At 38.3% G+C, this 288,358-nt stretch overlaps 14 protein-coding genes across 26 annotated transcripts in view; 8 read left to right on the top strand and 6 right to left on the bottom strand.

Moving 5' to 3' along the window:
- megf11 (multiple EGF-like-domains 11) overlaps positions 1–88,107 on the top strand; it is a gene marked incomplete at both ends in the record, with an annotated part of 91,148 nt that extends 3,041 nt beyond the window's left edge. The window contains 23 exons of the mRNA XM_081372293.1: positions 437–538; positions 1,068–1,168; positions 9,390–9,482; positions 48,906–49,152; positions 51,530–51,650; positions 53,040–53,176; positions 54,154–54,366; positions 55,764–55,938; positions 60,923–61,043; positions 62,088–62,251; positions 62,386–62,488; positions 69,277–69,423; positions 73,368–73,502; positions 77,310–77,438; positions 78,124–78,252; positions 78,987–79,115; positions 79,357–79,485; positions 80,461–80,694; positions 81,139–81,257; positions 82,257–82,311; positions 83,979–84,038; positions 84,683–84,892; positions 87,932–88,107. Coding sequence (XP_081228419.1) covers positions 437–538; positions 1,068–1,168; positions 9,390–9,482; positions 48,906–49,152; positions 51,530–51,650; positions 53,040–53,176; positions 54,154–54,366; positions 55,764–55,938; positions 60,923–61,043; positions 62,088–62,251; positions 62,386–62,488; positions 69,277–69,423; positions 73,368–73,502; positions 77,310–77,438; positions 78,124–78,252; positions 78,987–79,115; positions 79,357–79,485; positions 80,461–80,694; positions 81,139–81,257; positions 82,257–82,311; positions 83,979–84,038; positions 84,683–84,892; positions 87,932–88,107 — 3,229 coding nt within the window. The remainder of the gene's footprint in view (positions 1–436; positions 539–1,067; positions 1,169–9,389; positions 9,483–48,905; positions 49,153–51,529; positions 51,651–53,039; positions 53,177–54,153; positions 54,367–55,763; positions 55,939–60,922; positions 61,044–62,087; positions 62,252–62,385; positions 62,489–69,276; positions 69,424–73,367; positions 73,503–77,309; positions 77,439–78,123; positions 78,253–78,986; positions 79,116–79,356; positions 79,486–80,460; positions 80,695–81,138; positions 81,258–82,256; positions 82,312–83,978; positions 84,039–84,682; positions 84,893–87,931) is intronic.
- A 3,525-nt stretch (positions 88,108–91,632) lies between these two features.
- Positions 91,633–97,018, bottom strand: rab11a (RAB11a, member RAS oncogene family). The gene is made up of 5 exons (XM_081371963.1): positions 96,824–97,018; positions 95,353–95,548; positions 94,736–94,929; positions 94,492–94,572; positions 91,633–93,978 (listed from the first exon to the last, which is right to left on the bottom strand). Exons 1-5 carry the CDS (start codon positions 96,861–96,863, stop codon positions 93,842–93,844), a joined length of 648 nt encoding a protein of 215 aa, XP_081228089.1. The 5' UTR covers positions 96,864–97,018; the 3' UTR covers positions 91,633–93,841.
- Positions 97,019–103,433: 6,415 nt separating this feature from the next.
- dennd4a (DENN/MADD domain containing 4A) lies at positions 103,434–134,410 on the top strand. Of its 3 annotated transcripts, XM_081372660.1 has the most exons (31): positions 103,434–103,638; positions 108,223–108,562; positions 109,231–109,477; positions 110,307–110,376; positions 110,730–110,899; positions 111,556–111,794; positions 111,913–111,979; positions 112,102–112,160; positions 112,752–112,896; positions 112,985–113,160; positions 113,540–113,640; positions 114,807–115,028; positions 115,682–115,827; positions 116,398–116,424; positions 119,103–119,236; positions 119,691–119,823; positions 119,934–120,140; positions 120,274–120,402; positions 121,468–121,612; positions 124,321–124,443; positions 126,396–126,515; positions 127,411–128,285; positions 128,653–128,878; positions 129,883–129,974; positions 130,054–130,229; positions 130,313–130,418; positions 131,000–131,218; positions 131,366–131,483; positions 132,972–133,134; positions 133,223–133,287; positions 133,797–134,410. In XM_081372660.1, exons 2-31 carry the CDS (start codon positions 108,240–108,242, stop codon positions 133,931–133,933), a joined length of 5,160 nt encoding a protein of 1,719 aa, XP_081228786.1. In that variant the 5' UTR covers positions 103,434–103,638; positions 108,223–108,239; the 3' UTR covers positions 133,934–134,410. The 3 variants fall into 3 exon arrangements, with proteins under 3 accessions (XP_081228786.1, XP_081228787.1, XP_081228788.1); XM_081372661.1 differs by lacking the exon at positions 116,398–116,424; XM_081372662.1 differs by lacking the exon at positions 126,396–126,515 and having other exon boundaries at positions 103,499–103,638.
- A 1,261-nt stretch (positions 134,411–135,671) lies between these two features.
- slc24a1 (solute carrier family 24 member 1) lies at positions 135,672–149,575 on the bottom strand. Its single transcript, XM_081373051.1, has 9 exons — positions 148,371–149,575; positions 145,139–145,201; positions 144,520–144,628; positions 141,123–141,206; positions 140,523–140,608; positions 139,474–139,749; positions 139,290–139,379; positions 138,999–139,165; positions 135,672–137,928 (listed from the first exon to the last, which is right to left on the bottom strand). Exons 1-9 carry the CDS (start codon positions 149,412–149,414, stop codon positions 137,679–137,681), a joined length of 2,169 nt encoding a protein of 722 aa, XP_081229177.1. The 5' UTR covers positions 149,415–149,575; the 3' UTR covers positions 135,672–137,678.
- A 1,437-nt stretch (positions 149,576–151,012) lies between these two features.
- On the top strand, positions 151,013–162,141 carry ints14 (integrator complex subunit 14). 3 transcript variants are annotated; one of them, XM_081372875.1, is made up of 12 exons: positions 151,013–151,110; positions 151,895–152,175; positions 152,311–152,418; positions 153,304–153,459; positions 158,621–158,739; positions 158,860–159,002; positions 159,284–159,376; positions 159,822–159,966; positions 160,124–160,257; positions 160,640–160,758; positions 160,850–160,915; positions 161,053–162,141. In XM_081372875.1, the coding sequence occupies exons 2-12, from the start codon at positions 151,954–151,956 to the stop codon at positions 161,305–161,307; spliced, it is 1,560 nt and encodes a 519-aa protein (XP_081229001.1). In that variant the 5' UTR covers positions 151,013–151,110; positions 151,895–151,953; the 3' UTR covers positions 161,308–162,141. The 3 variants fall into 3 exon arrangements, with proteins under 3 accessions (XP_081229001.1, XP_081229003.1, XP_081229002.1); XM_081372877.1 differs by having other exon boundaries at positions 151,048–151,110; positions 152,311–152,368; positions 161,053–161,765; XM_081372876.1 differs by having other exon boundaries at positions 151,077–151,359; positions 161,053–161,766.
- On the bottom strand, positions 160,812–169,652 carry hacd3 (3-hydroxyacyl-CoA dehydratase 3). Its single transcript, XM_081372878.1, has 12 exons — positions 169,595–169,652; positions 166,657–166,731; positions 165,313–165,355; positions 165,157–165,230; positions 164,885–165,049; positions 164,768–164,816; positions 164,564–164,674; positions 164,219–164,346; positions 164,023–164,135; positions 162,753–162,859; positions 162,535–162,666; positions 160,812–162,332 (listed from the first exon to the last, which is right to left on the bottom strand). Exons 1-12 carry the CDS (start codon positions 169,604–169,606, stop codon positions 162,256–162,258), a joined length of 1,086 nt encoding a protein of 361 aa, XP_081229004.1. The 5' UTR covers positions 169,607–169,652; the 3' UTR covers positions 160,812–162,255.
- On the top strand, positions 167,316–177,489 carry ppcdc (phosphopantothenoylcysteine decarboxylase). Of its 2 annotated transcripts, none has more exons than XM_081372880.1 (6): positions 167,316–167,793; positions 169,146–169,241; positions 169,398–169,526; positions 169,603–169,771; positions 169,962–170,078; positions 170,535–170,853. In XM_081372880.1, the coding sequence occupies exons 1-5, from the start codon at positions 167,653–167,655 to the stop codon at positions 170,033–170,035; spliced, it is 609 nt and encodes a 202-aa protein (XP_081229006.1). In that variant the 5' UTR covers positions 167,316–167,652; the 3' UTR covers positions 170,036–170,078; positions 170,535–170,853. The 2 variants fall into 2 exon arrangements, with proteins under 2 accessions (XP_081229006.1, XP_081229005.1); XM_081372879.1 differs by lacking the exon at positions 170,535–170,853 and adding an exon at positions 177,072–177,489 and having other exon boundaries at positions 167,409–167,793.
- A 353-nt stretch (positions 177,490–177,842) lies between these two features.
- On the top strand, positions 177,843–195,388 carry cUnh15orf39 (chromosome Un C15orf39 homolog). 3 transcript variants are annotated; one of them, XM_081373072.1, is made up of 5 exons: positions 177,843–179,541; positions 180,955–181,025; positions 183,385–186,306; positions 191,189–191,225; positions 193,427–195,388. In XM_081373072.1, exons 3-5 carry the CDS (start codon positions 183,426–183,428, stop codon positions 193,476–193,478), a joined length of 2,970 nt encoding a protein of 989 aa, XP_081229198.1. In that variant the 5' UTR covers positions 177,843–179,541; positions 180,955–181,025; positions 183,385–183,425; the 3' UTR covers positions 193,479–195,388. The 3 variants fall into 3 exon arrangements, with proteins under 3 accessions (XP_081229198.1, XP_081229199.1, XP_081229197.1); XM_081373071.1 differs by lacking the exons at positions 177,843–179,541; positions 180,955–181,025 and adding an exon at positions 181,452–181,689; XM_081373073.1 differs by lacking the exons at positions 177,843–179,541; positions 183,385–186,306 and having other exon boundaries at positions 180,928–181,025; positions 193,427–195,382.
- Positions 195,389–196,169: 781 nt separating this feature from the next.
- Positions 196,170–215,963, bottom strand: arih1 (ariadne ubiquitin-conjugating enzyme E2 binding protein homolog 1). Of its 2 annotated transcripts, none has more exons than XM_081371960.1 (14): positions 215,447–215,963; positions 213,538–213,605; positions 213,276–213,420; positions 208,652–208,744; positions 207,432–207,487; positions 206,792–206,858; positions 206,349–206,455; positions 206,022–206,064; positions 204,362–204,433; positions 204,139–204,269; positions 202,945–203,002; positions 202,584–202,844; positions 202,365–202,477; positions 196,170–198,630 (listed from the first exon to the last, which is right to left on the bottom strand). In XM_081371960.1, exons 1-14 carry the CDS (start codon positions 215,729–215,731, stop codon positions 198,546–198,548), a joined length of 1,584 nt encoding a protein of 527 aa, XP_081228086.1. In that variant the 5' UTR covers positions 215,732–215,963; the 3' UTR covers positions 196,170–198,545. The 2 variants fall into 2 exon arrangements, with proteins under 2 accessions (XP_081228086.1, XP_081228085.1); XM_081371959.1 differs by having other exon boundaries at positions 202,936–203,002; positions 215,447–215,945.
- Positions 215,964–216,731: 768 nt separating this feature from the next.
- On the top strand, positions 216,732–220,779 carry arl2bp (ADP-ribosylation factor-like 2 binding protein). Its single transcript, XM_081372130.1, has 7 exons — positions 216,732–216,927; positions 217,187–217,256; positions 217,337–217,398; positions 217,644–217,750; positions 217,845–217,930; positions 219,513–219,609; positions 219,818–220,779. Exons 1-7 carry the CDS (start codon positions 216,807–216,809, stop codon positions 219,923–219,925), a joined length of 651 nt encoding a protein of 216 aa, XP_081228256.1. The 5' UTR covers positions 216,732–216,806; the 3' UTR covers positions 219,926–220,779.
- pllp (plasmolipin) lies at positions 220,775–225,699 on the bottom strand. The gene is made up of 5 exons (XM_081372131.1): positions 225,587–225,699; positions 224,621–224,818; positions 223,072–223,245; positions 222,864–222,971; positions 220,775–221,593 (listed from the first exon to the last, which is right to left on the bottom strand). The coding sequence occupies exons 2-5, from the start codon at positions 224,750–224,752 to the stop codon at positions 221,486–221,488; spliced, it is 522 nt and encodes a 173-aa protein (XP_081228257.1). The 5' UTR covers positions 224,753–224,818; positions 225,587–225,699; the 3' UTR covers positions 220,775–221,485.
- A 4,181-nt stretch (positions 225,700–229,880) lies between these two features.
- LOC308694540 (protein-glutamine gamma-glutamyltransferase 2-like) lies at positions 229,881–243,134 on the top strand. The gene is made up of 13 exons (XM_081372129.1): positions 229,881–230,240; positions 232,765–232,941; positions 236,957–237,187; positions 237,726–237,844; positions 238,486–238,614; positions 238,752–238,929; positions 239,567–239,705; positions 239,942–240,045; positions 240,137–240,379; positions 241,040–241,306; positions 241,387–241,547; positions 242,318–242,454; positions 242,582–243,134. The coding sequence occupies exons 1-13, from the start codon at positions 230,225–230,227 to the stop codon at positions 242,757–242,759; spliced, it is 2,079 nt and encodes a 692-aa protein (XP_081228255.1). The 5' UTR covers positions 229,881–230,224; the 3' UTR covers positions 242,760–243,134.
- Positions 243,135–245,033: 1,899 nt separating this feature from the next.
- Positions 245,034–257,453, top strand: aars1 (alanyl-tRNA synthetase 1). Of its 2 annotated transcripts, XM_081372838.1 has the most exons (22): positions 245,081–245,149; positions 245,644–245,715; positions 247,556–247,723; positions 247,806–247,994; positions 248,154–248,299; positions 248,383–248,574; positions 249,413–249,557; positions 249,637–249,782; positions 249,865–249,973; positions 250,129–250,279; positions 252,257–252,381; positions 252,707–252,851; positions 252,941–253,119; positions 253,204–253,317; positions 253,477–253,683; positions 253,900–254,084; positions 254,370–254,478; positions 255,004–255,117; positions 255,210–255,329; positions 255,420–255,506; positions 255,613–255,726; positions 256,556–257,453. In XM_081372838.1, exons 2-22 carry the CDS (start codon positions 245,665–245,667, stop codon positions 256,733–256,735), a joined length of 2,976 nt encoding a protein of 991 aa, XP_081228964.1. In that variant the 5' UTR covers positions 245,081–245,149; positions 245,644–245,664; the 3' UTR covers positions 256,736–257,453. The 2 variants fall into 2 exon arrangements, with proteins under 2 accessions (XP_081228965.1, XP_081228964.1); XM_081372839.1 differs by lacking the exon at positions 245,644–245,715 and having other exon boundaries at positions 245,034–245,149.
- A 3,037-nt stretch (positions 257,454–260,490) lies between these two features.
- Positions 260,491–285,343, bottom strand: st3gal2 (ST3 beta-galactoside alpha-2,3-sialyltransferase 2). 4 transcript variants are annotated; one of them, XM_081372908.1, is made up of 8 exons: positions 285,097–285,343; positions 278,240–278,383; positions 272,699–274,561; positions 270,814–271,007; positions 266,438–266,617; positions 265,796–265,841; positions 265,515–265,634; positions 260,491–264,140 (listed from the first exon to the last, which is right to left on the bottom strand). In XM_081372908.1, exons 3-8 carry the CDS (start codon positions 273,176–273,178, stop codon positions 263,967–263,969), a joined length of 1,194 nt encoding a protein of 397 aa, XP_081229034.1. In that variant the 5' UTR covers positions 273,179–274,561; positions 278,240–278,383; positions 285,097–285,343; the 3' UTR covers positions 260,491–263,966. The 4 variants fall into 4 exon arrangements, with proteins under 4 accessions (XP_081229034.1, XP_081229036.1, XP_081229035.1 ...); XM_081372910.1 differs by having other exon boundaries at positions 278,250–278,383; XM_081372909.1 differs by lacking the exon at positions 285,097–285,343 and adding an exon at positions 284,862–284,962.
- Positions 285,344–288,358: the final 3,015 nt, after the last annotated feature.

Genomic DNA, 288,358 nt, shown 5'->3' with positions numbered 1-288,358 from the left:
AGGAGATGCAGATCCGCTACCCTCGGATTACGAGCTATGGACGGGGCCTACGCCAAAGAACTTTACAATGCTTGCCGGGCTGCCAATAAATATATGCTTTGTTACATCACTTTATCTTCCGAGTCTTTCTGGTAGAAATACATATTTCTTTTTCCCCCTCAATAACTATTATTTTTATTGAAAATCATACAAAATCTTGAATCTTATAGAATCACAAAATAAATAGTTTAATTAATTTAACATTTACACTCCCAATTACTGTTAATAAATAATTGTGAAAAAAATGTAATCACCTTTGAATATTGTATTGGACAATTTTCGTCATGTCAAAAAATAAATAAATACTGGCCTAAATGTTTTTTTTTGTTTGTTTTTTTTTAAGGAAAAAAAATTACATAAGTAATTGAAATTTCTTTTTGGTCTTTCCCTCTCTCAGCTACGCAGTGACTGTTCAAGAATCCTATGCTCATCCTTTTGACCAGATCTACTACACCAGATGCACCGACATCCTCAATTGGTTTAAATGCACCAGACACAGGTGAGCGTGACCCTGACCTTTGATCTGCAGTTGTCACAATTCAGCTCCATGGCAACAAGCAGCACTCTCCCACTAGACACATAAAAATTAAGATGCCGGTGTGCCAGTGTCTTTATCACCGAGAGTTAATGTTACCAGCCGTGATTGTAGTGGTCAGAGTCGGGATGGAAATGGCCATTTGACTGTCATCCGACATTACATTGGTTTTAATTGCTGCATTAAAGACTTTATCATCAGTGTCCCTGCTAAAAGCTGTGGGCCCAATGAGTCACTGTGCTGCAATGTAGCATTCAGAGGCGAGATGTCCTTCAACAAGCACAGAAACTTTTCCTTAACTCACTTTAATTATGTTTATTTCTCCTCTTTCCACCTTTAGGGCTTGGCTAGGATTATTAGACACAAATAGAAAAGCTAACGGTAGCCAACTGCATGTCTTAATGTCCTTGTATCTGTCCTTGTGGAGTTCACCAACTGGGTTATTGATGTTCATGCTTTCTCTTGTGTGTACGTGTATGTATTTCCATCTCAGAACCAGCTACAAGACAGCTTATCGGCGTGGGGTGAGGACCATGTACCGTCGCCGTTCACAGTGCTGTCCTGGCTACTTTGAGAGTGGAGACTTGTGTGTCCGTGAGTGTCTTTAATATTTTGCCCGCTTATTTCCTCTTAAATTAGCACAGTTCAATTTCTTTTTCTTGCAAGTGGTTATAAGCACAATAAAAGCATTCATCTGCTTGAGCAATGTCCTCTTAAGCCTTGAACCCCGCTTCTTTCTCCAGAGGCATTCATCAAAATCTCAGCCATCTTTGAGGCATTTTTGCAACTGCATATTTCAGGCATAATTTGTGCCTTTCATTACTGGTCCTACTCATATTGGGTTTGCTCATATATTCAGTTTTAACACTTCCAGTATGCCATTACAACGCCGTTAATAGCATTCGGTTATCACTCATTTTTTAGAAAAAAGAATCTTGAGTGATTCACTGCAAATACATTGTCCTAATTCCTCTCGTTCTGGAGATAACACGCTAATTAAGGAAATAACAACTTTCCCTTGCTGTGGCCTGAATGATAGATTTAGAGATTATTTTATGAGCAATGAATGTCAAAAATGTCAGCTTTTATATTAGTTTATTGTCTTTTCACACTGCCAAGACTGTAAATGTGTGTTTTGTTTCTCAAGATTGGTTATTGTGTAGGCCAGACTCTTTATTCTTTAATGTGTTTTAATAAGAAATGAACGAATCCTGTCAGTCAGCTCAGACCTTTGGCTCGCACGGTTCAGCAGTTGTTTGACAATATGCAAAAATCTCTGCGTGAAAGGACCTCACACAGGACCGTGTCAAGGTGATGAGGTAAATGACAGTCTTACCGAGGAATAAAAATCAAGGCACGTAGCTTAAGAGCAAATGGGATTTGATGTCCTCACAGCTACTCGGCATTATTAACAAGAGGGTGGGACAGGCTTTCTGATGGATGTCTGATCCTGGGTGGATGGCTTTTCTTCATCTTGTAGCACTGACTACTGCATGTTTGCTTAAAAGCTGATGAAACTTATACCTGTGTTCATGTATTTAGGTTCTGAATATGTAAGATTTTGATAAATGTATTCTGTGTCAACTCTATGTCCACTCTTAAAGCATCTTGACATTAATACGCATAATGTCATGTAATTCTTCAGACTGTGCGTTGTAAATGGACTCCAATGAGAATGAACATATTTAACAGTCTACATTAAGTCCTGATATGGGCCGCTGTGATACCCAGCTCTGCAGGAATCATAAAAATTATCTTCAGTTCAATAATATGAAGAAAAGAGGATAAGCCACAGACGGTGTGGTCGGTTTAAATGCTGATTACAAACCCGCAATGCTGTTTTATGAAGTCACACTAATTCATAATTAATTTTCATTTTAATTTCACCATATCAAAAAGAATTTTCCATTTTACTATGAAACAAGCCATGAGAAACAGCAGCTGTTTTGCTGTCATCATGTCACAGGGACCTAACCGGCATTGTCAGTCTTTGTAGTTTGATTTAAAAGCTTAGTCATTTACATATGCCACAGAAAACGCTTTTTATGATCCAAGGACATTTTTAATTTTATTGTTTCACACCTTGCTCTCTTGACAGCAGGCATTGAACAATTTGATATTTCAAGCAGTGATTTAATTGATATGTTTGCTCACACTGTTTCTCTTTTTAGCTTTGAAAGAATTCATTCATCTATAAACTAGAATTCTGTTATTTACTTACCATCGTACTTTTCGAGACCTGTTTCTTTCTTAGAACTAAGGAGTTACTGTATAGCAGTATGTCCAAACTGCTCCTCTCCATGCAGTGAAAGTACATTTTCTGTGCGTAATGATAAACCTTTTTTTTTCTACTTTTATGGTGATTTATATAATATAATGTAATTTATATATGATATAATTTTACAATGTGAGATCTCCTAATTGCCATCCACTTTCATTCTATGGAGAAGAGAAGCCTGAACATTTTTCACATTTTTTCAATTTGAATTGCACAGAAGAAAGGAAATAAGGAAAGGTTGAGAACAATAAGCGTGAGTAGTTGAAGATAAAAAAAACTATTTTGGTGTACTTTTCCTGTACTAATTATACTAATATTGTAAATTACCAAATCTTTTTGAATTTTCTTTGAATGAAAATTAGAATCTTGAACAATAAGAGCAAAAAAAAAAAAAAAAGACATGTAACCCTCATGTAAATCAACAGCTTGTTCACCAGATGTTGTTCTTTCGTTACTAAAGGTCAGTGTAGAAAGGAAGAGGTTTCAACAATGACCTTTAGTAACAAGAATTCTTTTATGGCTGATTGCTAGTGACCATGGTCTGTTGAAGATAAAGTTGATCTCATGTTTCTGTCCTTATTGAGTGGGATTGTGTCCAGCTCTGTCTGTAGCCTGAAGGCACTACTAACAACCATGGGATTAGGTGCAGCTGGGATAGGGATCAGTTTTGACATTGTCTGGTGGTTTGAGTGGAAGAAGGCAATGACAATAATCAATAATGTTCTCATTACCACACAATAGCTGCAACAATTTCATGTTAACATTTGCTGCTGTAATGGAACCACACCATCTGTGAAGAAGATGGAAGGCATCATTTTTTTTATCTCAGTGACCTCAAGCTACGATTATTGCCTCTGTGCTGTTTAAAACATGGCTGCACATGGAGTTTAACAAAACATTCTTTATAAAAGCAGATTTGATCGGACGAGCCATGTTTGAAACCAGTGTAAAATAGTCGGTATATGCACTTCAGTTGTATTCTCACTCTGTTCATGCAGCAAGATGCTACTGTGCCTTGCATGCAAACATGAACAGTCTACTTTTAGGCTAATGAACTGAATTACTTGACAGAAGAATTGTTTATTGTGATTGTTTAAAAAAAAGCTATTATTTATTGAACATTTTCTTTGATTATGTTGCTGTAATAGTTTTATAAAAGTAGTAAACCACTAGATGCTGCAGTGTTAGTTGTTTTACTTCCCTTTTGTCAACCTGTTTTTGGCATTGATTGTTAAATACTTCCTTTTTATTTCATTTGTGGACATATGCCTATTTGTTAGACATTTAGTAAATAGTTCAATAGTTCATATTTTTGTGCTGACTTTAGTTGATTTCTGTGTATAATTTGGCCATTGAATGTAAGCTGCCAGCAAAAAGTATAATTTGATGTATTTGCGCGATCGTGTGGACACCTTAGAGAGGTGTGAGGATTTTATGTGGAGGTAGGTTTTTTTTGTTGTTGTTGCTGTATCTGCTCTGTATATAATCCTTCTGCTCTCAGTGCCAGGATTAAGAGCTTTGTAGAACTAGCTATGTTCACTTTGCAGGGACAAGACAAGTTATTAAAGCCATTTTCATTACATATATGTGGATCTTTGCTTTTCTTCTCAATCTCAAACACCTCAGGGTTTATCCTCGCATATGTGCCTTTTATGAGCCACTTTCTTAGTAGAATCATTCCCTTGTGCATTAGCGGCATTTTAAAGACATCATTCATTAATGGCCTAAACCAAGACAGCCTAGTTGCTTTGAAGGTGACATGTTTGCAGGTTGTTTTGTGTGCCCATAGTGAGGTGCCCTTTACATTTGAGTCATTTAAAGGAATAGTTCACTTAAAAATTAAAATTCTGTCTTCATTTACTCACCCTCAAGTTGTTTCAAACCTGTATGAATGTATTTCTCCTGCTGAAAACATAGGATATTTTGAAGAATATGGGTAACCAGACAGTTGATGGACCCCTTTGACTATGGAAGCCAATGGGGTCCATCAAGTGTTTGGTTACCGACATTCTTCAAAATATCTTTGTTTGTGTTCAGCAGAAGAAAGAAATTCATACAGGTTTAAAACAACTTAAGGGTGAGTAAATGATGACAAAATTGTAATTTTTAAGTGAACTATTCCTTTTAACCCTCATGCACTGCACCTATCAATCCCAAACTGTCAGTGCGCTTAAAAGAGAATCTTCTGTAGTGACTGTGTGCTTTCTAACACAGCCTTTAGCCAATGAGTTAATTCCTGCCATACTGTAACACTAGCACTGTTTTGCATGTGTGAATTGTGCATTTAATGTTGAGGAAGAGACCTTGCTCATACTGAGCTGCAATGACTTTTCTTGGAGCCAAACTACATGGAGCCAAAACAGTTTACACCATCTGGTCAGAAGAGTCTCAAATAGTTAGTGATGCAGTATTAATGATGCTATGTGCATGCTGCAGCTTCTTGCTGGAGGATTAGTTGCTCTAATAAAGTCCCATGCACCATCCATCGCAAAGTAGATTTCTCATCTTAGTTTTAATGATGGATTAGATAAGATCATGCATTTGCCTGTGTTTGATTTTGAAATCTTTTTTAGTTTTATTATTAATAAGTTCATATTAGTAGTACATATATCAAATACATTATAGTAGATGCATACAGTTATAAACTTGGATTATTTAATGTGTTGATTGATTGACTGATTGTCAAACTGTATGTTTAATTCTTTGGCCAGATGAGTATTCAGTGTAATAATGCATGACAATTACAATTAGCTCTATTGTTACACAGTATGATAACGCCACTGTGTAATGAGATTAGCCCTTTATCAAAATGAAAAACATAATTTTTCACTAGAGCTTGCAGACATAGTCTTTTTCTTGTGTAGAAGGAAGAAGATTTCATTGAATTTTAATTAAAATGCAGGAGCTATTTTCTGAAGTATTATAGACACGAACATCAATTCAGCTCTTGGGAAGAGGCACTCTTTATCCTTTCACCTACATCACATAAATTAATTTTAATTTCCTGAAAAGATGTGACAAATTAGCATTTCTTCTCAGTTGTCTGATCAGAAATTGCTGATTGTAACAAAAATCAATCATTTCATCACCAGAGTTTTTTTTTAACCTCCCTTTTGAGCACGTTGCATAGCTCCATTGATTTCAAGAAGTCAAATTGATGTCTTTGTCAGCAGAAAATGCTACAGTTTTTTTTCTTCTTTTTCTTAGGCTGGAGGAGAACTGGCATGCTTGAATATCAAGTTCTCAGTGCTGTGTAAATCCATACTGCATTATTTGCCAGTGGCAGGTTTAGCATTTTCTGTGTGTGGAGCATTTCTGCTCTAAGCACCATCCTCTGGGTATTTGGGATTCTCCCTCTCCCCATCCCTTTCCTGTGCTTATGTCCAATATTGAGGGCCCAGTCAAAGACTGAAAGAGTGATAATCTATAGCCATGCTGGCCAGGAATGAGAGAAAGTCCTGCCTCATCCTTTACCTACTGCATCCAGCTTTAGTGTGTGCCAGCATCAAAACATGCACACATTAATTCACTCATATGAGCGTGGTTTATTTGCTTGAACAATGATGTTTATTTTCATTCTGAAACTATTTATATATATATATATATATATATATATATATATATATATATATTAGCGGTTAAAGTTTTTTTTTAGGATTGTTATTTACATTACGGAATTTGCAAGCGGAAAGACTGAACGCGTCTCCAGAGCGCAAACGGATCTGCTCGTGCACGAGGTAGATGCAAGCAAGCGGACCATACATGGGACAAGCTGGATTCCACCATATCTTTATGTACACAATATTAATCTTTTACATTGTAATCCTTTTATTTTTAATATTTGGCTAGTTTGTGTGCTGCGCGTGTCCCTTTGTGTGTAATAAGCAGAGTGTACGTGCACATTACTAACGCGCTCTTTAAATAAAATAATATAAATAATAACTAATAAATAAAAATATTGCGCCATTGACTTAAGACCAGGTTTTTGTGGTCAATGGCGCTGTCTATTTCAGCTGCCTCAAAATAGCAACGCGCCAACAATGCGCCTGAACACACCTCGTTTTCAGACCAGCACGCCCCTTAGCGCAAAAATAGACGCAAATGCATTTGCTATTTAAACAACGTGGCGCAGGACGTAAAATGATAACTGTGTCGGGCTGAAACTAGCAAAACACACTTGCATCGCGCTTGGTGCTATATTGCGCACAGTGTATGATAGGGCCCTTAATCTCATTAAGGCTGCATTTACTTCATCAAAAACACAGTAAAAAGAGTAATACTGTGAAATATTACTACAATTTAAATTAACAGGTTTAATTTTTTTTTTAATCATGATACTCTGCCAATCAAAGTTTGGAATAAGTAAGATAAATAAGAAGAAAAAAGAAATTATTACTTTTATTTAGCAAAGGCACATTAAATTGATCAAAAAAGACTGAAATTAATAAAATATTACAAAAAAATTATAGTAAATGCTGTTCTTTTGAACTTTCTATTCATCAAAGAATCCTGGGGAAAAAATAGTAAGCAGCACAACTGTGTTTAACATTAATTATAAGAAGAAATGTTTCTTTAGCACCAAATCAGCATATTAGAATGATTTCTGAATGATCATGTGACACTGAAGACTGGAGTAATGATGCTGAAAATTCAGCTTTGCCATCACAGGAATAAATTGCATTTTAAAATATATTACAACAGAAACCATAAAATTAAAAATTTTATGTTTTGACTGTATTTTTGACCAAATAAATGGAGCCTTAGTGAGATTAAGAGACTATTTCGAAAATATAAAAAAATCGTAATGTTTCCAAACTTTAACCGGTACTGTATGTATATATTTCCACCCATAATTTAGTTTATGGACCATTCATATACAGTGCATTCTAAATTCATAAAAACGTATTTTTTGTTACTTAAGAAGATTCCCTTGAATAAAAAAAATAAATCTGTCCCCTTCCCCTCAGTCTAAATATATATAGTAATATTTCAAAACAATTTACTGGAAAAAAGCAGATTATCATAAGCACCACAAAAAATGTGTGGGCACCGAAATAATTCACTGTTCCCGAGGTGTTGACATTTAAGATTTGTGTCATACTTCAGGGCTCCTGTGAACGTGACAGAACTTGAAATATTGCTCTTTACTGAGTGGTTCTTGTGCGGTTTAGAGGAACACATTGAAGTATGAAGGGGGGAGAAGTCCCAGTACCAATCCCTTGAATTGATTAATTCAGATTAGCACACACTCCACTATACTGCTACATAACACTTTATGAGAATCTGAATTCATTACATTTTCAGTTTGTGTTTCATTGAAATTGTGTTTCATTGTTTTATTGCGGTTAGGAAAGACTTCTCTCACTGTTACCCAAGAGAATCATAATAAGCATATTAACCGGACAAGATAAATGCCAGTCATCACATTGTGTTTATCAGGTTTATTTCAACAAAATGCATGACCGGCCACATTAACTTTATGTTGTTGATAGAGCCAACCTTCACATATTTCATGGTCAAAGATAAGGACACACCATAGCATCTCACACTTTTTTTTTTTTTTCCTTCTTCACGCGAAAATCTCTAGAAGTACATGCTCTCCTCCGTCCATACTTGTAGAGTCACTGCTGATTCCAATCAGAGTGGATTGTTCCAGAAGCTTTGGGGGTCGACTGTTTCCTGACTCCGATAAGAGCCTGTCGGTTTGAGTCCTGCTGGCCAGGTGACCTTCACTCCCTTAAAGCATTATTCATGCTTAACGCCTATATATTTTCCCTCTAATTCATCTTTTTCATCATCCCGAAAAGCATAAAAAAGTGGAAAATAAAAAAAATCCAAGTAGGTCATTTTATTACTTGTCCAAATCCAAATACCTGACCGAATGCGAGGTCCCGGGCAGGAATACTAATGCTATAGACAATCAATTCGATGCTGTGCTGTTCAATATGAATGATCAAGAAAACTGCACACTTTGTAAACAGCATGAAGGCTGGCTGGCGCTGTGTTAGAGCATTGTGGCAAAGTGCAGGCTGATCAAATTTGGAGGGATTTACAGCTTGTTTCTTTGTGGCTGTGGCTGCTTACGTCGGCTCATTTTGCATGGAACAACCGGGTTCATGAGATGTTGACCAAGGACTCAATCTCTTTGGAAATCGTTTAGCAAGTGGTCAGAGTTAGCGTTTTAAACGTGTGGCTAAGGGCTTTGCTCTGGCGAGGAGGCATCGGTGACAGCCATCTTTGGAAAATAGCCAGTGCAGTCATTATCCTCCATATCAGCACATCAGCAGACATTTGCGGCCGTCTAAATAATGTCTTACGGGAGGGCACAGACCTACAGTGTCTGTACCGCATCCTGTGCTTATTCACGTTTCTGTCTTACGCAAGATGCATACAATGCCTTATTTGTGTTTGGGAATGATCTCAAACCACATTCATTCTCTGCAAAGTGTTTTACTAGAATATTTGTATATTTCTGCTACGTATATTTAAAGCATTATTTTCTGTTTCTTTGTCTTTTTGTTCTTTTATCTCTGACAGCACGATGTAACGAAGAGTGTGCCCACGGTCGGTGTGTGTCTCCTGATACGTGTCAGTGTGAGCCAGGCTGGGGAGGACTGGACTGCTCTAGTGGTGAGTTCACTCTCTCATTAACTCTGAGAGCACAGTTCACTTCATTAAGACCCTCTCACTCTCACATAGTTAATGGCTGCACCAGTCCCCAGATGCCACTGCAAAGCTACCATGTTTCTCACTTACTCGCTCCTCTCTCTTCTTGTGCCAGCTGTATTAAAAAGTAAAGCTGGAAATCATGGAGGAAGAATGTGTAATTGAGCAGCTGCATTAAAAGGTTACTCTTTGCGCTAAAGCTCTGAGAGGAAAACGACAACTATGAACCAGTTTTTGTGGATTATTCTTTAGTTTCTCCAATTTTCTAGTTGTATGACATTAAAAGGTGAATAAATCACTTTGGTAGTTGCACATTAACACTGTCCAACTGCGACACCAGCAGTTAAAGTTACAGCTATAATTGGTGCACGCGATAATTTCCGCCTATGATCGTGTTTACTGTGATTGATGAACCGAAAATAAGTTGACTATTAGAAAGAGCAGCTAAACATCAGTTCACAAATAAAATGTATTGTTTAAATTGTTAGTGCCTTGAGTTATTAATTTGGAATAAATGTAAAAATGCTTAAAAACACCAACTTGTTGACATTTATACTTGGTCTTAATAAATAAAACATTAAAGGGGGGGTGAAATGCTCATTTTCACTCAATCTCCTGTTAATCTTGAGTACCTATAGAGTAGTATTGCATCCTTCATATCTCCAAAAAGTCTTTAGTTTTATTATATTTATAAAAGAAAGATAGGCTGTACCGAGTCTTTCCGGAAAAAAACGAGCGGCTGGAGGCGTGCTGTGTGGGCGGTGTGCTAAAGCAGTGCTAAGACGCCGAGCTAACAACACACAGAGACATTTGAAGCAGTTTCTTACTCACCGCCTGCGACCGCGAACCTTTATCATTGTGACTGCTCGATCCTTAAGCATTAGACGATCTGCAAATCCGTCGATCTGGGCTTTGTTTATAAAACAATCATCGTCGAAATGCAGGGAACAAACAGTCTTGCACAAAAACAAACAGTCTCTGAAAAAAAAAAAACTCCATCCACTGGTCCCTTAGCGCTGGGTTCTTTGGGAATCTGTGCAGGGTTGTCTTGCCCTGGCAACCAAAAACACACTTCTTTGGTGAGCCGAGCAGAGCGCTTTGATGAGGTACTGCTTTCGCTCTCTTCTCTCTCTGTCTGGTCTACGAGTGCGCGCGCGCCCGCGGAGAAGTGCCCTTAGAACCCATATAAGGAAATTCCACCCCAGCTGACGTCACGAAGACCCATACTCGAAAAAAACTTTCCGAAACTTGTGACAAACCGGAAGGACAATTTTTGGCACAGAAATACTCCTTCAAACGTACAATTTAATTTTTTAAACTTTGTCCATGTTTAGCATGGGAATCCAACTCTTTAACAGTGTAAAAAACTCAGTATGTATGAAATAGCATTTCACCCCCCCCCCTTTAATTACATTGTTAATGTAAAAATATAAAATAGAATTGTATTTGGTTTCTTTCTTCTTTTTTGATAGAAAAATAATGTTTATATACCAGACAAAATTAATTACATGTGTAACTCAGACATGCATTTACATTTGATTTATAAAAGAAACGGCCTCCTCATTTAGGCCGTGTGTCCACCAAAGCGTTTTTAGCCAGCTGAAAACGCTAGGCGCTCTGCTAAAAACGCTCAGCTGTGGGCGCTTGAGAGCGTTTTGGCAGCGCAGCGTTTTTTCAGTTGAGACGGTTGAGACCGAGACACTTTGCTTGTTATGATACGGAATATCCGCGAAAGTCTTACTAGTATCTCATTTCACTCATATTTTGTTTCTGTGTTGATTCTATATTAAAATGTCAATACAATGTAATGTATTTTATCTGGCTCTTGATTTTGTTCCGTTATTATGCTTGTTGTTGTCCTCTGTTGACGTTGTACAAGCAGAATCATGTGGCGGACGCGGTTGGTCGGTGTGGTATTAGTCCCGCCCCTCCTCCACTGTGATTGGACGGTTGGGTAAAAAGTGACAGTGATGAGCGCTGCGTTTTACCAAAAGTTGAACATTCTTCAACTCTCGGCGACCAGTAAAAAACGCCGAACGCTCAGCGCTTCAGCGTGAAAAAGACGCTCAGCGCCTCGTTACGCTCATGGCGTTTTAAAAACGCGGCGCTCCCATTGAAAACAATTGAAAAAACACGCCAGCCGCGAGTAAAAACGCTTTGGTGGACACACGGCCTTAAGAACACCTCTGCACGCCACTGATATATATACAAGCAATTGAATCGTAAGGTGTACTATAAATAATGACACGGTGTAATATGTCATGTGTTGTTGTTCATCTGGGGTTGTATTTACCTAATTTTAAGACCTGCCAAGGACCAGATGATTTTTTTTTATTATGTCCTGATATGTAAAACCATAGAATTCAATAGGGTGTCCTTTCTTTTTCACGTGTGTGTGTGTGTGTGTGTGTTACAAAAATATTTCTATTTCAAATATATGATTTTATTATTTAAAGGCTATTTAAACTAATTTTTAAAAAAAAAAATTCATACAGTATAGACCCTTTTACAGTTGGTAAACACGGTGACGTATTTGTGTGGGCGGAGCTTAGCTGGAGGCAGAAAGATCCCTCTGGCCGCTTCACTAACGTTAGTTTGCAAGTTTTGTTAGCTTGTTTTTTAACAATGACTGGAGAAAATCCGATTTTGTCTTAATGTGCAAGGTCACTCACTGTCCAGGACCGCGATTGTTATTTGCAAAAGTTAATTTTAACGGACGGAACCAGATGACCGTACACGCTCAGTCAATGGACGAACTGACAGGATTAACGTTAACGCTACCTCCGGTTGAGTGGCCTGACTTCTACACCTACCCGATAGAGAAACCGAGGGTGAAGAGAAACTGAGGACATATACATATATTTAGATGCCTATAATATAACTATGTGCTGAATGGTCATGTAAAGACTTGAGTGGTTCAATCCGCAGTTCTGCCTAGCCAGCGCCAAGACGACAATGTAAAGAGTGACACTACGGTGCAATTTTAATGATATGAATATTTTCTAGAAATAAAAATTCCAGATACAGCATACTCATTTTTCATCGATTCTTGCACCCAAGAACACAACAAGATGACTTTTAATAATAAAAATAATAATTTAAGCTCCTTATTATGTAGCCGAATCTGTGCTGGTTTGTATTGGCCGCCTCCAGTTTTCCGTTTGTTTTGCCTCCAGCTAGCGCCGTGACGTAACTGTGACGTCGGCGCAAAAGGGGTCTATACAGACTAAAATTATAAATAACATGTTTGCTTTGCATATAGGATTTAAATTCATTATGGTTCATTTAAAACAATGTTTTCATTGTGAAATCCAATGATGAATTGTTTTGTCCAAAATGATTGGATTGATAATTTTTTTCTCTGTTTGATTGACAAGCTTGTACACGATCCATGGTATCCGTGTCACGTTACGCTAAATAGAACCCAAGCGCAGACAGTTACTTTCACAAAACACGGTTTATTTACAACCGGAAACAAAGACCCACGATGGGGCAAACAAACAATAACTAGATTTGACAATTAGACGGCACTGGAACATTCACAGACAGACCACAATACTCACAGAACCGAATGTTAACAAGACGAACCAGCACTGAGGAACAAACACCGGGAGCTTATATAGAACACATAATTACAAAGGTACAGGTGACACTGATGAACATCAATACTAACGAGGGAACAAGGGACGTGGTAAGGACACATGATCACAATCACAGGTGACGCTAATACAACATTAACATGGAAACGAGGCAAAACACAAGACAATGCAAACACATAGTCAAAACAACCGACCATGTGTTTGCACACAAAACAAGAGACAAATACATGACAATCCGAGTATTTAAAGTTTAACAATCAAAGCGGAACTGCTTACTTGTAGTTAGAAACTGTTTTGATGAATGTAACAGTAAAATAGTGATCTCTGCCATTTTTGTAGTTTTTTTCCGTAGAACTACTTTTTTTTTAATTAAGTCTGAATTCATTGATAACAATCATTATTGCAATCATTATTGTTTATCAATTTGATTGATTAGTTGTTGCAACCTTACTCAATACAAAGCTAGCCAGGGTGATAAGTTACAGAAGGACAAATGAATGGAAGAGTGAATGGATAGATGAATAAATTGCTGGATTGATAAGTTGATGGATTGATGGATGGATTAGACAAAGCTGGCCTGTTTTCTTCCCCCAGTACTTGGTGAAATGGTCTTCATCACAATTAGAATGATAAGTAGTTCACTGGGTGGAATCAATCTGCATGTGAAAAACAAATTGGATAATGAATTGGTTAACAGGCCATACCTCGATGGATGAAACATTGCGGGACAATATAGGAAGCCATCGACATTCACTTTCTAATCAACTAAATGATGAAAAAGCAGGTTGTAGGAGAGTTGAGAGAGAAAGAGATATTGACTTTTGTATATTTATGTGTTTAGAGGAACTTGAAGGCAGTAGGGACAACAAACTAAACCTCTTTCATGTAAAGAACAGCAGGGCCGTAAACTTCTTGACCTTAGAGATTTGCGCTGAAGTAGGCATGTAAATGTCTGTAGTCCTTTCTGTCCAGCATCAGTCACTGATGTACAGCTCTTGTCAACGTACGTGACGCCAGATAAGCTGATTTTCTCATTCAAGACGTGTGTTTTGACTCAATTCGTTAATTTTTCCGGCTTGTTGACTCGGTTGTGGCTCACTTACTGCCCATATTTACCAGTGAATGATGGTTGCAGAAGGCTCTGTATGGATCTATGGGCATTTTCATTAACAAAGGAGCCATTTCATGATTACGAACAGTCTGTAAATCACCAGCTTTCTTTCTGAGGCACTGGCCACAGCAGAGGAGGCGCAGGCACGACCACCACTAATGACCTAGACCGATTTTCTTCCTCGGGTGGAAGAAGGTTCCTCGGTGGGGGACCGAAGAAAGGAACCCACCTCTGAAGCTCAAGACCCTCCCCTGGGTATGTCTGCCTGAGAGCAACACATTCTTCTGAGCAGGTGCTGTTCTGTACTAATCCGCATTATTAAAACAGACCTGGTGATTGAGACAGAAGCATTATTCATAACTTTTATATTTCCATACCGGGCGTTAGGCCAGGCTTTTTCATTTATGAGCTTTCATCTGTAGAAATGAGGAATGGGAGCCAATTTTTAAATTAAATCTGACCTCTTTTTTCACTCGTACATAAATGGTGCATCATTTATTTTTCCCTTTTTGCCATTCAAGGTAAATTTCTCTTCTCCTTCTCTCCCTCTTGTGTGGATGAGTGGTGGGAACCTCAGCTGTCCCGGGATGGATTCTGTCATCACATTTCAGGATCCTCCTAGCTAACAGAGACAAATAGTCATAGATCGTTAATCACAATCAGGGCTAGGTCACCGACTGAAATGCCTGCTGATGGAGTCAATATGGAGGTATGAGAGTGAGATAAAGCCGAGTATTATGTGCGTTCTGAATGAATGGAGTATATAGGATAATGCTAAGCAATGGGGATGATATGGTTATGAAAAACAGAGCTGCTTTTGGGCGACTGAAGAGCTTGAGAGTTGAAGTGACGAGCTTTGCGCTGACGCTCTGGAGCAGCATCAAAGAGGCTGGCCAGCGTTACTGGAGCAGCACCCACTAGGAGCCTGCTATTTGGGTCAGAAATGAAAACTGAAAGGTGGAGCTTATCGCCAGGATGAAGGGATAAAAACGAAATGAAAGAATGAGAAAGAGAGGGAGGGAGGGAGGAGAATAGGAAGGGCCTGTCATTTGGCTCCTGCTGAGGTCAATCTGCCATTGCCTAAAGACAATGTAGCCGTCAAGTTTGTCAGTCTGCAAATGTGAGATATAACCTTGGATTATTCAGAAAGCTTCAGGTGCGAAAAGTCACTGCAAGGTCATCTGCAACATAAAGGCTTTTACACAAATCTGAATTATGCTCTTACAGGGAAGCACTCATTTCACACGGTCTATTTAAGATTCCTGTGTCAAATTTACTTCCGCTGCTTTAGCAACATAGTTTCATTCTATTTGATACTTTTTTCAAAGCATTAGAATTAATGGTGGACTGGAGGACCAAAGAGAATGCTGAGTTTTGGGAGTTTCTCCAGAATGCATCTGCAGATTTATCCATTTCATATTGATTAGCCTGGGGTAGGGATTGATGTTGTGTAATACATTTTAGTTTTTGATACAGTATATCAGCAACTGCAGTCTTTATGATGGCTACATCTTTATCAGTGTCTAGCTTGTCATTATGGCCAGAAACATGCATACCAGTTTGGCTCAAAGCTTTTATTAAATATGATTAAACATGGAAATGGGCACCACGCCCATATTGCTTAGATGTTTGTTGATTCAGTGGAGTCAATCAAGAAATTGTCTGTTGAGGTCCTGGGACAGCATTTACCTTACACTGTAACAATGACACCGTAAAATAAAGTGTAACCCCAAACCCCTAACAGTAGCCTAACTCTAGTAAGTACATGTAGTTAATTAATGTGTACTTATTTGAGTAAATACAATGTACAGTAACTGCGTACTTAAAATTGAAGTGTAACTAATGTGAATTACAATTTAAAATAACTGTTCTACTAGGTCCTAATATGCTTTTTCAATTTTTAATTTTAAGTTAATGTGTAATGTTGCTGTTGGACTACAACGCGTTTTTTCCGTGTTTTGTGAAGTCATAATGTTACTCATTTAAATAATCCCCACCCATGGAATACACAAAAAAGGGGACGAGGCCTGGTTGAGCTTCATTTGAGAAGACAGTGTTGTCGCTATGTCAAACAACTCGTTTGTTTGACCATCCTAAGGCTGATGAGAGTGGTTAAAATTGATTTTAAACACTGTTCCTGAACATTATAACCCCAGCATTTATCTGTGTGCTGCACATTTTACGGAGAAGGTACATTTTTAACATACACAATGATGGGCAGTGCCTTGCTCAAGGGCACATCGGTTGTGGTAATGAAAGTGGAAGAGAGTGCTGTTCATTTCACCTACATTTCCTACTGGTACTGAGACTTGAACCTGCGACCTTCGGGTTACAAGTCCGACTCTCTAACCATTAGGCCATTAAAAAACAAAATCAAGACTTCGTAAAGGGCATAATTCATAACTGTCACAGTTTCTTCGTGTCAGAAGTAGCACATGCGATCATGGGATCATGGGATCATAACATTTGTGGGTAATTGGCATCAAAAAAAGTATGAAAACCCATAGGTTATGTTTTATCTCACTTGACTTTTCACTTCACTTTACATTCACTTAGCTATACTTGTCACGTTAGATACAAACAAAACCGAGGACTCAATTGCAGCCAAAACAAGAAGAACTTTAATAAAAAAACACAATAACAAAAATACCCATGAGGGGGAAAAAATACAAGAAACTCTGAAACAGAACTGGGACTGGAAACAGAACACCAAACATAGACAACGTAACCACACAAGACTACAGACACAAGGAGACTAAATAGGGGAGCAAACAAAGGAGGGTAACGAACACAACAGGTGGGGCAAATTAACCAATAACTAGCTAACAAGACAGGCGGGGCTAACAATGAACATGAGCACCTGACTTAACATAACCAACACCCAAGTGCAAAACAAGACAGGACAGACATGTGACATAACCCCCTCCTTAAGGAGTGGCTTCCAGACACTCCACTAGAACGGGGGGGACAGACCAGGGTGAGACAAGAGGAACAAACTGTCCATGGGAGGGCCAGGGTGGAGACTTTCCCTCGGGCGGCCACGGCGGCGAAGACCCCTCGGGCGGCCACGGCGGCGAAGACCCCTCGGGCGGCCACGGCGGCGAAGACCCCTCGGGCGGCCACGGCGGCGAAGACCCCTCGGGCGGCCACGGCGGCGAAGACCCCTCGGGCGGCCACGGCGGCGAAGACCCCTCGGGCGGCCACGGCGGCGAAGACCCCTCGGGCGGCCACGGCGGCGAAGACCCCTCGGGCGGCCACGGCGGCGAAGACCCCTCGGGCGGCCACGGCGGCGAAGACCCCTCGGGCGGCCACGGCGGCGAAGACCCCTCGGGCGGCCACGGCGGCGAAGAACCCTCGGGCGGCCACGGCGGCGAAGAACCCTCGGGCGGCCACGGCTCAGGAACAGGAACTGGCGGCACCGTCTCAGGCACTGGAACTGGCACCACCAACTCAGGCACTAGATCTGGAACCAACGGTTCTGGAACAGACCCTGGCTCCGGCTCTGGAACAGACACCACCGGCTCAGGAACAGACACCACCGGCTCAGGAACAGACACCACCGGCTCAGGAACAGACACCACCGGCTCAGGAACAGACACCACCGGCTCAGGAACAGACACCACCGGCTCAGGAACAGACACCACCGGCTCAGGAACAGACACCACCGGCTCAGGAACAGACACCACCGGTCCAAGTGTGTGCGTAGCCCACACACACCACATGGCTGTGGCCATAATGGCCAGTGTCGCGGTCACTGGCTCCGGCTCAGGAACAGACACTGGCTCCGGCTCAGGAACAGACACTGGCTCCGGCTCAGGAACAGACACTGGCTCCGGCTCAGGAACAGACACTGGCTCCGGCTCAGGAACAGACACTGGCTCCGGCTCAGGAACAGACACTGGCTCCGGCTCAGGAACAGACACTGGCTCCGGCTCAGGAACAGACACTGGCTCCGGCTCAGGAACAGACACTGGCTCCGGCTCAGGAACAGACACTGGCTCCGGCTCAGGAACAGACACTGGCTCCGGCTCAGGAACAGACACTGGCTCCGGCTCAGGAACAGACACTGGCTCCGGCTCAGGAACAGACACTGGCTCCGGCTCAGGAACAGACACTGGCTCCGGCTCAGGAACAGACACTGGCTCCGGCTCAGGAACAGACACTGGCTCCGGCTCAGGAACAGACACTGGCTCCGGCTCAGGAACAGACACCACCGGCTCAAGTGTGTGTGTAGCCCACACACACCACATGGCTGTGGCCATAATGGCCAGTGTCGCGGTCACTGAGGGCTCAGGAACAGACGCCACCGCCTCAGGAACAGACACCGGCTCCGGCTCAGGAACAGACACCGGCTCCGGCTCAGGAACAGACACTGCCGGTTCAAGTTCAGACACAAGCTCGACGGCGGCCATCTTATCCGAAGACTCAGGCTCGGCGGCCATCTTGTCCAGAAACATAGGCTCAGCAGATGTGACGTGAACATTCCTGGGTGTTTCTAGGACCTTCCGTAGCGTTGAAAAATAATCCAACAATGTTCTAGTAGCCATCTCCTCAGGGAACACCAGCTCCGCGTCGGCCATCTTGTCCGAAGACACAGGCCCGGCAGACGCGACGTGAACAGTCTCTGGCTGGGCAGACGTGACGTGAACCGTCTCTGGCTGGGCAGACGTGACTTGAACCGTCTCTGACTGAGCAGAACTGACCTGAACCGTCTCTGGCTGGGCAGACGTGGCATGAACCGTCTCTGGCTGGGTAGGTGTGACGTGACCCGTCCTTCTTCTCCTCCTGCGTCTCGGAGTCCCTGGGATCATCGGCGTTGGAGTCACCGGCGTTGGAACCCTGGGAACCGGCGATGAAAAACACTCGGGGCTGAACCTCGTCGGTCCTTGGTCACGAAACGACCAAACTGGAGAGTACTGTTGGTGCTCCCTTCTAGCATCTCCTCCCCTGTGTCCTCCACGAATTCCCCTGAATTTAGCAAGACGGGTTCCTCTGAAAGACTCACTCTCCCCCGAAACGAGCCCGTGAGTCTCCATGCTGCTGAGTCCTCAAGGTGGTGGTTACGTTCTGTCACGTTAGATACAAACAAAACCGAGGACTCAATTGCAGCCAAAACAAGAAGAACTTTAATAAAAAAACACAATAACAAAAATACCCATGAGGGGGAAAAAATACAAGAAACTCTGAAACAGAACTGGGACTGGAAACAGAACACCAAACATAGACAACGTAACCACACAAGACTACAGACACAAGGAGACTAAATAGGGGAGCAAACAAAGGAGGGTAACGAACACAACAGGTGGGGCAAATTAACCAATAACTAGCTAACAAGACAGGCGGGGCTAACAATGAACATGAGCACCTGACTTAACATAACCAACACCCAAGTGCAAAACAAGACAGGACAGACATGTGACAATACTCACTATTTTACCTCATATTTTGCTTGCTTTATTTTTGTTATCAATTATTTTCCAAATCCATTTTTGAGAAGACCAGATTCTGGCTTCTTTCCAGTATAATTAATTCCACTGAAGAATGAATTGTAATTTCAATATTTACTGAAATGTAAAAAATGTAAATGGGTAAATTACTAATTAATACAGTTGTTTTCTTTAGATTAAATGCTTGTAAAGATTTTTTTATTTACATTTTTGTGCAAATTGTAAGAGAACTGTTTGCAGTGCTAATGAAATTCTCTGTGAAGTTACACAATATATCATGATATGATTTTTTTATTTTTTTTCACATTGCCCAGTCAGGGTGTTGAGTGGGACACAGTTATATTTGCATTGCAGAATATTATAGTCAGGTTCTGTGGCAGCTTGACTGCCATGGCAACAAAACAGCAGGACCTACTGGCAACAGAGCAAAACATAATTTCATATTAAGTGAACATAAGCGGTTTATAAGTGACAGATCATGTCTGATCAGCATTCATGTTCAAATGATAACAACCGATCATTATTTTTAACACTTGACTTTTACCTTCTATACTGCTATTCAAACTATTTATTTCAGGTTGGAATATACGAACAACTACGATACAGCCCCATGGATTGACTTGGTCGAGCCACATTGTGATGGTACTGTAGTTATGCAGTGCACTCTCGACTAATGACTTCTAATGGCAGTTGTCTTGGGAAGTGTTTAGGAGCCAATTTTTCTGCATTAGTGCTGGTTGTGATGATGTAAAAGAAATGTGCGTGGGTTTTGAGGAAGAAGAAACGGAAGGGAAGGGGTCGCCGGGGAACCTCAGGGCTCACCTGCTCACAACACCTCATTTATCAACAGAGGCCCTCAAACAGATGGTGCCATTCCAAATCCGCACGAATATGGTGACATGATACGGCGTCAAAGGGAGAGAGAGTGAATTGAACGTACCTGAACTTTGAATTTAACTGAATTGAATTAAATGTGACAGATGGATGTGTGATTAGAGTGGGGAAAAAGGCAGAGATAAAAATTTACATAGAAGGAGTAAATACTACAAAGAAATGGAAGACGTATTCAGTGTTCAAGAGAGGCAAGAAGTGAAAGTTGGCAGGAAAGAAGGACACACACTCGCCGAGTCTCCTCAGTCATCTACAAAGCAGTTAAATAAATCATTCTCTCATTCCCTATTCTCTCATCCCTCTCTCCTCTCTTTGCCTCCTTTAATCTCTCTGCACTGCATCTGCTGTGCTCTCAAAAGCTCCAAAAACAGACACTCCGCACCAGGAAGTGGTCTTAGCTCACACACTTATAAGAGCTTTATTGGCTTTGTTTAATGTATATGTGTGAAGCTGTCTATGTGTGTAATACAGTATGGAAAAGAGAGGATGTGTGAGACTGTATATATGTGTGTGTATATATATATATATATATATATATATATATGTGCGTGTGTGTGTGTGTGTGTAATGTGATGGATTTTTAATAGATAAGATAGTAAACTATATTTTAAACTAACCATGATTCTAACATCTAAACCTTACTTCCCTTTTTCAGACCTAACATTCTAACACTTGAACAAAATGTACCAAAATGTTCTCTGAATATTGTGTCCATGGAAAATTCTGAAGTGCTGAACATGACAATATCAAAAATATACAGTCATATAGTCTCATGACATATTGAGCAATCAACTGAACTCTTAACCCTTTTCTCTATTATTTTTTGTGTTGATTCGAGATTATTTTGCTCATTCCAGTAACAGAGGGTGAAGGGGAGGCTTGCTTTTACACAAGTTGAACCAATCATATTGAAAGAAGGTGACATGAGTTAAGTCATGAGTTAGTCACGTTGCTCTTATTGTTGTGTCTGTCTTTATCCTATAAAACCTGATGTATTCTTCTTCTTGGGTGGGATTCTCCCTGAGATTTGTCTGAGATCCTCCGGCCGTGATTAAAGCATATTCAAAGGTATTGTCTGAAGTCTGTCAGTTATTATTGCTGCTCAGCAAGTTAGGGTTAGGGAACTCGAAGCCAGTTGTCGACTGTAGACGCAGAGCTAGAGTATAAAGATTATTGTGTGTCGACTGTAGACGCCCCAGATATATTTATTAAGTGTCGACTGTAGACGCTTGGGTGTTGACTGGAGACGCCCCAGGTAAATGTATTTATTAAGTGTCGACTCTAGACGCTTGCGTGTCGATTGGAGACGCCCCAGGTAATTAGGTTCCAGGTACATAAGAAAAATCGACCACAGTGTGTGTGTGTGTGTCTGTCAGTCAGTCTGTGTATGTTTGCTGGCATATACACTACATTGCCAGAGGTATGTGGAAGCGTCTCGGGTTACGTATGTAACCCTCGTTCCCTGAGTAGGGAACGAGACGCTGCATCGATACTCGATACTTTGGGGAATGGCTTCGGCATGAAGCGTCTGAAGTCAACTATGGAACTATTCCAATCTTGATTGGTGCAACGTCACCCGTGACGTCGCATGTGACGGTGATCCGGAAGCTACAAAAGGGTCACAGGAACCAGGAAATGTTAGCTTCTAATTGGTCAAAGCAAGTCGTTCTCAGGGGCGTGAAAAGTGTGGCCGAGGGATGCAGCGTCTCGTTCCCTACTCAGGGAACGAGTGTTACATACGTAACCAGAGACGTTCCCTTTCGTAAAGGGAACTCCCGCTGCATCGATACTCGATACTTTGGGGAACGAATACCCACGCCGCCACACTGAGAGAAAAAACGCCCTGGTATAAAGCATCTGGTACACTCACGGACGATAGAATGAGTAGAGGGCAGATCCAAACTAGCTTGTCATAAGATTTGGTGCAAGAAGGGGAGGTCTGGAGCCGGAGGCTTGACTGACCTCATGGCTGGGAGCCCCAGACAGTAGAAAATATTAGATGAGAGGTGAAGGCTGAAGCGCACCTTGTACTTCAAATATGAGTGGTTTTAGATAACCAACTGTACTCTTAATAAAGGGAATAGCTCCTAACCCTTGATGCATAAACTAGATGGACTGACTCCTCTCAGCCTGAGTCCTAATGTAGGAACCTCAAAGGCTACGACCTTGACCATCCGACACATGCGATGGAGGATGGAATACCTGAAGAATCTTAACATTGCCTACAAGTACCTCAGTACCGGGCAAAAATAACGTTGAGTGGCTCCCACGCTAGCAAGTAAGAGGGGGCAGCACCACCACTCTTCCAGGGAGTAAGACGAGCAGGAAGCAGACTCAATAGATTCTCCTATATATACTTATATATCTCAAATATATATTTGTATACCTCACCCACAGGACATGATGGGTGCCAGGGATAACCCATCAGCCTGATGCCAATAGGCTGGATGACAGGATTCATCCTCCAATCTACAGGAACATGGAGTTTCAGTGGGAACGTCCTTTCGAGAACACCCTTAGAAGCTTGCGGAGGGCACTGAGGCCGCCACAGAGGCCCTAAGCATGAACAGGAGATCCCGTTAGAGAGCGGGATGGAACACCAGTACTGAAGCCAGTGGGCAGTAATAAACTGGGTTCAATGCCCTCCCTAACTTAATTGTTTAGTTCCTAGTAGAGTGGGGTTCTAGTATGGATGTCCTGACCACCTCGGTGGAAAGGGCAACCTAATTATGGGTGGGACCCCCTCAGGGGCCAGACCCATAGTCTCCATAACTCTGGTCGGGGATGAAATAATATACCATCAGCCTGAGACAGAAGATCTCTCCTAATAGGAATTTTCCACGGAGGACTCTCCAAGAGACTAATAAGGTCCGAAAACCAAATTTGGGCCGGCCAGTACGGAGCTACAAGGAGTAGTCTCACTCCGTACCTCCTGACCCTTTCTAGAACCCCAGGGAGCAGAGCGATCGGGGGAAAAGCGTACATATGTGACCTCAGCCACATCTGTACCGTGGCATCCAAGCCCAAAGGAGCTGGATGTGAGAGAGAGTACCAGAGCGGGCAATGAGAGTTCTCATGAGAAGCGAACAGGTCAATCTCCGCCCGGCCAAACTCTCTCCATATAAGCTCAACCACTTCAGGGTGGAGCCACCATTCCCCGGGCCTCGGCCCCTGCCTCGACAGGATGTCTGCTCCCATATTTTCAACCCCAGGAATATAAATAGATCTGACAGAGAGAAATTTGTCCTGGGACCAAAGAAGAATTTGATGCGCCAGTCTACAAAGAGGGCGAGATCTCAAACCTCCTTGGCGGTTGATATAAGAGACCACCGACATATTGTCTGTCCTAACAAGAACATGATGGCCTCTGAGGTCCACAAGGAAGTGCCTCAGGGCAAAAAATACAGCCAACATCTCCAAGCGATTAATATACAATGTGAGATGATGGTCTTTCCAAGTACCTCGGGTGTAACGGCCCTCCATAACCGCACCCCAGCCCGTGAGGGACGCATCCGTGGTCAGAGTTTTTCTCTCACATGGTGCTCCCAAAACTGGGCCCTGAGACAGGAACCATGGTTTCTTCCATACGACAAGAGAACGAAGGCATCTGCACATAACTCTGATCGTACGAAAAGGGTTTCCCAGAGGAGAAAATCCCTTGTTTCTGAGCCACCACTGCAAGGCCCTCATATGGAGCAGACCAAAGGGTACTACCGTGGAAGCTGCAGCCATAAGACCCAAAACTCTTTGAAAGTGTTTGACAGTGATAGCCTGGCCTAACCTAATACTCTTCATTGTGTTTAAGATAGTATTTATACAAGCAGGAGACAATTGTGCCCGCATTGTGACTAAGTCCCACTCTACTCCCAGGGACGTAGTCCTCTGAAGAGGAGTTAAGGAACTTTTCTTGACATTGAGTCTCAACCCCACGCACTTCAGATGGCGCAAAACAACATCTCGATATTGAATTGCTAGTTCTTTTTGACTGAGCAAAAATGAGCCAGTCATCTATAAGATACGGACCCCTTGAAGTCTCAATGGAGCAAGGACCGTGTCCATACATTTAGTGAAGGTGCGAGGGGATAAGGCTAGGCCGACTGGAAGAGTCCAGAACTGATGCGCTTTTCCCCCCAAAAGCGGATCTCGGAAACTTCCTGTGATGGGGTTAGAAGGGAAAGAGGAGTTAAGGAGCTTGTGGATCTATCAAGACAGATCAGTCCTCGGAGCTGGTCTGACTGAAAGTCGGTAACCTGAATCTGAACCCCCTCGGAGGTTGATCCAGTACCCTGAGATCCAAAATAAGGCCTAACTCCCCCCCTCATAGGAACTATGAAGTGCCAGCTGTAGAACCCGGGCTCCCGTAACCAAGGAAGAGCCCACTTTGAGGTTTCCTGTGTTAAGAGGGACTAGACTTCCTGTTCCAAAAACCGACCCTGCTCGGGGCTGGCCGACATGTGAACCACCCTTAGTAGATAATATTTGTATATTAGCTCCACCATAAGCAGGACCCCCTAGGCTATATTTTGAAGACCCCTCGGGGTCTCTAAATATGCCATATGGGGACCAGTCCCTCGAGACTGGCCTCGGCTATAAATTTCCAAATGGCTTTGGTGACCTGAAGCAGCTAACTGGCAGGAACTAACCGAAATATGCTCTCTACAGACCTCCTGAGAGGCGGCGAACTCGACAGTGCCGCAACGTCTTCGGCAGATACTGCGATTTGTGTTCGCTGGAAGCCGATGTGTCCCGAAGCGCCATCGGCGGCGGGAAGCAAACATCGATTTCCTAAGGGCTGCATAAGGGGGCGAGACTCCTGTACTCGCTCTCCTGGGGGAACGCCCATAAGGGTCTGCGTGTTACGACAAGACCTCTTAGTTGAAGCCTTCTTAGCCCGAGAGACAGTCCTCAGACCTGTCTTCGGTATGGAGAGCTTCGTGCGAGAATGTTTCTTCTGCCCCCAAGCCTTATACGGGGGGGGCACGAGAGGAAACCTTCTCAAAATATGAGGAGCTGGCGGCTGTCCCATGAGGCTGCCCCCTGGCAGCAACCCCATGAGACCTGGACTGACAACTGGGGATAGCTGATTGTCGCTCTGCCTCCTGAAGCCTCTCGACAACGGTTCTTGCCGCGTCGCCAAAGAGGCCAGAAGGTGAAAGGGGAGCATCGAGAAGGAAAGCCCTGTCTTTCTTCCCGATCCACAAGCGAATAAGCCATAAATGTCTCTCTGAGACGACTAGTGCTGCCATAGAACGGCCAATAGCACGGGCCGTCTCTTTAATAATACGGAGAGATAAGTCAGATACACTACGATATTCAGTAATATAGAGTGAGACCTCCCAGTTATCATCCACCTGCTTGAGGAGGTCAGCCAGGTATGCCTGTAATAACCCCATCGTGTGTGGGCATGCACCAGCTCGACCACCGCCATATATGCTTTCCCTAACAAATTCGATGTACGAGATTTGGAGGGAAGTGTCTAAGCTATCAGGGGTGACGCAATGTCGGGGAGAAAATATTTCGCAAAATATTCCTCAACCCGAGCCATCACCTAATAACCATTTTCATTAGATTCCCTAATGGATAAGTAAATATATACATGGGGGAAAATAATTGAGATGAAAATGGATTTTTCCACAATCTTGATACCTCAGTATGGAGATCAGTGAAAAAGGGAAGGCTCTGACACGAAGATTGTGACTGGGTCTGCAGGAAGCGCTCATTCATTTTATTTTTCTTAGTCGCTTCCTGCTTATTATATGGCCATTTAACATTTAATTTAACCACTGCCCTGATTACAACCTCCAGCAACTCCTCACTAACGGGAATATGGGGTGGCGAATCCCCCTATCCACGTGATTCAGTGTTAATAGATAATATCTAACTCCTCGGAGCCAGATAAATCAAACGCTGTGTCTTTAACACGGTCGGAAGAAGCCGCAGCGCGGGCTTCCGAACCGTGCGCGAGACCAGTGGAGCTGGTTAATAAACACTGAGAAAGGGTCGCAACCGTCTCAGTATCATATGCCAGCCCCACGTGTGAATCACATGCATACAAGCGGCGCGCTGCCTCAACAGACGCGGGACCTGATGCACTGGAAACGCGAGCCTGATCTAATTGATCGAACAAGCTCAAACGGGAGCGGAGCTTTTTCATGGAAAACAGTTTGCACAGACAGCACCCTCGAGCACCGCCCGTGCATGCTCCACTCCCAGACAAACTACACAAAGCGTGTGTGTGTGTCATCCTCGCTTAAATAACGTGGGCAAGGGGACGCACACTGCCTGAATAGCTTCTCTTTTTTCGCCATAAATAATACTCTTTTCACGGGACAAACAACACCAAATAGAACAGACAAGATGACATAGAGCGCTTGCTGAAGACCAGAAGCTAACATTTCCTGGTTCCTGTGACCCTTTTGTAGCTTCCGGATCACCGTCACATGCGACGTCACGGGTGACGTTGCATCAATCAAGATTGGAATAGTTCCATAGTTGACTTCAGACGCTTCATGCCGAAGGCATTCCCCAAAGTATCGAGTATCGATGCAGCCGGAGTTCCCTTTACGAAAGGGAACTCTTCCATTTAACTGGTTTAGCTATTTCATCCATTTGCTATTAGTAGAATGGGGCATACCTTTTCTGTTCCAGCATGACAAGCAGTGCCCCTGTGCACAAAGCAAGGTCCAAAAAGGTGTGGAAGAACTTGACTGGTCTGCACAAAAGTTTGACCTGAACCTCACAGCACCTTTGGTGTAATTGGAAAGGTAATTGCAGTGCAGGTTACACATATTTAAGTTTAAATTAGTTTTGTTAATTAATTGTTGATGTTATGGCAAATATATGGTTTTAATAGTGATTTATATATCTATTATGATTGGATTATAAATTAATAAATTAATTACTTTCATTTCGGTATCAGCTGTAAATGAGAATGAAGTTGTGAGAACAATGGCAGGTATGAAGATCTTGAGCATTTACCTTTTCAACCTTTCTTTTTATATGTGCAGCAGAAAATCTAAACCGTCTGCACATGTTGGGTGGTTAAATTTAAAGTTGGCATGAAATTAAATTTCCCCCTGTTTATTTTGTAAATGTATATTATAGTTCATTATTGTCCAATGCACGTACATTTGCCTCCACTTTTGAGTGCAATGCCAGTATCTCAAAATCCAATTAACAACCGATGCATAGAACAAAAGCCCCGTCACCCTTTTTTCTGATAATCCATTACACTTTGATGTATGTCACTATGTCTGTTTCATTGCAGCTTTAATCAAAATTTCATCATAACTCAATCTTCCTCTCTGGCGATGTATGCCAGACTTCTCCAATCATTTAGTACCTACTAAATGTACTTAAACCCCACCCCTCCACAATCAACTGTGAGCTTACATTCGTTTGAATGCAAATCGAATCAACAACAAATAGATAGAACCAAGTCTATTTGATTTTATAATAAACTGTTACATTTGAATGTACGTCACATAGATCTGTCACTATTTCTTTTTCATTGAGAATTTGGGGGCCCTATTTTAGCGATCTAAGTGCATGGTCTAAAGCGCACAGTGCAAGTGCACTTAGGGCGTGTCCAAATCCACTTTTACTAGTTTAACAACGGGAAAAATGGTCGGCGCGCGCGGCACATGGCCTAAAAGGGTTGTCCCTATTTTCTTAATGAGTAATGGGTGTGTTTTGGGCTTTACGTGCAATAGACCAATCATAGTCTCATCTCCCATTCCCTTTAAATGCCAGTTGCGCTCGCGCCTTGGCGGATTGCTATTTACATTACGGAATCTGATAGTGGAAAGACTGAACGTGTCTCCAGAGAGGAAACGGATCTACCATCTACGGGAGAAGCCAAATTCCACCATATCTTTTTGTACTTTATGTCTTTATATCTTTATATCTTTATGTCTAACACTGTGCTCATCTGCTTTTCTGTAGTATGCATTATTAGCATTGTGTTTACTGAGTTTGATAATATCGGTTATTTCTTTTAATATCAGTCTAATGCATTAAGCCATGTTAGCGTTTCGGTGCACGCAGGTTTCGTGACATCATCGAAGTCCCATTTCACTGGCTAGGTGCCAACCAATAAAACGGCTCCTTTGACACCCCCCCCCGCCCCCCTTTCTCTCTCACCGCCTCTGAGTTTCAAGTGCACAAGTTAGTTTTGCACCTGATATATCGCGAAAAGAGTAGCAAAAGTCAAGGCGCGAAATTTGAAATTGCAGTGACAGATTTGAGAAGTTGCAAGTGCCTAACTGAGGTAGTACCGCGAATGCGAATGTAAGATTAAACGCAAAATATATATTACAAGTTTGTGTCTGTCGTTGTATTTCTGTGAATGGCATTTTACACATTTGTGTCTACTCGTCTGCAGCTTCAGATTCAGAATACAGGTTTGTGACTATTGTATGCGAGTGCAAATTTCAACATTCAACTTCAGATTTTTATTTTACAGGTTTTCACATTGGAGCTGTGAGAGTAAATGTTCATGTACAAGTACGAATATTTATTGTACAAGTTCTCAAATTCACATCTACGTGCTCTCGAGTTTTGCTACTGATTTACCTTCATAGTTGTTCAGGTCATACTTTTGGCTTTTTAAGAGTGTCCTTCCACTGGTTTAGTGGCATGCATAAAAAAGAAAAAAGAAAAAAAAAAAGGTGTCAGAAAAGTCCAGAACCTGATCACTCACGGTAATTGTGCATTCCAAACACGGTGACAACTCATCTGTCTCATCTGTAAGCACAAATCATTTATACTGTGCTGGAGGAAAAACAAAACTTAATCAGTGGGATACCTCATTATATAGCTGAATGAATGTGATCACTTGCTACGCACAGGGTTTGCTTAAAAAGCCTGTCAGCGTCTCTTTCTCACGGCTTTCGGAAAATTATCATCGATACAGACTTTTCCTCTGACTTTGAAGAATCAAAGCAAACTGTGAGAGGTGGCGAGGGAGTGGGCTTCGCTCTGTGACCTCTCTACCTCCATCTTTGGATCAACACTGCCCAGGTGTTTGTGTGTGTGCGTGTTTGCAGACACAAAGTTCACCCCCTTGAGCCTCACAGCCTAAGCCAGTGTCACATCTCTGTTGTTAAAAGCGAGGGACTGGAGACTTTGTGACTGACCTCAAGCTCTCAAAATGCTCTGGATGAGTATAGAATAAAAATCAAAATGAGAAGCTGCTTGTAGGGAGTTTGCTCCAATCATTCAGGATTCAGGGTGGGTGAGTGTGTGTTTCTTTGTGATTAGAGCATTGATAAATGATGTGTTTTTATATAAATTGGTTGTATAAATCACTGCGGTAGTGTTTTTAATGGCTATCGGTGGAGTTGAGGTGGCCTTGTGACTGTTCCCTACTGTTTGCACTTATTAATTGACCAGCCGTAATGGGCCAAACCCTGTGCCCTCTCACACACACACAGAAACACACAAGCTCCACAAAACTACCCCTATGGTATTGTTTAGCTCTTTCCTGAATGCATTTTTGCTATCCCACCGGGAAAGTAGGTTTTTTTTTATCAGCCTTTTGTTGTATTCAAGCACAATTAATTTTAGAGTAATGTCCCATACGGACTGTTGTAGCTTGCATATTTCTCTGCCATGATTATTTCCATATTGTGCGTTGTTGATAACAGGAATATTGTCTCCGAACATAGTCAGCGGCTTTCTCGAATGAATGCTTTATAGAAAAGGTCCAGCTATTTTGATGAGTGCCAGAGATGATAGCAGCGCCTATGATTGCACAGACATCACTTATATGCCTCCCTTCGCTGGATATAACCATCAAATAGATGTCCACAAAGGACGTAAAGCCAGATTCTGGAATTTTGTCTGTAGTCTAAACAGCCTTTAGGTTGCATAATTGAATGACATTATAAAGCTCTATCACTTCTTTGTGTGGTCTAAAATAGCTGAAATGTTGTGATGACAGTGCAACCACAAGCTGCTGTCAGCATACTAATGCAGGACCGGGCTCTGCTGTGGTCATTTTATAGTCTGAGTCACACTTGATTTTGGGGTTGATTTCCATGTTTATGAAGTTTAGTGCTACAGGATTCAATTTATTTCATTGATCATTACATTTGATGATCTATTTACTCGCTGTGATGTTAATTCTGAAGCCTCTGAGGAGAAATTGCTCCTGGCATTAGAGGTCATGTTGTGATGAGGTGAAGTTAGGAAAGGGAACTGAATTCTCTCACAAGCTACTTAATGGATCTATGGAAGACATGATTTCATGGGTACCTGCAGTCATCACAAGTATTCTTTATGTATAATATTGTTGGGTCATTCCTGTGCCTTTTGTATAAGAGTACCTTTTGAATTCTTTAACTTGTCTTAATGTCTTAAAGAAACTTACAGCAACATTTTTGTAGCTATGTGTTTGTATCTCAGTGTTTAGTATTATATTCTATAATAGTATTCATTTTTTAACATTTATTATTTTGTATTATTTAATTTTTTATATTTATAATATTTATTATTTTAGCTTTTTTAATATTTTAATTTTAGTTTAAGATTTTTTTTAAATGTGTTGTTTTTGTAGTTTTTTTTTATTTCTCTATAAAGCTTTATTTTATTTGTATTAGTTTTATTTTTAGTTATTTTAGTACTTCAACTTTCAGTTTGTTCCCAAGCAACATTTCAAAATGTTCAAAAGTTTTTCATCTAATGTTTTTTTTTTATAGTTTAGTCTTAGAATATGTAATTTTTTGAAGGATTGCACCAATATTTTGCATTTATGTCACTGTTTATGATTAAAGGGAGCCTTCAAAGTTTAAAGTCCAAAATTTACATACATACTAGGTTAGGAATGACCTTGATGAATCAAATGACCGAAGAACCACATCGGTCCAACTGAGAGAGAGTTTTGGTATTTTAGGTTGTTCATGGTACTGTAAAAAGTACAATAAATTGTGATAATACGTGTTTGTTCTTGGGGCACTACCCCATGATGCCTTGCCTCTGCTGTGTCCTTGGGTTTGTTTTGCTGATTATGTTGTTGAGATAGGTGGTGGTGGGGTGTGGGGGTTATAGTATTAGCTGTATGCTTCAGATCCTCCTGCACCTGCAGTCCCCTGATGTTTAACCCTGCACTCCATGGTAGTGTTGCACTGATTACTGGCCGTCCTGTGGGACATTGATTGTCCTGTTCCTCTCTGGCAAACCCCACACAATGCTGACGAATGAACTCCTGGCCCTGCCAAGTCCAATTAACTGTCAGTGCTGCATCGACGCGCCCCCTCCGTAACTGAGGAGAGGGAAGAAAAACAAACTTTTAATCAAATTGTGCTTCGGGCCCCAAGGTAACTGGGGTTTTATTCTGAATTCTGCTCCATTCTTCTCTGTCGGCTGTTCGACTTTTCTTAAAAAGGTTGTTGGAGAACAATTTGTTTTTGCATGATTAAGGGCAAAGAACAACAGCCTTCACATTTCAATGACAATTTTCAACCTGCTATAATATATAAAATATATATTTAACATATGTGTCTGTTTAGCTTCCAAACCCTAGTTGGCTCCCAATGGAGACAGGGTTGTAAAGGCATAACCGGGCTCCCAACATGAAGGTTGTTCCAACAGTAAACAAATTAATTTTGTGCTCTTAAGATACTAGATTTACTAAACAGGGAAAATTAGCGTGAGAGCGCAATTCAAAAAAAATAATTAAAAAAACGCTCATGGGAGTGGAAAGTTCCGCGCATGATCTTTTGACGACGCGCAAATTAAAGAACACAGACACAGCCGAATCATTTATAGAATGACCAACGCAATCTACCAAGAGCAGCGCAAATTAGCATCTGGTTACCGCTAATTTTTCTTTGCGTGTCTTTAGTAATTCCTGACAATCGCAGTTAATAAATCTGGCCCTTAGTTTTAGCCAAATTGTAAAGCAGCACCACATCCCAGAATGCATTGCAACACATTCAATAAAAAATTAATTTAATATGATTATAAGTAAACATACATTTTATTACATACCGTAATAAAATATTCAGTTTAGTTTAAAACAGACTATTTCAACCAATATTTGTGTGCTATGCTGACTTTGGATGAAAGCTATAATTTCCAGTTAGTAGAGAACTTGCAACACCTTTGAGAAGAACACTAAATATGTTTAAAGGACTGTGGCCTCAGTAACCTTGTGAAAGAAGTAACAGATGCTCTAGTATTTCTGATTTTTCTCACATTAAAAATCAGTTAGTTTTGAAGTTTAGAAATATAGCATCTTTGCCTGAAGAAAGATGTACACTTTAACAAATATTGTTATTTCTGAAGGGGTCATGAATTGAAAATTAAAAATTTCCTTGATCTTTTGACAGTTAGGAGGACGTTATACTATAAAAAATTATCCTGTAAGTTTCAAAACTTAAAACGTCCTTGTTATTCCAAAAACAGCTTTTATTGAAACCAAGGCCAGAAAACAACAGGATATGAAAAGTGTGGAATTATGATGTAATAGTGCAGCGAAAGACTGCCTTTGTAGAAGTATTACACATCGCCGCGTCTTTGGCAGTGATGAGATCACTGCATTCACGCAATAAACATTGTCATCTGCTCAATGCTCATCAATGCAACCTTTCATTTGATGGGAATAGATCGTCTTGGTTACATATGTAACCCTCATTCCCTGAAGGAGGGAACGGAGACGTAATCGGCGTGTTGACTGATTGTAATCACGTTAGGGAGCCTGTCATCTTCGAGTATTGTAAAAACGAGCCAGTGGACATTGGCGTGCATGAATCGCATCACACGCACCAGTTTATTTTCGCTTCGGAGCCGAGCGCAACCCGGTCAGCGGCAGTACAGCAATAGTGGCAAGGGAATACGTCTCCGTTCCCTCAGGGAACGAGGGTTACATACGTAACCGAGACGTTCCCTTTCAGTCGGGCACATTCGTCGTAGTCGACGTGTCGACTGATTGGGATCCTACTAAGGCGCCACTACTGCTGCCACCTTCCAGTGCCTAGAGAAAAGCCACCAAGCCATCTGCAGCTTTTTGGGGTGGAAAGGACAGGGCTTTAGACCAGGAAGTCACTGCTGTCCCAAAAAAAACATTCAGTAGACTTGGATAACACTGGGAAAGCGTGCCCTATCGAAGGAAGGAGGGATGCTACGGAAGCCACTACCAGCCGGAGAAGGGGGAAGAATACACATACTGTATGGACTGAGCGAATTATCAGGCAGTACAACATATGGAATGTCACTGAGGTGACTCCAGCCATAATTAGGGGGGAGACCGAACCGTCAGGAAATGGCAGGGCAAACACTGCTGAGGGAAAGACACAGACTTGAATTTTAGGGAGCCGTACCGTGGAAACACACATATGGATCTCCGTAGGGAGACAACATATGGACCCAGCCTAGCACAAGTTCCACTAGCTTACAAGTGGTAGGCCTAACATCGGACGCTCCGCCACGTCCAATGCCGAAGGGGTTGTGGAGGAACTCACAGGTTTCTAATAGTCATCTTCATTTATATAATAAGAATTCAACTGGAGCAAGAATGGCGCACGTGTCCGTGGGGACAAAGGCGAGTCTAGATCTCAACACCGAGACAGTCATGTTCCCGCAATGAGAACACGAACTATCCACAAAAGCTGCTTTAGCGTGCTGTTAGCCTAAACACGTGATGCAACAATTGTGACCATCACAGGGGGACTGGGAACAACCGCATCCAGAAACGCACGGGTGGAACGACATCTTGAAAAACACGCAAACGTATCCGTGTTGCTCTTTCAGGAAATAAACGCTCTCACCAGTGCCGGAGCACACAGGGGAATAATCGCGGCAACACTGACAGGGATGGTGCTGCCTGTACCAGTGAAGCACTCACTCTCTTCGCCCTCAACCGGCCATCAGACAAACAAACACAAACAGAAATTTGCTTTGCTGTTGAAACAGCAGTTGAGAGTTTAGTAAGCTCGCAATCACCGCTGTCACGCGCTGTAAACACCAGCACCAGGAAAGACTTCCTGAAGAAGCACCGACACACTCGCTCGTTGTAATACAACACACTCTTCAGAGACATCGATATGAAGACCGATCGGCTCCGAAGCTAAAGATAACTGGTGCGTGCTTCCACTTCCGTACTTATACCCGCGCTGCGGGGCAGGGCGTGTGATGCGATTCACGCACGCCAATGTCCATTGGCTCGTTTTTACAATACTGGAAGATGACAGGCTCTCTAATGTGATCCCAATCAGTCGACACGTAGACTACGTCGAACGTGCCCAACTGAAAGGGAACTAAATACAATGATATAATCAACACTTTTCACGATTCGTTAATCTCAACAGCTGTAATAGTAAACACGTAGTAAAAGTATTCAAGTCTCACAGTAGTCTCACAGCAGACACGCCCCTTCAAACAGAGCGTTCAAATCAGAGAGCTAAAATCAGGATAGAAAATTGCCATTTATTTCTAAATTGTGACCATTTTTGATGTAAAAAGCATATTAACATCATAAGTGCACGGCAGGAAATATTGTAAAATTATTTTAAAAAATAACCCCTTTAAAGTCCGCGTGAACCAGAAGTTGCAAACAACTTTTCTCCAGTGTTGTGACGTATTTCCCAGTGAAAAGGAATATTGAACAGAGGGCAGGGTTTTACTCTAGCGCTCCTCCTCTCCATCTCTCACTCATAGCAGACTAACGGTTTGAGGGGAGTGGTTAAGCGTTTCCCAACCCAAGCCGTCAAACCTACATCATCAGCCATTCCAGACCGGAAGTAACTTTTCAGACTTTGATTAAAGATTACGATGGCAAACTATTTTTTTCTGTGTATTAACTTGCACAGATTAATTTTTCACCACAAGACTAGTAATATGCGCTAACAAAGTAAATAGGGTCAATTTTGATTTCAGTTGGACTTTAAGACTAAGTCTTATGGACCTGTGCAATAATGTTTGTTTTTCCTTTTTTTGAACTCAGGACAATGGTTATCTCTATGAACGTGTCCTTGCTAATGCTCCCAAGGTTATGATAAACAACTCACGACTGGCTTGCTTTGATTATCCTGATGCAGACATTAAAAGCCCTGAAATTCAATTAAATTCCTGCCTTTTGCCTCAGAGCATAGGGAAAGAGAAAGGCCGATGCACATTGGTAAGGCTTAATAAGATGAACAGGATGGGGTTTGTGATCTGTGCATCTGAGAAAGGGCATCTAGATGATAAGTTTCAAAGGAGAGTTTAAAGAACATTTAGTGGCTTCCGTGATTTCACACATGTGCTCCTCTTTTGCATAAACACTGTGGGAATTCAAGGTTACTGTATAGGGCTGCAATAAAATAGTTTGCTTTGGATTGCCTTAAACTCTATTAAGCAAGCATAATTGCAGATTATGTGAAAAAGGTTTGCTATTAATATTTGTGAAGATAAAAACTTAACTGCCAAAAAAAATATATATGTTCTCCGGTAATTGATATCTTTAAAACAAAATGAATTACTTAAAATGCAAAATTGCATATGTTAATACTTTTTCTCAGAGAATATTTCTTGAATTAATTTTTTTTTAAGAAAAAAATTATATTATATATTATGAATTTATATAAAAAAATAAAAAATAGTAAAAATGTGTTATCTTACACATTTTGTTTTTTTGAGTACATTTGTGTTTTTAATTGTAGAATAGTTTTTTTATGGTCCTGTTGCATTCTACATGTCACTTCTTCTTGAGTCTCTCCATCATTGTCCAACTCTGGTTCAAACATAAGAAGGCTAAACACCGCTACTGACAATTTCAGACATTTTCAGTTCGTGAGATTGTCCCGTTTTGTTGTTGTGTTGCATGAGGTCTTGAAGCTCCACCCTCTTCTTGAAAGGGGCTGGGAGCACCAGCTCATTTGCATTTAAAGGGACACAAAAACGGCGCATTTTTGCTAACCCCCAAAATGTGGCAAAAAAAATTCTTGCCGTAAAAATTAATACACAACTTGGGGACATCAAAAACTATTTTTACATCTTGTAAAAAGGAGTGCAATATGTGCCCTTTAAGACAAATACTTCTTTGCTGTGTTCATGCTGACAACTGAGTAAGGACATCCTGTGCAACAAAAACCTAACATTACATTTATTTAGTAAATATCTTGTCCAGCATTGATCCCTTTTCCCCAGTTGCACATCTACAAGAGTAAATACCAGCTATTGTCAGCCAGACTAATTTTAAGACTGATTTAGATAAGATCATTTGCTTTTGTTCATCGGGGGAATAAAATGATTTTTTCCTCGGTCGATCAATACGGCAGCCTCTCTCTAGCAAACTTCACCATAGAATGAATGAATCAGATTTGCTTTTTTTTACATTCTATTTGTCTTCTCATCAGACATCTGCAGCTCTATCTGTCATGAGGGGTTTAACAAATAACTGCATTGGGATTCTTGTGATTGCCAGTTGTTCTTAATACCAAGCGGTTTTATTGCCATGCAAGAGATCATGACTAATAATTCATTAACTCTCAATCTAAAACTTCCCCAGCAACAAGCCTCTTTTTTGACTGTCAGTTAGAGAAAGAGATACACAATTGATTTCTCAGGGAGTCACTGATGTATACCTTTGACTTCACTGTGACTTTGAGAATCCACAGGAATAATTCATAGGCCTTGGTGAGTTCCCAAAGACGAGAACAAAACTGCATTCAGAGATCTCGCCGCTCAATCCGGATAATTCTGTGCCTCTGAACCTGCCAACCTTTTTTTCCGGAGAGGCTGCGACTCTCCTGAGGGTCCTTCATGTGACTGTTGAGTGGACGAGAGAGGAGAGGGACAGCTGTGATTGACACACATTGGCCACTTCACAGAACCCTCAGACCCTCAGAGCCTGATCGTAGAAGATGTCTCTTCATTCCAAAGCCTTTTTTGGCCACTGAGGTTGTTCCCTTACCTCCACTCTTGCCGCGCCAGTCACTATGCTAATGAAGCCTTAATGTGGTCCTTGCTTAAGTGGGCAGCTCTCTGATGGAGCTCAATTGGCAATTTCCTAAGAACCCAATATTTCTCAAAACACCTTAACTCTCAGCATTAAAATTTTAAAGGGCTGTTTGCATTGGTTATAGATGATTTAAAACAACCCACTTGTTTAATCCAACGATGACAACATTTAATGTTTACTACAGAAATGGCTGTTTTAATTTAACCCTAATGTTGATGATGTAAACACATGAAGTCATGGTTGCAAAGATAATGTTCTTTCCCACGCAAACTGATTCACGCAGAAAACGATGCACTCTGACCCTCAATGATGGAGCACGTCATTGTTGTTCTCCTGAGTCTGTCCTCCATGTTTAATCTCCATGGCTCTAGTGGGCAGACGGCCACCTGCCGAGAATCGTAAACCCTTGCAAAGATTTATCTCCTTACGATGAACATTAGCATAATGTCAGATCATTAAAAGCCAATTACACTGATCTGTGTGTGTACGTGCGATGAAAAATGTTGGGAAAGTTTCTTGGAACAAAAAAATTCTGATTTTTTCAGTCAATTTAGGATGCTGATGTGGCACTATAACCAGGGGCGCTCACAGAATCTCGAACCATGGTGCTCAGAAGAATGCCCCCAAAGACCACAAGTCATTTCTAATGTATTTACACAAGAATGGTAATTGTGTGAAACAATGAACCATGCACTTACATGTTGATTGTAGATGCTTGTAGATGCTCAGCACATATCATGTTGGTGAACAAACTGCAGGGTAAAGCTATGAAGTGTAGAAGTTGGAGATGTTTATCTTCTAAAAACATGTTTAAAATAGAATACCCCCGAGAGACATTCCATGAAAAACATCTTTAAGTTTCAGTCATTATCTATTGTACACCATTCACAACATTTGCAAAATCACAAAATTGTGCATGCAATCTAAGTAGTATGAGATTTCCTGCAGCCACTTATTTCCTATCTCAAATGTAGTTCTACTTTGTGTAGAAGATCCTAGAACAGCAGTCACAAGCAACTTTATTTCCACAGCAGCAGTCAGTGGATTGAGTGAGATAATTCACCATGCATTGTCTATCACTAGCATTTGTATTTGCCTGTAGGCACATGCATATACAGTATGTGTATAGGGCGACTTTCTATTAGCCTCACACCTTCTATTTTTGAAAATATTTGTTTTGTATGTCGATTGGCATGTAGATAATGTAGAAATTACATTCAAAGATGATTTATATTGAAATTATGGTGCCTTCTGTCTGCACAAGTCAGGATGTCATTGCTATAATAACAACCATCCTTCCCAACATGCCAATGCATTGTTAGTGTGAATCAATTGAAGAGGAAACACCAACATGTTTTGCTGTGATAGCTTGCTATTTCGACTCACTCTTCTGTGCACGCTGTATATAGAGCTTTTGTATACAGTATACTGCCAGCACCTGCAGAATGAGTTCATGCTCCGTAGACTAGCAGCAAACTCACGGAAAGATATATAACATAACCTCATTTCTGTCCTCCCCCCTTACCAGTTTTCCGCAGGTGCAGATGCCATGGAAACCCATAATGCATTGGCAGTGTAGGTCAGGAGAGATCTTCATACTACATTATTCTGTCATTGTCCCTGTCCACAGATGAGTTTTAATTGCCTTATTTTCTCTTTTTATTTGCTTTGGCATAATGGTCAAGTGGTTCTAGTAATTGATTCATAACGAGCAGTCTTATGGTTTACAAAAAGGCACATATGCAAACCAAGTGAAAATTCCCCAGTATCAGAGAAAATGGCTTCTTTTTCTTCTGTTTTTTTTTTGCTTCTTGCTTCTGGTACAATATGTTTTTTAACTACAACCTTTCTTTTTTATGTTTTACATATTAGAGAACTCTATAGCTATCCTTCACACCAATAAAATTATCCCTAAGTTTTTAGATTGTAGCTTTGCAAGTTTGGTGTGATGGGCGGCCATGCTTTTTGATGAATGCACTGTGGGTTATTGGTTATGCATCATAGCTGTTTTCAGCACTAGGTGGAGGAAGGGCTGCAACTGTCACCACATTGTAGCAACTTCATAATTAAACATACATCACAAAGCACCATTTTGTATGTCAGACCACTGGTGGGCACACAGCCGCTTATTGACCCGTGCTTGAACTATGTGGTTTACTGCCCCCTGGTGAAAGAGTTTCACTCTTTGAGGTCAGGAATCAAAGCTAACGTGATCATGACAACCACTTGGCCCAGATCAGGATATATAATAATATAAAATAATGATGTATGCTGAGTAAAAACCTGTTTAAATTGGCTTTAAATCACTTAATCTATGTGCTCTATCATCAAAATCTAGAATTGGTGTAGAGTCTTTCTCGTATGTGGATCACTCGCCTACATCTGCCGGGCCTCTCCATCATCGACCCTCTGTCACGGCCCCTGGCACCATCTACTTCATCCTAATTAGAATTAATAATTGAAAATAGGAAATCGATGGGTGCAAATTAAGCGCAGCACGAGTGGGCTTTATTGGGTTGACATTGTCTCAAGAGCAGCGATTGTTGGTCACTGCTCATCTCACATTTTTCTTGTGCATCTCCATCTCATGCATCTCTTTATTTCGAGTCGTTCCTTTCTGGTTAGAGAGATGTAAAAGAGGCTCTTTTCGTGTTCGTTGGCCTCGTGGCTTAGAGAATAGCTTGTGTTTTTCCCAAGGGAGGAGAGGAAGATAGAATTATTAATTTGGTAAAGCAACGGCCCATGTAACAATCTGCTGAGTAGGACACTTCTGACTTTTGTTGAATAAGCTACTGGTTTGCTGCACTAGGTCATGGCTTTTCTCAAATTATTCAGGAACGTGATAATGACCCGACTTGTGCCTGCATGATTCCCTTCTAAGATCCCTTCACCCTCCACAAAAGATGATGCGATCGGATAGTGCCGTCCTGCAGTTTTGCTGTGAGAGGTCTCTAGCACTGTATTGAATAGAAGGTGACTTCTCAAGGCTGATATTGATCTGAGTTCACATCCTAGATAGATCTCAAACAAATGACCTAGTTGTATCCACAGAGGGAGTGTCTTTTCTAGACAGTGATTAGTCAGTGCTTAATTTGATATAGATATCTCTAAACAACCTTCTGTGAATACAAGGTGTTGGTGGACCGTAGGTTAGGTGATTTGCTTTGGGTTTCTCTTTGGCCATGTTATATTGGATATCATTTAGCATTACATATTATGATACAGTACATTACTTTTCAAAAGTTTGGGGTTCAGTAAGATTTTACGTTTCTGAAAGAAGTCTCTTATATTCATCAAGGTTTTAATTGATAAAAAACACAGTAAAAAGTAATATTGTGAAATACAATTTAAAAGAACTTTTTTCTATTTTAATATATCTTATATATCTTGTGTCATATATTCATTTGATGGCAAAGCTGAATTTTCAGCAGCCATTACTTCAGTCTTCAATGTCACATGATCTTTCACAAGATCTTTCTTTTTTTAATCAGTTTAATGCATGCTTGTTGAATTAAATTATTAATTTCTTAAAAAAAAATCTTACTGACCTTAAACTTTTGAATGGTAGTGCATAAAGCAATAATATTTTTAATAATATTAATAATACTTTTTTAACTAATAGTGCCTTCCCTGTAACTGCTAAATCAGAAATTAAATCTGTTAACATGGACAAGTTTGTTGACAAAATGTTAATTCACTGCAGATACTGTAATAACAGTACAGTAAAATTCTTTACATGTGAACTTTAATGTAGCATGAGTCGTAGCGTAAAAAGATAGGACATCAGCACATCCTTACGCTGTGTGTCTCCCCTGAGGCTTTGGCTGGCAGGTCCCATGCTGTTCCTCTCAACTGGGGAAAAGGAAACATGTAGCAGGGGCTTGTCTGAGATAAATTAGAGTAGGAGGGACGCCCCGGTCCGTTGAGGCTGCCTGGCAGCTGCAGTACAAGCGCTCCCCCCTCTGATATTATAACTCAGCACTATCCACCCCACATGACTATTGGCAGTTCCTACTGTATATTTAGAATAGCATCCATCAGCTCCCCACCCCACATAACATATCCCAAATTCCCTAATGTATCCCTAATTCATTCTGTAGCAGTCAGTTCTTTCAGCGCACAAATAAATAACATAGTGATAAGTGTCAGTGGAGCTCTAGAGGGCCCAGTGGGCCATTTCACGGTGAGAGTATTGGCAGCTTTTACAACTGTACGTTTAAAAGCATGTTCAGGAGACATTTATCATCCTAGTGTACTAAATAATCGTCATTTTACAAAAAATAAATAAAGCTATATTTGTAAATGTTTATCAAAGAGCTATAGCCCTGTTCGTCTGTTGCTGACATTTAAATGCACATGCAGCGAAACAGATAACATTACTAGAGAAGTGCAATTACTGAACAATAACTCTTTTGAATTGGTTCTTTTTAGTGCATCAAAAGCATGCACTATATATTTTTTTGCTTCACTTAAAAGGAACAGCAGTCACGATTCATGATTTTATCACAATTCTTTTTCATGTTGGTTTTATTATAATTCACTTTGCCTGTAAAATTTTGCCTTATAGGGTAGCAAAATATAAAAGAAAAAAATGACAGATCATTTAGGCCAAAGTAGGGGTGGGCGAAGATGAAAATCATTATTAAAAATATGAACAAAGAAGACAATTACAAATATTAGGACAAATACAATATAATATACAAATGAAATAAATAGTGATTTAATTTTCTTCAGCTACCGTATTTAACTGTAGCATTCAATTTCTCTAACGAGAAACAATAATTTTACAGCATTTATTAATCTTAGTTGCTGTTCATTTCTATATTTACAATTACATTATTAAAATCAAAAGTTGTATCTTTTAACAGTAGTTAATGCACTGTATAACAAACAATAAACATAAACAAACAATGAAGAATTGTATTTTTATTAGCTAACATTAGCAAAGATTAATAAATTACTGTATGTAAAAATATATTTCTCATAGTTCATGTTAACTAATGCATTAACTAATGTTAACAATTGAGACCTTATTATAAAGTGTTACCCATTCAAGTAAGAAATTGAATAAACAAATATAACTTCACAATATAAATGACACATTTGAACATGAACATGATTCTTATTAAAGCTAATGAAGTTATTCAGTGAAGAGCAATAAGTTATTTTCTTTTGTCTTTTTTTGATCAACATTAATGACAAGCGGCAGCAGCTGTATTAAGCTGCTGTCACTTTAAGACCTCATGCACAGATCTAATATACATACATGCATCAGATTTTCTCCCTGAACTGTTTACGTTCAAAATTCAGGATCTTTTGTTATCTTATTTAACACATGTAGTGAAAACACAAATGCTCTCTCTTTAGCTCTGACACACTGAAGAAGGACTGAGAGCCGAAACTTTTTGGTTTTTCTACATGTTAAATAAAATAACAAAAGATTTCGAATTTTGAGTGCAAATCGTAACTGAATTCTTGATGTAATTAAAAAGATTCATGCACAAAAACGAGACACTATATGTGAAGAGAGAGCACTGTGTAAACGACCTTGTTGAACTTCTAAAAAGGCTGTAATTAAAAGTTCTGAGTCAACACAATTTAAAAAAAAAGATATATATAATTTTAATTAATTAAAAAAAATAAAAATAAAACTCAATAATGTTTTTTGAAATCATCTGATTTGCCAATCCCTCTTCATCTTCCTCATTATTCAGGATATCTGTCAGGTAATAGAGATGCAGTACCTTTAATTGTTTAAAAATTCTATTCTTGCAGCCTTGAAAATCAAATCAGTCGATATTTCTATGTTTATAAGAACCTTCACTTATTTCTCATTGGACAGAATCTTTTTAGCAGTGCACATTTGGGTCACCCATTTGCGATATATTTTAACGCTGGATCTTTTATGGCACCTTGCCCATATACTTTAATTTACTCTTGCCTTCTTTGAAGCGGCACACTGTTTAACATTCTCTGGCTTAATAAGGTTTCTGTATAACCTGTGCTCTGAAGAACAAACTCATCTGGCACAAAACAGGTCTCACTCTAACCGTCATCAGGCATGGAGTCGGACTTGAGTCACGTAGCACACAGAGATATGACATTGACTCACAGTAATTAAGACACTCTGTCATGTAGAGACAAACTCCCATTCTGTATTCATCATGGCATAGCAGAGATGAACCCAAACAGAGGAGTTCAGCTGCCAAGGTTTGGGATCTTCATTTATCTGGAAGTTTAATTGTCTGGATGCACTTCCTCCAGTCATTAACCACAAACGCTAAAACTTGGGTGAGAGGGGTTGACTGAGTTTTCCCCTACACCGCTGGAGCTTTAATTAAAGGAGTAGAATGGGCTGGACTGGGTGCAAGGAAGTAGTAATTGGCCCTAGAGGCATTGTGTGCTGTGATAGAGTCAGTGTAATCACATTCTTGTACAGTGCTTCATATTACACTATCTGATTCACAAACCCTTGGCCCTGTTACAAACATCTAGATGGCTACGTTCCATCTGTTGGATGATATAAGGGTAAATGGCAGGTTGGCAAAAGATTGATATATTGATTTAAAACTAGGCACAAAGTGGTATATACAAAATGTTGTAAATGCCATACTTGACTCATGCATGTGATAAGGATAAAGAGCGTCTTAGGGTTAAGTCTTGTTCCCTTCTCAAGGAGCTGGGTTTCGAGGGAACCCAACGCTGCATCAGATGCTGATGCTATGGGGACTTTAATAGGACAGCCAATAGCCTAGAGCAGTGTTTTCTAAATCCACAGTACTAAGTCCAGCATAATAAGCTGATCCAGGCAACAAATGAGATATAGAGTCGCATGCAGCAACTCTACGTATCTTCACACCAGCTTCTAGTAAGTGCTAAACCGAAGGAAGTGTGTGAGAAAGAATCCTCGGCTTTTATGTATACAGCCTTAATGAGCTGGAGAGGGCAACAGATAAGAGAATGGATCGCTAACCACGATACAGTCCACCTCGGCCCCGCACTGACCTTTGACTAGCCTGAGAATGGGCACTAACCCATTCACAAGGAAGCATAGCCCTGCTTTAATCCCCAATATGATGAATTCAGTGAGGTTTTTAGATGAGAGAGTGGACCGCTTTCTGCAACTTAGTCCAACTCAACTCTCATCTTCCATGCTTTACTGTAAAAAAAAGAGAGTATACTTGAACCAACCCATTCAGAGAGGAGCAAGTAGCCTCTTTTTTTTAAACCAATCTGATAAATCACCCAGCCTCACAGGGGGTGTGTTAACATTTGAACATAAAAACAGATTGCATAATTTCACAGCGACTAGCCGTTTTTCCCATTGAAAAATCACCCTCAGGCATTACCTTGCATAAGGGCACTCTACCCCATTAAGAGAGTAGACCGCCTCATTTCACCATGGCTGTCACAAAACTACTTCAAGTCAGGTTTTGGCTTCCTACTTCCGAAGGTGGAGGAAGTTCCGAAGTCCCCTGAGGACAAGACTGGTGCATCAAAGAGGAAATTCTTATCCCTCTCCCCTATGCCCGATAAGTTCAGCCACAGATGCATCTTTGTCGCCAACCATAGCAGCCAAAGGGCGGCCAATGGCATGGGCCATTTGCTTAGTGGCACAGAGGACCAGATCTGTGGCTGCACACAATCACATGAGACAATCCTTCAACTCTTCATCTCATCTCTCAGGGCTAGCTGGAATAGACCGCAGAGCGGACTTCCAGATTGGTCATGAGAGCCACGGAGCTAGCAGTAACTCCTCCACCAGCTCCCTACAATTGTAGTCGTAACTCTACCTCAGCAGACGTGGTGTCTTAACCGTGAGGTGCAGACGGTACGTTACCATCACTCGTGAAGATAGCGAAGCAGCGAGACAGAGTGGGTCCAAATCTTTGACGAGTGCCTCAAACACAGGTCGGGTCTGATATTAGTGGCTTCTGGTCTTGGGTAATTTAGAATAAATGTGCTTTTACCGAATGGATCCGAGAAGACAACTATGCCAACTTCCCTTTAGGCATTTAACAATATTTTATTACTTAAAACAAATACATATTAAAACAAATACCACCTGTAGCTGGTGTGTGGTGAACGCACTGGCGCCGTTGTACTGCGGCTGCCGTCGCATCATCCAAGTGGATGCTGCACACTGGTGGTGGTTGAAGAGAGACCTCAACATGATTGTAAAGCGCTTTGTGTGTACAGTAGTACTTATGAAAAGTGCTATATAAATGCCTCATTAATTCATTCATTCATACTTTTTTATTTTTAAAGTTAAATTTTTGGGGGTTCATTTTGCCTTTTATTTGACAGTGTGCGGAGAGACATCCTGATTCTTTCCATAAAAATAGTTATTCTGACATGTGTTAAAACAATTTATTAACAAAAAAAATGTCTTTGTCATATTTTTGGAGAATTTTGCCTTTATTTGACAGTTTGATGAGAGACAGGAAGAGATACAAAGCACTGTTGCACAAAGTGTATGTGTGCTATCCTCAAGGCTATCCTCAGACAAGAAATTTATTCTTAATAAAAAAGACAGCGTAAGCAGGGCTTCCAGATTCCACAGGAGTGAGATATTTAGTCTTCATAGAAAATACAACAGTTTAGACTCTGGAAGTCTCCCTAATTAGCCTTTTGTGACGTTCATGTTTATTTAGCTATGCACACAGCTCTAGGCAGAACGTAGCACCAAAACACACACAGTATTTTTCTTGTCAGCCTTAATAATTTTTGAATCAGGCCTGCAGCTGAAAAGATTTTATTTGTTTTGTATTAAGGCTCGCCACGCTTATGGGAGAACTTCAAGTAGCAGCATTACGGATTCTCACAGGATTGTGCATGGCACTGCTCTGAGATCTTTCCCAACCATCTGATCAGATCAGGCCATTACATTTTTCTGCTTATCAAAGTACAGTACACAAACACACGCTCACAACTCAGTCCTGATGCCTTTAAGTGCAAGTTTGTTGCGAAGAAGAGCATGGGTTGTCTCCCAAAACACAAGCTTTGATTAGCCTGTTTGTGCAATCCTGAGCACTTTTAATAGGGGCTGTGTTACAGGTCGGCCGTTTGGTGTACTTTTAAACATTGAATCTCTGCCCACACACAAGATCCATTGCCCCAAAGGGGGCCTCATCCACTCTTTACTCATCTCTTCTCTGATTAGTTTCATACTTATGGAAGCTTTCTTTTAGAGACTTTAAACACAGAGAAATAGGAATAACACTATGTGTTTTACAGCCTTGCCCGTGGCACCAAATGATCTCTGACTCTTTAATCATGGCTAAATGCTGTCAGAAGGCCCGCAGTGAGAGACTGTCTGCGGCAAATCTGAAACTAAACGCAGAAGAGACGGGCCGAGATAATGGGCTTTAGGAGGAAATGTGCTGAGGCGTCTCGCTGTGGGGGGAAAAGAGGCTTTGAGTCTTCAATGGCAACATTTTGTGCTGCTTCTGAGCACCAGAGAAAAAGACTTCTGCAAATTAAGCTCTGTCTAGATTTCCACTTTATTTGTCCTCCTCCGCAATGATTCAGAATGGCTGCTGATGATGAGGCCGGGCGGACTCTGAGCCAACGCGGAGTGGATTTGCCGTGTTGAATGGGAGGGAAACTGTTTGCGTCCCAGTATGAGGCTTCTTTGAAAGTGAAACGCTCACTTTGGGGCTGATGGGGAGTTGACGAGGTCCGGGGGCCGGTGAGAGAGGCAAACAGTGGATGTCTTGTGTTTTTCTGCTCTTTTTCTCTCATCAGCGTGGGAGAACTGAGAGGAGCGTGATGAGTGCTGATTGACTGCGAGCGGAGCAGACGATGAGCGGCTCATCCATCTTCGCTGACCTCCTGCAGGTTTCCTGCCTTTAATGTGCCCTGGTCATTTGTGTGGTGTGAGAGCTCAGTCGACAGGAGAACTCATCCATGGCGGATTTACTCAAATCAATAACGTGCCTCCTGCCCTCTGTGAGCTACTTAATGCGGCCTACATCGCACCTCCTGGGAAAGACTCGCCACAGTGGCAGGATGTTCCATGACCCCCCTCTGTGCCAAGCTGTCTGCTCTAAGTGCTGATCATCCACCTCATGTTTGTCTAGCATAGACAACGGATGCTGGTGTCCAACAACACACAGTCTTCATTAGGGCTTTATCCACTTTCAAAACAGCTTTCGATAAAGATAAATGCCTGGTAGCTTAGTAGTTAAATATGGACTGGTTTGTGAGGTTAAAAGGACTGTATGCTTGAAACAATTGAATGAAACCATCATCTAAATGACATACATGAACTCTACCATTCAAACAGGTTTGGGGTCAGTGAGTTTTTGAAATAAGTCTTTGATGCTCACTAAGGCTGCAGTTATTTGATTAAAAATACAGAAAAAAAATAGTAATGTGAAATGTTATTGTAATTTCAAATAGCTGTTCTATTTTAATTTCTTTTAAAATGTAATTTATGTCTGTGATGGAATGAATGGGTGTATTTTCAGCCTTCATTCCTCCAGTCATCAGTGTCACATGATCCTTCAGAAATCATTCTAATTCTAATTGATACTCAAGAAACATTTCTTTTTATTATCAATGTTGAAAATTGTTGTGCTGCTTAGTACTTTTGTGGAAACTGTGATGCATGAATATAGAGTTCAAAACAATAGCATTTCAAATAGAAATCTTTTGAAACATTGTAAATGTCTTTACTGTCATTTTTAAGTCCTTGCTGATTAAATATTTAAATTTCTTTCAAAAACAAATCTTAATGACCTCAAACTTTTGAACAGTAGTGTACAGTAAATCGAAATGATGCAGAAAGAAAGTTAGCAGTTAGCACTGATTTTGAGGTGAGGGAAACCCCAAGACCTCTCAGAATCACATAAAATATCTCCAGATGCATGCAGTAACATTTATGCAAGAATGTACAAAATCTATGTCTATGGTGGGTTTGGCCCTATTTATGCTAGCTAATGCCTTACACCAGAATGACTGAGTCAGTGTTTTATAGCATCTCTGGGTCACTTTAGGTGCTTTTGCAAGATTAGCTCTTTGCAATTTCACCCATTTTATTGATAGCGTTTGCAGTAGCTCATTGATAATTTAAAGAGAATATATGAGGGGATGTAAATAATCTATGCTTCAGCTAATCCCCACTCACAGTGGGATTCACTTGTTTTGAAAAATCACTGTACAAACCTGTATACTTCAGCATATGTTCTGTAATAAAATTATATGACTTCACAAATCTTGTGTATTGGCAATTCCAGGATTACAGTTCACCGGTTCACAACCTGTTACTCAGAATTTAATACAACTGAGTCATACTGATCAGCGAGAGTTTCCACCCTTAACTCTAACTGGAGGATGGTGGCAATTTAGTTGGCTGGTGTAAAAAAGCATCCTTTCTTCTTCTTTGTGTATCAGGTTGTGAAAGTGGCCACTGGGGGCCCCACTGCAGCAACCGCTGTCAGTGCAAGAATGGGGCACTGTGTAACCCCATCACAGGAGCCTGTGTCTGCACAGACGGCTACCAAGGCTGGCGCTGTGAGGATCAATGTGAGCCTGGCTACTATGGCAAGGGCTGCCAGCTGCAATGTCAATGCCTCAACGGTGCCACCTGCCACCACGAGACAGGGGAATGCATATGTGCACCAGGCTACATGGGCCCCATGTGAGTACCAGAGATAAAACAGGTTGTCAATATATGAAGGTTGATATGTCTTTCTTGAAATATATTCTTTATATAGAGGAGACAAGATCAAGTAGTAACTCTAGTGAAAAGGGTAGGTTTATTTTTGAAAGTCAATTTCTGTATAGGCCCATACCTCTTGACTGCAAAATAGCTATTCAACCTTTCCTCCATCATTGCCAAGGAAACACGTTAACCTTTTATGACCTTTTGTTTTGTCACAATGGGAACCTGCCATTAAATAGTCGTTTTTCAGCTAAATAAACAGTAAAACAGTTATGGTGCAAAACATTTGAAATAAGGCAAAAATATACAAGATAACGTACAAAAATATAATTCATGAAAAGATTCCAAAATACATTAACGTTCAAAAGTTAATTAGATTTTAGTTTTTTATTTAAGAAATGTATACTTTTATTTAGCAATTGATCAAAAGTGACAGTAAAGACATTTATAATGTTCCAAAAAAAATTAAATGCTGTTTTTTCTACTTTCTGTTCATCAAAGAATCTTGAAAACAATGTTTTCAGTTTCCATAAAAATATTAAGTAGCACAATTGTTTTCAATGTTGATAATAATAAGAAATGATATGCAAAAAATGATATTAGAATGATTTCTGAAGGATCTTGTGTCACTGAATACTGGAGTAATGGCTGATTAAAATTCAGCTTTGCCATCACAGAAATAAATTAAATGTTAAAATATATTAAAATAATAAAAAAAACTATGATTACATTTTAGAGAGCATTAATTATTACTATTATATTATTTTACAGTGTAATAATATTGTAGCCTGACTTCGTCATACTCATATTCTAGTCAGAATGTGAGTCTGATACCGCTCCATAGAGATTTGATTATGGGGCGTGTCTCAACCGAACCAGGAAAAAAAAAGACCTCTGCGCTCAATTGGATAGACCTACAACCAATCCGAGCAACGGAGTAAATGACGCATGTTCTTCATTCATATTTTCAACCAACAAAATGTCGCGGGCGCGGCTCTCTGTTCCTCTTTTAAAATTAATGCGCTGTGGATATCTTCTATAACAGACGCGATGGCGGAATCTACACATGATGTTTCATAAACAAAGTTCGGGAGGAGCACGTACAAATAATCAATCCAATATCAACTTGTCATCAAACAATACCATGTCTAACGTTACCGAGGAAGCATATTCACTCTGTCAACTTACCTAACACTCCTTGACAGTTTTTCAGCATCCCTCGGATGGTCCCTCCACCACCCCGAATCCTCACTCTTGTCTTGTTCTCTCACAACCAGGAACACGAGTATGGGGGGAGTATGGCTACCGAGCCCACAGCCCTCTCCTCGGACAGCACGTCATATACGCATTTATTCTATCTGACTTATTTGTGTGAACTCCTGACATCTCATATAGCCTACGCATTTATTCTATCTGACTTAGCCTATTTGTAACTGTGAACTCGTGAAATCTCAATTCTCCTGCTGCAGTCGTCTTTGTTGTAAACTAATTCAAATCAAGCGCTCTTTGGTGACGTGGGTGATTATGTAACGGCAGATTATCTGTCCATCACTGATTAAAGCCCGCCCTGGCAATTTGATTGGCTCGGCCTTCTAGGAGCCGAGCATAATTACTCCTCTATGGAGTCCAGACCGAACTTCCCGACCAAAAAATGTTGTGGGCGGGGATCGGGCTGGCACCCAGGCTAATAATATTGCACAATATTACTGTTTTTATCATTTTGATACAATAAATTCAGCTTTCCTGAGCATTTTAAGAGACTTCTTTCAAAAACATAAAATCTTAACGACCCCAAACTTTTGACCTAAAGTGTAGCATTTTTTTATTTTATTTAAAAATATATATATATATATTTAGATTCATTAAATATCAATTGTTTTGGGGCAACAGAAATTGTAATTGATAAAATGTTTAAAATTATAACAAAAAAATGAGAACATGTCCCAATAAAATATGTCAAAATAATAGTAAACCCTTTGCTAGAATGTGTGCTGCTGTAGTTAATTCACCTATTTATCCAAAATTCATTGGAAAAATGTTAACAGATATTGCAGTTTGAAGGATACAATTTGAACTAGATTTTGAACCTGAAACCTTCTAGGTACCCCATGTGACAACTACCCCCAGTCTCCCATACTGATCTACATTTGATGTACTTATTATTTGTCTATATTCATTGTTAGCATAGTGGAAATGCTGTGAAGTTCTTGTGAGGGTACTTTAAAAAAATGTGGTTGGTTTTTTTTTTTTTTTTTGTATTTGTTCTGAAGTCTTTGAACATTCTTGTGTTTTATGTTGCAATCCTTTGCAATTGCTGCCTGAGTTTCATGCTTTTGCTCTTGTGGTTCGGCAGCTGTGGAGAACGCTGTCCCTCTGGAAGTCACGGCCCACAGTGCGAGCAGCGCTGCCCCTGTCAAAACGGAGGAACCTGCCATCACATCACTGGAGAATGCTCCTGCCCTGCTGGATGGACGGTAAGATGCTGCACTCAGAAGGACCAAAAGGGTGGAGAAGTGAGGGACAAAGAGAAAGTGACAGAGAGAATAAATGATAGAAAAGAAACAGAGAGGAATAAAGATGAGGAGACAGATGATAAGGAATGAGGGGCAGGGAGTGAAGGAGAATAAAAGGGCAAGATACTGAAACGACAAAGAGGTGAGTCACACTTGAAAGGAAGAAAGGAGAAGAGGGAGTAATTAGGAGAAAGGCAGGGTTAAGTGAATGGAGGGAAGGTGAAAGAGTATAAAAGGTAAATGAAGAAGGGGTGGAGGAGAATCTGAATGTAGATACTTGCACAATCCTAAAAGGGGAAGAAATGACACTAATCTGAGTCTCGCAGAGCGGCTGAAGTTATTATTTAAGAAGCAAATTGTGTGAAGTTTGCTGAGTCTTATTATGGCTCTTTTTGCATCATCGTATATTCGTAAAGAGGACACATCAAAAACACAAGTTTTCTTTCTCTTCTGAAAAGAGTTTAATGCGCTACAGTATGTGCTAGACATACTCTAATATTTACAAAGCAGTTCATTCAAAACGTTTATTCAAACTAAACGGCAAAAATTGGTCATTCAGACATTAACCTCAGAACTGTGAGTAGAGTAGTATACTGTATACATACAGTATCAGTGCCTATTCAGTGATGTAAGGAACCGATGTTATGGTCTTAAAGGTACAGTGGCATAGACTGTATCAGATAGGAGGTCGTAAGTGATCATGCAAAAATTTCAGCTTTAACTGACATAAGTGGCTACAGATATATTGAATATGGCCTCTTTTATAGGGCCACACATACTGTGTTTTTCTATAATTCTATACATTTCTTTCTTTGTATGATTTTATGGATGATTGTTTATATTTATGGATGATTCTATATACTGTGTTCACTCAAAATCATTTATTCCCTCGTGTATTCCAAATCTCAATGACTCAAGAAATGTTATTTTGAAAGTTTGTTATTTTAAGTTTAAAGAATGTATTGGCTACTTGTTTTATAAAATAAAACATTGACAGTTAGTCAGAATCCACCCGAAGAGCTCATTTAAAGGCACAAATGACATAACTGCAGTGTGCTTATGATAAACAGAACATTATCTTGTGTTGGTATGGACGCCAACATGGATATCATTATGATTTTTTTTCTTAGTTTGAAGAGGGGAAGATTGTGAATAATAAGTGAATAATAACGACTAAGGCATTTCTCTCTTTGAAAGAAAGAAAGTCATGTGGGTTTGAAGTGGGAGTAAATGATATTTTTTTTATTGTAAGTGAATCGTTCCTTTAAATGAGTCCATCTTCAGTGGTCATTCTGAATGGACTTGATCTGATTCTCAAATGTGAATTTTCTCTGCTCTCTTACTCGACAGGGGTCTGTGTGCGCCCAGCCATGCCCATTCGGCAAGTATGGGATCAACTGCAGCAAGGAATGCTCGTGCCGCAATAGAGGACTGTGTGACCACATCACAGGACAGTGCCAGTGTATGGCTGGATACAGTGGCCACAGGTAAAACAGATACCCAATTAGTGAAAATCAGTTCTGATCTTATTTCTGTTATTATTCCGCTGTCTTTAAAAAAAAACTACCACAAAAGCAGTTTGTTTCCTAGCATGCACAATTTGGGTCTGAATAATTGATTAATTGTTTTTTTTTTTTACTGCTCTGTGTTTGTATTCCCTATGTCCACTGATCCCACTCCAAGATCTGCACTGGTCTAAGTTTCTGCCCATTAATTACCAGTAATGGAGTTTTATTAGGATCCAATTGAAATAGCTCAGTGCCTTTATTTCACTGTGTCTTCTGCAGCAGCTTAGGGTTTATTAGCGCACTAAAGTGATTGTCTGCAGAATGAAAACACTTTTAGGACAGACAGTTCTTATCCTCTAATATTTAACAAAATTGCCCTCATTCATTTGGTCTGTGACAGGTGAATTAGCCCAGCAGGAATAATCTCAGATTGCGTTAGTACCCCCTCCTCCCTTCCCCCAAGCCCTTCTCACACCCGTCTCTTCTGATGCAAACGACGCTGGTGTAATTTCAACATGAAACATACCTAGTCCGTTTTATAATTTAATTGAGCTATTTATCTGTCTCCTAATGGCTTCTTTGGACACTCAAGATTGATGTTCTGCCAGGATTGTATATTGAAGATCTTGTGGAAGTCGTTGTTCCTTAAGTCACTTTGCTATTCAACAAAGAGAATGAGCCCGGGTCTAATTGTATTCACGGTAATTAATGACTGCAGTTTTAGTTTCCTGTCGCCCCATAGGCGAAGCCAAAGGGCTGATGAACCTGAGGTACCAAAGAAGATGCCCAGAGCATTGACCCTTGACCCTAAGATTAGAATAACTTTGTAGTCTACTAATTCTGCTTGTGTTATTCTGACAGGCTCCTTTTTCTTCCAGAGCTGCTCTGAGTAACGAAAAATGTGTACAAAACATTGGGCTTTTCTTCCCTTTGTAAAGTGCCGGAAATGTTCCCAGGTGCCAGGAAGAGTGTCCAGTCGGCACCTATGGACCCCAGTGTGCCCTCCACTGTGACTGTCAGAATGGGGCCAAGTGTTACCACATCAACGGAGCGTGTTTGTGTGATACAGGATTCAAAGGGCCTCACTGCCAGGACAGGTTCTGTCCACCAGGCCTATATGGTCTCATCTGTGACAAATACTGTCCCTGTAACTCCACTAACACACTCAGGTAAGACACGCTACCTCACGTCAACAGGCTGCAGTAGAATAACTGGTGCACTGACAAGAAACAATGGACAAGGGATGCGTATTTGTACCATAATTGGTAAAGCCAATATGGGATGTTTAATTTCGCATGCCCTATTTTTCCATTTAGATTACCTTTACCATAATCTAATCCTTACTTCCAGTTAATGTTTTAAAATAGAATAATTTGATAACACTATTAAATGTAATCTTCAGCAAATCTCAAAATAAATATCCATTTTAATTTTGTATGTTATGATGTTCTGATGCCTAAATTTATTTCTACTATTTAAATTAATTTAAGTTTTTAGTGCTTTGTTTTTTTTATTTATTATTATTTAGACAAAATAGTAAAGAATTTTAATATCGGCTATAATTTGAAAATAATTTTCAGCTTGAATTATGCAGTAAATTAATTAGTGTAGTACTGGTGCATCCCTACAATGCCCTTGATTTTCTTGCAAATAATTTGTTTTGTTTTGTTTCAATATCATTTGTCAGTGGCAAAATTCCACAGTTAAACAGCAAACTCACTCTTAACAACACTCAAAGGGATAGTTCACCCAAAAATGAAAATTCATTTACTCAATCTGTATGAGTTTCTTTCTTCTGTTGAACACAAAAGAAGATATTTTAAAGAATGTTGGCAACCAGACAGTTACACTTCCATACTATTTTTTTTCCTACTTTGGAAGTCAATGGCTACCGTCAACTGTCTGGTTACCAACATTCTTTAAAATATCTTATTTTGTGTTCAACAGAAGAAAGAAGCTCATACAGGTTTGGAACAACTTGAGGGTGAATAAATGATGACGGAATATTCATTTTTGCATGAACTATCCCTTAACATATCAATTCAGCTAAGTTATTTCACACAAACATTGCATCTTTGTTGAGTCTCCTACGGTTAAACAGAACCTTCAGTCCTACACTCATCACTTTTCCAGCCAACTCCTCTCGAGTTAATCTCTGGAGCCATGGGTGAGTAAAGAGCTCCATTTGAGTCCATTTGACTTCATTTGACTTGCAAGTAAAAATTTGAACACCTTTCAACAGTAGCATAGCACTTGCTCTTAATCGCGACCTGTGCTTCATTCATTATTTCTTAGCCTCGTTCCTGGCTAATGCAATGTTAATGCCTGGTATGGGTAGATTAAGCCCTGAGACACTGGGGCTCATTACTACATGAAGGAGAGAAAGGACATCCCATTTATCTGAGTGGAGCTCCAAGACACAAGGATGGATGAACTCAATGGTTTTAGTTTTCAGATTTGGCTCCCTTGTTCTGGAAACCAAAGTGTTTCTGTTTAGATGCCATATACACAGCGTGTCTTTAGGCATATTTGTACCTAAATGTCTATTTGTCTTTCTCTTTTTCAGCTGCCACCCCCTGACAGGTGAATGCTCGTGTACAGCAGGATGGACGGGTCTATACTGCAATGAGACCTGTCCCCCGGGTTACTATGGAGAAGGATGTAGTGTACCCTGCCAGTGTGCTAATGGAGCAGACTGCCACGGTCTCACTGGGGCCTGTATCTGTGCCCCAGGCTACACAGTGAGTCCATGTTTATCATTTATCATTGTCTACACTCATTAAACACGAGTAAATCTTGCCATGCTGAAATATTGTCACATGAAATTGACTGCTGAGCATTGACGATTACAGCTGCTAATGTTTTGAATTAGAGGATGGTATTTTTTCAATTTCCATTCCTATACATCTGACATTAACATCACTCAAACCCCTCATTAGTAAAGTAAACACCAATATGTCTTGGACAATGGCTATAGACCGCCTACCAACCTGTCTATCAACCACTGCACTAAATAAAAGGATTTTAATTGTTGATTACATATGGCTTCAAATGAAAATACCCCTCTGATCTGATTCTTTTTGTAAAACAGATATATTTTTGTATATATATGATTAATTAATCGCAGTAAAGCCCCCCTATGAGAATCCTGAACAAAACATTAATTGTTAAGTTAAAATTAAACATTTTATTTTATATAGTGACCCTCTCGTCAAAATCAGATCACAAGTGGTCACAGGATACACATTTGAGACACAGGTGCAAACAGCAATGTGTCTTGGCTCACCACTTGTGATACACCAAGGCTAAATAGGGCCATAGATATGACATATGAAGGTGGCAAAATTCATAATTACATAATAAAGGTTTATGATTGTGGATTTTAAGTGAAAATTGGAAGCACCTTTCAGAGAACATTTCTAGTCAGCACTTTCCTTGATCTTTCTTTGAAAAGTTTTTGTGCCTTCATACTTAAAGCAGAAGTGTCAGCGAATACAGTTTATTGCTTTGAAAATGATCTCTATAGTGGTCTCTCTCTCTCACACACACACACACACACACACACACACACACACACACACACACACACACACACAAACACATCACCTCCTGCTGGGAACAAGGTGAGAGTCTCTAAGATCAGTAATGCTACTTTCACAATGCTCGTGTCTTATTAATCAGCAGGGTTACACTTAACACAAAGACCTTGTCAAACTCAGAAAGAAGCGTTAGATACATGGACTCCAAAATAGAGTGGGATTTCTGGACAAGATTTTATATGACATAAATAACTAAACGTTTTGTTATCCAGTTGGTCGCACAAGGCACAAAATCTGCCCGGCTCTTTGCTCTCTGATGAACAAAGGTGTTGCTAAAATGAAACCAATAAGATACAAGGAAAGAGCATGAGAAAAACAGATAGAGAGACATGATCATGTGAGTGATCTGAATTTATTTTACGGAGATATTAAAATAGATGGATGGCTCATTTCATTGAGCTGAATGTGTCAGGCTTTTTTTTACATACTGTCTTATAAAATTAAATTGTTTAAAAATATTTATTTATAAAGAAAAATTCTGGGTATGTGAATTTGTGTGTGACCCATTGGTATTGAAAATCTACTTAAAGTACAGTTCAATGTATATTTCAAGTATAAAAATTAATTCCTAAATAGGAACATTGTAGTATACTTAAAGTTCAAAAATAATATAATAGTAAACTATAAGTATAATGTTAAGTTCACTTAAAGAAAACTTACAAGTATATTTACATAATTATACTTAAAATTACCTTGAAGTATGCTTATTTTTTAATTGTAATACTATTTTACAATATTACTGCTTTACTGTAAATACAGCCTTATAAACATTTTAAAAAGTCCTGCAGACCCCAAACTTTTAAATGGTAGCTATAGTTACTTTTTTTTAGCTTGCATTGTTGGTAACTACATTTTCAGTAGCTTCACTTTATGTTTTAAGTATATAGCATGGAAAGCTACAGTTTCAAGTATAGTCCCCACCACTGAACTGATTTCACTCTTGCTGCATTCAGAAATAATGAAAATGTTGCAAAGCAGGTAAAATAAAGACAGCGCCGCAGGTAAAGACTGGAACGGAGGGGATGATTAAGAAAAACTCAGTACCAGAGGCTGTAGCCAACTCCTGCCTTGGCCTGTTGCTGTGTCCTGTGCTACTACAGCGATTTGAACTAGCAGGCGGAGGCACAGACTGTATCTTCATTTTCACCACCTGCTCTTTGTGTTAGATTTGAGGGACCTGCTGCCAGTTCTATTAAACACTGCTCGAGGAGCTTTGGCCAAGGCGTCTGACCGAGATGCAATGGAATTGGGAAACAATTCTCTATTTCCAGGCCAGCTGTTCCATTTGGACCTATAGAACAGCAGAGGTTAACAATTTGACTGCAGTCTGGTTGAAAATAAGAGAGGTAATGGCCACCAAAACTCTCATTCATAGAGTTCTGAGAGAGTGATATTTATAGGGGTGGGAAAGGAACATATATACTTGTGCTGCTGGTACTGCAGAGAATGCAGGTAGGTAAACGAGGAAACAAATGTGCTGGTAGTACTACGATGAAAGCACACATGCCACGTTCATGTGTGCTTTCATGACACTTCACTTGAATGCATAGATGCAATGGTATGATTTTTAATGTTTAAAATAATAGATGCTAAAAAAAATAGGGAGCCTAATTACACACAATTATTTATTTTTTTTAAATAGGACAATTCTAAATTTGCTAGGGCAATCGGGAGCTTCTGAATCAGATTTGTATGAATGACCTCTAGTGAAGCTTTTGCTATTTAGCTTTTTGTAAAATATTTAATATTATATTAGAGTCAGGGAGTGGTGGCTGCGGTACTAAAGCACACAACAAAGGATATATATTCAAAGAGACTTTTAATATAATAATCCAAACAATAAACAGAAGTATTAACAAAGAGACAAACATACCACAACTCACTGATGTAAAACAAAGCTAGAGAAAGAACAGACAGAAACTGAGGGCTTAAATATATGAGGGCAAACAGAGCTGATGAGATAATGAATGACACACCTGAACTGAACTAACACAATCAATTAGAAACCATAGAAACAAACAGGGAGAGGACGGAGGAGAACTGAACCAATTAAATGACTAGAGAATAACAAGTAAATTTAAACATGAAAAAACGACATAAAACGTGACTATTATATTATATTATTATATTATATTATATTATATTTTGTCATGTTGTTATCCAGCATGATTTGAGAATTGTTCAAAAAGTATCTGCATATGTTGGAGATGATTGTAATAAAGTGAGCGAGCGAGATAAATGATGACTGATTGACAGAGAGGGGAGAAACAAAACCTATATATAGAGAGTGGCATATCTTATCTGCGTCAAAAAGTATCTTTGTAAGTAGGCTATGTATATTTATACATCCTAAAAAATATATATATATTTTTTTTTCATATAATAAATTGAATCCCAGACTTTTGGACCCCACTAAATATGAAAATGTACCAATCAAAGTTTGAAGACATTTCTAGCTCTTTGAATGTACTACTGATCTATGCTAATAGATATGCATACAGTATGTCCTGCTTTAGCCTGCTTTTAGAGGAGTTTAGTCACCCAGTTGAATAAGTGCTCTCGGTCCTGTGTCAGTGTAATCTGGAGCATTCATGGGTCTCAATAAATCCCTGTGGTCATTTGTGAGCCAGAGACTCTTTTACCTCCAACCCATTCACCAGTAAATTGCAGGTCTGCTGAAAAGTCGAACAAACTAACTTTCTCGCCCCATATTCGGCTGCCTGCACCGATAGTTTCAAGTCTTTTTCTGCTGAACAGAACTGCCATTGTTAGCAGTCTGCTTGCTGTCACTTTTGAACGGAACAAAGATAACTGCACGTAGATTGATGAAAAATTAATCCACAGATGTAAGCTTTTCATGTGGGGAGTGGATGGACGAGCAAAGGAGATGGAGAGGTAGAATATTTGAAATGGGGAATACAATGGGGGAATGTGGGAGAGAGAGAGAACGAAAAAAGAGAGAACATACAAGAAAGAAAAGAGTGGGAGTAAGAGAAAATATTGGAGATGATTGTATCAAAGTGAGCGAGCGAGATAAATGATGACTGATTGAAAGAAAGGGGAGAAACAAAACATATAGAGAGAGAGCGAGAGTCAGTCCCTCTTGGAGCCCATGACGCCCTGTGGCATATCTTATATTGCCTTCCTCTTAGACCTAGTTCCAGATGATAATGAGAGAGCGGGTCCTTTGCTGCTCAATCCCCGGCACCAGGGAGACGGAGGCAGGAGGCGCACGCACACTGCCATTACCCCACTAATTGGGAGTCTAAATCATTTTGTCAGCTGTCAGTCAGAGCCAGGGATGAGGCAAGAAGACACCGGTGATGACCGACGCTGGGATACAGGCGACTCCCCTGCTGAGCCTGGTAAAGCGCAGAGATTGTGCTGGTGTTGTTTGGCTGGGAAACAGGGTTTAAGAACACAGTGTCTGTCAGTCATCAGCAATGGTTTTCTGGGGGATGGATGGAGGTGCCAAGGGCCAGGGGCTGTCAGCTCATTAATGCAGCTGGGGAAAGCGGGCCTTTAGCACTGAGGTCTGTGTGATAGCAACAAGGACACAAGCTACACACGGACTTCAGGTTTTCTGAAGAAAATGTGCTTTCAAATGTGCTCTCTACCTTTCTACTCGCTTGAAACTGCATCTAACTCACATGCTGCCTTGTTGTAGAGAATGTTTTGCAGGAAATTTCCTGTTGGAAGTTTTACGGAATCCTCAGATGGGATTTAGAGTCACACTTCACAACACATTTCTCATGTTACAGTGTTAAGTTACATAAGTACAGAATAATTCTAAGAACTGAAATCTTACCTTTTCTGAGAGAAATGTATGCCTGCCTGAGCAAAACTCACTGATGTGATGCTAGGGTGTTAGTGGTTGCCAGGGCATTGCTATGTATGTAGTCGTTGAAATCTTTTGGGTGGTTTTGTACATTTGTATCCATTTGTAGGGTGTTTTGGGTGGTTTCTAAGGCATTGTTAGGGGTTTGCTAAGGTGGGTGCCGCGCAATTTGTATGAGCAATAGTGATTATTTGAAAATGTAATATGGACATTATAATGTACTTTATTTATTTGTATAAATGTATATTTAGTGTGTAGTTCAACAACTCTGCTGTGTGTGTTTTTCAGGGAGATGACTGTTCCCAAACCTGCCCACCGGGACTATTCGGTACTAACTGCACTTCCACCTGCCACTGCCACAACCAGGCGTCCTGCTTACCAATCGATGGATCCTGCATCTGTAAAGAAGGTACGGCATAATGTGCTCTCCTTCTTCTTTTATTCCTATTAATAAAACTATATGCATGGAAAACCATGCAAGATTGTGGGTTTACATCCAACCTGAAAACAAGACTATATATTGGCCTGTTCAAATAAATCCATATGCAATCAATATATGCAATCAAATTGTAAGGAAAATTTTTAATCTTTACAATTGATTATTCTAGGACTAATTAATCACTTTCCAATTCCCTCTAAAACAGACGCCAATGTTTAGAGAATTAACCCTGTCTATAAATTGAAATTCGGCATGCCTAGCAAGCCCATTATACTCCATACACTTTCTGGACATCACACATCAGACACTCCCAAAAAATAGTATATAATGTACCCATCCGTTCTCCATATATCCATCTCTGTCATTATGAAAAAAAACGGTGTTTCAGTATCAAAGGATCCAAAGTCCCTCCAGGTCACTTTCAAAGGATGCATAACAACTTAGCACTTACATACACATATGGCCTTTTTAGGCTATAAAAGCATTAAAAATGTGGTGTGAATCCACAAGAGCCTTGTGAGCACTCAGCGTTTGGCTGACCGCAGCTAACCGTACCTGCGGGACGGCCCTCAGTTGTTGCATAAACATGGACTTGTCCAGAAAGGCTTACCAAAAGAATATTCGCTCAGGTCCCTTCAGTTTAGGAGGAAGCTCATTAGAGACAGTACCTTTAAAATCCTCATCCCATTCATAATGCAGAACCCCAGTGTGCTACACAACTTCTCTGCCTATCTCACTCTGCTCTTATGTTGACCTCAAACCATGCATATATTCCACTCATTGACTGCTTTGCAGTGTGAGCCGAGGGAGACAAGAATCCTCTGGCTTCTGACAACATGTGACCTCAGTTCCCCTTCTTCCCGCTCTATTAATTGAACTCTGTTACAAACCAGAGAAGGTTTATTTGGATAGAACTCACAAAGAGAATGTCTGTTTTAACAAATAAACAAGTGAAGAAACCAATGGTTGAGTTGACAAATAATTAACAAATGTCTGTACCGTTTCTCTTTATAGGTTGGCAGGGTGTCGACTGCTCAATCCTGTGCTCCAGCGGGACTTGGGGTTTGAGCTGTAACCGGACTTGTTTGTGTGCCAATGGTGCGGCTTGTGACCCAATCGGTGGCTCCTGTACCTGTTCTTCGGGCTGGAGAGGGGAACGCTGCCAGCTGTCCTGCCCTGTGAGTATCTTCCTGGGACTGGTTCCATTGTCTCTCTGCCAGAGGCTGGCAAGACTGGCCATTTGATTTATAAATATTTGTCATGACAGGGCAATTTAAGCTTGGCAAGATGGTTTGTGTGTGTGGTTAAACAGGATGGCACATACGGGCTGGAGTGTCGCGAGCATTGTGACTGTAACCACGCTGATGGATGTGATCCTGTGAGTGGATTCTGTCGCTGTCTGCCAGGATGGACAGGTGAGTGTGAGACCAGTGACATAATCACATTGACATGTTAAAATAGGCAACATAAATGCTAGTGTGAATTACTCACCATTTGTTGATTGAAAAAAAGGCTTGATGCAATTTAAACGCACATTGATGGGCACATAGGACACATTACATTTATTAAAAGTGACAGTAAAGACTTTCACGTTGTTACAAAAAAATCTGAATCGTTACTGCAGACATGAGCTGTAATGTTAATGGATATTCGCGCTGGATAAAATAACATTGTTGGATCAGTCATGTATGTGTCTCTACTGCATACTCTTGACACAGGTAAATGACCTAACACAAAATTTCTGTGTGTAATTATGTTGAAAATAATAAAATAATAACATATATGCCTATCTGGGATTATTGGCAACAGAAATCTTGCTCGGAGGGACGTGCTTGGAAATAATATTTTATAGCAAGCAATATTTAGCCAACGAATTGTTTAAATTAAGTTACTAATAAATTCAATATTATCTAACACATAACATATGGGCGTAGAATATGTGGGAGATGCGGGGGACGTGTCCCCCTCACTTTTAATAAAATGTAACCCTTCCCCATGCTTTTTTGGGGCAAGTGTATTGTTCATGTTTCCATGGGCCGATGTGAATAAATCTAGAATTGACAGACAAAGTGTTTTAAGTTGTGTGCACATACCTTAAAAAAAATCCATTCAGAATGAGCACATTTGACATTTGCAGTAGGCTTATATTTAGATTGATATTTATTTAAATAAATAACCATTTACATGCTGAGAACGTTTGCTCATTGTAATCAGATGGCGAGGTGGTTTCACTTATTATGATGCATGATCAATTCTTTATTAATAGCAAAGTTTGAATGGCATCGTAAAGGTATAATGAATCAGTGTTGATGCGCATCGTCTAACATAAGCTGGGCTTAGTTGCGCCTGGTCGTAGTTTTAGGGTCGTAACAGGTGTATTTATTTATTTGAACGTTGGATGTAGCTAAGCCCAGTGTAGAGCTTACACCCAACATTTTTACATCCAGCTGGTACAACCGGCCCCTGATGGCTAGAGAGTCAGACTAACCCAAAGGTTGCGGGTTTGATTCTCAATACCGGCAGGAAATGGCTGAGGTGCCCTTGAGCAAGGCACCCAACCCAAAATCGCTCCCTGGGCTGCACACTGCTCCGAGTGTGTGTCCACGGTTTGCGGTGTGTGTGTGTGTGTTCACTAATCCTAATTTTGGATGGGATAGGTTCTTGGATGGGTTGAATGCTGAGTATGGGTTACCATACTTCGCTTTCACATGTCACTTATTACTTATTTGACCAAAATATGGGTTGAAATGTAATGTAAATACTTTGCCTACACTTTGAGGTTTGGGTTTTGTTCCATGTAGATTAATTACCTCCATTTGGAGGTAAATGTGACCCCTCCCTTTATGTAAATTAGATTTCATGGTAATTTTCAACATGATCATGTACTAAATATCAGTAGCCTATTTTATATATCATGGCTGTTCTTATAGGAAATACTTAAAATGTGGCTACCCAGAAATCACTTTACTTTCTGAAAAGAGTTGCAGTTGTTACGCTACACAAACACAGTCGGTGTGAAAGCACAATGAGAGCCTGCTGTTACAGTTACGCTACAGCGCTCTCTTCACAAGCTGTGTGAAACAGACAAGTCATACTACTGCTACTCATTATAAGTCATCCGGCAAAAAAAATCAGATATTGAGATTTCTCAAGATACCACAGTATGTCTTCATGAGGCAAATATAATATATATAATTTTCCCCCAGAATCATCTGCTATAGTTTGTTGTTATAATCAGGGGTTTATTGTTATAATCACCAACTTTTTGGGGACAGGGACACGTTTACTTACTGGAGTAGGATTTTTCTTCATCTCTGGTAAGATAAGTGTGTTGTTCATTAACTATTAGTTAATATAAGGGTGCAACGGATCGCAGTTGAACCGTGATCCATACGGACCAAGCCCCACGGTTCGGCACGCATGTGATTCGCGGTTTAACTGCTAGGTTTAACCATCATAGAGTGAAGGTTTTTTAGTTGGACATGTTTTTTCTTGCCAATTTACACATTCAAACGATTTTAAACACGAAAGAAGAGGTGAAAATCGGGACTTGCAAGCTGTTATCTGTGCGCACAGCCGCACGCAGAGAGAAACAGAGAGAGAGAGAGAGGCACATTTCAGACAGTGCTGGAACACCAAATTGATTCCTCTTTCGTGTTTACTTGTGTTAAACGGACACATACACACACAGCTATGTCAAAATACCCATCTCGGCAAGTATTCTCTCGGTTATGTCATAAGTGAACAGTTGAAAAAGAAAACGGATGTGTATCAGTATTTTCGGTCCGTGCATTTGGTATTAAAGTGACAGCAGCCTAATATTCCTGCTGTTGTCTGTGTCATTAATGTTAATATAAAATAAAAAAATACAGCTTGCACCTGTACTTAATTTATATAGTGAACAAACAGTGTTATAGTGAGGAGAGCAGTCAGGAAGAAAGTGATGACGGCAGCTTGTAGGATAAGTGTGCTGCATAATAAAGCATAAGTACCAAGCAGCATCTCCAGGTGCTCCCTTAAAAACCAGACCCAAAGAGTTATGTGCACCCCTGGTCATAATAATGGCTTTTCCAATACATTTATTAATCTATGTAATATTTTAAAGTAAACAAGAAATAATCAAATCAATGCTGTCTGTCTTTTTAATCAGGAAAGTATTAATCTTTAAACTGCCTTCATCCAGTGGGAAAATGCATGATATTTTTTTCAATAATTATGAAAACATATGAAATCTCATTTTATTTCAATAGCAAAGCAATAGCACATTTTTATGTTAGCTCCTGTTAATGTTGTATGTTTAAATTAAACTAATTATATGCTTTATATATATATTATTTGAATTTGAATTTATTTATTAAAGGATAGCCTCTTGAGATGCAACATCTCATTTTCAAGAGAGATTATATATATATATATATATATATATATATATATATATATATATATATATATATATATATATATATATATATATATATATGTGTGTGTGTGTGTGTGTGTCCTGTGATAACATCTTTTGGAGGCATGATGGTCCTGACCAACATATACACACACACACACACACACACATATATATATATGTGTGTGTGTGTGTGTGTGTGTGTGTGTGTGTGTGTGTGTGTGTGTGTGTGTGTGTGTGTGTGTGTGTGTGTGTGTGTGTGTGTGTGTGTGTGTGTGTGTGTATGTGTGTGTGTGTATGTTCAGATTATTCTGCACAGGACCATCATGCCTCCTAAAGATGTTACCCCAGGACACAGCCTGCAGGCAGATTAATATGAAATCTCTCAAAGCATGAAGTATTTATAATAACTGTTGCTGAACATGTTACCTAATTAGATTGCACTGATCCAGAATGAAGCGGTCGTTCTGTGGCTTTCTTATATGGCTTTCACACTGCGCCTACACCTTCTGTTGCAGTGGTCTCAGCACTGTGTGTCCAATATCACAGAAGGGCTGTGTTTTTCAAGTTCTTCAGCATTACAGTAGCATGTGAGCATGTTATAGGCTACATCAAGAGAAAAGGAAACGGTTGAATTGGTAGATGTGGCTTTGCCTGCAGGCCTTCCAAAACTCTCTCCGTTCAGGTCTCCAAATTCTGGCCATGTGGACTGGGAAATGATGTGGCTTTCATTATCTGCTAGAAAGAGCCAGCTACGCAGAAATCTCATGCTCTGTATCCTGCCCAGGTCTCCGCCATCTGCCAGGCCTAATGGAGTCACCAGGGTGCAAATAGGCCTCCGAGACGTCGAGCATCTGAACACAGAGACTATGCAGAGCAGTGATTTATGGAAGCTTTCGAGAGAGACAGAGCTAGACACACAGGTCTAAGACTTTAAGAGAGAGAGCTACACATGAGATGGAGAGTGAGCAAGAAATTGCAACAGAACATATGATAAGGAATCTCACATGGAGTCATAAATGAGTTTTTGAGGCTGTTCATTTAAAGAGGTCCTATCATCAAATTGTACTTGCTTTTTGAAATATGAGTTTGTACTGTAAACTGTATCTCTCAAAACTTCCTCCCCAGTCTCAAACAACCATTTATTGAAATTGCAGAGCAATAATATATATTTATATTCTTAAATATAAGAATGAAAATATAATGAAATGTGTGTGTGTTAGTTCTTTTTTTAAAATATATATATATTTAAATATAATACAATATTAAATAAAACATTTTAAGCTTCTCTCTGCTGTGAAATATTTGATTGGCTAAATATTACTCTTGTTTAGAGTAAAACTTGCAAGCTATAGTAATGTTTAACTTGTTCTTTTGATTTGGTTATTTTCATTAAATCGTCAAAAAGAATGATCCATTAAAATGATTGTTACGAATCCTTAACCATTAATCACAAACTGGAAAGGTCATGAAAATTATAATCACAAAATCATTTACAATAAGTTACAGCAGCAAAAAAAAAAATCCTTCCTGTTTAATTAAGAACCAGAAAGAGGGTAACAATGGTTGTGAAAAAGAAGAAAAAACGCATTATAATATTATTTATAAATAAATTAAATACATTTATCACAAAAAAAATTATTAATTATGAAGCAGTAAGGTGAGGAAGTAAAGAGAATGGCTTGAAGAGTAGTAGTTGGAAGATGCAAAGGAAAAGAATGGCTACAGAACAATGGAGTAAAACATATAAAGATACGCCCAAGGACAGACAAGCTGAGAGCTGTGTTTTATCAAAAGAGAGAAAGAGATGGATGTGAGACTGGAATTAAATGGTCACTTTCAATAAAACTGTGCGTGTGTCTAATGGTAGGAGGAAGAGACAGAGACAAAATAACCAGGAGAGAGATGTGCAATCTCTTGTTGAGATCCCCCAATGTGGATGTGCAAAATTAGCAGCTCCAGGGGCTCTAGACTGAAGGATCGTATAACACAGAGTGTCCTGCAGAAACCCTCGCATTACGTGTGCAGGCATGTGCGCTCGTGTGTCCACTTAACATGTAAAGTGCGGTTGAAAGTGATGGTGTATGATGGTACTTGCTCTTCGCTCATTAATTTGGCTGCTGGTCCCCCTGGCATTTCTCTGCTAGAAAAGTCTCATATGCAGACAGTCACTTCTCCTCTTTCTTCTCCATCGCTCTGCTCAAAAGCCCCTCTTTTTGTCACTATTAGGCTTTCAGGGCACTCTTCTATTCTCATTCATTGCTGACAATAAAGAAAGTGCAGGACTTTTTTCCGCCCAGCCCAGCAGAAGCTCAAACAGGCTCACCCCTGCTTTGATGTGCGGTGGCTGGGCTTGTCTTAATCGTACATCCCTGTTGCCCCCCATCCGGACACCTCTCTGTTCTGGCACAGAGGTGGAGCACTTACGATGCCTGTCCCTGAAGTTTAGACCTGGTCTAATTCAAAGACCTGGGACTAATTCCATTTTAATGGGCCGTGCCACTCGCTCGGAAAAGTCTCTGTCAAAGAAAATTGCAAATGAGGTTCCTGAGCTGCAGCTTGAAAGGATGTGTGTGAGAATATGTGTGTGCACATCCTTTCTCCCTTCTATGCCATCTTGCTTATGGAGTGTGAAATGTATAGATGCTAATTTATTTAAGTTGTATTATTAAAGCAGTGAGCCACTTGAGGCTGAGCATTAATTACACTGATTTTACACTGGTCAAATCATTGTAGTGCATTGCCACGAGTGCTGATTGCTTTTATAATGGCAGCGGCCATTTTATATATATATATATATATATATATAATTGTATAATAATATATGGTTTATTCTGATTACCAATATTAGTAAATGTAACTAAATATATTTATAATATAAATCTATAAGAATAAAATATTTTTATTTGCAGTAACATTTACTTATGTTATTAATATTAATATTGTTCCTTTATACACACTGGTGTTCATATTACTGAAATATTTGTTTATTATGTGTATATACAGAATAAACAGTTATATTATCTGTAATATGAATCTAATTATTGAAGATTAATGTGCTCTATTATATATTTTGTCATATACAGTATATTTATATTTGATAAATTGTTTATTATTATTATCATACAGTTTCATAGTATGTATTTAGCTTTTTTTTTACTATGGCAGCTCTGTCGTAAGCTTGCTTGTGAGAGTGTGTGTCCATGTGCCTTGTTATTTTCCTGTTTGTGTTGTAACCCCAATATGACCAGATAATGTCATTACATTACAACACTTTGAAACAATATAGTAGGTCTCTTCTTTATATATTTGTGCATGTGTACTTGAGCGTGTCCCTAGTGGAACTCTATACACAAACCAGCTGAAAGAGAATGGGAGAGGAGGCTCAACCACTCGAGGGACTTGGCCCTGTTAATGAACACTCTACACTGGCAGGGAGGCCCAGTCTGATCAAAAATACATACAGAGCACAGCACAGAGCGGGCCAGTGCTGCGGCCAAGAGATGCCTGAACCTACACACACCCCAAGCTTTTGAAACCAGGACTTTGCTCTCAGAGAAGACTGCTTGGTGCTCCGTTGCTGTCCCAATGTAATATGTTATACTAGCTTACTATAAAAGCAGTGGCCTTAAGGTTCAAGCATTCCCCCCTCATACAGTACATGACTCTTTTTCAAGCAAGCATCTGATTTATTTTGTTTTTGTTTATTTCCCTTGTCTGCATCCACTTCTGTTTTCTGCCTCGATAGAAAATAGGGAAGCACATGGAGAACAAGCAGTGATACTTCCCTCATTCTTTTAACAGGCATCCACTGTGACAGCATCTGCCCTCAAGGCTTCTGGGGGCCTAACTGCTCCATGACCTGCTCGTGCCAGAACGGAGGCTCCTGCTCTCCCGAAGACGGAACCTGCGTGTGCGCTCCTGGCTACCGAGGGACTTCCTGCAAGAGAAGTAAGCTTCTTCTCAACTTCCTTTCTCCTTCCTGTCACCTTCTCAAAGCTTGTCGCACAAGTGTTTGATTCAGACACACTTCAAATAAGACTATAAACAACTGGTGGGAATCAGATGGGGGGTCACGACTGTTACATCCAGACGGTGACCCTCTGGGAGTGGAGTGGGGACAGTTGAAGAGGGAAGCACTTAGGGAAGAGTCATGAACAAATCTTTAATCACACACATCTTAATCACTTCAGCCCTGGATCGCTGTAGAGATGCAGTGTCCATGTGGGGCTCTCATCAGCCTCTCCATGAGGAGGAGTGTTTACTCGGCCTCTCATGGGTCTTCTTCCTAAGACTCTGTTTCGCTCTTGCTGTCTCTCTTTACCACACTGTGCCCTCCACAGATAGGCGACTGATTGCTGGTCATTTTCAAAGATCGAAAACAAAATACTACAACAGTTAGTCTGTATGGCAGGAGGCAGGTGAATTTCACAAAGGTTACTATCTATCCATCCATCCATTCAATCTGTTTGTTTTTATGAAATACATTTTAAATAAAACAATCTAAAAAGATTCATTACCTTAGTGCATCTGGGTGGAACTAATGCTTTAAGCAATATATCATTTATCATTTATTTCTCTTGATTTTGTTGAAGAATGATCTGGGAATGTTTCATGAGATTCACCCAGTGAGGAGTTGTGAGTGCAGGTGTGTGTTTGTGCGTGTTCAAAGATTACAGAGTAAAGGGAAAGGGAATGTGATTAATCTTCACCACACTGTTCATTGTTGTACAATTATCTTAATTACAAAACCCCACCACCCATGGTGGAAAGGTCAGCACACACTACTCCTGCATTACACAAAGCTACAGCAATTAAAGCAAATCAAGACTCTAATGAAGAAAAATGACCCACAGGAGCTCCTGTCTCGGACAGAGCTGAGTGACAGAGACAGACTGAGCCCTCATGCTCTGTGGAACAATGAGCCGGACCGTGAGGCAGACAAAACCCCCTCATTATTTCTGCTTATAGTAGTTGTACAGGTGACAGTGTCCTCTTGATTTGGGGTTAAACCATAGAACCTGGAGGAATGTTTCAAATCTTAGTTGGCCATAGATGTTAATATTATTGTAATGGTTAAATGAAGTGCTCAATTATATTTATATACACTACCTTTAAAAAGTTTGGGGTCGGCATGTTTTTAATGCTTTGTTAAGAAGTCTCTTATTCTCACCCAGCCTGCATTTATTTGATCAAAAAACAGTACAAACAGTAACTGTGAAATTTTATTAAAATAACTGTTTTCTATTTTAATACATCTCAAATGTATTACTGTGATGTCAATCATTACGCCGGTCTCAAGTAACATTTATTATTATTATTATTATCAATGTTGAACACAGCTGTGCTGCTTAATATTTGTATGAAAACCATGATATGTTTCTCAAAATTATTTGATGAATAGAAAGTTCAAAAGTATTAATTTAAAATAGAAATATTTTGTAATATTATAAATGTCTTTGTTGTCACTTTTGATAAATTGAATGCATCCTTGCTGCTAAATAAAAGTAGTCTAGTTCCTAGTTCTGTCATCAGTCGGAGGCTGATGGGTCCTTAACGCAACCTGATGACATTAACAGTGTTAACTACTTGGCACAAGCTGATTGGTTCATGTTGCATCTGCAGCCAATGAGCTTGCTGCTTACAACATTTAACATTCACTACAGCAGTTTGCAGCGCACTTCAGAGTTCCTCCGAAACCCTCCACCTTCCCTAGCTCCACCTGTATATTTACATACGGTAGTCAACATTTGAAGTGGATCAAAAAAGTCAATCAAAGTTGTCCTAAGACAAGAATGGGTACTGTTCAAAATTCATGTATATAACTTTGATGAAAGGTTTTGATCCACTTCTAATGTTGACTACTATATATGCTATTTGTTCAGCAGCAGTATGTCTTACATACTCACAGCCAGGGCTTGACATTAACACCCGCCAACCCGCCAAATGCGGGTGGATTTTGCTCGTGGCGGGTAACATAGTCACTCCAACTGGCCACTTTGGCGGGTTGAATAATTGTAGTCTTTTCAAAAGGCATCTGAAATAAGTGTGACACTACGTCTACGACACTACAACTCCCATGAGTATTAGGGCTGTCAACGAATATTCTAAATTCGAATAGTTTTAAAAAACAGAATTTCAAAGGTGAAAATGAATATTCGAATGTGGAAAAACGCCCGCGGTAGCAGAGGCGCGGCTGTCTGCTTTGCGAGTGGGCGCGCTGCCTGAGGGATCAGGGACAGGTAACAGGAAGAAGCGTTGACACATTAAACAGAAACATTTTTTAAGTGTAGGCTACTGTACTGACTGAATAGATATTGCACAAATAAGGTAGGTTAGATACAGCAGTTTCATGCACTACAGGCTTCCACTGGTTTGATTATTTACCGTTTCATGTCAAGGAAAAGTTCCGTTTACCACAGCACAGCTCGCTCGGAGCGTTCAATGTAGGTATATACTGTAAAACTTCCGGTAATTAACCGTAATAATATTTGTTTCAATCACTGAATGAAGCCTGCTATATAGCCTAAGTCGCGACCTTAAATTGCTTGCACAAAACTCTTGATCAGCACTCAACATTTGCTTATTGTTGTTGTTCCTTTAAACCGTTTGTGCAGAGAGCTTGACGCCTCATTCGCGCCGCAAGACCTCCAGACGCGCATAAACGCGTCTTTACATTGAAATCACTCGCGCCTGACGCGCTATTCGTGTCCGGCGTGAACGCAGAAGGGTGAGGGCGAGCGAGAGAGAGTTGATTTACTTTTTTTTTGTGTAGGTAATACGTTGTCAAATATGTTTAAACTTAAATAAACTACCTATACAAGTAGTTATGTCTCTTTCTATTAATTTGTCCTGTTATTGACGTAAGCGCGCGTCATTGACAAAATGCGCAACCAGATGTTCGAATAGTTCGAATAGGCAATAGGCTGTGTGTTTAGCCTATTGCCGACTAATGTGTTTTTTTTTTTTGTTTTTTTTTTAGAGGGAATATTCGAACGTCATTTTTGAGCAATTTTGACAGCCCCAATGAGTATTACATGCACACAGTGTTGCCTTGCGCGCTAGTGACCGACAACACAGAAACGAAGAGACAGCTAGTTGCTCTGCTGGAGTTAGTCGTATGCCAGTGGAGCTATGTGGCGACATATAATACATAATACATGGTTTTATTTAAAAAAAGGAGCTTTACACACAACCTTATCAGAGCTAATGATAATGACAGCTGTATTGTTATATATTTATGCAGTCTTGATTTGGGTGTGTACAGTGGTTTTACATTTAAAAGGGTTGTAAATTCAAGTAAATTTTAGCACGCCATAGTCAACTTTTATCAGGTAATTTCACAACAACAAAAATGTGGCTAGTAAAAATACTGTGTGGCTAGTAACTTTGGAAAACCACTAGCCACATTGGCTAGTGAGCAAAAAAGTTAATGTCAAGCCCTGCTCACAGCAGTGTAGCAGCAATAATCTACATGAAGAGCAATAATCAACAGCATCGCAGCAGATAAAGCAGATCTATTCCTCCAAGACCAAATACATTAACATTGTCATATCCATTACCATGCTAAAAATCTCCAGAGAGTTGTAATGATAGAAATAATAGTCATACTGAACTGACTCCAAACTTTTACGGCATAATTATATTTTTTTACTGGGTAACGAGACAAAAATGTTGACAATTCTAATGGTTATATGAATGTGCTTTATGCAATGCATGGTGCCATGGTGCCATGTCCTTCTATATGATAATGCGAATTTGTATTCATATTTTCCATTTGTGTCTAATCACTATTTTGTCTTTCTTTGCCTTCCCACTAAATCTTTCCTTCCATATGTCTGTCATCCTTTCTGTGTTGTTTCTCTCCTTCGCTTCCTGTCCTTTGCCTGTGACAGTTTGCCCTCCTGGTTTCTATGGGCACCGCTGCAGCCAGTCATGCCCTCAGTGTGTGCACAGCACAGGGCCATGCCACCACATCACGGGTCACTGTGAGTGCCTGGCCGGCTTCTTCGGCTCACTTTGCAACCAAGGCAAGTAGCTCTCATTGCTTTCCCTCAGTTTCTCTGCTTTCTCTCTCTATTTTCCTCTCTTCCTTACCCATGGACCCCCTCAGATCATTGGAGGCTAGTTCTGCTTGCAGAGAGGTACGAGAGAGAAGTATTGTCACTTCTCTGTCTGACTACCTTTACTATAATTACAGTATTGTTCAAATGAAAACACACTATAACAGAATCAATACACCAATGCATCCATTTCTCATGATAATGTGCCAGAAATATACAGTTTCTGCAAAACTGTTGACACATTATGCTTCCACACGATTTACAGTTCTGGTGGATTTTTTGCACATCTCTCAGGGGCCAATGTGGGTGTGTTTTCGGCCAGTTGACGGAACTGACACTTACAATAATTATGTCTTGAAAATATTTTTGTGTATTGAACAGTGTTTTAAACTTGTCACCAAGGTAACATGTAGTTGGCTGACATGGATTAACATACGGTTTTATTTAGATTGCGCAAATAACTTGTAGTCTTGAAAGCATCATTAAAAAATGTAATTAGAGCAATTTGTTTTGCAGCAAATAAAAGAAAATCTTTAATGATATATTTAAAAACGTATATAAAAATACATTGCTTAAAATAAAATCATTTATTATCATTTATCATTTATTTATTATTAGTGAGATTTTTTTTTCACATTTTAAAAAAGCATAATTGAAAACCATATAAGCAGGTAACACTTCTTGAGGCAATTTACACTAACTATAATGACATCACACCAAAGGTCTTTCCCATTAGTTGCTACTTCCTCTGCTGATGAACCACAGTGAACCAGAATCAATTATGTAGATAAAATAGTGCGGCACAATTGTGTACCTTTAAGGAAGTTGTCCTTAGTTTAAGTAGACACTGCCAAAAATGTATTGTTTACATGTATTTTGATTGGTATGTAAAGATGGTCTTGTGGGTCTTTCTAGGATTATATACATAACTGTTACCTGTCACCTAAAATGAGCTGTGCTCGACCCGCAGGGCACTTTATATGTGTGTGTGTGTGTGTGTGTGTGTGTGTGCGTGCGTGTGTGTGTGTGTGTGTGTGCGTGTGTGTGTGTGTGTGTGTGTGCGTGTGTGTGTGTGTGTGTGCGTGTGTGTGCGTGTGTGTGTGTGTGTGTGTGCATATGTGTGTGTGTGTGTGTGTGTGTGTGTGTGTGTGCATGTGCGTGTGCATATGTGTGTGCGTGCGCTGCCATTGGCAACATGCCCATCCGCAGAACTCCACGCTGACTCTGCGCCTCCGCCGTACTGAAAATAATTGGCATTATCACTGACACTCTGACAAATAACCTTCAGAGGAAATCTGAATATTGCTGAGCTCATTCTTCTGAGCGAGACACGAACACTGAAGAGTCAGGTCAATATCATCGGTTTCTGTTTTTGTTGAGCTCCTGTGGAAAACAAGAGACAGTGTAGAAACAATCATTTGTTAATTTCCACTAATATACTTCATGCTTCAAGATTTACGTCTAGGAGGTCTATAATACCTGGAGAGAGCTATCCATTAACATTCTTATTCATCACAATGGCAGTTACGCTGCTTTGGCATAAACCTAAAAAGTTTGAAATCCACCATCTTTGGCTAGTGGCAAAACATCTACTGTAATATATTGATTATCTGCAAAGTTGCTTGCAAAACAAATTTATTTCCTCAGAAAGCATGTCACCTTTTGATTGGCTGTCAATGGAAAAAGATGCAATGAAAATGTCATAGTTACAACTTTTTTAGCAGGGGTTGATCAGCCAAACCCTAAGCTCTTGATTTACTTTTCCAAGGGATCATTTCTCTACTTAAGTTTTCACTTTTATCAAAGTTAGTTAAATTAAGTTTCTCGCTGTCCTCGTACACTAAAATAGCACTGTAAATATTGACTCCATGTTGACTGTTATATAGACATAGTTACGGGTTTGTGAGTTAAGTTTCAGGTCAATGAGGCAGATTTCCAACTCAAACTAATAAACCACCCCACAGCACCCAACTGAGACATCCAGATGAAATATAGATAGACCATCTCATAATAATTAACCAGTCTTTTCATGAATTAAGGAAAGGCTGCATGAATATATAGAATTCACTTTCATTGCTTTCAGGGCTGTCTCGTGAATAAATATTTAATATGTTAAAGCAGAAGAAGGAGAAGGTTCGAGAAAAGGCTTGTTTTAATTTGTCCAGATCATAATTACTAGAAGAAAGGCAGGCCTCGGGGGGAATCGTGGCTAGCCCACATACCTACTTTTTCGTAGTTTGGTCTATGTCGGCATCCTCGTATGTCTTGAGCCCACGTTCACCCGTCTCAAAGCGAGCTAATGAACTTCGGCTAGTCACAGTTGGAATGAAACGGAGCCTGTGACATGAGGGGGCCACTAGCTAATAAGAGGAAGCTTTGAGTTAGTTGAAAGAGTTTCCACAAAATGAGAAGAGTGTGGAATTATAATTATTAAAAGTCAGTGGCTCAAAGATTTAGCTTCAGCTTTACCTCGATGGACAATTCATCTGATTGGAACATCTGATTCCATTATGTGGAAGCTGAAGACGTGTATGGGAGGTATCTCATTGTATGTACCTTCGTGAACTCACCGAAACAAGAAGGGAGAGGGGTACAAAACTTGATGGGCTTAACACTCAACTGAAATTTATAATGGAGGCAAGTGTCAGAGTGTGGTGAAATATTCATTTTATTAAAAATGTACACAAGCTCTATTTTTAATTTTGTAGTACATCAGTCGACCCTATTGACGGCGCCGAGAGAAGCTGGCAAAGACGGATAATTGGACAGTGTGACAGAAGCACATGTTTGAAGGGTGATCGAGCTTTGAAGTGCACGCAGACACACGACTTACAATCACTACTTCACTTGTCACTCTGGTTTATCATCAGTTACTACTCATGCAGCACTATTATAGCATGACATCTGTGATCTATGAAAAGTTTTAAATGGGGAATTGCAAGATGTTACAATAAAGTTTAAAGGTCAGAAAACTATAGTACACTAAACAATTAACCTAAATTCTTCTAAATTACTTTTATTCAAGTCAAAAATATTGCATAACCACTGGATCAACTGTTTAAAAGTTTGTGGTCTGTAAGATTTAGTTTTTAAATGAATTAATACTATACTATTCAGCAAGGATGCATTAAATTGATCAAGTGACACTAGATACATTTATAATGTTACAAAAGATTTCTAATTCAAAATAATGCTGTTATTTTTCTATTTCTATATAAGAATATATATAAGAATGTTATGTTTTTCATGTTTCCACATACATATTCAGCAGAACAGTTTTCAACAATATTTCTTGAGCTCCAAATCAGTTCATTAGAATTATTTCTGAAGGATCATGTGAATGAAGACAAAAAAAATCATCTTTGTCATCTCGTGAATAAAATAATTTGTTATAATATTTCCCAATATTACCATATTTTTAATCCAATACTTGTACTCGATGAACAAGAGAATTTTGTCTTTTTCGAAACATGGTTCTGCATTAGAGTTTAAGAAATAATCATTATTATTTTACATAATTTCAATAATTTTGCTTAGTGCCGCTGCTGACACACTTCTCCTTCACATCACTGAGAAAGCAAAAGCTATTTCGGAAGGATCTGTAATTTGAATGTAAATATTTGACTCGAAAACACATTACTGTGGACAAAGATCAGTGTAAGGATTAAAGACATTGTTAGAATCCTACAGATATTCTGTGATTACCTGAAAGAATGACTCGCAGGTTTAAGTTTTGTGCTTTGTGTCTTTGTTATGTGGTTTGTGTCCCATCAGTGTGTCCCAGTGGCAAATTCGGGAAAGCCTGTGCTGAGATCTGTCTGTGCACGAACAATGGAACCTGCAACCCCATTGACGGCTCCTGCCAGTGCTTCCCAGGTTGGACTGGAGACGACTGTTCACAGAGTATGAATCATTTTGTCTTTCTCTCTGTTTTTGTCTTCAGTTTCACCTTTATTTCTCCCACTCTTTGTGTTTAGTCCTACTACTCTTTCCCATTCACTTTCATTCATTTCTCTCTCATGGGCGTCTCATGTCATAGTGCCATGTAAATCATAACCACGTCCATTTTTCTTTGCCAAATACCCCACAAGCACCGCTGATGGAGACCAACAATTTCCTCAATAAATTACTTGATAGCACACTCTCAATAATTCACACAGCGCAAGAGAGCGGCAATATGAAATAGAGACGAGAGCAACAATGTCCCGGGGAATTTATGGCTTATTCGCTCTTCTCCCTCCCCTCTCGAGCTGTTAATCTAACGCTGTTTGCTGTAAGTGAAAGGGTGAGGATTGGCTGTGGAAAAAGTGAGGGATTTCAATTATTAATTCCAAACATTGACATTTTCAGCTTTTAATTGACTTAAAGGTTTAACTTTATACTGTGGTTACGGCCCTCATTTGAATGTGATTTCCTCTTTGTTTTGGCTGTACCACATTTGATTTGCAAAACATGCAAATTTTACATCAAATGCATCATTTTGTATACATGTTATGTCAATTAGGGGCCTGTAAATGTGCGTTTACACACGTGTTTTATATTAAAACACTATACACATGTGTATCTGACGGTGTCTCTGGCTCCGCAGTTTGTCCCATAGGCCAGTGGGGCCCTGACTGCTTGAACTCATGTAACTGTCACAACGGAGCCCAATGTAGTGCCTACGACGGAGAGTGCAGGTGCAGCCTGGGCTGGACCGGCCTCTACTGCACGCAGCGTGAGTCTCCCTCACACACAAATACACTCACATTCACGGTTACTACATGTACAATTAAACAAATCTCTATTATACACAAACACCCTCTCTCACACACGTAAAGTGACACAGTGACATCTGTTGGCAGTATTTCGGAAGTGCACCAGGGAGTTGTGAAATCTCATGATGTTATGATGCCACAGAGTGGTCTTTAGTAATAAAAGCACATTTTTTCATGTCAGTCATTTAACTCATTAAATGACCTTGCTCAAGGCTGAAATCAAAAACCATCAGCATCACGCCTGCTAAAAACAAAATCCATCTTTCATTCATTACGTCAATCATTTCTTGATCCCTCCTCTGCTGCCACTCTGTTTGAAACTTTTTTTTTATGATGGCAGTGATATAAACTCTTGAGGAGTGATGAAATCAGTTTGTGTTTTGCTGCAATGTTTGCTCCAGTAGGCTTGTTATCTTTAGTAGCCAGACTGTCTTTGCGTGCTTGTGTATTTATGTACTGTACTTGTGTTTGTCTACGAATTGCTATTAGGGTCCGATGCCGTTGTGAAAGGGGAAACGCTGCCGTGGTAATACAGCTAAATTAAGTACACGTTACTATAAATTCTGGTAATTTGCAGAATTCGAATGTTGCGGCTTCTCTTACACTCTGGGTTTCCTGTTTGCCGGCCCCATCAGCATACACCAACTGTGTGTTGTAGGTTAATGTGATGTAGCAGGATATCTCTTTCCTTCAGGCTGTCCCTCAGGGTTTTATGGGCGAGACTGTGCAGAGGTGTGCCGCTGTCAAAATGGAGCTGACTGTGATCATATCACTGGCCAGTGTGCCTGTCGGACTGGCTTTATTGGGACCAACTGTGAACAGAGTGAGTGTTGTAGTCTCTTTATGAATTGTGTGTTCTTGTGTTAGGGGGTTGTGAGAATGTCCGTTCGAAAGAGACCTTTAGCTGACTCCTGATGATGGTTGTATTTGATGATCTGTGTGTGTGTGCGTATGTTCCCCATCCACCATCTCAGGCAGTCCATCACAACATTTATCTGAGTGCTTGTTTTACACAGTTTAGCAGTGGTGTTTAGTTAATGGTCTTCGTCTGTGTTTTTGTACAGAGTGTCCTCCCGGGACATTTGGCTATGGCTGTCAGCAGCTGTGTGAATGTATGAACAACGCCACCTGTGACTATGTGACCGGAACGTGCTACTGCAGCCCGGGATACAAAGGAATCCGCTGTGACCAGGGTAACACTCTCTTTTTTGATGGAAAATTCCAAAATGTTATACTAAACGAAGGAACCGGATAAATTCTTTTGACTTGGGCCTCGAAGTAACCACACAGCAAGTCCTTGGCAACCACCCTGAACACACTAGCAACCACATAGCAACACATTAACAACCAATAAGTCTGCAAAGAACACCCTAGCAACACATTAACAACCACTTGGACTCTTAGCAACCGCACAGAACATCTTGGGAACTACAAATAAAAACACCAACTGTGTTAGGGAAAGTTTCTTTTAAAAGTAATGCATTACAATTGCGTTACTTTTTCTCACCTGGGCTGGGCTTGCTGTTTGTTTTTTTATTAACAAAAAAATAAAAAAGTTTTTTGGCAAATGTAAAGGCCCTTTCACACCTAAAGTGAAATGTAAAAGCATCATGCTGAAGGAAATGCAAATTCACGCCTGTACAGTAGAGGGAACAGCTCAAACAACGATAATTGTCGTATTTGTACGATAATTTTGACCTCTGTACGATTAATAATTTTTATTCATTTATGAATCTGTTTTTGTGTAAGTGAGATGAGTAAATGCATGCTTACATTTACTCTGAAACTACAATAACCATCGTGTTTACACAGCGCACACAAGGCCTCTGTATTTACTCCTGATTTCTCTCAATATGGGGACAGGAGAGCTGTGGGAAAGCAAAGTGTTACTTACTTGATAAATAACTCCCATTACTTGTAATGCGTTAATCCCAACACTGCACACCAACAACCACTTAAACCCTTGGCAACCACAAATATAAACAAGATTTTGATATATTATGAAGAAAATGTGAGTGGTGCACCGTGCACTTTTTGTGGTGTCTGCTATCGTACATGGAACAAGAGATTAGCATGCATAAGAGAATTCAATTGTACCTGTACTTTTGGGAATGAAGTACTCTGACCTGCTCAATTTGATTTCAACATAATCATATTCTGTGTCCCAGCGGCTCTAGTGATGGAGGAGCTGAACCCCTACACTAAGATCAGTCCCGCTCTGGGTTCAGAGCGCCAGTCCGCGGGTGCTGTCATGGGCATCATCTTCCTGCTCCTGATCATCATGGCTATGCTCAGCTTGTTTGTTTGGTTCAGGCAGAGACAGAGAGACAAAGGCCAGGACATGCCTAGCGTCTCATACACGCCAGCCCTGCGTGTCACCAACACTGACTACTCCCTCTCTGGTGAGAAACTCCTTTGAGACTAATCTTCAGAGATTGAATAAGCTGCAATGAACAACTTAAGAATGTTTTTACAAATATGACTTATAATAGTACATATGTAGTGGCATTTTTGTCTGCTCAGTAATTGACAGTAAAAGCAGCAGTTTCAGCATTGCATTATGGTTAACCTGGTGCTACCACACTTTTCATACTGTATGCTGATAACCTTGCTAATCATGTGAAAATACTGCATATCTATTGTCATTTTTTATGCCAGCTGCATAGATGCTAGTTTTATTGATTTGGCTATAACTCCACCAATTCTGTTAAGTATCATGAATTTTCTGTCCATTAAACTGCTCTTGTCTACTTTGTTATTGCAATAACGGGATGATCATTGTTTGTATACTTGTACAGTGTGATATGTAGGAGTTTTGAATACTGCTGTCTTGCTCTCTACCCTAGAAACATCTCAGAGCAGCAGCAGTGGCCAGTGCTTCTCCAATCCCAGCTACCACACTGTGGCGCAGTGCAACATCTCGTCCTCCATCACAAACAACCTGGACGGCACTCTCACTCTTAAGGTGAGTACATTATGGTCATGACTCTATGGAGGAGGAACTATTTTCAAAAACTGATTTTTTTTTCAAGCATCATATTATGGCAATAGTAGCTGCTCTTGAGCTTAGAATATTTCATAAAGAAATGTATGCTACAAGATGACTCAGAAACAAGGGCAAGTTCTACGACACTTTGTATCGAAGAGATTAATTTGAATCAAGACGAAATAATGATCCGAAGTTGGATATAAAGTTGTGCATCAGCTATAATGTCGGGTTTTGACAAGCTGTGTGACATACGCTACCATTTGAATGTTTGAGGTCAGTAAGATATTTTTTATTCAACAAGGATGCATTTAATTGATCGAAAGTGACAGTCAAGACATTTATAATGTTACAAAAGTTTTCTATTTCAAATAAATGCTGTTCTGGTTCATCAAAGAATTTTGACAAAAATTATCACAGTTTGTACATAAATCTCAAGCAGCACAACTGTTTTCAACATTGATAATAATAAGAAATGTGTCTTGTGCACCAAACCAGCATGTTAGAAAGATTTCTTAAAGATCATGTGACACCGAAAACTGGAGTAATGATGTTGAAAATTATATATGCTGAAAATTATAATTGTATAAAATTACATTTTAAAATATATTGAAACAGTTATTTTGAATTGTAATAATATTTCACTGTATTTTTAAATAAATGCAGTCTTGGTGAACATAAAAAAATATTACCAACCCCAATGTTTCAGACCGTAGTGTACATTAGACTGGGTTAATACCGGGAAAGTCAGACCAAATGATGTGTTAAAGTTCTTTTAACAATAAAATGGACTGAAATGTGTTGTTTTTCCTAAGACAGTAATGTTTTAGGTTATCTAATCATGCCAGTGAGATACATTTTATAGCTTATTTGTTCTTAATGAAACCAAAAAAGGTCAAAAATCATTGCATTGCAGAAATCTATCAGGACAATGGTCTTTCAGAGTGTCTGATGTTTTTTGTCTCTTTTTCCCTTTAGAAAGGAGACAGGAACAGTTCAGAATGGAGAGCGTACTGCAATCTCAATGACCTGGGTCAGTGTACTCACTTAATTTCTTATCTCACCCCCTATTCAAACCATCTGTTCCTGTCAGACAAAAGTACTCATGCAATTTGAAATGGATCAGATATATCATTATTTTCTCCGCTCAGCCTATTCTCCAAACAAATAAGACATTTGTTCTCCATTGGGGCACCAGAGAATTAAACTACTTACTCATTCCTGGGGAGTTGCATGAACACCAGACGGTGCTTCTGGCACTGGAGCAAGACCTCCGCCTGCTGTGTTTTTAAATAAGCCCTTACTTTAGGTGGCACATGCATGTGGTGGAAGGTCAGGCTTTGCCCATATTATCCAAGGTCACTCAGACTAGGGGGGAGAGAGTTCATTACCTCTCTGACATCCCATCCCAAGCCACCTCACCCCATTATGTCTAGCTGCAGGTCTGCTGATAAGGCTTCGGCACAGCACACAAGGCCTCAGAGACTCAGGTACGAGGTTGGGTATTTCCATCATATTCTTTTGCAAGCCCATAGAGGAAGTGAAATAGGGCCAGTGACCACAAGCTTAAATGGATTTCACCTTGTTATTGGAAATTTCCCTGATTTCTGATCACAGTGCTGAAGAGATTTAACTTGTAGATGAAAGTCTGTTTTATAAATGGGAAGTTATTTCAAAGCCTGAGCCAAAAGTTGTTACATTATGATGAAGATTACAAAGACATTGTCTTCTTGATAAATCGTTCACTGTAAGGCAAGGAATCTGTGTTAAAGTAAATGAGGACAGTTTTGCTTTCAAATCAAGGGAAGGTACAAACGGTCCTTTTCTTTAAGCAGACTTAACTTCATTACATTTGTATATAGAGGAAAACCCCATTTGAACAGTGAGAACGCACTGTTACTCAACTGCTGTCATGTCACAATGTCCAAATTAATATTGCAGTGTGGGTTCAGTGCACTGTTTGAGCATTTTCATTTACCGATCTGGACATCACCATAAATGGCATGTCTCTGGGTAGTCAGCTGAGAAACGTGATGAGTTGTGATGTGATTTGGTTAAAGGTTAGCTCATAATACTCATAAGAGTGACTAGGTTGGGTATTGTTTAAGCGCTTGCTTTTGCTTTTATATGTAGGTGGATGGAAAGACAGTCCTTTCTGTGTTGTCTTATGTAGTTGGACTTTGGTGTATTACCTGCCTGCCTTTCCATGTTTTCTGTTAATGACGTTTTGTTGGCTAATTGCAATAACAATCTTTATCATAAAGTCAAATAATTTAACCATACAATAATACTAGGTCTTCCCCTGGGTGCTTATAGCATATGGTTGAGTCCCATGCTGGTTGTAAAAAACTTCAGGAAATGTTCCGATTGTCCTAGAAAATGTACTAATATATACAAATATTTATATGTATAAACATTGTTTTATTTGAATAGGTATGTAGCATTCATTTAAAAAGAATGATATTTGATATAAAAGCAAAATTTAGATAGAATTTGTTACAGTATATATATACTGTATATATATATATATATGTGTGTGTGTGTGTGTGTGTGTGTGTGTGTGTGTGTATATATATATATATATATATATATATATATATATATATATAGCTATAGCCTATAGCTTTACCATTTACCATTGTCTATTTATACTGTTTTTGAGTCATGAATTACTGAGAATGTGTTTATGTGCCTCATTAGGTGTATCAAGAGGAGACACACTTACACTGAGGGACAGCAAAACCACCCGAATGGCCAAAGGTAATGACTATGTTGGACATTTGCTGGTGTAATATGTGGACATTATACACAAGATGTCCTTTTCAATTTTAGAGGGGGTCCCTTAAAAAGGACAACTGCATTCACTTTGTTTTTAAAAATGAAGAATGACTTTCAAAGATTAGTAAATTCAGTATTATAGTACTATAGTGATCACACTGGATGTGCATGTGGCTCATTGGCAAATGTATTACATTTTAAATGGTGTAAGAGATTTATATATAGTCTGTTGTGCCATCACTTCCTTCATTATACAAAGCACAACTTAATCACTTCCTCTATATTTCTGGATGATGAAGTAATACAGCCACATCTATCTTTTACTCTCTCTACACAAACTCATCTTCAGCTACATTAGATCTTAACTGCTGTAACAAGATTTTCCAGTGCAGTCTAACAGGATTTCACTGGAAAAAAATTCTCCCTGGGTTGCTGTTCCTAAACTGTACATCATGGAAAGTGCTTATTTTGCATCTTTGCCGAGAGATTTTCTTGAAAGCAACTTAATTTTCCTATAGCTCTTTGTATATGTAATAACATTTATTAAATTTTTCTCTCCAAGAGGATGATGTGGTGATTACATTGCAATAAAATATATTTTAATATCTTTTCTGTAATGTGTGTAGATTACATAAAGGCCTCCATGTGTAGCTCCAGCTCGTGCTCCCTAAATAGTGAGAACCCGTACGCCACCATCCGAGACCCGCCCAGCCTGGCCTGCAAGCATGCTGAAAGCAGCTACGTGGAGATGAAGTCTCCTGCACACAGAGATCTGACCTTCTGCTCCAGCACTAGCACAACCCTCACCACTGCCAGCAGGAACGTCTATGACGTGGGTGAGTCTGATCAAACCAAATGTCTACTTACTTCTTATATGAGCCCTGCTGTTTTATCATTTTTCTCTCTTAAAGTACGAAAGCTGCTAATACAGTGTTAGTACAATGTTGCCATATGGAAACTTAATTTGCCTTCATTTTCTCACTAGTGTAAGACACATTCATGGGCTGCTCATTTTTTTTGTTAAATCTTTATTAAATAGATGTTGCTCAACATAGTTTTACAGAAAATTAAGAAAATATGAATGTTGCCATATGTCATTTATAAATTTAAAAAAGATCAATTACAACTGTAGAACAAAATACTTATTCATAAAAGTTAGTCTGTTGTTCTGAGCTGTGAAGTTATACTTTGTCTTTCTTGATATAAGGTGTACTTCAATGTTCAGGTGTGTTTACATTTTTTCTTCAGTTATAACTAATACTGTGTGTGTATATATATATATATATATATATATATATATATATATATATATATATATATATATATATATATATATATATATATACAGTTTATTGGCAAAATTTACAGACTTTCAGCTGTTTGCAATGAACAAATCAAACAAAAGTAATTGAAATAGCTCAACACAATAAATGTTTCAAGTGGTTTCCCCAAATTTAACTGAAAATACAACTTTTAAAGACTTCTGCCGTTTAAATTATTCAACCCCCTGAATAGAATCCCTCACAACAGCACAAATCTGCAAAAAAAAAGGTGTTGTTTCAAGCGCACCTGATGCAAATAATCAAGGGCTTCATTAGTTGCACCAGGTGTGCTTAAGCTAGAACACACAAAATATCTGAACTGGCTAGGTTTGTTGAATGTCACGTTTGACTGCAAGTTAGAAATATGGTCAAAAGAATGGTCCAAAAAGTTAAGAGAATATATAAATCGCCCTTCACACACAAGGAACAGGATACAAAAAGATATTGAAGGCACTAAATGTTCCTTGGAAGCATAGTTTGCAAGTTCAAAGTTAAAGGAACAGTGGTTACACTACCTGGATAGGGCAGAAAAAGGAAGCTATCAGCAGCTGAAACCAGATTTCTGAGAAGGTAGGTTCAGAGAAACCCTCGGCATCAGGCACTGAGGTTTCAGCTTGCACAGTATGGCGCATACTAAACGCATGCCAGAACTCTAAGCTGACACCACTAATGACCCAAAAGCACAAGAAAAGTCGGCTCCAATTTGCTCAAAATCAAATAAATAAGCAACAGAAGTTTTGGGATTCTGTTCTGTGGAGCGATGAAACAAAACTTTTCAGCCCTATGGATCAGCGGTATGTCTGGAGGAAGAAGAATGAAGCATATGCTGAAAAGAACACTCTACCTACAGTTAAGCATGTGGTGCTCGGTGGTGCTCTGGGGCTGCTTTGTATCCTCTGGCACTGGAAACCTGCTGCGTGTAGAAGGCAAGATGGATTTATTGAAATCCTAGAGAGAAAACGTCCTGCCGTCAGTGAGGAAGCCGAAGCTTGGGCGTCACTGGCCTTTTCTCACAGCACTTGATATAATATAAATTTATCAATTTGATGGCGGATCCAGAAAGGTTCAAACAACAATCACCAGTGACAACTGGAGATTCACTTCGGAGTGGCTACAGAAAAAAAGAGACTGCATCCGGGCCCATGCGAAAACAAGGATAAATATCGGAAGGGCATTAAATGTAATCACCCAATGCTGATGTTAACATGAACAATTTGAGAACAAAGTATAATTTGCATGGTTTGACGTGATATAAGCGATTGTTATATTTAATCAGCACGATTTACTGCAATGCTTTTTTCCCCCTTAGTTGGTCAGAACAAAAGTGGATGTTACTTACTTGTTCAGATGACATTTCCCAGTGAAAATTCTTTTGTTGGTCATACTTCCAAAAAGTAGAATATGTGATTCCGAATGACAGGATCCACACCGGTGCGGTGACTGACAGCCGCACATTCTCCTCAAAACATTGGATTCATCCGCGCTGTGCCGTGCCGAGGCACAACCCACGTAAAGTTCATAATTCCGCTAATAACTGCAATGGCAGATTTTGAACAGAGATGGTAACAGAGGAAAAACTACGGACTGCAGCTTTAAAGAGGTTTTCGACTGTAGCACAAGGTTGCCATTTGGCAATATTTAATCCCAGTATCTTTCTCCAAATGATTCCAAAATATCTATTCAGTTAAATTCAATTCACATTTATTTGTATAGTGCTTTTCATAATACATATTGTTTCAAAACAGCTTTACAGAAAATGCATGTGTCAGTTCAGAGCAATTTGTTACCAGAGGTGACTGTGTCCAAGTAATCCATTTTAGAAATGTACATATTCACGCAGTTAGCTAACAATGTTAGATAAGATAAAACAGAAAAAAGCAAATGGAAAATAATTAGCATAGCTGCTGTTCATAACATTTCAAGCAAAGATAATCATGTGCATTTGATCTGATGTAGCTGGAGTACAATGTTATGAGATGCATTATGTGAAAGCTTGGCTAAAGAGATGTCTTTTATCTAGATTTAAACTGGAAGAGCAAGTCTGAGCCCCGAACATTCAGGAAGGCTATTCCAGAGTTTGGGAGACAAATGTGAAAACGCTCTCCCTCCTTTAGTAGACTTTAGATATACTAGGTACAATCAGAAGTCCAGAGTTTCGTGACCTTAAAGAGTGTGATGGATTGTAGGGCGATAGAAGATCGGTTAAATACACAGGAGCTAAACCGTTTAGGGCCTTATAGGTCAGTAGCAATACTTTGTAATCGATACAGAACTTAATAGGTAACCAGTGTAGAGGTGATAGAATTGGTGTTATATGATCATATTTTCTTGACTCTAGCAGCTGCATTTTGGACTAATTGTAGCTTGTTTATTGAGGATGCAGGACAATCATCAAGTAATGCAGCTAATGGGAAAAATATGAACTCTTAAGAATGTAATATTGTATCTTTATAATGTAATGTACACCATATAGAGAGCTAGGCCTATGTGTTAAGGATTCAGAGAGAGTTTCAGAAATTGAGCCGCTCACCTCTCGCCACCTTTCCTTCTCAGAACCGACAGTGAGTGTTCTTCAGGGACCCAACGGCCTGGCGACCGGATTCTCCCAGAGTCCTTACGACCTCCCGCGGAACAGCCACATTCCCAGCCACTACGACATCTTGCCCATGCGCCACAGCCCCACACACACCCCACCCCCTCCAGAGAGCCCCCCGAGCTCCCTGCTGTAGAGACCAGGCCTGCCCCAAAAACACGGGACGCAAGACTGGCAGCTCCCAGACCTCGTTTTTTTTACAATCTCAACCTCTCTCTATCTCTTCTTATCTCTCTTCCTCTCCAACACACATTCAAGTACAGATGCATGAGTAGATTATACTGGACATGACACAGGTGGAGACCGTATTCCTTTTTCCGTTGAGTAAAGGAGGATTGTGGGAAATGGACTGTATACCAGAACAAGAGCTCCAGATTTGGACACCAGCGATTATTCATCACCCCTCTCAGAGACGTTTTTTAACAAGCTGTGCATATAAAATCAGGAAATACAAGGGTAGAAAAGCATTCTTTGCTTATTGGTCTATGAAAAGACATTTGGAGGGAATAAAGAAGCGTTTGAGAGGTTTTCATGGAAACATACTCACTTTGTTGATTCTTAAAGACAAGAGTTCAGCACACGGGAACAGATAATCAATGCGACTCAATGATCCAGAACTTTTAATTTGGAGTTGGCAGCCGGGGTGACCGTGAGGGGGCAGACCTCTTTTTCACCCCGGAGCGTTTAGTCTGGACCTTAGAGACAAAAGCATGGTTTAAAATAGGAAATATTAAGAGTTCTTATTGTGTAAAGACGGTTACCGTTGTGAGGGAGTACCAGGACTTTATAATACTGTACATTCGTGTACCACTCAGAAATATTTATACAAGTTTATGAGGAGAGGCTGGGGTCAACATGAGCTCTGTGATATTGTACTACACTGCTCATTTGTGTAACAACCTGGTGCTTTCTATTGTACATAGACGTTTATGTCTGTTGCTATCAAGTGTGTATGTCTTATGAATTGGAATTAAGTTGTGTAAGTGACGCTTTTCAAAGCTATCACGTTTAGTTTTTCTTCTTTGTATGTTTACATTTTTAAAACATCTGTTAACAGGCCTTGAAAGGTTTTTATTTTGTGGTTATGTATTTATGATGTTTATTTATACCTTGTTTGTGCAAGTGATGTTTTTCTTTATAGTGTAAAAGTTAAACATATTTAAAAGGGTAAAAAAGTAGCATGAACAAATGATACCCATAGTGACCAATTATTTTCATGTGCTTGTGCTATTTGTGCACAGTATTAATATATAAAGTCGACATTATATGTTAGCTCTTATGTCAAAATAGACTCCATGATAGGACGAGACCTCATACTTGTTCTAAAAACAGTATAAATAGATTTGGAGACGTGTCCCTTTCCTTGTGTTTCAGTTTGTTTGATGATTATAGCTTTGCCGCTTTGATTTGAGTTTTGTTCTGAAGTGGCTGCGTAACATCATAATAGCAATAACATAGTGACAATCATTCATAAATAAAAGGGGAAAAAAACATTTCATCAATCCTATCAACTCTACAGCTCAGCAGTGTTTCCTCATGCACTTTTATGAATTGTTCAAGATCGCTCAGTTTCTTTAATGTTCTTACTGTTTAATTGCTGGTTTACATGAAAAAGTCCTCATTTTTATAAGCTGTCCGAAAGTTGATTAATCACGTTGTTCGGCAGTCACATTTTTTGTGTAATAACCACTAAACTGTATAATTGACTTTCTCAAGGTAAAGTTAATCTTTAAAAACATTAATAGTTTAATGTATTTTTTAGCAAATCTCTAAATTAACAGTTTTTTTATATTGTACATTATAATGTTGTGATGCTAGATTCATTTAGTGTTTTATTTTTCATTTATTTAGACATAACAGTGTAGGATTTTGATATCGTTCATAGGGCTGCACGATATTGAAGAAAAATGCGATATATGCAATAGGCCTATTCGATACGATGATGCTTAAAGTGTGTAAAATATATTTAAAATGATATAACCTACAGTTTCACATTATTTTTGTGACAAGAAATCATCCCTACAGCTTCTGAAAGTAAACAGCAGTGTTTTACTGTAGTATAAGAATTTAAAGGTATAGCGGAGGATTTTCCCGAATTTTAGAAAAGAACCGCCCTCTCGACTTTTTGAAAAAATGCACATGCGCAACACTCTACCTGCTCCCGAGAGGGAACGCCTATTAAACGTGTGCACGAGAGAGCATGCACGAGCTAATCATAGCTTACATTTACTTTTACTAGCAGTGATTTTAAATGGGTTTCTCTAAATAGCATGCCAAACTTTACCTGTCAAGTAGAAACTTCGCGAATGAGGCATCAGTGGGAAGCCCAACCTGTGTTTTGAGCTCACGCCATCGTGTGAATCGTGTGCACGTGCACGTACGACGACCTTACGTAAACATATCACCAGAATGATTGACACTTAGGAGGACCAATAGTCTTTATGATCCACCCGGAAAAAGAAAATCCTCCGCAACCCCAAGTGGACCTCTAGGTTGAAAAATCGTCAATGGGAGAAAATAATTATTTTCTGGTCCCGTTTGAATTGTGCCATGAATGTGAACATATGTTGTCTGTGAATTTTTTATATAATTTTTCATGTAACGAGTTTGACAGTATATGGTCTGATTCTTTGGCTAGCAGTTGTGGAAAAGACATAACGAGAAAGACTACATGTCGCCTATGTGACGTCACCCCATAAAGTTGACTTACCCGTGGTTTTCGCCAACCTCAACGATTTTGTCCTCTCCCTGAAAGAAGGCGGTGAAGTGCACCAAAGACACAACCATGTTTAGCGGGATCCGTGAGCTAGTCCGTGTGCTAGTGGTGTTGACGTTTCAAACGCGTCGAAAGCAGCGAAGAGTTGTAGTCCACAAAGTGCTCTCACACAAAGTCTAACCGTATCAAACTTCAACACGCTAAATTGTAGCATTCTTTACACGAAAAATTATATTAAAAATTCACAGACAACATATGTTCACATTCATGGCACAATTCAAACGGAACCAGAAAATAATTATTTTCTCCCATTCACTTGCATTGACGATTTTTCAACCTAGAGGTCCAGTGGGGTTAGCGGAAGGGGCGGGACTTACCAGCTCTATACCTTTAATAGTTAATAAAAGAAGTGTTATTTTAACATCAGTGTAAACCACGGGGTTTAGGGTTTCAGGAAAGCCTACTTTAGGTTTATTTAACAACAGAAACCGAATAATCAAATGTAAAAATAAAACACTGCTTAGTTTTCACTGTATGAGTTAAATATAAATACTGATTCTTATTAAAGATACAAAAGTTATTCAGCCAAGAGCAGTGAGTGATTTTCTCTTTGTCTTTTGTTCATGACCCCAGTTATTGCAAGCCATTTATACATTTGCGATATTTCGAAAATGTCGATATATTGTGCAGCCCTAATCGTTCATTTGCCATGAAAATAACAATTTGGTGCGTCTGCACTGAACATCATCTGTCACATATAACTGCTCCCTTTTAAATAAACCAACCACTTTTACTATCTTTAGAAATCAGGACGTGGTGGCCATGACTTACGGAACTGAAATATGTATTAAAAAAAAAGGACGGGGCATAATGAGGTAATAAAGCGTTTACATGAAACCTAGGCTTTTAAAGAAAGGTTATAAACAATATATAAGTAACAGAAAAGCTTTGAATTAACTACATATTTTATTTGCTCTTTTAAATTGGAATTACAGGTGACAGAGTAATAGTATAATCATAACAATACAAAATAAAATCACAGTACAGTGCAGACAAAAGAAACAAAAAGAAATAAGGTTCTCGAGGCAATACGTGAAAGATCCGACAGTCAGAAAAGTAATATCTGGGTAATCTTGCTAGGACACACCAGCTATGTGCAGTGCATGGGCAGGTCATAGTCGTGCCATCTGTGCCCTCACATCATTGGCACCGGCCCCTGTTAGCACCAGAGACCCCTGCCTCTAGAGAACAGTCATACTGAACAGTCATACTGAGTCAGGGTCCTAAAAGAACAGAAACGGACCCTGACGCTTGTATAATCACCAGGTCTTTTCCTCTCGATGGCGATAAGTACTGTATGTGCTGCTTATAAGATATAGGAGACTCACTAAAAACAGTAAAATGACCTGCATGCAGTAATGTCGGTTCAGTCTGATTCAGTAATTACATTGCAGCCTTTAAGGGCCTTCGATTCCACCTGGAATGTGTTCTGATACTGTTGGGAATGATCTTAGCAAGCTCTGTTGTTTTACCTAGCGCTAGGGTAATTAAACTCAAAGGGATCGATAACCAAAGACAAATAAACCACTGCTGAGGTCTACAGTATTCTTCCTCCCCGAGGTCACCTGTGGTGACCGTTATATAACATGCATTATTAGTTCAGTCTTTTCTGATATTTCATGTCACACTGAGTAAATTTTATTAAACAGCCATTAAGCGAAGACGAGCATCACAGCTTGTGGTAGTTTCCTCATCTGCTGGAATCAGGACAAAGACTTTTTGTAGGCTAAAACACATAATACATTCAGAAATTATCACACTGTGTCTCAACGCTTAAGAGTCCCATCACTTCGCCACGAAGATTAAAAGGCTAACAACTCGATTCAAGTGACTACCACAGAATAAATACAAGTTACAGGTCTTAAGATCATTAACTGTAGTGGCGGGAGATATTTTACATTCAGTGCAATAAAAAAGAAAGAGAAAGTATCCAGTCTATTCCCTAGAGCGCTCTCATGTGACGCGGCCGTCAGCTGGCCGCTATTCGCCGCTGCGTGTTTTTCCCGTTCCGACTTTAACGACAGTGCGTGACCTGCAAAAGTACAATGGGTTTGAGGTTGCGATGATAAGATAATGTTACGTTTAGGGGAAGTCTTCCCTCGTTTCATACTGAATAGGTTTGTGGTAGTGTTTCAAAGAGAGCTTGTGCCTGTTTGGTAGTACGGTCCCCTCATTAGGAAACAATCTTTTGACATCAATTCTTGTTTATTACAAATTGAACTTTTGCTATATGCGAAGACAACAACTGAAAGGGCTGGTAACACAAAAAGAAAGCGTCCGTGTTGGACTACATTACAGCGTGATTCTAGCGTGTGATGAAGGCCTCGCCGCACTGGCACGGACAGCTGAAGAGGTGTTGCGTTTTAAGCGCATGCATGAAAGCGTGCGTCCGTGTGACGTTCCGTTAAAAAAAGGCACTAAAACCACAATTCTACCTCGATGCAAATGAAGCACGTGATGGCGAAGAGAAAACAGCGCAGTTGCTATGTGCCTTAAGGCCTCTTCCATTGGCCTGATGGTGAAATCAAGAACGTGATGCGATGCCGCCCCATGCCGAACGCATGAAGGGAGTGTACATGCAATGAGAACCACACTTGGAAGATGGCTGAAAGGTGAGGACTGTGGTCTTTGGGCCCTAATCATCATCTAACATCTATCAGGTACATCATCTCTCTACAATCACAACATTAAATATAGCAAAACCTCCAATACTGCACGTTTCTCCCCTCCACCCCAGAGACAAGGGGGGCTGCTACTAAAAAGACATACATGAGCGAACCTCACACGTTTGTGAATGAAATTATATATTAAGACATTTCAGTGAAGATCGGCACAAATGATTATTAAAATTCTGCAATATAAAAGCCTACCATGGCAGGAAGGAGAGAGGAAAAAAAAAACAAGCTTAGTCCAGACTGCAGGTGGTGACCCTTTGAGATTCCAGCTTTGGAACCAGCCTCTGTGCTCAAGCCTAGTTGTGCAGCTGCATCTCAGACCCAAAGCAGTCTTGAAGGGGGGAGGGGAGGGGGTGTTGCAGGTGGGTGGTTGGGGTTTTGGGGGGGAGGGAGGGGGGGGGGTTATGGTACGGGTGCCGCTAGATGCTCTGGCAGCACTGCATCTTTGGTTTATTCTCAGTAGGTTGCACCTGGATGGACACTACATTGTTGCTAGGTGACATGTCATTGTCTCGGCGGTCGGACATCTGCTTTTGGGATACGATCCGATAGATTTCTAAGGAACAGAAAAAGATATTGATGCTAAGACAATGTACATACACAGTGACAACACGAATTGGTAATGAATACGGACTTTGTGTTGCCGTAAAAGCCTATAAACCCTACAGTTATAACTGGACACAATTACAGCATTGCAGCCGACTTCGACGCCTTTGAAACATTTATTATTTGTTCTTCCTCTGCAGATGCCAGGAGCCAAACAGAGGAGCAAAAGATGACGGAAACTCTCTATTGCGGTCACGTCAGGCTAGAGAAACCTTCCCGACCAAGTCAGGGCTTTTGATGAGTCATTCATAAGGACGTGGGCCTTCAGCCAATCATTTACAATCTTTCTTTTTTATCCTTTTTAAACAAACAAACAGTCATTTCCTCAAGCCTGATTAGTGTGTTTTTCGTCATTCGTGTATTCTGCTACCAGTACATAAATAAAAGTTTATCACCCTTAACCTCGCACGCTGATAAGTATCAGCTGCGTGTGCTGAAACGCTCTTTTGAAAAGCACACTCACCAGTCAGGATGGTCTGAAAAGCGGTCTCTACATTGGTGGAATCCAAAGCTGAGGTCTCTAGGAAGGACAGACCGTTTTTCTCTGCAAACATGGGGAACATACATTAACGTTCATGGTAACAGTAAGCAAGCTGAAAGAGTACACAAAGAAACCAAACAAAGGAATGAATGGCCTGGCTATACACACTCCCTGTAATGCATCAGGAGTTAAAGGTCCACTTTTAAGTGTTTATTGTAGATCTAACCTGCAAATGCACGTGCTTCGTCGGTGGGCACGGCCCGGAGGTGACGCAAGTCGCTTTTATTGCCCACGAGCATGATGACGATATTGCTGTCTGCGTGGTCTCGGAGCTCCTTAAGCCAACGCTCCACATTCTCATAGGTCAGGTGCTTGGCGATGTCATACACTAGGAGGGCCCCCACAGCTCCCCGGTAATACCTGCACATCAACACAGGGAACCAGTCAAAAGATAGTGGAAGATTGAAACATGAAATCAAAATGCATTGCTTGATTCTAATGTGAATGATTTAATCATCCAATTAAATTAAGTTTGTCTTCATAATAGTTCATCAGAATATAGAAAATTGCTTCCCGTCTGAAACAACTTTCATTTTTGACTGACATATTTGCTATAAATACTCAAACTCTTTAAAAGTCAGGTGGATTCATTCTTCAAACAATACAAATAAAAAATTTGCTATCATTTTATCTGTGGTGTGGACTTCCCTAGGATCATTCAAAGTTTATAGTTACTGACCGTCCTTGGTGTGAACGAGCTTTTAGACTTTATCAAACAAAACATACATGAAATAAGTAAAATGTCAGTTGGTATCTGTAATATGAGGAAGGAAAAACACTTACGCTGAAGTGATGGCTCGGTAGCGTTCCTGTCCAGCTGTGTCCCAAATCTGAGCCTTCACCGTCTTCCCATCCACCTGAATGCTCCGTGTAGCGAACTCCACTCCGATAGTGCTTTTGCTCTCAAGGTTGAATTCATTGCGAGTGAAACGAGACAGCAGGTTACTCTTCCCCACACCAGAGTCTCCAATCAGGACCACTTTAAAATAAAAAACATCATGGTTTTATATCTGATAAACACCATAACCTAGTTCAGCCAATCTTCAGTTGCGTTTGATGAACAAAAGCCTTATGGGTTTGGAAAAACATGAGGGTGAGTAAATGAAGACAATGTTATTGCATTAACTATCCATTTAAATAGGAGTGTGAGTGATAAATCAAAGACATATCTGTCTAAAATAAAATATAGGAACAAACCTCCTCGTATTTGTAAACTACCTACGCGCTTATGACACACAAGCTAATTTAAAAGTGAAGTGCATTTAAATAAGTTTAAAAAGACATGTCCATTTTTGGTAACATTCTTGTGTGACAATAAACTTGGTGTATAATGTAAGCTTACAAACTTTTTCTAGGCTAATTTGAAGATTTTTTCATTATTACATCGAACATGACTTTACTATATTAGAGAGAGGGGTTGTTGACGACCGCTACGCTTCACGTCATTTCTTGATGACAACATGAAGCAAAACCTCACAAACTTCGAGAACAATCCATTTCAATGATGACTGAATAGGGAACAACTTGTTTTATTGACTTATTCTAAAAAGGTAAATTTCACATTTTTACATGAAAAACAACAACAACGATAACATAATCGAAGAGAGGTCGCATCACCTGATACCTTGTATTTCCTTAAAAACACCGTAACAATAAGCTGACACAAATAATTTTTCAAGGACAGTTCACCCAAAATGTGTTCATATTGTTCCAAAACGACTATATTTTTGTCGGTGGAACACAAAAGGAGATGTTAGGCAGAATGACAGCCTCGTTCACCGTTCACTTTCATTGTAAGGATAAAGATATAATGAAAGCGAACGGTGGTTGAAGTTGCCCCAAATATCTCCTTTTGTCTTCCACCGAAGTCAATCAGTCATATTCAGGCTTGGAAAAACATCTGGGAATACAGGCCGTTTCCCATTTCCGCCTGCTCCGTTAAACCCCTCCAGCGACAGTATCAGCTAACTTCAGCTAGCCGCTTCAAGGTGTGGTCCGATCTTCGGTAAACTGTGCTTTATGTAGTCAACCAACCAACATCTGCATAGACCGAGTGCGCCGTAACTGAGCAATATAATACTAAAATGATACTATTCCAGCCGAGGAGCAGGAGTTTGTTTTGGGCTGTTTGAAGTGAGCTAGCCGGTTAGCTGGCCTTTATGTGTTTAATATAAAACCACACAATCTAACATTAACCACGATGATCAGCGCCGCTTTAACTTATACAGTCGACGCAAATGTTGTATATACTAACCTTTAAACAAGTAGTCATATTCGTCGTCTCGCGTCCCCATTTCGATTAAAACAAAAGCGCAAACAATGGAAGAATGTGAAGCAAAAGTGTAGCAGACCCGTCCCTGTCCTCTCCGCTACTGCACTGCAGTGTATTTGTGATTAGGCAGTAGCCATGCTAACAGGTTAGCAAGCTGAGCGTCTCCTGAAGTGTTCCGGGTTAGGGCCTTTACAAGCTGTCAAAATAAAAGCCGTATTACAATATTTATTTTATTTTATTTGGCAGGTTTTTTCATTTTTTTATGTTATAAATCAAAAAGATACCATTATAATTGAAGATGTACAGTGTATTATGTGTACATATATTGCATACCTTGTTTAATGTATATCTTAATAATCTATAACTATACAACAGCTAAATGTGAATCGTGCAATTGTGTTTAAAATGCTAATTATTGTTTAATATGTTTTAATATGAAATGTGCTTTTGCAGAAACCGTTTTTTTTTTTTTTTTGTAGAACAGAAAAACACAGTCGCATGTCCAGCATATCATTGTGTTCTTAGGAATTATTTTTAATTTAGACTTGTAAAAGTGGGTTGTTTAGGTCATACTTCCTGGTGATAGCGATAGAAACAAACAAGCAACGAGGAATGTTAACCAAGATTTCCACCACTAGATAGAGGGGTTCCATGGTGTAATGGTTAGCACTCTGGACTCTGAATCCAGCGATCCGAGTTCAAATCTCGGTGGAACCTACGATTTTACATTTTACGGATAATACATTTTAAAAACTGGATTTCTCGATAATAGTTAACAGGAGAATGAAAAGACCTGTTCAAAATCATGACTCTTCTAAAGGGGCAATAAGTAGCTCAAACACTGATAAATCGGTATAACGGATTTCCCTTCTTTTTTTCTTTCTTTTTTTTTTTACACACAAGATTACAAGATTTCAAAGATAAAAATTAAAGGTGTAAATAGTTTTTTCTTGTCTAAGTAAAAGCATTCTGCTAACCGTCTCACATTATTCATATAAAAAAATAAACATTACCTACGACCACTAGGGTGCAGTATTGTGCATATCTGCAGTCACACAGAAACACCAAAATGGTTGAAATGTATTAAACACGTGATTGCAAGGAGATGTACTGCTTTGCAGTAGGGATGGGAATTGGGAAAGTCCCCATGATTCACACTGACTCAAAATCAAATTTTGTATGATTGTACAGATATTTCATCTCATATTACCTGTATGTAGATATTTCATTCATATTGAGTGGGTAGTTTGAAAAGGACAAAACATTTTAAACACAGTCTGAACCTTTTGATGCCGCCAAATGTATTTAGGCCTACTCATTCTGTAATTATATCACATTCCATACCTGGTTACACAATCATAGCAACCAAACCTGTGACTCATAACAGACAGCCATATGCATTTCCTGGCAATGCTTTACCAGACATGTTTTTAATGCCAGTTTCAGTTCTATTTAGCTAGCCAGCCCTTTGCTTATAGCCAACTCTGTTGAATAGCCTACAGATGAATTTTTTCCAAAAAGTTTTTACACAAAAAGTATGACTGTCGTTATAATTATGAGAAGGTTTTGTACTTTTTAAATGACTATCCCAGCATGTTTAACAAATAAAGTTGTGTGATTTGAAGTATGGTTGCACCCTTTTTACTTAATTTTTCATATTACATCACCCTGACTCATCTTGCAGGACTTCATCTAGAAGCCCAGCTGAATCTCTAATGCTTTACAGTAAACTGTACAGGACTGTAATCAGAGCTGCATTTTTGATATATGTTTTGTAAGTCTGCCAGTAATGTTTCTGGTTGCTGACTCATCTTTGAAAAGAATCAATCTGCTGGACAATTGGGGGTTTCCTTTAGCCTACTGCAAAACTTTATGGTGTTTTCCTCTTAGAAATATCTTAGTTGTAAATAAATAAATAAATAAATAAATTGTATGCTATAAATATATTATATAGGCCTATTAGAAGAATACAAATGTTTTATGTAGAATTAACTTTTACAGTGTGAAAGTAGGCCTACTATTTTTGCAAGTGGATGGTTTACTCATTAAAGGAGCTGTATGTAAGAAATGTATTTCAATTAATCATAAAATGGCCCTGATATGTCACTAGACATTAAGAAATCATGTTCATTTCAAATACTTATATCACTGACATAAGCAGTCCGGCCAGGATATTGTCATTTTAAAAGTGAAGTTGCAGCCCTCAACTGATGTTGATGTTGTCATGTTGTGTTTTGGCCTGATGCCCCACCCTCCACCGATCTACCAATCACGAAGTCAGTTGTGTTTCGGCGTCCGGGTTGCCAGATCTGCTCTAGATACCACAGCTGCAGCTACAAACGTGTCAGCCTACGTTCCTGCTGGATCCTGCAGCCTATCTGGCAACCTCGAGTCAGGGGGAGGGGGAGGGGATACACCGCTCTACAGTAATTTGAAAGTGATTGCAGTACCAGTTTTGGCCACAATCTTACATACAGTTCCTTTAATAAAGTGACTAGATGTCTGAAATGGAAACTAGGGACATTTCTTAGTTCACTGGTCAAAATATAATTGATATCTCACTTGATCAATTAATTAAATATTGGAAAAATAAATTTTTAGTGTTTTTGTTTTTTTTAAAGCTATACGCTATATTTTGGCCCTCTAGCGGTTAAAAAAACATTGTTTTGGTTGTGCTTCGGCTCTGCGTGACTGTGTTGTTGAATTTATGAACCTTCACAATAGATAATGTTTTACAATGAACTCTGTTAGAGAGCTGCACATGCCAATTTATCTGTTCAATAAAATGTCTTAGCTACTCACCTGTTGATTATCATTTCCAGTCCCTCAGTTCTAGCCACCTCTGTAAAGCCAAGCCAATGCCGATTCTTGTTTTATTACGAGCTCTGTCACATTCTATTTTTGCCAGCATATTCTACTCTGTTCTGCGTCTTTTCCCGTTCGTTGTGACGGCCACACCTATATTCCACGTTTATACGCAATTTCCCGCGAAAACCATCCTGACAGGTCTAAAGTAGGCCTATAAACGCTTAGGCTGGTAAGACAAAAATAAAAGTTTTGAAAGAAGGATTAATGATGTATTGACTCATTATTTACATTTAGTTTATCTTGAACAAAAATGTCTGGTCAACCTTCTTTAGAATCCTCACAGTCTTAAAATGTTTACATTTTTAAAGAGTTTTTTAAAGTAGGCCTACTTTAAACTTTGCCTGATTTTCCATGCATTTAACCAAACAATGTCATCCACTTAGCCTACTTAAAATCACATTTCAAGTTTGGGTTTATTAGTTATTCCAATCAAACACAAGCACACACTGCAGTGAAACAATAACATTATTTGGCTCCTCAGGGAAATTATAGGCCTAGAGACACTGAGGTAGACACAAACAGAATACACATATGCAACACATAAACCAATTTTTATGCAACATGCATGGTAGAATTAAAAGTAATACAGTCATCTACATTTTTGCCAAAATTTTGCAATTGTACCCTTTACTGATTACAAAGATGGCGGGTTGGAGTACTAACACGAGTAGGCTGTGTATAAACCTAATAAATATAATTGCTACAAATGAAGAACCCTGGGAAGTCGTGTTGAAATGCACCGCATATTGAATGTCAATGGATCTCAAGCAATAATTTTGCATGGCAGACCCCTGTGGACATCATCAAACTCTGTGGTAGATGGAGACAATTAATTACTAAGTAATCTAATTACTGTAATTTAATTACTTTCTCCTTGAAAAGTAAAGTAAGTTTAATTGCAGTTACTTCTGGTGTATAGACTAAAGAACAAATCTATATAAAACAACAGTGGATTTAACATCAAAATGTAATATTTAATGACTGTTAAAATGTATGTTAAATGTAACCTCATTTACACACTTTGGTCAGTTTAAGAATAATTTATGCAATTGTATATTGTTTATTTGAAAGAATTAAAACATGTATCTCCTTGTTCTACTGGTCGAGGTTGACATGGCATTTAGAAAGTAATTAGTAATAAGTAATCCAATACTTTTTATAGAGAGTAATTACAGTAATCTAATTACACTGTTGAAGATGCAATTAGTAATTAATTAATTTTTTAAAGTGACTTTATCAGCACTGTTGGAGAACAGAGACATGTAGCCTTCAAGCCAATCAGTGTGTTCAGCTGCTTCCATGGCAAATGCATTAAGCTCAACATAGATTTGACTTCAGACAATACAACTGAAAACTACTCTGTAAAGGCTGTTACAGAAGAGCAAAAATGTTCCACTCCACAGCAGACTGACATTTACAGACTTGTTTTTTACCAAAATGACCACTCAGCTATATAACACTGAGAACATTTACTCTGTTACATTCCCAATGGGTTATGAAAATGTTCTGAATGTTTCCTGTATACATTCAAAACTACGTTTTTTAATGTTTTATTCCATTTATGTTCTCTGGAAAAAAAAAATCTTTAAAAAATATTAGATGAACATCCAACTAAAATGTTTGGAACGACTATGAATTATGTATACATAGTGTTTTTGTGCCAATTAATGTTTTGAGAATTTTTAAAGACCAGATAACTTTGAACGAACATTCTATTAACATTAGAACAACATTTGTTAATTACTATGAGAGAACCTTGCCAGAACATATAAAAGCCAAAGTTTTGAGAACATTTCCTGTTAGCTGCATATAAGTTGATGTCTGAAACTCTAGTCGTGCCATTTGGGTGGCCAGCATGTGCCTTTGGAAGCACATATAGGACTATAACACGAGGGGCTGGTGGATGTCCTAATCCTTCTGATGTTTATGGGTTTGCACAGCCAGCTGGGTGGCCAGTCGGCATCCACTTAAACTGCTTTATTAAATCATTTATCTGGGTCTAAGAAGTCTTTTGGCCTGGGTGTCTCCTTGATGAAGAAAGCTGAAGCACTTTGAAGACTGTCCTTCAGTAGTTCCTGCACCTTTTGACCTCTGAACTTTCTAAACAAACATTCTCCCACCCTCACACATGTTTTCTGAAGTAGACTTGCATATGTCCAAATAGTTTTTCCAAGTTCTCACCTCTTAAAAAAGTCTCCATCTTTTGTCAGTGGTTATTTGCCATATTGTTCACAGATCCGGCTATTTTGGGAGATCCGTTGCAGCAAGAGACTTTATGCTATTGTCAGTTAAGAAGACAGGTTTTTGAACAAGCTGAGAGGTTACAGACCACCTCAAAAGGCATGGAACATCTGAGTCAGTGGCACATTTTGTGTGCGGTCCCACCATTATAATCTCTGCAAACTCTCTGTCTTGTTAAGGCTGCATCGCCTTTTTCAAAGCCCTGTTAGACTATCAGTGTAGGACCAGGTTTTGCAAACAAACTTAGTGAGCCCCACAGGGCCTATATAATCTGTGCCTCCTGAACCATTCATAAGGTGATATGTCCTCTCGCAATAACTAATGGCAATTGTAATAGTACAAAATGGAATAAAATACATTGACTTGCCATATTATGGAAATGCAACAATAAGTGGTCAATCGATATGGGTTTTAATGGGTAAGACATAAAGAGCAGGATGGCTGATATAATTCTAATAGTGCCCAAACATCACTAAGAGTAAAAATGTATATAAATACAAATTTATTCTAATACATACAAATAGAATTTTTCACTACAAATAATATTTTACTTTCAAAAAATGTATTAAAAAATCAAGATATAGGCCTTAGCGTAATAAAATGTAATGATTGCAAAACAAGACTAATAAATATAGGCTACTGTATAAAAAGTGTTTAAGTATTTGTGAATTTGAGTAAATATTGTGTTTATAAAATAAAGTGTTTATTTAACTTTAAATTAATTTAGTATGCATCTTGTTTGTTATCATTACATTGATAAGGCTGTTAGTGGATTTTAGGAAATGAACTAGGCAGACTGACCACTTGTCAGGGTTATTGTAGCTAGTTAACTAAAACTAAAACCACATTTAAAAAAAAAACATTTGTCAGGCTACTTGAAATAAAATAAATGTTAACTAAAATAATATATAAATATATATAATTTTTCAGTTGCCATGGAAATATTTGTCTTTTTTTTTCTTTTTCTTTTTACTTGATGTAATAAAATAACTAAAACTAAACTAAACTGATATAATAATGAATAAAAACAATATCACATTGACTACCTAGCATAATAAAAATGACAAAATCATTAAAACTTAACCAAAATAACAAATGAAAACGGAAACCATAAACATAAAAACTAATTGAAACTATTAATAAAGAGTATAATAATAAGTTAGGCTATATCTCAGTGATACTAAAATACCACTGCCTCTGTTAATTGGCCAAATATGCTGATCTGTCTAGTCAGTCACTATCTATCACACTTAAAACTGTGTTATTTTATCACTGTATCTTTAAATCTCGCAATCAAGTCCAACACTTTTAAACACATTCTGTCGACAACATTCAGCACCACAGGCTTTATATGGACTACCTGTCGGGACGCCCCCCATTAAATCACCGACAGTCCCCGGAATGCTCAAATGACGTCACGGGTTTCTGGCAGTCACGTGCCCCGTTGGCAGGTTTTGATAAGCGCTTGCGCGAGTCTCGAGCTGAGCGCATCTCTGAAAGCGTATCTATAGAAGATGAGGCACAGCCCTCCCAGAGGGAATGTTTATACGTGATGGAGGAATAACTCATTTGTCTGATGAAAATGAATGGAAATACATTAGTCCCTTCTTCTGTTCTGTGATTATTAATCAAAATAACGGCGCGTGCTTCAATGAGCGTGTCTTCTGAATCGTCGTCCTACTGAAACCGTGAGTGTGCTATGCTCATATCTATTTAATGGTTACGGACATTTGTTTCTTTTAGAAATGTAAAGCGTCAATGGGTGATAAAAACGATACATTTGAGGAATTTTAAAACAATATATTTCATAAACACGTAAGACTGACCGGCGATGGAGTGGCAGCTGTCATCACACGTCGATAATTGTGCGCTTGTTTTGATTCTGATCGTGTATTTACACACCATGTGATGGTAGCCATCACTTAACACCATTTTTCGGTAAAGCTAGAAATGTGTCTATTATTATAATTCAGGATTTTATCGTCTGATTTAAATACCTTGGCCCTTATGATTTATGAGTTATTGTAAGACTGACCCAGCCCAGCTGTCTGGATGCAGTATCACCTTCATATTTATTTATTTCACCATCTTCTCACGTTTGTTCATTAGTATATCTTAACATGCAATGTTCTATTTTTACTTGCACCTAAAATTGATCTAAAATTCAAAAGAGGATCTGTTTTTCTGCAGGGACACAAAAGGCTTTGAAGGAAATGTGTGCTGTTCATATTTAGATGATATATATATATATATATGATATAATATAAAATTTTGTAATGATTGATTGTTAAATTAGTACATTTTGTCCTCCCAACTCTGAACATGTACAGTAAGTTAAATTCTTGGGTATAGCTAGGTATGCAACAAACTGCCATGCTCAAATACAGATTATCAGAGTTACAAAGAGATTAATGCATTTTGTCTGATGAGATCATGCAATGTTGAGCAAACCATGGCAAATTTGCAAAGATATTTCAGAGAGGTTGTTCAAAGCATCCATTATCTACTTTGGTGATTTAGCTTTGATCCTGGATTTAGAGTCGGTTGTGATTTATATCTGGATTCAGAGGGATTCATGAGCTTGTCCTAATGTTGATTTGCCTAATGTTGAAGTATAACAGTCTTTGCTAGACCAACTTTAGCAATGTGCTTTAATTTCAGTTGGGTGTTCCTTTAAAAATGCATCATGATATTACAGTAATTGAATGTTGAGACATTTTGACTAATAAAATTCTGGTTTGGTTTTATTTTCTCATCCATTTTCTCAAAGCCTGCATGGGCAGGAATTGTTTCGAAACTTCAGCTGTTTGACAGATTTTGTCCAGTTTGTCTCTTGACAACAAGTTAAATAAATACATTACTTTATAAAGGGTCTTAACACAAAAGTTATAGTGAATGGAGTTGGAGAAGAATTACTGCCTGTCCTATACCTCGGTAAAGTCTCCTTGACAAAACATTTCCACATTGAAATAGCTTGCCTGCCTCCTCCTATCCAAAGTATGCAGATGTCTGCTTGTTTCCCGGCATGGTGCAAAGGAATCAAATGTCCGCCCCGTGTTTTAAGCAGGACCAGATGCTCGGCCAAATGTGCTGCAATAGTTCCCCCTTCTTGTGTTTTCCTCCAGGCCTCCCTGCTGTCCCAGAGCTGTGCAGTATCTGGAGCCTGTTGGTCCATGGAGCCCTTACTCAGGGCCACAGCCCATAGCTCCAGCACAGCTGGATAAGATCATGCTCATTTTTATGGGCAGACTGTTAAATTGGCTTATCCTGTGGCTTCTACACGCCACAGGTTGGTAAAAGAAGGGCAAGGCTTATCGTGTCAACAGCCGTAAGCATGCAGCAGCTCTAGATAAAATTATTGGAAAATGGTGTTTTGTTATGCTGTGGGTGTTTTGTTTGGGACAAGACTTTTTCCCTGATATGATGAGTCATGTAAAGCTAGGCTACTCTCTGCGCTGAAGAGATTTTAAAGGAATAGTTCAGGCAAAAATGAAAATTCTGTCATCATTTACTCATTTACTATACCTGTATGAGCTTTTTTCCTCTGCTGAACACAACATAAGATATTTTAAAGAATGTTGGTAACCAGACAGTTGACGTTAACCATTGACTTCCATAGTAGGAAAACAAAATACGATGGAAGTCAACTGTCTGGTTAACATTCTTTTAAATATCTTCTTTTGTGTTCAGCAGAAGAAAGAAACACATACAGGTTTGGAACAACTTAAGGGTGAGTAAAAGATGACAACATTTTCATTTTTGGTTTAACGTTTCATTTAATGCCAAGCAAAGGTGTCAAATTCATTTTAGGTCAGGGTCCAGATTGGGCAAAACATCATATATATATCCAAGATCACATCATGGATCCACTCACAGCCTCTTGCAAATCTCAGCTTTATGTCCATTATGCGAGGCTGTTTTCCTATTCTGAGGCATCATTCTGTTGCGTCGTGCTGCTTTCTGTGCTGTGTGTACTGGTCTGAAACTTGTCTTTTAAACTGGAAAAGGGAACCATTGACCTCTTACTCCAATTCTTCAGAATGATGAGTATGAAGTTATGAAGGAGTTCCGTATTTGTATGGTTCAGACACGCAGTGTAATTTTCTTTCATGACTTCTCCATGAATTTCCTCTGCGTAGGACCCATTCTGATATTTCTGACGTAAGAGCCATTTCCAACGCACTTCCGGGCGTTTCTGAGTCTCTCTTTTTGACGTTACCATGGTGTTTCTCAATATGGGAGTGACTTCCTACGAGTTGTCTGAAAAGTGTTGAGTAAGTGCATGAGTGTTTATAATTGCATCACATAACGATGAAATGTGCCTTAGGGCTTGCCAGTGTGCAATGTGCCTGACTGTAATATTATAACTGTATAATTCTCTGCAATTTTATCTATATTTGCCTGGAATTGAGCTCTAACCTGTCAATTTAAGCTTGCTTTTCTTTTCCTCCCAGGCAGTTGTTATTTAACTGTTGATGTGTGATTGTGAGGTCCTCATTACTGCATCATTATCTCTCCCAAAAGAGTCTTTTTTTATTTTTTTTATTAGTTTTATGTAAGTATTTTCTTTCCCCCTTACATTTTAAGGCGAATGATAAATATTCACTGGCTTTTCTTCATGGTTGCCATGGTGAGGATTATAATTTCTCTCTTCTGATGGTGGAGAGGGCACAGCCAGCCTCTGCGGATGGCGTGGTTGTTGGACCGAGAGATTATGTCTAAATATAATCCTAAATCTCTCACGTAACATGTGACACATCTGCTACATTTTCTTCTCACTCATACTGAACATTATGTGGTATCTTTCTAGAACAATGTGGGTGTGATTAGATCTTGATGTATTTGATTGTTTATGTAAGCAGTTTGATGGGATTATGTTTGCTTTGTGTGACGTTGTTGAGCGGAATATGTGAAAACGGCTACAGTAGAGACATCTGGAACAAAGCGTGCATCTTTGTCATTGCTGGACAAGGGACAGAGAGAGTGTTGTAGTAGAGACCCCTCCTTCAAAGCCAAAAGGTTTATGAGGATGAGAAGGATTAGAGTTTTAAGGCCTGTATTTATTCTCAGCATCTAACAGGGATCATGAAATCTGCCAATGACTTGTCACCATTTCCAAAATGTTTGATTAGAAACAGCAACTTCCCGTTTTACGCCGTCAGCATCACCGGTTCCTCATTAGACAGAGTTCTTCACTTCAACACTTGGTCACGGCAAAAGAACTAGTCAGTAGGTCAGTTTCGATTCCTAAGCTCTTAAGCCGTGTCCCGTGACTCTGTTGGCCATTACTGTAAATCACAGAGAAGCCATTGGCTATAAAGCTGCAAGCCATCAAAGACCTTCAGACGGTGTCTGTCTACTATAATGATGACAATGGTATTTTTATGGTTGTATTGTAGTACTTGTTCAGGGAAAAATACTACTGCTGTTTACTAATTCCAAAGTAAGAATACTCTTTTGTAGGTAAAAATCACTTAACTTAAAAATAAAAACTTTGTAAAATATATGTAAACACAGGGAGCATCACACACCTAGATGGTTGAGTTCAAAAGCTTGGGGATAACTATTTATGTAGTCTATTTATCAGTGATTTGGTGGGACTGTATGGAGAACCAGCGGGTGCCCTGTTATTTTTGGTACGATGAAGGCATGTGAGCATCAGTCATGTGTGAGCGAGTATATGTGCCAACTTGAGTGTTGCAAAAGCCCCAGGCCTCTTCTGGAAGAGAGGGGAATCTCTAATTAAGATATCAGTGGTTTTAGTGTTAGTGACGACAAACTTCACATTGAAGCAATCTTAAGGAATTCCCTTTACTGTTTGAGCTCTTTTCCTTTTTTAAGTTCTTTTTTTCCCCTTCCTGTGCATTTATTCTGCGGGTACTAACTCTGACTCATGATTCAAAAGCATAATAAGGCATATTCTTTTATCCCCAGCAGGAACGGGTAATTGCTTCCGTATGTCTAGTTTATATTTCTCGCAAAGCTTGTTACATGAGGTTGTGCTTTGCATCTGTGGATGTGTAATACTAGTCATATCCTTTTCTAAGCACATAGGGGACTAAATGTAAAAATGGTATTTCCTATGAGTGTTTTATAACTTGCACCGTGCTGTGCTGATTTGTTTTTTTAAACCCCTCCCGGTTTGAAAAAGGAAGTTTTCATTTGTAAGGATATTTGAATCTGAGCACCTGGCATTATTAAGCAACAGTATTATAGGCTGCAGCGTGCCATGATTCCCTCACCCTATTCACGTCGCTGTGTTGTTTTTCCAGCACATAGTCCTCATTCTATGGGGATGAAAATGGAGGAGAAAAGCCTTCGTGTAGCAGACTACTTTGTTGTGGCGGGACTCACCGACTCCTCTAAGCCCCTCGATGAAGATGTCCACCCTGAAGATGGTGGTCACCGGAGCTCAGCACAGCTCAAGGCACCCATCACTGATTTGGCGGTGGTGATTCGCTCCCTAGGTGAAGAGGTACCTCGAGGGTTTACCTGCGTTGAATGCACCCCCTCTGGACTCTCTGCCGAACTGACTGGAGGAAGTCTCATGGGGCCGCAGATCTTCCTCTGCTACAGGAGAGGCAGAGACAAACCGCCACTCACAGACCTGGGGTAAGGCTTCAGACTTCAGACATGTTTCTACCAAAACCTACTTAAGGTCATTCACACCAAGATTGATAACTGTAAAGATAACTATAATGAAAACTATATTAATGCCCACACCAAAGCACAATAACATTCTGTGAATTATAAGTGCTCTGCAGTTATATCGTCTGTCGCTTTAAATGCTCAAGCTCTTTAAATTCAGGTGGATTCTGATTGGCTGTTAATGTTTTTACTGTTTTAAACTGTAGTTAACCAGCTTTCGTTCACTTATTTGCAACAAAAAGATGGTAAACAACGATGTTTCCTAAACCCAATTATTTTCAATACTAGAAAGTATCATGAAAAAGCTCATCTAAATATTTTATTTTATATAGTTTGCTTTTTAGAACTTCATGTTGTTATCTTAGCAACATGCTATTGCTAACACTCAATTCTATTGGAATCGACTGTAAGTGAGTCGTGTCTCTTATGCGACTTATACTATTAACTGAGTTGCTGCCTATGTAGGGAGTTTGAAATCACTCATTTATGAGGTACTGTTTATGATGCTGTCTTTTAAGGTAGCTACAAAAATAGGCGGTAGTAGCTCAGTTGGTTTTGGAAACTGTTGTGCTTTCACGTTCAATATCACTAGGCATTCACTATCCTCATGTCCTTTCTTTCATTATTCTTAGCGTCCTTTACGAGTGGAAGGAGAAATTGAAGCCGGACTGTCAAATAATACAGACCACTCCCTCTGGCCGTCCCGCCAATATCAGTAGCTCCTCTTCTCAAAGGATCTACATCACATATCGGCGTGCCTCTGAAAATCACTCCCACTCCACGCTGGCTGTCACAGATATCTGTGTCATTATTCCTGGCAAGGGAGAGACACCACCACATGCTTTCTGCAAGGTGGACAAGAACCTCAACAGCAGTATGGTGAGGGCTCAGTGCACCGACACCACTGAAAAGGTGGTGGAAACCATTAGATGGTGGAAACAATCACCATATATATATATATATATATATATATATATATATATATATATATATATATATATATATATATAGCCCATGAAGCCCATTTCTACCTCATAAGAAAAAAAAATCATGCTCTAGTAAATCATAATTATATAAAAATAGTTGAAATTATGGCATACTTTGAGATAAAAAAAAAATTATGACTTTAAAAGTAAAAAGTAAGCCATAATTTTGACTTTTTAATCTTTTAATTTCGATTTAGTATGTTAAATTTCGATGTAGGATGTCATAATTTCAACATAATTTTGACTTTTTAATCTCATAATTTTGATTTAAGTCATTTCTACTTTTCATCTCTTAATTAATACTTAGTATGTTAGAATTTCAATTTAGTAATTCACAAACTTGAACAAATCTTGAACAAATTATTGAAATTACATAATGTACGCAATGTTGTGAAGCCTAAATTCACTTATAAAACAATTAATTTCAATTCAATTCAATTCAGTCATTTCAACAATTCATTTCAATCATTTAAAACAATTAAGTTTAGTTTTTAGTTTTGTATTTTTAAGTTTGACACTATAATTTCAATATTACGCATAACATTGCCATAACGTAACTATTATTATTGGCTTGACAGTATTGGTCAGAATTTGAAAGAAATTTTGTTGGGTAGTTAGCCAGAAATTATGAGAAATAACATCAGACCACAAGAAGCAGCCGTTTATATATACCTGTATAAAATTTGAAATGAACTTAATTTCTATTTTTCCTGCTTCTACAGTGGGGGTCCTCTGTGTACATGTGCTACAAAAAATCTTTGGCCAAAACCAACACACTTGCATTCACAGCAGGTACTGTATCTCAGTCTTGAGTTGTTTTTCAGTTTTGTGTTTTGTTGTGCATTTTGCAATGAGCAGCAGGAGGGACAGAATGTGTTTGTAGTGAAAACCATCAGAACAGAGGGATACGATTGCGGATGAGTGAAACCTGATACTCCCAAGTAGCAAGAACGACATGATGTCATTATTAGGCTTAGTACTCACAGTATACAGATCTAGGCTTTAACTGCTGCCTGTGTTTAGCTCGTCATATGGAAGTCTGGGTCAAGTAATTAATTACAAGGCAAACGATTCAGTGATTTGTAATAATTGTTGTCTTTACCAGAGCTCTACAACCTAATTGAGGGTTTGTATGTTATGTGCAGGTCTTTTGTCCAGATACCCAGAGGAGGACTATGATTCCTTTCCTTTGCCTGAATCCGTGCCCCTATTTTGCCTACCGATGGGAGTGTCCATTGAGTGCTGGCCCTCTCACACCAAATATTCTCTTCCTGTCTTTTCAACATTCGTTCTCACAGGCGCCTCTGGAGAAAAGGTACAGGCACAAAAATCCACGCATGAGCACGCACAAATACACACAAACATTCAGATTTTCTGCAGGTTATCTTCTCACTGCAGCACCTTCATTCTTTAGGAAAATCAGACACAGTAGAAGGTGAATTGTCTTGTCTGGTTTAGCAATGTGCAAAGAATTTAAAGCAGCTAGAAACTGGTGCAGGTGGAATATCAAGAGCGCCTGTGAATAATGGGCCTCAGAAAAGAATTGAAAATAAGATGAACATGTGTAATTGGCCTGTTTAATAATGCATTGCTAAAGTGCTGTTTGGGTCAGCTCAATTATGTCAAACACATCAGTACACTCGGCTCACTCTCCTCACTGCCGAATAAGTCTCAAGGCTATTTGTGCTGCAGTATTGTATAATTTATTCATTTAGGTGAGCGGCTTCAAAGAAACACTGCTAAGCTGAGATATCTCTGAACTGAAAGACTGCAAAAATAAATCTTCTGTATCACTTTTTCACTGGGTAGATCTGAGCAAAGCAGATATTGATGGTGATTCCTTTCAAGTAGGCTAAAATAGAATGTGGTCTTTAGAATCGAGACAGCTTTTTTTGGTTCTATGAAATGTAAACCAACCCAATTCCTAGAAGGTGTTCATGTCTCATGAAGGTGTATGTCTCGTGCTCTCAGGTTTATGGTGCCGCCATACAGTTCTATGAGCCCTACCCAGAAGAGCGTTTGACTGAGAAGCAGCGATCTCAGCTGGGCCTGCAGGCTAACGGCCTCAGGCCCGATGGATCCATGACAGTCCACACCAACAAAAGCATCTGCCTTCTCTCTCACTGGCCCTTTTTTGATGCTTTCCGTAACTTCCTGACCTTCCTCTACAGATACTCCATCTCAGGTCCACACACTCTGCCCATTGAGAAGTGAGTTCTGAGGATAATTTAGGAGGTTGCTGGGCTAGAGCTGAAATTTAAATATCCTAAAAACAATTTGCGGCCACTGTATAGTAATTTGTTTTATGTCTTCTGATTTTTCTCTCAGGCATATTTCCCATTTCATGCACAAGGTTCCTTTTCCTTCCTCTCAAAGGCCACGTATCCTGGTGCAGGTGAGTTTTGTGCACATCGTGTCTTTGTTTGAACACTGTCCTTCTTGAATGTGTCATTCTGTGGTCAAATAGCTGCCAACACTGGCCCTCGTTTCACTTTTTTGTGTGCTTGTTTTTCACAGCTGTCTCCACATGATAGCCTGATGCTGAGCCAGCCTGTTTCCTCTCCTCTCCCTCTGAGGTAAGTCAGACACAAGATACACTGAACATGTCTGATGAATGATGAGCAAAGCATGAAGTGTGGAAATGATACTTCAGCAGGACCTGGTTAAGTGTTGGTAACTTTATAGCATGTTTAATGTGAGTGGAGACTCCTAATGCAATATTTTGCAATTGCCTGTATCAGGTAATTTCCTAATCTCATTGCAGATGATCAAATTACACATTGCAGAAACATTCTACTCATTTAAACAGATTACCTGATACTTCCAAAAAATGATCTTTTATAATTTCAAATGATTCATGTAGATTAAAAAGTGTTTATCTAAATCACTTTGGCAGGATCTAAATTTGGTCTATCAGGTCAAGTTCTAAATCAGTTTGTAAGGATATTGCATTATTCCATGGTTTGTTGAAACAATATAACATTTTGGTTTGGTTTACATTTATGCATTTAGCAAATGCTTTTATCCAAAGCAACTTACAAAAGAGAAACCAAGCGAATTAGTCAAAGATCCAACAATATTCATAATATACAATTCCAGAAATAGATTAGGAAGCAGCTGAAGTGTTGTTTTGTGTGTGTTTACATGCCTGTTTTCTTTGCCCACAGTGGCGGAAGGCTCTCTACACTGCTGTTGAACCTCGGCCCGAAGAATGCAGTGACTCTGCTTGTGTTAGCTGTGACTGAACACAAGATCCTGGTGCACTCCTTACGTCCGGCCGTTCTTACCAGCGTCACCGAGGCCCTGGTATCGGTGAGTGGAAGACTATTGATTTTCACTCATGCCTTTACCAATCCTGCATGGTTTTGTCTTGTCATAACTTGTTTTACCTGTCCGACAGATGATTTTTCCCTTCCACTGGCCATGCCCATACATTCCTCTCTGCCCGCTGGCCCTGGCAGATGTGCTCAGTGCTCCATGTCCTTTCATCGTAGGGGTGGATTCGCGGTACTTTGACCTCTATGAGCCACCGACGGACATAAGCTGTGTGGATCTGGACACCAACACTATAACTCAGTGAGTGACCTTTTGACCGCGACATAGTTCTGAATTCCCGTGAGAGCCTCTCCTAACCTCTGACCTTTGACTTTCTTTTACCACATAAATTCCCCAAATAAATATTATAATAATGATCTTTATCATTATGCAGATGGTTAAAAGATCATGATAGAGATATATGAGCAGTGAGGAATGTAGTAAAGATAGGACCTTACCATGTGTTGAACACATGTTCCTATGTTGTTTGTCTGTCAGTATGCAGCTAAAAGTTTGCAAACGTTGTAAAAGCTACATTAAAACATTCAGCAGCCCACAGTTCTGTTTTTTAAATGCTTGGACTTCTTTTTCCCTTTGCTTTTTACCCTCTTAAATGATAAACACGTGTGGCCTATTTCAGAAAAGAAGAGCGCAGATCCCTGACCTGGAAGATCCTGCCAAGAAAAGCCTGTAAACATCTGATCAACACCCTCAGTAATCTCCACCAGCAACTGGATGAGGGTTAGTGAGGGCGGGTCACTGTGGTGTCAACAGAGAAATGAGTTCACTTAATCTGTACCTTTCAAGGCAATATTAGTTCACTTGACTGCACAGCAAATGCCATTCTAAGTGGCCTTCTACTGTCCTTTTTGGGCTCTGACAGTATCATTTATATTACCTAACAATGTTTTACGAATGCTTGACAGAGTGAGAGCAAAATGCAGTCATCCTTGAGATGTGATGAGATTTAGAGATGGGGGCAGTTGGCTTTTTTCAAGTGCTGGGATATTATCTAGTAGCTGAGAGCTGATTGATGCTTTAGTCTTTGAACCAATCTTTGAACCCAATTATTTAGTGTATTTTTGGTTTTCCAAAATTTCCTGTACAATCTTGTAGAACTAGGAAAAACACTGAGATTATTTAGAGAGAAACTGTGATAAAAATGATGTATCTTTCTGTGCTAAGTGACAGTGATCCTATATGTTTTATGGAGAACATTATGTGTCCATTGATATGAATGTTTAATAAGACCGAGGCTATGATCTTTTTGCTGACCTTTTTGAAGTGATGTGAGAGGAGCTTGTATAGTATGCCCATATCTCAGATAGATCCTGCTTTATCTTCATTATTGAGATATGCTATGTATAAAAGACATTGTAAATTAAATGTATATCAGTACATTTCTCTTTGTGTTTTAAAGTTGACTTGTATAAACAATCGTTCAAAAGTTTGGGGTCGATAAGATAAAGTTTAAAGTATTTTATGCTCAACAAGGCTGAGTTTATTTGATCAAAAATACAGTTAAATTGTGAAATTTTGTTACAACTTAAAACAAAAAATATTTTTTTTCTATTTCATATATTTAAAAAAAATTTAAATTCAGCAATTTCAGCATCATTACTCCAGTCTGTCACACATAAATTATTCTAATGTACTGATTTGGTGCTTAATCAACAAATTATCAATGTTGAAAACTGTGCTGCTTAATATTTTTGTGTAAACTGTGATACATTTTTTCAGGATTTTTTAATGAATAGAAAGTTCAAAAGAACAGCATTTATTTGAAATAGAAATAGTTTGTAATATTATAAATGTCTTTGCTGTCACTTTTGATCAATTTAATGCAATAAAAGTATTATTTCTATATCTTTGAATGGTAGTGTGACTTAAGCATAAATTTTCCACAGGATATCAGCTGTGCCGTGAGGAAGGACAGATGGAGGCCTTCATGACCGAGCGGGAACCTGGCAGTGGTGGGAAGAGTCTGGAAACCTTGGAGCTGGAGATCCAGGAGGCTTTTCTGCGCTTCATGGCTGCCATCTTGAAGGGCTACCGCTCGTACCTGTTGCCCATCACACAAGCTCCGTCTGAGAAAGCAACTGACGCCAGTTCACTCTTTGATTTGCAAGGTGAGCAGCCAATATGGACATAATGCTTGAAGCTTTCTCCTGTCACATTGTATCAGGACAGTTGTTTTTGTTGATAGTTTTTTGTGAACGTCAAGGACAGCTGTTATAGAGTTGCGTCATTGGTGTCGAAACGGAAAAACAATGCATTTCAAATCCTCAATGTTTTGTTTTGACCACATGCAGCGAGTACACTGTGGTACATAAGTGGAATGCTGAAGCTCAGCAGCTGCTCAGAATACTCGAATCTGGCCCTGTGCCTGTAGAGTCTGGCTTAAATCAGGCTTGAAATTATTGTGGCGATTTTGATAAAGCCCCATTGGAAATTAGACATGCCTGACAGGTCCAACAAACTACAGTGATTAATAGAATGTCTGAGAACACATCTGCAGCCTCTTATGTAATCAATGAGCTAGAGTCTGTTGCATCTTTCACTCTGTCTACAGGCTTTCTCAATGACGACATTCTAGCGACTAACACGTAATTCGTGACACGCCTTCCTAAATTTGATTGATTAAATGTTTAATCACAATTGACAACTGTGGCAGTGAATTATAGGGATCAAATAATGAATGCGGTCTCCTTTTCTCATTGTAATGGCACATTTTAGACTTGTTGCTTGATGTCCTTGACTTTGAATATGGCTTTTTTTTCAGGCTTTTTGAAGAGTCGTGATCGATCACATCAAAAGTTTTACTCCCTTATGACCAAGACTCAGATGTTCATTCGTTTCATCGAAGAGTGCTCTTTTGTCAGCGATAAGGATGCAAGCCTTGCTTTCTTTGATGACTGCGTTGACAAGGTATGAATCCTTGGGTCTACATACCCACTAAGAAATGCCTTTATCCAGATTAGAGGCCCCACTAGATTCAACATAAACTGCACTTCAAAAAAAAATTTTGTTTCAGTTTAAAAAAGTAAGTAATTGTGCTGCCTTATATTTAAGTTTAGTCAACTCAAATATCAGAGTTTTCACTTAGTACAACTTTCAAGTTGACTAAACTTAAAATTTTAAGGCAGTGCAAACACTTACTTTTTTTTTAACCGTGTTTCTGCTTTTACAAGGCTCACAAAAAGTTGCCATTTTAAACTACACTCCATGCTCAGCAAAGAGCATGTGAAAATGCAAGGAGTTCAAGGGAGTGCATTCAGCTTGATTAGTGAGAACACTAAGGGGAAATGTTGTCATTATTACTTGTGTTGTTATGATCCCTTGGGCTTACTATGTCAGGTTATTAATTTTCTGTGAGTATTGTTCTCTTGTTCGTTCTTTTCTCCTTTCTGGCTTTTCATCCTGTCCAATTATTTTTAAATTTCTCACTACTTTCTTTTCTCTTTTCTCTTTAAACTGTTTACTTGCTTGCTTGGAAAGTTGTTCGGCACAGAGAAAGGAGGAAAGGTGAGTTGCTGAATTTAACGTATTTTTAATATGTGTATAGCTGAAAATAGTCACCAGAATAATTTACCTTGATTACAAAAAAGGTCTTTCACATTCCTGCTGCTTGGAACAGTCTTGAGAAATATTTTGTATTAAATTTTATTACATTTTGTACATTAATTAATACAATTTTGTCATTTTTAATTTTTATTATTAATATTTAAAAGCATGTTAAAAGAAAAAAAATGTTCACCCTAGTTTTTTGACCTTAGTTGACAGACGTGACCTGTTTTGTTATGTGGTCTCACCACTGGTGTGGTGATATGATGAATTTGGTTCAATTGGTTTTGAAGATTATTCATTATTTAAAAACATTGCTGTTTAGATCAGAGTCTCTGCAGAACCACTGAGATCCTGCATGCATAATAAATTTTTCTGTGCCATACACCATTTTGCATCTCCTTATGTTCGCAACTGTTGTCCCCTTTCTCGGTATGATTCAGACTGCGCGTGGATCTGAAGTTACATCTTCAATGAACCGCCTCAAGTTGCCTCATTTTTAAAGTGCTGACAAATATCTTCTCGGATGACTGTTTTGTACCTTTGTAGTACATTTATATCTTTCTCGACAAGAGCCCACAAGTTATTCTTGTTTATAGGCACAAGAGTCATCTCTCACCTGTCCTCTTTACAAGGCTTTGGTGTGCTTGTAGAGATGAATGTGCCTTACACTTTCCATTATGCTGCCATCAGTGAAAGTCACACTTATCCTGCTCTGGCCTGTCCTTCCCTTTCGAAAGAACCTTGGAGGACAGTTCTTTAGCACTGTGGTGGTAATGAAAATGACAGCTTGAGTTGATTTAAACTGGCGTGGGTTTGTGGGTTATGTTCACAGAGGACATTTTAAAGGAACTAGGGCAGAAAAGGACAAACCATGAACCGCTGTAGCCTGAAAGCAACTTGGTTATAGTGTGACACTTCAGTGATCCATAACCATTTTTTTACTCTGTTTCTGAAGTGAAAGTTTTGGTGATGTTTTTCCTTTAAGACTTAATCTGCACTATGATTGGCTGACAGCCATGATGCATGTGTGGAAGTGTTTTTAAAACTCAGGAGGCCAATAAGGGCATTGAATTGTTTAAATGTATTCTGCAGCACAGTTTATAATTACACGGCTCTCTGGAATACTTGATTTTAATTGAACAATCATAGTGTTCTGCTGTGGATTTTTATTATTATCAAAGCTATTTTTAAACTGTATATTTCACTGTTGTCCCTGGCACCCAATCACCTACACTGCAAGATGCATGCCGATGCACTCTGTGATCTCTTTCCTCTCACACAATAAAATAACTTTAATCAACTTCCATTTTTGATTATACTTGGTAAGCCACAAGGAGGATCCGATCTTTGTCCTAAAGATTGTTTATATTGTTTACATATCGCAGTCATTAACAGAATTTTTTATTTTTTTTCACAAATATGTATTCCAACTTATAAATATTTATTTACTTGATATGAAAATGACACATCAGGCTCTTAATAAAACGGTTAAAATAGCATTTACATATACCTCCTGACTCTGAGGTAGACAGTTTTGCATACTTTTTTAAAAGACCTGTTTGAACTTACTACTTTGTTAAAAATGGGGCGAAAAAACTAGGGTTTCAGACTTTATTTTGTACCGTGTTCACGGAAAGTGGCTTTGGGCATCCTCGTGCGTTACATAGCACTTTAATTGCAGCCACAGTCATCGATGCCGTTTGATTGATCTAAAACCTTCTCAGGGAAACTAATTTGGCAAACCCAGGAAGAGCTCGATTCTCTCCTGTTGCTCTTATTGTCTGTCTAATAATATTGTAACATATGATCCAAAACCCTTTTGCTGACTCTGAGGATGCTTTACAGAGGCTTAAACTGATTTTCCCTCTATCAATAGATATAAAGTCATGTTTTATTTGATAGCGTTCCTCATTTCCAATGTAGTACAGTGGCATGGGTTTTATGATGCATTTATAGTCCATTAACAGGTCTTGTAGACAGACTTTGTCTGAAGGCTAAATGCACTGTGGCTCCTCCAAGCCCTGGCTAGCCTATAAATTGCACTGGAACGGTTTCATGCGCCTCAAGCAAAACAACATATTAAGCATTAAGTCCAGGTCAGTGCACTTCTAGTGCATCTGTGGCAGATGGGGAGGATTGGATGGAGTCTAGGAGGATCAAAGCTTCTTGGTGCAGATGTGAGATCAGTCGGACACAGCAACGTGGGAGATTATCAGGCTCATTTACACTAAAACTTGTGCTCCGTCTGATCTGAGGTCAGATGATCTGCGCTTAAAGTCTCTTGGCTAACTGCAGCATGTCCAGACAGTGGAAAATCCCTTGGCATGGTTGTATGGCGGAATGTGTGTCTTGTTCCAGATTCAGTTCTCAATTCTGACCAAAAATATAGCTCTGGATTGACATGTGATGAGCCAGTTTAAAAAATATAGTAAAATGGAGTTGCCATAAATATTCTCTCCAGTTCCTCTTTCTACTTCTTATTTTCCACCTTTTATTCAGTGACCACTATTAACAAACATGTAGCCTCTCAACTAAAGCATGATCTTTTCTCCATCATGGGTCATCATTGCTTATACTGTGTGTTTTTGTGGAAACGGAAAACAGTCCATGTCTAATGAAGTGTGTTTTTACTCTAGGTGGACAGCGATAAGCCAGAGGACACAAGGCTTATTGAACTTGACAAATCCCACCGCAGCGAGCACACGGTCTACATCACCCCCCCAGAGCTGCCGGCACTTCCAGAAGGAGAGGAGCCACCTATGGTTCATAGGTACAACAGACGCTTCTCTGGCTCACAAACTCCCATCCACACTGTTATACTGTGCTTATAAACAGTTCACCACACCACACATGGCATTGCAGCAATAGCGTAATCCCCTTCAAAACCTCTCCCAGGATACACCTCTCTAAAGATCCTTTCTACAGAAACTCTCACTAAAGCAATAATACACACTCCTCCGAGAGAATGTGATTATGTTATATTAAGTGGATCTGTTATTTCGGGATTTGGTATTATTTTGTTACAATGGGTTGTGTTGACATTGAAGATTAAGATTGTCCCATATATTGAATATTAGCCTATTTTTAGTTATTTTTAATTTTTGCAATTTGTGCTGCATAGTGTACTGTTGTGCTTTTGATAAATAAATAAACTAAACATATCAATCAATAACAATCAAGTTGAAGTGAGGGAGAACTGTGTTCATACTGTTGATCTCTTACAGCTACAGTGGGTTCCCTGTACTGAACACCCAACTCTGTGAGCTTCAGGATGGTCCCAGAGTCCCCAAAGCAACATCAGCCGTGAGACACATCAGTCCCATCAGCCCAGCTGCCATTTTTAGGCGCTCCCAACAGGTTGGTATTTCAAACACTAATCTCATCCAGATCACACCCCATGATCCCACTTGTCAAGTCTTTCCCCCTCCTCCCTAATGCCCGTTCTCTCTGTGATCCTCCCTCTGTAGGAGATCAAATCAGCGCAGAGGATGGCTAAGACGTACTCCTCCATCCCGCAGATGTGGTCCAAGTGTCTTCTCAGGCATTGTCACGGTCTGTGGTTCATCTGCTTGCCCGCGTATGTCAGTGCCTGTCACTCTAAGGTTCGTGTGCTGCATACTGCCTACGACGTGCTGAGAAATATGCAGGACAAAAAGTTGCAGCCCCCTGATGAGGTAGAGTCGCCTAACAGTCTCCATTGATTGGTTTTGTTCAGTTGTCAGTACAGTTAGTACTGAACTTAGACAGCGGAAATTTCCGCCTGTGTTGTGGTTTTGTAAGTAATGGTTTGTTTCTGCTCCAATGGAGGTGTGTTACCGGGTCCTGATGCAGCTGTGTGGGCAGTATGGACAGCCTGTTCTGGCTGTCCGGGTTCTTTTTGAGATGAAGAAAGCCGGAGTGCAGCCTAATGCCATAACCTATGGATACTACAACAGGGTGAGCGCAGTATTCTTTTGTGCTACATGGAGACTAATTGCAATCATAAACATATATACATAAAAGATCTATTCAAGGCATAATTACTTTTGGTTTTGTGTTACGCCACATGATACAAGATGTCGGAATTTTGATGCCATTTCCTGTTCAAATACATGCAGTCACCCCAAAAACTTTTTTTAATTTATGTATTTTAATTAGATCAATATCAAAATGACATGTTTATCCTTCTAAGTAAACCAGTTTTTAATGTACTTTGGGTAGTACTTTCCTTTTTTCTGGTGTTTTTCTGGTTTTTGAGGTTGAAGAAATGTTAACAACATGTCCAAGTTGCATGTGCTTAATTTGACAAGCCTTTACCAAGTGATTAATTTTCGCCAAAATATCAGTGTTTGAGAGGAAAAACAACAAAAAGACAACAACAACACATAATTATTTTTACCTAATTTTAAAATTTGATGAACATTTATTTTGTTATCCAACTTTTGCACAATTATATGGTTAGTTGCAATTTATTTATTTGGCACTTTTTCTAGTAGCCACAACTAGAACAGACAGAATCAGGACAGATCTGCAACCCATTTTTGGGTCCTAACCACTGCCCTGGCATCATTTTTGTGCAAACGCCACTTGGTTTGATATTTTGTTATCTAATGCAACAACAACATTTGTACATTTTAAATGTCAGAATGTACTTTGTACATTTTAAATGTCAGAAATCTGCAAAACCACTATATAGGTGTGTTATATGCTGTTGCTTGAGGGCCTCGAGCTTGCAGCAGATCTGGCATGTTACTCTGTTTCTCATGCCTGTTATCATTCATTACACAAAAGTGTAGATTAGCAACAATTTCCCTGTGGGCTTTACAAGTTGTCCCAAAATACTAAGAGGACACACTCTCAGAGACATAAGTCTGGGGAGCTGAGTGTTGTTCCAATTCTATCAAAGTAATTACAGCTAGTCCTTGAGAGACAGCACAATCTACTTATGATAATAAGAGGCGTTGCACTGTAGAATTATTTAGTTAATCTGCGTGTCTTACTGTGGTGTTCTTCTCTCCCCAGGCTGTTCTGGAGAGCACATGGCCTTCCTCGACCAGAGGGGGATACTTCCTGTGGGGAAAGTTGAGAAATGTGGTTCGGGGTGTGGTGCTGTTCAAACAAGTATGGAGGAGGCAGACCACCCACCAGAAAGACACCCATCTCTCTGGTAAAACCCCCAACTCCATTTCACACATTTCACAGAAGTGGGCACAGTCTTTAAATAGCCTGCAAAATCAAAGTCAGATCCAATCCAGAAAAATGACACATGATTATGCTGCCTTCTAAGATTGACAAATTGTTTTAAAAAAACCAATAAAAAAAAACATTGATGGTCTCATAATGTACTGTAAACGCTCCAGAATCCATCCAAGATGGAGGATGAATATCTAAAATATCTATTATAAAAATCTAAATGTCTAAATGAAATTAATTGAGACAGATTTTACCCAATTTACTCAATTATGACTATTTTTTATATATGTATATGTAATATAATATGACTATTTTACCCAATGTGTGTTTGCTTAGGAACATGCTATCGGAAAACTCTTTTGAAATCAATTGTCTGAGTCTCAACGCGCTTCATGTGAGAAGAAAATATGATTAGAATTTGCCTTTGAAGATCCCTTCCAAATTGGCTGATTTTGAGGTTCCATTTTGATTAGGAAGTTCACAATGCAGACACCAAGGCAGCTCACTAGATTTCGTAACATAATTCATTATTGGGCAAAGGCCATAGAGTTTGGGCCAGGTCGTTATTTGCTACATTCATTACTTCTGCTAAGTTATAATCATTCTGACTATTTCCACACCAGGACATTTCTGTTAAAAATAGTTATATCATCAGACTTGTTTCTTTGAGACGCAAGCCTAGCCAAAGGGAGCATGGACTCAATATCATTTTGCACTGTCAAAAAAACTTTCCATCATTTTACACAGAGGCAGGATTACTTGAGTTTTGTGCCTGAGGGAAGTACCATCTCGCAGCTATCTCACCCCTCCTCACTCGGGTCTGATACAGCCTGCCTGCTGAACCAGAGAGGCTTTAATGGGTCCAATTAAGATGAGAGTCGATAGCCGCCTCCTCAGCCACCACAGTTCACAGTATGCACTTGATGTGATCTCCTTTCTCAAAGCAGCATATTTGAGAAGTGCACAAGAGGGCTTTAGTAATTAAAACAAGCTGCCTCAACACACCACCCCCAACCAACTGCAGCCTTGTCGTGCAGATCGAATTAATCTCGCACACAAAGGACTAAAATCCTGATTGGCTGATTGCATGCTGTTGGAGCCATTTACTTTTTTTAATGCATTTGTCCAGTCCTTTATATTAAAGGGGTCATAAGATGCCCATTTTCCATAAGTTGGTATGATTCTTTAAGAATCGGGACACACCAAGCCAACGGTCGGCCGTCCGGCAGTTTTTGTGTGTCGGCCGACTCAATTTTCTCAGTGTGAAATTGGTCATCTGCATTTTTCGGCCGATCCGAGAGAGAGAACTCTGATAGTCAGTGCACGAGAATAATAGCAAAACAGTGAGCAAAGAAGTCAAAACGGTTCAGATAGAAGGCTGTCCTAATGTTACGTCATCTTACATGAGTGTTCCTTGGTGAATATTTCAATATTAACATGAGCGTAGTGGAATTAAGAAAGTGTTTAGCAGGATTGATATTCAAAACGGTAAGCGATATGATGTAAATATGACATCATATTACTCAGAAAATCCAAACGGCTTGATTATTGAGAGTGTTTAGGATTTTGGAGGATTTAAAAAAAAAAAAGGAGTGAATGGATTTTTTTTCATTGTATGGTGGTTGTGTCCACACACTGACACATTTACATGCAAACACCATATAAAAGTTAATTTTGCATCCGATGACCCCTTTAAACTAAGTAATACAAACTATCATTCAAAAATTTGGGGTCAGTAAGATTTTTTTTTAAATAAGACTTAAACTTTGATACAATAAACAAGTAATAAAAACTCAGTGAGTGTTTTAGCGCAATTTTCTGACGTCGTGGGATCACAACACTAAGAGATAGTAAATCTTTTCCTGGATTTTTTTTGTGCGTTCCCGAGATTAGTCCTTCCTTAACATAATGCCGAAAACCCGAAGTCTCTAGGTGGTCTGGTTGAGGAGTAGATAGAAGTGCAAGATTGGTGCGCACAGACAGAACAGAAATCATGAGTTAACAATCGCAATTTTGTCCGGTGGAAAATTGCGCTAAAAATATGTACCTTTTGAACTTTCTATTAATCAAAGTGTACTGCAAAAAATTATTACGTTTTCCCAAAAAAATTAAGCAGCATGACTGTTTTCAACATCGATAATATAATAATATAATATAAAAGTAAATGCTTTTGAACACCAAATCTGCATATTATAATGATCATAATGGTCATGTGACACTGAAAACTGCAAGTAATGGCTGCTGAAAATTCATCTTTGCCCTCACACAGGAATAAATTAAATTATTAAGTTATTTTAAATTTCAATTATATTTCATAATATTGCTGGATTATTGATTATGAAATGTATGTTATGGTTTTTAATATGTGTATATAACTTTACGACTGTTAAGGTGAACAAAAATCAAAATATTTTCCTTTTGTAAAATAAATTCCTTTATTTTATCTTTTGGTGGGATTATTATTACTTGATATTTTGTGTGCTTTGAAAGCCCTCAACATCTTCTTACCATGTGGGTGGATGATTTTTTTATTTGGATCAGAAAAGTCACTTTGATTGTGTACTTTGATTGCTCTTTTCGCTCTGCATATGATGCAATCTCTGGGCAGAAAACTGTTGTGTTTTGAAACATGTTACTTGTTAGTTCTCCAGCTAACTGTCTTTTATACTTCTCTTTGAGCAGATGCCAGTGATCTCGACAGTGTCAGCCATGGCAGTCTGGACAGCTCTAACGATTCTGCGGAGCGAGCTTCCATTGATACAGACTTCACTAAAATGGATTCCAGTGATGACAGATCCAGCACAGGTACCCGGGCTGCTTTCAGTCTGTCTGTGTTCTCCTTCCATCATCAGTCCTCCACTGCGCTCTCGGCACAACAGGACGTGCCTCTCTCTCTTTCAAACTCATCAGAAGTCTCAAGGAGAGTCATTATTTTTCACTGTGGGAGTGAAAAGACATCTCTCCCTCGTTGTTGTTTTTTTCTCGCTTTCAGTCTTTTCTCTTTTTTCAAGCACACATTAGTATAACACATTTGGTTCAGTGAACAAAAAGCATAACACCCATTCACATGCCCCCTCAGATGATCCAACTGAACTTTGAATGCAACTTCCAAAACAAAAACAAAAAAATGTGATAAAATGAATGATTTCATTAGGAAATACACTTCTGTTCAAAAGTTTGGGGTCAGTAAGATTTTGCTCACCAATGCTGCAATGATCAAAAATACAGTAAAAACATTAATATTATGAAATATGATTACAATTTAAAATAAATGTATTCTATTTTAATATATTTAAAATTGTAATTTATTTCTGTGATGGCAAAGCTACATTTTCAGCTGTCATTACTCCAGTCATTACTTTAGTGTCACATGATCCTTCAGAAATCATTCTAATATGCTGATTTGGTGGACAAGAAACATTTATTATTATCAATGAAAACTGTTGTGCTGCTTAATGTTGTTGTGGAAACCATTATACATTTTTCAGGATTCTTTGATTGGAAATTCAAAAAAGAACACTATTTATTTAAAATAGAAATCTCTTATAACATAATAAATGTCTTTACTGTTACTTTTGATCAATTTAATGGATCCTTGCTGAATATTTTTTTTTTTTTAAGCTGACTGTCCCAAACTTTTGAACATTAATGTGCGACATTTTCACAGTATCATTAAACTGAGATGGGTCTACCCATCATCTACTAACCCTCATGTCACTCAAAACCTTCCTGTGGAACACAAAAAGTGATATTTTAAAGAATTTTCAACCATTTTTGTCTGTAGAATGAAAGTTAATATAGTTCAAAACAACATCAGACCCCATTAACTTTCATTATATGAACAAAAATATACAGTATACAGAGACATTTTTCTAAATATCTTCCTTTGTGTTCAACAAAGTCATGAAATGAAAAGAAATAAGCAGGATTACTGTAGGTGCCTGACGCCCATATCTGAGAATATGGTAAAAGACAGAGAAGAAAGCCCCTCTGTATGTTCGAACAGCTTTTTGAAGTATTCCAAAGCTATAGGCGGTGATGCCCATGGAGGAGATCTGAGAGGTTGAACAGAAGAGACTCGCAGTTAGCGAGCAATCGCAGACAACAGTGTAGCAGGAGTCTGACTGAGCAGTCGAGAAAGGGAAAAAAGGAATGACTAATGGTGTTATTTTAGCTCACCTCTGGAGGCAGTACTATGATGTGAACTTTATGCCCCTTCTGCTTTCTCAGTGTAGCTCAGAAGCAGTCACCCTGTGAGTGTCTTTCAGTGTTTCTGCCCGATTACAGAAAATGTGAGAGTAAATTAGTGCTCCTTTTTGATGTTATGCTATCAGGTCATGATGTTCTGTTCTAAAATAACTTTGTTTGAAGCCTTTCTCATAAGAGTCTCTATCCAGTCGCATCAAATCATCCAAAATCTGTAAAGTAAAACTAAAATATCCAATACAGATTTGTCAACCATCAAAAAGATTTCATCATATTAGTCCTGCAAAAAATCTCACCAACATGAAACATTTATGAGGATGATTTTTTTTGTGCAGGCTATTATGTTTTGCTAGTGTTTTGTTCTGAATTGCACTGAATTGTCCGTTCCAAAAGAGTGGCTGATAGAAGGAAAACACTGCTTAATGCTAAAATTAAGACCCAGATTATGCTAAATGTGTTTTGTCCATCAGTGTCAAATTTAGATCCTGAAGAAAAATCAGTTGAGAACCAGCGGTCTTAGTGTTTGTTTCTGTGTATTGTTTTGATTCCAGGTGGTCAGTCTGATCAGGGCTATGACTCTCTGTCTAAAGAGGAGGTGAGGTTAGGAGGAGGTGAGGAGCAGAACTCATCTCCAGACATGAAAGAGAAGAAGGACAGAAACTCTTGCTCAAGTGAGTAATGGAGAATTCTTGTGTCCCACAAAAATACAAAGGGTATGTGTGACACTGAGGACTGGAGTAATAGCAGCTAAAAAAAATCGGCTTTGCCATCACAGGATTAAATTACATTTTAAAACGCATTAAAATAGAAAGCAGTTATTTTAATTAGCAATGATATTTCACAATGTTACTGTTTTATCTGTATTTTCGATTAAATAAATGCAGCCTTGGTGAGCATAAAAGATTTCTTTCAAAAAACAAAAAACTTACCAACCCCAAACTTTAGCATTTAAGTTAACAATTTATGAACACGCATGAATTAACAATGAACGTTAGTTAAATTAGATTAATATACTGTTATAAATATTGTTAATGGTCATTTCAATACAACTAATGTAAAACTATTCAATTTATTTGTTTTTAAAGTGGAATTGCATGGCCTCACCCTGAAGTTGGTTCATATTACCAACCAAACTAAAACACACATTCTTTCCATGAGTGTTGTCGTGAGAAAACAGTTGCGAGTTAATTATGTAAAATGCAGTTTATCATTGTGCAAAAAAACAGAAAGCGCAAGCTTTTGTGTCAGGTTGTTATGTTGTAATGCTAAATATAATGGTAGAATTGTGTGTATTTACGACTCGCCGGGACCCGATGTGAGATCCACCAATCAGAGAAGTTCCTGAATCTCGATCTGATTTTGATTGGATAAAATTAATGGAGAATGTTTCATGTTTTGGGATCTGCGCCTATGCTGTGCATCATTCAGTAAGAAGGCAGTTAATTTGAGTTGCGCCTCTTTGCTTCCACCTAGTGGTAATGTGTGGCACTGCAAGTTATTAATCTACTTGTTTATTTGCTTCTTTTTAACAAGTGGCTGTTTTTTTCCTCTCATTTCAATGTTCAGTGTCTCAGACTGTACTCTCAAAGATAGAAGATTCATCCCTTCTGGTTAGAACCCATCCATCTGCAACCAATGGGGAAACCAGTCATTTCCTTTCTGAAGCCCTCCCAAAGACAAAAAGGCCAAACTCCCTGGATATTTTCGGAGAAAAGCCCGTAAGGCCCAGCACACTGGATCTAACCCCGAATAAGATGGTAGAAGGACTCTGTACTGAATCTGTTGAAGCACTGATAGAAACGGAGGCAGTGGGGGGCGTTGTGAGCCCACCTAAAGTTGCCGTGGAGAGGACTGCCAGCTGCATGGTTGCCATGGAAAAGAGAGTTGCCATGGAGAGGGAGCACATCGGCGTGGAGAGGAGCGTGAGCTGCAGCGGTGCTCTTGGTCGAGTGGTTAAGAGGACGGGTATTGAAGCAGGGTTTGATCCTCTGTCCCTCATGGTGGCTGAGACTCACGTCCACAGTGATAATGCAGACACCCCCACCGCCAGCCGACACCTGGCTGAAGAGATTCATCACTACATGAACAACATGAGTAGCCCGTTAAGCCAGCGGTCTCTCAGTGTTGACCTAAAGGGGCACCAGACCCCGTCCCCACACAGCTCTCCCTGCTCCTCCCATCTCCAACCTCAGCCAAGAACACGACTCTTCTCCTCGCCTTCCCTTCCTCAGGGACGAGTGCGCAGGGTCAGGGAGCAGCGGCCCACCTCCCTGGCCTCCCCTACCTCACCTACTCCCTCCTCTTCCTCTTTCTCCATGGACTCTCTGCTCACACCGACCCTGGACGTGTTCAAGAGCAGCTTCCTCTCTGCTGGGAAGGGCGTCGCTGAGAAAGCCAGCCGACTGTATTCACGGCTTTCCTCCCAGACGTCCATTGCACAGGTATTCATGACATTCATCTCCATTTATGAAGTTCTGAAGATTTCTATTTTGAATAAATGCTGAAAATATATATGTTTTTAAATGATAATATTAAGCAGCAGTTATAATACTAAGGAAAAAAAATGTTGACCACCAAATCATCATATTCGAATGATTTCTGAAGGATCATGTGACACTAAAGACAAGTAATGATGCTGAAAATTCATCTTTGCATCACAGGAATAAATACAATTTTAAACTATATTAAACTAGAAAATAGTTATTAACTAGTAATAATAATTTTGTTGTTTTTTGTTGTTGTTTTTTTGTAGTAATAAGGTTTTTTTTACTCTATTTACTCATTACTCATTTTTCTCACCCTCACCAGGATTTAAACTCTGACCGGGTCAGTGTGTCTTCACTGGGGTCAGGTGACCCTGATTGCTCCTCTCTGATCGAGAGTGATTCCTGTGTCGACCCCGAGGGGCTCTCTTCCCCCCAGCGGGATGCCGCCCAGCCCGTCACGCGGCCCAAAAGAAGCCCTTACAGGAACGGCCACTGCCTAGAAAGCCCATCCGCAGCACCTCGACTCTTCCGCCAGTCCTCCCTCACTGGTGAGTGTTTAAAGACTGGTCGGAGATTATGACATTAATCACGGTTATTTTATCCTATCCTAAAAAAACACACTTAATATTTATCTCACACAATATAAATGGGATGTATGGGCTCTGTAATCAGCAAAACGAGTCAACAGAGCGACCAACAATTTTGTGTAGTTAATCAGGATCTCTTTCTACCTCTGAATTTTTTTGTTTGGGTTTTCCAACATTGGGTTTTCTAGACTGTGAATTGAGGACATGGATGAAGTAAGCAAAATGGTGGATCTTAGCAAAATGGCTGGAATTACTTACAGCACATTTAATATTGATAAGTAGCTAATGTTCATTTGAAATGCCTCCCCTCTATTCGGGCAGATCTTTTAGGTTTCCCCTGAATAAAATATACTAAGTATAGACGCTGTGCTAAAAATTACCCATCAGGCTCTCTCATGATGAGTAATACTCGGTATATTTCGGTCCTTTGTCAGGGTTACAGTGTTGTACAATTTAAGAAGCAAAGCAAGTGAAGGAGATATGTTTAAATGCATGTAAAGGAGGGGTCATTCTAAATGTGAATAATTCAATTGTAAAGATGAGCTTATTTGTAGTTTTCTGGGCCATTATGCATGATGCTTTGGGTAGGTGATTAAGCATGTTTTTGAAATGGAGTGCTGTGTGTTGTTCATTGTTTCTGCTCCAGCAGCTGCAGAAGTAGGCCAGTAGACAGGGGTGTGAGTGTGTCTGGCTCTGCAGTAATGGGGTCTGAGAGGAGCTCTTTAATCAGGCTGACGGGGGTTGTGCTGGAGTGCTCCCCAATCACTCGCATCCGCATACACACTCTTATCCAAGACTTCTGTAGAGCCTTCAGCACCATCAGAATTAGCATTCATAATCCCTGCAGGCAATCACCTTGAAATGAGACTTGTTTTTGGTGAAGATTGTTCTCTGATGAAAAACATCAGCTCTTCAAAGCGCCTTTTGCCGCAGAGAGTGACTTTTATTTGTCTTTCGTCCTTTAGGTCCATCGCTGACAATAACGAAAGCTCTGCAGACCTCAGACGTGTGTTCTGATTCCAGCTTCACTCAGTCCACGCAGAATTACGCCATTGAAGTGAGTTTGACTTACTTTGAATGACACATATGTTTAAGTATTCCTGTAGCATTGAGGCTAACTTTGATTGGCTTTCTAGGTACGTATGTCCAGTTGTTCACGCTGTAACACCTGTGAGAGTTTGGTGTATGATGAAGAGATCATGGCTGGTTGGACAGCTGACGACTCCAACCTCAATAGCACGTGCCCCTTTTGCGGCTCTCCGTTTCTGCCCCTGCTCAATGTGGAAATCAGAAACCTGGGTGACCAGCAAAGGTAATTTGGTCTCCAACCAAATCAGTAGACATTTCTGTAGAGATATTCACAATTTCAAACAGTTTTCTTTGCTTTCTACTCAGATCCCCCTCTCAAGACACACATACTTGCCAGACAGACACCGAAGATGAACTTCCACAAGTTTATGATGTCACTGGCAATCTATCCAGCAATGGCAAAAAAGACCCTGTAAGAATACAAGTCTACAATTTCAGTGTTTTGGAAACATATTTTGTAACCATCACTTTTTTATGGTATTAATAGTGATATATAATACAATGTACCACGTTTTCCAGAATATAAGTCTTGATTCATCTGAAACGTGCTGCAACTTATATTCTAGAGCAACTTATATAATGTAATTAACATCAAGCAGGCAAAACTGCCCATTTGTTTTGGATCCATGTACAAATGAACGCAACGTGCACAGACCCAAAACATGAACAAAGCGCACACATTTTATTTAGTGCAGAATAAGAGCAGTACATGAGTATAAGGTTATTTCCCACACACTGGTAGTTTCCATTTCGCTTTTTAAAAAAATGTAAAAAAGGCTTGGTGCTTATAATAATGGCTTACAGCGGGGATCATGTTCGAACAGTCTGACAAGCAACAGTCGTAAAGGACTATTATAAATCGCCCAGTGTCCACCCGGGTTTATTTTCCAGGAAAATATGATATTATGTAATATTATATAATTACATGTTTGTGACTCAAAAGTTGGTTCAGTTCATTAGGCTGGTAGTTATTTTAGTCTTTCTGTGCTGTAGGAGCCAGTCACCGTGCCCTACCTGAGTCCTCTGGTGCTTTGGAAAGAACTGGAGAGCTTGCTGGAAAACGAGGGAGATCAGGCCATCTCATCTGCAGCCATTGTGGATCACCACCCCATTGTGTTCTGGAATCTGGTGTGGTGTTTCCGTAGGCTGGACCTGCCCAGCAGTCTGCCCGGACTCTATCTGAGCTCCAAACACTACAGCAAAGATGCTCAGGTGGGTCTCAAGAATTCTTACATGATCTTCCATTTCCCATTTGTTTTTTTAATGAATGAATAGTTGTAAATGCTAGAAACTGTTGGTGATGCCACAGTATTTCTCCATAACAGCTTGAATCAATGTTATGTACATGTTTTCTTGCAGTCTCTGCAAAGTTTTGCATCAGAAGACAGTAAAAATGTCTTGGTCCAGATCCTGTGGGACAACCCCAGACTGCATCAGGACCCCATTCAGTCCTGCTACTTGCTCTGGAAAGCATATTGTAAGAATACAAACTCATTTGCACAGTGAAAAGTGAGCTTTCTGACTAAATGTGCACAAAAGTGGTTCTTGGACAAATATTTGCAACGAATAATCCTGTTTATGCTACGGACATGAGTTATGTTGTTGACCCCAAACAATGAGGCTTTTTTTTTTTTGAGCAGAGGTGTGACATTATTTTTCTACGGGTACATTTGTATCGATCCCTGTTCACACTGATCCGCGAAAGGACTAAAAATGCTGTATTATGCTGCTAGGCCAGTTGTTGGCGATGTCACTTTGTAAAGAAAAACTACTCGCCTATTGACTGAACACATAATACACACGTCCTCACAAATTGGTGTTTTTGTAGTTTACGCGGAGACGATAACGGAATCGTTTTCAAAAGCGTTTCAAAAAGTTGCCATTTTCAGGCCCCCAAAATGTACTCATGTAAATGGATGAGGCTCATATTCATTTTTATTGTAATTTATTTGACCTTTATTTGAATTACTGAAAATTATTTTTAATAGTTTTAGTTAACAACAACAGCACTTCCTTAGGCCAGTAAGCACCCAGCAACTGCATAGAAACTTTAGGAAAAGCATTAAAGGGATAGTTCACTTTGAAATTAAATTTTGGTATGTTTTAGCTTACCTCAAGGGCATCCAAGATGTAGGTGTCTTTTTTTCCGCAGTAGTTTCAATTTTGATATTTTTAGGTCAAACCGTTCTTGTCTGTCAGTCATATAATGCAGGTCTATGGTCACTGTCTCAAAGAGCATGCACAGAGTCCAAATTAAAACAATTCCCCATTGACCAAATTAGACAATTACCCATCATAAGTACACATTGATGGCCTAAGACACGAAACGACCGGTTTGTGTGAGAAAACGAACAGTATTTTACCTCTTATACACAGCCACGTCCAAGTGCGCAGACTGGTGCATAGATATATACACTAGATGTCGCCTTGGCTACGGCAGTTCATTGGAACGAATGTCTTTAAGGCGACATCTAGTGTATATATCTATGCACCAGTCTGTGCACACGTCACACAGCAGGAAGCGCCCGCGCCCTCAGATGACTTGGACGTGGCTGTGTTACAAGAGGTAAAAACAATATAAATACTGTTCGTTTTCTCACACAAACCGCTCGTTTCATGTCTTAGGCCATCAATGTGTACTTATGATGGGGAATTGTTTAATTTGGACGATGGGGAATTGTTTTAATTTGGACTCTGTGCATGCTCTTTGAGGGGGTGACCATAGACCTGCATTATATGACTGACAGACAAGAACGGTTTGACCTAAAAATATCAAAATTGAAACTACTGCGGGAAAAAAGACACATACATCTTGGATGCCCTTGAGGTAAGCTAAAACATACCAAAATTTAATTTCAAAGTGAACTATCCCTTTAAATGTACTAAACCCTCCTCAAAACACTTTAGCAGCTGTAGCAGTAGTTTTGCATGAACATCATGTTCATGTGTTCATGTTTTTTAATAGGTGCAAATCCTGCGGTATCTGCCGCCCTGTGGGAGGAGGAGCAGGCTGTGAGCTTAGAGCTGCTGCAGGGGGTCGTGAAGAGCATCCAGAGGAACGATGTCTATCAGCCCATGAGTCAGATACTGCAGATACTGGGCACCAGACTGGGCTTCGAAAGACAACGGTAGGAGAATAAATGTGTTTGAGCAAAGAAAGACAATTTTGACAAGCTAGTTTTAATGACTAATTTCTCTTTATTTTTTCATATGCAGGAGCTTATATAGAGACATCCTGTTCCTGTCTTTAGTGGCTTTGGGCAAGAGTAGCATAAGTATCGGTGAGTTGACTGTGTTGGTCATGTATTATACTACTGTTTTTTAAGTGACATGTGAAGGCCAAGTATGGTAACCCATCCAAGTTAGCTCACACACATTAGGAGCAGTGAACACACACACACACACACACACACACACACACACACACACACACACACACACACACACACACACACACTGCAAACCGTGAAACACAAGACTGATAATAATAAATGTGTCTTGTCCACCAAATCAGAATATTAGAATGATTTCTGAAGGATCATGTGACACTAAATACTGGAGTAATGAAGCAGTTATTTGAAATGGTAATAATAATTCACACAATATTACAGTTTTTACTGTTTTTTTATCAAATAAATGCAGCATTGGTAAGCATAAGACACTTCTTTTTTTGAAAACCCTAAAAAATAAATATTGCTGACCTCAAATTTTTTTAACGATAAAGTACATCAATGAATTCGCTCAAAGTGAGCACTAGCATCATTACTAACATCTTCATTTATTCTCACAGATGCATTTGACCGTGAATACAAAATGGCATATGACCGTTTGACACCCAGCCAGGTCAAAATGACCCACAATTGTGACCGGCCACCCAGCGCTGGAGTCATGGAGTGCAGGAGAACCTTTGGGCTGCCCAATCTGTGATTCGCCTCGCCTTCCTCACATCCATCACACAGGAAGGCATCCTAGATGTCCAAGGCCCATCCAAAGAAGCAACACTTTCATTCATGCGATCCTGAACATTCATCATTACCAAAGCTACCTCTGGCTCCCATGAGGACTCCTTAGAAACCGTTCCTGTCTGTCTACGTGACTGTTCTCCTTCATACACTTCCTGTGAATATGTGATCTATGATAATTTTCATTACCTTATATTCCCCCTTCACTTTTGCTCTTGACCCTCGACCCCCTTTGAAAGCTTTGGGTCATATTCGAATCGTCTAGCACCGCTCAGGTAAAATTGAGTTCATTATAGATTAGGAGCAATATCATTGTGCTCAAGTCATTCCATCGCTCCATTCGTTCACGTCGAGTGAATCATGGAGTGGATTCGGGACCAGTAGCTGTAGAACAATCAAACTGATCACGTTTAGGACGCGTAGAAGCACAATGAGCGACCCCCAACAAACACACACAGTCCTCTTTTGGCCGTCTAGCGCCACTTGTATATTTCACAAACAAAGAGACTTTTGTGTACATAGTCTATTATTATTTTGAATATTTGTATTATACAGTTATATTTTAAGACTGGAATTTGTTAACTGACGTGTCTCCATTTGTAAAGACTGTTCGTAGTGTATAGGTTCCTCTTTTGAGCGTGTGCTGTTTGTCGTCCTGGTCCTGGAGACCGGTCGTATGGTGACCGTCAGTGACACTGTTGTCTTGAGGTACAGAACTGGACCAAATACAAACTCATGACTCACAGTTTACATGGTGAGAAATATGTTTGATGCCTTACCTTGGGGCAAAGAACAGTACGGAGACAAATTTCCAACAGGGTATAAAGAGTTCTATGGCTAGTATAAAAGAAAAAAATGGACTGTTAATATAAATATGAAGTCGGCATTTTACACACATTTACATAATCCAAAGTGTTTGCCATGAAGGTACATACTGTAATTTTTTGTTTGTTTGTTTTAAACATTTGTTTCTTATATTGTGCAAGGATGCATAAACATGGGTCCCCGTTGTCAAGATCCATAAACAAAGTACCTGAAGCATACAAGCACTTATTTTTACTCAGTTAACTCTTTTCAAATTAAAAATGTGGTAACTGGAACTATTATATTTTAATACTGTTCATTTTTTATCATAATGTTAATTGAAGATGCACTTTGAGTTGTGTGGTTGGTAAGAAGATTTCTTAAGTTGAAATGCTCCTAACAAGCGCAGTGGATTATGGAAAAAATAATTATACGTGTAATTATACACAATGACATATTGATGTTAATGCCCCAAGTGAACAAACAAACAAACAAACAGATAATACTGCCCTAATAACTTTGTTTATTGACCTAATGCTGTGTAAAACTACAACAATTTACAATTTACACTGCTGCTAATATTTGAGCAGTTTTTCTATCACCTGCTTTTTACATCCATATGGCATGGTAGTGAAACAAACTGACAAGCTACAGTAATTTAAAGCAGTTAATGTGTAAGGTGATATGTTTTTTTTTAACAAATAAGTTTATGTTAGGGCAGTGTGCTTTACATATCACTCCTTTTGTTACTTCTATTTATATTTGTATATATCATTTTGTCAGATCTGAGCCAGGTCTATCAAATTGTTTAGAACTGTAAATAAACACACTTAAATCGACTCCAGTATGTTTCTGCTGCTGCCACTGGTTTGTTCAATGAAAGAGAGGGACGGAGAGTCGCATTTGAAACCCCATTTAATTTTGTACTGACCCAACAAGTGAATATTTACAATGAGCAACTCCCAAGAAAGAAATCCACACAATGTGCGACATTCAAAAAGAACAATCATTGCCTCTATTCAGTACTGTTCAAACAGCAGTGAGACATTTGTATGGAAATTCACAACCGTTTATATCAGTCATACTGATTACATTAGAATTTGTAAAGAAGTCTTGTTATATGCTTGATATTCTACTTTTATGATGGAAAAAATCATATTTTACATACAGCACAACATCTGCATTTAAAATGCTCGCTAATGACAATTTTCCATGTTACAAAAATAATTCCATTGCAAAATGATTAGATTAAATTACATCATTTACAATAAGCTCACAATTTCTCCCAATGCGGTGAATTCTGCAGACACTTTCAAAAGAACTCACCCATAGCTAGCTGAAAACGCACATCAAATAATACAATCACAATATAAAATTCTCAGATTTCATCAAAAATATCTTCATTTGTGTTCCTAAGATGAACTTACGGATTTGGAACGACGTGAGGGTGAGTGATTAATGACAGAATTGATATTTTTGGGTGAAATCATAAAACTTGCACACAAACATGTCCCTGCTCTTCATATTCAATCATTGATGAACATCTTTGTTTTTAATTAGAAAAAAAAAATGAAATAAACGGGCGGATTAGAACTCAGAACCTCTGGCACCCTTTCATGGTTAGTTCACCCAAAAATGAGAATTCTTTCATTAATTAATTGCACACGCTCATGTCGTTCCAAACCCGTAAGACTACCGTTCATCTTCAGGACAAAATTGAAGATCTTTTTGATGAAATCTGAGAGCTTTCTGTCTCTCCACTGACAGCTACGCAAATGAAACTTTGATGAGATTTTCTGAAGAGACACGATCGCGTTATATGATGAACAGATTGAATTTAGGCTTTTATTCATATAAACATTCATCAATTCACACATCCGTTCTTATAAACGGAAGCTCAAGTATGTTCGCTTGACGTGTGAGAACCAGTGAGGTTCATTCTCATGTGTGACGCAGTAGTCTCATGTAGTTGCGTAGCTGTCTATGGGGAGACAGAAATCGCTCAGATTTAATCAAAAAGATCTTCATTTGTGTTCCAAAGATAAACTAAACTCTTGCGGGTTTGGAACGACATGAGGATGAGTAATTAATGACAGAATTTTAATTTTTGGGTGAACTATCCCTTTAACAAAAATTCTACCACAAGTCATTCATACAGATCTATGTATTTATTCACTAATGCAAATACGCTCGACTAACAACATATTGTATAGTAGATGTAAGGATGAAAATATAAACATGAGTTCTATGTCAATAAACTCACTCCCAGTTTCACAGATAAGGCTTAAGCCTAGTCCCAGACTAAAATGCATGTTGCTGTTTTAACTGAAAGCAACTTGCACTGATGTAATATAAGAAAAAATGTGATTTTTCCATAGACTATTTAGTTGGCTACTCTGTGGCCCTGTCTCGATTGGAACACTTCTGTGGCCTTTGATTACGCAATCATAATCATGGTGTGTTTGTCAAGTCCACAGGGCAGTAGGGTGTCTTATTTGTCATTTTACAGTTCAAAAGGGTGCTCAAGTGTGCCTCTGTATGTGGCCTTCATGTGCCCTTTTGCAAAGCCCAGACTGGTGGGCCCACATGCAGTCTACAAGCCAACAATCCATATGGCATTACATCACTAAAGTGTGGACGCCACAGATGGTGACCATTTGGGACAGGACCTGTGACTTCTGACATCACTGCATGAATTTTAACACAAGCTAAAAGTGTTAACAGTTATTGCATCCCTTTACAAAAGATCTTGTGTGATACAGAATAAGTCAACACAGTGTGTCCAGGGATGCTTTAAATGTGATATATACTATATGCAAAGTTATAGTTCCGAACGTTTCAAATGACAGGATTGTATCCTCGTGGACGCGAGTGAACATAAAGGTGTGTGAGAACCGCAGGTGTGCTCAGATGGACACGGGACATATAATGATTCGATCCTCTAGCATGACACTGAGCACCAGGAAAACAAAGTACAGGACGAACATGGTGAATCCCAACACTTTATTCATCCTCCACTTACAGGCAGCGATGGAGATAATGACGAAGAGGAGCATGAGGAAGAGCAGCACAATGGCACAGAATAGCCCATTACTACTCACAGTCACTGGGGCAAAGGAATTGTAGAGCGAGTACATCAGCCAGGGCACCGGCAGCCTGTAACAGTGAGAGGTGATATATATTTAAGCAATAAAACACAAGAATGATTTATTCGGTATGTATTCGATTGCAACATTGCGAATGCAACAGTTTAAAAACAGGTTAATTTACATTTTAGACACAATATTGTCTATTGTGCTGGGCCATTTCAGTTCCAAACAAAGTCATTGCAGAAACAATTGCACGTCTCAGCCATTTGTTGATGAATTAATGAATCAGAGTTAATGATTCAACAACTCACCCATAAAGACAGTTACATGTTTTGTTCCTAAATAAATTGGTTCCTGTTGAACAAATCACTTGAGTGAATGATTCAAAGACTCACTTAGTAAAACACAGGGCCTGTCCCAATGCCACACTTGTGGTCTTTGCACTTCCTTCAAAATTAGCTGAATGAAGGTTGCAAAATGAAGGCTGCCTTCCAAGGATCCTTAAAACGGAGACAGCTTTTGACGACAATTGATGACGAGCCTTCCACTGGAGAAGCGCCCTACCTCTTTGCCATTTTTCCGACCTGGGGCAGTCTTGCGCACTTATGCGCACTTACTTCCATGCATTTTAAAGTGGCCAAGACCGCAAAAGTGTGGGTATTAGGGCTGCTTTACTTTTAGACATACACTCGCAAACTTCCCTAAGCACTTCCCCCCGGGGTAATCCCGAGGGAAGTTTATTTGGACAAACCCTCGACCCCTCGATTTTGACAGAGGGAGTGAGTCTACTCAACATTTCAGGCAGATCCATAGACCACAATGCACCATGATTGTGACGCCACAGCAGATCGTGCTAAATTTGAAATATTATTTATTTAACAGCCCGTACAGGCCTATTGAATGGTGCATAAAACAAATTCATAAGGGGAAAAAACTGTAAATAATAAACCATTTCCATGGCAGATTCCAAGTGATCATGGGCTTAGGGTGTTTCATTTAAACACATTTCAAGGGTTCCGTCAGTAATGGGCTCTTGTGCAAAACATATGCAATGGCGTACATCCGAGTGAACAACTAGACTAAACTAAACTATCAAACACCTGATTCACTGAATATTGAATGTTTCAGTCATCTTACCCCATGGTGATGTCAAATATGTTGCTGCCTACAGAGCTCGAGACAGCCATGTCTCCCAAGCCTTTTCGAGCCACAATCACACTGGTGATTAGATCAGGAATTGATGTTCCTGCAGCCAGAATGGTAAGACCCATGATCTCCTCAGATATGCCAATTGTCTCACCCACCTAGGAGAGAAAATCTTGATAAATGCTAACTTTTTTTATGTTATATTTGCTAATTCAGTGGCATTTAAGTGTAGCTTAAGTGTCCAAATACATTTTAGCAACAAATATTGGTTTCTACACTGACCTGATGCGCCCACCACACCATAAGATAGGAAAATATAGCAATCCATACTATTGAGCCAAGGAAGGTAATGACAAAGAACCTCTTGGATGCCTGTGAAGCACAATATACATGTCAGTTCTATCACATGTGAACAAGTGGAACAAATATACAAGAAAAACATGGGATGTTTTATTTTGATTCTCACAGGGTTTCTGACATCTGGAACTGTCAGCCACAGTGGAAAGACAATGGGCAGCAGAAACAAATATGTGGCCTGTTTGCGTCTGGTGTCTGGCCACTCTAAGGACAGAGGTTCTTCTCCTTCTTCCTCAGCCTCATCTTCATTTTCATCATCATCATCATCATCGTCATCATCACTGTCTTCATCGCTCTCTTCATCACTGTCATCTTCATCATCATCCTCTGAATCACCTGAACCTTCTGGCTTCTCTGAGCCTCCTCCTGCTGCAGCGTCTCCTTCCTTAACACAGAGCGAGAAAGAGACAGGCAAAACACATAATACCCACACAGAAAATAAAGAATTAGGAGAACAAAGTAACTGTTCACCCAAAAATGACCCACTTTCTTCTGTGGAACACAGACGGCTCGCTCTTTTCCATGCAATTATAATAAATAGGGACCACCAGAGCTCTCAAGCTTCAAACAGTATGCAAAAGCACAATAAAAGTAGCTATTTAATCTAATTCAAAGATAATCTTTACCTCCAGTGAGCTGCTAACCCAAAAACTGCTATGAATGAGTCTGAGAGTTGAACTTAAGACGAGAACCAGATTGGTCCGAATTGTGAATGAATCATTTAGACCAGTTTTGGGAACTGAATGAACTGATTCATCAAAAAATAATGATTAGGTCATGAAGTAGCCATTTATATTTCTCTTCTAAACACATCATGGAGAATAACACCATTACACTGATGGTGCTTTTCTGTCCTTTTTTTTAAACCTGAAAGCTCCAGTTCTCCTTTATTGTAATGGCATTCGAATACATTCTTCAAAGCTTTTCCTTTTGTGTTCCACGGAGGAAAGGAAGTCATGATACGAGGGTGAGTAAATGACGAAGGCTTTTCATTTCTGGTTGAATTATACTTTAAATATGACCACATACTATATTTGACATATCGTCCCTGTCAGCTTTACAACAAGGTAAGGAATTGATAAGCTCATTAAAAGCACACAAGTTTCTCAGAGCTTCTGTTTCTTCTTCCAAACTTTTTTTGAGATGCAATTCGCCCACCTTTTGTGCCTCAGGCTTTTGACTGGCGTTTTCTTCCTTGGCTACTGGAGCCGCGTCTTCCTTGGGCTGCTCCGCTTGACGGTCACCTTATTTAAACCAGGATAGTAAAATATATCAATCAAGTTTGCATTTACTTCTTAAAGGCAGCAATAAAACAAGCTCCTCTCAGGTGTGGAGTGAAGATTTCCTCAATAGTAGTGAGTAATGTTGCTATTTCATTTGGCGGCAATTTCAAACACCACTGTTGCTTCACAAGATAATCTGCAGTGATTCCAAGCCACTCATGCTTAATTCATGAGATGGAGCTTGGTCATTATGTCAGCTAATGTGTAAAGCAGCTCTCAAGTAGAAACAAAAGGTGGAAATATGGAATGCGGGATGCTGTGTGGACGGCAAAACGGGCCAAACTCTTGGCAGCGTGCCCTCTCTTTGTACCTTTCATCCAGCACACAGCTGGTACGTTACTGCTTGTGGAAATGCAACATTAATAACCATTTTGAATATGCAACAGAGCTCATCTGTGAGGTAGGACAATGCACCGTCCTGTCTACAAAGCTCTGTGCAATCATAATAGAACAGACTAAGATTATAAAATCTCACCTTCACCAGATTTTTCCTTCTTTTTGTTCTCTACTTTCCCCCGGGCCATGTCGTTCAAAATCTGAGCCTTGTCTTTAAATTTCACTGCAAACCAGGAAAGGAAGAATATAGCTTGAATGTAGACTTTGACTGACACTGTCAGGGTCAACAATGGCAGCACCACAAATGACAAAAGCCCTGATTTCACAAACACAATACAAAACGTCATTTTTCTCACGTCATCTCACTGGCTACAACACAAAAGCAATCACATCACAAGAATAACATCACAAACACTAAGCCCCTTACCTTTACATCCCAATGAGCTTCTAGCCTTTGCATCTCCATTAAACACTGACTCTAATGAGTAAAAGTAGATTCATATGCAATAAACAAATGCATCTTCAAATGCCCTTCAAAACTACTCATGTCTGCACTGACTTGGATACCAGCAAGCGGCATTGTTAAATGTTAAAAGTTCATAATTGGATTTATTTAAAGAAAAATTTGGACAGGTCAAAGTATAAATGCATAAGTGTGAATTCAAGTGTGAAAAATATGAAGAAATGTTTGGGTCATCAAGCCTAATTTCTTGAATTATGACATTATTTTTTGGAACAAATTATTTCATAAAACATAGTCTTTACATATATATATATATATATATATATATATATATATAGTATGCTTATATTATTTGATATATTTATATTTAGAGATATTGTTGATTGTTATTGCCAGGTTTATGTTCCGTTTTATGGGCTCTTATTTTGACATTCTGTTGTTTCCTTTTGTTTTCTTTTTCTCTGCTGTTTATTTTCAGTTCCCCTGGTTACTCATTACTCCCTAGTTTGTTTTTATGATTTCTTATGATTTGCACCTGTGTCTCATTTAGTTCTCAGTCTATTTATGCTCCGTTTGGTTTTGTCCTTTGTCAGTTATCGTCTTTGTTTTATGTGTGAATTATGTGGTTGCTCCCGTGTTCTCCTGTGGACTCTGTGTCGATTAAAGAACTGAGGGGGCATTACTTTACACGACACCATTTTCAACAAAAAAAAAATAAAAAATGTATGCGTTTTGTCCGTTCATTTACACAACAACAGTGTTTTTGGGGCCTGAAAATGAAAGTGAAAGATTTTGAAAACGACTGCATTATCATCATTTGTGAAAACGGTGACGTCATGCGCATGTGTATTATGTGTTCAGTCTGTTGGTGCGTAGTGTTTCTTTGCAAAATGACATCGCCAACTACTGGCATAAAAAAATAGCATAAAAGCATAAAACAGCGTTTTCAGTCGTTTCAACGATTTGTGTGAACGGGGATCGTTTTGAGAACGTTGATGTCTGTACGCGAAAAATGCGAAGGAAAAACTTTTCAGTTTTTAGTACATCGTTCTCGTGTAAACACACTGATTATCTAAAGTTTCTGCGTCACGCGTCTTGGATTACTACACATATTGTTACAGTTATTTGCTGTATACTCTATGCTATTTTGAAAGTATGCAACTTATGCATTTTGAGATTTGAGATTTTTTCTTTACGTTGTCATGAAAATGAAAAACAAAGCAAAAAAAAAAAACGATCTAATTCTCACCAATAGGCTTTATTTCTTAAAGAAATAAAAGTTATTTTTGGGGTGAAATGTGACCCAGACATTCCTTTGTGAGATTTAAAGCTACACTGTGTAGGATTTTCTCCCATCTAGCGGTGAAATTGTTTATGACTACCAACTGAATATTACTTTCTAGCCCCTCCCCTTCCGAGGGCGTTTTATCTCCTACGGTGGCCGTCTTATTTCAAATCTGCTGGCAGTCGCGAGTAATCTCCCCCTAGCATTCGTCACAGTGCCACTGAGTGTAAAAACGCGAAAAGTGAACCTTGAATTTCCAGGTATGTCCCTCTTTGGCTAATGTATTTTCAAGATGGAGGCGCAACATGGCTGCCGCCATTCAAGCGACTCGCTCGTATGTATTCTAAATGGCAGATTCTACGCTTACGAGAATACTTGATTAGTTGGTAGAAGTAATTACACATTAATGAGCACATATAATTTTGAAAGAACAAAGTGTTTTTTGCTAAGAATCAACTTAAAAAATGACACAATGTAGCTTTAAATGAATGACATGCAGAGAATATAGAATATATTAAAGCAGTGCAGTTACGGTGCTTTTAAACTTGATGTTAAGAGCGTGTCAGTTATTTATCAACCCAAATGTAGATAATGAACCTTTAAATGTATCTCATTGACTACAGCAGGGACCCTATCAGAATAACAGGATTGAGCTGCTGGAGGCTGTTTCTCATCCAGCCTTTATGAGCTCAATCAAAAGCAGCTTAATGATGGAGCCGCACAGTACTGGGAGGTTTTTGTGAGGACCCTGAGAGCGCAGGTGTTCCGCAGCCTCCTGAGGACAGGCTGAAGGTCAAGGGGACCAACCCCAGCCATCAAACCACTGACCCACCGGGACCTCAGCACCAGGGCTTCTGCTTTACACGTATGCATTTTTTTGTGAAGCTAAAATTCTGCAGACAATACCATCTTGTTAGAGAACCCATGTGCAATGCGAAAATAATATAGTCTATGTTTAAATGGTGACACACACATTGATGTGACTTGACAAAAGGTGGGCCCATCCCTTGTCTCACTACTATGAATCACTCTCCACTCCATAGACTGAGAAAGAGCTATTTATCTTCTTAGTATCAATCTGGATTTAGTGCTGTCATCATATGGAACACGCTTTGCTAATCCATTTGTACTAGGAGAAGGACAAAGGGACTCTACCGCTACACTTCTGAACTTCTTACAGCACATGCCTGAGTGAATATAGGCTTATATCATATGATTGGTATTTTGAGCTATGTACAATTTGTGTTTCGATATACAAAACAGTCTATAAAAAGGTGTAACCATAACAAACAAAAAATCCATCTATTAATTCCTCCAGTAAACCAGTAGTGCTCAAATCAACCACTTTGTATACATGGCATAATTTGAGTCTTCAAGTAATAAGAGCAATATATTCTTATCATATACCTTTCCTGATCTTTTAATGTTAGCATTTACTCAAAAAAACTTGTTGAAAAAACATTTCTAAAGGGCATAGTTCACTCAAAAATCTAAATTCTGTCATCATCTTACAGAAACACAGAAGATAAAAAATATTTTGAGAAATGTGTTTCTTTGTCCATACAATTTGAAGTCAATGGTTTGGTTCCCAATGTTCTGCTAAATATCTTCTGTCAAAGTCAGTCATACAGGTTTGGAACAACATGAGGGTGAGTAAATAATGACAGAATTTTCATTTATGGGTGGACTGTTGCTTTAAAACTCCAGAATTGCAATTTGTAATGCTTCCGTGCAGTGTTTGCTTAATGAGTTATCATTATGAGGGCTCAGACACTGAAGGGCTCTTACCCTCTCCAAGAGGATCCAGTGTGTGAATCATCAGTTGGAAGATGGTGTTCCTCATGGTGCTGTTGTGCAGAGAGGCAGAACTGCCCCCGCGCTGCAAAGTGGGCTTCGGCTACAGGAGAAATATGAACATGTCGAGAGAATTTAAATCTGAACCTGCAAATTCTGTTTGCCAAGAGGACTTCAGATAGAATAAAAATCATATAAATATGGTATTTAAGTAACAGTATGTTATTAAGTATATTACTTCATTTAATAATCCCATATTCATTTGACAGGACATGTCAAATTTATCCAAATCTTTTCAAGACTATCATGTGTGTATCTGTTGTGTTTTATTTTTAAAGTTGATGTGTGTCATTTTTTTGGATGTTAAAATGCTTCCTCATATCTTAGCTTGACAACTATATATATAAAAAAAAACATTTAAAGGGCTGATTTCCCCGAAAAGTTCAAATATGTTGGCTATTAAAACACTGATATTTTTACTGGCGAGTTTGGGTCAGTACTCCACTGTTTGGAAACACCCTTTGCCTTTTACAAAGGATTTTGAATCTAGACCTTTTGACATATTTACATATGTTATTTATACATTAACGTGTATTTGCAAAATTTTGATTACCTTTAATCGATTCGAGTCTTCTGGTTCAGACGGCTTGTTCTCTTCACCCGAAGTCCCGTTGTCCTGTGTGCAAAAACAGTTTGAAACATTACAAAGGATGCAAGGCACTGATTTGACCTTTGACTTTTCATTTCTAATTCTACTGTTGATAAAGTTTTCATTCACGTGCCCTCAAAGACTAAAAGAAGACCAATCACTGTATTTTTATTTTTTATATTTTTATATTTATATATTTAACAAAGAGGATGTAGCATACACGTTTATTAATATTAATAATAATATTTTCAGTTTTCATTTTAATTTTAGTTTGTTTTAGTAATTTTGTTATGTCTTTTGCCATTTTTGAGTGCTTCAAACTGAACTTATGTTATTTCAGTTAATTGCCAAGGCAACATTTCTAATTTTACCTTTTTTGTTATGTTTTCTTAAGTTTTTCATCTAATATTTAAATTGTATTTTATGTCAGCTTTATTTATTGGAAATTTTATTTTTAATAGTTTACAATAACATTCTGTATTTTATCGTTACTGCTGTAATTGTTACTTATCTGTGATAAATTCAATCCAGTGGGTTTAGTTTGACAGAGAACTAGGTCCTCTGGGTCTAGTAAGCCGTCTTACACTATATAAGCTTCAATCACACTTATCAGATTTAAACGCTCTATATGTTACACAGTTTGTACATCACAGCAGACCCATAGGATTAAGTGAACGTCTTTGGATCAGAGAGCCACAGTGTTATCTAACAGATATTAGAAAGTATTGATCATATAATAATATCCCTCCACTTATTAATATGTTTTTTACAGCACGAGACACTTTTACAATAACCCATAGACTGTTTGTTACTGCAGCTTAAAGTCTCCTTCTCAGGTGAGTGTGATCACAGAGATGTTATGACAGATTATCAAGTGTTGATCTCTCTAAACCTCCCTCTCACCACAGCTTCTAAGCTGAGGGAGGTTCAGGATAAAGAAAGGAACTTGTGAAAATGACCACACCATTTTTTTATTTGATGTGATAGTGTCACTAAATCAGATGGGGCTGTCACTGTGAGCCAAATGCACCTGCTCCAAATACCTCGCCTGCTACAAGACAACTCATTAACAATGTCTGGCCCCAGCAGACACAAGAGATCCTTTTCATTTCTGTTTATCAAAGGAAAACGCAAACCCATGCGTATCTGTTCAATGAATAAACATAAGTGACTCACATTCACCTGAGTGGGATGCTATTATATCTCTGCTATCACGTCCATGAGCAGATATTATAGTGGTTCCTCATCACTAGAAGATATACCACGGCAGAATTCATCAACACTGTCCAAAACAGAAATAAATGTTTCTGTGATAAATATGATTAAAATGCTATGCAAATTGCTAACATGCAATGCATGTTTTTGAAGCAAAAATGGTAGAGCGTGGTGCTATTTATGCACAAGGTTTTGGGTTTGAATCCCAGTACTGATAAAATGTGTATTAAATACACACTTTGGATAAAAGTGTCTCCTAAATTAATAAATGTAAATAATATGACCAGCAATGCTGCATTTTTCATCAGGAGATTTTTTTTTTAATTGCAATTAACGGTAGCACTTTATTTTACAGTTGTGCATGTGCATATGTCTTATTATAGCAATTACAATAACTGGGTTATAACTAGGGACTAAACCTGAACCTACTCCTAAACCTAACCTTAACCCATATAGTTACCTTATTTTACAGTACTTTCTTGGGTAAGTACACTGAAATTACAAGTACTGTAAAATAAAGAGTTACCTAATTTACAAATACAATGACCTCTTCTATTATGAGCATGTTTGTCATTTCTGAATAACAATTAATTTTGATTAGTTATACAAATGTCCTGATATCATAATGCAGGAAAAGGCTATATTAAAAGAATTAAATTATTGAAAAGAAAATCTAGTAGTAGTTTGACTTAATCTTTATTATTATTATTCCAGTAATATATATATATATATATATTAAAGGGATACTCCACTTTTTTTGGAAATAGGCTCATTTTACAACTCCCCCAGAGTTAAACAGTTGAGATTTACCGTTTTTGAATCCATTCAGCTGATCTCCGGTTCTGGCGGTACCACTTTTAGCATAGCTTAGCATAGATCATTGAATCGGACAAGACCATTAGCATCTCTCTCAAAAAAATGACCAAAGAGTTTAGATATTTTTCCTATTTAAGACTTGACTCTTCTGTAGTTACATCGTGCACTAAGACCGACGGAAAATGTAATGTTGCGATTTTCTAGGCTGATATGGCTAGGAACTATTCTCTCATTCCTGCGTAATAATCAAGAAACTTTACTGCCGTACCATGAGTGCAGCAGGCGTAATGATATGACGCAGCGCCTGAAAATAGGCTAACTTCCGTCAACATAACCAACGTGACAACCTGCTTGCACACATAGACATCATATATATGATGTCTATGCTTGCACAGGGAGCGTTGGAAGTTACCGAGCTAGGGACTATTTTCATATCATTACGCCTGCTGCACTCATGGTACGGCAGTAAAGTTTCTTGATTATTACGCAGGAATGAGAGAATAGTTCCTAGCCATATCAGCCTAGAAAATCACAACTTTACATTTTCCGTCGTTCTTAGTGCACGATGTAACTACAGAAGAGTCAAGTTTTAAATAGAAAAAATATCGAAACTCTTTGGTCATTTTTTTTTAAAGAAATGCTAATGGTCTTGTCCACTTCAATGATCTATGCTAAGCTATGCTAAAAGTGGTACCGCCAGAACCGGTGATTGACTGAATGGATTCAAAAACGGTAAAACTCAACTGTTTAACTCTGGGGGAGTTGTAAAATGAGCCTATTTCCAAAAAAGTGGAGTATTCCTTTAATGGGCGGGAGATTATTACAATAGTAGCCACCGTAGCCACCCGCCCTACGTACAGAGAAATGTGGCTGAGAAGTTGGCCAGGGGGCCCAGAAACCCCAAGGGTACCCCTGGAGACCAGCATGGGTAGCAGGAGCTCTAGTGGACCAGCTACACCACCTCAGTTTTGCTTGAGAACAGCATGACTATGCTAGTCCACCAGCTAGACCAGCACTATACCAGCTCTAACCAGCCTGGACCAACATGAAATTCATGCTAGTTTACGCTTGATTTTTCAGCAGGGTTCTGTGCCATTGACCCAAATAACACACCCAAAGACTAATTCTCATTCTATATATTATTGGCAAAAGTAATGAAGCGTACCTTCTCAGGTTCTTCCACCGCGATGACTTTGACAATGTTCTTGTGTTTCATGAGCTGATATTTAAAGGCGCGCTCTATCTGAACATTGTACTTCATGAAAGTAACATAGAGAGCATAACCGCTCACCAGCATCATACTCTCCCACCACATAATGGTGTTGTCCAAGAAGAAGATGATGAGCATGATGAGATCGATGATGTAGAACGACACGTCCCGAAAGAGAGGCCACCAGGTGAGGTGAAGCATCTCCCGGGAAAACAGCGCACACATTCCGATCACAAATAGGATGTTAAAGACAGCCGAGCCAACAATGGTTCCAATGCCCACGTTGCTATGAGAAATGAAGACACCGATCAAGGAAGTGAAAAGTTCGGGAGCAGAGCCTCCGGCGGCCATGAAGGTCGCCCCGGCCACATCATCTGAGATCGCCAGTTTGTCTGTGATAACCCCCAACGTAGGGACGAAAAACTCATCGCAGACAATGGCCAAAGAAACAAACATGTAAATCATTCCAAAGATGTGGAGCGAGACCCAGCCTCTGCGTCGATCCTCAATGGAGAAGATGTCCTGCGGGTACTCGCCCTTCACGTGTGGTGCTTCTCCAGGTTTGGATTCTGTAGTGTTGGGCACCGGAGTGGTCGTATCGGTTTCTGGAGTAGGAACTGGGGTGGGTTTTGGAAGGTTTGGATCCACATAAATGCAGTGGACAATTGTCCTGTTTGTGGTTGTTGTAGGCTTCTCTGTTGTAGATGTTGTTTGGATGGGTCTATTTGTTGCTCTCTCTGACGGCTGGGCCACATCTGTGTGGTCGGTGTTCTTTGGCTCAACATTGGTCAAATTAGTCACAACCTCAGGCATCTCCAACAGTCCTGCATCCAGAGCAAGTCCAGAGCCATCCTCAGGGTCTCCTGCTCTCTGGGGCTCGGGCCAGGGGTCCGGAAGTCTGGCTCTGATAGTGAGTTGATATAAAGAACAAAGGAAAACCCCAGACAGAAGAAATATAATCCGGCTGAGCTGAAGTCTCTTTCTTCGAGTCAGGAACATTTTCTAGTATGTTTCCTTAAGGGCACTGAGTTGTTTTTTAGAGCAATGACACCCAGAACATCCAGAATTTCGCCCCAAAAGATGCAGGGGTATGCAGGGGTATATCTCTCTCAGACTGTTTCATCTCATTTTCTCTGTGGTGCAGGTTTCCTCTCACAGACCTTACAGTAGATAAAAGGAGGAATACTGAGTGCAACAGTTGTACAGACAACACTGAATGTAGGATCAGCAGATTACTGTGGCTATTACAGTTTCTTCTAATACATCTCATCTAACCAACACATTGCATTGGATTAAATCAATAATATCTTAACAATTCTAGCTTTTGCGTTGTCAAAGGCACTCATGTGAATTGCTTAAAATGTAAATCAAATTTCTGAAGATTGACAAAAACGCCACTGAAAGTAGTAAATTGCCCTTACATCAGTTATTTAACCTTTTATACATTTCATTCATTCATACATTATCTATCTATCTATCTATCTATCTATCTATCTATCTATCTATCTATCTATCTATCTATCTATCTATCTATCTATCTATTTCACATAAATGAGTGGAGCACTGCATGGTTTAAGTGGTTAGAAAAAACGCCATAAAAATGCAAACAAGTGCCCCTGTAAATCTATTCCAAGGGATAAATATGGCCCCTTAAAAATAATAATAATAATAATAACTTGACACTGCGTCTAAGTTAATTAATTTTTAAGAAAAGCATTTCTTTAAAATGTCTGTCTAAACAAAAGTAGCATGGAAAATATCCGTATTGTAGTTTCTGTCCACCGTTAATAAGAATTGCACTGTCATTGCAAGAAGCAGCATAAAAACAATAAACGTTTGTAAAAACAGTAGCATGAACACTGAAATGTAGACAGTTTGGTGGCACCAGGGCTATTTTTATATCAACATTGGGCTATAAAAATCCTAATATGGATAAATTAACCATACTAACAATTTTGAATGAAAACTTCCTCTACTGTAAAAAATAATAATAGTTGAGAACACGCTAAAGAAACCTACCGGTGTAAAAGCGACGCTCGCGCGGTGAGTTGCGGTGAGCGCTGCGGTCTCACAGCTGGACTGCAGGGAAAGGCACGGATGCTGTGGAGCTGCTATAGGTCAAGCAGGACGCACCGCAGGACAGCTCTTCAGCGTGGATCAGCACAATACCTAATACCTGGAGTCTGTTAAGAGGATTAGATGTAGGCTAGCCTACTCTCTCCACACACTCTCATTACGTCTTGAACCATTTTATCCCAATTGTTTAACTGATATAGGCTACGTCTCATTCATAAAGAGTGGATGCACGTGGAAATTGGTTAATTAAAAATACAAAATAAAGTCTAAACCAGCTTTTGGAGAATATTGTATTATTACATAATTATGATTATAGATTATGGATTACAGATTAGTAATAAATTAGCCCACTGTTAGATTTTAAATCGATTTTTAACCGTTTTTTGTCCACGGCATGATCCTAGATTTGTAGGTTTCTGTATAGGCTATCTCCTGCATTTTTATTTAGTTTTTACCTATATTTTAAGAGAGATTTTATTTTAGGATACAACTTTTAAAAATCCCTTTCGCAATACGCGCGCGTTCTTGACTAGGAACGAGTTGGCGTGTTTCTTTTGTTTCCAAACGGCCCGCTTATCTCGGCGCACACTTGGTTAGGAAGAAGGGTTTTCAACGATGGGTAAAATTTTACCATTTTATTGAAATATGCTAAACTGGGTATTGGTACGAGCTGTATTCGGAAATATGAAGGACATATTATATTTAAGACTTTTAGGATAATTTGATGTTTTTCTTTTTATATTTAAATCAGAAGGTTTGGTTGGACACTGACATAGTAACACTCAACAGCTTTATTTACGTTACTTTGATTGCTCTGTTACATGGGGAAATTATTGTAAAAAAGTATCTTAGTTGGTCTCCCAGCCTGGTAAGTCTACTCTTTTTGCTAGTTTTAGAGGGGTTTTGGATACTGTAAGCTGGTCAGATTGGGGGACTAGCTAGACCAGTTTAAATCAGCAAAGACGTGCAAAACAACAAAGAGTGTAACCATTACAAAATCAGAAAATTATTTTATGTGTGTGTGTGTGTGTGTGTGTGTGTGTGTGTGTGTGTGTGTGTGTGTGTGTGTGTGTGTGTGTGTGTGTGTGGGTATTGGTACGAGCTGTATTCGGAAATATGAAGGACATATTATATTTAAGACTTTTAGGATAATTTGATGTTTTTCTTTTTATATTTAAATCAGAAGGTTTGGTTGGACACTGACATAGTAACACTCAACAGCTTTATTTACGTTACTTTGATTGCTCTGTTACATGGGGAAATTATTGTAAAAAAGTATGTGTGTGTGTGTGTGTGTGTGTGTGTGTGTGTGTGTGTGTGTGTGTGTGTGTGTGTGTGTTTTAAGGTACACTGCAGCAGAAGCTTCTGTTGTCACACTAACATATGCTCCTGTTTTTACACAGACATCTCAAGCATGCATTCATAAGTGTTTATCAAAGTGTAAAGAGAAGAGTTTGCAAACATGCCTACTGTGGTTCTTATGGACTCGTCGCTGTCCATGACACGACCGGTGTCAGTGGAGGGCAGTGAAGAGTTTCAGAGAAAGAACCTGGCAGTTCATGGACTGACCATGCTGTTTGAACACATGGCCACAAACTACAGAATGGAGTTCACTTCGCTTATCGCCTTCTCCTCGCTCTGGGAGCTTATGGTGCCATTCACCAGAGACTACAATACTCTGCAGGTAAAAACAGGTGTCATGCTGCCTGCATTAAATATAATGTAAATGCAATGTCTTAAACGTAATTCATCATCAGAGCCTTTATGATCTGATAATTGTTGGGGGTCTTATTGTTATCTCTCTTTCACTGTTGTGCAGGAAGCTTTGAACAACCTTGAAGACTATGATAAAACCTGCCTGGAAGCTGCATTACAAGGTGTTAGTAATGTTGTACAGCAGGAGTGGGGAACCGCTTGCCCATGCCAGGTTAAAAAAATCCAATTATTAAAAATACTATATATTATGGCATATGCAATATGTTAATCAGGCATATTCACTTACATATACACTACTTGTTAAAAGTTTGCAATAACAAAGATTTTTAAATGTTTTCGAAAGTCTCTAATGCACACCAAGGCTGCAATTTTTTAGATTAAAAACAAACAGTAATATTAATCAATATATTAATTATAAATGTAAAAGAACTGTGTGTATTCTTATATATTTTAAAATATAATTTATTCCTGTGATGGGAAAGCTGAATTTTCAGCATCATTACTCCAGTCTTCAGTGTCTCATGGTCCTTCAGAAATCATTCTAATATACTGATTTTCTGCTTAAGAAACATTTCTAATTATTATCAATGTTAAAAACTGTTTTTGCTGCTTAATAATTTTGTGAAAAAGCAAGAATAAAAAGCAATATAAAGATGCTGTTCTTTTAAACATTCTATTCATAAAAACATCTTAATTATTACAAACTTTTGACTACTAGTGTACATATAGGAATAACAACCAGGACCAGAATAAATACAGTATGAAATACACATGTAAAATATTTTATGGACTGTACACAATACAATGAATGTAGTATATACAAAAATGTAATTTGAAAATATAAAGTCGATCATGTTATGCGTCATCACTATGACTGGGTTGGTAGAGTATCATGGTAGTGGTGTTCATAAGCGCTTTAGCAGGGGGTCTGAACATTAAACATTATTACATTTTTGAATGTACAGTAGAGTAATTATACCATTGAATTTTTCTAAAGACATTTTTTATATATATAATGCTAAATGTACTAAATAATTGCTTTGACTGGATTTTCGTTGTTGATCAGTGTTTATGTTGTTTTTATGGCGGCCTGTAGGTGGTGCTGGTCACTGATGGTGCACTGGGCATTGGTCGTGGATCTTTGCGTCACTCCCTGCAAACAGTGAAACAACGTGTGGAGGACAAGAAATTCCCACTTCCTTTCCCATTCCCTTCCAAATTCTATGTCATGTGCATTGCCAATGCAGAGGAGGTACTTCAGTCTTTTTGCACTGTGTCCTTACCTGTGTCCTTATTTTAATGTCATTCAGATACAAGATTGGTGCCAGTATGATGTAAATTTGCAGGCCAAAACGCTGAAACGAGTTAGCATTTGAGCGCTTCAGGTTCCAACGTCCCGAAGTCAATGGGTCTTTGGTTAAATGGCGGAAATAAGGCCCGTGGTGAACACAAGCTCAAGACACTTTCACGTTTTATTCTACGAAATAACATACATCAGTATTACCCCATTCGGGATTTTTTTTTAAGCTGTTACATGTCTTAAATGCGATTGCTAACAAGTGGCTAAATGGGACTACAGAGGCAGTTGGGGAGATAAAACGTCACCACGTTGAAGAGATAAGATCAGTCAGCTTTTACATTCTTGTTATGCTTATTATATTATAATTGTGTTCTTATAAACTATTCTAACTCAGACTTTCTGTGAAAATGTTTGTTGGAAAAAACTGAAAGAGTTGTCTGAAGCTTTGTGATGGTGACGTTGAAGTCGCGCGACCGTGGTGTAGTTTGTTTATAGCCTAGCTTTAGCTTTTTACTCCTGGCAATTGCATTTAGGCTTCAAAAATCATAAAAGTTGATGGACAAAACATGTAACTATCATAAATATTTTTTGATCACAGAGATTGTTTTTTGCTATAATCCAAAAGCCTATGGAAAAATCCTATTGGGTTTTTGTCGAGGAAACCAGGGCGATGCTAACTGCTGGTTGGCCCACAAAGTGACATCATACCTGCACCACTGTATTATACTTTTTATTAAAGGTAGGGTAGGCAATTTTGGAGAGGCTAGCAATAGCAAGCTAGCTTTGAATTCCTAAGATCCCACCCCGTCTCTTCAGAGCCGCACCTCCAAAACACAGGAATGCACACAGCCAGAGCAGAGTCTTCAAAGCGTCACGAGAGACGGTGTTAAATTACTTTGCGTCTAAGCACATAACATTACAATAATAATGAACGTAAACAACTTAAAGAGCACTCACTTTTACCACCTGACTGCTGCAAATTCATCTCAGCATTCATTGTGTTAGTCATAGAAACGCATAATTCAGAGTCTGAGGACATGAACATCAAAGGATGCCATCTCTTCATCTCAGGAGGAATTGGTTCGGGAGGAATTGTAAAAGGTGGCTGCTGTTTGTTTGCGGCGCTCTGTGACTGTCTACTATGAAAGCTTGTTTCCGCCACACAATAAAACATTGTAAAAGATAATTGCGACTTTTTATCTCACAATTGCGAGTTTACATCTCGCAATTCTGACTTTATTTCTCAGAATTGTGACATAAAGTGTCTAGAAAAACATTGCATATTCTACCTTTAATATTTTGAATTAGTTTTTATTTTTACCATTTCTATTTTAATTGTAGTTTTTTAGTTTAGTTTAATTTAGTCATTTTACACAGGGCTCGACATTAACGCTATAAAGTCAGAATTGCGAGATATAAAGTCAGAATTGCGTGAAATAAAGTCGCAATTGCATGAAATAAAGTCGCAATTGCGTGTTATAAAGTCAGAATTGCGACTTTATATCACGCAATTCTGACTTTATAACACATAATTGCGAGTTTATATCTCGCAATTCTGACATCTTTTCTCAGAATTGTGAGATATAAACTCACAATTGTGAGATATAAAGTCAAATTCTAAGGAAAAAAAGATTATATTATATTATATTATATATTATATTATTCTTTGTTTCAGACTCGAGGGTCCATATAAAAAAGGAAAAAGAAAAATACATACAAACATAAAATTTTGACAAACAACAGGCAAAATTTAAAAAACATACAAGCTTTCATTCCAATGCTTCCAGAAACTGGAAAAATACCTTGTATCACTTAGGCTAATATAATATCATTTAAGACCATTATGATACTATTTTTTGAATCACTCAACCGACATATGAAATTATACATACACTTCCTTAAGACAGCATGCAAAGTAGGTACATTATTAGAGACAAACATTTGGCTCGCACTTGTCCACCTTGGGAGTTTAATCAAAATTCTTAGCGCATCATTAAATGCCACCTGGAGCTTTTTCATTTTAGCTTTAGCATACCTAAAATATAATAGTTTATATCTCACAATTCTGACTTTATATCATGCAATTCTAACTTTATATCTTCCAATTGCGTATTATAAAGTCAGAATTGCGAGATATAAACATGCAATTCTGAGAAAAAAAGTCAGAATTTCAAGTATATTTCTCACAATTGTGAGTTTATATCTCATATAAGACTCAGTGGTGGTAAGTGGCTGCATGGCGTTACATTATATGATGCGCTTTTATTCTTGCGAATGCTTTTAAACCATTCAAGCCATAGTATAGGCTACTTATTTTATAAAACTTTAAAAGCGGAAAGCACATCACTCATTCCTGGGAATACATTTGACATCTGACCTTGACGGAAATAAATATCCTACGCCAAAAGTAGACTACCAGAGAAAAAGTCTCAGCTGTTTGGTTTTTCAATCCATACCCGTTTCGCCCCGTGGCTCAAAAGGGACACAACAAAAATAGGGACACCCGAGAAAGCCAAAATAGAATGCAATATTTATTAACAAAATAGAACTATACAGAAAAAAAACTACATACAACGTTAACAGTGAACAAATTCATTATCCGTGCACGCTTTCGCAATCGTTGTTTTGTAAATCATTCTTTCGCAATAGTTGTTTATAATATTCAGTTCCTGTGAAAAATTGTGACATACTGTTCCAATAGGTGAAGTTACACAACAATATGCTGATTGATTACATAACCATATTTGGATGTAATATTCAGTTCCAGTGAAAATCTATTCCAGTTAATGGGAGTATACACAGGTGATGTGTAATATTCAGTACCAGTAAACTCCACCCGCTGGGACAGTTTCTTACAGTAACGTTAACTGAATATTACACAACAACACCTGTTACCTGTTAAAACTGTACTCACAGATTTGTGGCCTATACCTTATTTTAGAAATCTGTTTTTCTGTATATTGATTTGTTGTGTATTGTTAAGATGAATACAACTGTCTTAACTGAATTTTTCTATGATTTGGCAATGGGGTGTGTAATGTATAGATGACATGAAACCGCATGTGGTTGAACTGATATTAATTGTAAGTTGCGATCGATAGTGGATAATAAAAGTATTACTGACGACGGTAACAAGGTTGCGCTGTTGAGGCTCGCGCAGCCTCTCGAGGAGAAATCCAAACAAATGTAAACTCAGTTTAAACTCAGTTAACAACATACTGCCAGTGCCAAAATTCAAAATGTGTTTTAATATTTTTAACATATGATACAGTTTAGCAACCTCACACGACGAGTGCTTTCCTGAATACCATCACGACTGAAAATGTGACATTGCTTTCATACAACAGTTCAATAAACAGTTCAAATTAACGTTAAGTCACTTACATTTTAGACACAATATTGACTGTTTTGTTCTGTTTCAGCCGCGAAAATAGTTCCAAACAAAGATCACAGCAGAACCGTATCGCATCTCACAGCAACACTTAAAGTAACAACATGTAACTTTTCAACCTTCATAATATATTTCCAAGACCCTTGTGATAGTACATCGACTTACAATAGGTTGAATGAGACGTCTGCCAGAGCCTGACGGGGTCTGTATCGCTTTTACTGGCACTATGTAACTTCGGGGTGCGGGTAGTAACCAGCGCTCAAAAAGAACTACAAAATTCGACTGCTTTACGGCATACGTCACTTTGCCCACCACTTCCTCAAATGTGGCCAACCAGCGCGTTTGTTTTCGTACGTCTGTTTTCGTCATGGCTGAAGCAGCAGCGAAACGTAAGAAGTCCAAGGTTTTGTCGGAGTAGAGTCGGAAGAGGAAAAGGGAGAGTGATAAACTGAAAGTCAGGACGAGGATCAATATTGGTCGAGCGTTTGCTCGCTGGCGTTAGCTTATGGAGGAGGAGAGTTACCAGACCGATGCTGACTTGGCCGTCATGCTGTTGAACTAGTAAGTAACTGTAAATTGCTTGCATACTATCTTTAGTTTTTCTAATCTGTTGTCTGCCTGGCTACGTTACGGAAACTATCTGGTCCTCTATTTATCTTCATGAATCAGCTAGTAGATGAGCGAATTATCAATCTGGTAGCTAGTAAACACTAACATGGTAGTTTTAGATGGTTAGGATGCTATCGCTATCATTCTCGTTCAGATTTGAGCATTGCAATCGACATGCAAATCGCAAATGTTTGAGTTAAAATGTTTAGTCTACTAAACATGTATAAATTATGAAAGGGGGAAGATTAATAATATTATCATTGCCCATATGAAAAAAACCTGCATGCTTCATATACAGTAACCGTAAATCATTTTACGACAGCGGTAATGGACAATTCCGCTTCCAACCTGTAGGGCGACCGCAGAGGAAAAGTTCCATGTTGTTGCTTTAACCGTGTTTCATTACTGAATGATTCAGCGATTTGAACGAATTGGATTCAATGTCCCATTCATAAACATGTCTCATTCTTGAATGAATCAGTTGTTTGAATGAATGACTCAATGACTCGCTCATTAAGACGGTCGCCTGCCGCCTCCTACTGGCGGTTTACTTTCATGTTTAAAAGTATCATTCTTTCCAACGTTTCATATTTGTATATTCAAAAATATTTAAAACAATCTCATAACATTATTTAAAGCAGTTGTAAATTTCAGTGTAAATGATTTAATTTTATCATCCCTACCTAGGGTAACAACAGCCCTATATTATCTTATTAGGCTATTCTAATTTAATTTATTGATCAAATTTAAACATTTTAAACGAAAGCTGAAGCATACATTTAATAAGATTAGGGGAGGAAATGCTCTTTAAAGGTGCAGATATGACAATATGCAGATTTAAATATATCAGAGCTGATTGAACACAGATGAGAATATTTTTTCGGAATAAATTATATTTACAGCACACACACACACACACGCACGCACAAAAATTCTGGACAAGCAACTTTTTTACTTGACATTTTTTTGAATGACAGATTTACTTGTACAAAGGACAAGTACATGAAAAGGCTTAATGTCGAGACCTGCATTATATTAAAAAAAGATAGCAATGAAAAAATATTTTCCTTTTATGTGATTGAATCTACGTTGTTGTTTTGATGTCCTCTGAAGCTCCAAGCTACGGATGGTATGGATAACTTAGAGCAGCTGATTAATTTGAATGACGGAGAGGGTCAGATATACACTATGGAGGGACCCCTTTGTCTCAAAAGTGTCCAGTCTATGTTTGGGTGAGTGATGTTGTTACTTTGTGTAAATACTACTAAATATGTTCTTGTATTTTTAAGTGCACATTGTTGTTTTGGCAACATTTTGTGATGAACAGCATCACTGTGTTTTTGTGTTGTCAGAAAGCTGATCGACCAGGCGTACTCTCCCTTCCATGCGGTGCTGCGCTGTGGGAACCTGACCTCTGATGTGCAGGTCTTTCCCAGGCCAGAGCCGGTGATCATAGATGAGGAAGTGGATCCCCTGCCCAAAACAGTGCAAACAGGTGCGAGCACAGAATCTAATGAAATGTTCATGTTCTAAAATGTTACCTCCTGTTGTAATGTAAACTTTTATAACTATTCAAGTTTTGTGTTTTTAAATGCCGTTTCCTCATGACTTATTACAAAAGCATTTCATGCAAGCAGGTTTACTGTATGTAATATTACGTTTAAAGTATTTATGTAAATAAATAAATGTTATTTTTATTTGTTGCTAATCATGCTAGATTCTTGATAGGTAATTGGAGGAAAGTGCACATAATGGTTGTGTTATATATATATATAGACTTGGAGATTGTGGGTTTTATTGAGATTGGAGACATCTCCAGCCCTCCGGTTTTATCCAGGCACTTGGTCCTGCCCATTGCTGTGAACAAAGGTCAGTACAATTAAAATTCTAAATAATTAACATGATTAATGGAATTCCATCATTTCAGAAGTTTCAGTAACTGAATGTTCTTCAGCATTTAGACTTTTTATTACCAATAAATTTGACTTCTAGTTGTTTGTGATTTTATTTTAATTACTACTTTTTTTCTCTCAAATAGCAGTTTTTACCCAATACTTATAAATTAATTATAAAAATGTCCATGACTTTTTAAGATTTGATTAATTTCCATGACTTTTCCAATCACACTTTTAAAAATGTCCTTGTATATCTAGGATTCCCAAAACCGTGAGAATCTTGGTTCATAAATAAAAATGACAGTTGTTGAGGGATCAAATAAAACGAGAAAAAGCTTACATCTTAATATTAAGTGGTTTTAACTTATTTTAAAGCTGGCCATCTTAATTTCCCCTTGATATATTCTTCTGATTGACAGAGGGGGATGAGATGGGCACGGGGACCTCTGATGAGACAGAAGAAGAGACCTCCACAAATCAGATGGCTGGCAAAAGCCCAAACTTCTGCGTTCTTCTACATGGCAGCCTAAAGGTGGAGGGAATGGTGGCGCTTGTACAACTAGCGTAAGGAGCAATATAAAAATATCCCTCTGTTTGCATTAACATTCCAAATTTTGCAAATTTTAAACTTAGATTTTAGGGAATTGAGGGGTTTATTTTCATTACCAACGTTACTCGGAAATAAAAGTTTCCCGTCTATAATTGCGTGTTCCTCTATCAGGCCAGACTGGTTCGGAATGCTTTATTCCCAGGCGGACAGTAAGAAGAAGTCCAATCTAATGATGTCACTCTTTGAGTTCGGCTCAGAGCCCCTGCCCTGGTTGGGCAGAATATCACAGCTTGGACCTGCCTCAGGTAGCATATTTTCACTCTGTATTTTTTTGTAACAGCCACACTTAAAAGGCCTGTTAAAATGAAATAAAAATGAACTGCACTGTGTGCAAGTAGTTAATAATTAAAACACTGAAACAAAGGACAGTAATCTAGACGGTTCACGAGTTCAGTTAGGAAACCTGTAGGTAAATACACAAGGGTCAGGGATAACGGTAGTACCACACATTTGCATGATTAAATATTTTATTTTCCTCTCATGCTTTGCTTCCTTCTGAGACTAGAGGTGTTCTCGCCTACATGCACATGATAAAAACATTTGCTCATTGTTTTGCATAAGGTTTTGCTTACTGGCCAACGGAATAAATAACTATTCACTATGATTACATGTTTGCGTGACCTACAGATGCAGCTGAAAATCCCTATGGTGAAGATGACAGTAAAAGTCCTTTTCCCATACAGCCGAAACACAAGAGAAGCTATGCTCAGAATGTTACAGTCTGGATTAAAGCCAGTGGACTGCAGGTATACATCTGAACACTACACCACAAATTATATATATTTGCCACTGTTTAAATGTCATTAGAACTAAACTTTTTAATAATCACATTTACAGACAGATGTACAGAAAATTCTCCGTAATGCAAGGAAATTGCCAGAAAAAACGCAAACATTCTATAAGGTGGGTGTGTGTATGCGATTTTTATGATTCCATTTTTTATAAATAAATTACAATATAAGGATATCATGGGCTGATATATGATCCTTTTAATTAGTTCAAATACTTTTTGTGTGACATTTGTATTTTAATCACGGCAGGAATTGAACCGTCTTCGGAAGGCCGCTCTCGCCTTTGGTTTCTGGGAGCTTCTGAAGAATATGGCTGAACTTCTGGAGAGGGAGTGCACTCTTCTGCCTGACTCTGCCCACCCTGATGCCGCCTTCCAGCTGTCACACGCTGCTCAGCAGCTTAAACTGGCCAGTAGCAGAGACTCCAAATACTCAGGCTTCGAACACAACATCACCCCCATGCTCACGGATTTCTCAGGGGGAGGAGGAGCTGAGCGAATATAGAGGATGGAAGAACAATACTCAATGGACAACTGCCAGAGCAATTATAGAGGAATGTGGCTTTATCCAAAAACTCTGCTCAATGTGTAATGTTTTTCCACAGAAAATGGGTTACAGCAGCAGGATCACACAAATGTGGCATTTTAATGTTTTAGTAGTGCCACAAAGGTTGTGTTTGCTGTTTTGGTGATAGATATAAAATGAGAGGAAACCTTGGACTTTGTGACAAATTATGACGTTAAGCACTCAATTCAAGGAAAGAAAAACATTCATTCGTTTTACAGGCAAATGCATTGAGAGGTTTTGGAATCTATTTTCAGACCAGTAAATGTTTGTGTATATAATGTTTTTTTCTAACACTGACTAATAGAAAACTGTGTAGTTTATGCTTAATGATAGTCATCTGAAAACTGATGTTTTGTTTCACTGAAATTTAATTAAACGGTTTCAGTTGCATTTACACATTCATGTCCAGATCCTACATCCAACTGAATTGGCTCTTCCCATGTAACTTGAATGTTTTATGAGGTTTTCCCTGAGGTTCATGGTCTGTCTTGTTGTTAGCAGTGCTTTGTGCCAACAGAAATGACTATTACAACACATCTCAGGGATTGATTGACATGAAGATAAAATGTTGCTGCGTTTCAGTCAAGTAAGATAATCTATAACATCAAACACACAAAACCACCAAACTGCAAACATACATGAAATGTATAAATACCTTCATGGTCCTGGTTAGAATTCTTTTGGTAAGAATCTCTAGTGTTTTATAATCATTTACTAAGTCGTGGTCACCTTTAGAATTTCAGTATGTAGAAATTAAATGCACTTGAGATGGTTTTGCCTCAATAATGACTTCTCAGTGACAAGAGGGCAAATATAAAGAGAGAAAAGGGAGGGAAATCAATGAAAAGAGAGTTAGGAGGAATGAAGCATGTGGTCCCCTTCCCCTCAGTTGGCTTTCCTCTTTTTTGTGCGAAACCGTCTCCTCCTCTGCTTGAAGAGGTGGCGGAAGTTGATGAAGAGGCCTGAAATTACAAACAATTTAATGAAATGTTATAAAAATGTAATTCCAATTTATGCGCAGCTCTAAAATATTTAATTAGCTCTATACTATTAGTTAAAATATCTATGAAATGATTTAACAATCATAGCAACTGGGCAAGTTGCATTGGTCAAACATTGTGAGAACCCTAGTTTCATTTGTAGCATGTTATTTGTGGACCTTACCCAGGAACATGAGCACCAGGTAGAGCTGCAGGATGTAGGAAAAGCTGAGCGAGAAGCCGATGGCTTTAGGCAAAGGAATACTGAGGAGTTTGGTTTCGTCAAAGATTGGGATGGATTGGACCACCGCCACAGCTGATCACAACATGAGAGCATGAGAAAAGCTGTCAGTTCTCACTGTCTCATGAGTTTTACTTATGATAGTCTACAGATACACTTACCTTCAGCTAGCACTCCAAGAGGGTACAGCGGTATCCAAATGGTGTATCTCAACCAAGTCAACAACTTCCATTCGGTATCAATGCAGGTCAACATGTAGAAAGGATACCTATGGTTCATTATTACAAAAGCAGGATTAGATATCCGTTTTTATCCAACAAAAGTCGGTTGGAGGACCAAGCTGTAGGGCTCAATATACACTACTGTTTGTATTTGGTAAGATTATTTTAACCTTTTTGAAAGAAGTCTCAAAGTCTGCGTTCATCAAAAACACAATATTGTGAAATAGCACTACAATTTACTTTTTCTATTTAAATTTTTTTTTAAATGCAATTTATTCCAATGATGTCAAAGCTGAATTTTCAGCATGATTACGCCAGTCTTCAGTGTAACATGATCCTTCAGAAATCATTCTAATAAGATGATTTGCTACTTAGGAAACATTTCTGATTATCAATGTTGAAAACAATTAATATTTCAGTGGAAAACATTTGTTTTTTTTGTTTTTTAAGGATTCTTTGATGAATGTAAGGTTCAAAAGAGCAGCATTTATTTGAAATATAAATATTTTGTAACATTATAAGTGTCTTTCCAGGCTTAATTTAACGATTCCTTGCTAAATAAAATTATTTCTTAAAAACCCCAAACTTTTGAACTGTAGTATATATTATTATTATTTTATTAAATATTTTAACATTCAAAACTTATGCAGATATGTATTCTCATCTATATGTTGTCATGTGAACTACTTACATTGCTTTTAAACCTAGTTTTGAGGTAATGAGTGTGACATTTCACTACTGACACACAATGCGTGTCTCATAGTGATATGTTGTGTGAAAATGTTTTATCGCAAAAGAGGAAGAAGTGTAGAAAAACTGCGATTGTACAGAAACCACACACAAAACATCACTGCTGAAAGAGCAAAGACCATGAAAGCTTTACCTAAAACCATTAGCCTCAAATACCAACGTCTTTCTAATATAGTTTGTATTCTGTAATTATGATTTAGGTTCTAATTTTCAGTATATTTAGCAAAGAGAAGATGCATTTACTTTAACAAACTAAGGACTGCATATAGGACTGCAACTGCAAAAATGAAAACTAAGGACTGCATATAGGAAGTTGATTAATTAGTGATATCTGGCTCATAAAACACAAAAGAGGATATCCTGCAGATAAAGAAATTGACACCAACTCCAACATTTCCTCACCACTAGCAGAAACTGCTCTTATAAGATTGCACATGTATAATAATATTCACATAATTACCTGAATATCTCAATCGTACTCCACAGATAGAAGACAAAGAAGACCACTGGTTTGTTTTGCATATCCTCTAAGCTACCAAATATGACAAAAAGGATGAAGTTTCTCCCCATCACCTTTAACAAGAAAAATGTAAATAATTCTAACTGTCATGAAAGTTAACATTCAAAGCAAATACTACTAAAGCATCAGCAAATACCTGAATGAAAGCAGGCATGACTCCAGTCTTAACCAACCCCACAGCAGGATTGATAACTTCCATTATTGCCAGCATCTGACAGAAGTACATCACGTCGGCAATGGTGTGAAATGTGTCGTAGAAAGAATCTGTTGGGTCGACAAAAAACTGTAAGGACCATACTGAACAATGAGTTTTCACACTTCAGAGTGTCACTTCATGTGCAATAAAATGCTCTTTCTATATATAAATAGTTTATACAAACCAAACATTTGCATAACAGACCTGCAGGCCTTCTCAGAAAAATTCAAACGAAGTGCATTTCCTGACAGTGACAAACAAATGCATGTTAAAAAAGTGTCTAACCTTGCCCAAGTATGAACAGACGTACAGTCATGTTGACAAAGATCCAGGAATAGCCGAGGAACTGGACCAAGTTGTACATAAAGAGAAACCCCTTTTTCAAGCCAAGATAAGCTGCATAAAAAGGAGTAATGAATGCACAGTTGTTATTTGGTAAGCTGACCCAATGTGTTTATTTTACACTCTTAGAATTAAAAATATACTCACGGTCCTTACGAACCCTTGACTCGATGCTGACTTTGTTTATTTTCTCTTCCTGTGAACAGAAAACACATCAGGACTGTGAAGCTCCTCAAGTATAACTTAAATAGCAAACCTCTTTACCTTCTCTCTGAGCTCCATTTCTGCGTCTGACTCATCCAGCCAGCGGTCAAAATCGGGTGCTAAAAACAGAGGCTTCCTCTCCTGCTTAGTGAGGCGATTCCACCAGACGTGCTCCTGCTTCTTTACCGTGATATTCACCTGCCGCTGGGTGGATCTGTGCTTCACCTGTGGACACAAACATCTTCACGTGGTTCCAACATGGAAAATGCACTGCACTTCATTGTGCAACCAAACGCTTTACAAATTTTGTTGCAATTTCTGATGGACGTCACCTCAGGCTTAACCGGTTTTAGGAATTCCAGGCTGAATTCGTATTCATTTTCTCCTTTCGCTCCATGCCCTTGACCTCAAAAAGAGCAGAATAAATAAAAGTCACACAACTGAAGAGAAAGAAGAGCGTCCAACTGATGGTTAGTTGTGAGATGTACCTCGGAAGTGAAGGATGTTCTCTTCTACACCAATATTGAGATTCTGTGATAAGAAAAAAAAAAGAAGTGTGAAGTTTCAAGCTCCTCCTCCCACTGCCTGTTATATCAATACAATGCCTTCAAATGCACCATGCATCTGACAGATATTATAATATGTAGTTCTAAAAATAATGCATCAGTAATGAATGGTTCACGTACTATAAGTCACCGTTTCAGGCTTCCTGAATTAAGATATTTATTTTAATTCACCTCTGAACAACTGTTTTTTTTTTTTCTTCATTTAATGATAAAAGTGTGATTTCTAGACCTTGAAAAATGTATAAAATCGTATAACTCCATGGGCATTTTTATGAATAAGAATTTTTCTAATTATGCCAAGTTTTATAAATGTTAGGTTATTTAAAAATTCGTATCCAGTAAATACCAAACAACTGGAAACATGGTGCCTTTGAAAAACATTATGGACAATTGGTGGCATTGGAGTAAAAAAGGTTGAGAACCACTGATTTATGGGACTTGAGTTAAAGGAATAGTTCACTTAATTTTTATTTATTTTTTTTACTATGGAAGTCAATGGTGTCCATCAACTATCTGGTTACAAATATCTTATTTTATGTTCCACAGAAGAAATAAACTCATAAAGGTTTGGAACAACATGAGGGTGAGTAAATGATGACAGAACTTTCATTTTTAAGTGAACTATTCCTTTAATTGTATGGCCAATTAAAAAGTGTGTCTGATGTTATTAGGTTTTGGCATATGTTATACTTTTATTTTGCATTTCTGAGACATACAAAGGGAAAACAATGTAATAATAGCTTTCTAACATGTACAATACACAAATTTATTTGCATTTAGGGACGTCATAGCAACCGTATTACTACACCACAGCAATACCACCTTTGTTCCAGAGCTCTCGGTTGCAACATGCTTTTCTCTCTTATTACCTTTAATGAGAGGACAGGTCAAACATGCTTTATCCTGTCCTGAGAAAGCAATGAGGGGGAAGGGGACAGTTCCTCTTTCTGTGTCTGAAACTGGATTGTAAATAAAACATGCCCTGCCATTGTAACTGAGCCAGATGGCTAGTGGTCCAGTAGGATCAAGTCCTGATCTCCCTTTCCGTAATCTTCATCTTTATTCTGATCTAGGCTTGATGCAAGTCCAGTCATCAGACCTACAGAAGCTGTTGTTATTCAAAGGAATATCAACCTAAAACGGTTCTGTAACCTAGAACCTGGATGTGCATACATATTAAATGCAATAAAAACGAAAAGAAAGAAGAAGATAAAAATGCATTGCCTATTATGATATAATTGCCCCATAAAAGCAAGTTTTTCTTACCTGTGCATCACTGATCTCCACTCGCAGGTATATCTCCCCATGCCGCTGTGCCCAGTACACGTGAGGTGTGAGAGCCTGCATTGCAAATATTCACATTAAAATGTGCTTTACTCAGATTTAACAATGAATGACAGCCTATGTAAATCTTGAAACAAGCAGCCGGAATAGGTTTCCACCGATTCTGTCATTTGTCCAGAATATTCTTCGAATGCGCGTGCGCGCAAGTGAACGCAACACTCGCCGCCCACTTTTCAATTTTCCGGAAGTATCTAATTTATTTCCTCTAAAACTCCTCTTCTATCCCTTGAACCATACCACCCAGCCATGAGACGAATATCATTTCAAACATTGGTTTAGAGAAACTAAGCATTTGAAAATAAGAGAAAAAGAAACAAGGCACTTGGCACTTCATGAGCCAATGAACTACGCTGCCCGTGAAGCACTGGTAATGACGTAATCGAATAAAATAACGACAATATACAAAATGTGCAATATTAGCTAAAAATAAATGAAGAAAATGTGCGATGTGCATGCATTTATAGACTATTATTATAAATATGAAATACAATATATGATGTAATTGAGCTGCCCTCATGGATTATGGGTAGTATAATTCGTCACGATTTTGTTCAACAAAGTTGAAATCATATTTAATTTCCATAGATAAAGGCTTAAATCCTCTTATATGTAGGAATATTATCTGTTTGCCAGCTTCATAGAGCATTTTACTGTGTACACTTCCAGCCAGCGACGGCGCTGTGACGTCGTGTTTGCTCCACTGTTTACGGAAGTAACGTTAGACAAAAACCTACAGTTAACGTGCACGGACTCCAAACACTGCTCATTAAATGTGCAATTTAAGTGTTCAGTTAAATTCCTCATCCCGTGCTACAGTTTAAAGATGGGTTATACAAATATCGGGAAATGCTTTAGAAAGGGGGAGCTAATCAAATAGAACACGTTTATATAGTTAACACGAAGATTGCTATTTTTATAATGCAGCAGGATTGTGAATCTAATCTTAAACTAGACTTGCAAACAAATAGTACAAGATTTAATGTTCTGGTCGGGTTGACTGGCAGTGTAGCTGCACTCAAGGCGCCTTTGTTGGTAACACAACTACTTGAGATTCCAGGGGTAAGTGTATTTATATTCCGACAGTTCAAACTGTATGCAACTATGCATGCTTGAAGCTGACAGAGCCACATGTCCTCCAATGTTATTTTTATTTCACACATTTGTCCACTAGAGAGTGCTGTTTTTTTAAACATTCTAAGTTATTTAAAAATGGCTACGTCATGATTTATTGAATAAGTAATGAACTCAAAATTTGTAAGATAGAAATCATATTGATTTTCTTTTATCACAACTAATGTTTAATTTTTTGTTGTTGTTGTTGCTTTTGGTTTGAGTGGATGTTTCCATTTTAGTCCTTCAAAATAAATAAAATGGAGGATATTAAAAGCACAGTGTTTTATGGTGTCAATTTATTTATTTGGCTTACAAATAAATTGACCATATTTGTTTAATATATTTGACTTACAAATAAATGAATGAGTAAATAAATAAATACAATTTGATCAAATAAAAAAAGTTTTTAGCCCTGTTTTGTGAATTGTTTATGATTTTAAGTGTCAGTAAAATATGAGTTGAGGGATGGGATAAATTATATCAGAGTTTTTTAAAGGAGAACTCCGGTCAATTTTAACATTGAGCTCATTTTTTTTGTAAATTTGGAGTGCTGTCAATACAGAGAACAACGACAAAAATCGGTGTTGCCTACACCGTGTTATCCTCTTTTTAAAATTTGCACCCTGTTGACTTCAATGGGGCAAGTTTTAAACCAGCTTTTAGCCTCTTAACATCCTTGATGTGTCATTACAAGTGCACAGCTAATGTGAGTGATTCCTTCAGAGTGATCACGGGTGAATCTGACTGCAGTAGATGTGAAAGATATAAATAAAAATGATGTTATTTCAGCCAGCGCACATACCTGTATTTACATCCTGTTTTCGATCGAAGTCCATAGTAATCGATTGTCGAGTTCACACGCATAGGTTTAGTTACCTATGATCACGCGCGTGAACTCGACAATCGATTACTATGGACTTCGACCGAAAACAGGATGTAAATACAGGTATGTGCGCTGGCTGAAATAACATCATTTTTATTAATATCTTTCACATCTACTGCAGTCAGATTCACCCGTGATCACTCTGAAGGAATCACTCACATTAGCTGTGCACTTGTAATGACACATCAAGGATGTTAAGAGGCTAAAAGCAGGTTTAAAACTTGCCCCATTGAAGTCAACAGGGTGCAAATTTTAAAAAGAGGATAACAGGGTGTAGGCAACACCGATTTTTGTCGTTGTTCTCTGTACTGACAGCACTCCAAATTTACAAAAAAATTAGCTCAATGTTAAAATTGACCGGAGTTCTCCTTTAAGGGTGAACCGATCATTTTTTTCCTTTTTTTTTGTTCTCTAGGTTGATGTACGTGTGGTCACCACTGACCATGCAACTCATTTTTACGATATCAGTGAAGTGTCTGTTTGTGTGTACAGAGATAAGGATGAGTGGGAGGTGAGTACAGCCTTTGAAGAGGAAGAGATGCATTTTCGGTAATCAAAAAACAATATTATTTTGTTTCCTGCTGTGAAGTTACATCAATACACTAACTGACCTGATATGAGAGTTTAGTAGAAGATGTGAAAGGCTTTCCTTATATTTCTATGCTAGATGTGGACAAAGCGCTCTGACCCTGTGCTACATATCGAACTTAGACGTTGGGCAGATCTTTTAGTGATTGCTCCACTGGATGCCAACACACTTGGCAAAATTGCCAGTGGAATATGTGACAACCTTTTGGTAGGTAATGTATTTATGACATTTTGAATGGATTTTCTTTAGATGCATTATTATATAAGTATGCTTACCCATACAGACATGTGTGGTGCGGGCCTGGGACAGCAGCCGTCCTCTGCTCTTCTGTCCTGCTATGAACACAGCCATGTGGAAGCACCCTATCACTGCACAGCAAGTGGCCACACTTAAAGGCTTTGGCTACGTTGAGATACCATGCATTTCCAAAAAACTTGTCTGTGGAGATGAAGGTATCTTCCAAGAATGTGTTTTTACGAGGCAATTGCACTGATAAGGGAAAATTAAAAAAATTCATGCATTATTCATTAACTGAAGATCAAACAGGTGTCAGGCTTTTATTAGCATTCTTCTGAGGATTTAATGAATTAATGTTTCTTGTGTTTTGGCCCGTCTTACACTCCAGCCTCTGTGTCTTCACAGGTAAAGGTGCCATGGCAGAGGTTTCAACTATTGTTGAAACTATCAAACAGTACATCCAGAAACATCCTGAATGACTTCAGACTTAACAAACCAGGGCCAGCAGGCGGGAGACACAAGGTTATCCACACATCGTTATTATTATTATTCGTGCTATATCCTCTATTACATTTAACCTGGATTTTGCCATAAAAAGCTGACATAGCACTGAGAAACAAACAAACATATTATTTTTCTGTTATTTATCGTTCTTTGTAATGGTTCTATTCATTACATCCATTGAATTTTGCTCGAAATTGTATAATAGATGATCAGAAACTGACACTTTACACTGTAAAAAATAAAAATAAACTGTTCTCTGTTTAAGCTTTCTCTCAATAAATTTCCTAAGTAACACGACTTCGTTTAGTCAATCTAAATTTGTTCATTCACTAAAGGCAAAATTCCTCATTCAGCCAATAAATTCTTCAAGACAATTTCTTGTTCAGCAAATTTTTCATTAATTTGATAGCTTTACATATAGACTTTTAGGATACTTATTATATTAAATAATCCATGCTATCTTTGTGTGTGAAGGAGCAATTGTCCTACAAAGTAAACCTATTCAGGACCTCAACACTGGACACACAAACCTCAGGAATGGTGACAATCAACAAATGTAAAAAGATGAGCTCTTAACATCACGACTAGTTACTAACAATAATGACAAAACGCCAACTAAAGTTTCAATAAAGACGGCAAACGGCAAAACAGTAATCCTATTACAGTAAATGTATAATTTATTCATGCTGCAATGCATGTTGGGAACTCATGAAGCCTTAACATTTCAAAAGTATTGTTCAATTCAATTGTTTGTAATTCTTTATTGTTTGACTAAATGGGACAGAATTTGGGGGAATTCTGCTGGTCTATCGTGGGTTTTTATTGTTTCAAATTTGTAACTCAAAAGATTCTCTAACCTTGAAAATGTGTAGTTTTTATATATATATATATATATATATATATATATATATATATAATTTAATAATATCAGTGTATTGTCATTTAATGATATCAGAGTAATGACCACAAAAGCCATGTAACACTTATGATCAATAGGGAGATAAAAAGGCTATTTAGAAGGGAACAAAATATTCATATTTGGTGTAGTTTACTTTATAAAAAACTGCTTTAAATGTTTAAAGTGTATGTGGTCTAGTTTTGGGATACATGTTCTCTCACTTAACTCACACCTGTAAGCGTGGGTCGAGTGAGGGGCCTCTAACCGCAACAGTAGCAAGCGGTCATGAAAATAGCCTCAGGTTGTACTTGAAGATGCTGATCTACTTAACACCTCCAAATATATATTTTTTTTTCAGATGCATATCCTGTTTGCAGGTTGCCGTTAGAAATGGGTTCTGTTCTTTTATTCATATGTGGTTAACCACCTATGTTCTCATTTGGCCAAGATGCACCAAAAGCACAAGCATATATACTATATGATTACCTTAGATTTGGTCTAAATAATAATAAAAACGTTTTTTTAAGGCTTTGTCAAATTATTGAGTGCAGTTTATGGGTGATTTTTCAATTAGGGAAACATTTCTGTCCCCTAGGAAGATTTTAAGGAATTTAAAATAATTTTAGGTTTAAAGGATATTATAATAGCAATACTGTTTGATTCTCTTTTTAATTATTTTCTCCTAATTTTTAAGTGTTGAATTTCCTAGAATAATAATTCGAGAATTATCCTGACCAGATTTTTAATGAATAAGTTGTATATGTTTTTTAAAACAATCACTGTCCCCAATATTGCGGTCATTAACATCAGGCCAAGCATTTTACAGTTTTCAGAGGGAAAATATATATACTATATATATATATATAGTTCAGTGAGAGAACATGTACATATACTATATATATAATACAGGGTGGGCCATTTATATGGATACACCGTAATGACATGGGAATGGTTGGTGATATTAAAGTCCTGTTTGTGGCACATTAGTATATGTGAGGGGGCAAACTCCTCAAGATGGGTGGTGACCATGGTGGCCATTTAGAAGTCGGCCATCTTGGATACAACTTTTGTTTTTTCAATAGGAAGAGGGCCATGTGACACATCAAACTTATTGGTAATGTCACAAGAAAAACAATGGTGTGCTTAGTTTCAACGTAACTTTATTCGTTCATGAGTTATTTACAAGTTTCTGACCACTTACAAAATGTGTTCAATGTGCTGCCCATTGTGTTGGATTGTCAATGCAACCCTGTTCTCCCACTCTTCAAACACTGATAGCAACACCGCAGGAGAAATGCCAGCACAGGCATCCAGTATCTGTAATTTCAGGTGCTGCACATCTCGTATCTTCACACCATAGACAATTGCCTTCAGATGACCCCAAAGATAAAAGTCTAAGGGGGTCAGATCGGGAGACCTTGGGGGCCATTCAGTGTGTGAAGAGTGGGAGAACAGGGTTGCATTGACAATCCAACACAATGGGCAGCACACTGAACACATTTTATAAGTGGTCAGAAACTTGTAAATAACTCATGAACGAATAAAGTTACGTTGAAACCAAGCACACCATTGTTTTTCTTGTGACATTACCAATAAGTTTGATGTGTCACATGGCCCTCTTCCTATTGAAAAAACAAAAGTTGTATCCAAGATGGCCGACTTCTAAATGGCCACCATGCTCACCACCCATCTTAAAGGGACAATAAGTAGGAATTTCTCCCATCTAGTGGTGAAATTGTATTTTGCATTCAAACGAATAATGCTCTCCAGCGCCTCACTTTTTCAAATGCGCGTTGCATCTACGGTAGCCCTTATGTACCAAAAAGCTATGACAGGTCAGGATGTCTTATAATAGCACTTCGAGTTTTCCTTCGGGTGAACAGGTTTGTTATTTAAAACAAAACTGAAACTTGAATCAACGAAAAAAGAATGCTACAGTATGAATTACTGACTGTGAAAAACATTACCAAGGGTAGTTAGTTGTAATGCTGCCTTTATTCGTTATATTTTTGAAGTATGTGCATTGTTAGATATCATTATCATCATCTTAGCCTTCTCTAACGTTACTTTACTTAATAGCTGCTATTTAATCAAAGAGCCTGTTTAACTTACTATGAATAGAATAGATAAATAGATATAACTATAAATGTTCTACTGTCTATATAATAAAGTTCACAACAAAGCAATGAAAAAGAAGCTTGTAATAAAGACCGTAACATTGACTTACCTGTCGAGAAGAAAGCAGGAAACTTCAGCATCTCTTTTGAAAGCTTTCTCCTGCATTAGCTATCCCGACATTAACCCTTGTTTTTGTAATCTCCGGTGTCACGTTTACGGTCTATTTTGGACTTTTTCGACGACGAGGACTCCTTATCCTGTGACTCATATGTATGTATGAATGAACGGGTGTATAAATAACCGTGCAGTGCAGGATTTTAAACTTGCCGCGGCAGTGACAAGCGCCTCTCACTGCTCTGCTCCTCCGCTTCTGCTGGCTTCAGTCACGTGACGCTGGCTCTGAACGAAACGCGTTGTGGAAACGCGTTGGCCTAGTACTTTTTGTCCCTCTCTGCTATTATAGTTTTTCAAGATGGCGAAACTACATGAAAGCCTCCGTGGACCTACCCGTCCCATGTATATAAAGATAATAAATTCTTTGTTTACAAGGATTAGTCTGATCATTGGCATAGGTATTTGTACACCATTGAGGGCATATTTATGATTAAAAATATTGATTTTAGATAATAAAATACCTAAAAAGCTACATATTGTCCCTTTAAGGAGTTTGCCCCCTCACATATACTAATGTGCCACAAACAGTCTCTAATCAGTGACAGTCTTCTAGTCTCTAATCAGTGACACTAATTTCTATCATAACCAAAAATTTATATCAGAATTTAAAAGTTTTCAATCTTTCTCATAATACAAGAGACTGCTGTGATAATTGAGGCCTAATACCAAAGATGAAAGGGAAAAAAACAATAGATTCATTAGATAAATCATAAGTGGTATATTGTTGGTGAACTTTTAAGTGACTGGGTGAAAGGAGGGGAGTAGGGAGAGGTTGGCTCATAGATAAGCAAGGAGAAAAGTCTAGGCAAGGCAGTGTCCTATGCTCTTTCTTTGAGATCTTCTCTTCAGATTAGTGAGATTTATTGTTTTATTGCAGTGTTTGATCTCATGTTCTGTCTTAGCAGGAAAACCAGTCTTACATATAATACTTACAATACAGGTTGGCTGTGGCATTCTAATGTTGCTAGAAAATAAGAAAATATAAATACAAGAAATACAAGAAAATATCCTCCACACCATTATACCACCAGCAGCAGCCTGAACCGTTGATATGATACTAAATTCTGACCCTACCATCTGAATGTTGCAGCAGAATTCGAGACTCGTCAGGCCAGGCAACATTTCCCCAATCTTTTACTGTCCAGTTTTGGTGAGTGGGTGTGATTTGTAGCCTCAGTTTCCTGTTCTTATCTGACAGGATTGGCACCCGGTGTGATCTTCTTCTGCTGCTGTAGCCCATCTGCTTCAAGGTTTGGTGTGTTGTACGTTCAGAAATGCTCTTCTGCAGACCTCGGTTGTTACAAGTGATTATTTGAGTTAATGTTGCCTTTCTATCAGCTCAAACCAGTCTGGCCATTCTCCTCTGACCTCTGGCATCAACAAGGCATTTTCACTCACAGAACTGCCGTTCACTGGATATTTTATTTTCAGCCCAATCTCTGTAAACCCTAGAGATGGTTGTGTGTGAAAAACCCAGTAGACCAGCAGTTTCAGAAATACTCAGACCAGCAAGTCTGCCACCAACAACCATGCCACGTTCAAAGTCACTCTAAAATCACTCTTCTTCCCCATTCTGATGCTCAGCTTTAACTTCAACAGATCATCATGACCACGTCCACATGCCTAAATGTATTGAGTTGCTGCCATGTGATTGGCTGATTAGATATTTGCGTTAACAAGCAGTACATTGTATAGTGCCAATGCAATATTTTAATATTTTGTTACATTTTCCATTTTTAATATTACATTAATCATTTTATGCTTAAAATGTGCTGTTCTGTTTAAATTGTGCAGAAAAATTGCAGTTTAATGACTTCCATTGTGACACGTTACCCCTTTACATGTCCCATTTGGGCATGTTGTAATTTTTCAATAAGTTTTTTTGTAAAATATAGAAATGAACATTGTTGCATGATGGTTAATTGCATTATATCAAAGGATCAATAATTTTCGTGTTAGTTCAGTCAACGATGCATACACTGGCACATTACATTTTAACATTTAATCAAAACACTTGTTCATCCTTATTTGCTTTGCAAAGCAGCTGAGGTGTTGTCATCAGATGTAGTCAGTGCTGCTTTACACACAGTCCCCGGTCTGATGCGGTGTCCTCCTGTCATTGGCTGCCAAGCCAGACTTTAAAAACAGGCAGGAGGTTGAAACCTTTGCTTTGTCAAGCGGGTACTGGAAAGCGATGAAATCAACTGAGCATAATGTGGAGGAGGCTCCAATCTCTTGACAGGCTACATAAGTGTTCAATATTCTTAGTCACATGTGGGTTGTACAGTAGATGGCACGGGTCTGTGTTATTCAAGGTCAGTTCACTTCACAAAAGCTTTTTGTGAAGGGGTAACAGGAAACAACATGGGAAATGTATTGCGAAACATCAAGAACCAATCTATTGCACAATTCTGGTGCAATTATGTTCATGTCTCCTTTTACTCTTTTGAGGACAACCAAAAATAATCAACATTTATTGTGGTTTTTCTCCATTTGTGAACCTTATGTTTCATCATCAGAGATCTAATGTATGATTTTTAAAATGCACACGCAAACCTTGCAGACTTCTCAGGGCTCAGGTGTACCCCAGCAGATTGCTTGATGTTGGAGGTGTCACTAAGGTTGAGTAAACACTCGTCACATTTCCTGCTTGTAGTCCTTTGGGGATGTTGACGGGCCCTTGGTGCTGCTTCCCCAGGTAGCTGAAATGTAATACAGACATAGCTGATGTAACTCCACAGCTGAGTGAACTCATAGCTCCTGACTAGTGCAGGAGCTGGCACGGTTTCATCACTTATATAAACACATCACGTTCAAAGTAAACGCATTCAAATAGCACAAATGTGATGCTGCTGCTGCTGCTAAAAAGAAAATGAACACAACAGGAAATATTTGAGAATAAACCCTAACGCAACATGTTCACTGATAAATATACTAGTTCATAATACACGTCAATGCTACTGTGTTAAAAATGTAGGAGGGGAGGGGAGGGAATCAGTGGAAATTGCAATACTTTCAAAGAAATTTTATTGTGCAACAAAGCACAGATCAAGATCAAACGTTTCAATCAGCCTTCTTCAGTGAATCATCATTATTAGTTCATGCCTTTACTAATGTTAATAAATTAACCCTTATTGTAAAGTGTTACCAATATATTATTTTTTATATCATATATTAAGCATTGATTTTATTTGAGCTTCTACAGTCACAACAGTTGTTAAGATGGTCCTGATAAACATAGCAATCATTGACTTTTCACTATCGCCTAACTATCATACTTTCTGTTGTTTTCTTCCTTATCCAGAGATGCTATTTGCTGATTTCCAAGATATTTCAATTTCCTTACTGTAACTGGTAGAATGCTTGCAGGAGAGCACACCATCTCAGAGAAAGTCTCACCTTTATATGTGTTATTTCAGTTAAATAAAAATAGGAGTATGGTGTCAAATGTGACAACTAAGGGTCACATGTAGAAGATCGCGCTTTTGTGCATACTTTTAAAAAACCTCATCTCTCCCCACCCCCTCTCTGCTGGAACTGGTTTAATCTGTCACAACCGTCATGTTAACTTTGGCTTCCTTTTTCTTTTATCTAGCCTTGTTATTTCATGACCTTTGTTCTCCCTCTCAATATTGTCCTCTTCTTGGGTTTGTAATGTTTTGATAAAATGGCAAATGCCTATGGTTTCTGTAATAGTGAACTCAAGAAGCTTCACATTATGCAAAAAAAGAGCTTTTTAAAATTCTTTAGGACAATGTGAAAGAGCAAAATGCAAGAGTATATGTGTGAGACAACTGATTTGATTTCATCTTCCCTTATAGGGTTTTAAATAAAGAACACCTGGTGACATGAAAACTGGAAGTGCAAGGTGTTGTAGGAAATCCTGTAGAGACCTGAAAGATCACGCCCTGGGGAACATTCGGTCTTACGGAGAACATCAACTTGTATGTAGTTGCAATCTCAACGTGCAAACAGTTAGACACAGTTGACAGATGTACTGTGTTTAGCAACAACACTGTAAAATGAAAGCAATCAGGTAAAAATGTGTATAAAAAAACATTGACAATAAAGCTCAAAATTCTGTTCATTGGCTGTTAACAGCCATGAGTCATTCCACATGCCAATTATTTTGCAACTAAAATAAACACATTATATTCTGTTAATAAATGACCTAAATCTGGCTTCCTAAACCATGACCAACCATTAACAAGGGTTCAATAAATAACAGACATCTCTGCTATCTGTGTTGTGTCAAACCTGAAATGCAGAGATTCTGATGAACAACACTATACTACAACAGTTATTAATCTCAGTTAGTGTTAATCTCAATCTTTACTTATACATTTTTAAGATCAAAAGCTGTATCTATTCACATTAGTAAATGCACTGTGAACTAACATGAACATGAACATTTTTATACAAAAATGTGTATATATATATATATATATTGAAGGGGTGGATTCTTGAATACTGACTCAAAAGGATTTAGGTAGTTATAGAATTCCATGCTTCTCACTGGAACGTGCTCTCTCCTTGTTTTTGAGAGAAGCATGTAACACATGTTAAAGATATATTTACTCTTCTAGCTGACCATGGTAGACTAGGTCACTGGGGTCACTCAGGCCCCAATTATCCTTACAATACCCTTCAAAATTTTTAATTCACTTATTATTGCAGAAGTGTCTTCTAAAGTGCTCTGTAGTAAAATTGTCATGATAAGACTGATGTGCCTTATTTATGTGCGCGCGGTAATGAACTAAAGCTACCTTTTCCTTCCAAGCAATGTTGTTTACTTTTGCTTATCTGGGTCAAAATACTTAATAAGACATCCTTCTGATTACAGAGAGCAATTTTCGTACGGGTATTAATAATTAGAGGACGCGCTGCAGAAGTTTTTGACCATACTTGTTTGCCCTCAACCATTTATTATACAGGATGATACAATATATTTGATACTATCTGCGATAGCACGCATTGAGATCAAAGCTCTTGACCGTTGCGAGGATAAGGAGGTAATGGTACATATTGAGTGAACGCTTGGAATTTCCCCTCCATGTTAATACTAACAATCACTGAAAATGTTACGTTTTATACGCTATCAAATTTTTCAAATTTTAATAGATTTAAAATAAATAGCTGGAATCTTTATGAAAGGAGGTGCGTGTCGAGTATTTTCAGAAGATCTCTTGCAGATCTACAGTAGATGGATTAGAAGTCCACAAACATGTGCAACTCATGTTATAATTATCCAGAAATCCTTTGCACCCACAAGAAACAGTATCCATACAGTGAAGGTATCCATACATTGCCATTTATTGTCTGGATAAGAACAGTTAAAACATTCAGTGTCTTATATTGTGTTCTGTAGAAAAAAGAAAGAATGGAATGACAAGTAAATGATGACAGAAGTTTCATTTTTGGGTGATCCGTCCCTTTAAGAGATGATACTTATTGGATTATGAGGTATTCAATTGAAAACCATGAAATCAAAATGTATTCAATCAATTCATATTTTTTATGGAATATTGCACTTTTTATTGTAAATGATTTACCTATACACATCATTATTTAAAAAAAAAAAAATAATGTGGTGTTTACCAGTGCGAGGACGGGCCAACCTGTCACTCACATGAGATCACAGCAATAGCAAACAACAACAATCCTATGATCCAATCAATTCCCGATGGACGATAAAAATATAAATAAAAAGACTATCGTGACTTCCATTTCATGCCGACTTTAAGCATATATTTAAGTAAAGAAACTTTGATTTTGTAATACTGCTGTAGGCTACAGCAGTATTGCGAAAGAGTATTGCAAAATCAATATTACAATGTGAGCGCTGTGAGATTTACATCCAGTGCAGTTTCAAAATGTTCTGAATTCTTCTAGCATTAGCAGAGTATAATGTCTTCTTTTAAAAGCACGGTGGAACCATGCATGCAGAGGAAGATTAGGGCTATATGGTCAACAACTGGTACGGCTCTTTTTTTTCATTAAACATTATTTTATTGAATGCACCTGGGCACACACACACACTACCCTTTAGTAGACGCACTTCTTTAATCAGAATGACTATTACATTTCATTCTCCAATCAGTCTGACTGTAGAATAACATAACCTTCCCTTTTTTATTCCCTCTAGCTGCAACTTCCCGATAAGCAAGAACCGTTGAGCGTAAACACTGAAATGGAATGATCATTCCCACCGGCAATGTTTGGACTACCTATCAGCTCTGTTATGCGTCCTAACAGGGGGTGATGGTAGCTTTGTGAAAGAGCACATGAGCAGTAAGTCTCAACAACTTCTCTAATTTATGGTGTCTGACACGTCGGTTTGAAGAACATTCTTTAAGGCAACGTTGTGTCATTCCTGGTCATGGGAGAATCATGACGGCTGATTTCCTGTTTAATTTTCTTATATCATGTTTAGTTCTATCTTTTTAGGTCAACGTGATATGTTGTCCTGAAATTGTGTAAGGGTAAGCATGACGACTGGAAACATCTGCGTCTCAGGATAGATAAAAAGGGAAGTATTTCTGTAGACAGACAGAAATGTGGAAAGATGCCAGTGCTGCTCAGAGGGGTTAAAAATGTGTTTTTAGATCACTTAGGTGTGAGACGAAAGACAAAGACTTGTTAGTAAAAGAGTGCGTCATTTCCTTTGTTCTGCCACTAGTATATTAGCAAGAGTTTATTGAGCAAACACAAATCCAGCAGAGCGGATAAATGTAAGGTAAATAATGTCATGAGGTTAGTCACCATTCCATACTAGAGTAAATAAACTTCATGTATAACACATCTACAGTTGGACTAATGAGGCATAGTGAACTTTATAACCTTAAGTTTTACACACATCTTCATACTAATTATGAGTTTATAATTATAATTTCCCGCACTAAGTGTATTACGCACTGCATTTGTCACACAAACTATATTACATATTGTGTCATAGTACTTTCTAACCACTAAGTTCTCAGCTTCTCTGTCTGTTGTAGAAATGTGATGGTCAGTTTTATGTTCATCCCAAGTACTGACTGGTACTTTGACATTTTACATGAATGACATAATAGCATGAAGAAACTTGACAAAGAAGCCCAGTCTGTCTAAGCAGGCTACATTTCCATTTTCATCCCTTGTAAGAAAAGCTATTCAGTTAGCCGAGCCGAGCAACAAAACCAGGGTTTTGCTGTTGTGAGTTCATCATGCCATCTTAAACTGACAGTTGGTGAAATTTCCACGCAGAGGTGTGTGATAGGCATGTCAAACATCACAAACCACATGTAGGCCTACAGGATATGTGTGTTCTAGCTCATGGCTGTTAAGGCACTGTTTGATAGTAACATCCTTTTTTAAATTAGTTTTCTATTTCCTATTAAAACTAATGTTGATTTACACTGTTTTAATGAGATTTTTAGTGACTTTTAAGGGCAATAAATCTGCAGCGTCACTTATACATCACAATATTTCCCAGTGTAGCAAGAAAATAGGTCTATGGCATCCATAAATCTAAAACAACATTAATAAGTTTAATAATTAATAAGTTTTTTTTTTTGTTTTTTTTTGCTTTTTAAACCTAAAGAGACAAGTTTGGAGATTTTGAATAATGTAAAATAAAAATAAAAACATTGAATGAAGAAGAAATAACATTCCACATTTTTTTCTAGGTCAGATTTGTGACTAATCATGTGAACCTTTGTACAGGCGGTCAGATGTTGAAGCACAAAATGCTCTGTGGATCATTCTCAAATCATGCTGGAGAACATCATCATCAGGTTTGTCACAAAGTTATGGAGTTCATTTAGCTTTAGTGCTGATGTCATTAAAACTAAGGGTGGCCATACAGGCATTCTGAAATCATTGCTCATGTTTTGCTGTTAAACTTTGCACTCAATGCTGATCATTTAAGCTGTAAAGAAAAAAGTTGATTTAAATAAGAATATAATGCAAAATAGAAGCCTTTTTTTCGCAGACGTTTGGACTGTACCCTAACTATCTATTTATGTTGTCTAAAATTCTGCAAGACAAAATCTAATTTGTTTAACATTTTTATTACTATTATGCTTGACCTGTGCTTGTGCTAAATATAGAAATGGTCAGAAACGGGTTAAGAAGACGTTGTTGTTTTAAGCTGAAATGTACGTTACCATCTAGCCTACCACTCAAGCATGATTTAACTGCTGCCGCCTGTGCGTTTAAGCCCCGCCCTCCTTTTTTACTGTCGCCGTTCGATTGGCTATACGTGCTACCACCGACATACTTCGACTGCTAGTGCTAAATAACCTTTCGGAAAATAAGCAGCGACGTTAAAGCAGCATGCTTCTTCTCTCTGCTCTCCTGAACAATACTTCATCCGCTCCCAAATCGTTTGGGTTATACTTTTGGGTGTTTCAGTTGTCATGGATTGGTTGCGGACGGATAGGAATTTCAGTGCACGAGGTGAGTGTTGCTGTATAAACAAAAGTTGGTTTAGGGGTTGTTACAACGTGAACTTGTTGGCGAAGATTGACGAGGTTTTACGAACATTATCAATACACAGATGAATGTTGACAACTGTGTTTGGCACGGGTGAAAAGTTTGGCATTGGACTTTGAGACCGCTTTTCAGCTTATATGATAAACACTATTAGAATTATCCGAAGTAAAAAACAGTGTAACGTTAGTATATTAAAACACAGTTTACATAGTTTATTTAAATGTACGATGAATCCTTCACATACCGAAGGCTCCTGAAGTTTTGTCGCTTTCGTTTCCCCACAGCTTACAGAAGTGTCTAATACAAATATTTAGATCAGGTAAATGCTGACGAAAGTTTCCAAAAACACCCATAACATGTCCCAAATGGTGTCTTCTCTAAACGCGGATTTGCATGAATGCATTTGCATGTTCACCTCGCGCACATAATAGAGTCTTGTCTTCAATTTGTCAGGGTGCAATAAGGTTACACAGTATAATTTTAATGTATACTTTATATTAACATTTGGTAACTGTTTAGAAGTTTCAGTTCTTCACACACTTCTTCCTGTGTTACTTTGGAATCAAACAGGCACATTAGGCTTATTTTGGACATTATGGGCGCGTCCAAATGCGGCACGCGCCTATGATGCTCATAAAAGCTGACTTCGAAGGCAACTCACTAGGTTTTGACACACAGCCACAGTATGCTGAAAGATGTTGGGGGTTGTTTCATCACTTTGAAACCTCTGGGTGGCCTCACCTGGGGACTGACTGTCTCTCCACCACTGATAAACCACTTAAATCCCCCTTCACTGCCAGTGTCAAGCCTTGTGTTACCCTCCTGTGAGCATCATTATGCTCTCTTTGCTCATTAGGGAACATCACTGAGGGGAATGAGTGCATCTTTCCTCTGTGAACACTGTTCGAATGGTAGCTATTGCGTTTTATAAATATTAAGTTTTAAAAGGATTATAAATGTTTCATTTTAAACTTTCACATTATAAAAATATAAAGAAATGTAAAGAAAATCGAAATGTATAAAGGTATGTATACGAATATTAAATATGTATGAGTATGACATGTCAAAATGCATAATTCAATTCTTTTTCTAATTTGTTTAATTTACTAGATACAAAAACATAATATTGATTGTAAAAGCACAGTAAGAGCAATTAGAATGATTGTGTATACATGCATGTATGTATCCTTAATTGTTATATTTTCTATATTAACTGAACTCAAAATGCATGTGACAGAACATTTGTGCGTATTCACACATGATTAACTTTGATAAACGCCTATTTGCCAAACTGCAATACGCTCTTGCACGCAAAGGAAGGAAGGTGCACCCACTGTTGTGAAGCAGAAAAGTGCCTGTTTTTTTTTTGTTGTGGTTACTGCTCAAACATTTCTTCCTAATGTTTGGAGGAACCTGTCACGTGACATTTATCAAAATAAAAATGAAGAACTGTACAGCTAAGCGACTGTTTTAACAGAAAGGAAGGTATTTAAGTAGATAAATAAACCACAGAGGTGAAGCTGGGTGACTTTTTAAAAAAAATATCTCACTCTTGTCAGGGTACTTATTCCAATGATTGTACAACATTGATAATGATAATTTAACATATAAACTCAAAATATGTTTTTTTTTTTTTTTTTTTTTTTTTTTTTTGTATAGATATGATTTAGCTGGGTCAAGTCAGAGCCTGGGAATCCAAGATGAGCAGTAAGCAGGGACGGAGCTGCATCAACCCTCTAGTTCAAAGTAATATGGAAGGTGCAGTGGGCACCGTAGTCCCTGTGGGGCACCCTAAAGCTGACCGCCTACAACACTATTCCCATGATAAAGCTCTACCAATCAGCAGGGCTTACTTCCCTTACTCTCTCAGTGGACAAGACACTCTTGACTTTCCTTCTCCATGGGGCCCTTCAAAAACCTGTGTGAGAAATGGGCCAAGCCCGAGGATTCATTCATCGGCCACGGAGGGGTCAATTACAATTCCATCTGTTTACAGGCCTGATAAAGTGTCTTTCCCAGTGGATGTTGGTGGTGGCCGGTGTGCTCTACCGCAAGAATTGGCAGCGAAGCAAAGATTGGCCTATTATGCCAGCAGTCCCAGACAGCACAGTCCCAGAGCAGCAGGGGTCATCTCACCAGTGGCAGTTCCCAAGGGTCACATTGGAGGGTCAGATGCAGAAAGCTGTGTGGGGCTGGCTATTCCAAAACCAGTATACGGTCATAGCCCCTGCTGCACTGAGCGTGGATGCACTACAGGGCATAGCTACAGCATTGAACATGGGCCTCATAGGATGTCCCCTCACATATATGATGGCGAATGGGCTGCTCATTTCAGCCGTCTTGCTTACCTGCATAAAAAGGGCACGGAGGCATTGACGCAACAGAGGGTTTTGCAGTTAGAGCACGGTGTGGAGGCTATAAAGGACGGAAAGACAGAGGGCTACCATGGTATCGGATCAAACGGGCCCAGGAGATCTCTTCCTTTAATGGAACCAAGCTATACTTACAACACTGCGCGTCCATTTGTTGGTGCTACACCAGAGTACTGCCAGCGTGCCCCAATTCGTCCACAGATGCACACGGGTCTTCCCTATGCTTATGACCCAAGGACTATGGCACACCGTGGAGTCCCTTCAAAAGTATATCCAAACCATCCTCAGATATCTAAATACACACATATGCCTCCGTGTCCCAATGTCTATTATCCTCAGAGTCACCCTGAGGCTTACCGAACAGATCCCAATGCTATTACAGACGAGCATGGTCAACATCATCATATGGATCAGTTCCATTCCCCTCAAGCTGACTTGATGTCACCGTCCTGCTCTGTTGCCCCCCCACACCATCCATTGATCTCGAAATATCCTACTTATCCTTATGGGGTGCATTTAAATAGTAACCAAGCAGCCATGCATGAGCAGCCACATCCCCCTTTCCCAATGCATCAATCAGAGCGACCACTTGATTTTTCTATACGAAGAGTGCAGACACCTGACTCCCCTCGAGAGCTTTATAGACAGTCTGGAACTTCTGGGGCTTTCCATCCTACTCCAGCCCACTACAGACGTCTCGGTAACACCACTACCCTTGAACACTCAGAGAAGTCTGAAACTGGTTTTCCTGTTGGTGGCTCCAAAGAATTTCCTATGAAGTCCTCTGAAGAGGTATTTAAGAACAGGCATCATGTTTCAGATTCACCTGATAAAGATGTGTTAGCTAAAAGGCCCAGAGAGCAACTTCAAACAGACATGGCCGGTAAAAAGCAAAAGATTGACTTAACCTATGAGTTGTCAGATGATGAGCCTCAGTCACCGTCCTCCCCACCAATGCCAGTTATTAATAAAGTTTTTAGCTTGGCTCCTTATAAAGTCTATTTTGAAGCTACAGGCATGTTGACTTCCCTAGGAGATTCAAAAAGTCCAAAGCCACAGCTTGAGGCGACCCGGCTTAAACAAGAGCCGGAAATTGAAAACTGTGATCTAGAACCAAATTCAGGTGAAAGGGACGTCAGGTTGAAACAAGAAGCCCAAATGTCACCAGCTAACAGTGACGATCCAGTTGAAATGCCAGATACTGTAAAGATCAAAAAAGAAAAATTGGATCCAGATGACGTAGCTTATCAGTCGGAAATGAAAGTGAGCATCGCTGAGGAGATGAATCATGAGGCTCATGATCCTGTGGTCAAAGAAGAGCAAAGGGAGTCAGACACAAGTATGTCTGGCTCTCTTTCTTGTCATGTTGTAGTAAAAAATGACTTTGAAGAAGAAAGCAACCCACCCTTAGTAGAAAAGTATGAATCTTCATCCACATGCAAGAATGCTGTGAAAGATGACATGGAGTCTATTTCATTTCCTACATTGCCCTCAACACCTCCAGTGCCGCCTCCGTTGAATAGATTCTCTCTCACTAAAATCCCACCTCATTGCCTTAAATTGTCAAATTTTAAGATAGTCATCCCTGCGGTCCTAAAAGCTCCACCAACACAACCTGTTGAGGTTCCTCAGTCTCCAGTGGAGGACAAGCCAATTATGAGCAGCAGCAAACATGCCCGTCATCAGTTTATGGAGCTTCACCAGTCCCTCTGTAGACTCATATACTGCTGTGTTACTCGAACCCCGTGTCAGGAGCTCAGGGACTGGTTATGCAAACTGGACCTTCGTGAGTCAGGAAAAGCTCAGAAAGTGTCTTGTCTCTTGGGGTTGAAAATGAGGCAATTATGGCTGAAAGGTGAGGAAATGGAGGTGTCTCTTCAAAAGGTGGTCTGTCAGCTTCAAAGCTACGTCGAAAACCGCGACTGTCCCTTTCCTCATGTCATGAGGGCTGGTGCGGTGTTCATTCCCATGTTGGTGGTCAAAGAGGTGCTGTTTCCTCAGGTTCAAGGCACATTCATAGACCAGGTCCTGCAAGAGCACCGAGTGGAGCTCAGGCCCACCACCCTCTCAGAGGAGAGGCAGCTGACTCAACTCCACAGAAAGGCTTTCTCTTCAAAACTCCGGAGACTTATGTCCCTTAAACATCTGCCAGATATATACCCTGATGTCCTCAACCTTCTCTACTATGACAACGTCTCCAAGTTCATTGGTGAGTGCTGGATGGTTGACCACTATAAATAACATAAGACGTAGGAATGCACAAAATGTTGGTACTGTGTCAGTTAACAGCCGTTATTAAAGTTTTTTTGTTGTTTATCATATCAGTTGATATTGGATATTTAATTGTACATGCTCATTTTCTCTATTTTTGCATTTAGATTATCTTTGTAGTCAAGTAAACGCTCACCTAAATTTAATAAATGTAAATTTTAAATATGTAATTTTATCAAATATCAAAATTAATATAAATGTTTCATACTTTGCATTATACTGTTGTGCTATTTATTTGAGCTTTTTAGCTTTTAATTTATATATATATATATATATATATATATAATGTAAATACACTGCCTTGCAAAAGTATTCATACCCCTTCTTTTTTTCAACATTTTCTTATGTTGCTGCCTTGTGCCTTTAACTACTTTAAATTACTCCTTTTTTCACATCAATCTACACTCCATACACCGTAATGACAAAGCAAAAAACAGATTTAATTTGGAAAGGTACACACCTCTCAATAAAAGGTTTAACAGCTGAAAATGCATATCAGAGCAAACACCAAGCCATGAGGTCAATAGAACTGCATGTGGAGCTCAGAGACAGGTTTGTGTTGAGACCGATCTGGGGAAGACTACAAAAAGAAGCATGAAGCCTCCATAATCCTTATTGGAAGAAGTTTGGAACAACCAGGGCTGTGTTTCTCAAAGGCATGAGCTAAGTTGATCATAGAGACCACTTGTAGCAATGGCTCTATGTTCCACTTAGGCTTACGATTAGGGGTGCACCGAAATGAAAATTCTAGACCGACACCAAAATTGGACAGAAAATATATTAAAATAATATTAAATATCAATATATTATTCTTCATTCAGTTCTATGCAACAGAATCAGATTTAACAGATTTATTTTTTGACCATTTATCAAAATAAAATATAGTCCTAGAAAACTATTATTATCAGAGCAGATAGCGGGGAGCGGATCAGTGAACAAGAGGGTAACGTCATTACCAGCCTTGCCCAGCAGTACGGCATTACCACACCATGTTACAGCAAAGTGCTGCTATTGCAAACAGAAACAAGTCTACTACAGAGAAATTTCATGTCATCATGTTATTTGAGCGGACGTTGTTTTTCCGATGAGCATGAGCGGTACATGAGTGGAGTGTTCACTTGGGCCGTGAGCAGCTTGAGCAGAGCAAACTGGGTGCTGGTACAAACTTACAGTCTTTTCGCTTGGCGGCATGTATTTTCAGCTCATATTTTTGGCCTTTTTTCTGTTTCGTCCAAAAAACGAAAATACCATTTTCGGAAGATAATTTTCCACTGCAACAATGTTGGTGCATCCATACTTAAAGTCCGCGTGAACCGGAAGTTGCAAACGACTTTTTTCCAGTGTTGTGACGCATTTCCCAGTGAAACGGAATATTGAACAGAGGGCAGGGTTTTACTCTAGCGCTCCTCCTCTCAATCTCTGCTCATAACAGACTAACGGTTTGAGGGGAGTGGTTAAGCGTTGCCCAAACCAATTCCTCAAACCTACGTCATCAGAGAAGGTCCTCCAATGCAGAGGGGAGGGGCATTTTCAGATTTTGATTAAAGATTATGAAGCCAAACATTTTTTTTGTGTGGATTGACTTGCATGGATGAATTGTTCACCACAAAACGATCAATTTAGGCAAACAAAGTAAATATGGTCAATTTTGATTTCATGAGGACTTTAAGATACTTTTGGGAAACACAACCCAGGACTCTTCCAAGAGCTGGCCTTTTTGCCACACTGAGCAATCGATGGTGAAGGGCCTTGGTTAGAGTGGTGACCAAGAAGCTGGTCACTCTAGTTGAGCTCCATGATCTCATATGGATATGAGAGAAACTTACAGAAGGACAGACATCACTGCAACACTCCACTTATCTGGGCTTTGAGCCCCCAGACTCAAGCCTCTCCTCAGTGAAGACTAGGGGTGTAACGATATTCAAACCGAACCGAAAAACCGCGATACAACAGCCACGGTTCGAACCGCGATACTCTCATGTCGAACCGAACGCGCCCCGCCCCCCGCTGCCCAACTCTCACTTCACTTTGTCACAAAACTATTTTTTCTTCCTTGACATTTGATTAAATAGTAATTAATGAGTACACTTTTAACAACTAATAAGAGCTGTAGTTTTAATAAATATTATTATAATATTATTTACTAAATAAAGTGCATGTCACGTGATTTGGGTGATCGATCACGCTCGGGAGTTTACATACGCACTTCAGGATGGCAACTCCGCGCCACGGCATATTGTGATTGAAGACCCTGCGGTCACAACCACTGACTGATATTGATACAGCAGCAACAGCAGCAGTGCTGATCACGAATCTTGAGAATGATCACCGACACCTGTCATCATCCAATATGATGACATATCACAGCTTTTTTTAATCATTGTTTGATTTGCGAACATAATCCTTTGCCGTCTGACCGCTTCCGCTTCAGGCCTGACTCGTCTCGCGCTAACGGGAATTTCCTTTCACTGTCCACGTTTTGATTTCGGCAAATCACTTTTGGCGAATGCAAACAACGTGATTATTGTTCATGAGTCCAACATCCAGCCACGCAAGAAAACATGTAATCTACCTGAGGGAATAATATGCTCACAAAACATTTCTGATTATTATTTGTTTAAAACGGTTTTGTTCCCCCCCCTCCCACCCCCCCAGGATTCTTTGATGAATGTAAAGATCATAAGATATTTATTTGAAATAGAAAGCTTGTGTAACACTATAAATGTATTGTCACTTTTGATTAATGTAATGCATCCTTGCTGAATAAAAGTAGGCAATTACTTTCTTTAATTACTTTCCCCAAAAAATAATCTTAACCTCAAACTTTTGAACTGTAGGCCTATGTATAATGTTAAAAAAGCTTTCCATTTCAGATAAATGCGGTTATTTTGAATGGTGGTTTGTTTGTAATGTGACATATTTTTTTGTATGACATTAAAATTATTTTTAGAATTAAATTGTACATAAATAGGTTAAGCAATACAAATGTGTTTGTCTGATAACCTTTTAAACATAGCCTATACTTAACTACAGTTTGCAGACACTGAAATTATGTACATTGTGCGATACAGTAAATATTTTGAGTGTCCCTCATTTTCCTATAAAGAACCACAATTGTCCCGCATTTTACTTTTCTGAAGTTGGCAACCCTACTCAGGTGTGCAGTTTATTTCTGACTAGTCAGTGGAGACATTTAGGCTATTTCATTTTAGTTAACTCAGGTGTGCTAACTGCTCTAAAGAAAACATGAAGCCAATGTATAAAATTAATAAAGTTAAGTTAAATTATTGTTGTTGTTGTTTTTATTAAGTTAAAAGTTAATCTAGTGTTATTATTGCTGGTGGTGCCCTGCCATGAACCCTGCCCCCACAGCAAACAGAACCGAACCGAACCGAACCGTGGCTCCAAAACCGTGATATGAACCGAACCGTGGCATTGGTGTATCGTTACACCCCTAGTGAAGACACATGAAACCCCCCTTTTAATTTATAAAAAAGCACCTAAAGGACTCTATCAGTCTGTGAGAAACAAGATTCTCTGGTTTGATGAACCTCAGTTCCAAGCATCATGTATGGAGGAAACCAGGCACTGCTCATCATCTTCAGCCACAGGGACTGGGAGACTCATTAGGGTAGAAGGAAAGCTCAACGCAGCAAAATATAGAGTTAGCCTTAATGAAAACCTAGTCTGATGTATCCAGAACCTCAGAAAGGGCAGAAGGTTCACCTTCCCACAGGATTATGACCCTAAGCACACAGCTAAGACAATGCAAGAGTGGCTTGAGGCTGTAAAGGTGCCTCAACCAAGTACTGAGTTAAAGGGTACAAATATGTGCTTATGTACTTATTTCAGTTTTTCTTTTTTAATAAATTTGCACAGGTATTACAAATCTGTTATTTGATTTGTCATTATGGTGTATGGAGAGTAGATTGGTGTAAAAAAAAAAGAAAAAGTAATTTAATGTATTTTAACATAAGGCAGCAACATAAAATGTGGGGGTGGGGGGAATGGAGTACAAATACTTTTGCAGGTCGATATTAAAATTCAGTTATATTTTGTTTAAATAAATTAAATAAAAAAATAAATGTTTTATTTATATAATTTATTTAGAAAAAAATAGTACAGAATTTTAATATCAACCTTGAAACATTATGTAGAATTGGTCAGAATTTTAATATTGGTGTAAATCTAATAAAACTGTTTTTGCCATTCTTAATAAAATTATATTAATTAAATCATTGTTCATTTTTGGATCTTGCACTATGGTAATGACGGTACTGTTATCTTCATTGCCTGGAACATTATTCGGTTAAAGGATATGTTTTATGGTTCCTTTTTTTTAGTTTAGCAACAGGTCTCTTAAAATAAAAAGCTGTCATGAGGAGTGAAAACATTGGAAAGATAACTGTGAATACTGAAACTTTGTTATAATTTTAGTAATAATAAATTTCAGTTCCACGTTTAAAAGAGTTATCAAATTGTTTTGTCTCTTGATTGTTAGTTTATTGTATTAAACATTCTGACTGAATTCTTACTCTTTAGATAGGAGGTTTAACATTGCATAATCCCTGATATTAAAGTTTAGTCCTAGATCAAGTCTTTAAACTGCAAGATTATTAGAAATTTTATATTTTTTAAATATAAAACCTATTTGATTTTGGAAGGTCTGTCATTTGAATTATTTTGATCATTTACATTTACTTTAATTACTTTAATTACATACCTGTGGTGACATCACTTTTATTGTTCATGCTTTATGATTTATTTTTAATCATACTTTTGTCATACTTTTTTGATTTGATACACATTTTTTTTTGCAGATTCCACTGCTACAGATGGTGTCCAAAAAATGCCCAGGTACCTTCTTATTACTTTGTCCCCCAAAACTCTCTCTCCAAATCACAAACAGATCTCGTTGACAGTTGTAGAGCACGCTTTGTAAATCTTTGAGCTGCTCATGTTTCTTCCTGGTGCAGTTTTGTTGCAGGTGTTTTCTGATCAGATATAGTCTGGAACGGAACAGTGATATGCTTTAGGATGTCTTTCAGTTTCAGATGCATGCACTTTAGGGAAGGAAGTTAGAATTCTTTTGGAGGAATGCTAAGGCGGGTGGGGGATGGAAGTGGTTGCCTTACGCACTAGCTAACATTTCTCACCTGCAGTGCAATTACAGACCACCAGGGGTTGACCGCTGTCTGTTATTAGTTACAGAGTTCAGATGGGTTTTTTTCTTTTCTTTTGTACATTTCAGTGCAAATTCAACTACATTAATCTGGAAAGATTTCCAAAAGTTTTTCATCTACACTGAAACGTCGGAAAATTCACCTTACAGTGCATGCGTAAACCCTCATAAAAGCTCACTGAGATGATGCAGACAGAACAAGACAACTTAAGATCAACTTATCACGCAGTTCTTCTGGCAGGATCATTTTATTGAGCAAAATATCTCACCATTCACTGTTGCGTTCCAGGTCGCACTCACTCACCATTATATGTTTGGTCTAAAACACAACTAGCACATAACGGGCACAATACCAAACATATTATCTGTGGGTTCAATATGTGTCACATGACTAAACTTTCGGCATTGTTTTTAAATACCTCCGTTTTCACTGTCCACACTGCAATGCAACAATGGCGTTTTCAAATGTATCCACTTTGGAGAGTTTTCAAAAAGCTTCGTGTTAGTTGCTAAAAACGCCGTCTCAGTGTGGATGGAAGGTCAAAACCGAGGGAAAATGATGTTTTCAAACGAAAACATATTTGTGTGGACAAGGCCTCAAATTCAGAAAAACAGACTTAGTTAAAGCTGCAATCTTTCGGACAAATTAAGCATTCCACATTGTGGATGTTTTATAATGTTGCCACTTCATTTCCAATATGGGGTCTGGGGAGACCCTGAACATCCTGACTGGAACACTACAACCAGATATCATTCCAATTTATTTATTTAGTTGTTTGTAGAGCTAGCAAGTGTCGACAAAGTCAAGTCTTATGCCATTTAGATGAAGAGAACTTTTTTTTTTTTTATTCCAGAAAAGTTGTTTTTGGGGTTTCCCCAGACCCCAACAGTGCATAAGGGTTAAGAGATCATCCCTATTTTTTCTTTTTTTGTTTCCATCTTTTTCTGCAGTGTTCTAACAATTTCAGAATTTCAGAAACCATTTAATTGCTCTTTCACCTATTCTGTTTCATTAGATGGCTTATTGTTCTTATTGACATAGTTGGGTAATATAGCTTCTATTAATAGTAACCTGTTCGATTACATTTCATTTATGCTCCTGTTGTGTTGCTTTAAGAATGCAGGTGGAGAATGCATGACTAAAAGATAATCAGGTATCAGGTGTGTTCATATATAGGTGTGATACATAACGTCTTAAATTCTGGCACAAAGCAACAAAGATCTCAAAGTTCAGTCTGACTCATTTACACGGTCACTAACAACATTTCAGACAGAATGCAAGAGTGTGTCCTGTGTAATTGCCCTTTAACCAATTTATTTCATCTACTCACACTCATGTCATTCCAAAACTGTATGATTTTTTTGGTCTTCTGGAACACAAAAGATATACTCCTGGCTGTTGAGTTCCAAAAAACGGACCATAAAGGTCCATAAGTGGTCTGAAGCCATAGGATATTCAATATTCGCTGAAATTCTTCTAATGCTTGCATACATTCAAAAAGGCTCTGTCAAGTTGTTTGGATTTAATTTATATATATATATATATATATATATATATATATATAATATATATATATATATAATATACCGAATTTCTATTAAGAAAGAAGAAAACTATTCAAAGAATTTCTGTTGTGTCCTACTGAAGAAGGAAAGACATACCATTTGGAATGACGTGGCTAATTAGATGATGGCAATTGGGGTGAACAGTCCCTTAGTTCAACATGAGTCTGTATAAACCCATTCTAAGTCTGGTTGTTCACATATTATTAATATAATAATTATTATTATTATTATTATTTAATTGCAATCTAGCTTTAATAGTGGTCATTTAACAAATGCTGAAACTAAATCCCAGTTTGTTTTCTTTCTACAGGAGCAGAAACCAGCTTAACCTTCAAGAGAGAGAGCACGGACAGCTCAGATAAATCGTCCGGCCGTGTGAATGGCACTGAAGGATTCTACCTGGAGTCCTCCAGACCACTCACTCCGAAAACCACACGTGTGGACAAATATTGCCTGAACACCGAGAAAAAGAAAGGGAGAGTAAAGATTTCCTCCAAGAGGACATTTTTAGATGAGACCAGTTCATCACAAGAGGATGAGTTTACTGAGGAACCGGTGAGGTGGAGCGTCGTCAATTCCATAGAGAGAGATGAATGGGAAGTGTCTCTTGTGACTCGCAATGACAGGGGACCACATGTGGAGGTAAACATTGAAGATGAAACCCAGGAAGAGCCTGAGAGCTCCTCCTGGGCGCGACCTTTGACCTCCGATGACCTCACTTCTGATAGCTCCGAAGAGACTGAAAGCACGTCGTCCATGTCCTTTCAGATCCGCAGATCCGGCTCAGCAGGGTCTGCTCAAGCCTTGTCCAAAGGGCCCTCCAGCATGGTCCTCAAGCTGAGGAAGGTCTTCTACAATGAGGGTCACAGGGGCAGAGTCCCCCACTACCAGAAGGTCACAGATTCTTCCGAAACTCCAGGGTTCAGACACACAGACAGTGGCCATTACAGGAAAAAGAAACGCAAATCATCCCAGCACAAAAGACGCCAGGCGGACAGGGAGTTTTCTTTCAGTTCGTACTCTCAAAACCATCCCTACCTCTCAAAAAAACATGCTTCCAAGCACCAGCGCAGATGGGTCCTGCGCTCCGCTGTGCAGTCTGCCCACCAGGCCATGGACAACAGATATCCTGAACTGGTGGGGAAGAGGATATGGCATTTGTATGAGGAAAACGACAAAACAGAAGTGTGGTACAGGGGAGTAGTGCTGCGCGTCCATGAGCCACATCCCAACCCACTGAAAACTGTGTTTGAGGTCAAATACGATAGTGAGCCCGAGTGGCAGTACTATCTTGAGCTGCTGTTAGACTATAAGAAAGGATGGTTGAAAGTTGAGAACTAAGACTTCTTGACGGTATTATTGTTTTTATTTTGCACCTGAGAACTGAATTAATTCTAAACTGTGAATATAAGTCGAATTGATGACCAATGAGGCAGTCAAAAGATTATTGACTGCAAGTTTTGAATTAATTTTTGCAACAAAACCTGACACGTTTTAAGTTACAGTGTTTTCAGTTTCAACTCATCTTTGTTTCTGGTGTCAACAATGTTTCAGTTCTTGCTGTAAAGTTGTTGGCAAACATTCCCAGCAGCTGGCGTTTTGATTGACTGTGTTTAAGCATTCCATGTGATCGGGATGAAAGGAAATGCTGTAAAGCAAGATGTTTAACTGTTTACAGAATAATTATTTTTTTATATTGGCTGTTGTCATGTACCTGATTTTTAACCCTTTTTAAAATTCACTTTTTTTTATAAACATCCTTAAATTGACATTTGAGATTTCATTGTGACGTTTTTTTAGTGAATATTCTCATGTTTTTTTTATTGAAATGTTTATGGAAACATTCCTACCATAAGAGTTAATAAAGATAATTGTAACTTTGTACACTAACATACAAATGATTGGGATCGGTACGATTTTTTTGTTTCTCACCAATGCTGCACTTATTTAATATAAAAATACAGTAAAAACTGTAATATTGTGAAAACTGTTAATGAATTTATTCCTGTGATGCAAAGATGAATGTTCAGCAGTCTTCAGTGTCACATGATCCTTCAGAAATCATTCTAATATGCTGATTTGCTGCACAAGCATTTCTTGCTATAAAAACGGTTGTGCTTTTTAAAAAAAAATTGTGGAAGCCATAATATCCGGATTTTCCGGATGTTTGATGGTTCGGAAGAACAGTATTTGAAATAAAAAATATTGTGTAACATTATAATCTGTCACTTTTTAAGCGTCCTTGCTGAATAAAAAAAGTATCCATTTCTTGAAAAAATAACTGACCCCAAACTTTTGAACATTGTGACTATCTCACAGTTAGATTTTTTTTTTAACTTAGGTTCCTTAAATATGAATTTATGCCGCGTTCCAGGCAACCTGTAACCCGTGTTTTTCCAACCTTGTACCCGTGAAAGTGCACTGGAACGGCAGTAAACCCGTAACTTCCCACCCGTGAACTCGTACTAGATCGATGTAGGCCTACTCCCAGTTACGAGTTGGGAAAACACGGGTTACAGGTTGCCTGGAACGCGGCATTAGAAATCAACATTTCTCCTGCGACAAAACTCTTCAGAGAAATTGCATAGTGACATTTTTCTACATCCCATTTGTCTTGTAGGCTTTCGTTTTAAAAATGATTTTCACAGTACATTCGACACGTCTGGTGGTAAATGTTGCTAGCTTAAAGTGTTTCTCACGTGACACAAATTTGAAGAGAAGGTAGAACATATTAATAATTTAATCTACATTAAATGAGCAATATCCACCCATTTCCGAAGGCCATGCTTTACTACCGTTACAATTCTTCAGTTTAGTCACATCAGTTAACATTGGTCTCCCTCTTGTGGACATTTTCATTGTGAATATTGAAGGCAAAACTACTCTCCCTCTCATGTCTGTCATCTATGTGGAGTCACGAAATCTATGAGCTTTATGTGTGGACTGCATAATTTTTATATAAAGCATAACATGCTTGTGTTAATGACAAAGCCAACCAAAACCCAAGATACGCCAAACTAGCGCTAGCTTGAAATAAACAAAAGCACACAAACTAAAGCAATGTTTGCAACATTTTGCACTTTAATATTTGTTTTCTTCAAAAACAAACAACTAATTTCTTACACATTTGTACACTATGTATACAAGAAATCCCAAAAAAAAAAAAATTAATCGCATAAAGAAAGGATACATGTAGAAAAGTATTAAAAGTTTTTGGATGTCTCAACAAAATGAGAGTAGCTGCTTTTTGTTACCTTGAATGTTAATTTTGGATGCTCAAGAACTACCAGACATGATCAAATAGGCGTAGCTGAGAAGCAAACAGGCCGGAAGGAGACAGTTACACACACACACACACACACACACACACACTGCATACAGGGCCAGTATAACCATTCCATGGTTTAGCAGAACACACCGTGCATTCCTTTGTAATGGAAACTACAGGGACCTGCAAAATAAGTAGCCAAACTTGGAAGATTTTCCCATTTATTATTCTGCAATATGCTTGCATGAAATGTCTAATTCTCATTTAATAGTCAATTGATATATGTTTATACCTGGAAGACCATCTCGGCACTCAAAACTTGAAAACAAACTGCAATCGTTCCCAGCACACAAAGCAAAAAATTATTAATAGGCAAACACAAGAGAATGATATTACTTTAAATGAAGAATGCATTTTAGGACATTTATTTTCATGGCGCACATTTGAAACGTAAAAAAAAAAAGAAAGAAAGAAAGAAAAGCCAATATATGAATCACACTTCCAGCAGAAAGAAAGGGAGGAAAAAAAAAGGGAAAAAAAATCACCAGTTTGAGACTGACACTTTGGTGTTGTCTGAATAAGCCAACTTGATCTACAATGACACCGTCCCACCTGTGTCTATCCCGGAACCCCACCCCAGAACCCCTGAAGAGAGGGTCTCAGTGCTTCAATGATAGCCACAGTGTCCACACACACAATGCATGAACAAAGTGTACACAAATGCAACATCACAGTACAAAGGTTACATCACATTCCCTGCAAACTATATCATGACTCAAACGGGCCCTTTGGAAATCCATCCCGGGTGCAAACGTGTGATTATTTTACACTAAATTAATTTAAAGCAGTGTGGAGATAACAGTGGCTTCTGACTACTAGTTCTGCGGTGTGCAAAAAAAAAAAAAAAACGGATCATGTGGGAAATGCCTAACCCTGTTTGTCAATGGCTCAGTCAGAACACTTGACAACAGATGTCAAGAAAGCAGCTCAACGAGGCCCATCGGTTCAATTTAACCTACGTGAATGATGGGCGGACAGAGAAAAGAACCTCGAGCCGGGGTCAGGAACCAAGAATTAACTTCAGAGAGACAAAAAGAAAAAATATAAAAGGTTATATGAGTGAATGTCACTCAGTTTGGCTCTCAGAAATTATTCATATAACTCTTAAAATCATACGATCCTAAATCTACCTAGGAGAAGAATAACAGCGAAGAAGGCAGAGCAGAGGAAACCACTGTTCTGTTCGAAAAATCTGAACTCTTGGAAAAAGCAGCGAACATTAAACTACCCCCATTTCCTCCCACAAAACTTGTAGTCGGCAGAAGCGCACCACCTTGGCATGATCTGCTGGATTTGGCAGAATATAGCCCTGCTCCGTCCCTGAGGAGCGAAGGGGAGGAGCGGAGGGAGACACACGGGCTCCCCATTTACGTCAAGCATTTGTCAAGTCCAAACCTCTTCAGAGGGGCGATCCAAGATAGGAAAGACACTCAATCTACACAGCAAATATACATTTTTTTTTGTTTTTATATTTGTAAAGATAAATATCTTTTAAAAATGATGCAAACACATGCCACTCTTACTCTTTAACTTCCATGCATATGCATTATTTACAAATTGAAAAATACCGATTTTTGTCTTTTGTTTTGTTTTTTTTTGGTGTTTTTTTGCGTCCTATTCCACTAACGTCTGTGTGCCAAACATGTCGTCTCCTTACAATCAACCAATCAACATTCAGCAAACCCTAACACGGATCTCGCCGGACATGGTCAGAATTAAAGCCATTTTGAAAACAAAGTCCATTTTCAACACGCAAAAAGATTATATAAAATAAAGTCAAACGGAACACGTCCACGAACATAATAAGAAGGAAAAAGACTTCCGAGGGCAAGAGCGTTTTGTTGGACTTCTCAGGTCTTGCGCTTCACGCTGCTAACAATACTGTCGAACATGTAATATTTGTATTTTTAATATTCTCTAACTTTTTCAATTAAATATAATTTACTCTTATGCTTTTCATGGAACAAAAAAATCTGGAAAAAATTCTGCAACGCAGGGCGGTTTGCCAGGGAGGAGGCAGCAGAGCTCTTGTCGTTGCGTCGGCGCTCTAGTGGGTGGAGTTTCTCTCAGAGAGTCTGTGGTGTGGTGTGGAGGTGTTGCCTCAATCCTCGATGTACTCCCACAGGTCCTTGTCGTAGCCTTCGTGAACGTGTTGCAGAAGCACTCTCCGTCTGCTCTCACAGTATCTGCACACAGGAGCAGCAAAACGTGGATTGTTATAAAGGAAGAGAGCGCGGTCAAGCACGGCAAAACAACAAGGCCAGAGAACCAAAAAGTTGCCTTAGATCAGTGGTTTGCAAACTGGGGTCTAGGGAGCTAGACGGTCTGCGGAAAATTTGAGTGAATGTTTTGTTGTTGTTTTCTAAATGCATTTTTAGGGATGGCAAAGTTTGCATTTAAAAATAAATGTAACATTTAAAACTAAAAATATGGAGAGCGGAGCATTCGAGTCATGCATAGAAAACAAAACTGATAGTAACTCCAGTGGAGAACAGTGTCTGGATCTAAAACCCTTGTATATCTGTCACTGCGAGTAAGAGAAACCACACATGAAAACCTGCAAAACACGGTAGACGCATTTGTGCAGCTCTCTTGCACTGTATGACGTGATATATATATATATATATATATATATATATATATATATATATATATATATATATATATATATATATATATATATATATATATATATATATATATATTAGATGGGTTTATTATAAGTGAAACATTTGAGTTTGCACTATATAGTGTTAGCCGCTCAATTTGCTTACTCTCATGACGCGTAGCAACACAGCTAAAAGTATTCTTTATATGTTGGACCTTTTCTTGAAAGTAGCCTACATTAAAGGTATAGCGGAGGATCTTTCCGAATTTTAGATAAGACCCGCCCTCTCCACATTTTGAAAAGTTTGATTGATTCACCAGAATGATTGACAATTAGGAGGACCAATAGTATAGGTGATCCACCCGGAAGTAAAAAATCCTCCGCTATACCTTTAACCTGTTGACACATGGCTTCACAAGCACCCGTAAGAGCTGTGGACGTGATGTTTGAGTTGAGAGAGGCACAACACGCAAAATGGCCGTTTGCAAAGTATGCAGTATTTTTGTAATTCCGCTAAGTGTCACTAATGTCGCAGAAACAACACATTTCACCTTTTAAACGGTACGGTGCATCGGCTTGGGACACACAAAATACGTATTTAATGCTGGAAGTAGTTTTTAATTTAGAATGTAATAAAAGCGTAATATAATAAATATTAGTTGCCAATTATAAATAAAATAAGTGAAATTTAATTATAATAAATAGAGGTATAATAAATAAAAATACAATTATTCTTTAAAATCAAGTTGAAATAATGCCAAATAAAGTCATTTTACTAGTTCCGCTTCCGCATGTTTTCAACCCGCCCATAGGGGGTGTGATTTCATGATAAAACGGCGTCTTTTCATTTTCGAGTCAACTAGTAGCCTAGTTGTATCATTTCTTCGGATACGGCCCTCTGTAACCGGTAGACGTGGCTTTGGAGTGGCCTCGTAGGGCAGCGAAACAAGTGCATTCTGGGAGTTGTTGTCTTTCATCCACATGAGCCAAAAATACATTTTCTGGCTTTTCTCAGTCTAGAAGGCACCAACTTCTAAAATAATTTCACATTTCTACTACATAAATGACCCAATTTAAATACACATTCATCTTTCCAGCGGTGAAATATCCCTTTAACAAACGCATAGACTATTGATTAACAACCACGGATAATGACAGTAGGTCAACTTACAGTAGGTTTGTCTTTGAAGCTACACTGTGTAGGATTTACTCCCATCTAGCGGTGAAATTGTTTATGACTACCAACTGAATATTACTTTCTAGCCCCTCCCATTCCGAGGGCGTTTTAACTCCTACGGTGGCCGTATTATTTCAAATCTGCCAGCAAACGTGAGCAAATCTCCCTCTCGCATTCGTCTCGGTGGCACTGCGTGTAAAAACGCAAAAGGCAAAGCTTGTATGTCTCTCTTTGTCTAATGTATTTTCAAGATGGGTGCGCAACATGGCTACCGCCATTCGAGCGACTTGCTCGTATGTATTCTAAATGGCAGATTATACACTTACGAGAATACTTAATTAGTTGGTTGAAGTGATTACACATTAATGAGAACGTATAATTTTGAAATAACTTAAAATATTACACAGTGTAACTTTAATGGTTTATTCGTTTTCGTAAAAAATAAAATAAATGTTTTTATATATATATATATATATATATATATATATATATATAATATACATAATTTTGGTTTTGTGTATGTAACTGTCTGTCATTTATTTATTTGCCAAACGACTGTAATTTTCTTCAAATCTACCAGTTACAGAGGGCTTCAGATAAGCGGATCCACAACCGCTTTGATGCCTACGCTCTGTTGTTATGTATCGTCATCATTGTCCTGCGTTCTCATTGGTTTGCTGGCATATGGGGGATTTCATGATCAGGGAAAGCCGTCCACGAATCACTCGCCCAAGACAAAAAATGTGCTGCCAGATCTCGTTCAACGAAATTCACATTGTATTTGATCCAAAACTAAATAGACTAAATATATATATATTCGTTTGGCAAATAAATAAATGACAGACAGTTACATACACAAAACCAAAATTGTATCATGTAAGCTTTATGATACACCTCAAACAAGGGAATTTATATTCATTTACAGTATTAGTATTAATTAGCGAGTCCACGAATGGCTTGGTATGCAGAGCATTCGCAGCTTATATTGACTGCACGCCCCTGAAATATATACATGTAAATATATGTATATATATATATATATATATATCTTTTTTTTTTTCGGAAAATGCTGTACATTTGGCATTGCCTTATATGTGAATATTTTTGCTGTAAAAACTGCAGGCAAACATTTTTGTTTTTTATGTTACATTAGACTTCTTGTGAATGGGTGTTAAATCCATGCTTGTCATAAGCCCTATTCGGACGGGACTAGTTTCACAGGGGGACGTTAGAGAAATATCTGTTTCACAGACGTACTTTGAGATTTTAATCCTGTCCGAATCTGCCATGTCTGTCTTTTTCTCACACGACCTCTGTAAAAATTCCAGAGCAAATTACCTACTGTTTTTCGTCAAACTCGGCGGTCCTCAGAGAAATCTAATCCCGTCCGAATGCGAATGTCTGTGATTACCGGACATTTTTTTTCCAAAACGCTTTTTCTTATGTGTTTTGGTCAACGTGAACTGCCATACAATCTCTCGCTATCGCGCCGGTATTCAAGTTTCTGCTTTTTGCGCACCGATAATGGATGTAAATGTGTTTGGTAGCCTACACTGCGAAGAAAAAATAAAATAAAAAATGAAATCAACAAGATGAGCCAAATCATGTAAACTGTTAAGACTGGCTACTGTAATATCAGTTAAGGTAAGGTAAGGTAAGATTACTTTCATTTCTTCACTTAATTACATAACGTGTAAATTATATAAGTTAAAACTTTTTATTCCGGTGGGTTTATTATAAGAACCCAGTTCTATAAAATCATGATGATAAATCTATGTTTAGTTTTTTTTTATACTACAATTTTTATAAAAGGTTTACAAAACACTAAATACGTTAGGACGTTTTACTTTATATTTCAAAGTGCTTAATTTTAAAAGTACTTAATTTCAAATGACCATACGCAATCCACGCATTCTGAACACGTGATCTTCTGCAATGCCCACATGTAAAACAGACACTCCTACCTCGGTAATAAACACGGAGATGTTAGTCCCGTCCGAATCCGTACATGAAATCACAGACGTAGGTTGATAAGAATTGTAACTCAAACGTCGTTTGGAAAACTAGTCCCGTCCGAATAGGGCTATAGTCAGACAAATGTTAGTGTTAAACCAAATTTCTATTTGTACACTTACCTATATTTATCTTGTACTTTCTGCTTAATGTCCTGCAGAGAATCTTGGGAGATGTCTCGTTCCAGATATCCAGACAGAACCTCTGTGGCATTCTCCAGATCCGCCTGGTTATTCTGGGTGCAAACACACAAACCATCAAACATCTAAAATGACAGATTTTCCATTTTTTTGACAACACAATTCAATAAATCACATTACAAATGACCATCTCCGGTTTACCTCGAAGATGATAGACTGGTTGTTCTTCTTGAGGTAGAATGCAAAGACGTAGGTGAACATGAGCGTGGAGCGGCACTGGCACAGCACGTCCACGGCCTTCTTCAGAAACTGCACCTCGATCCAAGACATGTTGTGCTGCTGCATCTCCTCCATCTTCTGTTTGACCTGGGCGTACAGCTTGTGCTCGAAGCGCAGGCTCTGCATGTGGTTCATGTAGCGGTTGCAGTAGAACAGGTACCTCTGCAGGGCTGCTCTGGAACGCTGCACGACACAGATCAAACACCGGATTAGAACAACGTTTAAGATTAAGAACAAAATTTGAATATTCAAACACCAGCACAAAAGGACTGACATTATTTACCTCTTGAGCATCCCGCGCTGCCTTGGCATCATCCTCGTTGTAGCGATTACAGTTATACCTATGGGTAAAAAAAAAAAAAACACACATTCCAAGAATTAGTTCTATTAGCCAATAATGTTTTGCACATCAATAAAGAAATGTAAATTTCAACAAAATCTGTTTACTAACACATCACGAAACATTAAACTCTGTGATTTTCAGTGGTTGTCAGCTGAATGAGTCACTTTTCCTAAGTGATGTTTGCAAGTGATTTGTAAACGGATGACTGCATGGAATAAGGAGGAGGGGAAAGCTCGTCTTTGAGGTCTCAGGTTTAAGATGGACCTACTGATCCCAGACGTGCATATGAAAACGTTGCCTTGGGAAAAGGTAGAATAGTAGATTGAAAGTTGTACTTTTTAGTGTTGATTTTTTGTTTAAATCTTGAGACAAGAATTTCAGAACATTAAAAAGCAAACATAATGAAAGACCTTTGCAGTGGATCACCAAGAGTGAGCAACATTTTTTTGGAATCCGGTTACTTTCACCAGTGCATAGTGAAACATGGAAAACACGGAGTGGAGCGTTTACAAAACACTTTGAATTAAAGTCACTCCACTCTTCTCATATGCTCTCATTGGGGCATTGCATTTACAAGCTAAGAAGATAAATGGGCAAAGTACTGAAGTCCAGTGAAGATGAATGAGAAACGACTGCAATATACAATGCACAAACTTTTGTCCTTGAAGCCCCCTTCTTGCATTTAAGAAAACCTATGGAAAAAGTGGAAGGAGAAGAGCACACGTATGCAGACTGAAGAGCAACTACTGTTATTGCCGATTGGTTAGGAGTTATTTTATAAAGAGGCTTGAGTTACACACACCTTGTAGATGCTGAGCTTCGCCATACCTTAATTCACATGATTAAAATGTGATCGGCAAGTTGAGATACTGCGTATCGAATCAATAAAAGTGATTTTTGGCTGTTTGCGATCAATAGCTGATTGTTTGGAGCATTCAAAGAAACATAAGGGTTATGCATCCATATTTGACCACAAAGCATATAAGTTTCAGGTTGGGAAAAACTGCAATCCTTGTGGATAAATACTAACAGCCCAGAAGGTATGAATATTGTGATGTCTTTACAACCTTAAATCATCACAATAAATTCTATATTTCTAAAAATATATATATATATATATATATCTGAACCTACCATGCAGAGCCATGTGGTTCCCAGGGCCCCAGGCAAACCCAGCAGAATTCTGCTTTGCAGTTCTGGTTTCGGCACACCATGTGGTTGCAGCCACCATCTTTCTCTATGGTGACGTGGCATTTCGGACATTCCTGCAACACAACAGCAAGATGGCTGTTATTCATCTGGGTCATCATATGCCACAGAGAAAAATTCACCACACAAAGTGAGTCTAACCACTGACCTTTGTATTTGCTGCGATCCAGTTTGATGTCTCACTGTCATCGTCACATTTTTTAATCCATTTCCTTAACCACTGGGATCGAGAGGTAAAATAACATCAGAGAACAAACAAGAATCAAAAAAGTGAGGTATTCATGACACAGAATATTACATAAAAACATGTACAAGAGCAGGGAATTGCGGCAGTGCTTATGAAGGGTTAAATGTTCTCTCTCAATGGAAGATGATTGTAATCCCCATATGAGAAGCACAAGGGACTAGAAGATTCCTTTGTTTTTGCCAAGACTACCCCCACAATAACAAGACAAGTCTCTGAAGAGCCTCTTAATGCTGAGAGGAGGAGAGGTGGCAGTCTGCTAGCTTTCTTTGTTCAGATAGAAAAACTTGCCATACCAAATCAACACTTACTTCATTCAGTGCTGTCCTTTCAGAATGGAAAAATGTATTTTCATTACTTTCAGTCTATTAAAGGTAGGGTAGGCAATGTTTTTCATAAACAGTTGTTATACTGGTTGGAACACTCTTGACATCCTGATAGCAATCAATAATAGAAGTGGTCTAAATAATAAGAAATGTGCATATAACTTCTGTGGAAATCTCAAGACCAAAACATTTTCGTCCAATCATTGCAATGTTCAAACATTTTCGCAATCAATTCAGCGCGAATGCAATAATAGGATGCCTGTCAACCCATGTATTTGCATACCTCTGCGCACCCTGCTCGCGCAAACATCACACGCCATCAGTGTGTTCCATGAGGCTATGCAGAGTTGTAGACAGAGCGCCGCAAACAAACAGCAGCCACCTTTTACAGTTCCTGCAGAACTAAAACAATGAGCTTACGTGTTCACGCTATAACTACCCAAATTAAGAGCTGGCAACCTGTGATGTTCTACTCTGTGCGGTTCACATCCACAGATTCATATTTGTGCATTTCTATGGCAACACTATCAACGCGAAATAAATCTGCAGCAGTCAGGTGGGTACAAGCCACGTTACGTTCATTGTTATTGTAATGTGTATTGTGGCATGAGGTAATTTAACGGCGTCTCTCGTGACGCTTCGGATACACTGCTCTGGCTGTGCGCGTTCATGTGTTTTGGAGGAGGCTTGGCTTTGGAGACACTATGAAAGGAGGGGGTGGGATCTTATGATTTCAGAGCTAGCTTGCTATTGCTAGCCTCTCTGAAATTACCAACCCTACCTTTAATGGCAATGGAACTGTGCATTCTACTAATAAAAAAAATATCTACTCATTTTGCCTCAGAATTTAGACACAGTGGGTGTTTTGCACATACATGTTTTACACATCAATGTAAACAATCAATAAATCAGTGTATTTATAGAAAATTAGGATCCAGGTTTTTCTGCCAGAAATAACAGTAACTGCTAAACTGTGAAAAACACAGAAGCCATTGTTGACAATAAAAAAGCTTCAAAAAACGTACATGACACAAATCCATGACTCGATATATTTACATATAAACACTGATAGCATTGTTGTGCAATTCTAGTTGATCTTAAAGGGATAGTTCACAGAGGAAAGAAATTCATACAGGTTTGGAACAGTGTGAGGGTGAGGAAATGATGACAGAATTTTCATTTTTGGGTGAACTTAACCCTTTAAGGATTTTAAAAAATACAATGAGACCTCAACATACCTTACACTTCACTGGATCGTGCCAATTTTCTCCACAGTTGAAGCTGCAAATGAATTGAGAGCACATAAGCATTCTCTGATCTAGCACAAAATTCTCTTTTAAAAGTGTGAGTGTATACATGTATGCACATTTTCTAATGGCTCTAATGACTCTTTGCTTTGTAAAAATTAACAGGTAGCTTTGATGGCTAGATAAGATTACCAGTGCCATCCTGAGTTCTAGTGTCACTGGCTTGATCAGGTCTGCCCTGAGCTGTTGGAAGCCCTAAACCTGACCTGAGGCCACGTACTAAAAGTATTTGATCTCATTATCAGTTCAGTGTCTTACCAAAACTGCCGACCACATTTGCACCGTACAGGTTTGGCATCTGGGTACTGTACTTTGACAACGTGATGACAGTCAGGTGCTGGACACCATTTTAACAGTCGGTTACACTGCAGATAAAGAGACCAGAATAAGCCAGATTTACAAATCACAAGTGAAGCAACTTAATGCTTCCATATATGATGATTCGTGTTATCCAGCATTATTTGAGAAAAGTCTTGTTTCAATAAAAGCAAAGAAACCTGACCTTTAGTACAAATTGTTCACATGCTCAATGTCACAGATTTGCTTACATTTGATGACCAAGAAATCTTAAAATAATCTTAAACATTTCTTCACTGTATTTCACAACTTTATTTTAAATTAGCCAAAATTTCAAAGCTTTTATTTAGGTTTTTAAAAAAATCCCAGATTACACAATATAATAGAATGGAATGAAATCCCACCTCTACAAAACTATTGGTTATTAAATGCTGGTACTTCAACTTCACTTTCGAATCTGTAATCAGTCGCCTGTTGGAAGAATTGAGACATTTAGATCAGACAAAAACAGACATGCATGCTTCTACATATTATATTTATTATCCACCAGAGGCCACAAAGAGCATATAAAAAGGATCAGACCCTGTACCTGCGTCTTAAAAGCAGCAGGGAGATCATATGTAGGTTAAGACAACTGTGCGGATCCAAAATAATTTAACTGAATCGACAGGAGGTGCTGTGTTGTGACTCACACTTCCAGCAAGACAGGGTAACAGAGTGTCCTACTTCTGAATAAACTATCAGCTCATCTAGGGTAGCCATAATATACTTCAGAACACACCATTAAGAAGAATTAATCTTATGAGGCTTTTATATATCATGAGCAATGGTGACATGAGACAAAGGGAGAGGAGACCGAATACTCTTAGAAAAATACATTGGAGGAATTTTAAAGGCATGATTTTTTATGTGATTCTCAAAACAATTCTAATACTGAGATTAAGATATTACCTTTACTGAAACAACTGCTACATGTTTGGAGGATGTTAACACGATGGCCACAGAGAGAGGGGTAAAAAAAAAAATTATTTCTCAAACACTTACATGACTGTGTTGTCATCCACCAGAATATCACAGCTATGAGCAGGACAAGAAATGGTCTAGAATGGAAACAAACAAGCTTGTGTTACAATAGGTCAGAGAAACAGAAAAAATGTCAGTTGACACAGAAAAAAAAAATCTGCTATGGCCAGTGTGAATAGCTTGACAGCTAAAAACACAACCGCTGCAGTATTTACATCAGCCTGTCAGAGTGATAGGCTGCTTTCTCGTGTGTATTTGTGTAAGAGCGAGTGCTCTCAGAAGAGAGACAGCATCTAATAGTAATGCATCAACTGTCAAGTGCACTTCTTGGTCAAAATGCTATAAATATAGTCTGTTACATTTACATGAGACAAACAGTCAGTGTCAAAACATTTGGTTTGTGCATTAGACCTTGCAGTGTAAATGCAGCGACTGCCAGTTATGTCTATAATATTAAGCAAGCAATATCTACATATGAAATGTGTGTGTGTGTGTGTGTGTGTGTGTGTGTGTGTGTGTGTGTGTGTGTGTGTGTGTGTGGGTGGGTGGGGGGGGGGGGAATCACTGCTCTTCATTTTACTTTACTTAAAGCAATGTTTACTTATTTGAGAAGTACTTGATGGCTACACTACTACACTACTTTTCATTTTATTCAGCAAGGATTCATAAAATTGATTAAAACTGACAGTAAAGACATTTATAACATTACAAAAAATATTCAAGCAAATGCTGTTCTTTTTAAGTATCTATTCTTCAAATAACCCTGCAAAAATGTATTGTGGTTTTCATAAAAATATTAAGCAGCACAACTGTTTTCAACATTGATATTATTAAGAAATGTTTCACGAGCAGCAAATCAGAATATTAGAATGATTTCTGAAGGATCATGTGGCACTGAAAACTGGAGTAATGACAGCTGAAAATTCAGATTCAGATCAAATTCAAAATATTAAAATATAAAACAGTTACTTAAAATAGTATTTCACAATATTACTGTTTTAACTGTATTTTTGATTAAATATCCACATGTATTTATGCATCCACAATGAGACTTCTTTCAAAAACTTTTTAAAAATCCTACCGACCCGAGACTTTTGAACTGTAGTGTATGTTATTCATATTAGTTTTGCTGTGGCATTAAGAGCCATGAAAATCCACTGGTATTGGTATCAACTACTGACATTTTGGTATAACAACAACCCAATCTAAAGGCTATGTGTACTGAGAGCTGGAATATATACCTGTCCCATTCCTTCCTCTATGATTTTGGTGGTTAAGTAATCGCCCCAGCACTGCATGCAGAACTTGTGCCCACATTCCAGACCAGTGAAGTACTGCAAAAGAACAGCCAACACCAAATCCACATTTAAAATCAGAAGTTACAAATTAATAACAAGTTCTGAGAACAGTGTAAATACATATAAATACAATTTCATTAGGGCTGGGTTAAATATATACATTTCTCGATTTTAATCGATTCTCATTTTGATGAATATTGATTCTTAAATCCCAAGGATCAATCTTTCAGTCAATGCTGTTTTCGGTTGATGAATGAACAAAACATTGTAGCATGTCTCCCATCCAAAATATCACAATAAGCTTAGTTACTTTTGATATGAAACAAAGTCTCTGCTTTCAAATTCTGTCAATTTTATTCAAATAAATTACGTTTTTGCGCTCTTTAATGTGGCGCGACAGATTGCTGTAGATGCATCAGTTTAAGCAGCACGTGAACTGATCATCTCTTCTTTACTACTAGTTAAAGCACAAAATAAACATGAATGAACATCAGAAGGTATGTTGAAAGATATAGAACGACTTACTGAAACGTATCATGTCTGATGTAATCAATCAATCAAGTGTTTTAACAGCGTAAAGACATCAATAAAACAGCTGGTACACAATATTTCAGGTAACGTTATATTTACCTCAGAATTGCCAATAATCAGTGACCATAAACTCGTTGGTTCGCTAGAAAAATAAACTCAACTATCTCAAAATGTATTAAAATAAATATTTTGATAGATATATGAACTATATTGAATATCATTGTATTTTTACTTAACCTATTTATTTGAATAAATCTGTCATGTTTTTTACTGGCCACCATTTAAATGTTTTAAAAAACAAATAGAAACATAATTATCATAAAAATATTTTTATAACATTATTATTATTATAAAAACTTCCTATTGTAATTTAAATGCAAATAACCTATACAAACTTTAACCTTTAATATTATATTAATGAACCAACTGGGGTTCTCTGTATAGTTTACAACATTAGTTGAGAGATACATTTTCTCCTCTTGTAATTTGTACCCAAAACGTACCCCAATTATTGAATCGAAATTGGAACTGGATCGAAACGCGAGCTTGTGAATCGAAATCAAACTGAAACGTGAAATTTTTGTCAATACCCAGCCCTAAATTTCATGACATGAAATAGCCTAAGAACTGAATAGCTTTCTTTTCTTTTGGATCTTGCAGACTGAATAAGGAACTATAATATACAGAAATACAAATGTCAAATAGCCTACTGCAAAACATTAAACCTAAAAAAGCAATGAAAAAATATCTAGCAAACAGCTATCCAGTGTTGTGTGCCCATGAAATACAATGAGCCTTGTTCTCTTCAACAGATCGATAAAACCAACAACCCTGTGTTTTTTGGCTCAGATAGCGATCTTATGAAGCAGTTCTGAACAGGTGACAAGAGTCAGCCATAGTGATTATCTACTGCTCCTACAAAGTATCCCTTTGTCATGCGTTTACCATGTGTAGGAGTGGGCGATAAGACCAAATTCTTATTTCATGATATGAGAAATTGTATTTCATGATAACGATACATATCACAATATAGTAATTTTTCTTAATTTTGTCTCATTTCTGTTATTACAAATTTGAAAAAGAAGCAAATTACAAACAACAGGTCAAATACAATAACAAAAATATGATTTAGCCTAAACAAATTACATTTTCAGGTACATTAGGTTTATTTAACATGTGGCAAACTAGATTTAAAAAATAATTGTACAAAGAAAGTTCAAAGTTCACATTTCAGAAACTGTCAAGGATAATATACACAAAAAGCCATTGATTGTGGTCCTCTTAGTTAGTACTAGTTAGAATTAGTACAGAAATTTAATCAAATGTAAAAATGTAATATTGCATAGTAGGCACTGTTTTAATTACATCTAAATGTATTCTTATTAAAGCTGGAAAAAAAGGTTATTTAGTCAAGAGCAGTAAGTTATTTTCTCTTTTGTTTGATTCACATTAATGTCACAGAGCAGCAGGTAGGTATATGCTACAACTCAACATCGAGTAAGGCCCAAATTCACGATCGCCTTCTGAGAGAGGCAGCTTTCTGTGCGCACACTTTGGCAGGGTGCCAGTCAGCACGAGCAGGATATATTACACTTATAAGTCTTTTTAACATCAAGCACGTCCCACTCTTTATATTCTCATTCGTGCCTTTCATCACTCTGAAGTGTCAATAATAGTGCTATATATTTACATACAACGATATACACGTTATAGCAAAATCTATAGATAGACATTTTATACCGTGGTAACCAGGGTTTGAAATTAACAACCACCAACCTGCCAAATGCAGGTAAAAATCAATTGTGGCGGGTAACGCAGTCAAATCACTAGTTATTATGTTTACTCACTTTGCTGGGGAAGTGTACGCCAAATCTGCACAGATTTAGCGCAAATACTCAACTCATGAATCATCATGATATATTAAATACAGCGTATTGCGCAGAACCTGCGCATTATCTGGCTTACTTGAGCATGCACGTCACTACGCAACAAATAACGCAGCGCTTATTCATTTGCAATGAAGCAATGGCGAAGATTAAAAAGCATTTGTTTACAGAAAGGACAGTTATTTTCCAACATTCTACAATTTTTATGTTAATTATGTTTATGTTTTTAAGATGTGACATAGTTAATCTGGTTCATTTCTTCTTTTTTTGGCTAGTAGAAGTTCTGAATAGCAGGTAACTTAAAAATGTAGAAGCTACATTGGCCGGTGAGTGAAAAAGTTAATTTCAAACTCTGGTGGTAATGATATATATCGTCATACCGCCCAGCTCTAGTCTCAGGCCCCCTGGTAGTAAATGCCTGGTTCTCTCTCTTGGGACAGCAGACAACGCAGGCAAAAACAAATCAGCTTAATATTTGTGGTAGGACTGACGCAAGCAGAGTATTGCTTACAACAACATCACAAGTACTTTAACAACACTGTGCAGACGGCACTAATGGTATTTAGGGAACATCTCTTGGGAACAGAGTGGTGGTCAGCTTTATGAAGCAACACATAAACACTGAAATCTGAATTAGACATTGGGTTAAATGAATCATCCTAATAAACTGATATACTGCATACACCCGCAATCAGATTAAGCTCAGTTAAGCAGAACTCTCAACGTCAAACTGATGATAGTTACATTTGCCAAAGATGAAGTTAGCTGTATCATGTGACCACCAACTGACCCTTTACTTCGAGCTGACAAGCAGTGAGAAAGGAACTTTCACCGGTTGCTATTCCAGTTAAATAGTTCAGTCGCAATTCAAAGCAATAAATAGAACAGTGTCCAAATCCCTGATGCTTAATCCAGAGTTTTATTTCAGACAGTCACATGACAAAGCTGATCAAAACAATTCATGCATGCCACAATTAATCTATCCTTTCACTGACATACACACAACGTTTCTCAAGGTTCCCTGCAAATCCGAAGACCCGCCTGTTCCTCTCCTCAGCTGCTTTGTATACAATTTGAGTAATCCAGTGAAGAGATTACTGACGAAAAGAGCTCATTAGAAATCCTCCCTGACGGCTGAGACACTGCAGTGTGCAGCACAGGGTGGCAAACAAGAAAACACAAGATATATCCAAATAATACTGCATACCACCTTAACATACCCCACAATGCAACAGCATCCAATCCATGTGGTACACAATCTGTTCACACTGCTAAGCGATTCAACAGATCCACTGAAATAAACAACCACAGATGGAATCTTCATACGTCGCATTTTATCAAATGATTTTGAGAGGAAATCTATGGAATTCTGTAAAATGGATTTAAATATAGCAAATACACAACTGTGCAAAAGTTTGGGGTCCAATGTTTTTTTAATTAAAGTAATTAATGCTTTTATTTAGCAAAGACACATTAAATTGATCAAAAGTGGCAGTAAAGAGACTAATACAAAAAAAATTATATTTCAAATAAATACTTTCTATTCATCAATTCCAAACAATTTTCAACTAATAGTAATGAGAAAATAATATCCGTTAAAATTATATAAAAAAGACGTATATCATTTTATTATATTAATTATCATTGAATTATCAATAAGAAATGTTTCTTAAGCACCAAATTAGCATAATAGAATGTGACACTGAAGACTGGAGGAATGATGCTGAAAATTTAGCTTTGCCATTAAATTAATAAATTACATTTTAAAATATATTAAAACAGAAAACTATTATTTTAAATTGTACTTTTTTTTTCTAATGTATTTTTGATCAAATAAATGCAGCCTTGGTGAGTATAAGAGACTTCTTTCAAACATTAAAATAAAAAATAATCTTTCCAAAACCAAACTTTTGAACAGTAGTGTATATTAAATGGCGCTGAGAGTACCACACTTTATTTTATTGACTATAATTATTAATCAAATTAGCCAAACTGTCTAACAAAGGACATTCCAGGGATAGAGGATGTGCAGAACTGTGTGAACGATGGCAGTTGTATTTCCAATGAGTCTGCTAATAAAATATCAGCACAGCAGCCGTGGAAATAGATTAATCAGAGGCAACGAAAGCGACTGCGCTGAGGGCACTGACCGAGTTAGGATAGTTGAGATAGCAGATCTGACATGGCATGTCCTGTGCCGACGATCTTGTGTTCATGAGGCGCGTCCGAGACTTCTTGCTGGGGTTTATAACATGACACTCTGAGAACAGCTTGTCCAGGTTACCATCAAAGTACCTGCAAAGAGATAAACGTTACATTATTCTCAAACTTTGCTGGTTCAGTATTGAATAGAGACAGGTGTTAGCTGACTAATAATCTGGTGGGAGGGAATAGACCACAGAGAACAATTACCTTTCCATCAGCTTTTCTTTGTCCCAGTTGAAATGACTAAGTAATATTCTAGTGATCGTAGCAGGATTCTGTAACAAGAGACAAAGGCATAAATAATTTTATATACATCAAGTGTGTGTCTGTGTGTACTAGACAGATAGTTTACATAAAGTAGTTTTACTTTCAGATCAGTTATACTTTTGACTACCATACTGACACAGAAGACAAAAATATTAATAAACTAGCCTACACATTGAGTTAATGGTCACAAACACCTAATTTTCTGCTTAAATCATTGCTAAATTAATAATTTCTCAGGAAAACAACTGATATTGATTATTGCCATTATTATTACTTGACAAAATACTAATTAAAGCCCAAATAACTGCTAGTTATTTGTCTAATATATATATATATGTAAATATTTCACTACTAATGTCAATCACAGTGCTGATTGCCTACACAATGCTACAACAAATACTAACCCCTTGTAGGGGGGGAATGACACGTCCACTATATGCACTGGATTTAATCCAGTACGTCATCACGATACAGTCTGTGAGGACATCTTGGGGTTTGTGGCATGAAGGACAATGCTTCAAAGAGCAGCAGTGACATGTTTTTTTATTATTAAGACAATAGAGTGCATTCTTGCTTGTCAGGGAGACAAAGCATGAACCACAATACTGCAAAAAGTTTATCAAAGTGCATATTGGCAGGCAGTGCAGAGGGATACGAGGAGACATAACCAGCATAACCTTCTGAATTTCACAATCACCCCAATTTGACATTCCTGAACTAAACCAGGGTCTCCATTGGGTTCAGTTGAAAATGTCAGGCATGTTGAGAAAGCTTGCACTGCACTGGGACAAAGACAGATTAAACTCCAACACAGAAATGGGTGTGCTCACTGTAATAGATATATATTATAAAGTGAGGCACAGCATCACTCAGCTCACTTCAACTTATCACAATAACAGCATGCACACATAAAAAGGCGTTTGCTGACTGCATAGAAGGTGCCAATCTAACAAATAAAATCTGTGAATTAACCAGCATACACTAAACTAAACAATCAAACTGCTGTTAGCAGAGTGAAATGTCGAGCTTCACGAGACTCTAAACAGCCTGTGGCTATGACTCCGCAGCAGAAAGCAAACATTAATCATGACTCAAATTCACTTTGATGAGCTATTTTTAAGATGTTTAATCAAACATAACCAGCCATGATGAAGCATCGGTTCCGCCATGTTGTTGTCGGGAGCAACTAACGTTATAAGACTAGGTAACTCACACATGCTAACGCGCCCTAACCCATATCCCAGCTAAACAGATGATGAAGAGGACACTTTCTTCATCGGACTATCAACAACCAGCCCTGAAGACATATGAAACATATGAAGACATCGCAATATAGCTCTTTTAATGCACTTAAACTGGGGCTGTTTGCTCGTGGTTAGCTTACTAAGCTAGTGACCAGGAACAAGGGGACTCAAATAAAATGGAGAGATTATTTACAATATCATTATTTTACTTTATGTGACTTGGTTTATGATAAGTTCTGACGCAAACGTTTTGGCCAATGAAATGTACTTTTGTTTAAATTAAGCACATTGAAGGGAGACATGTCAGCTTGATTTTATATGCAGGTGAACTAGAAGCTAGTTAAGCATCTTATGTCATTACTGGATGAGCTAAGGACAGGGTTGACGCAAACATGCTCCTTCATAACCATATATGTATCCTATTGACGTTTCAACACTGTCTTTTCATTCACTTTGGTTTAAAGGACAACTGGTGGCTTTTTCACGTCTCGTGTGTTGCCAACGGCGGGGCAAAGTTTCCCAGAACGATGTCAAAATGTTCTCTTTTGTTATAACGGGTAATTCCAGGGCGATCTGAGCCCAGGGGGTGTCCTGAAAACACTTACCTGGATGACCTCGTTGACCTCCCTTATACACTCCACCATATGCTGCAGGATCTGTTCGGCAGTGAGAACTTCAAAGCGGTAGTCTTCCTCATCCTGCCCGGGCCCGAGGCCGCTGCCCCCGGTCTCCCCGCAGTCGTCTCGCTCTCCGCCGGCCACCACGGGATCAACCAACTCCACCTCGCCGAGCTCCAGGGTGTCGTCCGCGGTCTCATCTTCGCCGCTGTCTTCGCTGCATTCCTCTTCCTCGTCGTCGAATTCGTAATTGTAACCCTCGTCTGAGTCCATGACTGGGTTGCGTTTAGTGTAGCGACACGCCAAGTGAGATAAGTTCGATGTGTATTATTTGGCAGACAGAGCAAAACCAAAACGAGAATACTTCTTTAGCTGCTAGCATTCCAGTTTTTCCAGCAGCAGAGAAAACAACAACAGAGGAGCGACGCGACGCTGCTGCTGGCCCAACAAAGAGACGCAGCGTCACGGGCCGACGCCGAGTGACGTCATGCGCGTGACACAAAACAAGGAAAGTTGTTCGGCAGCTGCGTTAAAATGTTGATTTGCGATCATAATAATGAATTTGAAACTACACCGAAATATAAAACACATTTTGAAGAACTAAAATAAGTGTTTTTGTCGATTTTACATTATTTACAGAAACAGTTCTTCATTTGTTTTACCTTTGTTTGAATATTGTTCCAGAAGAAATTGAAATATATATTCTATATACTTCACAATTGGTACGGATTAGTGTATCTAATGTGGTATTTTATTTTAAAGATGACATTTTGCATTGAAAATCAATATATAGTAGGCATACAACTAATAATTATATTCGGTAAACATCAGATACATACATTTTAGAAATGTGAATCTAATAATTGCATTGCAGGGTGGCTTTGCTTTTGTATAAAGTGTTGTTGTGGAATTGCATTGTCTTCTTTGTTTTACTTATTTTGTTGTACGTTTTTACATTTACATCTTCAATTAAAAAAAAATAAAATTAAAAAATAAAAGGATAGATATGGATATATTTTTGTTCAGTGTGTCGAAATAAGACAAAATGGCTATATTATTTTATGATGCCGGTTATATGACATGATAGCATCTAAATAAGCATGATTTCTTGTCCCTCCACAATAAGTAGGTCATTATTAAAATGATTTGACCTATTTTCTGAGTGCTGCCTCTTGGTATGATCTTATCAATTTCGTTCAACTTTAAACGCGTATCACCTGACTTACCAAAAGCACATTACTTAGAAAAGGCCAAACGCAACACCTAAAAGCCTGTGTAATGGTCCGGAAATAGCATACCTTATTTTTCTGGTGTTGGGTTGTCCTGTGACTCAAATAGGCGGAACTAAATGAAAGGAAAGTTGTTTCTACCGGAAACATCTCGAACAAGCACGCGTTCTCCCGTTGCCGTGGCAGCAGCGACTTCAGGAAGAACGTTAGGGCGATTTATGATGGATTCTCAAGAGACAGGTGATTAATTGTTTTAAAATATTCATAAACGTGCGAATTGAAAATATTCGACTGTATCTCCCGTTTGACTGTGCACTGGCGTCTTTAAAGCTTCAGTGCGTCAGCCACGCACCTGCTCCACAACCAGCTAGCTTATTGAAATCTGTCAGACTAGTTTCATGATTGCCTTCATATCTGTCGCGACTGTTCGCAGGATATTTAAAATTCTAGCTGTGGTTTTTGTAACGTTATTATCTCGACTTTCTTTGAAACCCTAAAGATCTGCTGAGTGGCATCGAGAACATAGTTGACATGCAGAATTTGGAAGAAGAGGACTTTGCTGTTTCAAAGTGAGTTATAAAGATGGTTTTCTGTGAAACTGCAAGTAGCTTTATCAAATTTACACATCCTTAATATTTTGTCTCTCCAGATCATCCGATGCTGATGCAGAATTTGACATGGTAATTGGGAACATCGAGGACATTATTATGGGTATCTATTATTTTATTAAATCATTTATGGCCATAACTTTAAATCATTAATATAATCTAGTAGAATTCATCTTTAACAAGGGTGATTCTTACATATCTGTCAAGAACATGTCCCAGTCAATTTATGTGAAAAATGTGCTTAATATAATTCATTTCTTTTCCCTTCTTTTTTATTACGGTTTTGGGTGAAATATGACCTAGTATCATGAAATTCCCCAAGTTGTAACCAACACATTTTCTCCACAGAGGATGAATTCCAATATCTTCAGCAGTCTTTCATGGAGAAATATTACCTTGAGTTTGACGAGTCTGAGGAGAATAAGCTCAGCTATACACCTATATTTAATGAATATGTACGTGATACTTTGAGTTTTCATATCACACATTTGTGACCCTTCTTGAAATGGAAATATTAAACCGTCATTTATGATTTTTTTGCGATTTCAGATTGAAATTCTAGAAAAGCATCTGGAACAGCAGTTGGTAGAGCGAATTCCTGGATTCAACATGGATTCCTTCACCCATTCACTTAAGTATGGCGAATTCACCAGCTGTTCTAAACCCGAGTATAATCCTCAGGCTTAACAGTGACTGTCAATACATGTATGTGTATAAATACAGTACCAGTCAAAAGTTTGGAAACGTTATTATTTTTAATGTTTTTGAAAGAAGTCTCTTATGCTCATCAAGCCTGCAGTAAAAAACAAACAAAAAAAAAACAACAGTAATATTATGAAATATTATTACAATTTAAAATAATGGTTCTCTTTTTTTAATATACTTTAAAATGTAATTTATTTTTGTGATGCAAAGCTGAATCTTCATCAGCAAGTACTCCAGTCTTTGGTGTCTTATGATCCTTCAGAAATCATTCTAATATGCTGATTTATGATCAATGTTGGAAACAGTTGTGCTGCTTAATATTTTTTTATAACCTGAGATACTTTTTTTCAGTATTATTTGATGAATAAAAAGTTGAAAAGAACTGTATTTATTTAGAATAGAAATCTTTTGTAACAATATACACTACCGTTCAAAAGTTTGGGAACAATAACTAATTTTTTTAAAGAAATTAGTACTTTAATTCAACAAGGATGTGTTAAATTGATAAAAGGTGATGGTAACGATTTATATTGTTAGAAATGTTTTTATTTTGAATAAATGCTGTTTTTATGAATAAATGCTGTTAACGTTTTACTCATCAATGAATCCTGAAAAAAGTATTCCAAAAAAAAATATTAAACAGCACAACTGTTTCCATCATTGATAATAACTGAGTATCAAATCAGCATATTAGAATGATTTCTGAAGGATCATAAGACACCAAAGACTGGAGTACTTGCTGATGAAAATTCAGCTTTGCATCACAAAAATAAATTACATTTTAAAATATATTAAAAAAACCATTATTTTAAAATTGTAATAATATTTCATAATATTACTTTTTTTTATTTATTTTTTTAACTGCAGGCTTGATGAGAATAAGAGACTTCTTTCAAAAACATTAAAAATAGTAATGTTTCCAAACTTTTGACTGGTACTGTATATATATATATATATATATATATATATATATATATATATATATATATATATATATATATATATATATATATAAACACCATACAGATAAGAGCAACCCAGTCTAAGTCAGGTGGGGGTTTCAGTCCTTTAGATGCCATGTGCCCCTAAATATGATCATGTAATGTGAGGGACCCCCATCCTATAATTTATAGGGCAGCTATATATTTTCAAGTATAAAGACCCAGTTTGTACTATAAAAAATTAGATTACAAATATATGTAAAATAATATTTAGTAATATTACTTTACATCATTACTTTTTCTTATTCACAATAGTACTGGACAGATAGATGTATTTTCTTTTATTCTTTTTTTAATACATTATTATGTATTTATTTTGTTTTATCTTTTTTTATATATCTTTTTGGTACACTGTTTTTGCGCCACCCTGGACCCCAAAAACTGGTCTAAAATGTCTTATTGTAATACACATAATTTAGCACTAGATGGAGGTGTTTACATTGAAAATGATCCCTTAATGGTGACTTTTACCTGTTGATTTGTAATCCTTCTCTTTTTTTTCTCCAATTAGACAGCACAAAGATGAAGTGTCAGGTGACATACTTGACATGCTGCTCACTTTCACTGACTTTATGGCCTTTAAAGAGATGTTCATTGATTACAGAGCAGTAAGTAAAAAATCTGTTCTTTTCTTAAAACTTCAAAATATAGGATTTATAATGTAAAATAATGTGTATTCAGATTCTTCTACAGTTAGGAGAAAAGCTGTTCTGCTTAGTTCACTTTGACCTATTTTTCTACTACCATGAACACAAAAGCTATAAATGTGCCAGTAGTCTGTGGCAGAAACTCATTTTCCCAATCTTCTTTTTATAGGAAAAGGAGGGTAGAGGATTGGACCTTAGTACTGGACTAGTAGTGAAGTCATTAAATTCTGCTTCAGCTTCACCTCTGACCTCCAGCATGGCCTCACAATCGAGCTGAACCATTGAAAATGGGGATTTCATGGAAATGAACTTAATCAGCAATTATTTCTCCCCTTTAAAAAGATGAATATCCATTGAAAATTCCTTTCCGACTCCTCCCAAAACAAACACTCATTGATATACTAAACTGACAGATGGCAATCTTTGTTTACTTTAGGTTAATGTTTAAACGTAAAATTCAGGTTAACCTTCAGCTCATTTAGTGAGACTCCTCTAACAGTATTCCCATGATCTGTCTAGATTAGTTCATCATATCTTGTTTTGGCCTACAGTGCATAAACACTATCTCCGTTTCTGACCAAGTTGATGTAGAAAGTTTTAATGAGCCTCAACATCTCAAAGCTGCCATTGCATACTTTCACGCAATAACCCCTCCATTTTATATATCATTAGATACCAAAATAATTCCTTTCACTTGACAATCAAAAAGGGCTTTTCATTAAAAAAGTATTATACAATGTGCCTGATATGACAACAGTTCTGAAAACCCTTATTAACATTCACAAGGCTTGAAGTTTCCCCAGGTGAAATATTACATTGTTAAAAAAAAAACGTTTATACAATTACCAGAAACAATGCAAATAATCTCATAGTTTTCCATGCTTTTTAATGTGATGTTGATTCCATGTTTTGGATTTCTCCCATATATTGTGAAAGTGAGTTTTTTAAAAATAATACGTTTTGTTGATGTATACAGTGCAAATGTCTGCTTTTTTGCTCCCTTCTTTACATAGAATGTGTTGTTCCTACTAGATGAATGTTGCGCAATTGTGTATATTTGTTTATTATTTGTATATATAGAAATATTTGAACCTGTGTATGGAAGAAATAAATACAATTTTTCTTTAATCATATTTTATCAAAACATTTTTATTCTCAAAACAATGAATCAATTACATTCTCAAGCATAACTGTACAATAATGAAAGAACCTCACCACTTAAATACATATTTGCTCAAGTCCGCTTGTGTATCTTACAAACCTAGTGCACTATCATTCAAAAGGTTGGGGTTGGTAAGATTTTTTTTTTTTAAGTTTTTGAAGGAGTCTCCAATGCTCAACTAAGGAAGCCTTTATTTGATCAAAAATACAATAAAAACAGTAATATTGTGAAAAAAGAAAATAATAATTTAAAACAACTGTTCTATTTGAATATTCTATTTTAATTTTAAAACGATGTATTCCTGTGATGGCAAAGCTTTTTTTTTTCAGGATTCTTTAATGAACAGAAAATTCAAAAGAACAGCATTTATTTGAAATAGAATTGTTTGTAACATTATAAATGTCGTCACTTTTAATCAGTACCTCCGTGTTGAATAAAAGTATTCATTATTTAAAAAAAAAAAAAAAATCGTACTGATTCCAAAGCACGTGAAGGGTGATGACTCTCAGTACACACAATGTCCATGTTACAAACCATCTAGCAATTATGCTGGGCACCGTTATTCAGAAGGGTTGTCGTTCCTGAAGAGGATTTTCAGCGATACCAAATCATCTGTGTATTATCCTCTTGGAAGTGTCCTCACATGGAGTATGACAGTGTTAATCAGAGGATGGTCTACACAGGCACTGTACTCCCCGCTGCGTTTTGCCCTTCACCCCTCCAGCCCAAATAGGCAAAGTAGCTGCTAGCTGCATATAACAGGGTCACCACTATGGCAAAGAACTGCAAGAAGAAATATATGAATAAAAATGATGAAGATCTTACAAATTTTACTCAAGTATAAGATGTATGCAGTTCACAAAAGAATATATATATGTTCCTCCATACAATGAAAGTTAATAGGGTCCAATGTTGTTTTGGACCCCAATGACCTTTATTGTATGAGCAAAAACAGTTCAAAATATAGTTTGTGTTTCACAGTAGAAAGAAAGACATACAGGTTGGAAACAACATCAGTATGAGTAAATATAGCATAATGTATCTGTTTTTATATATATATATATATATATATATATATATATATATATATATATATATATATATATATATATATATAAGCAGTCATTGAGCAGATATGTAGTTTTAAAGATGCTGTAATAATTTAGAAACTTAAGCTGTTAACCTTTACACATGGAGGACGTATAAATTGTGATTACACTCCTCCACTGTAGAGCAGTATGTGGTTGTCATGTGCTTGCTGCACATTTTAATCTGGACTCTGGCCCATGTGTCTTTTAAAGCCCAATAAAACACTCATACTACTCTACAGAACCGTGCTTTTGAACTCATCTGACAGTTTCACATTTTTACCATCCCCTAAAAGCCTTTTATTTGATCTATAATACTGTATTGTGTATTCCATTGAGTAATGAAACATGCTTTATACAGTTAAAGTGAAGGCCTTGCTTCAGATTAGATGCTTTGGCGTAGCAACTTATATTTGTAATCAATATTTTCTAAGAAGGCTCTATCTACAGTCAACTTCCATTCAAACATTTATTTATAAGATTTCTTAATGTTTTTGAAAGAAGTCTCTCAGGCTCACCAAGGCTGCATTTATTTGATCAAATTAATATTTGATCAGCAGCCATTACTCCAGTCTTCAGTCACATGATCCTTCAGAAATCATTCTAATATGCTGACTTGCTGCTCAAGAAACATTTCTTATTATTAGTGGTGAAAACAGCTGTGCCGTTTAATTTTTTTGTAAAAACCATGACAATTTTTTTTTTCATGATTCTTTGATTATTAATTTCTTTAAAAATATAAATTTTAAAAAATCATACTAACCCATACTTTTAAACGGTAGTAATTTGTTAGGTCTTGACATCTGCTGACATCTGAATCACCTGACCTGTTATCAGTGGGTGCTTTACAGATACACCTTACATTACTTTAGAAATGAGGTATGAAGTGTACATTCAGACACACCTCTTTAAGCTCATAGTGTGTGAACGTGTGGAGTGTGCATTCAAGAGATGTTTTCACTCACTGCAGAAGTTCCCAGATGACCATGGTAAAAATATGCAGGAACGGATGCAGCATTAGCCAAAAAGGCAGTTAGGTATAGAACAGCTGCGACTGAGTAAAACACCATGAGCTACAAGGAAGGAAGGGAGACAGGATTACAAACTTGATTTGATCAACAAAGTCTTGATTAAAATATGCTATCTCCTCCATGAGACGAGTGAGAGTCTCACCACCAAAGGCCAGGGTATTAAGGGTAGACTCTGATGAAAACTCAGCAATAGCACAACCAACAGGGCGATGCTCAAAAGCCACAGCGTCACGCTGACAATCATGACCCAGACATAAGCAGAAGCAGAGGAGTATGGAGTACTGGCGATCAGCGCCCAAACCAGTAATCCAACAACCTGAACAGAGGATGATCATATGTTAAACTTCAATGACAAATACGGTCACTTAAAGGTGTAGTCCACCCAAAAAAGGATTTAAAAACAAACAAAAAAAAAATGTTGGTACAACAAAGTCAGTGGAGTCTAAAAACAGCATTGGACCCTATTGACTTTGTATGGGCCAAAAATCTTCTCTTGAGTTTCACAGAAGAAAGAAAGCCATACATGTTTCAAAAAGGACATAAGGGTGACTAAATGATTGCAGAATTTTCATTTTGGGGGAAATTGATCCTTTGAGTCAAGAAAACCTTTAGTTATCATTTTTTAGGGTATTTTCACTAAGGATTTTATAAACGTAAGGGTGTTATAATTAATTTAGATGACATACTATATACACGCTCTGAAACACGTGAGCTTTAAAATGAAAGTGACGTGAGTGTGAATCATCCTGGTGATGGTCATTAGATATCTTATATTACATCATATTTAGAATTGGAAGTATTGATGTATGTCCTCAGGAATGTTTTCACAATCACAGTTATACATTTTTAAAAAAGAAATACAAGCACAGAAAATTCAAATACACAACATATTTATGAACAGATGGTGTCAATGACATTCATTTGTACAATGAATATCAAAAGTTCATGATGTATTATTCATCTGATAAAGGTCTCAGATTCCAGGCTGTGTCTGACACAAGATACCAACAAACATCAACTGTGACTTGCTCCACAAAATAAAGAGTCATAAGTTATGTATTTATATTGAGGGAAGCATTTTATTAGGGTTTACTGACCCAATAATCAATGATACGACAGATAAGATTATCATCTTCTTAAATACAGATATTCAGAAATGTTTATTGTACAACTTAATTAGTCATTTATGTTTGCTCATAGTCAGATAAATATTTTTCTGTATGCTTTGTCTTGATAGTTAGTTACATGTCCATACGTACAGCTGAACCTAGTTTTAATGTTTCTAAATAACACAGCGACATAGATCAGTGAAACACACCTAATACAAGTACCACAATGTAAACATTACATCTACCTCTACGCAAACTCTGTGTAAGCATGCAGGACTGTGTGTGGTAATAAATCGGACACCGGCACAATATCCTAGTTGAATGAAACATTATGACCATAATCCAAACAAAATGGGCCTGGTTAGTTTCTGTTTTATCAACCAACACCTACAACGTCTCAATGTTTCTCATACTGGAAATCCCGCATTATTTTTAAAGAATGAAGAAACAGCGTAGAAAAGTGGGTGTGAGTGTATGAAGGGAGAAAAGAAATAGTTTTCAAAAACAAAAACAGAGTAAAAAACACTTCAACATAATTATGATAAAGCATGGAAAATGTAATTGACAGTTTTTCCAACTTACAATCTCAGCCAAAAGTAGAATACCAGGAATGCTCTTAATGAAGTTCATGTCAACACTCGATAGGATTCCATAACTTCTTTGAGGTTCTTGAGAGCTGGTCTGAGTGCTGACCTTACCAGGAAAATCTGCCATTTCTTCTCAGTATAAAAGAGTTGATTATATGAAAATGTCACTTTAGAAAAAAAGGAAAGCCTGAACCTGAGTGGAGACACACCAGAACAGGTAATGCAGGTGTTGTCACTACCAAGCAACCTAGTTTTCTCTCTTTCACCCCCCCCCCCTCTCTCTCTCTCTCTCTCTCTCTCTCTCTCTCTCTCTCTCTCTCTCTCTCTCTCTCTCTCTCTCTCTCTCTCTCTCTCTCTCTCTCTCTCTCTATACACCTTTGCACACCTAAAATGTATTTAATATGATCATGCATGTTAGGCGGATAAATCTGTTTGAACAAAGTAATAAATAACTTCAGTAAGCATAATAAAAGTGAGAACCCTCTCCCTTCCTCTTGTAAAAAAGGAAACAGCAGAATAGCAAAAAATAGAAGTTACAATTAAGGGTTAAAAACCTTAAATGGTCAGAATCATTGACAGAAGAGGATATGTTGCATGTACACAAGCATTACAAGTAAAACAAATTAACACAATTTTACACACACACATACCGTGTGTGTACAACACAGTATATATATGGTCATGTTGGTGGACTTTGAATGTTAAAGCCAACCAACAGCAATTCACACAAAATGCAAAATGTTGTTCCTGTAGCTATTGAATCTTATCACTTTATCAAACAGAAACAAGCGAAAAAACAGTATCACGGTAGATAATGGCTACTTTTAACACTTATAACATTCGTCATTCAAATATGAAACTGTTTATTATGTAGAATACTCTTTCCTATATACAAAATGCATTGCACTCGCGTTATCTAAAAATATAAAAAAAATAATTCTTTAACATATCATCCACTAACCTGCAACGGTCATTTCTGTACTACGCTCGTTGACTCAGTTCATTTTTAGACACTTTGCTGCGGCAGACAGATGTAAAACTTTGCTGTTGTCATTTATTTTTGCTGGTATCTACTCTCTGTGAGGTATGAAACAGACTTTGGTCCCTGGAGAACCATCCAGTTAACCTTTTCACAAAAAAAAAAAAAGATTCTTGTCAGAAGTGGGATTCGAACCCACGCCTCCAGAGGAGACTGCGACCTGAACGCAGCGCCTTAGACCGCTCGGCCATCCTGACACTCTGAACTGTGGGTAATTTTTGGCCCTCTAGTGGTGGTGACTTTATTTTTCTCATTTTTATCTTGTTTCTTTAATGTAACTTAAAAACACATAATTTATATTATATCCAGCAATGTATATTATTTAGATTATATACGGGTACTATATTAAAGTGTTTTAGAGTTTTTTTTGTTGTCCAGTGACATCTAGGGTGGCCATTTCTATAACGCCAAAATTAAGGACATTTTGCAGGATTCAGTGAAGCCAGGAGAAACACTGAAAAATTATCCTCTAAGCAGTGACAGAAATACACTTTTCTATTTAGATATTTTTTACAGCCTATATTAGTTAGATAGTTTCCCCCTAAATTGATTTCAAGAGGTATTTTTTACGTGTATAAGGGCAGATTTTCTAACCTTATTAAATGTAGGCCTATGCTTTTTTCATGCTTTCTTATGCGATGAGAATAATAATACACTATAGGGCTGATAACAAATCACATAAATTTCAGTATCCACAATTTCCATCTTTGCAATGTATTAGTAAATGTTGAAATTAACAGTAGCCTATTGTTCTTTAACTCATTTAGTTAACTTGTGAAAACATGAAATCCTAAAAAGTGTCACCAATATATTTAAAACAATAATCTCAAAATGATTCTGCAATTGTAACTGCAGTGTAAATGCATCTAAATGCTACTTCAGATGTTGTGCCGTTTCTGCAGCGCAAAGATGGATTTTGTGGACTGAAATGTAGCCTATGTGATATGGTATCAGCCCTATAGTGTCTTAATATTTTTATTGCATGAAAGAGCATTTTTAGCACCTTAATTTTGGCATTATAGAAATGGCCACCCTAGATGTCACAGGACAACAACAAAAAACCTCTAACACACTATAATATAGTACCGGTATATAATCTAAATAATATACATTGATGGATATAATATAAATTGTATGTCTGTTTTTAAGTTACATTAAAGAAACAAGATAAAAATGAGAAATATAAAGTCACCACAACTAGAGGGCCAAAAATTACCCACAGTTCAGAGTGTCAGGATGGCCGAGCGGTCTAAGGCGCTGCGTTCAGGTCGCAGTCTCCTCTGGAGGCGTGGGTTCGAATCCCACTTCTGACAAGAATTTTTTTTTTTGGTGAAAAGGTTAACTGGATGGTTCTCTAGTCCAGTCATTTTATGAAAAAAGGTTGAACAAATTGCAACAGAAGCAAAATCAACTTTTGTATCCTCAATATGTCCTGAGTAAGGAAAAAAAGCCCCGAAGAATCCCATTAGGGGAAAGTTTCGAAAAAGACCCAAATATAGCCAAAGTTTAACCTTTAGATATCACCATGGAAATTACTGAGTTGATTACTTACATCAAGATAAACACAAATTGTATTACAATTTTTTTTAATTGTTTGTTAACAAGGACAAACGGTGCATAATCTAATTACGTATGTGCTAATTTGCATAAATAAAATACAAAACTGGTATACACATCCCAAACACCCAGATTGGGCTCAGGTGCAGGACATCAAAATAACATAAACAAAAAAAGAAAAGTGAAGTCCGCACACTGCATGCTACTCAAGATGAATTTATTAAAAGCACAACGTTTCGACCATCAGGTCTTCATCAGGTGCAAAGGCTGGTTTCTAAAGTGCTTATTCCTGCCTCTATGTATTCATGCTCATGGGTAGCCTAAATGGGTTCCATTCAGACCTTAATATTAAGTATTTTACTGTTATGTGTCAACAAGATTCAACAAGATATTTTCACCAGGCTATACCCAATGTTTAGATCTGTTGTGGTATTTATGCAAATTAGCACATACGTAATTGTTTGTCCATGTTAACAACTTAAAAAAAAAATTAAATGTAACTAATCAACTCAGTAATTTTCATGGTGATATCTAAAGGTTAAAATTTTTACCCTATTCACGTAAGAAAAAAAATGAATAGGCATATGAATGGGGTATATTTGGGTCTTTTTCTAAACTTTCCCCTAATGGGATTCTTCGGGGCTTTTTTTCCCTTACTCAGGACATATTGAGGATACAAAATTAGTTGAGTTTGCTTCTGTTGCAATTTATTCAAGGTTGACCCCCATTTTGGCTAAAAATGACTGGACTAAGGGACCAAAGTCTGTTTCATACCTCACAGAGAGTAGATACCAGCAAAAATAAACAACAGGAGCAAAGTTTTACATCTGTCTGCCGCAGAAAAGTGTCTAAAAATGAACTGAGTCAACGAGCGCAGTACAGAAATGACCGTTGCAGGTTAGTGGATGATATGTTAAAGAATTATTTTTTAACTGTTTGATCATGACTGGCGATGGAATCTTCCCTATTAGCTTAGCTCCTCCCTTCAGTAAACTCAGTCCGCCGTTTTTATCTCCTTGCCAGAGCATTTAACAGCAGCATTCAAGTAAGAAATGTATTCTTATTGAAGCTAACTATAGTTATTCAATCAAAAGCAGTGAGTGAATTACTGTTTTTCTTTTGTTTGATTCATATTAGCAGCATATACAGCAGTAGGTACTGTATATTACACAGCTGTCACTTTAATACACAGATCTAATATTTAGAATAATATTTAGAATATTTATCCATTTAGAATTGAAAACTTCAATTCAAATAGGAAAACTACAAAAAAATATTTATAGGACTAAAAGGAAATTCTGTCAGTGGCAAAATAGAGTCATGAGGTTTGCTGTAAGCATGTGGAACATTAAGGGGAGGTAAATAATATTTTTTAAACAAGGTTTTAGCAATCATTTTAACATATTTTTTTCTTATATCTCCATTTATATTTCTCACCGTCTCACCCACTTTTCAGATTGTTCCAATGCCTCTGCAGTAAAATGGTTTCCGTACACTAGAGGTTTGACAGATAACAGCAGACTATGCGAGTTGAACCTCTGATTCATTTAGCAGACGCTGTTATCCAAAGAGTTGCTAGTATGTTCCTCACTTGTATGACGATAACTCTTTGATGAATCATCAGTTAGAGCGTAATGTGAAATTCAACAAAAATCTGTGTTCATAATCTTTGTGCTTGCTTTGTGGAAGAGGTGGTGTGGGTCTTTTTCCTGAAAACTACCCTTTCCGGCATTCCTCATCTCAATGACACACACATGCACAAATAATGTTTTTTCTATGTGTAGGTGTGGTGTTGTTGCTTCCCATCATATAAGCAAGACAGAGACCCTTCTGTGTGCCTGTGTAATCAAAAGCACTGTAGTAATGTCACAGCATGGTGAGAATCCACTGCCGGAGAGGTCATTGTTCTTCCAGACAATACAGCAGACAGATGACTTTATTTTGGGAAAGAGAATTCTAATGATCTATGTGACTCCCAGTTGTTAAAAGTTTAATGCTGTCATAACATCAGTGAGGGAGCTTAATGGAATTTAATTAACTCCACAAATAGTAGGGAAATTTCTCACAAAATTATGTCAGAAGTTTTAGTTGCTTCCGCAATATGATTCTTTGACCCTTTATCTGACACGTCAGGCATTTCATGCCAGTGCATTACACTTTACACATTATAGATAATATATGTTAAACTGCTATATTGTGCGTGTAACTCAATGCATGTTTTACATTCATTTGTACAGAGAAAGTTTGTGGAGGAAAAGTTTTATTTAGTCTCAGAAAATATTTGATGACCCATCTGCCTTCATGCTGTTGAACTTTGAAATAAAACAAATGAACTAAAGTCAAATGCCTGATTTTAACTTTTTATGCCAGGAAAAAGTGTAGCCTTATTAAATCCAACATTTGAGGCCTTCACGTTACCCGGAACATGTGTGAATTCAGTTTTAAGTAACTGACTATGAGTCAGAAAAATAGAGGAGGAGTAGATCAATGGAATACTATGGACATGTTACCCAACCATCAGAACTTCTCTTTTGAACAAAGTCCCCTGTGTGTGACCCTGGCCCTTATGTAAAAGAGAGCGTTTCCAGTAATGACGTGATTCCAGAAATGACGCCGGTTGTAGTAAATTCCCTAGCCTTGATCCTTTTTCCACAGCGGCAGAGGTAGAGCTATACACACAGATCACTGTCTGTACACATAGCACTTCTGGCTGTTTGAGGATCTTGCATGTGTGTGTGATGTCAGAGGTCATAAAGGCCACGGGGAGGATGTGTGAGTCAGGGTGTGTCTTTTGCAGAAAGAAGGACAGTCAACTATTGAGACGGTGGGGTGTCAGGGGGCGTGGATGCTCTTTCGTTATAAAACGGATCCTAAAAAAGCAAACGTGTTACAGGGAAGACAGCTGACTTGGACTGGACTACGTAAATTTACGGAAAACGTCAAGAGCAGGATTTTACAGAGCCTCACTGATCACTTACAAGAAGTGTTAGACTTAATCCATCAATGGCCAGGCATAATGGTAAGAAAATCACTTTAATGTTCTGTCTCTTATTTTTTATTAAGCTCAGTCAGAATTAAGTATATTCATGATTCAGAGCAATAATAGTGTGCTATTACACCTGTTACACAAACTTGCATTATAAATATAATATGTTTTGTTTACTAATTAATTACTGTAAAGATTGTTTTTTATGGTATTGTGATGTTTATAAAAACAGAGTTTTAAGTGAATTAAAATATATAACATAAAGTAGTCTGGTGTTCAAGTGTTTTGCCAAAGAATGATACTTTTCCATTAGTGGAGGAAACTGCAGGTTTTAATTTATATTCCACTAATGTGGTCTTTCTACCCTGGTTCAAATGAAAAATATATTACACAATTTCAATAAATTATATTATTTCTCAATAGGGCTGTGCAATTAATTGAATTTCGATTTCGATTTTTGCTCCCAACGATCACCAAAATAGTATAATCGAGTAAAAACGATTATTTTGCCATGTTCTGTTTTGAAAGAACGCTCTAATTTGCGCACGCGCACATCCGCCCCTCCCGATGCCATTAACTCTCTCAGCTTGAATGTTTAAACTGATAAAACTTAAAAAGAAGTGAAAATTATAAACTTTAGTTACGATGCAATGCTTGTCCGATTGTACAAGCGACAATTCCGTCATGTCCCGACTCCTAAACGCGAATGTGTAGTTTCGACGCTTGCCTTGTCCAACCCATTTTGAGAGAGAGAGAGAGAGAGAGAGAGAGAGAGAGAGAACGCATCACCGCTGAACACCCACGCGGTATGTGAAATTGCGTCTTGGAGAAAGTTTTAAAAGTATTGATTTGATTTTATAATCTGTGTGGATTCATTTAGGCTACTCATACAATCTACAGGCTAAAGTGAATCAATGTTTGTTGGGAAATTTCCCGCATTATAAGTGGTAGACCTGTGGGGATTATTAATACTCATTGAAATATTATCTGTTATATTATTTATTTTAATAGTTCAGAAAGTACAATCAATGTTCAAATTTCGATTTTTTAAGAATTGTTGAAAGGTGTCTTTGGTAACACTTTACAATAAGGTTCATTAATTAGCATTAGTTAACTACCTTTGTTAAGATTAACTAATAATGAACAATAATTCTACAGCATTTACTAATCTTAGTTAATATTAATTTCACCATTTACTAATACGTTATTAAAATAAAAGGTTGTATGTGTTAACATTAGTTAATGCACTGTAAACTAACATGAACAAACAATGAACAGCTGTATTTTTATTAACTAACATTAAAAAAGATTAATAAATACTGTAACAAATGTATTTCTCATTGTTAGTTCATGTTAGTTAATACATTAACTAGTGTTAACTAATTAACATTATTGTAAAGTGTTACCGTGTCTTTTTAATAAATGCAACACGTTCCCAAAGTCATGTGAAATAATCGTGTTACATAATCGCGATTTCAATACTGACCAAAATAATCGTGATTATGATTTTTTCCATAATCGAGCAGCCCAATTTCTCAAACAGCAAAATAAGATGCTAAAGGTCCAAGTTAAATATTCCTGGTGGCAATACTTCAGTTGGCTGTGTTTCATGTTGGGCAGGTGGGTTAGAAATGCTCTGCATGTGGAAACGGACCACTGACTTGTTGGCAGACTGATATTTTATTTTGCCCAGTATCGGATCTCTTTGTGAGGTCTGAGGTTTATAGCCTCATCTTGGAAAGCGAAAAAGAAAGTTGCATGCTAGTAACATTAAAAATAAATGTAGCATCAAGTAGCAATAAGGAGAATACAAACTGATCAGGGCTGCATTTCCCAAAAGTTTTGTGAAAAAAAAGAAAAAAGAAAAAAAAAAAGTTTGTTTGTTCTTCAAGTTACACCCTTGCCACCACAAACTGAAACTACACACACATCATCAGCAGTTTATTATATTATCTTCCTTCCCCAAAAGGAATGTGTTATTTGGCGCGATCTCATATGCAGACTAAACATGTTGAGAATTAGAATTTTTGATAACGTCCCAAAGACCATTGTGTTCTTCAGTGGATGCAAGAACATTTGACTAATGACTTTTTGTGGAAGTTAACAATTTGCTTACATTTGACTAGTGCCTATGAGAGCCTTAGATCTTAAAAATGTGTTATTCATTTTATTTTGTCATAACTTTTCTGTCTCAGACTTTTAGACCCCAATATACATACAAAGATAATGTATGCAAATGTAATGCAAGTCAATACTGCGGTTCATAAGATGCTGATTAAAAAAAAAAAAAACTTCACCCAGAAGACAAAAGGAAATTAGGTCATGACTTCTTGTGAGTGAAATCTCCAGAGTGCATATCTCAAACTTGTCAGCAAGGCTGGAAAACAAAAGTTGCTATCACTAATCTATCCCATAATTAAAATAAATTTAGCCACCCAAAAATATTGCATGCACCATTCAGTAACAGAGGATTTTAGAGACTCACTGGGCACTGCAAACAAATGAATATTTAGAATATTGGATATAGTATATTGATTGATTTTTTTTGTGTGTCCAGCCGTACTGAGTGACTTGGATCTGCAGTGTTATGAGAATAACCATGCTCACCGCACAGAGGAGATGGACGTGGAGCGTCTGCTGGTTCGCAGAGGTCAGCCCTTCTCTGTCGTCCTGCAGTGTACTGAGCACATCCCACAGATCCCAGACCACCAGCTCAACCTCATACTACACCTGGGTGAGTAATCTGATGGAGAGAGAAACAGATTAAGCAGCGAGAAAAACAGATGGCTTGGATTTCGACTGACTAATCTTAGATTGATCTGTATTTTTGCCCCCGGTTTCACAGACAAGGCTTAAGCTAGTCCTAGACTAAAATGAATGTTTGAGCTGTTTTAACTAAAAGCAACTTGCACTGACATATCTTAAGATATGCACACCAGCAAGGTTTTTTTTTATGTTTATAAAAGCTACTTAAATGCCCTAATTGAACTAAGGCCTAATCCTGGCTTAATCTAAGCCTTGTCTGTGAAACCAGGCCTTGTAGTTTAAGACAAGTCACTAGGTTAGCTAAGTTTAGTAGTCTTTAAACCACAGGTCTTTATCAAGTAAAAAAAAAGTCAACCACAGGAAATTTGCATATTCATAGATCCACATACTAAATTAAGCAAGAGTGTAAAGTTACATTCAAGCAATTTTAAGGAATGAAGCTATTTCACAGGGGGAAAAAAAGTTTAAACATGTCGTTTCGATGATGAAAGATGAGTTTGAAGGGATAAAATGATTGACTACAGCCAGGGGGACTTTAATATAACGTTATTCAGGATGATTCTTCTGCTTAACAGGATGTCTTGACGTGGCAAAGAAAACTTTCAAATGTGGCACTGTATAGGTTAAAAATCTGCAAATAAAACTAACATTAATGACAAAGTTCCCCTGGATAACATCTGGCAAGTGACAGAACATAAGTTAATTATAATGACCTGAGACTTGTGCTATAACGTTAGTCGATGAAGATTTTGATTTATCGTTGATTTCGTGGTAACTTAACGTTACATAGGCCTACAGCTTTTCAGGACTGCTTAAAGTTACTGACACGAGCAATAGATGAGCGATAAAAAAATTAACTGATGAATCAGAAAATCAGCTTGACGTGTATCGTAAAAGCCCCAAAAGAGGCCGACACCAACTGAAATCTAAGTTAAAGTCCCCATGAAATCAAAATTGACACTATTTACTTTGTTAGCGCATATTACTAGTCTTGTGGTGAACAATTAATCCGTGCAAGAAAATATTTAAAAAAAAAATTTTTTACCATGGTAATCTTTAATCAATGCCCCTCCCCTCTGCATTGGAGGACCTTCTCTGATGACGTAGGTTTGAGGGGAGTGGTTAAGCGTTGCCCAAACCAATTCCTCAAACCTACCGTAGGTTTGAGGAATTGGTTTGGGCAACGCTTAACCACTCCCCTCAAACCGTTAGTCTGCTATGAGCGAGAGATGGAGAGGAGGAGCGCTAGAGTAAAACCCTGCCCTCTGTTCAATATTCCTTTTCACTGGGAAATACGTCATAACACTGGAGAAAAGTCGTTTGCAACTTCCGGTTCACGGGGACTTTAACTAACGTTAGCAGCTAAGTTAACAGTTACACTGTTTTCAGCGGTAGCATGGCCCACACATCATTCAAATTACATACGATGTCGATCAAACAGTATTTTAGACGTATATGACATGAGGAAAATTAAACTCTTGTCTAGTAGTACGTTATACCGTAAGATAACTAAGTTAACTTATGTGGTCACCGGTAAAACATGATCATGAAACCAATTCGCATGAACTTCGCCTCAACAAAATGCCTTTTAAACTTTATAAAGCAAAACTTTGCTCAATACTAACCATAACGTGTCGTCTTGAAACTTGTGACGATGAAAATCTTCTGTATTCTCTTGGCAATGTTTGTTACGGTACGCACGGCACGCTCGCTCTCTCCCGCGCATCCCCATTTTAATTCTCCATACCAACGGTTTTCATCAGGCGCATTTTGATTTTGCGCATGCGTATACCTTTTATTTTTTAGCCAACAGTTTTTTCACTTCGACTTGATAGATTGACTTAGAATAATTAAATATACGAGCTCGCGCTCAGAGCCATACGGAAGCCTTAAGAGGCCATGGATTGTTTTTTTTTCTATCTTGTTTTCTCGTGATCACGACTTAATTTTCTCGTGATCTCGAGATAACAAAAGTTGTTTTCTCGTGATCACGACTTAATTTTCTCATTATCTCGAGATAACAAAAGTTGTTTTCTCGTGATCACGACTTAATTTCTAATATGGTCTCGACATAAAACCGTTTTCTCACGCCGTAATGCGTATGTATCGCGATTCGCGAGAAAATCTCGCTCCTTCTGAATGTTGTGTATATCATGATGTAGCCTACGTGCGAGCTGGCTTCTTTGATTTTGAAATCTACTTCATAAAAAATCCCGCAGAAGAGATGGATTTTATAATTGCTTTGAGAGAGAGAGAGGTGTCCCAGAGGAGAACCTGGCCAGACTTAACTGAACCTCTCTGACCATTTCTCGGGTCAGCCGCAAAAAAACATTAATCTAAATCTTTCAAACATAATTCTGGTAGACATGCAGACGTCCAGGACCTGAAGTTGGCTGGCAATGAAACTGACTACACGTTCAGGGTAGCTATATTGTCTTCTATACGATAAAGTTACAGAACTGACAGCCTCCTCCTTAAGTGTCGGACACTAATGTGGAAGTCGCCAATCACTGACAGACATAGAACTATTTCATTTTGAGTGAGCCCGTTATCAAAGTAAAAGCGAATGCGATCATCCATGATGCTGCTTTATTCTGCGTTTGGTGCTTATACTGTTCTTGCCGACTACGCAGAAAAAAACAAGTCGTGATCACGAGAAAACAACTTTTGTTATCTCGAGATAACGAGAAAATTAAGTCGTGATCACGAGAAAACAACTTTTGTTATCTCGAGATCACGAGAAAATTAAGTCATTATCACGAGAAAACAACAGAGAAAAAAATATTATCCATGGCCTCTTAGGGCTTCCGTAGAGCCAGGACAATCTCATCTCATGGAATTATAATATTAAAACAGAAACTCTCAGTAGCAGTGTTCATTTTGACCCGTAGACGGACAATAATGCCCACAGTGCCAGAGAATATAATAAGTAACGTTAGCAGCTATGGATATAAAACAGGTATAACGTTAGTTTAGTTTAATTAAGGTTATAACGTATTTGTCATCTGCTTTCATCCACTATTAATACAAGCCTGTTGAAGCGGACCCCATCCGAATGATGGCAAAACTGATGAATTTAATGAAGTGTATTGTAACGTTACATCACACAAAAGATGAAGCGTCAGTTTTACTCCAGAAAATCACGGAAAGGGCTGGATAAACACAGTGGATAAGAAGTAACTTACGCATTAAAGTCGTTTCCATAAAACTCTCTCTCCCTTTCAACGTCATCAACATACACAGTGAAGTAACGTCACATACAACACTCGTTACAACTAACAGTAAACAAATATATACACACCTTTTCGGTGGGTGCCTAATAAACTGGTACACTATATACGTTAACGTTAAACGACTCGATAAGCTGTCATAAAGTGCGTGCTCTCACTTTCATTTCTGCCGTGATAAATAACGTTAGGTCTATCGCTCCGGAGACTGTGAGCCGGATCACGAACTGTTGGTACAGATCCATCGAGAGTAACAACGAGAGTAAATGAAGACTGCTATGTTCATTCTTACATAACAAAACACCTAAATCACGTAGGAGACATTCTTGTCTACAGATGCTCCGGCGTCGAAACAATGGCGGACAGTGTTGAGCTCACTCAGGGCGGGTCTACGCTAAAACTGCAGTGTCCGTCAACAGTCGTGGGCGGGGCTTGTGCAAAAGTACGTCACATTGCCCCGAATCTGAAAACGGCTTGTTCTGAGACACTGCTTATTAATTATGGGGATTAAAAAAATGGGTGGATTTTTATCATTATAGGGTGCCAGCACACTTATGTTCAAGTGTCATGTAAAAGTGAATTTTGCATAATAGGTTCCCTTTTAAGCTATATTAGTACAATGCATCTTTTTACATGGGGATACTTATTTGGAAGTCATGTATTGATCCAATATATGTAATTGTCAGTTTCCACAATTTTCCTAAATTAATTTGTTTTACAGTGATGCATTTCTGTGCATATGTTTGTGTGTTACAGGTAAAAATAATGAAGTGGTCTTGAAGGTTTCAGACTCAGAGCAGGATCATGGGAAATGGTGGTTCAGTCAGCGTAATGCTCAGGGTGAGGTGATGCTGACCCTCCACAGCCCTGCTGATGCTCCTGTGGGTCTGTACAGCATGACTGTGGTTTTGCTCTCAGCTGATGGGCAGATCCTGGAGCAAACCAAGCCTCAGACCTTCTACCTGCTTTTCAATCCGTGGTGCAAAGGTGAGTATTTAAAGGGATTGCTCACCTGAAAAATCTAAATTCACGACTTTGTTTCTTCCATAAAAACGTTTCATCTGATTTCTTTCATTTAAAGCGGAAGATGATATTTTAACGCTGTGTGTTGTGGACTTCCCTATTCTAATAGGATTAGAACAATTATTATAACTTATTTAGTTCTCATTTTAATAATCACCCTTGATCATGTGAACAGGCCTTAAAATTCACCAGTTCTTTAATGCCTTGTGGATTCTGATTAGCTGTCAAGGTTTTACTTACGATTATTAAAACTTTATAGTAGGCTATAGTTAATGTCCTTGCTATTAAGTTGAATCCTTTTTTCGCTTCGATTCTTTATAGCTACGCAAATCGGGATTAAAAATTGCATGTTATCAAATGTTTTTGCAAGCCAAGAATATTCAAATGATATTTAAAAACATATCACACCGAAAGAATGCTGTTATACCAAATTCAAAATAATTGTTACATATGTGATCATTATGGGCTTACACACAAAGCTCAATTATATTTCTTCCTGTAGATGACTCAGTGTACCTTCCCAGTGAGGAACTGCTGGTTGAGTACATTTTAAATGAAAACGGGATCTTGTACCAGGGCTCATGGGATGATATCACCACTGTGCACTGGAACTTTGGGCAGGTAACCTACAAATGCATTCACACGTGCTCACCAAAGATATAAAATCCAAATTTATACAGTCCCTATCTGTTTAGTCAGTCTTGTGGTCAGTGCCCTCTCTGAGAAAGTGCCATGGCCTGAGATGACTGACACACAGTCAGGATTTATGGGTGATGTTGCATGGTGGTGGAATTCAGATGAGGCAGAGTGTGAATTGTGACAGATCGGTGGCAGGAGAACCGCATGTCTGCTGTGTAATCACTCTGTAGATGTAAAACATTTTAGCAACAATATCTGTCTCACAAACAAGTGACTGTCCCCTTTCAGTCAGACCTTACACCCAGAAAAAAAACTCTATTCACAACATTAGGATGGGTTTTGTGCTAAGCTTTCTCTGTAAAATGCAAGTTAGGCACTACGGACAGCATTTACCACAATAATCTCAATCATATAAACAAAATATGTGCTGTTATGCACATACAGGCGGATACAGCTTCTGTGTTTCTTTTCTGTGGTAACCAACAGCATGTCACTGCTTAATTTAACTATTTAATTCGGAATATTCCTTTAAGAAAACCTCTGTACCCCTCAGTAGGCCTACTTTTTAACACTGATGCAAGTAAAACAAGATAATTATATCCTTGCATTTTCTTTTCAAACAGTTTGAGAAAGATGTGGTGGATATTTGCTTTGAAGTGCTGGACAATTCGCCTGCTGCCATGAAAAACTCAGAGATGGACATTGTCAACAGAGCAAGCCCTGTTTATGTTAGCAGGACTATTACTGCCATGGTAAGGCATGTATTAACATGGCCATGCGTTGTCTCCACCTCTTTTTATAATCACTATTTGCTCAGGCATAAATACGTTTTCACTTAATTAAACTACACTATAAAAAGTGGTTTACATGCATACATAATCGTGAATAGGTGAATGCTAATGATGACCGCGGGGTGGTATCTGGGCGCTGGGATGGAGAGTACAGTGATGGAGTGGCACCCACACGTTGGAATGGCAGTGTGCCCATCCTGAGGCGCTGGAGTGAGGGTGGAGGACAGAAAGTACGTTATGGGCAGTGCTGGGTGTTCACAGGAGTGGCATGCACAGGTGAGAAAAATAGAATCAGTGTCATTGTATCCTGCACCACTTTTCTCTCCTGCTGCTGAATCTTTAGCGGCATGACAAAAGAAATCATATTTTACCTGAGTTCCGGGTTTGCAGTGATGCAATGAAAAGACCACGCACTAGTGGAGGAAAATGTATAACGCGATCAGGGCAGCCTTATTCACAAATTAGAAGAACCGTGTCATTTGAATAAGGCTGCCCTGATCGCGTTGTACTTTTTCCTTCACTAGTGCGTGGTCTTTTAGTCAACTAAACGTGCATAACGTGATCAGGGCAGACCAATTCATGAGCAAATTCTTATAGTGAATCAAAACATACAGTACCAGTTGGATTGTTATGAGACAGTTCTTTTTAGTGAATCAAAACATACACGACCAGCAGTCCGATTCATGAACAAGTGACTCATATGAGTCCTTTTAATGAGTCAAAAACATGCAACCACTGTCTGATTCCTGAATGAATGAGGCGGTTCATTTAGTGAATAGTAAAATTCTTCTATGATAGCTGAACTGAGCTATCAGAGCGGTTTCTGAATCATTTGCTAAATCCAGAATAGCGTACTACTGTTATTATTTGTGTCTGTGTCTTACACGTGATCTGTAACTTCACCTTTCCTCAGTCCTCCGCTGTCTTGGCATTCCAACCAGATGCATCACGAATTACTCATCTGCTCATGACACTGATGCAAACATTTCTGTGGATTATGTCTTCGATGATCAACTTGAAAGTGTGTCTGGAGGAAGGAAGGACAGCATCTGGTAAGTTATGAGATCCACATAAAATGTATAGCTCTAAACCCTTTCTGTATGACAACAGTTGTTTCATTTCTGTCTGTTTTTATTTCTCCTAAGCAATTACAGGAGAAAGATCTGAGACAAAGTTGATACTTAAGGCATTAGTTATCATAAGTTTCATAAATTATGAAAGAATAACTCTGAGCAAAAACATTTTCCTCTGTAGTCCCTGATCTGTTAGCTTCATCCTTTTTTTTCAGGAATTACCACTGTTGGGTTGAGTCCTGGATGAAACGCGATGACCTCCCAGAAGGTTACGATGGATGGCAGGTGCTAGATCCAACGCCTCAAGAAAGGAGTGATGGTAATCTCTCTTATAAGTAAGCTTTTCTCCTTAAAGTATAAAAAACTGGAATATTAGTTTGACTACATCCTCTGCTTCTATGTTCTTATAGGAGTTTTCTGCTGTGGGCCTTGCCCAGTCCATGCAGTCAAGGAAGGAGAGGTGGGGTTGAAGTACGACACCCCATTTGTGTTTTCTGAGGTGAACGCAGATCTGATTGTCTGGATTGTTCATCCTGATGGGGAACGCTCTCAAGTGTCCCAAAACAGTAAAATTATTGGACGGAACATTAGCACTAAGAGTGTGTATGGAGACTTCAGAGAGGACATTACTGCTAATTACAAATATCCTGAAGGTAATGTCCAACAAGTCGAATCTATAATGAACTAAACAAATTTTTGATCTGTGACATCTCTTCTGAAATTAAATTCTGCATGAAACGGAAGTTGCCATAGTCATTTCTTCCCTATTGTGGCGTAACAAGAAAAAATGAAGTGCAGGACTTGATTTTGTCCATCGTTGGATCATTGTGGTTGGCTACTGCTGTGAAATCATATGAGTGACAGGTTGTCTCGCCCTCGCAACCGTAAAGACTTCATCAGAAATGTCATTGCATGTTGGAGGGGAAGTTATTTTGATTAAAGATTATGAGGGCACATTAATAAAATAAAAAAAAACAATGATGTGTATGGATAAATCATAATAAATATTGTAATATTCAATTTAAAAGAAACAATTGTCCATTTCGATTTCATGGTGACTTGAAGTTCATTGTCTAATATTCTATTGTACCGGAAACATTTATTTCTTTTTTTATTTATATTATAAATAGTATTAAATTGTTCATAAAATCTTGAAATGTCTCGATGATGCTGGCATAAAAAAGAAAGACATTTCACCCGCGAATAATTCACAATAAGACATATTGTTAAGAAAACCACTTTATTTATATTTGTCCATGCCAACTGATTCTGAAATTTTTGACATTTGATATTAATGCTTTGTCCCACCACAGGCTCAATGAAGGAGCGAGAGGTTTATAAAAAGGCAGGAAGACAAGTGGGCCAAAAGAAGGAAGTCCCAGGACAGCTTGAGCTTTTCATCAAGCACGCTCCAGCTATACACGGGACAGACTTTGATGTGTTCATAGAGGTGTATAATGCTGGCCGGGAGGACACAGATGCACAACTCACAGTCACGTCGAACGCAATAACCTACAATAGTATCCACCGCGGAGAGTGCCAGAGAAAGACATCCTCTCTTACATTACCAGCTCACAAAGGTAAGACTAGCAAAATTATGTTGCACATATGGCATCTGCCCTTGACAATCATTCCTCAAATATCTTTGCATTATTTTTAGCTCATAAAGAAGTATTGCGACTTCAGTATGACCATTATGGGGCGTGTGTATCTGAACATCACATGATAAGGGTCACAGCCCTCCTTCAACCCACTGATCAAGACAACATCATCCTGCAAGAAATCAACATCCCCTTGAAAATGCCAGCACTTCATATCAAGGTAATTAAAGGGATAGTTTACCCAAAAATAAGAAATTCTCTAATCATTTACACTGACTCATGCCATCCCCAATGTATAAGACTTTCTTTCTTCATCTTTAGACAAACACAAACAAAGATTTTTAGGAAACTAATCCATATCTGTGAGTCAGTATAATGCCAGTAAATAGGTACCGCTCAATTTACATTTGAAAAACCACACACTGCGATCATGATGGTAATCCATACGACCACAGTGGATAAATCCATGTCTTCTGAAACTATAAAGCTTAGCTTCCGGCCAACTGTCAAAGGCATGTTTACAAGTTCAGCTTGACATAAACGTGCATTGTGAAGTTTGCGCGAGAAGTAACCCGGAAGCACAGGGGAGAAAACACTTACATCACGTCTCACAACGTCCCTCTCATGAACATATGACAGTAGAGCAGAGCGATGATTTATAGATTTTTTTTTTTTCAATATTTTAAAATACTAAATACAAAATGTAGTATTTTTCTTACACACGCACCTATCATTTCGCTTCAGAAGACATTGATTCATCCACTGGGGTCGTAGGGTCATTGTGTGTGGTTTTTCAAGAGTCAACTGAGCAGCACCCGTCCAATGACATTATATGGACTCAGAGATGGATTATTTTCCTAAAAAAATTTATTTGTGCTTATCTGAAGAAAGAACATTATTTACATCAGGGATGGCATGAGGGTGAGTAAATGATGAGAGAGGCTTTACTGACCACTTTTACTAATAACCAACGTTTGTTCTACATTTCAGATTATTGGAAATGCGATTGTATCACGCAAATTGACAGCACACATCGCCTTCACCAATCCTTTGCCTGTCAGTCTTCAAGGAGGCGTATTTACCGTGGAGGGAGCAGGACTAACAGAGGCCAGAGAAATAAAAACACAGTATGTACTAGTTTTAGAAATTACATAAGTAAGAATTCTAGGATCCAGTATACATTTCCTAAAGTGCATCAGACATGATCCAAGATATCCAAGTTATGGTTGACTGTTAATATCTCTCTTTCTCTAGTGGTAAGATTGAACCTGGTCAAGGTGTGACAGTTAAATTCTCCTTCAAACCCACCCGTGCTGGCCTGAGGAAACTGCTTGTCGACTTTGACTCAGACAGACTGAGAGATGTCAAGGGAGAAGCCTCTATCATTGTTCGAAAAAAAATGCAAAATATGAATGCTGTCACAGAAATCTAGACAAGCACGTACAATTTAGAGAACCATAAATCATTTAGTGTGTTTGTAAATAATACCGTTAATGCACTATACTTGGTTTGCTTACAGCTTTTTTGCTTGTTACATTTTGTTTGCTATTTGTTTATATACAGTAAAGAACATTTACGTATCTTTATAAATGTTACATATATATGCAACATTTACTTTATAATTACTTTATTATCATAAATGATATATTTGCATGCTTTCATACAGACATTGAATATAAAAACACAAAAGCTATTTTTCTACATGTAAAATGCCTAGAAACAATTGTTTACTTTTTACTTTCTGGATAATGTTGTTGTTGTGTTTGAAATAAATGTTATGTAATAACAATAAAAAATACATGCATGTAAATATGACTGTCAGATATATATTTTATATTTCTCTTTCTCTTTATAAGTGTTTATCACTGTTTATCAATGTTATTTTAGGTTTGGCCTTATTATAATCAGATGTTTGGGAACAGATACTATTTAAAGTTTTATTTAAATATAATTTTTTTTGGCTTTTAGTATTTTTGGTTTGGCTATAGTATAACTTCCTTACTTGAGTGAAAGTACAGATACTACTGGTCAAATATTACTCCGTTACAAGTAAAAGTTGTAAAGACCGATTTTTACTTAAGTAAAAGTACAGAAATACTCGTTTTTTAAAAGTACTTAAGTATCAAAAGTAAAAAGTAAATTTCAATGCATTGTTTTATTATTGTTGCATTGTTGTATGTATACTTACAGTACCTTATGCCTCTTAATTTATGGTTGCCTGCCTACCTACCCACATATCAATATCCAATTTATTTCTAGCACAGTTCCAGTAGTGGGATTGAATGTGAGAAGTGCACTCAATAACATCCACAATGGTTTCGGACACCCAAATGGCAGTTCCCTCAAATAGTGCCCTATTTAAAGTTTTTTGGCTTTTAGTATGAATATGTTAGCCTTACTGTTATCTATAAGCTAGTGTGCTCCAAAACAATGACACATTTTGCATTTAGAAGACCAAATCAACATTTGAAAATGAAAATCAGGTTGATGTCAGAAACCAACGGGTTCTGACGTCAACCTGACTTTCATTTGCAAGCAAAATCCAACGTCGATGTTGGGTTCTGACGTCAAACCGATGTTGGATGTTGACGTCAAACCAAAGTTGGGTTCTGACGTCAAACATCAAACATTTGACGTCAGGTTCTGACATCAAACCGACGTCGGGTTCTGATGTTAACCCGACTTTATTTTCCAACCAAAATCCAATGTCTGTCCGACGTTGGATGTTAACGTCAATCTGACGTAGGGTTCTGACGTCAATCCGATTGACGTTACTACTTTAGGACATTGACAGAAATGTAGTGGAGTAAAAAGTACGATATTTGTCCTTCCGTGAAGTTAAAGTAAAAAGTTTCCAGAAAAAAATTATACTCAAGGCTACAGCAGGCCTAGGCTAGGCTACTTAGTAAATGTAGGCTACTCAGTAAATGTAGGCCTACTTTGTTAGCCTACTGTCCACCTCTGAACATTACCAGCGAGCAGGTGACATTTATTACAGGAACATTTCTGAGTAAACAGTATGTCATGTAAATGATCAACTCTATCATATGGCTTAAAACTCATATCTATTTACTAATCCTGCTGGTCACTTAAAAGAAGAATGAGGGGTTGTTAAAGTTCTTGATCGCCACCTGCTGTGAGGAAATGCTTACTGTCCCTCTCAAATACAAAATATATAGTGCTTTTTGATTTAACTTATTTATTTTCATCGTTTTAAACGTTTACCCTTGCAAAAAATGTACAAGATATTTCATCCTTTTATCTCATCATAGTTTGAATATACTACCGCTGCATCCATTTGAATGCTTGTATGATACCAATATAATAATATTAATAATAATAATAAGAAGAAGAAGAAGAAGAAGAAGAAGAAGAAGAAGAAGAAGAAGAAGAAGAAGAGGAAGAAGAAGAAGAAGAAGAAGAAGAGAAAGTTACAAATGACCACGCATAATGATCTATGTAAGCATATAACATATTAATGAATAAATAAAATTCTTATAAACTACAAGAAAACAAGCAGATTGTAAATCATGATTGTATGACAAAATAAAGATAATAAATAAGAACATAAATATCACTGCACTGTTACTTTATCATTGCATCATCCAGTTCCGTCCTTTGCACAGTTGTCATATCCAGTCCCGTCTTTGTCTTGATCGACAGCATCCTAAACCAATAGAAACTACGTACACTGAAACATCACTCTTCCTGAACCAATCATCTATGTTGTGGGCGGCACTTTGTCGTCTCTCCTTCTTTTGGTTTCAACCGGCGTGGGAAGTAGTGTGATTGGCTTCTGAAGCGGCTATAAGATTATTATTCGTAAGTTTCATTAGCTTTATATTTGTTTCATGACGTTATATGTAATTTGTGTTTACTATATATCTTTATGGTCCGTATTATGAGACTATGAATCCAGTTACATGGTGTTTTAGTGAATGACTGGATTGTCAGCTTAGCCTTGTCTCGTGCTTAGAGGAAGCATGCTATTGTAAAATAAATCTGAAAGACTACTATTCACCGCTTTATGTAAGTTACTTTGACATAATGACTGGGTTACTTGTCTAATACAGAATCCAGATAATGCAAATCATGATGTTGATGTGCACAAGTCAGCACTAACTTGCATCATACTGTAGTCTATAGGGGTTTGGCCTATGTCAGTGCACTGGTTAATGCAGTGCAGCAAAAAACGAATTAGTTTTATTTATATATGTGTAAAACTATCATGTAATTTGCATTATATAGTTCTGTATTTATGGAAATGGGGTTTTGTAGGTATTCGTATGTAGTAAATCGTGTTATACTTCCTCTAGGATCATAGAGCATCATTATCTATGGCTCTTCATCTCACATTTTTATGTGCCAAAGCTTTCTTCTACTGTCAGGTGAACCTCACTGTGTGCAGTTGACTTCTTTTGCTCACTAATGTTGCATCATGTTAAGTGCCCGTTTCTCATGTCCTTCACAAAGCATTGTCAGATAATAATAATATTATACATTTATATTATGTATTTATATTAAGATGCATTTTACACTGTTATCCAGGATTCAACAAAAAGAATGTACCACAGGGCCAGTCATTTCTTTTGAATTTGAAGGTTTTTTTGCTGCAGTCTTTGCCAGGTCTTTCCTTTAAAATAGATTTAATATCAGTAAGGTTTTTATTAGTATGTTAATAAAAGGCTATGAAATAAGTTCCTCTTCACTGGGTGTGTTGTCATTACATTTACATTTATTAATTTAGCAGATGCTTCTATTCAGACTGACTTCATGGAATATAATAAAAGGGATTTATGTATTTACAGTATATGAATCTATAGCTGTTATTGAGTTTTATTATTATTATTATTATAGATTACATTTAATTGTTTAGCAGAAGCTTTTATTCAAACTGGCTACAAATTGGAAAATATAACGATTAACTTTTGTTGATTTGTGTGGCTTTATTTTTGTAATGTCAAATTTTTATGGTTTAATTATGGTATTCAAGGAAATGTTGTAAATTGTGATAGTCTTGGAAGCATAATTTAGAGAAGGTTGAAAATGATAAATATCAGTATTTCCCAGTATATTATTATTATTTTGCAAAGAAAACTTCATATATTCTGAAACACATAAAAACATGATGGGTCGTGGGTCCAGTAAAACCATTGACTGGACAAGTGAAAATGTGTTCCTTATTGTTGAGCACGTATTGATTGTAAATCAAGTTCAGCTTTATTTTAAAATAATAACTATTTTCAAGTCCACGTCATTATAGCAAGGAAATGCTGGTCCTCAGCATGCAGATGTTGAAGCAGTTTAGTTCACTCTTTCACAATGGATGTGGTTTCTGGCATGCATGGCTGGAGTGGATATGTAGTTGTCATTTGGAAAAAGCAGTTTTTGTTTTGAATGAGTTGTAATGGGAGTGGTGCTGTAACTACTTCAGGGATGTCTATTGTTTGCTGCATACTGACTGCACCTGCTGAGGAGCTTAATATTCCTGTGAGGAAGATTCAAGTCTACTATCTCGACATTCGCATACAATTTTTGCATTTAGCCAGTAGTGGTAGTTGCACAGAACTTTCAGATTGGTGAAATAGCCATTACCCTCCTCTTATTCACTATGGTAAAATAAATTATTTGAATGAAAATGATTGTATTAATATATCCATAAATGACCCATACATCTAAAAGAAAAACATTAAGTAATTATAAAATATTATTTGCAACCGCAATAAAAGGAAAAATAGTAAAAATAGTAAAATCTCACTTTGCGTTCAAACCTATAGGTTGCGGGTTTGATTCTCAATACCGGAGGGAAATGACTGAGGTGTCCTTGAGCAAGGCACCCAACCCCCAATCGCTCCCCGGGCTGCCCATTGCTCTGGGTGTGTGTCCATGGTTTGCAGTGTGTGTTCACTACTCACTGCTACTAATGTGTGTGTGCTAACTTTGATGGGTTAAATGCAGAGGACAAATTCAGAGTATAGGTATACCATACTTGGCCTTCACAATTTTGTCTGTTTAGTGGGTTTTCAAGCTTTACTTCCTCACTAAACGGGTTCGTCTCTTGAATGTCCCGGTATGCAGATCATGTGATCCTGAGGTGTGCAGATGTCCATTACACATTCTTGATTGTTGATGGTTAATGGCATAACAAGCTGCAGCTGCATGTTTACTCCACCCGCTGTTTTTGTTAAACCGGTTTCTGACTCACTGTGTGTTTGTATATATCCCTAGTCCCCTGAGAAAAACACAACCAGCATGGACTCTTCGCTGACTGCTGCACAGATCCGTGAGAAGTTCATTGACTTCTTCCGTCGCTATGAGCACCAGTACGTCCACTCGTCAGCCACCATTCCGCTAGATGACCCCACTCTGCTCTTTGCCAATGCCGGGATGAACCAGGTTAGGAGATTTGAACCTAGTTACATAAATGGGTGTCTAATTTGTTATAGAAAATTAATTGTTATCTTCATCTTCTCAATAGTTCAAGCCCATCTTCCTGAACACCATCGACCCGTCCCACCCCATGGCCAGACTTCGCCGTGCTGCAAACACACAGAAGTGCATTCGTGCCGGTGGCAAGCACAATGATCTTGATGATGTGGGCAAAGACGTGTACCATCACACTTTCTTTGAGATGTTAGGCTCTTGGTCCTTTGGAGATTATTTCAAAGTAAGAGATAGAGAGAGAGGTGTTGTATATTGTAAAATCAAGGCGTATCTCTTCATAGTACCGATGCTCTTTTTTTTTTTTTATATGTGCTGTAAAAATGAATTTTGGTCTTTTCTCTTTGCATCCCTTCATTTCTTTTTTTGCTCATTCTATATCTAGCACCTGGCCTGCAAGATGGCACTGGAGCTGCTGACGCAGGAGTTTGGCATACCTATTGAACGCCTCTATGTGACTTACTTTGGTGGTCATGCTGATGCAGGCCTAGAACCTGACCTGGAGTGCAAGCAGATCTGGCTGGACTTGGGGTGAGTACAAAATATGTACAAGGTATATTGAGTTATTGATGTGTAATAGTAAGATATTTCTCATTGCCTCGACTCGGTTCCAGAATGGAGGAGAGCCGTATTCTGCCCGGCAGTATGAAAGATAATTTCTGGGAGATGGGGGACACTGGTCCATGTGGACCGTGCAGCGAGATCCACTTTGATCGCATTGGAGGCAGAGATGCCGCCCACTTGGTCAACATGGATGACCCGAATGTGCTTGAAATCTGGAACCTGGTGTTCATCCAGTTTAACAGGTAAACTACTGCTCCTTGTTAACTACGACTAACAATGGTAAACACTTCATTAAAAGTTCCCACATACTTAGAGATATTATTTTTAGAGACACTTCTTATGTAATGTATTGTTCATATGAATGAATAATATATTAGTATATATATTGACTGAAATTAGAGATGTTTTTTAATTGATGTCAGCCTATATTGGATATTTAATATTAAGTAGATTAATTAATATTTAAAACAATTATTTGAATGTTTGATCCGTTCAATGGATGGATGTTTTTTAAGCCATTTATTGGTTATCACTTAAAGTTATATATAAATAAAATGTATTTAAAATAGCCTATATATTAATTGAATTGCATGAAATTGAGCAAAAATGACAGTAATGATATTTATAATGTTACAAAACATTTCTCTTTAACTTTATTTTCATCAAAGAATCCTGAAAAAACACAGTTTCCACAAAAATATCAAACAGCAACTGATTTCAACATGGATAATAATAAATGTTTCTTGAGCTCCAAATCAGCATATTAAAATGATTTCTGAAGGATCATGTGACACTGAAGACTGGAGTAATGATGCTGAAAATTCAGCTTTGCTATCACAGGAATAAATTACATTTTAATATCTCTTATGCTTTTGATTAAATAAATTTAACTTTGGTGATCATAAGAGACTTTCAAAACTTTTTAAAAATCTTACCGACCCCAAACCTTTGAACGGTAGTATAATTTCATTATTGAATTTTAACATTGGATCCTTATTGAAACCTGTAATTCTTTACACAAAGATATTGTAAGTATTCACACATTGTTCTAAACGCATATGGCTTGGCCTCTCCATGCAGGGAGTCGGAGACCGTGCTAAAGCCTCTGCCCAAGAAGAGCATTGACACAGGGATGGGACTGGAGCGCTTGGTCTCTGTACTGCAAAACAAGATGTCCAACTACGACACTGACCTGTTCATCCCTTATTTTGAAGCCATTCAGAAGGTACAATCTTAAAAAAAACACATGAGACATGACCAAACTCTCTTTTGCATGCAATTAAAAAAATTGTCTTGGTTCTCAGGGCACAGGTGCCAGGGCATACACAGGAAAGGTTGGCTCAGAAGACACAGATGGTATCGACATGGCATACCGTGTCCTGGCTGATCACGCCCGAACCATTACTATTGCCTTGTCTGATGGCGGGAGACCTGACAACACAGGCAGAGGGTGAGGTGATGGTGAAATAGTTTGCCGTGTTCTTGATATATACCCAATGTATGTATATGTGACCCTGTTTTTGTGTTCGCAGCTATGTTCTGAGAAGAATTCTACGTCGTGCAGTGCGATACTCTCACGAGAAGCTGGGTGCACAGAGGGGTTTCTTTGCCTCCTTGGTAGATGTAGTAGTTGAGTCCCTGGTAAGGCCTCTACCTCTACAATTTTTTTCTCTCATAACTTTATGTGCATAAGGAACCTCCTGTCTGCTGCCAATGCACTATTGAAATGCACTTTCATTAAATACAGTTTCAGTTCTACCTCTGATGGCCATTTAACGGTTCATGGCTCTCTACAGGGTGATGCTTTCCCAGAGTTGCGGAAAGATCCTGATATGGTAAAGGACATCATCAATGAGGAAGAGGCACAGTTCCTCAAAACCCTTAGCAGGGGACGCCGTATCCTGGACCGCAAGATCCAGAGTCTTGGAGACAGCAAGACAATTCCAGGTAAAGCACATACTACCACATATATGTTATTTTAAGGCATCTTCAGACTTGTAAATCGTTTGATTATATATCAGTACAGTATAAGGTTGTCAAAAGTACTTCGGTACCAAGTGAGTACTGAAATTTAGAAAATTTGACGAGACTACCATTTCTGTAGTACCGAGTACCGGGTATATTCGGTACCCATTAATAGGCCGCTGCTTTCAGTCGCTTCCATGTTTATCTAAGCGCAGGGCTCCAGACTAACTTTTTGACTAGGATCACTGAAGCCAATGTATACCATGATATATACTAGTGTCAGTGAATTTTAAACTGCAAAAAGACTATTTAAATATTAATCCTGCATGTTCTGCTTGTCTCTGTGTGAATGAATGACGCAGATGCGCGGTTTCATTTACCACACACACACTGAAGCATGCGTGACACTCGCTGTGTTTTCAGTCTCTGCTGCCTCATGATTTGAGGACATGAATGCATGAACTTCATCTCCAGAGCCGCTCTGAGAGTCACTTCACGAGCATTTTACCGTTTCATTTGAGAAAAACTATCGTCATATCATCCACACACAGAAACTCAAGGTCTTCACAGCAACCCATCAAAATAAAAGTTCGGTTGAACTTGAAGAAATTGACAGAAATAATTATATTAGGCTACTGCATGTACAGCAATGTAATACTACTACTACTAATAATGTGCATTAAAGGTTACTTATTTTCCACTTGATCTTTTTATAAACAGTGTTTACTTTTAAACAGCATGTAACCTTCATTGTTTATGTATATTATTTACTTAAAGGGATACTCCACCGTCTTTTCATATTAAACTATGTTATTCCCTTAACTAAGACGAGTTGATACATACCTCTCTCGTCTCAGTGCGTGCACTCAATCGCTCTGGCGTGCGGCGAAACTTTGTTCACTCAGTTCATTCAATATGGGCCAAGCAGAGAAGCTACCAAACACCTCCACGTTTTCCCTATTTAAACACAGTTACTCGCGTAGTGTAACTCGACCTAGGACGGTGAAACAAAACAAAACGTTGCGCTTTTCTAAGCGTGTAAAATGGATAACTATATTGTATGGCGGAATACCATAGCAAGTGCTTATGAGCACTTCGACTTGGCGGAGTAATATCTTCACTCGTGAAAAATCCTCTCACCGGCCCCCGCTCCCTCTGGTGAAGATATTCCTCCGCCAAGACGAAGTGCTTACAAGCACTTGCTATGGTATTCCGCCATACAATATAGTTATCCATTTTACACGCTTAGAAAAAGCGCAACGTTTTGTTTTGTGTCACCGTCCTAGGTCGAGTTACACTACGCGAGTAACTGTGTTTAAATAGGGAAAACGTGGAGGTGTTTGGTAGCTTCTCTGCTTGGCCCATATTGAATGAACTGAGTGAACAAAGTTTCGCCGCGCGCCAGAGCGATTGAGTGCACGCACTGAGACGAGAGAGGTATGTATCAACTCGTCTTAGTTAAGGGAATAACATAGTTTAATATGAAAAGACGGTGGAGTATCCCTTTAAGATAACCATCATAAATAATAAACTTATTGAATTTAATTTAATATTTTTTTCAAATAGAAAAATAGTTCCAACAGATTTTGCTGTGGTATCAAAATTGGTACCAAGTATTGGTACCAGGTGCTGAGCCAAATGCCTTGAGATGAGGTGCAAACTTGTCACCTTTTGGTGAAAAACAGTTTTGAATCTTCATTTGAGTTTTTTTAAATTGGAGGGGAAGGAGTTTGGGTTACTTGTAATGCGCATTTATAAAACGCAACACTCGCCAACCATCTTCCCAAAATTGTTATGAGAATTATTTATAAATTTGTTGTCAACAGAAGAGAGGCTTTAAGGTTTCTCTGTGGTGTTTTTCTGCCAAAATAAAAGCTCTATGGTTTAACAAAATTTCAAGAAATTAAGACTAATTTTGTAGTATTGTATTGTGTATATAACTGTCATTGTTTTGTGTAGGTGACACAGCCTGGCTGCTGTACGATACGTATGGTTTTCCTCTGGACCTCACTGCCCTGATCGCTGAAGAAAGGGGAATGGGGGTAGACAGGCAGGCCTTTGAGGAGGAGAAGAAAGCTGCTCAGGTGGAAATCAGTTCATTCTTTTATGCAGTGCAATTTCCATTAAGCACAGAATAATTTCATAGTTATAAAACACAGAGGACTGAAAATCCATCTTTTATACTTTCAACTGTAATGTTTTGGTGCCAAAATTCACATGTAACATTTGACTGATTTCATTTTGACTGTTTTATTTATAATGACAGCAAAGCTAATTTAAATGTGAAAATAGACAAAAATGAGCATGCACAATTAAAAATTCCATATCAGCTGACATTTATACAATATTGACTGATAACAATAGGTGTTTTGTTATTGTAAATGGGTCTAAATAAAAACGTGTACACAGTTAAAGTCTCAAGGCAAAGGCTCTGGGGACGAGGACCACATCATGCTGGACATCTACGCCATTGAAGAGCTCAGAAACAAAGATGTTGCTGCCACTGACGACAGCCCTAAGTACAAGTACACTTCAGATGATAATGGCAACTATGGTACGAGTTACACCTTCGCTATTCCTGTTGGGTTTTACAGTTGATTATGCGTAGGTTTTCATGCGTGTGACATTGTGTGTCTCTCTCAGAGTTTGAACAGACAGTGGGCACAGTGTTGGCTCTCAGGAGGGAGCGTGCATTTGTTGATGAAGTGACCACAGGTCAAGAGTGCGGAGTGCTGCTCGACAAGACCTCTTTCTACGCCGAGCAGGGTGGGCAGAGCTTTGATGAAGGCTACATGCTCCGAGAAAACGACTCTGCTGAGGATGTAAGAAACAGAGTGGTTGTGGAAAGAAGCTGAGATGCTTAGTTTAGTTTTGCTGTCATGTCATGTTTTGTTTTATTGCTTCAGAGGATGGAGTTCACTGTGAAGAATACTCAGGTGCGTGGAGGATACGTGCTGCATATTGGTACAGTATACGGCACACTGAAGGTTGGAGACCGCCTAACTCTGCATGTGGATGAGGTATGTAACCAAGTAACTTCTAAAAATGTTTGGTTCAGACAAACGAGAGATGGATAGGATGTTATTATGTACATTTATAGGCAAAGATGGAACATAATGTGGATTGAGAGAGCACAGAATGCAACATGATTCCCCTCTCTCTTTTTCTCTCCTTCTTAGGCTCGTCGTAGGCCCATCATGAGTAACCATACCGCCACACACATCCTTAACTTTGCTTTGCGTTCAGTCTTGGGAGAGGCAGATCAGCGGGGCTCTTTGGTTGCTCCAGACAGACTGCGCTTTGACTTCACAGCTAAAGGTGCAATGAGCACAGATGAAGTGCACCGCACAGAAGAGATCGCCTCCAACATGATTCGCGACGCTAAGGTCAGGACCATTCAACAGGCTTTCAAAGACACTTTTCAGTGAAACGTTCATATTCATACCGCTTGAAACTTTCTTCACATGTATTCACAGTCCGAAAACAAAACGATAACCTATTGTAAGTTATCCTGTTGAAAGCAGAAATTTAGTTTTCTTGAGATCACGTTTGTATTCTTACATATTTTCTCTCACAATTTGAAATACTCTCTCTTTCTACAGCCGGTCTATGCTCTGGATGCTCCCCTTGCAGCAGCTAAAGCCATCCAAGGTCTGCGGGCAGTGTTTGATGAGACGTACCCTGATCCTGTTAGAGTGGTGTCTGTTGGCGTCTCAGTGGAGGAGCTGCTGGCCGATCCGAACAGCCCTGCGGGCTCACTTACCTCCATCGAGTTCTGCGGTGGAACGTATGAGCTTTAATATTAGAAACTTCAAATATTGCAGTAGTAGGCCTACTCAGTCCTCGCTTTCATTCATGTGCAGCACATGTAGATTTCTGTGGATATGAACAAAAATGATCAACTTTATATGTAATATTCTGAATTTGGTCCTGTCTATGCTTCATGACAATTACTAGTAATAAAAATGTTTATTAAAGTGTTGTTAAATAATATTTTCCTTAGCCCTAATGAATTAACTGTTTTTGGAGTATGGCTACTCGTAGTTTTCTTATTGATCATTTTTACCCATAGGCACCTGCAGAACTCTGGTCATGCTGCCCCATTTGTGATTGTATCAGAGGAGGCCATTGCTAAAGGAATCAGGAGGATTGTGGCAGTGACTGGAGCAGAGGCTCAGAAGGTTGGAGAAAGAGAAGGCCAACATGAATATGCGCAAACGCTTTTATTTTTGACTGATACTTTGTAGTATGTGATTTAGGGTGGGGAATCTAGAACCGGTTCTTGCTGTCTGATTTGAAGGTGCTTTGAAAGGAAGACCTGAAATAATACAAGGATTAAAAAATGTGTCAATTGCCTTTGCTGTTGTGTGGCTAGTGTAGTCTGATTCACAAATGTATCTTTTGAGCCATTTCTGTTAATTCAATGAATCAGTCATAAAGACATGTACTTAAGACTTGTGAGAGTTAAATCAATATAATTACTGACTGATAATTCATATAGAAATGTGTAAATACACATTCAGAACAGTGGTTTGTAAAAAAAAAAAAAAAAAAAAATACCCCAAAACATTTTTTCACTTTTTAATACTTTTTAGTACGGTATATTTTTAGGACCAATTATTGAATCATATAGGAAGCAGAATAAAGAAGTTCCTTATGATTCCCATTCCTAATAGTTCATGACGGGTGGATGTTTGTGTTTTCAGGCCCAGAGGAAAGCTGATGCCCTGAAGTTGGGTCTAGATGCCATGGCAGAGAAAGTGAAGGCTCAGACCTCCCCAAATAAAGACGTTCAGAAGGAGATTGCTGATATGACAGAGGTGAGTTCAACTCAAACATGTTCTGCTCTTGCTTGTATGGTATAAACCTTTTTTTTTAAGTGTACTGAATCTGTGTATGCATATATATTCAGTCCCTGGGCACTGCAGTGATCTCTCAGTGGCAGAAGGATGAGATGAGGGATTCCCTGAAGGGTCTTAAAAAGATCATGGATGACCTGGACCGTGCCAGCAAGGCTGATGTTCAGAAGAGGGTAAGAAAACATGTTTCAGATGTTTGATGGTTAGTCACAGAGATTATTGGAAAATTTAAGACCAGCTGTGAACACATGGTTTATTTTTAGGTCCTGGAAAAGACGAAGGAGATCATCGACAGCAAACCTAACCAACCTCTAATTGTGATGGAGATGGAGAGTGGAGCATCTGCAAAGGTAAATGGCTCACTGTCCTTTCAAAATTGGGATCTATAGTTGAAATGAATGCAGTTTTTAAATAGTCTTCAGTGAAAGTCTAAATGATTCCTCTGTGCTTCCACAGGCTTTGAATGAGTCTTTGAAGTTACTGAAGACAAATTCACCACAGACTGCTGCTATGCTTTTTGCTGTGGACAACGATGCAGGAAAAATCATCTGCCTGTGCCAAGTTCCTCAGGTAAACGGGGTCAGAGAGAAACTTATTCTGTGAGCTGGCGTAGGGGTCTCTTTAAATATTTATCAAGATCTACTTTAAAGCTCAGGATTTCTTTTTGTTTTGAAAGAAATTAATATATTTATTCAGCTAGGACGCAATAAATTGAACATAAGTTAAAGTAACTTCTACATACTTGCAAAAGTTTTCTATTTCCAATAAATGCTGTTCTTTTGAACTTTTGATTTTTGAAGAGTCCTGAAAGAGTTAGGCAGCACAACTGTTTTCAACTGATAACACTAATAATAATAAGATTTTTGAGCACCAAATCAGCATTGGAATGATTTCTGAAGGATCATGTGACACTGAAGACTGGAGTAATGATGCTGAAAATTAAGCTTTGCCATCACAAATATATTAAATATATTAAAATGGAAAACATTCATTTGAAATTGTAATAATATTTCAGAATATTACTGCTTTTAATGTTATTTGATCAATTGTTTGTTAGAATCAAATAAATACATCCTTGATGTGCATAAAGAGACTTTCAAAAACATGAAAAAAATCTTACCAAACCCAGACTTTTGAACGGTAGTGTATTTTCTTAATACACATTCCTAGTCGCATTGTGAATGATTCATCAGTGCGTACATTATGTTCAGTGAAATGTAACAGCTGGCTTTTTAGCTCACCTCAGAAGGAAAATGGGTTTCAAATGCCATTTTCTGTTCACTTTGACATTTAATGCTGGTTAAGTATTACGTTGACTTGCATGGTACTAGAGTAACACATTAACGTGTGTGTAAAGTATCAATTTAAAATCACCAATTTGCTCTTTGTGTGTTTCCAGGATGTTGCAAACCGGGGCCTGAAGGCCAACGAGTGGGTTCAGGAAGTGTGCCCTCTGCTGGATGGAAAAGGAGGCGGTAAAGACATGTCTGCCCAGGCCACGGGTAGAAACACGCACTGCATACAGGAGGCTCTGCAGCTGGCCAATGAGTTTGCCCAACTCAAACTGGGTGAAAATTAAGGACAAATGGATAAGAGTTGTGTAGGTAGAGTTTAATCTGAAAAGAGGTCCTTAGTTTGGTCTTAACCCTCCTTCCTGTCCTGTTCCAGCTATGCCTGCTGAATTTACAAACTGGACATTCCCGGCTGGTAAATGTAAAAACTGTACAGAAATGTGTAATTTGTCAATTATGGATAGGAAGGGAAATAATTAGCGCCCTCTCTCAGTTAACTAGGTCACTGCAGGACCACGTGCATATATCAACTGATCTATCAACCGTCCTGACTCTATGATGCAAAGCACATGGGGCTGTGCATGTTTTCTGATTGGATAATTACATTTAGATTGACAGTTTAATGTTGCTAGCTAAAATCATCCTCATGGCCATTGTTATCGTTCTAAACATACAAGGACGAAAATCATTGTCATTATTCTATTAGAAGGTGTCTTTTTATCTCATAGGATTTTCATTACATTAGTAGAATTGTTGGTCTGTCTCTTTAACAAGATGGATGTCGTAATATTTCAGACGAATTCATGCCAACACTGTTAACCTTTCACTAGGTCTTATAGCATCTGTTTTGGGGAAATGAGTCATTTATCACCAGTCACATGAAATGTTTCATTTGTGAACGGTAATAAAAAAAGCAATGATTTCAAATGCATAAATGACTTTTCATTGTCCTGTGGAGTGATGTTTATTTGAATGTGATTGTGATTAAAGCTACTGCTTATGATTATTTCAGCTCAATTACTTATTCCCCTTCGTCCTGAGTGAGACACAAGTCATCAACTATTGGCTTGATCGTTTGCGGCGTACTGCACCTTGCCCCATGTCAGACCCATCTCCTTAAGTTCTGCCATCGCTTTGCGTCTCCTTGATGTTTTAGGTCGCCCTTGTTTTCTTCTGCCAGGTGGTGTCTCATCTCATCTCAGGGCAGTCTGGGATTTGGGCCTGGTCCATTCTGAGAACATGCCCAAGCCATCGGATGCGAGAACGCTTGATCTCTTTGACCACTTGACTCTTTGTTCTCCTGTGCAGTTCATTGGTGATTTCATAGGCCAGAATATACAATATATGACAAAGCTGTTGTACAAACGTAGCTTTGTGATGGTGCTGTATTGCCTAGATTTCCAGACCGTAGTCTGGCGAATGCATCCATATCTTTTCCAAACCTTGCTTTTACGTTATCCTTGCTGATGAGGCTTCCTAGGTATGTAAAATTGTTGACATATTCCAGTGGTTCATTATTGACTTTGATTGGTGCATTAGGGATGGAATTAATGCACTTAACTTTAATCATGAAAGGACTGATATTCAGGCCCACCTGCATGGCGAAGCCATTCAGCCTGTCGTTCTTTTCTTTGAGATGTTTGATTTTTGTGGAGACTACAGCAAGGTCATCAGAAAAGTCAAGGTCTTCAAGCTGTGTGAAGGGGGTCTACTGGATGCCTGGTGTTTTCCACATGATCCAGTCAATGGTGACCAGGAAGAAGATACAGTTTGCCTCATATCAGACTTTACAGGGAACCATTCTGACGCTGCATTCGATCTTCCTGTAGAACAGCCTCATACAGCGTTTTTGGTGGAACTCCGTAGAATACCAATTTCCATAAAGTATCACTGCCGAATGATTTCTTAGTCTAAAAAATTGATATTCGGAGGGCTGTTCCACTTGATGCACTGCTCTGATGTTTCTCAGAGTAAAGAACTGGGCCCGTATCCCTAAAGAATTTTTGTGCAAAAAGTGGCTCCTAGCGACCAAATTCTAAGAAAATTCTCAGAGTCATGACGTTTTCTTAGAATTTCCCCTAAAAGTGACACGAAAATCCCAGTTAATATAAAAGCTATTCCTCAAGATTCCTAGTGCTTAAAAGGGCTCCTAAGGCGAGATCTGCTAAGAGCAGGGAAGAGGACTTTTAGTGGCTTAGGAGTTCCCCTAAGCAGCTGCACAAAATGGCCAACAGAGGAGGCAGGAGAGATGTCCAACAACTGGGCCAGCAACAAACCTTGCTCCTCAGTCCAGTTCGGCTTGCGATTCCTTTTTTTTTTTCTCCATTTTCTGTGTTTGTAGGATATTTGTTAACAAGCCTTCATAAATAGACCAGCCAGCAATCACAGACATTGATAAAAGCTGAGCCGTGTTACCCTCGTTAAGACCACACTGAGTTGTAACGTTGCAATTTCTACTTCATTAAGGACAGCCCCTTGAGATAGGCCATCTTGTTTTCAATGGGGTCCATATGGGAGTGAAAGTACAAAATATGCCAGCTAGGATATTAATATGAGCGAATAAGACACGAATCATTATTTGAACAGGGTGTAATGAGCTTAAGTTTTCACATATTTTAGATTCTAATGTTAGGCTATAACCCCTACAGCTTACTATTCATTTTCCAGATATTTTCTTGAATGTGAAATATTATTTACAATTACAGTCTGCATAAGATTAGAGTGTATAATTATGTTTATTGATTTGAGGGAACATCCTTTGCTCATTATCACCAAAAGTTCATTTTCATCAAACTTGTAGGATCAACCAATCACGTCTTTTGAAATGATGACTCATACCTAGCAACGGGGTCAACCACACCTCCTCACTAAGATAGGATTTTCCATCCATTCCTTGCTCAGAGTTCACTGAAAATGTTCTGGAATCACTTCTAAGCTAAAAATCCTGGCAAGGAATTTTTAGGTTAAGTTAGGAGCTCTCTGAGAGGATTCTCAGAATCTTTAGGGATACGGGCCCTGGTCTGTGCTACTCTTCCACTTCTGAATCTGGCTTGTTCTTGTTTGAGTTTAAAGCCTGTCATTTCTGTATAGAAGAACTCTACAGATGGCTTTTAATGGGACTGAGAGCAATTTGATGCCACTCCAACTCTGAAGAACGCCTTTCTTGGGGAGTTTCACAATAAGGCCTTTCTTCCAGTCATCTAAATTTAACTACATTTATCATTAATTCACCAAATTCATCCCTACTTTTCATTATACCACTCTTGCACAGCTGCTGCTCAACCATGCAAACTTATTTTGAAAACTAGCCGATCATTTTTGTTTTTCCAAACTCCTACATTTTAAACACAGAATATGCTTGTGTTGCAATTTCAATAGGTGCACCAGACTTTCAGACATATGCTCCAGTCAAGCTCAGACAAACTTTACGCAATGGTAAAAGAGTGAAAAGTTAGTCATTGCTTAGTGAGGGATTCAATGTGAAGTTTAACTGTCTTATAAAAGTTTGGTTATCAGGATTAAACATTATGATCAATAAGTGGTTTTACATTAAGTAATATGTTTTCAACTTTTTATAAGTTATACAAGATTAGTATTATATATTGAGATCAGTTTAATGTAATTACAGTAACTTTTTTTTTTTACAGTGTTGATCCCACACATCCCAGAATTCAACAAATCCATTATTCATTACTGATGTTTGTGCGATTTTTAAGCAATATTACAAAAGAATAACGAGATAGACCATGGTTTTGAGGGCATGAGGAAAACGTTTAACATTTTAACAGAATAAAATGAAACACCTGCATGGGACATTTTTACATGCAAGCTTTTCCATGTAGGAAGTTTCATAGCACACTGGGACATGGATGAAAAAGGATGAACTTGTAATGGTGAAAAAAAAAAATCACATATTCTGATAAAAGTACATTATTTCAATCAAATCAAGTTTAAAGCTGAGATTGTAATGAAAATGTACTGCATCAAAGAATCAAAAATGGTTTGCTTGTAAATAAATGTCCAAGCACACAAAAATAAACCATTTTTAAATGTGTTTATTTCTTACAGAAGCATAAAGATTAAAAACAGTCCATAATTACACAAAGACTGCGGTTGTGAAAGGAAAGAAAAAGCACTGAACAATAGACACTATATCAACACTAATGTAGTTAATGAAAGCAAACACAGTGGCACATGAGGATATGTACAGTCTGTTGAAGGGTTCCATCAAATGAAGAACTGGATTCAACATTATGTGGATAATAGAGTTTGTTCTACTCAAATGGACATATCTAAATACTGTAGCCTCATTTTTAACTTTTTTTGCTGCCATTTTAATTATTTCTTCAAATCGAAAGGGGAATCTACCATAAAGCCTTTAAAAAATGTCAAGAAAACAAAATGAAACTGCCTTCCTCACTCAACATCTATCCTGGAGGCACAATCATGTGTTTGATTGTGGAAAACGTAAGTCTCACAGGCTGTGTAATGTTCATTGACAACTTTGCATCCTTTAATTCTGTTAACAATTCAGCAAAAGATGATATGAAGTCCTAAAAACTCTCTCCACAAATACCAGTAATTTAGTGCTGAGAACATTGGCAAGAGCATAAAGAGAACAAGCCAATTTCAAATTGATCTCGTCATGCAATTTGGCCACAGACAGAACATTTCAAATGGAGAGAACAGAGAAATAATGTAGTCTTTCATTCATTGTTTGAGGTTTGCCTGAATATCATTCGGCAGGCTACGATGTGGCACAAAAACAAGAAGAGAAACATCCCTCATAGCCAACTAGTAGGATTACTGAATACTGTTAAGAGCAATACAAGAACTTCACGAGCCAGCATTTTTCTTAATCTAAATGTTCTGAACAATACATTTAAAAAAAATCAGGATAAGTAATTGGTTAAAAGTCTTTGGTGACCAACTGCACATCTCAATATTCTACCAATAAGATGGCAGCCCATCCTACATGTCCGTGATATTAGAATTTCACTGTAAAACGCCTTATATTAATCCCTCAGAATAGGTCAACTGCAGCACTGTGTAGCCTATTTAATATTCCCCGGTATATAACCGTCAAAAGACGATTACACTTTATTGGCAATGTATAAAAGCACTTGTGTGCCACAAGTCTAGATTCTCTAAAGGTTCAGGAGACTTTTCCGACGTGAAAGCGAATGCAGGTAGGTAGCTCTTAAAAAATGAAGAGGGGAGAAAGTTTTCAGGTGAGAGAACTTTTCCCACCCTGATCCCGAAGGCACGGCGCTCAGCTTAGTTTAAAGTAGAACAGACAAGAGGATGAGATGGTGGCGCATAGGAGAAGCCGTGAATCTTGTGTGGGTGGAGGACAGCTGGTGGGTAGACGATCCGTGTGCCCTATTTTAGAGCCCAGATTTGTGCGCGCGCGAATGTGTCAATAAATGCTCTGTAAGAAGACTAAAGGAACAATAACATGTGTTTATGCGTCTTATAATGAGGTTAACGGTGCTCTGGAGAGAGGATGTGTCCAGAAGCGAGGACAAGGCACCCAAGCATGTAACATATGTGCATTTGCTCACTGAAATAGCTGATATGTCTACATTTTGAAAAAGAACTACTGCACCTGAAAGTCAAAACTCGGACTAGGCCAAAACAGAAAGCTACGGACCCCCAAAGGGAAATGGCGATGAGAGAGGGGAAGTAAAATATCATATTTCAGTGCTTTTGCGTTCTCTCTGGAATGTTTTACGTTCCCCCGAAACCATGCATTCACTTGCAAAATCTCTCGCAAAACTTTTGCATTCGCTCGCAGAACCTCGCAAGGATTGTGCAAACGTGCGCATAATTTCTCTGGGAACGCAAACATTCTACAAGCTAACCCAAAGTTTCTTGGAGGAAAGCAAACATTTTCAAGCTAATGCAAAATGTATCGGGTCAACACACAAAATTTGCATTGAAATAATTATCCCCCCCCCCCATCACCATGTCCTTTAGGGCCTCCGTAGAAAACACTTGGCGTTCACATGAATCTTTCTTGTTATTCTTTGTCTTAAAAATGTATGTAATAAATTACACAAGAAAAACTATACAAATAAACAAATCACCTATTTTTGATGGTAAATGACTGAACAGCAGCAAAGGAGTGTCTACATGCTTTCAAGAAAACATTTATCAATGAGATCCATCAATTTTACCAAGATCTGTCAGCTAGTTTTAAACTGAATCGCAATACATCAGGCTTCATAAATGAAAGCTTATATTCAATTTCTCTCAATCTGATACTTTCTGCAGTTTCTTTCCATCATTTAACACTATTTCAGTAGGTTTGATTTAAGGGAGTATGTGCTGTAGCTCAACAACGAAGCGCTACTACTGTTCACAGTGCATCTCTAAAACAATCACCACAGCTGTATTAGCGTTGATTTCTAAATGTACTCCACGTATTTTGAATATATTGCTCATATGTGTTCATATTGGACTGCGCAGTGGTTTTGAGTATCTGTCCATCCTCCTCAGACCAGAGGAACGATCAGTACTCAAGATGTAATTAGCTAAAACAAAAAACGAACCAAAAAGCAAAGTTGTTCAGACTGATGCAAGCACACAGTGATAGCAAACTGTTAGCAGGATCATTTCAAACACGAACAACTAAACATAAAATATCTTATAAGACAGAGTAAAGCTTGGTTTATGCCCGGTGACGTGAGTAGTGAAACGACCCGCCATTATGTCCAAGCTTTTAGTTAAAGGGATAGTTCACCTAAAAAATTTAAATTCTGTAATTTACTCACCCTCACGTCATTCCAAATCTGCCCAACTTTTTCTTCTATAAAACACGTAAGAGGATGTTTTGATAAATGTCTCTGAGACATTTTTTTTCTTTCTTCAAATTCAATGGTGCAAAACAACTTTGGACCCCATTGACTTTCATTGACAACAGTTTTTTCTCAAAATATCTTCTTTTGTGTTTTGCAGAAGAAAGTATACCATGCAGGTTTGGAACAATATGAGGGAGAGTAAATGATGACAGAATTGTCTTTTTTTGAACTGTCCCTTCAATGAATCACAGAGAACTACCAGAGTACAATGATACACTATGGTGATTGTAGGTCTCACTCATCTATCTTGCCTCGGCGTGAGCACACATAAGAGATAGGCGGGAAAGAGTTCTCGTATCATCACTATTCAACAAAAGTCATAAATATGAGTTTATTCCATTCCCAGCACATATACCTAACATGCTGTTTAGTGGTGAGAAATTAGTGTTCCTTTCCAAGTCAAGTTCCTTGTCCCAGTTGAGGTAGGCTTGCAAGGAAAAGCACATTTACTAGCGTCTCCTCTCAAAACCACCACATTATGGGGGACACTGTCCAGACTCCTGACCACTCAGGACAGCACAGAATGGTAATAAGATCATGAAACTACTTCTTGATCACGTTTAACAGGCACACTAAGTGTGTCAAGTGGATAATGGGTGGTTTTGTTTATGGTAGTCCATCAGTTGGTCCATTTCTTTGCACCTGGTGTCCAGATTCACTTTCCAGGAAACACTGAGATCTTGCCAGCCTTGGCCAGCTTGTCGATGATCTGGGCCTCGTAGTCTGCATCATGGACACCTGTTTTACGAAACTCTCCAGAATAGCGGTTCTGCTCCCAATAGTGGTGCCAGTTTCCCCGACTGTCCGCCCCAAAACCAAATACATTCACCTAGAGTCAAGAGGCAGAAATTAATTCACAGTCACTGCTTGGAAATGTAAATAAACCTTAAAATTTTAGAAATTACAGATAAATTTCACATAAAAAATACCTGAAATGTCTTTCTCAAATACAAAATGAAACATACATATTTATATGATTTATAATATAATCTTATGTAGTTCACACTACTGTTCATACGATTTTTTCTTTTATTTAGCTTGGAAGCATGGAATTGATCATAAGTGACAGTAAAGACATTTCAGTTTCACCATTACAGAAATAAATTACTAATTAAAATAAATTAAAATAGAAAAATAGAAAAGTTTGAATAATATTTCACAATATTAGTGTATTTTTGTGAGCATCTTTCAAAAACTTTTCAATCGTAGTGTACACACACACATTCACACACACATACACACACCTGTTCAAATGCCCGTTGACAAAAATATCTAATCAGCCAATCACATGGCAGCAACTCACAGTATTTAGGCATGTAGACATGGTCAAGATGATCTGCTGAAGTTAAACCTAAGCATCAGGGCAACAGTAACTCAAATAACCACTCGTTACAACCGAGGTCTGCGCAAGAGCATCTCTGAACAGTGAACACGCAACACTTCAAACCTTGAAGCAGATGGGCTACAGCAGCAGAAGAAGATCACACCGGGTGCCAATCCTGTCAGATAAGACCAGGAAACTGAGGCTACAATTCACAAAGGCTCACCAAAATTGGACAATAGAAGATTGGAAAAATGTTGCCTGGCCTGATGAGTCTCGACTTCTGCTGCGACATTCAGATGGTAGGGTCAGAATTTGGCATAAACAACATGAAAGGATGGATCCATCCTGCCTTGTATCAACGGTTCAGGCTGCTGGTGGTGTAATGGTGGTGAAGGATATTTTCTTGCCTCACTTTGGGCCCCTTAGTACCAACTGAACATCATTTAAATGCCACAGTCTACCTGAGTATTGTTGCTGTCCATGTCCATCCCTTTATGACCCATCTTCTGATGGCTACTTCCAGCTGGATAATGTGTGTCACAAAGCTCAAATCATCTCAAACTGGTTTCTTGAACTTTGCAATGAGTTCACTGTACTCAAATGGCCTCCAGTCACCAGATCTCAATCCAATAGAGCAGCTTTGGGATGCGGTGGAACCGGAGATTCACGTCTCACAGAAAAATCTGCAGCCTGTGCGATGCTCATGTCAATATGGACTAAAATCACAGAGGAATGTTTCCAGAACCTTGTTGAATCAGTGCCATGAAGAATTAAGGTAGTTCTGAAGGCAAAAGGGGGGTCCAACCCGGTACTAGAAAGGTGTACCTAATAAAGTTACTGGTGAGTGTGTGTGTGTATCATGCCCCCCTAAGGTCTTACCTCATCACATACATGTAGAGCAAAGAACAGGACGAGCATGCCAGTGGAGGGATAGCGCCCATGATGATGTGTCCAGCGGTCATGGATGTATTTAAAGAAAGCTGGGTTGAAGATCTGAACCTACAGGTTTGATACATATGCAGATTTATAGCAGCACAGAGAAAACAGATAAAGACTCAATGTGAGATTGATAGTGTTCTATTGTTCAGGATCTAAAGAGTGTCTTAATTCAGAGAATATAAATCTTTGAGAGATGGGATGGGAGGATGGGAATATATTACCTTGTCTTTATCCACACGCAGAAACTGCTTCACTGGAGCGTAAGTACTAAGAGAGAGAAAGAGAGGGCGATTTGGAAAGATAAAGTTATAAGTCTTCCCACTGACATCTCTTCATCTTTTCATAAAAACCCGGGAGTTGAACTGCTGCTAACTTTCTAGTGTTTTTCAGTGAAGTAGAGAATATTGTTGATAAAGTGCTACGATGTGTGGCAGTGTGTGTGTGCTTTGAATGTTGAATTTATGGGTACAGAACACTGCAGTGTGTTCATAGACAGAATATAATCAATGTCTCATTGTCTAATTTTAATTAAATCCACATTGCGCTTGTAAACTGAACTGAAATACTAATCTATTGATGAGATGTCACACTCTTAAAAAAGAAAAGAGAAAAAAAAAACGGTTTAGGCATTGACAACCAAATTTTCATTAAATCCACAGTGTCTGAAAACTGAAAAACTCGTTTATCGAAGGGATGTCACATTCTTAAGACTTTTTTTTTTTACCATATTAAAATGACATAATATAAATAAAATGAAAAAGGAAAGAAAAAGAAGAAAATAAATAAAAGAAAGAAAAATATTGAATTAAAATGAACTAAAAAAAAAAAAAGAAACATTTTTGTGTCTGTGTTATTGTGCTCACAAGCGGATCTGGCCGGTGGAGAGAGCACTTGTGATCCACAACAAGTCGAGAGTCTTGAAGGGCACCAGCACAAAGCTCACGTTGGCCGCCAGGTTTTTGGCACTCTCTGGGTACATGAAGTGGTGTGTGGTACGGCTGCCGGCATCCTCTTCGTACCCTACAGTGGGGGCCAGGTTCATCCTGGAACACACAGATCCAATTGAATTAGACCGTGAAAACCCTCTCTCTTTTTCACGGATTCAAACAAGCCATATTACTTTGGCATTTCATTATTTTCCCCATGATAGAGTGAAATGAACAAACAGAAAGAGCATTCAGGTTGAAAAAAGCAGACAGCATGAAACCCTCGCCACTCATTGTAATTGCATAGAAAAGAGTAATCAGGACATTATTAAAAATTCTCCTTTTGTGTTCCACAGAAGAAGAGAAACATGACAGGGTCTCTGCAGAGTTGCTAAAATCAAATAAATGTAAGTCTTTTTAAGACCTGCATAAATAAAATGAGTAACCATGTATCTCAGCTTATTTGAATTAAACTGGCTGCAGCACATATTCAACTTCAAAAGAGGGAAAGAGCGAATTTAAGACGTTTTATTCGATACTGTACATAAGTACTGAAATTGGTTCATGTCATCTCAATACATATGAATTAGAAATCAATCAATATTTTACTGATTCCATTATGCATTTAAAAAGATTTTTGCAGATACTAGTCAAATGTATATACTATGGAAGCTTGTTTCCGCCACAACATAAAACATTTTAAAGGATAATTGCGACTTTTTATCTCACAATTGCGAGTTTACATCTCGCAATTCTGACTTTATTTCTCAGAATTGCGAGATATAAAGTCAGAATTGCGTGAAATAAAGTCGCAATTGCGTGTTATAAAGTCAAAATTGCGAGATATAAAGTCAGAATTGCGTGTTATAAAGTCAGAATCCTGACTTTTTTTCTCGCAATTGCGACTTTATATCACGCAATTCTGACTTTATAACACATAATTGCGAGTTTATATCTCGCAATTCTGACTTTTTTTCTCACAATTGTGAGATATAAAGTCCAATTCTAAGGGAAAAAAGATTTCATGCAATTCTGACTTTATATCTCCCAATTGCGACTTTATTTATCAGAATTGCGACTTTATATCTTGCAATTGCGACTTTATTTCACAGAATTGCGTCTTTATATCTTGCAATTGCTTTCCGAATAGGCGAGCTATTCCTTTAAGAGAGACAGACTGCAAGAGACTAGCAAGATGATGGAGAAAGGGTGGATCAGACGGGAACGCAGACGGGGTCGGTGTCTGTTCAGGAGACACGTCTATTGCGCCGATGGATTTCAGAGCTTTATATTTCACAGCTCATGTCCTCTCAACAAAATGCTCCGATTAGAAGAAAAAAATTCTCTATTTGTATCCTACATGTATTCACTCAAATTCAGAGAACTACCTTACATCACCAGGATTTTGTAAAATGTAGAATCTCAAGCTTGTATTCAGGCAGCAGGAAGCTTTAGATGTAATAGTCCTGGAGATTTTAATTCAAAACAACAAATGTACATGTCCGCCTGTTTCTCTCTTTATCTTCTTAAGACTCAAAGCTTGTCTCAAAGCCAGGCAGATGATTTACCAATCAAATCTCAAGTGCTTTTCTTCTTATATCATCAATCTTTAATAAACACAGGCCAACAAAAAACATGGCTTAAACTGGAAACCACAATACTCATTTAAAATGAAGATTTTTTTTTTTAATGAAACCACAAGGAAGGTTTATTATTCTACAGCTTGGTTGTGGCGTTTAGTATTATACATTTGGTGAATTTTTTTACATAGCATTGGTTTTCACACCTGCCCTCAAATAATAATTTTACATTAATATAAAATAAAGTCACAAATAATTATACAGAAAATCCACACCTGTACGTAATATAGAAGTATATACAGAAAATGTGTGATACATGCTACAAGGATGCTAACTGTACCGTTTAATTACCATTAAAAAACCTTTTCAGACAATGCAAACTTATATGAGCCAATAAACATTCGACTGGGGAAGAAAACTCATACCATCTCTTAAACCATCTCTTAAACAGTGTCGAAATGAGAGCAGACAGCAGTTAAACAAATAAAGAGACGAGGAGACAGCTGAAGAAATAGATGGATTCGGAGGAGGACGGGATTAATTTAAGACTTCACTGAAATAGCACCTCAATTTATACCTCCATCTCTTTCAGCCTCTCCGTCTCTCTGATCTCTACTAAACATACACTGTTCTGTCTCCTGAAGGCCATTATTTTACTCTTTTCTTTAAGCAGCAATATGCACAATCTGCCCTTTTCCATTTTCATTCGCCTGAAACCTGAAATTGCAAATGTCAATCCACCATATCTGGCTGTGATCAGTGTCCCAGAAAACAGGACTATTGTTGCATACTAAAACTAAGGTGAATACTCCTGATTCAAAAACATTGCTATAAGCTATAAAATAAATAAAACTATAAATATATTGATACAGATAAAGATATAGATGTGGCTTTCTTTCATCAAAGGTCTAGCTCGAGCAATGTTCTGCTGGTTCCTTATTCCTTAAAAGGTTATGTAATTGTTTTTAATGTTTAATGCCAGAGGCGAGCTAAACAGATGAGGACAGCGCTGTGACGTCGAAGTCATTAGTAAACATTGCAAGATGGCTATGGATGAACACCAGTTGTTTGAAATGGCTTTGGCCGCTAAAATGAACGAGTTAGACTTGGCTTTTTATCTAAAAGAGGAACAGAAGACGGCGCTCGAATCGTTCCTTTGCAAGAAGGGTGTTTTTGCTGTTTTGCCGACCGGATACGGCAAGAGTCTAATCTATCAGTTAGCTCCGCTGGTAGCTAAGCGTATGGGGCTTGTTGTGATTGGTCGTAGTGTTTTCCAATTGCGTGCAGTGAGATTTTCAAATGCATGCTTGGTGCCACCACTCGAGCTGGCCGATTTTCATTAGTCGATGCCAGACCATTAATCTTTCAGATTTAGGTCTGGATTTCCAGGCTATCCTAGGCTGAAATTCAACCTATGTTCTAAATTTGCAAAGGAACTATCGTATTGATCAACCAATAGAAGATGATGGGGGTGTTAAAGGGGTCATATAATGCCATTTTTGTACAAGCTAATATGATTCTTTAGGGTCTAAATGAAAAGTTTGTAATATACTTTAATTAAAAATTCTCATTAGTATTGTAAGAAAACACTTATTTTACCTGGTCAAAAACAGCTCTGTTTTCAGCACGCCATTTAAGTGCATGTGTCTTTAAATGATAATGAGCTTTGCTCACCCCGCCCCTCTGTTCTGTGTGTACATCGTTTGTAACACAATAACACAATAACCATAACGTGTTGCTCATTATAAACGTGGGATTATGAATTATATTGAGAACGTCGTACATAGAAAACATGCCGTAATGTACCCTGAGTGTAAACAGCCGCATTCATCGTGAAGCGTGCAGCAAACGATTTGCAAAGATTAATATAAATATATAAAGGTTATAAAATGTTACACTCACTCACTTCTTCTGGAGGTTCAGCAGGAACACGAATAGTTGGTACCGATCCTTTTTTCAGGAGCAGCTTCTTAGCAAATAACCAGCTTTTTACTGACCTTGTTTGTAAAGCAGTCTGGTGTGTGAAATGATTCGCGCACACATGAAAGCATTAACGTTGATCGTGGGGAATACTCCCTTCGAAAACAAACTCAGCCACTGCATCTTCAGCGGTTCGGATTTAGGAACATCAAAATGACTGCTGTGTTCCTTATTACACCCAAGAACAGAACACCACAATCGCTTAGACGCCATTCTGCTCATAGACAGTGCTCCAGCTATCAACAATGACAGCGCCGGTCCGCGCGGACTATGATTGTCAGCTCGCTCACGTGCGAGGGTGGGTCTGTGTTGAAACGCTGCTGTCATTCAACAATCGTGGGAGGGGCGTCGATTTTGTGACGTCACAAAATCGAACGGCTTGATTTGAGATGGGGGAAAACATATAAGAAGATTAAAAAAAAAACACTGGATGGATTTTTATCATTTTATGATGGTTGTGTACTGGCACTGCCAACACACATTTCAGTACAATCAACTTGTAAAAGTGCATGTACCATTATATGACCCCTTTAAGGAAACTTATTTTTGCTAGAAGTAGAGAAATTACATATTTCACCTATAATTATTAAACAAAACAAAAAACTAAACTGAAAGATAATAGTATTAAAAAAAAAAAACTTTTTAATATTTTGTTTCAAAACCCAATCATAATCTTGAATATGTACTTAGATTCCATTTCTAAAGACTGTTTTCTTTCCCTACTTCTTTTCCCAGAGGCATTTCAAGACTCACCTCATGATGAAGTCGTGGTCATCAATCACTGGACCGTAACCTGCCCCGCGGAGGTTTCCTGAATTCCCCACCACGGCACAGCGCAGACAGCGGGCAGGGTCCCACGAACCATACGGGGAACGGCCTGGAATGACCTGGAACAGCCTCTGTAGAACTTGCTGGATGTTGTGGGGTTTGAATTGAGGCTGCAACATCTGTACAGGGCCCAGAGGGAAGAGAAGGGAGGGAGGGAGGAAGAAAGAAAGAAACTGACATAAGGTTGGGCAGTTATCTTTTAACTTCAAACCATCTGCACACCTGCCTGTGCACACATGCATACTAAAATAAACATCCAGGCAGCCAATTAGCCACTGTGCCAATAAAGCCCTCTGCGGTGAGGAATGAATACATTTTAAAAAACACGTTCAAGACCAGACCTAAAATCTTTTCTTTTGTATTTTACTGCATCCCTTCATTCTCCGTTTTTTATCCTTTCCTTCTCCTCCTCACTGTCCCCAGTTTGTCAGGTCTCTATTGTAGCTAATAATTCTTGGCAGATGTTCTCTGGGTACACCCATCTACACCCATCTACATTATGGAAGCCATTGTGTTTTATATGAGACTCGGTCACCAATAGATTTTTTTTTTTTAACTGTATTTTTGATCAAATAAATCCATCCTTGGTGAGCTATAAAGACTTTTTTCAAAACCATTTTACAAAATCTTACCAACCCCCAAGATTTTGACCAGTAGTGTATATATTCATTTAAGATACAGTATATGTGCGTCTTTAAATGTATAGAAGATTTAGGCAAAAATCTGAATTTAAAATTTGAATTGGAATAAAAGGAAGAGGAATTTAATTAATTGCAATTCAAAAACTTTGACTAATTTCATTAGTCCAACAAAAGCTTCATGACTAAACAAATTACACAATTAATTTTGAGTAATTAAGCCCATTATACTCTGATTAGACATTTTCTGAAGTTCAGTAAATCCAAAAATTCCAATATTGCCAAACCAATTAAAGTCCCCCTGTAGTCAATAATTTTGCCTTAAAATAGCTTGAATGGCTTTAGTATATGCGGTTCTATGAATATGCAAATTAACCCCGCCTCCACTCACTCGCACCAGCTCAGAGATCCACTCGTTGAACGATCACGTTGACGTGATTGTGTAGTTTGTGACGTCAGAAACAAATACCAGCGATTTCAAACCGCGTTTTTGTCTTTGGTTCATTGCAGTTTAAAAGATAAAATACTCAGCAATGGTGCAGACTTATGAATTAGCACATTGTTTGTCTTAAAGCATACTAAAAAAAACACATACACATATAAACAATATTAAAAGCTTGATTTTCACCACAGGGGGACTTTAGCAGTTTTTATTTTATTTTATTATTATTGCCAGTAAGCAAACACCTAGAACAGCATTGTGTCAGCATTTTTTTGAAGTGCAAAATTCTGTAGTTAACATAAGTGCAGGCATTTTCCCAACCCTCATCCCCAAATCTTTCTGCTTCTTTTGCTTAATGCAGTCCTCCACCCTCCCTGCTTTTAATTTACTCAGCGCAAGTATTACAGACTAACATTTTTCAGCTGACACACTTTTCTCAGACATTTCTCATGTTCTCTTGGCTTCGTGTCGCTTAAACATGATGCATAAGCACAACTGCAGACCGCTAACATCTCTCACTAAAAGGAAAGAAGCACAATAAAATAGGTCTCTTTTAATTAAGGACAGTGGGAGTTTTGCAGACTGTTTTGCAGTCATTTCATTTTGTTTTTACCATTTAGTTAATGCATGAGGTCAAAAGCATTTCAAGAAATCGAACCACAACAAAGTCTAACCACGTCAAGGGAATGGATTCTTAATATAAAAGCTTCAACTGAGTAAGATCACTTACCACCCACCAGTAGTACACGTCTGAAGGCAGCTGGATGTTGTCCCGAATCCACACAGGCGAGATGTCCGGGTCGTAGTTCTCGTCGAACCAGTCAGAAACGCCTGGGTCGCCCACGCACCGAGAGCAGGCACATGTCTTTTGCTGAGCGCTCTCGGCTGGGATCATTCGGTGGGAACCAGCATAGCTGGGAACTAGCTTAACCCTGCGAGACTCTTCCCATCCCGGGGGTTCAAAGTAAGGCAGGCCGGCTCCTCCTCTCAGGGAGAAGGAGAAGAAGAGCGAGGTGAGGAACAGGAGGGCCAGGGATCCCAAGACCACGCAGACTCGCAGGGAGCATCGCATGCCCCCGCGTTCTCCTGCCGCCACAGCTCCAACGGGCGCCCAGGGCCTCAGCTCACCCGTCCTCGGAGTTCGTGCCCATGTGGCCCATCCCCAACCCAAGCCCAAGCGTCCCTCTCGCTGCGGAGGCACAGACGGCATGCGCCCGCCCCACTGCCATGAACCGGCCCCTGCCACCGTGCCCAACCTGGACTCAGTACTACTTGGCGTACTGAGCGACACAAGCTTTAAACCCAAAAGTGTGTGAATCTCACAAAACTGTTCGCCTGTGAACTACCACTGCTGATCCGCCGTCTGTCTGTCTTCTCTTTCAACGTCTCACCGCTGCCGTGGAGCCTTTTACCGCTCTTTATTTTCGATCTCTTCCCCCTATGGGATCTCCTCCAGCTCTCTCTTTCACGCTTCTGAACTGTCACGGTTCAAACAAACACCAGTCTTTCGCCTCTAAAAAAATCAGTCTGCTTGTAGGCGTGTGTGTGATCTGCTCTATTCTCCTTGCAGTGACAGTTGGAAGAATAGCCCTCTCTGCGGTTTTGACATCTCAGTGCCAGACAAGCTAGGCTGTCATCCGTGTCTGTTCCATTACAGTCCTCTATGAGTCCAAATTTGTCACTGTAATTTGGTTTGACCGCGTCCTTACGCTCTGTCTACCGAGCCACCGCGCTGAACTTCACAGCCAGAGGAGGAAAAGGGTGGAGTTTTCTCACAGACTTGTAATGAAGTTCTTTTGCTGACATCTTGAATAGCTTTATATTATACAACACTCCGTCTCATTCATTTCGTTGTAGTCGCGTATCCTGCTAAATATTTTAAGTGCAGAGACATGCCGCCGCATTTGTCTTGATCATTGGTCTTTATGATGTCTTCAATGAAACAGATTCAACTTTGAGCTTTCAATTTGCAACTGTCTGGAAAACAGCAGTGGGGTTTGAACATTCCAGTCTAACTGTGCACTTTAGGACATTCTACATAGTTTGATAAGTTGAGCACTTTGACTCTCTCCAGGTCAGTGGATGATAAAAATGAACCAAATAAAAAAATGGAGTAAAAGATGGCAACAAAGACGATTAAAATAATCTAATGGCTCAAGAACAAAAAAGGGATTTGAGAGCCAAGGAGTTGGATTATAGAAAAAGGCAGACAACAAAATGCCCTCAGATTTTCTTCTAACACTGCAGTTGTCTAGCAGCTAGAGGAGTACGTGATCAGGCGAGTGCCTGCAAACATGTGTTGCGTCGCAGGACTCGCCTGCCAATTTCACGATGACAGCTTTTAACGGAATTGGTGAGGTGGAGAACTCGGATTTCAACAAGGCAATGTGCCCTGACCTGCTGTTGTCCTGTAATCTCCAAATCTATAATCTCTGGGATGCTGCTGGCCCACCTGTGTGATCTCTCTTTCTCTTTGCCAGTTTGCTGCCGAGAAAACCCATCAGTCGTAGAGGGCGCAGTGCATCAGAATCATAGTGGAATCCAGATGCTGTTGTCTTCAGCTGCTCTTCTTGATTCAGGGCGACCTTCCAAACTACAGGGTAACAGACAGACGGAGAAGTGCAGAATTATGTAGTGCATACCAAGACAGGGATGCAATTCATAATGTTATTATTTTAAGATGTGTAGATTTTTTTTTTTAGTTGCACAAATTCTAAGACAATTTTTCATATTCAAACTTTCAGAAAACTGCCCAAAAATAGCAGATTATTGGCAAGCAAACACAGTTACATGCCAAAATGTGTTTTGCTCCAGAGACGTTTTTCTGCATTTATTACAAATTACAACAATATGACTGAAATGTACACAGAAAAATAAAGCAGTGTTTTGAAAAACATATAATGTATGTTATGGGTTTTCAACATACCACAAATGTTTCTACAAATGTTCAGGGGGTCTGAGACACACTGAAAGGATTTTGAAAAATGGAAAACTAATGAAAAAGTTATGGCAAAATTAATATGAACATTTTTGCACTATTCCTAAGGTCACCAACAATTTCTGTCGATATGAACTCCTTTGTATAAAAAAACAAACAAATGTAATTGAATCACAAGATTAGATCAATACTAAGAAATTCTGCCATTCTCAATTCATTTTAATTTTTCAATCCAACGGCAGTCAAATTGAACCCTGATAAAATAATTTGCAAATAAAAATAGTGTATCAAATTAGAAAACAATACAAAATAAATGAATTTTCACAAGTGGTCTCAGATTTTTGCTGTCACTATGAGAAAAAAAGAAAAGCATGGTAATATATGCATTACCTGTCATAATGCACCAAAAGTTGCAGCTCAGAAATCCTTATGGTTTCTGCCTTCAACTCAGATTTTATTTTTCCAATCCTTCTTTTCCCCCCTCTTGTTCACTGACTTTTCGTTTTCATCATATTCACTGATATCTGTCCCTCACAAATTTTGTGAAGACACCACAGTTGAAGTGTTTCTATCTTTGGGGCTCTCTTGTGACCACTGATTTATGTTGAATATTCTCTGTAGAGCATCCGCTGAGCTAAATTACCAGAGCTGAATAAATGGAGCACAGGCATGGCATGGGCATGGACTTCACTGCTCTCACAAAATAACACCAACCAATTTGTGCATGTTTTAACATTAATTTAAATGCATGTATGTAAGAACAGTTTCGACAATAAAAGCAATGCAGGATAATATATTTACACACATCAGTTTGATGCCAACAGTTCAATCGTGGATTTAGAAGAATATATTGAGATAGCATATCAAACAAACAGGTGGCTCGTGCTGTTTTCACTGTGGCTGCAGATTAAATCACGTGCTTGTGATTGCATGCGTGGGTGAGCCGCTAGAGATCACATAATGCTCTCCCTTTCTCTCCAATTAGAAAAATGAATTTCAGATTTCATTTTCTACGGCAGAGGTAAATGCCTACTTCTTTGATTGAGACGTTGTCAACCTTAAACGCGCTACTTCTTTTTAGACGCCTAGATTATGAAGAGAGAAACAGAACGAGGCTGCGGTGCATGCAGTCACTTGATGCTGCTACAGCTATTCAGGTTTAATCGTGCTTTTTTTCTTCTGCTGGTGCAACGGGAGCGCGATCAGGTCTGACGTTCTGAAAAGCATGAACTCGCCCAAGTTTCGACTTTTATGTGCACGGGCTCCCAAACTTTTTGTTCCATTTACCTTTTCGATTTCGAACTCCTTTAGTTTATGTAGCCAACAACGTAATCGTTTGTCGTCAGTAAGTGGATGAGTGTGTGCGATTAATATTCGACTTAAAATAATTCGCGCAGTAGGCCTTATGTTCTGAGGGATTAATATTCGACTTTTAAAAAATAATTCGGTCAGTAGCTAATGTTCAGAGGGGCAGTTGGTTGCGGTTCGAGTTACTTTTAGTTTTAAACTTAAATTAGGCTATAAACGATTTTTAGAGTAGCCTATATAAACAGCGAAAGAGGGTGCATGCACAGCCATTTAACGCTGCTATAGCAATTTTAATAATGTTTATTTCTGCTACACCCTTCATGTGGCTGCTGATTACTTGTCAGGTTATGCGACATCAGGTTTGACGTTCTGAAAGGCGCGAGGCGCCTAAACTTTTACTTTTATGTGGGATTACGCAAACTTTTTGTCACATTTATTTTTGATTTTTAAATTCGAACTCCTTTAGTCTATGTACAAATATTAAGCTAAAATTCAAATGTAGTCGTCAGTGAGTAGACAGTGTGCGGTTATTTAATGACATTCGACTTATTAAAGGGGTGGTTGATTATGATTTCACTTTTTTTTTAACTTTAGTTAGTGTGTAATGCTGCTGTTTGAGCATAAACAACATCTGCAAAGTTACAATGCTCAAAGTTCAAAGCAAAGGGAGATATTTGATTTTAAAGAAATTGACCACAACAAACAGCTGGTAGGGACTACACGACATTCCTCCAGGGTTATACGTCACCAACCCTAGAATTTACATAAACCCCGCCCCTTGAACACGATTTAAAGATTATCAAGACAGAATATACTAATCAATGACTATAAGATAACTACGCATAAGCTACATAAATTCATCAAATAACCATTCAGAAATGTCCTGTTGCATTCTACATGTTGTCACTTCTTCTTGAGTCTCTCCATCATTGTCTTAATCCAATTTGAACATAAAAGGCTAAAAGTGTTTGAAATTTTCAGTGCATGACTGTGTGAGTGCAAGCTGTTGAAGCTCCGCCCCCTGTGCCAGGAGCAGCAGCTCATTTGCATTTAAAGGAACAGATACAAAACGGTGCGTTTTTGCTCACCCTCAAAGTGACCATTTTAACATGCTATTTAAAAATATCTGTGGGGTATCTTGAGCTAAAACTTCACAGACACACTCTGGGGACATCAAAGACTTATTTTACATCTTGTGAAAAGGGCATTATACCACCCCTTTAAAAATAATTCTGCCAGTAATGTTCTGGGGCAGTGGTTTGGATCGTGTTAGTTTTCAAGTAAACAAATGACTATTTTTTTAAATATAGTTTGGATGTGTACATTTATCAGAACATGACAAATAATCAGTACTCATGGTTTGATGCCCAGTGAAAACTTTTAACAAACTGTAGGCTAACTTTTATTAAACTTTTGTGGTTACTGAAAATTTTATTGAAAAAGAATCGCTAAAATTGGCTAATAGTTTATTTATTATTTCACTTTTCTATATTCATTTCAATTTCTATACATGCCAATCACAGTTTTATGACCAGCAATTAAGTGTGATGCACTATCTAAGAAAAAAGTATGGAAATCAGTAGAATATAAAATTTCAAATGAAAGGCAAAATCCTCTTAAAGCAGAATTATGCTCCCTGTCTATTCAATTCATGCTTCATTTTCTCACCAAGCTTCGCATCCTCTACAGTCTACCCCCATCCAATATCTCAAAATGACAGTCTTCTCATTTATAAAGCCATCAGCACACATTGCTTGCTAGACTCACAACAAACAGGCAGTTGAGATATGGAACCATTATTTCCATATTCTCTTTTGGTCAGCACATCTGAACTGCTACAGATATTGCTTTCACAGTTGTGCTAAACATATTAACACTCATTCTTGACTCGACACATATACATATGACACATGCTTGTAATACGTTCTCAAAGATCAATTCAGGCAGAGAACACGAATATCAATTTTTCCATTTCTTCCTCCTTCAAACTCTGACACAGGTATTACACACAAAACATCCACTGACCTTAGCTTACCCTTTCTTTCCCTCTCTCTTTTGTTGTTCAGTCGCTTTTAGTGGGTCTTGACCAATGTGCCTGATCAGCAAGGGTGAGCCGAGCACTGTAGAGTGGGTGTCTGAGTTGCCTTGGCAACGAAACCTCACAGCTGGCTGCAATGGAAATGTAATTGAAAGAGAAGAGCAGACATTCACATACTGGGTGGGCTTGCATTCTCTCCGACTCACATGCTGGACAGGTTGTTCTCAAATATTCAACAGTCAATGCTCCAACTTTGCGCTATTATCAGATTGGATGGAAGCAGGGAGGAAAAACGATGCCTGTCCAGTGACTCTAGGGTTAACATACTGTCAAAACGTGCACTCTCTCTTGGCCGAGGATTAATCTAATCATAAAATAGTAATTTTCAACGGCTTGGCCCTAAGGCTTAATCTAATTTCATGTTTAATGGATTAAACCCTTTTAAAGATGGATACATTATTGCTTGTTAGACCTCTCTTGGGAAAAAAGCATGATTATCGTGCCTTTTTTTTTTTCCATTTAAAAATGTAGACGTATGATTTAGCTATTTTTATCAACATTTTCTTCCAAGGTGATCTGGTGTCAGTGGAATGTGTTTTCAGAAGCCTTTGTTCAATGATTCTGTTCAGTGCATTTAATTCTTGGGAATGTGGCCTAATAATAAATGGGGTATCATGCTATTAGTGCCATTGTACGTTATCAATCACAAAGACATTCTTCAGATAAATAATCCAAAACTGAGGTCATGATAGTAATTTACAGAGTTCATATACTTAACTTAATTCGCAGATGTGTTGTAAAATGAAACTTTTTTTATTTTTATTTTTTAACAAGGCTAGTCCTAGTTTGCATCACAGCCACACTAATCACAAAAAACTATAACCTTTCACATCAAGCCCTTAAACCAACTAAATGATGGAAAAACAAGTAAAAAATGCCTACATCTCTAATCAAATTCAAGTCTCAATTTCATTTTATGTAGCCTACAGCTTCAGTCATGTTTATTTCCCATTCTGCCTCTCAGAAAATACTGGCTCTCATTTTTATTTCTTTTTCAGTTTCGTCTTATTTTATACTCTCTCAAGGGAAAATTAATTTAGCCTTGTGCACTAAACATGAAAGTAGAACTAGATATAACCTTAGGTGCTATTTTGACTCATCTGAACAAGTTTCTGCCTGATTAACTTAATGTCACAATTATCTTGGGCAAAAAGCTTCAAGTTCTCATCTAAAAAACATCCTTCCGTACACCAAATTTATAATAATCTAACATAAACAAAACATTCCATGCCATCTCTTTTGACAGACATTAAATATCACTTGCAAACACTTTCTTTCTTTTAATTCTGCAGACTATATTTCATATCCATGCTAAATGCGGTATTGAGGAGGCACTGGATCAGTTATCAGCATACAGCTAAGCAATCCGTACTCGTGAATTGTGTTTGTTCCCGAGAGCAATGAGTTAACATGCCCTCTTGAGTCACATTCTCCTGGAGCTACTGTTGACCCTTCATCATGCCTTTCTACATCTATCCACAGGGGATGCCAACACCAGTCAGGTCCTCCAGCTCACAGAAGCTGGTCTATTATGATCAACCATGATAAGCCACAGACACACTGCAGAAAACAGTCCTCACGGATCTCAAAGGCCTGGGAAGAATAAAGTTTTCAATCTTACCATCTAAATCAGAGCATAAAACATCTCAAAGAAGCAGAAAACAGACCATAGAATTATTATCATATATAATAACATTGTTTTTGGACAATTGCAGTGTCCAGTCTACTCTCTTTTGCCTGCGCCTCCCTAAAACTTGTAATCTTTTGGAGTGTTAAAATCATGCAGTTATTGCAAGCAGTTACGAATTACGATATGTACATTTGCGATATATCATGCAGCCCTAAATAAAACCTTGTATTTTCAAATTATGCACTTTGAAATCATCTCTAAAAAAAGCAAACATATGGATACAATATGTGGTCAACCTGACCTACCCCCTCCTTACTGACCTTGTCTCCGTTGCTTTTTCACATCTTCTCACTATTCCCCTGTGGCATATTCATGAATTATCCATGCATCTGCGGCTGTACCTATCTACTGATCTATCTACAGTATCTCTTTCTATTTGGCAAGTACAGAAAAAGATGCTCTTTCAGCCCATGGCCCTTTCTATGTCATCCCTCTCCATTCTCTCACTCATTCTTTCAATTGTTTTTAATCCCTTTCTCTGCATGACAAAGTGTTTCTTCTCCTGTGTTCAGAAATGTCTCTCTCTCCCTCACTCATCCAGTACAGATCCTCTCAGGCCACCTAGACTGGCGCCAGATGCCAAGGCCTGTCGCAGAGCCCATCGATTTTGAGGAAAACCAGGGGCAACGCTGGCTCCGGAGCACCACAGAAAAAGCCATCATAGCTGGCACAGTTAACCCTTATCTGACCACCTCACTGAATATTCATAAAAGTCATAAAAAAAGTGCTGCAATGAGCGATTATAAGATTGTGTGCCAATTATACTTTCCCTTAATCTGTCAATTAGATGTCATCAACTCAACTCAACGCAGCCTGGCTATTTGCTTTCCAGACTGATATACATGGCGAGCTCCAAAATTAAAATAAATCCCAGATCTATTTTGTTAATGCGTCATTTGGATTAATTTACAATTAGTAAATGAGGTATGCTACAGTTGTGTGTGCTTGTCACACTGCAATAATCTAATCAATCTAATGTTTTTAAATAGAGAAAGGTAAGAATGTCATGTTACCTTCCTGTCTAGGCTGAACTCAGAGGACATCTTTATACAATCTTGTTTCTGCCACGAAAAAAAAGGCTTTTATCTTACGATTCTTTTTTCTTGCAATTGCGAGTTTATATCTCACAATTCAGACTTTATAACTTGCAATTCTGAGTTTGTCTCACAAGTCTGAGAAAAAAAGTCACAAATGGGAGTTATAATTTCGAATTGTGAATTATAAAATGGGAACTGCAAGAGATAAACTTGGAATTGTGAGAAATAAAGTCAGAATTGTGAAATATAAGCGCAAATGTGAGAGTCAAAACTGCTAGATAAAAAGTCGCAATTATCTATTTATACTGTGGCAGAAAAAAGCGTCCGTATCTTTGGGACTGTTGCTGTGTGTAAAAACCATTACATTTTCAGTGATCTGACATGATGAGCATCTGAAAGAAAACTATTCCATCTGTTTGGGTTTGGGAGCAGGTCTCCAGGGAAAGAGAAACCCAAAGAACTCATGCATGTACGAACACACACAGATATACAGACAACTCTTGTCTTCAGCAGCAGGTGCCCTTATTTGTTATTTTCTGTACAATCCACGTGGTCTCCAAATCAAGAAGCAAACATAACTGTAAATGTTGAGTTGAGCTATTTAAAGGGCTAGTTCACCCAAAAATGAAAATTCTGTCAGTAATTACCTTCATGTTGTTCCAACCCCATGTTTCGTTCAACAATTTGGAACACAAATTAAGATATTTTTGATGAAATCTGAGAGCTGGCTCACTCCTTCATAGGCCGCTAGGTAATTGTGAGCCTACGTTCTGAAGTACAACCTAGAAGCGCTGCGCTGTTACACTACGTGAACTCACTCAGAGGCCCAGAAGAAAATGAATAGTTGAAGTCGTTTTTCTTTTTGCGCACAAAAAGTATTCTCGTCGCTTGATAAACTTAAGGTTGGGCCACTGTAGTCACTTGGACTATTATAACGATGTCTTTACTAACTTTTCTGGGCTGGCAAGTTTCAATAACAAAGAAGCCTATGGAGGAGTGAGACAGCTCTCAGATTTCATCAAATATAACTTAATTTGTGTTCCGAAGATGAACGAAAGTCTTACGGGGTTGGAACAACATGAGGGTGAGTAATCATTTTTGGGTGAACTAACCCTTTAAGTTGATTTAGCTGGAATTCAGGTGTTGTCACAGCTCTTTGAATTAACCAATTTGAGCCCATGATAGAAAAAGGTTTCCTATAGAGTAACCTATTTAAAAGCTCTCATATGTGACTCGTTGACAGCGTTCTCGCTCTGTACACAGTGTTAACCTAGTTAAGGCTAAGTCAGCAGGACTTTTGCTGGCTCCTAATATTCCCCAGGTACTATGTTAGCCTAGTTACAGAAGATGATGAACATCTGTCATATGGAACAGTTGCTCAAACAAGACAAGTTTCCAGTTTATCACAACACATGTCCTTTTTTTTATCCATGCACTATTGTACACCACACTGTAAAAAATGATGTCAGTAAGTCATGACAATATATGTTTTTACATTATTTTAACCCATCAAATTAAGTAAAGCAATTTTTAACTTTTTTAATAAGTTATACAAAATTCAATTGATTTTTAAGCCATTTTAATGTAATTTAAGTTGAAATGACTTGTACATCTAAGTTGATTGAACTTAAAAATTTAAGGCAGCACGTTTCTGAAAACGATACCGTTATCATCTGTGTAAACTACAAAAAACGTGAATTTGTGAAAACGGCGACATCATGTGCATGTGTATTACGTGTACAGTCTATAGGCGTGTCGTCTTTCTTTAAAAAGTGACTTCGCCAACTACTGGTCTGGCAGCATAACACGTTTCTTTATCGTTTTCACAGAACGAGGATATTTTGTCAACATTGTCATCTGCAAACGAAATTTTTTAACTTTTACATTTTTTGTACATCATTGTTGTGTGAACATACACTCAATGAAACAATCTTTAATAAACTAAACGATCACTCAGGAAAACAACAGGAGAAATAACAAGTCTTACCACACTTAAACTGACTGGCTGGCAGACAGGCAAACCGAAACACAATGACAATAAAACAGAACTACAGAACATAACCATTACACACATCAGGTGATTAAAATATTAAATGCTATGATTTATTCATTATGGTTTCAGCACCGAGTCACTGTGCATACCGTCACAGAAGATTTAATAAGAAATTGATGATCCTCCATTAAGCTTTGGGAAACATTACACTGGATGTCTACAACTCGTCATGCTAAACTCAGCCGGGCCATTTGCTTTCTGGACTGCATATGCATGGTGAGCTGCAAAACAGATTTATTTCTGAGTGCATGTGTCCATGACACTGTAAAAAACAACAAAAATATTGGTAACATTTTATCATAAGGTTTCATTTGATAACAATAGTTAACCAAATTAGTTAACATGAAATAACAACGACCAATACTTCTACAACATTTATTAATGTCAACATTTACTAATACATGTTTGAGGTCAAAAGTTGTTTATTAACTAACATTAACAAAGGTTAATAAATGCTGTAAGAATATAGTTCATGTTAATGAACTAATGCACAAACTGTTAACAAATGAGACCTTATCATACAGTGTTACCAAATAAATGTTCTTAGCTGATTATTATTTTGAAGATTATCAGAGTACGATTCCATTTGAGTTTTTCTACTTCAAAATGTAATTATTTGCAAAATTAACTAGCAATTTCTTGAGTGAAAATTATTTTTAAATAAATCCTATACACCATTTTTCAGTATGCAAAGCATGATATTTCTTCAAATAAAACCTGGCTAAAAGAGAGCCGTATCACCACAGTCGTGCAATTAACCCAAACAGCAACTGTCCTCAAATTCTGTCACTGAAAAGGGACCAATTAGCAAAGGGAAAATTGAATGTCATGATAGAATCAGATATTAATTAAAAGTGTTGCAGCAAAGCCTGTGTTTAGATATTGAGATATTGTGTGATATAGAAGTTAAAGCACCATAAAATGGGCTTAATGGCCACTCATCTGAAACATCATGATCTGCCAAAATTCTTATCGTTTCTTATGTCTACATATAATTCAAATACTAGTAAAAAACTAACCGTAATCAGTTAAGACCAATACTTGAGTATAACTTGGTAATTTAGGTTATATGTTATATGCAACTTGGTATGGTCAGAACAGATTTTTTACATAACAATAAACAAATTTAAAAAGCATTACATTTCTTCAAAATCTCCCTCTCTCTCTCTCTCTCTCTCTCTCTCTATATATATATATATATTAAAACAGCGATGTTAAGCAAATCTAGTTTAAAAAGCACTAATAACTACCAATTTATCTGCGATAATTGCAAAATTGCACAGTTCTTTGGGGATAAGGGCATGGAAAAATGCTGGTCAGCTAAAATCTATGAAAATCTTTATTATTTTAGGATTATAATCTTTATATTTATTATTAATGCACAAGTGATGTTGAAACTCTGATACAGTCATGTATCGGATGCCTAAAGTGATTGTACTTGTCTAAAAAATGGAATGAAATCTTGCACTTTTACCATAAGTTTCCCTGAAAAAAGAAAATGGATGTTAATAGATCTTTAATAAATGTTTGTTGTCTTTCTGGACAACGTACTGCTTATTTGATTTCACTTTATTGAGTTTACATTCACATTTATGGAGTTCAGTTGTGTCTACTTTGAGCAAACTGCATAAGCACGAGACAAAGACTTGATTAGGTCACCCTGTCACATCAACCCCAAGAAAATCCTTTACTACCCTTCTTTCTTTCCTGTATCTAAGCAACGCTGGCAGATCGGTAAGGGTGGGTTTAGAGTGGAATGAGACCCTCACATAAATGAGATGGGTTCGGACACAAAGGGGCAAGCCACGGGTCCCTCTTGAGTGCCTCTATGCATGATGCGGGCCATGGACCACTACCTACTCAATCTGGGACTATCTGCTTTAAAAATAAAAAAGGAGGGATGAGACATTAATGGACTGAAAACCACATAAGCATTGACCACAACAGGTTATCTCACACAATGTACACAAATCAAAAATGGTATGATGCTCATGCTTTCCTTACCTTGCAATGCCTCTTAAGATGCATAACCTTTCATCATGATGTATTCTTAAAACTGAGGCAGTTTTTGAATATAAAGACACCCACTTCTCCTCCTCTCTAGAACGTAAATTTCTGCTGACTGTTGTAGATGTTGCACTAAATGAAGAGCATTCAGCTTCCATCTGATTGTTCACATGAATTCTTTGTCGGTAGTTGTTGCAGCGTCCACATAATATGCTGATGCAGATGTGCACAAAATGTCCTGCTGTGCGTTATTTCAGCGTCTCTAAGCCCTTGGATAATGTGCAACAATGTAATTCTCACAACGTTGCGTGCAGTCCGTGTGTTGCCCCCCCCCCCCTCAACAAGACACCCTTACACCACATTCTCCAATCGCCTTTTACAGTCTACTGGGATATGTAGTTCTTTAAATGATTTATCACAAAACTGCGAACCTTTACTTTGCTCGTGCAGTACTCAAGTGACTTACCCAAAACATTATTTCTTGTGTATTTATCTACACAACACCTGAAAAGTGTTTTAAGTTGGTGGCAGGTGTTGCGTGCGAGTCCTGCGCCTTTTTGTACTACATTTCCCACAATGCATTTGGAACAGATGGAATTTGGAACCGCTAAGTGCTGTGATTGAGGATGCTCAGAGAATATACATTCAGTATGTCCACAACGTATACATTATATATTCTCTCTCTATATATAAATATATAGTCCTACATACATATTCTATATTTCTCGTATATTCATTTCTGTTGTTAAATGTAGGCACTGTCCTGAAAAAAACAAAAAAAACTTTTTTGCATAGGCTAACCAACAGACACATAGGCAACATTACTTTTTATGATGTTGAGATGCTGTAAAGTGCGTAGCATTCAGGCTGTTATTTTTCCTCGTGTATAGTTTTAATACGTGGCATTCTATATGGAATTAATTCTCAATGTGCATTCCAGACAAGTCCCAGTTGATGCACTGCTGCCGCCTTGTGGAAATGATTCATGCCTTCTTTGCACTACACTGAGACTGCACAAATAAAAAGTGTAAACTTAACACACTTGTTTTAAACGAATTTTATTTGGTCATTATGACAGACAAAATGAGGTAAAAATATGACCAGGTCTACAAACCGCTGCCTCTGTAAGACGGGGTTTGTGTCAGGAGTCGTTTGCTTGAGCAGCAACCTCAGGTACATTGTGAATTAACTATGGTAATGGCTTCGTGAATTTGGTGAGAGTGGTACCAATATATTGCACAAGTTCTAACAATACACTGAAAAAATATATTGTTGGTTGGTTTAACTTAAATGTTAGGAACCTGGTTAGCTTAAAAGTTTGAGTTATTACAATGAAAGAGATTGGTTTAATCAACAGAAAATCAAAATATGATGTTATCGGAACCACAGTAATTATATATGTTCATCTGACATAAGAAAAAAAAGTTGTAATAACAAATAATGAATATATATATACAGGGTGCGATTTGCCGGGGGGGATGCGTGGGATTTCCCCCTTTCTGGTCAATGTATCCCTGCCTCTGCTTAATTATTTTTATCCCCAGTGGGGATAAATTTATCCCCCCCTCAAAGTGATCAGTGCTACTACACTAGTGGCGAGGCGGATCACAAAACGTATCACGGATCCGTGGTTTGATTAAAGTCCATTTTATTTTAAAATGCGCTACTTTGACTGGCTCCGCGCAGCCTCTATCACCACTCTGAAGACTTGCTCAATTTCCCGCCCACGGCGCTATATGATTGGTTACACCTCACGAGTAATAGCCTATCAACACTTGCGAGACGGCTGCAGGTCTTTTTTTACGCCGTATATTCAGCATATTACTGAAGCGGGAATAAAAATCACAATCTGATTATCTGTTTCTATGATGACAAGCAGGGTTAGTGTCCCAGTCACACCACTGAGAATGGCCGAAGTTACACATACGGTGTTTTAATCAATTGAGACTAAACGCAAAGGTTTTTTGATTACTCACTCACTCTTGAGTTTCTGGCGCGAGTGATTTCAATGTAAAGACGCGTTTACGCGCGTCTAGAGGTCCTGCGGCGCGGTAGACGCGAAGCCCGAATGAGGCGAATTGACTTTGTCGGCCCTGCCCGACACGTTAACTGTAATCATGAGCCCGAGCCCGATTTATACCCGTCCAGAGAGAGAAGTTTTACACACATTTTTTTTTAATACGTGGGACCAGGTGGCGCCAGGGAAGTTGAGATGAAGCAAAGATGAAGTTGACGATCGCCATCTCCGTAGTGAATGCACATATATGGAGAAATGCATGAATTACATCAGAGTGTTGCCTATTTCTTTTCGTTTTAAATTGTTTCGTTTAAAGACATTCCAAGCTTTCTTTAGATATATTTCTTACTATTCTCTGTGTGAGGCATACACTGAGTTTCGGTTAATTTATGATGAGATGCGCAGTGCAAGTGACCGGGGCGCGCGGGCGCCTCCATGATTAGCCTATAGCCTATGTCTGCTATATTTGCTTCTTAAATACATGCAATTCGTTGATGAAAAATGTATTAAAATTAAGATACAATTTATACAAAACGAAATTCACTTTAAAGAAAGGCTTTCTACAAAACAAAACATAATGAAGTGGTCAAAATCATGTCTGACCCACTCCAAGTCTCCCGATATACTGCACATCCTATCTTCGTGCTGTTCACTTTTCATAATCAACATAGATGAAAAAAAAACAAAAAACATTATAATATTTTAACAAATATGCAACTAAATTTATTTAGTTATTTATTTATTAAATTTATTATTTAATGGCTAGGCTACAACACATAGTAGGCCTACAGAATCTCTGTACAAATTTCTGCACATTCATTTACTGCTTCTGAATTTTACACACAAGTTGAAAGGCATTTGTTTGTGCATAGTAAAACATATCTGCAACATTTATCAAGTTCACGGATAATTGTGCGTGCATTTATTAATTATTATCTTAATTAATAATGCAACAAGGACAAATCATGGTAACTGTCTTGTTTGTTTATTCAGAATGAAATGGATCGCAAATGGATCCGAATGAAGAAATGTAAAAAAAAAAAAAAAAAAAACGTGGACAATGATGAACACAGAAAATAAACATGAATGAACTTTGGATGGCCTAGGAGGAGTAGGCCTAGTAGGCTACAACTCTAATTCAACAAGGTTTTAGAATATAGAATATTTTTTAAACAAAATAAATATTTTTAAAGTTTATTATCCCGGGCCCGGTGTGATACGTGCGAGTGGAGGAGACGCTGA

The sequence above is a fragment of the Scardinius erythrophthalmus genome, assembly GCF_964197995.2.
Source record: "Scardinius erythrophthalmus genome assembly, chromosome: 8".
NCBI classification, from domain to species: domain Eukaryota; kingdom Metazoa; phylum Chordata; class Actinopteri; order Cypriniformes; family Leuciscidae; genus Scardinius; species Scardinius erythrophthalmus.
This window is presented reverse-complemented; position numbering and strand designations above follow the sequence as displayed.

What these genes read in the sequence shown, in the direction of transcription:
- cUnh15orf39 (XM_081373072.1), top strand. Translation starts at nt 183,426, where the DNA reads ATGAGCAGTAAGCAGGGACGGAGCTGCATCAACCCTCTAGTTCAAAGT. An exon ending in CAACGTCTCCAAGTTCATTG is followed by an intron (nt 186,307 to 191,188) that starts GTGAGTGCTGGA and finishes TTTTTTTTGCAG; the next exon opens with ATTCCACTGCTACAGATGGT. An exon ending in GGTGTCCAAAAAATGCCCAG is followed by an intron (nt 191,226 to 193,426) that starts GTACCTTCTTAT and finishes TTCTTTCTACAG; the next exon opens with GAGCAGAAACCAGCTTAACC.
- pllp (XM_081372131.1), bottom strand. Translation starts at nt 224,752, where the DNA reads ATGGCAGATTTTCCTGGTAAGGTCAGCACTCAGACCAGCTCTCAAGAA. An exon ending in TTCTACTTTTGGCTGAGATT is followed by an intron (nt 223,246 to 224,620) that starts GTAAGTTGGAAA and finishes TCCTCTGTTCAG; the next exon opens with GTTGTTGGATTACTGGTTTG. An exon ending in GTCATCTGGGAACTTCTGCA is followed by an intron (nt 221,594 to 222,863) that starts GTGAGTGAAAAC and finishes TTCTTCTTGCAG; the next exon opens with TTCTTTGCCATAGTGGTGAC.
- aars1 (XM_081372838.1), top strand. Translation starts at nt 245,665, where the DNA reads ATGGCTCTTCATCTCACATTTTTATGTGCCAAAGCTTTCTTCTACTGT. An exon ending in ATTTTGAAGCCATTCAGAAG is followed by an intron (nt 249,558 to 249,636) that starts GTACAATCTTAA and finishes CTTGGTTCTCAG; the next exon opens with GGCACAGGTGCCAGGGCATA. An exon ending in ATGTAGTAGTTGAGTCCCTG is followed by an intron (nt 249,974 to 250,128) that starts GTAAGGCCTCTA and finishes GGCTCTCTACAG; the next exon opens with GGTGATGCTTTCCCAGAGTT.
- st3gal2 (XM_081372908.1), bottom strand. Translation starts at nt 273,178, where the DNA reads ATGCCGTCTGTGCCTCCGCAGCGAGAGGGACGCTTGGGCTTGGGTTGG. An exon ending in TCCACCGGCCAGATCCGCTT is followed by an intron (nt 265,842 to 266,437) that starts GTGAGCACAATA and finishes TCTCTCTCTTAG; the next exon opens with TACTTACGCTCCAGTGAAGC. An exon ending in TGCGTGTGGATAAAGACAAG is followed by an intron (nt 265,635 to 265,795) that starts GTAATATATTCC and finishes TCAAACCTGTAG; the next exon opens with GTTCAGATCTTCAACCCAGC.
- dennd4a (XM_081372660.1), top strand. Translation starts at nt 108,240, where the DNA reads ATGGGGATGAAAATGGAGGAGAAAAGCCTTCGTGTAGCAGACTACTTT. An exon ending in TCCTCTCCTCTCCCTCTGAG is followed by an intron (nt 112,161 to 112,751) that starts GTAAGTCAGACA and finishes CTTTGCCCACAG; the next exon opens with TGGCGGAAGGCTCTCTACAC. An exon ending in GAAAGACACCCATCTCTCTG is followed by an intron (nt 121,613 to 124,320) that starts GTAAAACCCCCA and finishes CTCTTTGAGCAG; the next exon opens with ATGCCAGTGATCTCGACAGT.
- slc24a1 (XM_081373051.1), bottom strand. Translation starts at nt 149,414, where the DNA reads ATGTTCCTGACTCGAAGAAAGAGACTTCAGCTCAGCCGGATTATATTT. An exon ending in TGGTGTGGTGGGCGCATCAG is followed by an intron (nt 139,166 to 139,289) that starts GTCAGTGTAGAA and finishes TTTCTCTCCTAG; the next exon opens with GTGGGTGAGACAATTGGCAT. An exon ending in ATATTTGACATCACCATGGG is followed by an intron (nt 137,929 to 138,998) that starts GTAAGATGACTG and finishes TCACTGTTACAG; the next exon opens with GCTGCCGGTGCCCTGGCTGA.
- LOC308694540 (XM_081372129.1), top strand. An exon ending in TACATTACCAGCTCACAAAG is followed by an intron (nt 241,307 to 241,386) that starts GTAAGACTAGCA and finishes CATTATTTTTAG; the next exon opens with CTCATAAAGAAGTATTGCGA. An exon ending in GCCAGAGAAATAAAAACACA is followed by an intron (nt 242,455 to 242,581) that starts GTATGTACTAGT and finishes CTCTTTCTCTAG; the next exon opens with TGGTAAGATTGAACCTGGTC.
- ints14 (XM_081372875.1), top strand. Translation starts at nt 151,954, where the DNA reads ATGCCTACTGTGGTTCTTATGGACTCGTCGCTGTCCATGACACGACCG. An exon ending in GCATTGCCAATGCAGAGGAG is followed by an intron (nt 153,460 to 158,620) that starts GTACTTCAGTCT and finishes TGTCCTCTGAAG; the next exon opens with CTCCAAGCTACGGATGGTAT. An exon ending in GCCCAAAACAGTGCAAACAG is followed by an intron (nt 159,003 to 159,283) that starts GTGCGAGCACAG and finishes ATATATATATAG; the next exon opens with ACTTGGAGATTGTGGGTTTT.
- rab11a (XM_081371963.1), bottom strand. Translation starts at nt 96,863, where the DNA reads ATGGGGACGCGAGACGACGAATATGACTACTTGTTTAAAG. An exon ending in ATATGACTACTTGTTTAAAG is followed by an intron (nt 95,549 to 96,823) that starts GTTAGTATATAC and finishes TTTATTTTAAAG; the next exon opens with TGGTCCTGATTGGAGACTCT. An exon ending in TTTTCAGACCATCCTGACTG is followed by an intron (nt 93,979 to 94,491) that starts GTGAGTGTGCTT and finishes TCTGTTCCTTAG; the next exon opens with AAATCTATCGGATCGTATCC.
- hacd3 (XM_081372878.1), bottom strand. An exon ending in TGGAGATCAGTGATGCACAG is followed by an intron (nt 165,356 to 166,656) that starts GTAAGAAAAACT and finishes TTCTTATCACAG; the next exon opens with AATCTCAATATTGGTGTAGA. An exon ending in AGTACGATTGAGATATTCAG is followed by an intron (nt 162,860 to 164,022) that starts GTAATTATGTGA and finishes AATGAACCATAG; the next exon opens with GTATCCTTTCTACATGTTGA.
- arih1 (XM_081371959.1), bottom strand. Translation starts at nt 215,731, where the DNA reads ATGGACTCAGACGAGGGTTACAATTACGAATTCGACGACGAGGAAGAG. An exon ending in AAAGAAAAGCTGATGGAAAG is followed by an intron (nt 213,421 to 213,537) that starts GTAATTGTTCTC and finishes ATCTCTTTGCAG; the next exon opens with GTACTTTGATGGTAACCTGG. An exon ending in ACCAGTCTATCATCTTCGAG is followed by an intron (nt 202,478 to 202,583) that starts GTAAACCGGAGA and finishes GTTTGCACCCAG; the next exon opens with AATAACCAGGCGGATCTGGA.
- ppcdc (XM_081372879.1), top strand. Translation starts at nt 167,653, where the DNA reads ATGCAGCAGGATTGTGAATCTAATCTTAAACTAGACTTGCAAACAAAT. An exon ending in GAGATAAGGATGAGTGGGAG is followed by an intron (nt 169,242 to 169,397) that starts GTGAGTACAGCC and finishes TTTCTATGCTAG; the next exon opens with ATGTGGACAAAGCGCTCTGA. An exon ending in GAATATGTGACAACCTTTTG is followed by an intron (nt 169,527 to 169,602) that starts GTAGGTAATGTA and finishes TTACCCATACAG; the next exon opens with ACATGTGTGGTGCGGGCCTG.
- arl2bp (XM_081372130.1), top strand. Translation starts at nt 216,807, where the DNA reads ATGAAAGGAAAGTTGTTTCTACCGGAAACATCTCGAACAAGCACGCGT. An exon ending in GAGGACTTTGCTGTTTCAAA is followed by an intron (nt 217,257 to 217,336) that starts GTGAGTTATAAA and finishes TTGTCTCTCCAG; the next exon opens with ATCATCCGATGCTGATGCAG. An exon ending in CATCGAGGACATTATTATGG is followed by an intron (nt 217,399 to 217,643) that starts GTATCTATTATT and finishes TTTTCTCCACAG; the next exon opens with AGGATGAATTCCAATATCTT.